This window comes from Meles meles, chromosome 3 (genome assembly GCF_922984935.1).
Source record: "Meles meles chromosome 3, mMelMel3.1 paternal haplotype, whole genome shotgun sequence".
NCBI classification, from domain to species: Eukaryota; Metazoa; Chordata; class Mammalia; order Carnivora; family Mustelidae; genus Meles; species Meles meles.
Window position 1 is genome coordinate 106,128,366 of NC_060068.1, and position 283,474 is coordinate 106,411,839.

The 283,474-nt window shown below is 47.0% G+C and overlaps 11 protein-coding genes and 1 pseudogene across 22 annotated transcripts in view; 8 read left to right on the plus strand and 4 right to left on the minus strand.

Annotated features, from left to right (window-relative positions):
- Positions 1-5,968: 5,968 nt before the first annotated feature.
- CXXC5 (CXXC finger protein 5) lies at positions 5,969-59,546 on the minus strand. Of its 3 annotated transcripts, none has more exons than XM_046000355.1 (3): positions 59,526-59,546; positions 8,608-9,692; positions 5,969-7,033 (listed from the first exon to the last, which is right to left on the minus strand). In XM_046000355.1, exons 2-3 carry the CDS (start codon positions 9,523-9,525, stop codon positions 6,989-6,991), a joined length of 963 nt encoding a protein of 320 aa, XP_045856311.1. In that variant the 5' UTR covers positions 9,526-9,692; positions 59,526-59,546; the 3' UTR covers positions 5,969-6,988. The 3 variants fall into 3 exon arrangements, with proteins under 3 accessions (XP_045856311.1, XP_045856309.1, XP_045856310.1); XM_046000353.1 differs by lacking the exon at positions 59,526-59,546 and adding an exon at positions 41,378-41,976; XM_046000354.1 differs by lacking the exon at positions 59,526-59,546 and adding an exon at positions 41,211-41,291.
- A 700-nt stretch (positions 59,547-60,246) lies between these two features.
- UBE2D2 (ubiquitin conjugating enzyme E2 D2) lies at positions 60,247-125,262 on the minus strand. 2 transcript variants are annotated; one of them, XM_045999600.1, is made up of 8 exons: positions 125,131-125,262; positions 104,485-104,559; positions 77,907-77,970; positions 71,269-71,300; positions 71,113-71,190; positions 70,923-71,028; positions 65,404-65,497; positions 60,247-61,918 (listed from the first exon to the last, which is right to left on the minus strand). In XM_045999600.1, coding segments are annotated over exons 3-8 (357 nt in total). In that variant the 5' UTR covers positions 77,908-77,970; positions 104,485-104,559; positions 125,131-125,262; the 3' UTR covers positions 60,247-61,872. The 2 variants fall into 2 exon arrangements, with proteins under 2 accessions (XP_045855556.1, XP_045855555.1); XM_045999599.1 differs by lacking the exon at positions 104,485-104,559 and having other exon boundaries at positions 125,131-125,257.
- Positions 125,263-165,922: 40,660 nt separating this feature from the next.
- On the plus strand, positions 165,923-170,952 carry STING1 (stimulator of interferon response cGAMP interactor 1). 6 transcript variants are annotated; one of them, XM_045998732.1, is made up of 8 exons: positions 165,927-166,066; positions 166,381-166,493; positions 166,992-167,218; positions 167,351-167,534; positions 167,777-167,885; positions 168,750-168,988; positions 169,715-169,901; positions 170,444-170,952. In XM_045998732.1, exons 3-8 carry the CDS (start codon positions 166,992-166,994, stop codon positions 170,632-170,634), a joined length of 1,137 nt encoding a protein of 378 aa, XP_045854688.1. In that variant the 5' UTR covers positions 165,927-166,066; positions 166,381-166,493; the 3' UTR covers positions 170,635-170,952. The 6 variants fall into 6 exon arrangements, with proteins under 6 accessions (XP_045854691.1, XP_045854688.1, XP_045854690.1 ...); XM_045998734.1 differs by having other exon boundaries at positions 166,393-166,493; XM_045998731.1 differs by having other exon boundaries at positions 166,466-166,679.
- A 2,718-nt stretch (positions 170,953-173,670) lies between these two features.
- SMIM33 (small integral membrane protein 33) lies at positions 173,671-175,894 on the minus strand. Its single transcript, XM_045999481.1, has 2 exons — positions 175,827-175,894; positions 173,671-174,417 (listed from the first exon to the last, which is right to left on the minus strand). Exons 1-2 carry the CDS (start codon positions 175,833-175,835, stop codon positions 174,031-174,033), a joined length of 396 nt encoding a protein of 131 aa, XP_045855437.1. The 5' UTR covers positions 175,836-175,894; the 3' UTR covers positions 173,671-174,030.
- Positions 175,895-179,794: 3,900 nt separating this feature from the next.
- On the plus strand, positions 179,795-179,985 carry LOC123939446 (annotated as a pseudogene).
- Positions 179,986-182,548: 2,563 nt separating this feature from the next.
- ECSCR (endothelial cell surface expressed chemotaxis and apoptosis regulator) lies at positions 182,549-191,468 on the plus strand. 4 transcript variants are annotated; one of them, XM_045999476.1, is made up of 10 exons: positions 182,549-182,680; positions 185,917-185,961; positions 186,247-186,297; positions 186,470-186,529; positions 187,015-187,128; positions 188,495-188,608; positions 189,006-189,104; positions 189,311-189,347; positions 190,754-190,850; positions 191,025-191,458. In XM_045999476.1, exons 1-10 carry the CDS (start codon positions 182,620-182,622, stop codon positions 191,031-191,033), a joined length of 687 nt encoding a protein of 228 aa, XP_045855432.1. In that variant the 5' UTR covers positions 182,549-182,619; the 3' UTR covers positions 191,034-191,458. The 4 variants fall into 4 exon arrangements, with proteins under 4 accessions (XP_045855432.1, XP_045855431.1, XP_045855433.1 ...); XM_045999475.1 differs by having other exon boundaries at positions 187,012-187,128; positions 191,025-191,447; XM_045999477.1 differs by lacking the exons at positions 186,247-186,297; positions 186,470-186,529 and having other exon boundaries at positions 187,012-187,128; positions 191,025-191,468.
- Positions 191,469-196,839: 5,371 nt separating this feature from the next.
- Positions 196,840-221,762, plus strand: DNAJC18 (DnaJ heat shock protein family (Hsp40) member C18). Its single transcript, XM_045999474.1, has 8 exons — positions 196,840-196,936; positions 199,056-199,242; positions 207,466-207,611; positions 209,903-210,088; positions 211,028-211,137; positions 212,081-212,190; positions 214,548-214,720; positions 219,515-221,762. Exons 1-8 carry the CDS (start codon positions 196,897-196,899, stop codon positions 219,637-219,639), a joined length of 1,077 nt encoding a protein of 358 aa, XP_045855430.1. The 5' UTR covers positions 196,840-196,896; the 3' UTR covers positions 219,640-221,762.
- A 6,118-nt stretch (positions 221,763-227,880) lies between these two features.
- SPATA24 (spermatogenesis associated 24) lies at positions 227,881-233,667 on the plus strand. Its single transcript, XM_045999479.1, has 6 exons — positions 227,881-228,007; positions 229,420-229,485; positions 229,705-229,835; positions 230,145-230,215; positions 233,306-233,408; positions 233,516-233,667. The coding sequence occupies exons 1-6, from the start codon at positions 227,891-227,893 to the stop codon at positions 233,643-233,645; spliced, it is 618 nt and encodes a 205-aa protein (XP_045855435.1). The 5' UTR covers positions 227,881-227,890; the 3' UTR covers positions 233,646-233,667.
- Positions 233,668-235,340: 1,673 nt separating this feature from the next.
- On the plus strand, positions 235,341-239,952 carry PROB1 (proline rich basic protein 1). The gene has a single exon (XM_045999473.1). The coding sequence runs from the start codon at positions 235,678-235,680 to the stop codon at positions 238,819-238,821; it is 3,144 nt and encodes a 1,047-aa protein (XP_045855429.1). The 5' UTR covers positions 235,341-235,677; the 3' UTR covers positions 238,822-239,952.
- Positions 239,953-240,959: 1,007 nt separating this feature from the next.
- Positions 240,960-243,102, plus strand: MZB1 (marginal zone B and B1 cell specific protein). The gene is made up of 4 exons (XM_046000062.1): positions 240,960-241,194; positions 242,007-242,125; positions 242,498-242,608; positions 242,706-243,102. Exons 1-4 carry the CDS (start codon positions 241,021-241,023, stop codon positions 242,860-242,862), a joined length of 561 nt encoding a protein of 186 aa, XP_045856018.1. The 5' UTR covers positions 240,960-241,020; the 3' UTR covers positions 242,863-243,102.
- A 1,870-nt stretch (positions 243,103-244,972) lies between these two features.
- On the plus strand, positions 244,973-260,865 carry SLC23A1 (solute carrier family 23 member 1). The gene is made up of 16 exons (XM_045999726.1): positions 244,973-244,987; positions 246,142-246,203; positions 246,821-246,955; positions 247,376-247,533; positions 248,252-248,340; positions 248,468-248,535; positions 248,718-248,899; positions 249,011-249,131; positions 249,396-249,552; positions 249,860-250,007; positions 250,552-250,657; positions 250,860-250,989; positions 251,092-251,235; positions 251,695-251,790; positions 254,099-254,365; positions 258,646-260,865. The coding sequence occupies exons 2-15, from the start codon at positions 246,168-246,170 to the stop codon at positions 254,344-254,346; spliced, it is 1,818 nt and encodes a 605-aa protein (XP_045855682.1). The 5' UTR covers positions 244,973-244,987; positions 246,142-246,167; the 3' UTR covers positions 254,347-254,365; positions 258,646-260,865.
- Positions 257,126-283,474, minus strand: part of PAIP2 (poly(A) binding protein interacting protein 2) — a 27,231-nt gene continuing 882 nt past the window's right edge. Inside the window, exons 2-4 of the mRNA XM_045999728.1 lie at positions 262,147-262,310; positions 260,884-261,063; positions 257,126-258,148 (exon numbers count right to left, since the gene is read on the minus strand). Of these exons, the coding sequence (XP_045855684.1) occupies positions 258,092-258,148; positions 260,884-261,063; positions 262,147-262,284 (375 nt within the window). The 5' untranslated portion in view covers positions 262,285-262,310 and the 3' untranslated portion in view covers positions 257,126-258,091. The remainder of the gene's footprint in view (positions 258,149-260,883; positions 261,064-262,146; positions 262,311-283,474) is intronic.

Here is a 283,474-nt window from a genome sequence, read left to right on the forward strand (position 1 = left end):
AACAGCGGGCACTGCCCTGGCCCTCACCCTCGCGGTCCCTTCCCCCAGACCCCAGCAGCCGCCTGCAGATCCTGCTGCCGCAGAGCCAGAATTCAGCCCCCGCCAGTGCCCTGTCCTGGGCAGGCCTCAGCTGGGTGAGGGGCTGGCAGCATGGTGGGAATTTGCCACGGAGGCTGAGGCCCTCGGAGATTCAAGCTGCACCCACTCTGGGCCCCCGCCAATACCCAAATCCTGTCATTCCAGTGGAGGGGGCCACGATCCTGATCCTGGGCTCCCCCACCCTCACTCCACACAGTGCTCTTTGTTTCCAAACCTTTCTGGGTTAAAGAACTTTGCTGGGTTTTCTGATTTGAAAAGCAATATTAATCTACTGCAACAACAACAACAACAACAAAGAGTGAAAAAACAAAGAGTCAGAGAATACAGAAAAGTTTAAGGAAGTAGTGCTTGACCCTAATCCCACATCTGGGCATGATCACAGGCAGCTTGTGGGGTGGGGGTGGGTGGTTCCTTCTAGCCGAGCCTGAAGCATAACCAGGTGTTTAAGGGCTGGCCTCTGAAACCAGAGGAATCCAGCTGGGTGACCTTGTGTGTCATTCCACTTCTACCTCTCTGAACCTCAACTTTCTCATTTGTACAATGGGGTAACTAATCAATGCCCTCCCCCGGGGTTACTGGAAGGACTAGGTGGCCAAGGAAGTGCCATAGACCGGCCCAAGGCCTGGCACCTGGGGCCACAAGCTCTATGCCATGTGAGCCCTGAGACTTCATCAGCACTTCTAACCAAGGGTAGAGATGCAGAGTATGGGGGTTCCAGCAGGACAGGGAAAGGGGGTTCTTTCTAGTAAGTTCCCCACCTGCGAACAGCACTCTAATTGGGGTCGAAAATGCACGAGAGGGAAAAAAGGCCCAGAAAGAGGAGATAATGTGTTTATTCAGCCTACAGAGGCATCCTGGTATGAAATGCCATCCCCATTCAGCTGCAGGCAGAAGCCCTGAAGCCAGGTGAGGCCACCCAGAGTGATCAGTACGGTGACTGGGATGGCCCAGCTATGCAGTGTGGCCTGCTGGGGTTAAAAGGGCCCCGGAGGAGGGAGCACCCGAAGAGGAAGGCATCAGTCAGGAGGGAGAAGGCAGCAGGAAACAGACCAGCTTCTGACCCATCATCGGGTGTAAGGAGGCTGGGGTAACTGGCCTGCGGAGCCCCCAGATCCAGCGCCCCCTTCCCCCTGCCCCGCATACTCTGCACCCAGGCCTGGAGCCCTGGAGGACCTCTGCTCTCCTCCCCCAGGCCCGCCCCATCTTCACGCCCTGCTGCCTGGAATCTGAGGCAGCCCTTGTTCTCTGGCAGGAGGGGAATTTAATGCTGCCGAGGATGGCAGGTCGACAGGCGAAGAGAGATGAAAGTGTCCGCTCTGGCAGCCGGGTCAGGGCCTCAGGGGAACCCTCCTGCAGCCCCGTCACCCCCCCAGCCATTCTCCAATGCTCAGGGAAGATGTGGACCTCTGGGGACAGGATGACCTGCAGGGCTGTGTGACCTTGGGGGGCAGCTGAGCCTCTCTGTGCCCAATACTTGCCTGCAGGGTGCCTGGGCCAAGGTCTATGTTATTAACATGCTGGTGGCTGCCTGTCCCTCCCTCACCTTGGCTGTTGTCAGCATTGCTTGTCAGCATAGAGCCCCGGGTGGGCAGTGGGGGGGCCCCAGGCGGGCTACACAATGACCTCCATCCATCCACTCTGGCACCTGGGAGGGAGTGGGAGCTGCTGCTGCCATCAGGTCAGGCCCAAGCAGCCTTGACGGCAGCCATGCCAAGTGGTCATCACCACCTCCTTTTTGACTGTGGAGAGCTAAGTCGAGCCTGGGAATCAAGGCTAAGGCCCCGAGGCGGAATCTGCCCCTGAGCCAACAGCCCCGCGTCACTGTTGGGAGATGCTGTGGGTCTCAGCACTGTGACGTGGACTTGTTGCTCTGGAAAACACCCTGCCGAGTGCCCCGCCCCACCCCCATATCCCTGGTCACGTTGCCCTTCTTTCCTAGAAACAGGCAAGGGTGGTTGGCCAAGGTCACCCATCAAGAGTGCACAGAGATACGTGCATGCACGCACGTACACACTGACACGTACGTACACACTGACACACCGTGACCAAGGGAAGAGGACCCATGTGTTCAGACTCCCAGGTCCCCTTTCCCTTCCATGAAAGCACATGGTCCTCCCAAAGCAGTCTGGTGCAAGGAGTAAAGGCCAGAAGCACGAGTGCTAATCAGACCCATGCTACCATCTTGCTCTGTGACTTGGACATGTCACATACTCTCTCTGGGCTTCAGTTGGACATCTATAGGATAGGTAATAATAATCCCTATCCTGATTTTTCTGAAGCCAAATAAGTGAACTTAGTCGACAACCTGAAACCATTCCAGACTAAAGACAGTCTCCAACTAGCCTTGGACCAGAGGGAAGTATCTATGCAGAGAACACAGCTCCAGCCCCGAACCTAGTCCACTGCAGGGCTGGGCCGCCGCCTCCCTCTTGGACAGCAGGACAGCAGCAAGCTCCCAGCAAAGGGTCCAAGGCCCAGCTGGATACCGGTCAGGTCAGGGCCTGAGACGGGGGCCCCAGCGCCGGTAGGGGTGTAAGGGCACCAAGGGACTAGGTCAGGCCAAACCCCACTGTTTTGGAGGGGAGGGGGCGCCTGGCAGGCGCTGGGCAGGCTGGGGTGGGGAGAGGCCTTTAGCGGCCACAGAGAACAAAGAGGCTGGGGTTGCCAGGATATTCTGTGGAGCTGGAGCTGGTGGTAGGGCCGGGAGAGGGGCCGTGGCAGTCGTGGGAACCGCGCCTGCTGCCCCCAAGCCAGCTCCCCCACCCGGACTGGGCCTCAGGGCCTGGCTGCGGCTAAGAGGGGCTGCTAGGGACACCACGGTCCTCAGAGTTGCATGCGGTCGGGGGAGAGACCCAAGCAATGCTTGGGGGACACCAAGCCCCACATGGCACACAGTGTAAGCCCCCTGCGAGGATCACAGGTGCACAGTGACACGCCATGTCATGAGCACACGCCCAGGGTTACGCAAGTGGTGTCACAGGGTCCCAGCTTGGTCAACGGCCAGTATCACACCCTCCCATGGAATCCATGGTGTCAGTCTCAGGGCCACACCCAAGAGGGTTACACAGACACAATGTCACAAATCACAGAGACTCAGCCGGTGTCTGTCACAGGCTTGTGCACGCCGCACAACATCAGTGTCACAGATCCAATGTCACACACACAGAGTTGGCCTGTGTCACACACCACACTCGCTCTGCTGTAAGACTACACAGTATCATAGGATTAAACATGCTGCGTCACCGAGTATCCCAGTGTGTGGCACTCCTGACATCATACCCTAACCCCTGGCCATATGAGGTCTCCCAGAGCCTGCCACACAGTCACAGGCCTGTTTTCGTGTCACACACAGCCACACTGCTGCACAAGGCTTCACGTGGTTGTCTCGAAATCTCTCTCTCTCACACACACACACACACACACACACACACACACACACACGGCTGGATGGATGCTGGGTTTGTCTCCAGCCCTGTGTGTACCCGCAAGCACCCCTGCCATCCGGGCGGGGGAAAGGAGAGCACAGGCTGAAGGCTCTCAGGTCACCAGGAGGTCAGGCTCCCAACAGCAGGGCAGCAGAGGGGAGAGGAGGGCACCCCTAGGGAGGGGAATTGGGCATACAGCTCCACAGGGAGGCTGCCTCTAAGTACTTCTCCGTCAGCAGGAGAGCAGCAGGGGTGAGCTGGCAACATAAGACACGAGAGGTACTAGATACAGGGAGAGACTCAAGGAGACGGGAGAGACGTACAGGGACTCAGAGACGTGGGAGGATGACAAGACAGACACACAGAAGAGCGTCAGAGACCAACAGACCATCAGGAGAGATTCAGGGACAGTGAGCCAGAAGTGGTTAGAGACAGATGTGCTGGAGCAGGGCTGGCCAGGGCTGGAGCCCGCTGGGGGATGGGGCGGCCACTAGCCCAGGGAGTGGAAGGTGAGGCTGCCAGGGCTTTAGAGAGGACCCGCACCCTGGGTAGCGGGTGGGGGGGCACCTTGGTGAGATTCAGGTGAATAGCTTTAAAATTAGCAACACCAGCTGCCATTTAACCGACTGCTTATGATGAGCCGGGCCCTTCCCTAGAGTGATCTCATTTCATCCTCAGGCAGTTTTATGGAAGAGAGACCATTATTGTCCCCGTTTCTCAGATGAGGGGACTAAGGTCTCATCCTGTGTTCAGCCCACAGCCATCCCCACCCCAGCCAGGCCCTCTTCCACACAGAGGGGATGGCCTCCCATTTCCACAAGCAGAGGCCGAATTGCAAGGGGTGAGGGGCTTCCACCTTCGGGCTTGCATGCTGAGGGGTAGGCCCAGGAGCCACGGCCGAGCTGTGGGCTGGCACACCAAAAAGGTCCAGGCTGGCTGAGTCACAGCAACCCCCTCCGGGTTGGCACTGGAGCCGTCCACCCCACACCTGTAGGCATGCCAATGAGGGCCGGCCCAGGCCATCTGCGGCCTGTGTGCTGCCAGCAGCAGGGTGGGGGCAGGCGGGGGCCTCCTGCCTGGGTGCCCCCTGCTGGCCAGGCTTCCCACCCAGGCGCCCCCTAGGAAGACCCTCCCTGCCCACTGCAGGGCCTAGAGGTGCTGCAGTTTGCCTTGTGCGGGGGTGGGGGGGTGGAGGATGAGGGTGCCCCTGGCAGCAAGGCCTCCCCCCACTCCCTGCTGGACGCCCCCCTTCGGCAGAACCGCCTGGAGAGATCACAGGCAGCCACATGAAAGGGAATTTTTCCCAGGCAGAGCGGGAGTTGAAAGCTGCCTCCCACCACCCCCGCCTGCCCCCGCTGTGCCAGGCCAGGCTGCCGGGCTCCTGGCGCTCCAAGGGAGCTTGTGACACTGGGAAAGGGGTGGGGGTCGGAGCCCCTACCCCATATGGGCTGCTTTTTCTCCTCCAGGGAACAACAGCAGAGGCAGACCATCTTCCCCAGACCACTGCCCACTCCCCTTCACAAGGTGCCCCTTCCCTCACCCCAAAAAGCCCTCACCCACCTGAAGCAAGGCCCCTGCCATTGTCAGAAAGTCCTTCTTCCCGTCTAGCCTCCATCTCAGCCAGGCTCCGGGGCAGCTGGGTGGGAAGAATGTCTGCCCGTCAAGTAGATGATGGTTCTCAGCCTGCAGGCCGGCCTCTGTGATGTGCAGGGGTGGGGGCCATGCAGCTGTCACCCCTTCCTGTTCAGGCTGCCTTGACCTAGACCATGTGGCTCTGTGGTGATTTCCCCAGACATCTGGCCTCTGAGGTCGCAGACGACCTTGCGCCAACAAACTTTCTGGGGGTGGGGAAAGTTGCTCAAGAACTGGAGCCAAGGATACCCCCCCACACCGCCCCAGCTTCAGTCCAGCTGCCCTCAGGCCCAAAGAGGGGTATGGCGGGGTAGGGGTGTTTCTGTGTGCATTCTGGGCACAGTCAGGTCCCCACAAATCTGGGTTAAAACTGTTCCCTGGGGATCACCTCAGTGGTTGGGGGAGCAACAGATCCCTGCAAGAAAGCAAGCAAGCAATCGAACAGGCAGCTCCGGTCCTGCTGGCTGCTCCGTACTGGCCAGGCCCTGCTGACTTAGGTAAATAGAGGAGGTGGCCCCAGGTAAGTGAAGGTCCCCGGAGGTCCGGGTTCTGAGGTAGGGGGTACAATCAGGCAGGCGAGAACGTTCCAGAACCAGCCATTTCCAGATTAATAGCACTTCCACCATGCCATCTGGGCTGGCTGTTCCTGCTTGAACCCCCTTCAGGATCTGCCAGGCCCGACTCCCCAAGAGATCCCAGACTCTCCATGTCCTGGGGCCATCCTTCTTCCTTTCCCAGGTGGCTCCACATCACCCCTGCCCAGCAACAGCCCCCAAGCCAGCCCCCCAAACCGGAGAGCAAGAAGCCAGCGGTGGTGCTTCGTGACACAAACATGCATTCGTTTTATTCACAAAACAGCCTGGTTTCCTAAAACAATACAAACAGCATGTTCATCAGCAGGAAGCTGGCCGTGGGCAAGGGGGCCCAGGCAGCAGGGGGCCCCCCAGGGCACCCACACCCACGGGCAGGGGGCCACGCGAAGAAGCCCTTTCTTCTGTGGCCATCAGCAAGGCCAGAAAAAAAGGACTTATTTTCTCTAAGGGCAGTAGCCAGGATCAGAAATATCGAGACATGGGCTCCCCAGATCTCAATGGAGAAAGGAACAGAACTTTCATTTTCGCAAAATCATCATTGTCGGGGTGGGGATCCCGTTCTGGGGACCAGGAGTACAGCGTAGGCGGCCCGGGAGTGGGTGGGCTGCTCCCCCCACCACCTCTCCCACCCCCTGCGAGCTCCTGGCTGCAGCTCTGCACGCGTGGATGGATACAGAGGGGCTTCGGTACGGCGCCATCGACATTCTCTTTATAAACGTGAGTGGATTCTCCAGGCAAACTATGCACTATTTCATGGTCGGAAAGAATCAAAGGAAGTTTAAATGAGGGTGGAGTTAAACTGTGCTAAATTACAGTAGTGCTTATTAGTAACTAGATTTCAAAAGGTTACAGAAAATTTACATTCTCTACACAAAAACCGCATCTCCTGCACAGACAACATCGACATCGACACAGGAAGGAAACTGATTGTCCATTCTTTGCCCAGGAAGTCTCGGTACTTTATAGATTCGTCTCTATCTCTTTTTTGTTGTTGTTGTTGTTGTTGTTCTTCCGAAAAAGCAGTTAAATTTTTTTTTCCTTTTTCTTTTTATACTAGGGACGTGGAGATGTTAAAACGACAACAAAAAATATATATATAAAAACAGGAATGAAATCTGTGAGAGAATATTTTTGGTTCTAAAGACGGGTGCATCCGTTTGTCTTCGCCCGAATCCCTTGCCGGAGACCACACGAGCAGTGACATTGCACGGAGAGGGCAGCTTTGGGTTCCCGCCGCCGTCACTGAAACCACCGGAAGGCAGCTCCCGTCGGAAGCATCACCTTCTGGCGGGGGCGGGAGACAAAAACAAGGAGAGAGTTCAGTCAGGGTCCGGCGGGACCTGGTGCAAAGACGCTCCCCCGTGGACGGCCTCATGGCGGAGGGACGGGCCTGGAGTAAAAGGCAGCCACCCCATGGAGGTCCTGCCATCCTGACCGGGCCAGAGAAGAAGGCTTGGCCCGCGGGGCCGCTGGAGGGCCCGGAGCACCCTGAGGGCCCCTGAGCCACTGTGTCCAGGAACCCTGCTTCCAAACAGGAAGACCCATTCCCCTGGTCCAAAGGCCACTAGCGCCAGGTGGCTGTGGTCCATCAGGGGGCTGTGTGCGTGGTTCTGTTGAATGAGCAGGGAGCGTGCGCACTGGAGGCCTGTACGGACGTGCGCCTCGAGCTGTGCTGCGGTGGGTAGTAGTGTGTGCAGCCGGGGTGGGGAGAAAGGATACTGGCTGTGTTAAGAGGCTACATCTATAGCTAAGACTGTGGACCGGGCGGGGAGGGGTGTGTGTCTGCGTGTGTGTGTCCACATGAGATGTCAGCGGGTGCCTTTGTGTGCATATAGGTGTGTTCTCTGGGCAGAAGAGCAGATATATGAGATCTGGGGCCTGGGGGTGGTAGCAGCCACAGCTGGGATGTCATTACTATTTTCCAACCATTCTGAACATTTGCGTCCGGCCCACTCATAGAAGGGCGGGGCCGGGGCCAGGACAGCAGGCTGAAAAGATGCTTTTGTACCCAGGCCTGGCACCACCACTAGACTGCCACGGCTGGGGGCACAGGGACAAGCTCTGCCATGAGGGTGGAGAGAAAGCAGCATGGGAACCCTTCTGCCTGTTCTAAGCCCCTTCCTGTTTGGGCTCCCTTGGCCTTGACCGTATGGCTATGTGGTGATTTCCCCACAAAGCCAATCATGCCAAAGTGGACAGGCCTGGCCTATACCCCAGGATCACAGCCACCCTCTCACCCTAGGCCCACAGGACCCCTGGCCGTTTTACCTACGCAGCCAGACTGACCTTGAGGCCCCCCAAAAAACCAATTTCTGTCAATGACATATCTAGACACAGGGTTCTTCCAGGCCTCAGGCCCATGAGCACCAGGGTGGCCTTAGGGGAAAGGCTGGGCTCTGAAGAGGTGAGTGAAGGGCTTACCCTTAAAAGCCACATGGTCCACAGGACAGAACCCTTCACGTGGGACAAGGGAGAGCCCTAGAATCCCAGGGCATGGACTGGAAGCTTTAGGACACACCTGAAAGTCAGAAACTTAGGACCTATACGGAAACCTCAATGGCTGGCCCAAAACTCCAGGAAGGGGTTCAGAATCCCCAGGCCTGGCCCCCACCTGGAACCTGCTGCCTGCCTTGTGAACTACGACCTACTGAGATCTCAAGATGTGGCTCTGACTTTCTGGGCGGTGAACTGGTGTCTGGGAGCCTGCTCCAGAACCCCCGGGCCCAGGGGTCGACTGGCTGAGCGGCCCCCAGACACTGGCCCAGGCAGGAAAAGTAGGGCCGGGGGTGGGGCGGGGCTGGGTTCAGACTGCCGGCCAGACACAGGAGCCCACACACCTCCCTCTAAGGCGTCGTTACCTCCAGAGCAGCGGAAGGCTTCTTTTTGAGTTCCTCACATTTTCTGAATTTGCAAATCTGATGGCCAGTCTTTCGGTTCCTACAACTGCTGCACTGCTCGCAGTTGATGCGTCGCCGGCAGGGCGCGCACATGCCGCAGCGTTTCCGCTTCTTCTTGCCCGAGCTGATGGCGGAGGCCAGCTCTCCCTGCATGGGGTACTCGGCCAGGCCGGCCATGTGCAGCGCGCTCTCGGCCAGGAACACGCCGGCCGGGGTCATGATGAAGAGGCCCGGGTTGATGGGGAAGGCGCCCAGGTAGGGGAAGTCGGACTGGCCGTTAAGGGCCTCGGCGCCCGCCACGGCCTCCATGTCGGGCAGGCCCGCACCCGCCTCGCTCATCAGCGGAAGGTGCTCCTGCACCACGCGCTTCAGCATCTCCGTGGACTGCGCGAACTGCTGCAGCGTCAGCTGTCCCTCGGCTGCCAGCTCCGTGGCCCGTTCTGCCTTGCTCAGCAGACTGGCCACAGCACCACTTTTGTGCTTTGAGGTAGGGTTGCTTTTGTCCACGGCCATGGCCGCCGCCAGGTCGTGCCCGTTGGCCAACAGGGAGGCAGCTGCGGCGGCGGCGGCAGCCTTCTCCGCGGCCTCACTGCCCATCATGCTGCCGCCGCTGCCACCACTGCCCCCAAAGGAGGAGTAGTGGGAGAGAGGGCGGGAGCGGCGCAGGCTCTTGTTGAGGGGTTCACTGATGATGCCGCTCTTGTTCCGACGCTCGGGGGGCGGCGCGTCCTCCGCGGTCACCGAGGCTGGCGTGGCCGCGGCCACCGCTGCGCTTTTGTCAGCCCCTCCTGCCTTGGGGCCGTTGCCGCCACCGGTGTTGCTGCTGCTGCTGCTGCTGCTGCCACCACTGTCCTGAGGGCTACTGCCAAGGCTCGACATGGTGGGGCCGAGGCCCAGAGCCCACTGCTGAGGCCGGGGGGCTGCCAACTGCGGGGGGGGGGTCCAGGGACGAGCACCGGCCTGGCTGCCCACAACCGAGATGCCTGGTGGGCCCTGCTGCTCAGGGCAGGCACATGGTCAGCTGTCCACGTGGAAGGGTCTTCACTCTGTCGGGACAAGAGGGCACAGGGTCAGGGCGGAGGTAAGCATCTCCTTCTCCCACGTCCCCACCAGGACCAGCCACGTTATTGCCATTTTAACAGATGCAAGCCCTGCTGGGCACTTATCACATGCCGGACCCAACATGGTTAGGTATTTTTTACATGTACTGTTTTTTTTTCCCTCAAGATTTTATTTAGAGAGACAGGAGGAGACAGAGAGAGAGCAAGTGAGCATGAGCGGAGAAAGGAGCACAGGGAGAGGGACGAGCTGAGCATGGAGCCCTAAGTGAGGCTCGATCCCACAACCCTGAGATCATGACCTGGGCTAAACTCCAGTGGAAGGCTTAACTGACTGAGCCACCCAGACGCCCCTATCTGTACTATTTCAGTTAAGACTCACAAGCACAGGGGCGCCTGGGTGGCTCAGTGGGTTAAGCCTCTGCCTTTGGCTCAGGTCATGATCTCAGGGTCCTGGGATCGAGCCCCGCATTGGACTCTCTGCTCAGCAGGGAGCCTGCTTCCTCCCTCTCTCTCTCTCCCTGCCTCTCTGACTACTTGTAATCTCTCTGTCAAATAAATAAATAAAATCTTAAAAAAACAAAACAAAACTCACAAGCACACTTCGAAGTAGTGGCTATTTTACACAACGGTTAGAACTGGCCATGAGGGGCGCCTGGGTGGCTCAGTGGGTTAAGCCGCTCCCTTCGGCTCAGGTCATGATCTCAGGGTCCTGGGATCGAGTCCCACATCGGGCTCTCTGCTCCGCAGGGAGCCTGCTTCCCTCTCTCTCTCTCTCTGCCTGCCTCTGTCTACTTGTGATCTCTCTCTGTCAAATAAATAAATAAAATCTTAAAAAAAAAAAGAACTGGCCATGAATATACAGTTACCAAGTGTCATGGCAGAGGCTCAGCCCGGATCTGTACAGCCCAGATCTCTGGCCAGTTATTCCTGGGCTGGGGGGTAGGAAAGAACTGGAAATGTTGTTTAACCTCAGAAGGTTATAGAGTCACCTTCTGCTTCCTAATCTTCCTTCTCTGACCTATCTACAAAAGGATCTGGAATAGCCTCTGCAAAGTTTGGAGGTGTAGACCAGAAATCAATGCCTGGGTGGCTCATTTGGTGGTGGTGGTGAGGGGGTCTGACTCTTGATTTCGGCTTAGGTCATGCTCTCAGGATCCTGGGATACAGCCCTGCCGGGCTCTTCGTCAGCAGGGAGGCTGCTTGAGAGTCTCTCTCTCTGCCCCTCTGCCTGCTTGTGTTCCTACTATGCGTGCTCATTCTCTAAAGTAAATAAATAAATCTTAAAAAAAAAAAAAAGTAGTCTGGGAAGCTACTCTCAGGCTCTCATTTGTCAATTCCTAAATACATACGAATTATCTCAAGGCTCTGACAAGTCCTGCAAGGAAAGGAAACTGACTTTAAGAGGTTGCCAAATAGAGCACAGAATCCTTACCTCAAGGAGCATGTATCCTCCTGCTAGAGGGCAGGCAGCACTGTGCCAGAGGATAAGCCCTCTCCTATAAGAGTAGGGGGACATGCTGTGCACATATTGACACACGCTTCCTCCTCACTCTCAAAAACAGTCATCACTACCTCAGACCCCACTCTTGTCTCTACTCAGGCTTCCCTGCTATGCTCCAGCCTGGCTCCCAGATGGGTCTCGGATGAGGTCCCAGTGAGAGCCCAGGGGCAGGCTGTGGGCAGGAGGGGCCTCTGGCTGGTGCAGGCTGGGAATGAGAGTGGGTGTTACCCTCCAGGGAACAGAGTCTGTTCTTTGGCCACAAGCACATTTCTGAGGTGCCCCTTCCTAGGACAAGCATGCTCTGCTCAAGCCCCAGGATTAAGGGCTCCTTGGCCAGGAACTCTGGAAGGAACTGTCCAGAAGGAATGGAGTGGCAGATTCCTCATCAGTCCTGGCTCTCTAAGGTCCCTTCCCTGCCTGCCTGCCTGCTGTGGCTCAGCAACCCTGGCGGGGAGGGGGAGAAGACGGGAGAAGAGAGCCCAGCCTGAGCAGCTGGTGGCTCAAGGGGGAGGCGCACATCTGGCTGGGTCTGTCCCGCCCTAGCCTTGGGGGCTGCACACATACATCTTTGTCCCCAGGCAACCCCACCATCCCCCAAGTCACAGGACTCAGCCGGGGCCTGGTCCCTGGGAGGTCATGTAGTCCAACCTTCTGCACTTCCAGAGGAGGAAACTGAGGCCCTGAGCCGGCAGGGCCCCCTGCTCTGGGATTGCTAAGGAGTGGCCACAAGGAGAAGCAAGTGTAGGAGAAGGAAAAGCTCCATCTGAGTGAGGCAAAGATGGCCGGCTTCAGCAGACAGCCAGATGCTCCCTGCCTCTCCCTAGAGGGCAATGGCCCCATGTACACCCCTTCCTAGTGAAGGTAGATGGGTGGTAAGGAAGGGTGGGCCAGCTGGCATATTCCACCAGGACAAACCCAGGAGGGCCTGGCAGGGTGTCAGGCGGGCTGGGGGTACCACAGAGGTCAGTGTTGTACTAAGAAGAAGAGGCTCACGTAAGATAGCTATGCTCCGTCCCAACTGCTAAGGCGTAAGCCCAGGGTGGCTCTTGAGACCCTCCTTCAGAAATCAGCACCCTTCTAGACAGCAGTGATCCTGGCTGGGTGTCGGAGACTAGGGCCAACAACCGTCACCCCATCTGAGCTCAAATACTCTGTTCTGGAGCACAGGGTGCCGGCAGGCCCAGATCCGGTGAGCAAAGACAGGAGAAGGCAGGAGCCCTTGGGTTGGAGAGGTGGGAGAGAGGCGGGGAGGGGAGCAGCCTGCGCCCTAGCCCCCCTCTGTGTCCCCGCCTCTGCGGCCTGCTGGCTGGTGGCAGAAATCGATAGCTGCATTAACGCTGCTCTTGCTCTCCTCTCTCCCCCCTCCCGGCTCCAGGATCTGGCTCGGTGTGCAGGGCGGGCAGGTCAATTAGAAGTCAGCTCCCTCCAACACGGGGACTGCGTTCAGGGCCGGAGCTCTGGCTCAGTCTATCTGCTTTTGTCTCCATCCTGAGTCTTGTGGTAGGGACCAAACCTCATGTTCTGTTTAGCTCTGGCCCTTCTTTGAATCTCTTCGATCATTTTTCTTTTCTTTTTCTTTTTCTTTTTCTGTCCTTCCTCAGGGACTTCCCTCTCCCAGACCCTCAGGGTCCTGGGACCTACTGAGCTATGGAGCAGAGGACGTGATATGTCATCAAACAGGTGCTGCAGGCAGACGCTGGTTTCCCAGCTGCGGAAGGTGGGGAGTAAACAAGGGGGACTGGCACCCAGGTAAACTTCTGTCCTCAAACCCCAGAGTGGGGCAGATACCAACATCTAGTTAGTCCCAAGGCCCGGTCTCTAAGCTTGTTCCAAATTTGCCCCTATATCTGGCCCGGGGCCATCTTTCTGCTTTAGACCCTGGGAAAAGCTGATGACCTGGTCGCAGTGGACCACTGACCACAGGGTTTGTTTGCCCTACTCAAGGTAGGGAAGGACATAAGACCTTCTTTCTCCCAGGCACCAGCCCTCTACTGCAAGGCACACAGCAGCCCCCTCCCAGACCAGGAAGGGCCTGGCAGTGCCCAGGCAGCAGGGGAGGAGCTGGGGTTGCGTTGAAGCGGAGCGGGAATGAGCGGGAGGGAAAGCTGGCGGGCAGGCGGGCGGCGGCGGGCGCATCCATCATCGGCCCTGCCAGGAACGCATCCAGCCCCCAAAAAGAAATACTGCGCCTGAGGAGGGACAACAAAGGGCTCCGTTTCATCAGCAATGCGGAGCCAGCGCCCCGCCGCCCTGCCAGCCGCGGTCAGCCCACAAAGGACCCCTTTGTCCATGCAGGAGCCGGGCCGGCCGGGAGCTGGGACCAGGGGCTGACGGGCGGGGACAGAGCAGAGGGAGGGGGGTGAAGGGGGAACCAGTCCTGAGAGCTGGGGGGCAGAGGGGGACACGGCGGCAGAAGAACAGAGACAGGTGGTGCAGATAGAGGATCATGAGACAGAGAACTTGAGGGCGGGTCAGAGAAAGAGGGACTTGGAGAGGACAGGGCAAAGGGTCAAGGTTAGAGAACAGAGCCTCACGGAAGCAGAAAACAGAGGGACTGGGTTCAGAGAGATCCAAAGCTCCTAAGCCCAGCTTGGAGACTTGAGGGTCTGACAGGCATGGAAACAGCGCCGAGGAAAATCCTAGACTCAGGGACCTGGGGACCAAGAGAAAGTGGTTGGACATGCCCATGGCTCTGAGAGGAAAGCAGGGGCCGGGTGGACCCCAGCCCACTCTGGCCCATGGCTGCAAAGCAGAGACTGATAGGGAGGAGCCTGAGGGTCAATGGGTCCTAGCTCCCTGGCTAAGCCGGGAAGACAGGCAAACAAAGCTGGAGCCACTCTCCTGACACTGGGACCATCCCCCTTGCCTCCACTCCCAGGTTCAAGCCAGCCGCAGAAGACACAGACCCACCCCTCTCCAACTAGCTCCCAGCGCCAAGTGACCTCCGAGTCCCATTAACTAAGTAAACCTATCAGTAAGCATCTACTGAACACTGACTGTATCCTCCCGCCCTGTGCTCCTGAGTTTTACATGGAAACCTGGGAAATAGAAACTATTAAGCAGGGGTGCCTGGGTGGCTCAGTGGGTTAAGCCTCTGCCTTCAGCTCGGGTCATGATCCCAGAGTCCTGGGATAGAGCCCCGCATTGGGCTCCCTGCTCAACAGGGAGCCTGCTTCTCCCTCTCCCTCTGCCTGCCTCTCTGCCTACTTCTGCTCTCTCTCACTCTGTCAAATAAATAAATAAATAAATAAATAAATAAACAAAATTAAAAAAAAAAAGAGAACTATTAAGCAGTTTCACAGATGAGGAAATTGAGGCTCAAAGAAGATCAAACTGTCAGGCCAAGGTCAAATGACTGGTTAGAATTTGAACCCAGAGCCCAAGTATGAGTCACTCTGCTATGTGACCACCTTTGCTCTACCTATGCACCTGACAAAGTAGCCCAAGACACGGTGACCCATCTGTCCCAAGACTGCCCCCCCACACTGGGTTGTTACCGTGCCTGTCACCTTTATGTGGATGGGGGGCGAGCTGTCACAGACCCCAGGGGAGTGTCTTCACCTGAGGGGCTTGGAGATGCCCAGGCAGGAACCCGGAATGCTGGGCCAGCGACATCATAATGCCAGCTGTCAATGAGGTCACCAGAGGTGATGGTAATGCCCTCACTACACCCTGAGCCCCAGGGGAACCAGGACACACCCCTCAGACAGAGCCTGAGCCCTTCAGGCCAGACAGCAGTGGGGGAAGAGGCCTGGGGGTGGGAGGGAGGGATGTCTGCACACAGACATGCACACAGGTGGCCCACAGTGAGATGTTCTCGATGTTCAGTTGCATACGTCCCCTCCTCCTGATTAACCAACAGCAGCCCCATGCCCTGCAGTACTGGGGAGATAGTGCAGGATTCGGACTGGACACTGCCCGGGAAGGAGCACACAAGGGCTGGGCCAATGGTCACATGAACCAATATGAAATGAGCGCGGGAAGGCGAACAAATGGAGCACTGGGGGCCTTTCTGGAGGAAGGAACTGCTAGCCTGTGACTTAAAGAGGAGGGGAGATTACCAAAGGGGACATGAGCCTGAAATAGTTCTTAAGAAAAGAGGAAGAGGGGAGCCCAGCCAGCTCAGTCAGGAGAGCAAGCAGTGGAACGTGGGACTTTTGATCTTGGGGTGGGGAGTTTGAGCCCCACGTTGAGGGTAGAGTTTACTTTAAAAAAAAAATGGGGAAGAGGGTGTGAGGTATGGTCGTGAGGCTGGCAGGGTCCCAAGTGGGCAGGGCATTGAGGCCAAGGGTAGGATTTTTTTAAAACAGCTTTACTGAGGCATGGTTTACACACTATAAAATTTATCCATTTATAAGTGTACAATTCAATGATTTTTTAGTAAGTTTACAGAGTTGTGCTACATCACCACCATAGCCAAGGGCAGGGTCTGAGCAAGGTGCCATACCTCTCTTGTTCCTTCGCTGGAACAAGAACTTCCAGCAGTCCTTCCTGCTGAGGGAAGGCTTCCTGGAGGAAGGTGCATTCCACTGGGTCCTTGAGGATCTCAAGCCAGCAGCCTAGCACGGCACACCATTCTGCCATTGTCCCGGCGGGCCAGCACTGCCGACTTGCACACTCCCACCTAGCTCTTCACACTCTTCCCTAAGTTCCCTGTGCCCCCCACCCCTTTTTTTTAAAAGATTTTATTTATTTATTTGACAGAGAGAGATCACAAGTAGGCAGAGAGGCAGGTGGGGGGAGGGGGGAAGCAGGCTCCCAGCAGAGCAGGTAGCCCAATGCGGGGCTCGATCCCAGGATCCTGATCATGACCTGAGGCTTCACCCAGTGAGCCACCCAGGCGCCTCTCCCTGTGCACTTCTGACATTCCTGTTACACCCTCTTCATGACCCTCCACCCACAATGGTGGCTGGTCTTCTTGGCCTCCAAGGGAGTTGAGATGGACAGACGGATGGTGGGCAAGCCAGTGGTGATGAAGAGAACAGACCACAGGCTCTGGTGGCTGAACTGAGCTGAGGCTGAGAAAGCTGGGGAGCAGGGGGTGGGGGCGTCATCTCTGATTTCCATGATTCAGCCTAGGGACTTTCCAGAAGGGGAAAAAAGCTCCACTCAGGCCCAAGGCGATGCACATGGAGACACTGGCCTTGGAAATGGGAGAGAGTTCTTACCCGAGAGCACAGGGCACATCTCCAGCTACAGATAAACATACACGAGCACACACTGACCACTACTAATACCCAGCAGATGGCCTGGGGCAAGGCCTGCCCTCAGCACTATGAGAATCTCCCTAAGACAGAACAGGGGGCTAGAATCCTACTTCCCTGACCCTCTTAGAACCCTCCATCTAAGGCAGGCACAACCCCATTGCCTGAAGAAGGAAACAAGCTAAAGAAAACCCCAGGAGTCCATGGGGCTCCATTCTCCCTTACAGAGATCCCCAAAAAAACGGAGGGGGTCAGCCCATTTTATGGAAAGGAACATTGAGGCCCCAGCCAGGAGGTATGCCCCGACCTGGGGCTCTAGGGAGTGATCTGGGACACCTCTGATAAAAAGACAAAAGCTTCCCCATCAGGCACCTCCGTCAGGCCAGGTTCCCTCTTTACAACAGTCAAAGGATCAGGAAGGCCTTTTCCTCTGGGTGACCTTGGCATATGGCCTCTGAGTCTGTTTCTCTAGATGCAACATGGAACCAGGAGGATAAGTTACTATGTTAAGGAAGGAGGACTTCCTGTGTGCCAGACGCTGTATGCCTTGTCTCACTGAATCTTCCTACACACCTTCTGAAGGAGGACAATGATTGGCCCATTGAGAGCAAGCCAATTTGATAAGCAGTTGTGAGGCGGGGAAAAGGGTTGCCCTCTCCAATGGGGACCCTCCGGATCTAGGCTAATGTTTCCCAAAGTAATATCTGAGCTGACATCAACCTGGGGTCAGGGCCACGCACTAACTTAGGATCTCCCTCCTGGTGGACAGGGGAGGAAAGCTAGCTCAGAGATAACTGGGCCAAGGAATTAGAAGAGAGGGGATCCGTCCTTTCAGGGCTTGTGTGTGAGGAGCAAGGGTGTTAACAGGACAATTCAGGGGACCAGAATTCTAATGTCTAGGTTTGTGGCTCCATCCCGTCTCTTCCTGTTGATTTGACTGTGCCCTTCCTTCCCCCATCGTGAGCCTCAGTTTCCCATCTGTAAAATGGAGCATAGTTCTTACTCCTCATCCCAAACTGTAAGAGCTGTGATCCCTGAGGGGTCCATGAGGAAAACAGTAGAGACACAAGAAAAAAGACTCCAGATAGGGACCCCCTCCAACCCTACAAATCCCAGAGGACCTGAATCTGCCCATGAAGTGATCTGCAGACATGGAAACTGAAGTCTAGAGAGAAGGTTTTGAACAGGTCCTGGGGTTGAGACCCTATGAGGCCTGTTGGGGAGAGGGGCATCTAGGTCCTTCCCAGTGCTACCATCTCCCCAGAGGACATGATAATCGCAGACCCTTGTGTTGCACACTCACTCTACCAGTATTGTGCTAACTTACTCACATCTTCTCACTGAATTTCTTCCGTAACTCTTTAACTAGTATTGTTACCCATGTATAGATGAGGCTACTGAGACTCAGGGAAGTCAAGTCACCTGCAAAAGGTCACAAGGGCAATAAGCAGCAAAGGCAGGATTTGAAACCAGGTTTGTGTGACTCCAAGGCCTGGCTCTCCAACCCTGGCCAAGGGCTCTGAGGGACCCGTGGGAAAGGGGAATTATGGCGGGAGGTTGAGATCTAGTTCAGTCCAGCCTAGGGGTTCTGGGGCAGGCGGCTCTTGGGCTCTGGGCAAAACATGTGACAGCACTATTGCAGGGAAGTCTGCAGCTGTATCCTAAGGCCCAGGAAAAGACAGGGGAAGGGGCTGCGGGTGGGCCGGACGGGCCAGGCCGGGCCAGAGCTCCGGGCATTCCGGCGGCCTCCGCAGGAAGCAGAATGGGACGGAAACCGGCTCCTGCCTCCTCCCCCAGAATCCTGTGGGCAGCCCAGCCAGGCCGCACAGAGGCCGTCTTTGTGCCTGCCCCAAGCCGCCACCCGCGGCTGGCCCGGGGTTTTGAGTTTCCTGGGGGGGGGGGGGAGGGGGCGGTGAGGGGCCCTGTCACTGCTAACCCTCCAGCTCCCCCTCTCAAGGGTGGTCACAGCGGTCCACAGCTGGCAACGGAAGGGGGTGGATGGTCAGGCCTACCCCAGAAGACTCTGGGGGGCCCAGCGTCTGCCCACGTCTCACACTCCCCACACTTACACACCCTGACTGGGGGCTAGTGGTGGGCAGTGACCCAGAGGGAACCTGAGAGGCCAATCCCCTGAGCCTGCCTCTCTGCCAGAACCCACAAGTCCCCCCAAAATACCTGGAACCCCACCTCTACCTCCATCTGGGTGTTACTGGGCCCAGGTTGGTGTACATAGAGAGGCTGGCCAGGATGGTAGGACAGTCCATCTGTCAGCCGCCATTTCCCACTCTCCAGGGGCTCCCTGGACAGAGCACATAAATGGGGAGGCCTCAGGCTCCCTTCAGCATGTCAGGGACAAAAGCCCCTTGGGTGGTATAAATGTGCTCACAGAACAGTGGGCCTCAGGGAGTGAGCTCTGGCTAAAGTGCATACGGTGAGGAGCACCACACCAACTAGGAGATCTGCGTTGTATCCACCTAAAAGGTGCATCAGATAATGTACATGCTACACACACGAGTGTGTGTGTGTGTACACGCACGCGCGCGTGCGTCTGCGGTGGGGGCTGTGGGTGTGCCCAGGTGTATGTGCAGACTCAGACAGCCCCCTGTGGGATGGAACACTGATGTATTCACAGGGCTTATATGCCAGTACAGGAGAAGGTCTTTGTGTGACGTCCTCGTGTGTGCATGTGGAGTGTGTGCTAGCTACACCCCCGGATGTTAAGCACATGCCTGAGTGTGCGTATGTGTATGCTACGGTGGTTTACATGAAGGCTGGATTTTTGTGGGTTCTTCTGGTCCATGAGCGTCAACACACGTGCCACGTGTTTACCAGTGTGTGTATGCACACACTGTGAGTTGTAACAGGGCTTCTGGGGGTTCTGAGGTGCAAGTGTGGGGCCCAACTGGGATGGGGATGGTGCAGACAGGAACTGATGCCAGGTGGTGGGGCCCCTATGGAAACAGGAAGCTGCCCACAGGTGTGCTGGGGCTGTGGTGGGGGCTGGGCTCCACCCACATTCAGTCTGTCCCCCTGAGAAACCAACCTAGGGTTCCATCAGCCGAAAGCTTGTCCCAGTCACGAGGGAGTCACCTTCCTTGCCTGTCTGCTGTTCAAGACCGAACAGCTCTGACCAGTGTCTACCCGCCTGCCTGGCCTGAGGATGGAAAAAACTGGAAAACAAAAGCCCCCAGACTGCAGGCCCTCCCTGCAGAGGCGTGGGGGAGGCAGGCAAGAGGCAGGAGGTTGAGGAGGAAGGAGGGAGGTGTCGCCGCAGCCCCGGAACACAAAAATAATGAGGCGAGAGGGGCCATGGGGCCGAGCCGGCTGGTTCCGGAGTCGCTATCTGACCTTGACAGATGCCACAGCTGGGCGCCTGAAGAGGAGCCGCGCCACGGTATTAGAGAACACCCTCCACCCCCTGCCACCTCCCCCAGGCCAGGTCGATGGATGTCCAGGCAGGCCCCAGCCGCAGGCAGCCACCCCACCAGGCGGGAGAAGGGCGGCCTCAGAGGGCGTCCCAGTTGGGGGGGTGGGGAGGGAGGGTACGGAGGCAAGGGAGTGGGGGCAGGGCACTGGAGGCAGCACTGTGGTCTCCCGAGGGCACCCCAGTCCTGAGGTGTGGCTACGTTTGTGAGAAACAGAGCGTGCCATTGTGCTTGTGTCGCTGTGAGGCTGAGTGTGTGTGCAGAAGGGAAGCAGAGTGTGACTGTGTGTGTGAGCGACAGAGACAAAGATCATACTTGTGTGTGTCCTTGGGGTCACACAAGGCTGGAGAGTCAGGCTGATGTCCCTGAAATGCGTGTGGCCACACCACTCTGGGGTGGGCACCGATCACTCCCCTGCCCCCTTCCAGAGCCACAGCTGTCCTGGAGGATGCAAGCCACGCTGGGGCCAAAGGAGGGAAGGAGGACAAAGAGAGCCACAGGCCCCACCACCACCAAGTTCTGTCACACGCAGATGGAGCGGAGCTGCCCCTGTGGGCCCTTCCCGGCCTACTCTCTCTCCCATTGTGGTGGTGGTTTGCGGTCTCAGCAATGGACACTGGGCTGGGCACCTCCACTCTGGGGACACCCATGCGGGGCTGGGTGTGAGCTACAGGAGGGGATGCTGGGCTGGAGGCGGATTAACAATTCCGAGCACTGGCTGCATAATTAAAAAATCATTACAGGCGGGCGGGCAGAGCCGAGTGTGAGCTCACGCTCAGAGCAGGCGGGGACACTGCCACGGCGCTCCCCCTCCCACTGCCTCCCCGAGGAAAAATCCCACCTGCTAATATAATTATGGAAAAACACAAGCACAGAAATTTGGTTTCAGCAAACAACGTGCCTGAGTGCCCAGGGCCTGCCTGGCCCTCAGCACAGTGAGCAGGCTGGTCACTCGTGCCTGTAGCTCATGGCAGTGAGATGGACCCTGCTGGGTCCGCACTCCAGACCCTGACCTCCACCCTCTCCCAGCTCATGAGAAAGAGAGAGAGAGAAAGAGAGAGAGAGAAAGAGAGAGAGAGAGAGAGAGAAGTAGGGGTGTAGAGAGCGCAGTTCCGCAAATCCCAAATCCCGGAGAAAAACTGGTCTGTCCTGATAGTTTACAAATAGGGAAACTAAGGCTAAGGAATCTGCATAAGGTCACCGTGTTCCTGACAAAGCTGAGGAGGAACTGGATTCCCCGGAGAGGGTGCAACACCTCAGGAGCTCAGTACCCCCCACCCCTTCCCCTGCATCTCCCAGCTTCCCTCTCTCATCAGCCACCACTCCGCCACCCCCCTCCCCCATCTCCCTGAGCGTCTCTCTCTCTCCCTGAGACTGAATGCGACTGTCCAACCATGTGCCCCAGCACCCCCGGCAGCCTCCACACGTCCGGACCTCACCGTGGGGACGTGGGGGCCCCCCAGCCTCCCAGTTCAGGGACAGGGCGTCCTGGGCTCAGCCGGGTTAAGCCAGGCAAGCAGAGCTGGCTCCCACCAGGAGAAACGCGGCCAGCTCTGGGGCACAGGCCCCAGGACGGCAGGAACAGCCGCCATCACCTCGGGCCTGGAGCGGGCGGCAGGCGGCGCGGGGAGGGGAGCTGGGCCTAATTAGTCGGCCTGGGACCCGGGCGGGCGCCGGGGCGGCAGGCGCCGCAGCCAGAGCCGCGCAGGCACGTCCGCGGCCGGCCGGGAGGCGGCGGGAAGCCGGGAGGACGCGGCGCCCTGAGACGCGGTGGGACGGGCGGCCTGGGAAGGACCTGGCCAAGGAGATTCCGCACCGAGCAGGCCTGCCTCCCCTCATTCCTCGGTGCCACCAGGCGCAGCAATTAGAGGCTTTCAAAGTTTGTCCTTAATTGGTTTCATTTTTGCCTCATAAATGATTCATGGCCCCGGAGGTCTGCCAGGCCGCGGGGGTGGGTGGGGAGTGGAGGGGTGGCAAGGGAAATTTGGGGAGGCTTTTGCCTGGAGCCAGGCCCCCTACCTGAGGCTGGGGAAAGGGGATGACAGGGGCCGGGGAAGCCTTGGGCAGGTGGGATCCTCCAGCGAAAATAAAAACCCAGGCCCTCTCCTTGGGGCACTAATTAGAAACTATAACTCCTTCTCTGCAGACCCAGCTCTGTGTCCAGGCCTAGAGCCACTGCAGCTGCTGGGGCCCTGGGAGCATGAATAATAATGTAATGATAACACAGTAACAGTGTCAACAATAATAATAACCACAGTGAACACTTAAGGAGTTCTTACTAAGCTCCAGGCATGGAGGGAAGAACAAATGTGTTATTTCTTTTTTTAACCACTCTCCCATCTCCAAGCACCGCCAGGGAGAAGTACCAAGACTCCTATTTTACAGATGAAGAGACTGAGGCTTGGAGACCTGAAGGTCAGCCCTCTGACACTCTCATGCCAGAACTCCTCCCTCCCAGCTGTCAGGAGCACAGGGCTCAAGGCTGCAGCGTGGAAATGCTGCCTGCCAGGTGGGTCTCGAGAGAAGTCAGAGAAGGTACCCAGGGCCTACAAAAAGACCCCAGGATGCACCACCAGCAACCACACACCCACCCAGGCCAGGTTAGCTCTGCTCCTCAACAGGCAATGTTGGCCTTGGCTGAGCAATGTCCTCACAGGGCTTTAACTGGTCTATCTGTAAAACAGGAAAACAGGAGCCCTACGATCCCGGTCTAGCCCTAACTCCGAGCTAGGCATGGAAGCAGAGATGTCACAGACCCCACCCTCAGGGAACACCCAGTCTAGGGGAAAGATGGACACACATGCATAAGGGCTTAACAGTCTGTACAGAGCACCCTGAGCACTCAGCCCATGCTGAGGGCCTAACGTGCTGGACAGAAGTGCCAGAGGTTCTTGGAGGTGAGGTGGGCAGACAAAGCTCCCTTCTGACCTATACCCATCTTACACGTGAGGCTCAGGGAATGGGGATGGCCTGCTTAAACCCACATCTAGAATCAGACCTTGAAGAAATTCAGAACTACAGACCACCTCAGAGTGATGTGGGATGCAAAAGTGCCCAGCTCATCCTGCCTGGAATGGTCACTTTTATTCTGAAAAACTAACAGAGGTGAGGCTTACACAATGGACTTCGGGTCCCACTTGGACCCCGGGGACATCCTGAGGTAAGGTGCTTAACCCATCAGGGAGTTAATGCGGGTTTGGAATGACTCCCCCTAGAGGGCCCCAGGGCTCTGGGCTGCTAGCTATTGGCTCTTGGGGGCCTCCCCCAAGTATCACCTCCTCTTCAGTCCTCTAGCTTCTCTGCTCCAGCTACGTGCACCAGATTCCCCACCAAAAACCTGGGGCCTTCTCAGGCCCTGGCGCCAGCCCAGTCCCACTGGCTCCCTGCTCTCCCACCCAGCCTGGTACCAAGGACACACACTTCAAGTGATTACACCTCCTTGGGCCTTACCACAGCCCTCTGAGTAGCTTATGTGATCATCCCCATTTCGGAGATGGGGAAAATATCTCAGAAAAGCGAAGGCCTGCCTAAGGCCACACAGCATGGAGGAACCCAGGTCCAAACCTCTTGCAAGTCCATGTTCCTCACCTTGCTGGCCTCCTGCAGGTCAGTATCCCTGACCTGTCCTCGGGGCCCATAAGGCTTCCATTTTCCCTATTTTATAGATGGCCACCTCTTGCCCTAGCCCTGACCCTTACTCAGTCTGGACAAAGCCTGTACAGAGCCCACACTCCTCCAGACACTAGAACTTGGTCAGTCTTGTGGTCAGGGGCCCTGCCACGAAGTCCTAGGAATGGGGTCCCTATGTACCCTAGGAATCCTGGGGCATAGGACCTCCTGCCTCAGACAACTGGGTCACTGCGAGGATTGGGGGGATGGTGGAGGAAGTCCCTACTTGAACACAAAGGACAACAAAAATGTCTGATGGTAGGGTGGGGGGAGGAGGCACAATGGTACGGGGGTGCCAGGGCTGGTGCACTGGGCCCCTTCTTTGGGAACAAAGTCAACTTTAAGGCCCCTGCCACCCACACTAGGGGAGGGGCTGCCCGTGGGAGCATTCCTCCCCTGGGAAGGAGCCGAAGCTTTGTACACCCCCTACACCGCCCTGCTGGAGGACAGAGCTGAAGAGCTGGGCAAGTCACAGCTTCTCTGGGTCTCATTTGCTGTATCTGCACAAGGGACCTATACCGTCTCTTGACTCTTTGTGTAGAAGTTTAGAGGTTTTGAAAAAAGGGATTTGTAAGCAGTGGACACAACATTCAGCTGTCTGTGCGGGCTGCGGGCACTTGAGGCACTGCAGTTGGTACACAGAAGCTTGACAATGGCTTGTCGAACATGCTAACAAGTGGCTGAGTTCTCAGAATGCCCAAGTTCACCCAGCAGGTCCAGCCAACACTTCCCAGGGGCCCACTCTGGGGAAGGAGACTAGTCTGCCTCTTCCTCCTCAATGTGCGTCTGCCTGCTGCACCAGGACTGCCCAACCGGGTCACTGGGGTCCCTCTCCCCAGCCTGCCCAGGAAGCAGCACGTCTCAGGCAGGTCAGCACTGACGTCACTAGGACTGGTGGGGCGTGGAGCCTGCCACCTCCGGAACTACCAATTAATTAACTTTTTCAAATTAATTTCCCAAGCAAAATTCCATAATTACATCTATCTCCATCAGCCCGCATTGGGCAGGCCAGAGGACCCCGCCATGAGATCGAATGTGGGGTGAGGGATGACCACACCAGCCACAGGACCAGGGTACGGAGGTGCTGGGGGTTGGGTTTCACCCCTGCAAAGCAACTGCCTGCTGTCCTTATGGATGCCGTCTGGAAGGGGAGAGAGCGGAGAAGCCAAAGCCCACCGCCACCCCAAGTCAGGAGGTCGGGGGGGGGGGCTCAGGGAGACTCAGGACTGCCCAGCTCATTTTGCTGCCCCCATCCTCCACCCCGTGCCCCCAAACCACGGTGGGTCTTGGCAGGGCCCAGTAGCAGCACAGGCACTGCGAGGCTGAGAAGGCCGCGGCTGCAGCGTTCTAATTTCCCAAAGGGGCTGAGATTAATTAGCTCACACACAGGCGCAGAGAGGGAGAGGAGTGGGAGCAGGGGCGGGTAGCATCGGGTGAGGAAGTGGCTGGCGCCCCTCCTCGCCCGCCCGGCAGGCAGGCGGGCAGGCAGGCGGGCGGCCTTGACAGCCTGGGTGCTCTGAAGGTCAGTGGCCAAGCTGGCTGAGCCAGCAGACTGGCGCTGTCTCCTTCCCAGAATCCCTGAGGACTGAGGTTGGGGGGTAGACAGCAACCAAGAGGACAGCTCAGGGTATATGCAGGGGTTCCACTGTCAACACCATCAACAGAATCTGTGCCACGTGCTCTGTCCACACTACCTTGTTTCACTCCCACAGCAGCCTACAGAGGTAAGCACCATGGTCCACCCATCTCACAGATGAGGACACTGAGGCTCCGAGCCGAGTGGGGCAGTGAGTGTGAATGGTGAAGGTGAGACTGAAATCCAGGCTGGCCCGACTCTGGATCCCTCCACCCCCGTGGCCAGTGTGCAGGCTGCAGGAACCCTGTGCATGGGGGACCTCGGAACACCAGGCGACAGCATGTGGGTGTGTCTGACTCACTTACCCCCTCCCCAGAGAAGGTGCCCGGCAGACCCTCGGTCACTTCACAGATGCAGAAACTGAGACCAGAAAGGGGAAGTGACTTGCCACACAGTCTGGGACCCTAAACCCAGAGAGTATGCCCCTCCATGTGAGACCAGTACTTAGTTCCAAAACACAAACCTGACTCAGTGACCTCTAGTGAGTCCCGACCTAGGGCCACACTGTGCCTGGTGCTGTCTCTGGCTAACTGGCACACTGACTGGGGTCACCGCTGTGGCTGTCCCTGTGTGTGGAAGAAGGTATCCCCAGCTCAAGAGCACTTTCTCAACTACTCTGTGCAGGGCTCCCGAGGGGGGAAAGGAGCCCCTAAGAAGGTGGGAGGTTGGGGGAGGGGAGAGGTATAGGACCCTGACCCAGCCCCTAAGCAGCTCCCACAACCCTAGCAACTGAGTTTCCCAGAACTTATCTGTAAGGAGCTCCCCCAAACCCTAAGGGATCTCAATCTGCTCCCCGGTGCATCCCTGAACCCCTACCCCACTCCCAATGTATGTGGGGAGGTTCACCCTTCCAAGGCCTAAGGAGTCAGTAATCCCAAGAACCTTGGGTCCAAACATAGGGAGTGCCCTAAGACAGCAGAGGTCCCCAGGACAGTCCGGGGCTGGGCACAGGTGGGGAGGAGGCTGGCGCAACTAGGAGTATTTTATTTTTTTTTAAAGATTTTATTTATTTATTTGACAGAGAGAGATCACAAGTAGGCAGAGAGGCAGGCAGAGAGAGAGAGGAGGAAGCAGGCTCCCTGCCAATCAGAGAGCCCAACGCGGGACTTGATCCCAGGACCCTGAGATCATGACCTGAGCCAAAGGCAGAGTCTTAACCCACTGAGCCACCCAGACGCCCAGCAACTAGGAGTTATTACTCACCATGTGATTATGGAGGATGGGTAGGACCCCCACTCCACTGCGCCCGCCCTGAGGCACAGGTTCAGATCATAAAGTCCAAGTGGGCTTTGGAATCTAGGTTCCTCTGTAGCCCTCAGCCTAGGTGACCTCAGAGGAGTTGCCTGACCTTGCTAAGCCCATTCCATGCTCTGTGAAATGCACCACCTTGTCAAGGTCCTAGAGAGGACCTAAGTTCTCAGTGCAGCACAGCATACAGAAGGCGCTCAACAAATAATGGCTGTTATTATTTTTACTGCCATCACCAGGCAGCAAAAGAATGGCAAGGACGGTCCAAGCCAGGGGTGCCAGGTAACCTCGGTTGTGGCCCCGCTTCTGTCACTGTTTGCCTTTGAGTCTGAGCCAATCCTTGTGCTTCGGTTTCCCCAGCCCAGCGGAGAGCACTCCTCCCCCACCCTCTTCCCAGCAAGAACACAGGGGGAGACCAGCGCATGGTAGAGGTCTGAGGTTTGCAAGGAGGGCAGCACTCAGCTGTCCCGGCTCACATGCCTTTTCTGACCACAGAAGAACCCACCTATACATCCTACCAACCTCCCTCCGCCCCAGGCCCCAGCACAGCCTGCTCTATGTCAGCGCTCCTTCCATCTCCAATGGTCCCAACTGCTCTTTCACACGGGTGTGTGCCAGGTCCCTCACCACACTGCAAAGAACTCATCTGGCACCTGGAAGTCCCTGCTGAGTCTAACTTGTGGCCTTGTGTACTGAGGGGTTGGGGAACTGAGAATGCCCGAGAACTACAGGTGGCTCTGTTTCCTCCCATAGTGTAAAGCCCTCCTAGAATGTCCAGACAACCGAGGACTCCACATTCCTCTCCCTGGATCCAACCCATTCCCATGCTTCCTCCTCCCTGCAGCCCCAGGGTCAGCCTCTTCACTTCCTCACCTCAGCACTCCCATCTGAGAAGAGCCCTCAAGAAGGCTAAATCCGAGACAGCTAATTAAGGAGTCCAGCTTTGGTGGAGCCGTCAGGTTGGGAGGAGGTCCGGACTCACCTGGAGATCCAGGTGTGACATAATGAGAACCACACCCCACCACCTACTTCAGGTCCTACAGCTTTGAGACACAGATACGGCTCATACCCATTTTATAGGTGGCAAAAGTGAGGTCAGAGTGGCCCATGACTGCAAAGTAGGCAGTGACCAAGCCAAGTTTGGAGCCTAAGCCTGTCCAACTCCAGAGTCCAAGGCTCAGGGGACATCCAGTCCTCCTGACTGACTACTGCTGCTTGTTTACTTCAGGATGCCTGGGCCCCTCTCCCCTCCCTGACCACTGTCTAAGCCTTTGTGAGAGACTTACGTGCGGCCAGGAGGCGGGAGCTAGCATGGGCCCGAGTCCTTAACAGTCACCTGTCCCTTGAACCTCCCTGGGCTCTCTCAATCCTGCAGACCCAGAATGATCTGTAGTCTGAATGTTGGGTAGCTGTGTCTAAAGGCCTTCACAACCATGATGTCAGTCCCATCAGACTCAATTCTCTCACCTGAAAACTGGTGTTTTCTTCAATGTATGAAAATGAAGTATGCCCTCAGTTCTGCCCAGTCCAGGGAAGGAAAGCCCCAGAAGCTTACAGGCTCCCTGAGGGCATCCCACCAACCCAGCAGCCCAGCCCCTCCTTGTGTTCAGGTCAGCTCTGTACCCATTTTGCAGGCCAGTAGACTAAGAACCAGGAATTATGTCTGAATTCTAAGTCTCAGGGTACTGGATGCAAAGTGGGGGAGATAATGAGAGACATGGGAGACAAGGGAACAGAGAAACGCACATGACAGGGTGAGCAGGCAGGGTCCTGGGGCACAGCCCACTAGGTCAAAGGGGTCCCTTCCCCCATTTCCAGCAGCCCCCAATCTCCCAAGGAACCGGCCCCTCAGTGGGGGCAGCAGCTGGCCACTTGGCACTCCGTGGAAAATCGATTTTTCACAGCTTTTCTTTTCCAGACCTTTCCTCTTCCTGGTTCCTCTGCACCTCTCCCCCACTTACCCCCAACCCGCTCTGCCCAGGTCAGAGTTCCCCAACCTGGAGGGCAGGATGGGTTTAACACTTTCAAGCCCGAGACTCGGACCTCCTCCCCCAGAGAAGGCCAAGCCAGCCTGGGGAATGGCAGAAAACACCCCTGCTCGGCATGCACCTTAGTAGAATCCAGCTGACTCTCCATGGCAAAGGATTAGGCCTCTTTCGTGTGACCCTATCGGGGGGATGTTGATACGTGGAGCCCTAGCTGTGCTGTGTGTGTGCGTGCACACGTGTGTGGACACACAGACCAGGCTCCCCTGTGTTGGTGCTCTGGGCCCAATCCTAGGGAACCGTGTGGCTGTGGGCTCCTGCCCAAGGATAAGCAGACCTACAACTGCTTCAGGGGTCCTCTGGGAAGACCAGCATGCCCACACGTGACTATGTATGTCCATCTGCCTGCATGTGTGCCAGAGGCTGTGAGTGTAAGCATGATCACGCTTCCGGGGTGGCCATGGCTTATGTGACCTGGCCTGCACCGTGTGTGTGAGCTGTGTGCACCGGGCTATGTGGAACTACGTGCACCAAGTGAGCGTGTCTGTCCCAAGCGTGTGCCCCGGGGTGTGCCGTGTGGGGAGTGCGTGAGCGCACTCTGCCTGCCAGGCCGCAGGGCCTCGTGGGGCTGCTGGGGATGGGGTGACTCACGTCTCCTGAGCTCATCCTGCCGCCTGCCCGCCCAGCTCACCCTGCTCTGCTGGGCTCATGGCCGCCAGCGCAGGGTGGGGGTGGGGGGGTAAGGTAAGGGGAGGCACAGGCAGACACGGCAGGGAGGCTGGCTTGATAAATAACCTGCAGTTTCCCCAGGCCTTGGAGAACTGGGAGCCTGCAACACAGGGAGAAGGGGGGAGCTGGGGGAGGCAGCCCTGGCCCCCACGGCTCCGGCTGCCCTGGCCCCCACAGCCCAGGCTGCGGCTCCGGTTCCTGTTTCATCGAAACCTGAGCTGGGAAAAGCCTATCGGGTCATCTTGCCTGTCCCGCCGGCCGCCAGGCCCAGGCAAGCTGCCCCTCAGGGGACAAGCCCGCAGCCTGGCCGCCCAGCCAGTGGGTGGGTGGGTGGGGGGAGGATATTTCTGTCCAGACTAAATGCAGCTTCAGGCCTCTGTCTGCCCCCCCACTAACAGCTGCTCCCAGGGGCCCCCTGGCTCTGCTGGGCTGACTAAATATAGTCCCCCCCACCCCAGCAAACCCCCCAAGTTCACCTCTTCCCACTGGCCCCACCCACATGTGGGCAGGGAGGAGGCTGGGGAGCCCACTGTGTGATCTTAGGCCAGTGTATCCCCCTCTCTGGGCTCTCAGATATGAAACATCAAGTGTTACTTAGCTCTAGGCCCTAACACACCTAACAGGTACTGCTGGAGAGCAAACCACAAAGGTGACTGAACTGGGGTCTCCATCCAGGGAAGTAAGGGGCAAGATCCCCTCCTCCAAGTGACTCCAACCTGCTTCAGTGAAAGAATGGCTGGGGGTGGCCGGCCCAGCACCCCAAGTACCTGTAGGCTTATGAACATGGCTCCCTCCACCCAGCCTGTTCCTCGACCAGACTGGGCAATACCAGGCCCCTCCAATCTGCCCCAGCCAGACCCTGGCCAGGAAACAAGTTGTGCCAGGTTTGGGGGCGGGGGGGGACGACATGGGAGCATGACAGCTGCTATTTCCTGGAGGCCACAGTCAGGCACAACCCGGATTCCTGCCTGGCTCCACACTCCACCAGACAGCCTCTCCCGGGCTCCGGTCCTCAACATGGCACCCCCTTCCCCGGCGTCTGCACCCGATCAGACCCCAGCCAGGGTCCCTGTCTCACCGTACTGGTACAGGCAGGAAGACAGTGCCAGAGGTACCTTCTGGTTTGGGCGAGGGAGAACGGTGGTCTCTGCAGGGTTCAACAGGCGGGGGAGACAGCCCCACCTTCCCTCCTCCTGCCTGCCTGCCCACCCGGCTGCTTCCCCCAGCCCCACACGCACCAAATTCCCCACATGCCTGTCTGTCTCTGACAGCTCGCGCAAATACTTGGCTGCGCGGGCACCCGCTGTTCTGAGCCCGCTGCGCCTCCTCCCCTGCCTTCCCCGGGGGGCTCTGCAGACGCAGCCAGGGATGGGAGGGGGCCAGAGCCAAGAAGCTTGGTGGGCAGTGTCGGGGGGGGGGGGGGGGATGGGGGAGGAGGGGAGCAAAGGCAGGGAGGACCAGTCTCAATTCCAAAGCACCACCCTCGGCCCCCAAGCCTGGGGTACTGAGGGGACCTGGGCAGCCACTGTGAGCCAGTTCTGGCTGGGCGGCAGCTGCTGACACCCCCACTGCCCCCCGGAACCTCCCAGGAGGACCTTCCGGAGGCCTCCCACTCGCCTCAGCCGATGAAACAGCATCTGCCACCCCCGCGGCGGCAGCTCAGGACAGGGCGGAGGGCACCACGAGGCCCCTGGGGAAGGCTTTGAAATCTGGACTATGGCCCGGCCCCTCCTGGCAGCCCTGGCCTCCCACCACAGGCCTAGCCTTAGAGCATGGTGGGGGGTGCGTTCCAGCCCTCCCGCAGTGCGAGGGGCGCACCCGCCCAGCTGCCGGGCCTGGGACATCTCCACTTGGACTGGCTGGGGGACTTTGTTTGCCCCCAACTACCCTCCTTCCTGCTTTGCCTTGCCTCCCTCCCAGGAGACCAGTGGAGGAAACACTTCCTGAGAACAGCTGGGATTTTCCGCTGGAAACGCTGCCGTGCTGGCAGGCGCCTTATCTCCCCCTACCTCATTCCTTCTCCCAGAGCCATCCCTGCAGCTATATCACAGTCCTACCCCTTGTCTGCAGCCAGAGAGACCTCCTCCCTGCCCCACTGCTCTGCTACTTGCCTAGGCAACTCTAGTACCGCCACCATCCAGCACATATCCAGGCGGTCTTGACACTGAATGAGACCTCAGGGAATAATGCCTTCCATTTTGCAGATGGGTACATCAAGGTCAAGAGCGAGCCAGGTGAGGGGCGCCTGGATGGCTCAGTGGCTTAAGCGTCTCTCTTCGGCTCAGGTCATGATTTCAGAGTCCTGGTTTGGAGACCCTCATGGGGCTCCCTGCTCAGCGGGGAGCCTGCTTCCCGCTCTGTCTCTGCCTGCCTCTCTGCCTACTTGTGATTTCCCTCTCTGTCAAATAAACAAATAAAATCTTTTAAAAAGAGAGACAAGCGAGCGCCCAGTGACCTAGGCCTCCCAGCCAGTGCTCTTCCTTTTACCACTACCTCACTTTTCTGCCCCCGGAGAGGTCCGGGCAGTGCCACAGACTACTGGAGGAACTGGGGTAACTCCAAGCAGAACTGCTTGGTACTTTGGGTCCAAATGCCCAGCTCACTATCCCAGGCTAGCCCAACATTCTCCAAGCCTCACGGTGGTCCTGAAAAAACCCCAAATGTACTGCCTTTGTGACACTAGACTTTGGGGGTAGAGCCTCCTCTCCCCATTGCACAGATGGGGCTGCTGAGGCCCCCAAGGGAGGGGGAGCTGCAGGCGGCCATGAATCAGAGGGGGAGCTGGGAAGCCGCCCGGCCCTGCCGGCTGTCGCTGGAAGCAACAGCCGGCATTTCCTCCTCACACTGGTGCCTCGGGAAGCGTGGGCAGCAGGCGGGTGGGCAGCGGGTGGGTGGGCACCGCCGTGAGGACCCCTCCTGTGCCCACAGGCCAGGCACATCCCCCTGCTCCCTGACTGGGCCCACAGAGCCCACTCCCCGTGCCAGCCGGATTTCCAAAACAGGGCAGACCAGAGGCAGAACTGGGTTTCTGTCTCAGGTACAGACTCATGTCACTTGAGGGCACCACAGGGAAGCCCCTCCTCTCAGATCCTCAATATCTCCTGGCATCAAACAAGATTGAAACATGACCATTCACGCTTCCTTTGCAGTAAAACTCATGGTTCTGTGATTCTAGAATCCCAACACGACAAGAATCCTGAAGAGAATCTCTCCGCTCCAAGCATTCTGATTCTGAATTCCTGCGACTAGAAATTCTAGGCCACCAAGATCTTAACACCCCCAGGAAAAAAGGGGGCCAAGCCCAATCTCACCTGGATCCACCAGCCCCATCTAGCTTTGGAGAAGGTGGGTCAGGCAGGGGAGGGCCTGGGTCTTTCCCATCAGGGTCAACAGGAACTGGAAATGAGATGGGTCTGGTGATAGAGCTGGTCTAGTCCTGGAGGGCAGGCCACCCCCTCGAGGCACACACAGCCACTGAGGCTGTAGACGTCAGGAAGCCCAGCCCTTGCCAGATTACAGGCGGGTAGCTAGGGGTTTGTGAACCTACACCTCCACCCTGCAGCTCAGAGGGAGAACGGGCGTCAGGTCAGGGCTGGTCTCCCTGCTTCTCAGGTTCCAAGCCAAGCTCCACGCTTCACCTTCCTGTCTTCACCACCCACTGCTTCCTCTTTCCCACCACAGTCCCTCACCTCTCAGGCTCCCAGGCCAACCCTAGGCCAGGCCAGCTGACAGCCAGCCAGGACAAAGGCTCTCAAGCCCATCTGACAGATGGAAAAACTGAGGTCCTGGGAGAAGAAATGACCTGCTCAAGGGCTAGGTCCCAGCAGCCTACTGGTCCCTGGCCGCCATCTCTCAGCCGCGGCCCCATCTCACTTACAGGAATCCTCAGCAGGCAGAGCCTATCTCCACCTACCAGTCGGGTCACCAGCACAAGCATACCTCCTACCCAACTGTCCTGAGAGCACTCATTCCCCCAGAATAGTCTGGCTATTCGTTCATTCATTCTTTCACTCGTCCACCTGGCCAATCAGCCCACCCCCCCACCACCATGAGCCAGGCCCCCTGCCAGGGAGATGAGGGCCTCAAGGAGGAGAGAGCAAGGCACCTGAATATCAGCAAACACAGGGCAGTGCCCACTGTGTGCCAGGCAGTGTGGAAGGTGCCACAAACAAGCAGACCAGCCTTGGCTGTTCTCATGGCACTCTTAGCCAGTCAAGGGCATTACCAGGACCCAACCCCACGTGGCAAGTCACAAACTCTCAGTTTCTTCATCTGTAAACATGGATGCTAAGAGCATCCCGTCACTGAGCTACCATGGGGATTTAAAGGAAGTGAAGGCTCGAAAGCTGCTAACACAGTGCCTGCCCCAGTCCGGGTTTAGAAAGTTAGCCGTCACCATCACCATTGCGACAACATATTATTATTATTATAGTAATAACTGGAGGACGACAATTGATTAGAGCAGCAGCTAAAGCTCTTCGAACACTCAGCTGGTGCCAGACACTGGGGGGACAGGAAGGAATCACTGCCACATCCCATTGCAAGGCTGGCAAGGAGCGAGCTCACAAAACCCTATAAGCATCTGATGAATGAGGGAAGCAATGACAGGAGGCATGGCCCTGCCTCTAAGGGAGGCCCGCTCCAGCATGTGCTCATGGGTACCGCACATGTATCTCCAAGCACTTCGGTGGGCACACATGTGCCCACGGGAGGAACCCGAGAGGTCCGGGAGACGGCAAATTCTGTGGAAGGCGGAGAGGAGGTCATGGAACAGAGCTGCCCAGGGCTGCCCCCAGCCCCTGTCCTACCCTACCCCACCCAGCAGTGCTGAGCACACACAGAGGGGTCTGTGGCAAGAGCAGGGACCGAGCCTGGCATGGAGAGCCCCAGAAAGATGCTTTGCATAGTTCTGGCCACCAGATTACAGGCCTAGGCTAGGCCCTGGGCGGGGGTGGGGGGCTGCCAGGTGCTGCCCCACAGGAATCAGGCCCCGGCATTGCACTTTATGCCCGTACTGGCATGGCACATGGGTGATCCTGCCGGTAGGCCAGGCGAGTCCAAGGAGGTCAGAAGAGGTCACAGGGACGGGGGCGGGGGCAGTGGTGGGCTCCAGGGCTACGTGGGGTCCACTGGACAGGGGAGGCTGGGTACAGGGCTCCCACAGGGCCACCGGGCAGGCCTGGCTCTGCCCTGCTGGGGCCGGCAGCTGGAGGGGAGTAAATATAGCGCGGGGCGTCCGGGCCACATTCCTGGGAGGCCAGCACGGCCCGCCTGCCCGCTGCTCTAGGCAGAGTGCAGCAGCCAGGGCCCAGAACCGCCACTGCCCTCTTCCCAAACAAACAGAAAAATAAATAAAACCAGCTCTCACGCCCAGCACAGCCAGGGGGAGGGGGCAGGAAGGGGTGGACAGGGGAGCAGGCAGACAGAGCAGTTGCCACGGTTTCTGTTCCGCTGAGGAGGAGGCGGCCAACAAAAGAGGAAAATGGAGGAAAAGGGCAGGGAGATGGCCAGAGATGTCAGAAAGGGGGAGACGATGTGGAGGAGAGATGGAAGGTGTGACAAGGAGAGGCGTGGGGGAGGCAGTCAGGAGGGACAGAGGAGGTTTTAGGACCAGTTGGGGGAAGGCAGAGGCAGCCTCTTGGGGTCAGTAATTCAGCAATTCAACGACAGGGACACCCCAAGGGGGGGGCAGCAGACAGACAAAGGGGGCTAGGGCAAGGGGCTGGCTCCATGGGCCATGAAATATTAAAGAGCCCAGGCCAGTAGTGACAGAGGTCATAGAAATAAGGAGACTAGCCAGGGAGCTACCAGGACCCTGAAGCAGAGGGCGCCTCACTCCCCACCCCCACCCCAACCCTCTCCACCACCTCCAGCAGAGCCAGTCTCCCCAGCTCTCCTGCTGTGGCTCCTTTCGGTCTTTCCATCCAAAGGGAACAGGCTGAGGGTGGGAGGGGCCGTGGGGATTAGCCATGGCAGGGGACCTCTGCGGTTCCCTCTTCCCTCTGGCTGAGCTGTGTGCAGTCGGCCTTCCAGAGCTGCCAGCTACCCTAGCAAGAAGGCCAGGAGGCCTGTCAGCACAGCCGCTGCCACGGGTGCCTCCTGGGGAAGGAGGGGGTAGACATCCAGTTTCCCCTTTACAGAAAAAAAATCAGCCAAGCCACCACTTTCCACAGAGACCAGTGGGGAGGGAAGTCCATGCCTCACAGCTCAGCTGAGCCAGCGAGCCCACGAGCGAGCAAGCCAGCAGGTCATCCCCTAGCCCTCCCACCCCACCCCAGCCCCGTTACCAGCCTCATGTCCTTGGCCAGTCCCCTTGTCCCTAAGCCTGTGTCTTTGCCAGGCCCACACCACCCTAGACTTGGTGTGAGCAAAGGAAAAAGAGGGCAAGCAATAGGCTGAAAACCTGCTGGGGGGGACAGCTGGGCTAAGCACCTTCACATGCATAACTCTCCTGTATCCTATGTGGTCAGGCCTCGTATTGGTCCCATTCTACAGATAGGGAAGGAAAACCTGGAAAGGCAAAGTGATGTGCCCAACCACACACCCGGTAACGAGCAGAATGGAGACAGAAATGCTAAGGGTGAGTCACATAATCTTTTCTTCGTTTTCACTGGGGGATATGAAGTTCTCGTCAACCACAGAAGCCAACTTTTATTGCGTGCTGTGGGTTAGCCGCTGGTGCTGGGCACGAAGCAACCATCCCTGTGTCCCCTGAGAATGGCTTTGTGAGGCAGGCACTTTTATGATCCCATTTCGGGGATAAGGAAACTGAGGGTCAGAGAGACAACGCATCCGAAGGTCAGCCAACCAGCCAGCCAGTGGCACGGCCAGGATTCGGAGCCAGTGCTCAAACATACTTATCTGGGTGAGGTCAAGGGAGGGAGGTAAGAGGACCCAGGAGAGAACCCAGGACTCAGTGGTCCTACTGACCTCCAGAACACACACCATTAAAAGGTCAAAAACAAGGTTACAACTGCTGTGCCAGGGAGTGACCAGCAACTACTCTGGAAACAGGACATGAGCGGAGCCCGTGGGAACCCAGGGTGAGGGCACTGCCTAGGGGCCTGGCATAGAGCTATCTGCCTGGTCTACCCAGAGCCCCTTGTACTAGGTAATGCAAGCCCCTCCCCCAGCATGGGGAAACTGAGGGTCTCCAAAGAGGGCCACCGGAAGCCCATCCTGTTGGCCCCAGGGTTCCAACCTGCACCCCAGGGCCAGTGTGCCAGCAATTAATCACACCCCTGCAAAAGCCCCCAGTGCTGGCGGAAGGGGGGCAGGATCCCCTCCCTCTCTCCCAGGCCCTGTGAGCCCAGAGGGAGGCCAGCATCAGAGGCAGGAAATGAAGAAGAATTTGCGATCTAATTGAGCTGGCGGGGGATTAGGCGGCAGAATGCAATTACAGGGGCTGGAGTGGGGCCAGGGGCACTGACACCCCAAGATGTGGCCTGGCCCAGGTGACTGGGCCTAGCCAGTCTCTGGCAAAAGATACCCTACTGTGAAGTGAAGGTCAGGTAGACAAGGGTTGGGGCCAGACGGCTCTTCAGGACATAGAGGACTGCAGGGTTCCAGCTCCATGTCACACCCAGAAGCAAGAAGTTTTCCTGGGAATTCTCCCCCTAGGGAATAGCCCCGAGGACTCTCACATGAGGAGGAGGCAGACAGAACATGTAGAACATACATTCTCACAGGCTCTACTCATGCATGTACACACGTGTTCACGCTCCTAGAAAAAGCACCACATATCCACGTTCACTTGCATGGGGACAGACTTCCAACCTGCAGACACACAGCTCTGGCCCTTTGCTGCCACCGGCTCCAACAAAGGGGTGGGGGGACAAAACAGAACAAAAAAAAAAATACACCCATGACCTTAAAATCCTTTTATTCCCATAATCACAGGCTGCCATCGCCGTGGATACGCGCTGTCACCCCGGCCCCAGCCTGTCTCCCTCCACAGCTTCCAAAACTCCCAGCAGGCAGGCAGACGGGGAGGCTGCCCAGTTACTGCCAGGGAGGGCAGAAGAGGGGAAGGACGGGGTGGGAGAGGTTCAACGCTTCACACACACACTCAGGGCCTCAACGGGAGAGGAAGAGACTCAGAAAGACAGCCGGGCAGACAGACAGAGAAAGAGAAAGGAACACAGGCACCAGCCGCGAAAGACAGACACAGACCACTCACTCACTGCCCGCACAGCTCAGATATGCCCACTCCCAGATTCATTCACACACCTTTTTCCCAATTCAAACACAGCGCTCAGGGAGTCAGGGTCTCCCAGATTTACAAGAATATTCAAACCACACAGATAGACACAAATCACAAGTACACACTCCAAAATTCTAAGCACACACAACTCAGAATATGCATATTCCCAGATTCACAAGGATAAACCCAACTTTCAGATACAGACTCAGATTCACAAACACACAAGTACAGATGCAATACAGACCCACACAACTCCCAGACCCACAGATACACGTGCCCTGATGCACAAATATACAAAAGCTCAGACTCCCACCCCACAAGACAGACAGACAGACACATATTCAACACACAGATTCACAGATAGGACATGCCCTGAGTCATATGCACACATATCACCTAGCTTCCCATATCCCAGACACACAGACGAGACCCACACAGCCTCATCGAACAGCTGACACTGCCTTGGGCTTTAGGGGGCAGGTGGACAGGCTGGGGGATTCCTGGGTCTTTGAGGGGGCCAGCCCTTTCTCGTTGCCTGTAGCCTGGGAGGTGGGCTCAGGGTTGGGGGGAATGAAGGGGAAAGTAAGAGAAAGGAAAAAAAAAAAAAACTTGAGTGGGATATTCTTGTTGGGCAGTAGCGCGTGAGTAACTGGGGAGGCTTTTTGTGGTCTGGTGAGTTCCAGCTATGAGTGAGAGTTTAACTATTAATACACTCAATCAAGGACACTTCACACACACACAGGCACACATACACAGGCTAGGACAGCACCAGGTGGTGGGGATCAGGGAGGGAGAGCACCAGAATAAAGGGGGGGAAAGCCCCAATTCAGGCCCCAGGGGGTGGAGAAAGTGGGAGGAGCTTCTATCAGGGGCCTGCCTCCAAAGCAGGGCCAGGGTCAGTGATTCATTTCAGCAGCCCCAGAAAGGTGGGGCTGACACACAGTAGGTACTCAAAAAATACACACTGGGGCGATGAATGACTAAGTTATTTACATATAAAGAACAGACAGTAATTATAACAGTAATAACAATAACCAAGCCCTGCCCCATCCTCAGCCAATAAGGCCAGGCTCCAGGAGTTAGCTAGGGAGTTGTTAGTTCTGCCTTAATGGTCATCCCACCAGACAGTGGGCTCTAGGAAAGCAGGCCCGGGTCTGGGTCTGGCTCATCTTTATACCCCCTCATTCCTCCACCATATTCTGCATCTTAAAAAGTCAGCTGATCTCAGCCCAGCCCACACCCCTACCCCCCAGAGAGACCCCCATTTCCATTCCACTCTCCCATAAATAACTAGGTGGGGCCCTAAAGAAGGCGGGGTATTTAATTCCCAGAGACTTGGTTCTTTATCCAGATACAACCCTGCTTGCCACACTCCTATAAGCCTCAGTTTCATACTCGCCAAATGGGTAGAAGGCAGTCAAAAAGCTGAGAGAGGCATCAAGAGTGGGGGCTCACAGTGGGAGCCCATGGAACAGAGGCCTGGGCTGGCCTGGGCCCTGGATGCAGAATCCTCCCCTCCTTCTCCCTTCCCCCACCCAGCCCAGCCCAGCCGGGTGGACATTCCAGGCCTCACGTGATAAAGACGAGGCCGCTGGCCCACGGGTAAGTCAACAGGCTCTGTCGGGGGAGAGATAGGAGGCCCAGGCCAGGGTCACCTGCTGAGCCGGGAAAACAGCCGGGCCCAAATACACACATAAATAAGGCGCCAAGAGACAGCCAGTCAGCCAAGGAACCTCTGCCCCCACCTTGGAAAGGGAGGTGGCTTGGGAAAGGGAGCCACAAGGCTGGCTAGGGGCTTCCCTGGGAGAACCCTAGTTCTTGCCAAGATGAGGTTGGGGTGCTTCTACCAAGCTCCCCAGGGCTGACTGGGAACTCAGAGGCCAACCTTTCCTCAGCTGTTCCCACTCCTTCCCAGGACAAAAATCACCCCCTCTCCCTCCTCCCCAAGGAGAGAACGATTTCCGTTCTGGGAGGGGGGTGACAGCTGCAGAGCGGGCCACTTCCCCCGCCCCCCCCCCCCCAGCTCTTGCTTGAGTCTCATCCAGGGAAACTGCTACATCAACACTACGCAGTAGTAGGTAGCACCGACCTCAGTCTCCCCGCATCGTTCTCAAAAAGGGGTTTGGGAAAAGACTTCGGGTACCAGTTCCTAGGTTTTCGGCGGCAGTTGGGACCCAGAAGACGGGGTCTTTCGGGGGGGGGGGCTCACGCCAAGCTTAGACCAGTGCGATCCGTAAAAACGTCTAATTTAAATGCTCTCAGTTGCACGGAAGGACACCCCCGCCCCCGCGGGCCGGGGCAGCTGAGGTGGCGCCGGGCGTTCAAATAGCGCTCCAAACAAGTCCGCAGCGACCGCGCACGCAGCCCCCGCCAGGCGGCCCCAGCGGAAAACTTGAAAGGGACTCTGTTTGCCAGCCGCCCGGGGCGGCTCCGGCGGGGGCGAGGGCCGAACGATCACACAAGCCCCCCTCCCCAGCGCTTCCTGAACAAACGCGGGGCGGGGGTGGGGGCTGGGCCCACCACAAAACCGAGGACTCCGAACAGCCTTCTCCGCTCACCGAAAGGCCGAGGTCAAGAGGCTGGCTCCCCGGATCCCGGTTCAGCTCCCCCCCAACACGAAGATGCGACTCGAAGACCACCCAGGATCCAGGGGGCAAAGTAGGGCGCGGCTGCCAGCCCTTCAGACCCCCCGTCTCAGTTGAAGGAGGAAGGTGCTGGTCTTTCCATTTGAGTCCCTACAGAACCCCCCAAATCTGCTGCTGCCTCCTTGCAGCCCGTGGCACCGGCCCAACTCCGCGCACCCCTTCCGAGCGGGAAAAAAAGAAGAAGAAGAAAAAAAGGCTATCTTGCTCCCTCATTGGGAGCGTCAGCTCTTCTGACAGGTCCCGGAGGCAGCCCCCCATTTAAAAATTGGGGTCACTCACTTTCTGTCGATCCCACAAATAAACAAAGCCAGGCGCACCCCGCACTCCCCGCCGGAAAGCAGCCCATTCCGGGAGAGGACAACTTCCCCCAGCAAGAAAATTAACACATTCTTCTCGCGGCGGTTCAGCCCCTCGCTCTAGGGAAGCAAAGGGGAGGGGGACTTGGGGGCCAAACTTCATGGGTAAATTTGGGGCCAGAGCAACGAGGCTGGGCGCCTGGGACACCCGCCTCCCACACTCCGCAGCCAGAGGAACACCCCCATTCTGCCTCCCTGGCTTTGCACGCCGCTTGGCCACGCGGGGTTCGGGAGACAGGCTGAAAGACTCCCCAGGGTGGGGAGGACGGGAAAGAGAGGCCGCGGGGAGCGGAGGTGGTGGTGGGGGGTGATACTTTGACGGAAAAAAAAAAAAAAGGTCAAACTTGATCAACCCGCCAGGCACCCCGCGGGCAGCGGGGGCGAGGAACCGGAGGGAAAATGTAGAAGTAGCCGCCGCCCCCTCCAAGTGGAGAAGGGGGAGACTCAGCCACGCGTGGTCCGGGGCAGCAGTTACCGTAGCCCCCAAAACACAGGGCTGCGAGGGGTCTGACGGGGGGAGTGTGCGCCGCAGATCTCCAATCAGCCGCCCCCGCAGGCGGAGCGCCCGCCCAACACCGAGAGGTGAGGACCCGGGCTCCCGCCGCCCCAGCGCCCTCAAGCTTGAGTACTTGGGGAGGGGACGATACCCCGCAGGGGGAGCCTCACCCCAACGCACGGCGCCCAACCCGCAGTCCCCGACCCTAAAACCCCTCTTTTTGTCTGTACTCAGTGATCTGCGACGGAGCCGACTGCGGCTTGGGGAGGCTTGGTTATAGCAGCGGCCACCGAGCGATCACCGGCGCTAGGGCTCCCAGGCTCCAGGGCTCCGTGGCTCAGGCTGCCGGCGCCCCCAGCCCCTCCCAAACACGGACCCCTCCTTCCCCGTCCCTGGCTCTCCGCACCTGAACTTCGGGGGAGCCCGCGCCGCCAAACTTTCCGCCGACTTGCAGCGAACTCCGGCCCCGGCCGCGCACCGGGCCCCGGGGGAGGAGAGGGAGGTAGGCGGGGAAGGGGAGGGGGCCGGCCTCGGGGGGGGGGGGTCGGGGGAGGGCCGTGGCCCGACACCTACCGGCTCTCAGAGTCTTCCAAGCCGCCACCGCCGCCGCCGCCGCCGCGAGGCTGAGGGGGAGGGGTGGGGCGGGGAGCTGCGCTCCGCTCTGGGCACCACCGCCGCGGTGCGCTCCGCTCCAGCCGCGCCGCCCGCCGCGCCCGGGTCCGGAGCCGGAGTCACGCCGCCGCGGCTGGCCCGAGGCGGGGAGGGGGGGGGAGCCTGCAGCACCTGCCCCTCCTCCCCCTCCCCGCGGCCCAAATTAAAAAACAACAAAAAGCAACTAATCACCCCCGAGCGAAGCGCGGCGCGGCGGGCGGAGGGCGCAGCGTGAGGCGTCCGGACTCAGCAGGCGGCGCGCATGGCTGGGCGCGGGCTGGGCAGGGCTGGGACGCGGGGCCAGGCTTTGGGGGGCAAGGTTCGGGCGATTTACTCGCTCGGCTCGGGCGCCTGCTCTCGCCGCCGCCGCCGCCGCCGCCTCTGCTGCCGCCAGTGCCGCCGCCTCTACATCCCCGCTCAGGCTCCGCCGCCTCTGCCGCCGCCGCCGCCGCCGCCGCCGCGCGCCCGCCCGGGCAGGAGCTCTGAACGCTGCCCGGGGGCTGCCGGCAAAACCCGGACCGGACTCGACGCTCCCTCCTCCCCCCCCCCCCCCCCCCCGCCCCAACCTCACTCCACCTCAGCTCCCCTCCCTCCTCCCTCCGCCTCCCTCCCAGAGCAGCTCTGGCCACTTGGACGCCGCAGGCTCTGAGGCCGGAGCCGCAGCCACTGCGCCTGGACCTCCCCTCGCTCTGACGAGGTCGGCCCAGGCTCAGCTCCCCCAGCGTGCCCCGTCTTCATCTCTTTTCTCCGCAACTTTACAAAAAATAAGAGGACCTTCCCTATTTTGTGAGGGATGCATGGGCTTGGCCGCCTACCTTACGGGGAAACCGCCGTCCCTCTGGCCCCTCTCTTCGGCGGGCCGGAAGCGACGGGGACCAGTAGGGAGAGTTTGGCCGCGCCCCTCAGCTCAGGTGCGCGAAGGGCCTGAAACTCCTAGCCTAGGGCACTTGGAGCAACTCTGGGTTCAAAAACCCCACCCTTCCCACAGCGCTTTCAGGGACTCAGTGGGCTCTAGCTCCGGGGAGACAACGGGCAGAGATTTCTGTCCCCATTTTACAGATGAGAAAACCGATCGGAGAAAGGACAATTTATCTCCTATGCCAGCATCAGCCCCAGCCCTGACTCTTGGGGCTAAGGCAACTACATTGTGGTTCCTTGAGACCGTGGCCTACAAACTCGGAGCCTGAAACAGTGCCTGGCACAAAGCAGCACTCAATAGAAACTGGCTGAAAGAGAACAAAAGCCCAGTGGGTACAGATTTGTGCCCAAACATCCTTGCCCTCACTCAATGCCCCCTCCATCTGCCCAGCCTGGGCTAATCCTCAAGCTGCAGATGTCTTCTCTTCACCTCAGGGACCCACAGAGCAAGCCCCAGGCTCATATAATCCCAAACTGCAGATAATCCCAAAGTGGGAAGTTTCTCTGAATCTGTGGAATTCGTAAGGGTGGGTTTGTGTTTCCTCCAGGCAGAAAGAAAAGACAGGAGACCCTAATGGGGGAGGGGGAGGGCAGTTGGGGAAGTCTGGCAAGGGTTAAATGTACAGCCCCAAATCGATTGCAGCCCAGATAACAGGGAGTTAACTGCCTCTACCCAGTGCCTCCAGCCACAGGCACAGACAGCCTTGGTGGGAGAACTGAAACCAGCTCCCACCTCACTGCTTCCTCTCCTCCTCTATGTGGCCAGTCTGTCTCCAAAGCTGGAGAGGGCCTTGGGGCCTGGGTCTTGGTGGGGGGGCACTGGTGCCCATTCTCCAAGCATTCTAAATTTGGCCTTGGGACCTTGACCCAGCAGGGACAGGGGAGTAAGGGAGGTGTCAAAGGGCAGAGTTCATCTGAAATGTGTTGCTTCTCTAGTCATCCTGGCCTCCCAAGCCACTGGCAGTGACCCCTCTCCAGGCATCATGGACACTACCTCCCCTCCACAAATGCTAAGAAGTGTCCTCCCTTAACTAAGTGCCAAGAATGGCTCCAAAGGGAGGTGTTTAACCCCTCCTCTCCTCTCTCCCCTCTTCTCTCCAGCACCCCTCCTCAAAGCCACCTCAAACTAACATACCATATGAGTAAAAGCAAGGTACTTGCTATGGGAACCCAGCTTTAAGACAACTGAACACCTCCAGATTATCACCCCTAAACTGCTTAAAGATAAATATTCTGGGCCCCACCATGAGTGTCAGGTACTGTACTGGGCACCCACCATATAAGGGAAAAGGAGGCAGGGTCCCATGTCTAGATGCTTGGGGATCTCCAAGTACTTAGCCCACCTCTACCTACCTTTCTGACTGTGAGGGGAAACCTATTCCCCAGGAGTTGGCAGCAGGTCTCAGAGTAGGAGCAAAGAAACGAAACTCAATCCTGCAGGCTCTTGCAATCTAGGGTCAGGGCAGAATCAGATTCTGCACACCCCAAAAAACCTTCATGTTGGGATTCATGGGGGAGAGTGGGTCATAGCTCCACCTAAGGGAATTACTATTAATTATCTGCTTTTGTTTTTTAAGACCTCTGCAACAACACCCCCCCCCCCCACCTCCCAAGTCAGGAGGACAAAGGCCAAGGGGCTACAGGCTGCAATGAAGATGGCCAAATTATCCCAATGGTGACTTTCTCAGGCAAACAGTATTGGCATACGCCAGGCCCAGTTGAGAGGTTGGATCTTGGAACCTTCTCCTTCTCCTGGAAATTAAAAAACTGCAGGAAGACTCAGACCCTCACCAGTTCGACCCAGGTAGGAACCAGAAAGGAGAGGGGCAGAACTGTCCATCTGGAGAATATAACATGAACAGGAAACATCACAAGCCATCCACACAGAACTCTGCCCCTCACAAGCAAGACAAGTGAGGGCACCCAGGGAGGACTGCTGGGAGATCTCTGGCCCTGGGGAAGATCATCCCCACCCAGACCCTTTCCACAAAATTTGAAACCACCCTGGTTCACTGTTTTCTTCTCTCTCCTCTCTCGTTGCCTCCAACGAGGAATATTTAGGTTTTACAGTGTTACTCAACCAATCAGCTTTGCCTCAGCTATCAAATTTCTTAAGGCTCTAGCACCTTGAGGGGAGAGAGAAGACCTGCACCCTCTTTACTGATCAGTCCGGGACCCTGGATACTGCTCACCTGGATCCTGGTTAGAATATGTCTACCTGATGTTTACGAAGCCCTACCCTGAGCAGGGCGTCAGGCTAAACAGCTAAGGTACATTAGCTCATTTAATCCTGGCCTCAGTGTCAGCAGTCCTGTCATCCCTACTTGTCAGATGAAGAAACTTACATGAGACGGGCACCAAAGTTGTTCTTCCTAGAGAAGCTTCTCAAATACAAATCTACCCTGGGATTCACTGGCATAGCTTCCTCTAGTGAATCCTCAGAACCCATAAGGCTCTGCTCAAGCCCCTTCCCCAGCACAGCCTGGCTTCTCTAATCAGCCCTGCCCCCTCTGCAAACCCTGGGCCCCGCTGACCACCATCACCCAACACTGGGGGTTCCCCTCAGGCTCCCCAAAACTACCATTCAAGTTTCTGGGGCTGCGTATACTGTTCCCTCTGGCCGGGAGGGTCTTATAGCTTATCTCAGGAACTCCTCACGGAAGACCAAGGGCAAGACAAGTGGGACAAGTGGGACAAGTCCCACTTCTTTGACTTCCATTCCCAGCCTCAGTTGGGCCCATATTGACGGGGCTACCACAGGCCTTTGTACAAAGTTAAAAAAAAAAAGTAACCTCTTTGGACAGATGTAGGTACACCCTTTTTTAAACTCGTTTTTTTTTTTTGTAATCTCTACACCCAACACGGGGCTTGAACTTGCAACCGGGCAATCCAGAATCACATGCTCTTTCCACGGAGCACCTAGCTGCCCCATAGAGGTACACCCTTGGGATAGCAGATCACAGACTGTCTCTCAGCGCCCCTACTCTCTTTACCAGGTGCCTTCTTGCAGTGGAAGCGCAGAACAACTGTACTCTGTGGCCTGGCTTTGGGGGCCCTCATCTGTCTGTCCCTTCTTGTGGCCACAAGTGCACAGATGTAGGGTTTTTTTTTTTTTTATTTTATTAACATATAATGTATTATTGGCCCCAGGGGTACAGGTCAGTGAATTGCCAGGTTTACACACTTCACAGCACTCACCATAGCACATACCCTCTCCAATGGCCATAACCCAACCACCCTTTCCCCCAGCCCCTACCCCTAGCAACCCTCAGTTTGTTTTGTGAGGTTAAGACAGATGTAGTTCTTATTTGCTCCTTTGTCTCCTTGTCACCTCACTACCACCACCCATGAAAACTCTGAGAGAAAGGGAGGATCTCCTATCCGCCCTGCACCTAAAGTCTGGGCACTAAGTCAGTACCAGTAGTAACCATGGTCACCCACATCTTTCCGAGCACCTCTGATATGTGGCACCACACTAATTGCTTTCTGGGCATGTGCTTATTCAATCCTCAAGCTCAGACACCCACTTAAGGTTACAAAGTAGCAAAAGTTGGATTTAAAACCATGCCCGTCTACAGGATCTGCCTTTTCCAGGACTGTCATTTATCAACTAATGATGGCCAATGATTAAACATCCAATGACTGGGAAGTGGCTGCACAGGGAGGGGGTATAGGAGATAGGGTCTCCAATAAAGATGGCCAATCCAGAGCCTAGTCTAATGTCTATCCCTCTTTGGGCTCTGCTTCCCTCACTTGTATCAAAGAAGAAGGGAGCAAGGGCATTTGGAGCCCTATCTCAGGGCAGGGTACAGGATGATCTTCAGTGGGGTCACACTGGATTGTGACTTCAATCAAAATCCCAGGCAGGACTGGGGGTGCAGATATGGGCAGGGAAAAAAAGAGGCTTAACTGCTCAGACATAGGCCCAGGCTTTTGGGATCTCAGCCATCATGTGCTGACTATTGGCCCTTAGGTCCTGCCACCATGACCACTGAAGGAACAAGAAAGGCGTACAACTAAAAAGAAATTTCAGAAAAGCCAGGTCTATCTCTTAGGGAACCAAGGCCCACTCATCCCTGAGAAGCCAGTTTGGTGATCCCAGCTGGGACCTCAGCTGTAAAAATGCAAGAAGGGAGGAGGGCATTGTGGGGGGTGGCAGGAACTCCAGTCACAGAACAAAATAACTCTGGGGTTGATAGGGAGCAGAGACCAGGCCAACACACATACTCACAACTCTGTATTTTCCCTTGCCACAGACTTGCAGACATGCTACGCACATGCCAGACAACCAGACATAGGCCCATTCTCTGCCAGCCACAGGGAAGTCAGCCTGTGTGTAGAGGGAAGAAAGGGAGTGGAGACAGTGTGGGGATCACCGGGCCTCTGAGAGTAGCCCTTGACTTCTCTAGGCACATTCGTGGTTCAACTGTCTGTACTACGGGAGTGTGACTGTGAGCTCCTGGAGGCCAAACCTATGGCTCCAGGCACCCTCCCCACCCCATCAGGAAGAGGGAGGGACCAGAGGGTAACTGAATGGGGCCTTGTTGGAGGGGCAGGGCAGAGTCCTAAACTTGGAGGCCCTACACAGAGCCCAAATGAAGGGGTACCCTCTGCATCCAGAAGCTAGCCTGCCCTGAAAATGCTCTACCCACGCCTTGCAGGCTAGGGTGGGGTGGTCTGGGGAAGCCCAGCAGAGGTGGAGGGGTGGGGTTCACAGACCTGGCCCTGAAAGCAAAGCAGGGTCAGAAATGCCCCTTACATTGGGACTTTTGAAAATAGGACCTAGTCTAAGACCAGAGGGCCCCACCCATCGGCTTCTACTCTGCCTTGCCTTCAGACTCCAGAGAATGGGGTGCTCAGGTAGAGCCTGGGGGTGGGCCTGGGATGAACTCCTCTTTGAACTGGCGGGACTGGTTCTGTGTCTAGCCGCCTGGGCAGTCACGGGTTGCCTGCTGTGCCTGAGAGGAGGGAGGCCTCAGGAAGGGGCCCCTCGTAAATCGTTAACTCCCAGAGCCACAGCCACTGCTGCCCGGTCCCCTCAGTCGTGGCTCTGGTTCTCAGAGCGCCTACACAGGGCCAGAAGTCAGAGGTGAGGGTCAGAGCCAGAGGTCCCAGCACCTGGACAAGACCCTCCCCCAGCTATCCCGAGGGAGGTGTGGGGGGTGTCAAGGAGGGTGTCTAAGGGGAGGCCCTCCTCTCAAAGTTCAGAGCTGCTCACCATTGTTTGCCCTCCAGTCTTCCCGGGCAGCCCTGACCTTTGCCTCTTAGGGAAGAGAGTCAGGAGTTCTGGGTGGGCCTCCTGGGGCAGCCCCTGGGCAAGTCCCAACCTTACCAGACCCTTATTCTCCTCTGGGAGGTAATTATGCTAGTCCCACCCACTCCACCTCAAGGAGTGTCCCCAGGACTAGATAATGAATAGGCTGAGGAAAAGAACTAGATATTGTTCAGAACTGGGATAGGACCCTTAGCACTGTTCCAATCCTGCTTCCTGGTGCTGGTGTCCCCCAAGGGAAATAAAGGCTGTCTTTCTGGAGGCGTTGTGCTTGGACATCTCTTCAGTCATCACATTGCCATTTTGCAAATAAGGAAACTGAGGCTGTGAGAGGGGACTTACCCAAACTGTGGCGGTGGTACAGGAACAGGGCCAGGATTTGAACCAGCTCTGTGCTCTCAAGCTGAACCCTTGAAGGGTTCTGTCTCCTCAAATTCCTAAGCTACAGAAGAGACAACCTTAAGGCAGAATGGGCGGGACAGTCCTCCCCAGAGAAACAATGGGGAGAGAGAGTGTGTGTGTGTGTGTGTGTGTGTGTGTGTGTGTGTGTGTGCAGGCCCCCTATCACCTCTCCATGAGCCCCTCCTGCAGCTGTCTCTCAGGCCACAATACCCCCCCCCCAGGTGCTTCCATAGGGGAGACTTAGCTGTTTGTTATAGAGTCCACCCCCTACAAGAATTCTCCTGCCTCAGACAGGCTAATGAGGGATGCTACCATCCTTTTCGCTAGGGAGGCATCTCTGAAGCCTAGGAGATGGAGACCAAAAAAAAAAAAAAAAAAAAAAAAAATCAACTTTTAATCGAGATTGCAGATTCAGAAAAGATTCATAAGTGAAATGATTCCCCAAGGAAATATAAAAAGTTACTTACGGCACGGCTAAATTGGGCATGCTTCAATCAGGGGCTGTTGAGAAATCATTAAGATATACAAGACTTTTTAAAGACATATGTGAGCTCCATTAGGAGGGGGGCCATTGCTCCAGTTAGAGGGTATGGGGCCCTGAGCTAACTTGGCCTCCTGTGTCACTTCCTCCCACTTGAACCCATGGCTGGGGAAAGAAGGGAAAGTGGGGAGAAATCCCACCTGCCAGGCCCCAGGGACCACTGCCCAGAGGTTACCAGTACCCCCAGGGGCTCAGAAACTCTAGCAAGGGAGAATGGAGCAGAAAGGATTCTGGTTAGCTAGAACTTTTTGTAGCATTATGGGGTATGGTAGGGCTAGAACTACCTACTTCTTTTGAAAAACTAAAAAGGGGACTCCCCCTTTCTATCTCCTGAGCCCTTTTATATTCCCTGGGTCAGCCTGAGGAAGCAGACACCCTGCCTAGACCAGAATGCCCTCTCAGACTTGTGTCCAAGGGCTCTCTGCCTTGAGGAAGGGGACAAGTCATTCTGTTTGGTCCCTCACTCCAGGGAACACTGGGGGAGTAAACTGCCCTGGGAGTTTTCAAGGATAATCATTAGCTTTTGAGAGGACATTTTCCTCTCCCCATTGTATCCACCTCCATTTCTCCTGTGGAAGGCTTATCTGAAGTCTAACCCTCCTCTCTTATAGCCTGTGGGGATCTTTGTGCCCCTTGCCCCTTGCTTTCCTAGTCCTAGGACTTCCAGGGTGAGGCTAGGACATCAGTGAAAAATGGAGGGTCTCTGCTGAACACTGGTCACCCTTCCCCCTCTGTGTATTCCTAAGGGGCCAGGACTCCTGGGGCCTGGGACAGGGTTAGGCTTTACTCATCTCCATGCTCTGTCAAGGGCCTGGCCCCTAGCTGGTGATAAATAAATGTTTTTTGAAGAGGAGGGAGGGCATCAGAATTCAGCTGGGAGGATCTGTCCCAAGGGGTTGGGTGTGAAGAAGATAGGAGACAGGCCACAGACTGGTCAGGACTTAAGTGGCAGTCCCTGGACCCTTCTTAGGCCCATCTACCTGTGTAGGCCTGTCCTCCATCAAACCATCAAGAAAGGCAAGAAACCTGAGCTGGATGGTGGTGGCCACGCTGCCTTGTGGGTGACCCGAATCCGATCCTGGCCAGGCCGAGGCGCTATTTTAAACCCCAGCCCCAAGCTGCCACCTCAGCCTGCCTGGCTCATCTCTGGTTACCAAGGCACTGCCCCCCTCCCAGTCACTTCCTCCTCCCCACTCTGGGAGCCCCCCTAGGCTGGTGTTGAGCTCAATGCACCTTGGGGAACCTTGCTCTCTGTGGGCCTTGGCTTGTCAACTGGCACCAATGCCTCTCTCTATCCCCTCTGCCCTGCCCACTTAGGCACCCTCTTTTACCCACACAAGAACCCACTGACTTGTATTCTGAATGAAAATTTCCCCACAGACAAGGGTTCTCTTCCCAGAAAATATGGGCACACGCTGGCCAGAGAGCCCAAAATGCTGGGCTCTATTCTGCCAGACCCAGAGCACACAGTCCAGGATAGGGCAGAGGCTATATGAGGAAAGGAAGTAGGTTAGACATAAGTAGGGACTTCCCAGCAGTGAGACTGTGCACCAGAGAACTTTCCCTCACCTCAGTGCCTGTCTGCCTGCCTGCTTGTGCAGGAAGATGACTCCAGAGGGAGTCCCCTCCCCAGTTATCTGGCTCTAGGGCCTGTGCGTTGGGAGACTCAAGCACCATTTAGCCAGCCCACAGAGCCTTCCTCCCTCCCTTTCCTGGAGGGGCCAGCTCGGCATTCAGGTGGACCAGCTGTCAGCTGGCTGGGCCCACTGGACTTGTGTCCACAATCCTCCTACTCCAGGCAGTGGCCCCCACTGGCTCTGAGGTCTGTCAGCCCCACCCCCAGCCCGACACCAGCCTACAAGGAGGCAGCAGAGACATTGCCAGGACACCAAGGGAAGGCAGGAGGCTGATCATCCATATTGGCTCCCCCCATCTCAAACTGGCTGGACAGAAGGCTGCCCAGGCAGCCCGAGGACCCCCCCATGACCACCCCTGCTCCCCTGCCCCCATGCTGTGTAGTCTCAGCAGTGAGGTGTTGGCATGAAGCCTGGCGCAGCTGAGCAGTGACGCCAACAGCCCTGCCATCTCAGGCAAGCATGGCTCCCTCCAACCTGGCAGTTAGGGCCATGGCGGCGGGGGGGGGGGGGGGGTTGGGGGGGCGTCTCCCACCCTCCTGGGCCTGAGACAGCTGGGGACAAAGCCATTTGGAAGCCTCCCCTTCCACTACTGCAGAAGATCTCTGGCATCCCCGTGGGTCTTGGCCACCCCTTCCAATCTAGGGGGCTGGTCCTGAGGTCAGACCAGTGGTTCTCAACTAGGGCTGATTCTGCCTCCCAAGGGACAATCGACAGTGTCTGGAGACATTGTTGGTTGTCACAACCATTGCTACTAGCATTAATGGGGTAGAGACCAGGGATGCTGCTAAACATCCTAAATGCACAGGACAAAGAATTAAATGGCCCAAAATGTCAATAGTGCTGAGGTTGAGAAACCCCAGAAAGACTTTCCTCAACTAATCTGGGAGTCTGGTAGGAGGCAGGAGTCATTTTACACACACACACCCTCTTTCTCTCTCTCTGAGGCCAAGGCTTATCACCTCCCACCCCCACAGGGAGAGAAGGTACTTTTGCCATTCTGGCTTTAAATGCCCCTTGTGGCCTGAGAAACGGTGGTAAGCCTCCTGCCTGTCCACCTACGTACCCACCACCCTTGCTCTGGGTTTGTTAGAAAAAGTGCCCATGATAGGGGGCCTGGAAAGACTCTTCACTTGCCCATGAAGGGGGACTCAGACATATCCCACCTACCAGGTAAGCTCCACAGGGCCTTCTCCCCAAGAGGATTCTGCGACCATGACAAAGCACGGGGGATGCCCTGTCCCTCCAGGCCTGTTCCCAGGGGCCTGGCCCAGTCTGGAGCTGGTTGGAAGCTCCAGCCTCCTCCTCATCTCCCCGCTCCCTCCCATTTCTATTTAGGAGGCAGCCATGGTGGCTCAGCTCCTATCTCTGGTTTCCTAGGGAGCTCTGCTGAAGCAGCCCAGCCTCCGTGGGTCCATCTGTCAGGGAGGCTGTTCCGCCCCATCGATTGCTGTTCCCAGGGGGCTGCGCTGTTTGAGGGACCCAATGTGGCGGCCAGATAGGAGGGAACCACACCAACAAGAGGGAGTGGGGGCAGCTTGGCAGCAGGCAGAGCTGAGGGGGGCTGACACTTCAGTAAGGAACAAAGCTAGACAAGCATGTGAAATGCAGAGGGCCGGGGCAGCAAGGCAGGAGCCTGGCTGGAATGACCTCTGAAGCCAGCTGGCACCCTCAAAACTCAGTTTTGCCTTTAGACACACTGAATCCCCACTTGCAAAGACAACAACAATAATAACAGCTGACTTTTATTTAGCAGGAACAGTGTGCCCAGCACTGGATTGGAGGCACTGCACACCTTTGCTTTCGTATTAGGCTCACAGCCATCCAAAGCAGGAGCTGTTATGCTCTGACAGGAGAGGAAGAGGCCCAGAGAGGTTGCAGCACTTGTTAACAGCCACACAGAGGACCTGGAGAAAGACTTGGAGGCGGGTCAGCCAGGCCCATGGCTGTGCCCCAGCCCCAGACAGACAGCCAGGCCTAGGGGGAGGAGGCGTGTCTGGCCAGGCCAGAGGCCCTGCCTGCCCTCCCCCTTCTGGCCCTCCCGGTGGAGCCGCCTCCTCCCCTGGGCTCTGTGACATCTGCCCTGCTTCCCGGCCCCAGACAGCTGCCCAGAGCCACGTCAGCACTTCCACCGGGGAGCCTGGAAACTGGCTCAGCCCCTGGGCGACAAGGGACTGTTGAGTCCCCAACAGGGTGGCTCTAAGAGAGGGTAACCACTCAGCTGAGCAACTGCTATGTCTGTGTGACCTTGGGCAGGGTTTCTCTTAGCCTTACTTTCCCCTGCTTGAAAAGCGGCTTTGGGAAAGGGTTCATAAAAAGATACAGTAACGTCCTGGGTGGACAGGGAGCAACCATTACCTCACAGCCCGAGTTCTGGGGTCTACTAAGGAGTCTACAACCCCCTAATGTCCCCTCGGGGCAGCGGTCATTTAGAGGGTCTGGGGGCGGAGTGAGAGGGAGGGCGGGGAGGTGTCTGTGCCCGGGCAGCGCTTGCAGGCTGGCTGGGGGCAGAGATAACCGGCGCCTCCCGGAAAATCATTAGCATCTGTTTGGGCCCCTGCAAAGTTGGCCCGCTGGCGCCTCCGCCCCGCAGGAAACGGCAGTGCCCCCACCCGGGAGCACAGACTGGGCCCCCGTCCTCCTCCTTTCCCTCGGGCTCAGCTCAAACTCCAGTGGTGACAACATCCACCCACCCGGGAAGTGGGAGGCCTGGGTGCTGGGCCATAGGCTCAGCAGCTGGGGGGCTTGGGCCGCCCCGTCGGGGGCATCCTGGCAAGGTGTGGGCGGTCCGGTCCGCACTCCAGGCAATCCATGCCGGCTCTTGGTGGCGCCCGCGCTGGCGGCAGCCCAGGGAGTGTGTGGAAATGACACCGCCAGGGCGGCGGAGATCCCCCCTCCTGACATTGGCTGGAAAGTGGAGCAGCTCGTCAGGGACAATCAATGGCGATCGATCGCCGAGCGGCGCTGGCGGACGGTGTGGGGGAGGGGCGGCGTGGCCGGCGGAGGTGGGGGCATCTGCACCGAGGTCAAACAACACACAGACCTTCTAAGGGGAACAGCGGCACAGAGGGGTCACACGGACACACAATCCGTACAGGGAAACATCGCTAACGGCCACTGCCACCACAAAGGAGGCACACTCACTACACAGGAGTTACACCACACAACAGTTTGTGCCACAAGTCTCGACACAACGGGGTCAAACAAATGGTTCATATGGACACGCACAATAGTGTCACAGATACGCATAACCACCACAGAGTCAGTCACACCATCGTACCACCAGTTCACCCTGCCACAACAGGCCCTCCCACCACCACAACCTACGACCCTATACTAGACACCCACAGTATCACTAGGACACAAAATGAGTCATACATTCCACTTTCTGGTCTCAAACCAGGCAACAGGAGGGAGTTACATATTCTGGCTGTATAACAAAGTCACACAACAAAGAAAAAAGTCACACAGCCAAATTGTATGTCTTCACCACAACCTCAAAGAACGCTGTCAAACTGGGTGTCATACTATGCAACAACCCATCCTGGCAACACAACGGAATCAAGAGCCCAAGCACATAACAAGGCCACATAGCACCACAAGTGGCAACTCAGCAAGTAAGACACAGCGGCAGGTCCAGCACATCCTCATCGGTGAATATAATGTGTCACAATAAGCAAATACTGCGGGACAGGCAAAATAGCATTCACTTACAGGGTTCTGACAGAACTAAGGGAGCTACTGCCAGGTGAGCACACAGCACAGGGCCAGGCATCCTGTGAGTGCTCAAAAGAGAGAGGGTCTTAGGATCATTAATAGCCACTAGTATGTCCTATACCCAGGGAACATATAATGCCTGTAACTACTTAATAGTATCTCTCCGGATAGCTCCATTCCTCTCCAGGAACCTGATTCACCCCAGCAACCAAACTTGTTCTGCCATTACACATACCTAGGAAACACCACTCAAGTGTCACAAACACAACTACCACTGTTACATTCAGTCACAACAGTGGCCACACATCTCCCTACTACAGGGGTATGCCTGCTACATACTCTGGGGCTTTGGCAGGGAAACCACCCCCAATCTCTCACCAGGTGCAACTCAACCAGTATATAGCTATTGGCCCCATTTCCTGTCACTCTCACAAAGTTGTAGAACACAAAGAACTCCCCTGCCCTCCACCAAGCAGTGATCCACTCAGTTACACAGGGTCCCAGAGCTCTTACATAAGTTCCTTAAGGACCATCCTTAATCAATCCCTTTCTCCATTCCTCCATTTCCCCATACAGAAACTGAAACATCAGTTCCAGAGCCCTCGGAAAAGCCCTCTCTATTCCAAATCCAAAGCAGGAAACAGGGCTGGCCACTGATCTCAGCAATTTCAGCCCCCATTCCCAGCAGTGCATGTGTGTGGGAGCAGGGCCAAGATCTGTCATTCCTTCAACACACCCTTATAGGCCACTCCTGTGGTTCCAGTACAGGGCCAGCTGGGCTATAGCCCTAACTTCCTCCAGTGAAAGCCTGGGCCCTCCCAGGGGCTTTCAAGAATCCCTTGCAGCCAGGGAGCTCCCCCTAAAGGTTCTACCCAGAAAGGCTCCCAACATTTCCTCCGGAGTTTTTCCTAGCTGTGTGACCTTGGCTAATTCCCCAACCTCTCTGTGCTAGGATCCCAAGTTCTGTCTGCAGACTTCAATAACCCCGTGACCCCCAAATCCCGTGTGTGTAAAAGCACATATACATGCATATATGCTCTTGTGTGTTTGTGTGCACATACTCTTTAGGAAGAGAGCTGTAGGACTATTAGGTAGCCTGACCTAGGAGGTGGGAAAGCATGGATCCTGGGCTATGTGCAATGCTACAATCACCCCTCACCCTCCTCCTTCAGGTAGGGCTATGAAACAGCTGGCAGAGATCTGGCCTCCTTTCACAGGACTTCCCATTCCCAGGTGGCTGGAGGGGCCCATACATTCCACCCCAAGTCCCTGGGTGTAGAGGGAAAAACCTCTGGCTTGTATAGGAATCTAGGAAAGATGTCCCATTGTCCATCCATACCCCTCCTTGAGAACCCATAAGGACCCCTTCAACTTGATAAGGCCATTTTCCACCAAGCATTGCCTAAGGGCCAGGCTGGAAGCCAACTGCCCATTTTCTAGATGAGAAAACGAAGATAAGGAGAGAAAAATTAGTTGCCCAAGAATATACAACTGAAAAGTCACAGCCTATGGTTCAAACACAGATTTGACTCCCGTTTCTCAAAGGCTACACAGCTTAGGCTCACACCCATATGCATAAACACTAAGGAATGTCCATGCTCACAATTCTCTCACAAGTTCATACACACATGGGCAGCCCCTTCCTGCACATATTCACACACACAAGCAGACCTACACTCTCCCACGCCTGGGGCCTGTCAGCCACATTCTCCATGACTCCCTCCCTTCTAACAGGGACAGGGGCAGGCAGGGAGTCCACATTCCCAGGTTTCCACCCTGACCCTGAGCCCCCGCCTTCCCCACTCAGAGCACACATTCCTCCTGCTGCAGCCAGATAACCAACCCCAGGGGGAGGCCTGGGGGAGAGCAAGGCATTCTGGGGGCCAGGCCCTACTCTGGGTTGCCTAAGTCCAGCTCTATTGCCTAGGTCTGGCCTGGCAGGAAATCAGCTTTCCTTGCAGGCCTACCCCCCCCCCCCCCCCCCAGGATAGACCCAAGGCTTCTGTCCTTATTTTCCAGAAAGGGCCCTCAGGGGTCTCCCAATTCCTTCTCTGAATGCAAAATTCCTTACATAGTTAGGAACTAGAACAGGACCTGAGGAGCCATAAAGACTCCTCTCTACCCCCACTCTTACAATAGGTCTCTCAGTAGGTGAAAACCTGGGTTCCAGGCACCAACAACCCCTAGGCAGTTTCCCCATCTGGGGATAGTGGTGGTTAATTCTCCCAACTCTGCCTGGGGTGTAGCCACTTGGAGGTTCAGCAATTCTGGAGATATTTGCATATCCAGATGGCCAAGACTGGAATTTCAGAGAATTCCCCAAGAAGAGGCAGCTGGCTTCCGGGCAGTGGCCCTGGAGGCTCACAGCTGTTGGAATCAGAAGACTGGGGAGCCTGGAGCCCCAAAACACAGAGAAATGAAAAAGGACAAGGGAAGACAAGAGCCCTATCACCAGCCCCCAGCTCTGTTCCTCCTGTCTCCAGGCCTCCATCCCTCAGGGTATGAAAAACTCTGTCCTAGTTGCCCAGGTAAGTGGGCAGTCAAATGAACCTGGACTGCTTGGCCGGACTGACAGGGACTGCCTGCCTCTGGTGAAAGCCAACAGTGGGCACCAGGCAGAGAGCTGCCAAAAAATATGAGATCTCCTTATTCACATGAAGTGACTGACAAGCCTTTGCCCCCATGCAACCCGTAGCCAGGTGGGCAAAGACCATGGCTAAGACCCTACTAACCTCTCTACAACCCAGGGATATGGCTATCATACCAATGGGAAGGAGAGAGGGGAGCTGGTAGCTTGACACTTCTGGCAGGCATTGGGCCATCCAGTTCTGCATAAACTGTGAACAAAGCCAAGCCCAAAGAGGCCTCCCCATCCAACAAAAGCCCCTCTCAGGTTCTGCGCAAGCAGATTTACTGACCACCCACCTCTCGGTTGTTACAGCCATGGGTTACCACTGCCCTCTGCTGGCCACTCAAGCACTAGCATCCACTCAAATAGCTCACTCCTTACCAAAGCAAATGCATCTTAGTCACCTCCTCCATCTGTGGGCACAGAAATTTAAACCCATCCAACTGTCACCTAAAGTTAGAGGGTGGCAGGTGGGCAGGACAAACAGGGACAGTGTGTCAGAAAGGAATCCTGCCCACCTCCACAAAAATCTACATCCTAAACTTCAAAAGAAGTGCCCTTTCTATCAACTAAGAGGTTGAACCCACCATCATAGAAACAGCACCTGCCCCATAACCTGTTACAATGCACCAGAACCTCTCCTCACCCCTTCTCCAATGTCCTCTTCTTGTTTCCTCCAAAAGAGGACCAGGATGAGATGGCCTGGAGCCATACTTCCAGAAAAGCTCAATTTCTCTGGCAAGTCTGAGAAACCCTTGGTTCCCTGTGTCACAGGGGAACAGGTGACTGGAAATCCTGGATGCCCTCTTTAACCAGGCTAGGTCCTGGTAACTCTTAATGCAACACCCTGCCAGCAGCCACACCTTTCAAAGATAGCAGCAAAACTGACTGGGAAACTGCCCAGAAGGACCTAACTCCTTATTTATTGTATAATTACAATATTATACTCCTTTGTATTATTCCTTATTTAGCTGGGGGAAGCTCCAGCCACCCCTGTAGTCAAGTAGATGACCTAGTTTTTGCCAACTACCTCAAGCATTGCATGTCTCTCTCACCCATGAGATGATGTTGATTCTGAAGCTCAAATGTCAGATTGTATTTGGGAGCTGTTTCTAGAAACCTCCAAGTAAGGGAGCCCAAGGAGGAGTTTTGAAGTGTCTAAAGTTAATTTTACTTCTGATGGAAAACTTAAAAGCTGAGAAAGCACAATGTGTGTGTGTGTTGGGGGGGTAGATAGTTGATCCTATGGTCAGGAAAACTAAACCCTTCCTACTCACTGTCATTCACTAAAGGCCCTACAATTTAGATCTGGGGAATACCTTTTAAGAATCAAGATTTTTAAGTATTTAGGAAGATGTTAAAATAGGATTAATAAGTTGCTCAAAGCAAGGAGAGAGGTGCCTGAGAAAAATGGTAGCTATTTCCCCTAATACCCTTAGAAGTTGGAAGAGGAGCAGAGCATATTCTAATCAATGCTGGCGCTGCTCTTCCGCTGAACAGCAGTCACTGGCAGCTTACTTCAGGCACCCAGGATCCCCAGCCCTGGAAATGGTCATTCTACCATTAACAACTTACTCAGGAGGTTAAAAACAAATAAATCCACTCAATTAAAAACTATTAAGCAGCTCTCTTGGTGCCAAGATATTCACACAGTTCTACATGTGTTAAGAGGCAGATTATACTCTGCCTCTCATCAGACGCAGCTCTCTACAAGTAATTTAAAGATGAAAAGTGACCACTTGTCACAAAAAAATGTTTTAATTCCGACTCAAACAGCCCAGGAGCAGTCACTGAGAAAGGCCAAAGCTGGCTGGCAATCATGTTATACACTGAGCCACTGAGGCCCAAGGCTTTAAGAGTTTAGAGCTTTCCCACTGGTATCAAATAAGGTAAAAAATATGGCCACAATGAATATTAAACATGACAAAGTGATCCTACAGCTAGTCCCAGGAACTGGCCCATCCTAGGAACTGGCCATCACAGGAACTGGCCTGGAAACATTCAGAGAAGCCTGAATACCAACTGTTTAGCAGCTGGAGCTTTTAAGGCTTCTAAGGCAGGTTTCTGTGGGGCAGAGAACTCAAAGCCACTCTCATCTAAGTGCATGCACAACATAAGGTAAAATTAAATAGGAAAAAGGCTCCAGAAGCACCTCAAAGGAAATTTATTTCCTCTCCTTGGACATATATGAACATATATTTGGGAAGCTTATTACCTTCAGTTATTTTCTATTAAAAATCTGCTTTCTCCTGTATAACCTCACACCCATCAAAATAGCCCATCACTTGAAATGAAGTGTTTCACAAAGAGAATCAAAAGGAGATGGGTCCTTAACGCTAGTGAAAATTTTCTGCAGGGTAATAAGGATGGTTATTCCTGAGTAGGAAGGAAGGAAAGATATGGTCATGATTCAGAAGACCCAGGAATTAAAGTTCTTCTATTAAAGCCATTAGATCTTAGGGAGTATCATACAGCAGACTGAGAAAAAAGCCAGTTTCACCTTAATTGCAGACACGGGACAGTTTATAGGCATTCCAACTGTAATATGGAAATAATTCATTTCTCTACCTAAGGCTCAAACTAACCTGTTGAGGCAAAAGGACTCACAAAGTGGAAAACTGTAGACACTAGAAGCGGGAAAGGAATGCCTCTATTGCTAGGTCAGGGCAGAGGACACGGTCCCTTCACTCTGACCACTACCATTATCCTCTCTACACACCTCCGTGCCATTCCCTAATCCAGGAACCCTCCTTCCAAGTCTATGTACTATCCAAAGTATAGAAACCAGCAGGACAATGCTACCTTTAACCACTGGCCAATAACAAAGCATGCAAGTATCTGAAATCATATAACTAAAAGGGACTGCTCCAGCTCTAATTTGTCCAAGCACTCCATATTAAGAATTAAGCAGCAAAACAAAAGGAATCCATACACTTGATATTCCAATACTGACGTACCTGATAACCAATGCCTCACCAAGATCATCAAGGTTACTGCAAATGAGCTTTCATACGTGATAAAGCCAGAGGCATTCCTGCAAAAAAGCAACGTGATTCTAGATGAGAACCCCTCCAGGTTAACACACTTTTCTTCATGAGTGGAGAATGCGGCCTCCCTCACCAACTTTGTTCTGGCCAAAGGATATGCATGCAGACTGGACCAAATATGCTCTATATCCAGATAAGCCAAACCAAACTGCATTCAAGGGCCTAATGTTATTTATGACCATTCAAACCCTTTCATTTGGCACCTATACACCACTATGATGGCTTTTATTTAGCATTTAAAAATACTTCAGAGCACTCCTGTGAAAGTATCTACATTACGACCTAATCAATGGTAACGTGCTGGCTGCTCTCTAAGATGACAAAGAGTGGGCTTTCAGGATCTGTGCAACTGACCTACAGTCACCAGTCTAGTTACTTGCAAGTCCAAAACTGATGAATTCCCACCTGCCCATGATACTGAGACTACAGGGTAATTTTAGGTTAGAACTCAATTCTAACTCCTTTCTCCACACGTGTGAACAGTCAAACCTTTTTTGCAAGGTCAAGAATGGTAGAAATTCTAGGACACAGCCAATAGCAAAGCAGCAGTTTAAGAGGTTTCAGGTTATACCACACCTTAATTCCGAGATGAAGGGATAGTTACACTGAGAGATCAGACAAGTTAAACAAGTTTAAAACCAAAAGCAGTGGACATTTATTCCTTAATTTTTGTGCAAGAGTGTAAAGATGCATTTGAAAGAACCTGATGACTAGAGACCATGAGCCACGGCCTTCAGGCTGGCCTGGTTTACACAATTAGATTAGGAGAAGGAGGGAAAAAAAGGTAACTTGCCTAGTTCACATGTACGATGTTTCTGGCAAACACAGTTGTTTACAAGTTTCAAACTACAGTTTACTAGAGTCAAGGGAAGACTTCAAAAAGCCACATACAGTACAATTTATAATTGGATGAACATCCTGCAATGTCAGTGCAAAGTAATTATGTAGACTCTCCAATACAAGATTGTGCTCATGTTTCCCAGGTTTGGTCAGTGTTGCTCTTTAAACAATCACAATCACAGAAGCTTAACTTACCAAATAGCAATGCCTTTGTTTTATGTCCTATGTACCAAGGGAATGTTACAATGTGAAATGCAGCTTAGTTTCATTAATAAAGCAGATTTATTAGTTTAACAGTCATGTTCCTGGAATACTGCACATGTAAGTTTCATGGAAATGCTTTTAAGCTTATGCCCTTATCTTGTTCAGTAAAATTACTTTCAAGATATCCTTTTGACTATGTAAACTGGAATTGTTTCATGATTTTGAAATGTAACCAGTATAAATGAAAACATTTTAGGAGTGGGGGGGAGAACCCACCACTAATCTCTGCTAGACAAAGTTCTTAAAATCAAAAAGCCTAGTCACACAAAATTATATGTAATGACTGTAGTAATCAGTTTATTACACAGATTAATCATTCTTGAACGTACAAGCTCCAGAGGAGCAATTGGGTCTTTAAATATACACAAGTATTTCCATCAAATGAATTTTCACCCTTACATCCAGATAGACCTAAGCAGTTAAAAACATAAGAAAAATAAGAGCTATTAGCTATGTATTAACTGAGAAACCACATACAAACCAAAGAATGTGGAAGAGAGAAAGGGGCTGAAAGGACAAAGGTTGAAGGGTGTGGAGATGCAAAAGATGTGGGACCAAAGCCCATCACACTTTATGTACTAATAGCTCCAATCCATTTAAATGTTGACCAGTTAAACTTAGACCTTAAAATACAGGATGTGGGTTGAGTTTAACCTGGTTGGTCATAACTTTCACCTAAGACGTAGGTCCTTCCGAAAAACATGAATACAGAAACAGCTTCGTGTTCTTCGCCTTGCTTTTCATAACTGTTCTGAGTTTAAAAGGATTCCACTTAAAAACAATCTCCTACAGGTCAGTGGAGCTTTTCTTCCCCATCCAAGCACACACCATACCCACCACCCCTCACCTTTCCGTTATCCAAATTTAAGTCAGTAAGGAAAACTTTTAGTCTCACACCTAGGTTACGCCTGGAGAACTGGCTTGTCACACACACACTTCTCTGCTAGGAGGCAATGTTGGTACAGAAGTACAGTATTTCTAGTTTGTTGTTCCAAGTATGTACAACACGCAGCACTGCTGTATCAGGTAAACATGTGCACAGGGGAAGATGAGGCGTGGGCTCATAGAAAGCAGTCAAATGGAAATCAAAAGGACTTTCTCTTTCAGAGTTCCCCTATCTTTATTTGTAGAGGTTATCCAATAATTTCTTTAATTACATCGCATACTTCTGAGTCCATTCCCGAGCTATTCTGTTGTACCTGTACACACAAAAAGAAGCTTGGCTTAACACAGGTGAGGAGTCAGTCAAAAAGCAACAGATTTCATTCATTATGCTATATGAAACTTGAGGGGAATAACCAGTACTATCAAGCAAAGCCTTATTTATTTATTTGAGTGAGAGAGAGTGTGAGCCTGTGTATGTGTTGGTGGGTGGAGGAAGCATGGGGAAAGGGACAAGTAAACTCCATGCTGAGGGCAGAGTCTGATGCAGGGTTTGATCCATGACCCTGAGATCATGACCTGAGCTGAAATCCAGAGTGGGGTGCTTAACTGATTAAGTGACCCAGGTGCCCCTCTTTCTAAATTTTGAATAAGCATTTATTCAGTGATGGAGGGAAAAGGCTTTAAAACTTTAAACCATGTCCCATAAATGCTACTAATAGAGCATTCTGATTAAATCTTAGCATTTGCTGTTATACCTTTATTCTATATTTGAATGACCTATTTCTAAGAAAGATCTTCAGTCACTGATTCATTTACTCTGAGTTCTCTAAACTACATAATTCCACATTATATGGTTCTTGACTAAATTGACATAATACTTTCCTCTCTATCAATAAAACCAGTTCTGGCAGAACTTAACAATTTTGTTGCTAAATGAATGGGTTTATTACTACAGAAGAACATTCTAGTAGTAAAATAAGAAGGACAAAAGACTCTATAGTTCTTTAAAAAGGGATTCAGGAAAGTTCAATGAATATTACCGCTATAATGACGTGGGAAATCCCTTTTGGAAGGCATTCATGCCCACCCAGATATTGGACAAAATGGTTCTCTAATCAAAAAAATTTGTGTGGGACATCTGGCCGGCTCAGTTGGCAGAGCACGCGACTCTTAATCTCAGGGTTGTTGAGTTCAAGCCCCACACTGGGTGTAGAGATTACTTTAAAATTTTTTTAAGGGGTGTCTGGGTGGGTCAGTCGGTTAAGTGTCTGCCTTCAGCTCAGGACATGACCCCGGAGTCCCAGGATTTAGCCCCACATCATGCTTCCTGCTCAGTGGGGAGTCTGCTTCTCCCCCTGCCTCTCATCCCACTCCTGCAAACTCTCTCTCTCTCTTTCCCTAATAAATAAAATATTTAAAAAAATTTTTTTTGAGGGCGCCTGGGTGGCTCAGTGGGTTAAAGCCTCTGCCTTCGGCTCAGGTCATGATCCCAGAGTCCTGGGATCGAGCCCCACATCAGGCTCTCTGCTCCACAGGGAGCCTGCTTCCTCCTCTCTCTCTGCCTGCCTCTCTGCCTACTTGTGGTTTCTCTCTGTCAAATAAATAAAATATTTAAAAAAAAAAATTTTTTTTTGAATCTTAAAAAAAGGGGCCCCTGGGTGGCTCAGTCACTAAGCATCTGCCTTCAGCTCAGGTCATGATCCCAGAGTCCTGGGATCGAGCCCCGCATCAGGCTCCCTGCTTGGTGGGAAGCCTGCTTCACCCTCTCCCACTACCCCCTGCTTGTATTCCCTCTCTTGTTGTCTCTGTCAAATAAATAAATAAAAACTTAAAAAAAAAAATTTGTGAATGTATATGCAAATAGGAAAAAGCATGATGTAATTTTATTCTGAATGCAGCCAGAAATACTAACTATGGATACTATTCAGAGCTAAACACATACAAAACTAAACTAAGAACCAATTGCTGTTACAATCCCCCATTCTTGGTGTAGCTCCATTTAAAATTGAAATATACTATCTAGGGGTGCGCCTATTAGGTTAAAGCCTCTGCCTTCAGCTCGCTCTCTGCTCAGTAGGAAGCCTGCTTCCTCTTCTCTCTCTGCCTGTCTCTCTGCCTACTTGTGATCTCTGTCAAATAAATAAATAAAATCTTAAAAAAAAAAAACTATCTAGGGGTGCTTGGTTGGCTCAGTCAGAAGAGCATGTGGCTCTTGATCTCGAGGTTGTGAATTCAAGCCCTTGTGAATTCAAGTAATTGGGTATAGCAATTACTTAAATAAATAAAAACTTAAAAAAAGTAAAAATAATAAAAAAATAAAAATATACTATCTATAAACCCCTCTAATCCAACAGAATTCAATGAATTCTTCATCATATATATATATATTTTTTTTTTAAAGATTTTATTTATTTATTTGACAGAGAGAGATCACAAGCAGACAGAGAGGCAGGCAGAGAGAGAGAGAGGGAAGCAGGCTCGCTGCTGAGCAGAGAGCCCGATGCGGGACTCGATCCCAGGACCCTGAGATCATGACCTGAGCCGAAGGCAGCGGCCCAACCCACTGAGCCACCCAGGCGCCCCATATATATATATATTTTAAGATTTTATTTATTTATTTGATAGAGAGATGGAGAGTGAGAGCAGGAACACAAGCAGGGGGAGTGGGAGAGGGAAAACGGCCTTCCGCTGAGCAAGAAGTCCGATGTGGGGCTCGATCCCAGGACCCTAGGATCATGACCTGAGCTGAAGGCAGACGCTAAATGACTAAGCCACCCAGGCACTCCTTTAACCCTTTTTATTTTAGCTTTAGAAAATCATCCACTCTCTCCCACCTATTTCCTTTGATAGTTTTTTTTTTTTGTTTTTTGTTTTTTTAAAGATTTTATTTATTTGACAGAGACAGAGATCACAAGTAGACAAGAGAGGCAAGCAGAGAGAGAGGGAGAAACAGAATCCCCAGAGCCTGATGTGGGGTTTGATCCCAGGACCCCAAGATCATGGCCTGAGCTGAAGGCAGAGGCTTAACCCACTGAGCCACCCAGGCATCCTCCTCCTACAGTCCTAAAGATTGATATACAAAATTGAAAAATTAGAACACTTTCAGTTACTATCTTTTTCAATATCCTGACCACTCCCTCAATAATTCATAGTACAATTCTAAAATATGTAAATTCTACATTGTTGTTTATTTTTATTTTTTAAGATTTTAATTTATTTGACAGAGAGAGACATAGTGAGAGAGGGAACACAAGCAGAGGGAGTGGGAGAGGGAGAAGGCGGCTTCCCGCCGAGCAGGGAGCCTGATGCGGGGCTCGATCCCAGGACCGAGATCATGACCTGAGCCAAAGGCAGATGCTTAATGACTGAGCCACCCAGGCACCCCATCTACATTGTTTTTAAAGGAAATCTGGGGCTTTCATGTCTTGTTGCATTCACTCCCTTTCTTTTTAGATTATGCCAAATGGCAGAAAATCAATTCCCATTAATTTACAAACACCTACCAAAGACAGATGGGCTCTTGATACAAAATGCTTTAATGTCAAAAGCCAAGCAGAAATAGTGCTCTTAGAAAATACACTATAGAGTCTTTCTTGACAGTGGCAGTCATTTGAAACAATTATAAATAAGATTGGCATCCTCAACTTACAATGCCGTCTGATGCAAACACTCTTCTTTCTATCCCCAGGTGAGTATATCAGAACTTCATTTTAAATATCTGACCCATATTCAGCCCTGAGTTAAGATCTGAGACACAAACACCTGCATCCTACCATAAGTACTTTCTGGCCATACTTACTTTTCTCTATCTGTTTTGTAGATCCGAGCAATCTCAGGCACTAAAGGGTCATCTGGATTGGGATCACACAACAGAGAACAGATGGACAAGAGTACTGTAATGGGGGGAAAAAAGGTATAAATTAGTAGAGAATAAAAGGGTTGAAAGAAACGTGAAATGCCAACACATGAGAAAATTCTAAGAACCTATTGATATTGCAGTGCATAGTAGATTTGTGAGCTCTACCTAACTTGGTAGCTAAAATAATCAAGAAAAATTGATGGAAGATTTCTCTTGAACCCCTAAGGATACTGGCCCAGGCTGATGAAGTGACTTGCACGATGTCCCTGGTTAGTGAGTAATTAGAGTGGAATTAGAGTTCAGGTCTTTCAAATTCTAGACCAACAATACTTTTCATAGGCCATAAAATTCAATTTTTAGAAACCCATGTTCAGAGATAAATGGTTCTCAAATTTCCAAAGACAACCACACTACTGAATGCCCTTGGAACTGACAACCATGAAATCCAACAATCACTATTTTCTCAATGACAGGTACTACATTCAGATGCAATAGATTTATTTCATTTTTAGTTGAAAACAATTTAGTCAAAAAACATAAAGATCAGTATTTGCCCCCAAATGGGGCTGGCCACACTTACTATGCAGGATACAACATACCAAGATCTCAAATTCTTTTCAATTATACTTTAGAATCTCAATTAAGCCATTTCCTCAGTGACAACCTCGAACACGATACACAAATCTCAATAGTACAATTGCCTCTGTTCAAATTTGTTATAAACTTATGTATTCCTTATTGAGTGCAAAGAGGAGGCGGCCAAGGCAACTAATTACATTAAATTCAGGGGCCTCTGACATACTGAAATAAATTCTAATTCTTCTATTCTTTTTTTTTTTTTAAAGATTTTATTTATTTATTTGACAGACAGAGGTCACAAGTAGGCAGAGAGGCAGGAAGAGAGAGAGGAGGAGGAAGCAGGCTTCCTGCTGAGCAGAGAGCCCGATTCTGGGCTTGATCCCAGGACCCTGAGACCATGACCTGAGCCAAAGGCAGAGGCTTAACCCACTGAGCCACCCAGGCGCCCCTAATTCTTCTATTTTCATACAACACAACTCAGCTGTCTTATTTCTCTCTAATATTCTGCAGCAGGAGGCAATGATTCTGAGCCCACTTTACCCCCAAAACATCAAATGTACCAGGAAAAGAACGTTTTCATTTTCCTATCAAACCTATTCTATAAGACATCAAAGCCTTCTGAGAGTTGAAGAAAAAGTTCACATGCCCCTAATCATTCAATTTTTTAACAAAAAAGCTATTTCCTTGCCTTAACAGTATATGGAAAATAAAAAACATGAGGAAAGATGTTTTCTGACTCTTCATTCCTGCTGCCCACAATTCTGGCAGATGGCATGCCCAAAACATCTTCTCTTTCCATTGTCAGGTATATCACCTGATGGCCTCTTCAAGCACAGAACATTCTAACAGCAATAAGGAAAGATTTCATGTATTTCCTGGAAATGACAACAGGAAGTTACAGATTTCTGAATGTTCATGAAATTACTGACTACAGAAAGAAGAAACTTATCCAGTCCATCAAACTGGCAAGAAGAGTTCAACTGAATCTTCTATTATTCTAAGAAGGCAACCTTAAAAAAAAATTGTTTAAAAGAGATAATTTTTCTAACTTTCTTTCCAGGAATGAAAGGTTGAGTGGTGGTTATCTGATCTGTAAAAGGATTCTTACTCTACCACTCAGGAACCTTTAATTCATTTAAAAAAAGAAATGATTTTGTTTTATAAAGTACTATATCTTCTTTCCGTATAAAGAGAATTATTCCTATTTCTATAACCTGCAGAGACACTTCACTGAAGTGGCTAAATTTTTACCTACACATACATTTTTCATCATTTTTACTAGTGTCATAATCCATTGTCACTTCCAATTCTAAAAACATATAATCAAGTGGCTTTATACACTTAATTGCTTCCTTTAAGTTTTCCGTGTATTTAGATCCCTAACATATACATTCAAAGTGGAAAGAATTTCAGGTCAAAGCTACTGCCCTCAAAAAAGGAATAATCATTATCACATATAGGATTCAGGCCTTTCACAGAAATGCTTGCCTGTACATTCAATTTACAAAGAGAAGTCATTAAAACACTAAACTTATGTACACTGATATAATCAAATTCAACAAAATGGAACTGCAATTATTCTTAAAGATAGCTTTCCAGATAGAACATAAATCAAATAAACTAAGAGCCCTTATGATTCAGAGTAACTGAAAAATCAACACTAGACACACAAGGGGGGAGGAAAAAATGTTCAGTAACAATTTCAGTCACTAGACCCTCTTACTATATACACACACACAATATTCCACCTCTCTTGGTCCCTTACTAGATTTCTATCTCAACACACACACACACACACACATTATTCCACCTCTCTTGGTCCCTTACTAGATTTCTATCTCAACACACACACACTATTCCACCTCTCTTGGTCCCTTACTAGATTTCTATCTCAACACACACACACACACACACACACACACACACACTATTCCACCTCTCTTGGTACACACACACACACACACACACACACACTCTTACCACATTTATAACATCAAAGTTAACATGACAAATATCCAATACTTTTTACAACAGTGCCTTAACCTAGTTATTTCAGTGCTTACAAGAAACCAACTAACTGTGCATTTTGTTTTTTTAGATTACAATAATGATGAATTAGTCAGAATCATCATCCCTAGTTTACAGATGAACAAAATGAGGAATAGAAAAGCTGATTTGTCTCAAGTCTCATTCAGTAAGAGGTAAAGCTGAGATGTAAATACAGGCAGTTGGATACAGAATTTTTTTTTTAATATAGAATTTATTTATTTATGAGAGTGAGAGAGAGAGGGAGGGAGAAAACAGAAGGAGAGTGACAGGAGAAGCAGACTCCCTGATGAGCAGAGAGGCTGATGTAGGGCTCGATCCCAGGACCTTAAGATCATGACCCAAGCTGAAGGCAGATGCTTAACGGACTGAGCCACTCAGGCACCCCCAGAATCTTTGCTTTGTTGTTGTTGTTTTTTTAAAGAGTTTATGTATTTATTTGACAGAGAGAGAGATCACAAGTAGGCAGAGAGGCAGGCAGAGAGAAAGGGAGGAAGCAGGCTCCCTGCTGAGCAGAGAGCCCAGATGTGGGGCTCAATCCCAGGACCCTGGGATCACGACCTGACCTGAAGGCAGAGGCTTTAACCCACTGAGTCACCCAGGTGCCCCAGAATCTTTGTTCTTTACCACAAACTATGCTGCCCCTTATCTAAAGCTATACATTAAACATAAAAATATAACTTAGGATAAAAAAATTTTCATACAGCAAATTTCATCACCCAAATTATTTCTTTTAACTATTTAACATACTTTTCTATATAAATTAATCTATATAATACATATAAATTTAGCTCTTCTGTTTTCAAACATAGTATTTTTTCAACATTTGAATTTATTTCTTTTTCTTTTTTTTTTTTTAAGATTTTATTTATTTATTTGACAGAGAGAAATCACAAGAGAGGCAGGCAGAGAGAGAGGAAGGGAAGCAGGCTCTCCGCTGAGCAGAGAGCCCAATGTGGGACTCGATTCCAGGACCCTGAGATCATGACCTGAGCTGAAAGCAGCGGCTTAACCCACTGAGCCACCCAGGCGCCCCGAATTGATTTCTTTCCATACTGTTGGACCTGTAATTTCTAATTTGCATAAATAACATTGTCACAAATGTATTTCCATACAAAACCTTTTCTTTTTTTCACATTTGATTTATTTATTTGAGAGAGAAAGCACCCGTACAAGTGGGGTGGGGGAAGGGAGAAGGAGAATTAGACTCCCCATGGAGCAGGGAGCCCAACACAGGCGAGACACAACACTTTTTTTAGTATTTGAGGCTGTCTTCTTAGTATAAATGAATGAAACTAGAATTACTGGATCAAAGGGAAGTATTAATTAAATCTTTAATCTTCAAATACATACTGACAGGGCTATACAAGTCAATACTTCTATCTGTAGTATGTAAGCAACCATTTCAATGTACTTCACCAGTACTTGGTTTTCTTTTTATAAGATCTTTGTTATTTAAAAAGGTGAAAAATGGGAACTTAATTTTCATTTCTTTGATTATTTTGCTCCTTTCTGTTCATTCATCTCTTAGGATATTTTTCTCTTATTGATTTTTATATATGTTCTTCCTATTTTAAACGTATTACTGTATGGCCACTTACTATCCTGTGTAGTAAGTGTGGCCATTATCTCATATGCAGCTTCTTGTATCCGTATTCTGACTTTTTTTTAAAGATTTTATTTGTTTATTTGACACAGAGAGAGAGAGATCACAAGTAGGCAGAGAGACAGGCACAGAGAGGAGGGGAGCAGGCTTCCTGCTTAGCAGAGAGCCTGATGCGGGGCTCGATCTCAGGACCCTGAGATCGTGATCTGAGCCAAAGGCAGAGGCTTAACCCACTGAGCCACCCAGGTGCCCCTGTATTTTAACAACTTTTAACCCACTTTGATTTCATTTGGATATGATGTTGAGGGGCTGTATAATTTCTAATCAGCATATAAATCAGTTCACCGACACAAGAAAATCCCCAACCTACTCATGTAATTAGGCTTTATTCAGAACTACTGGATATTTCATCACAAAACTAGTAACTAATTTTTAATACACATCTCTAAGCACACAGCACTATATACCACAAAGATTAAGACAATCAAATAAAAATTTTTTACTAAACTGGTCATCTTAGATAATGAATCTGTTTCTGATAGAAACCTCAAGACAAGAGGTTTCTTACAGAGTCTGAATATGAATTTACCTATACCTTGTCCTTCAAGAACCTTCTGTATCTTTACCACAAGCATTCCTCTGTAAGGTCTGTTATTTCCTCTTCTGGAACAGTATCTACCCTTACCATTTACGGATCTCAAGGTTGGAAGAGGCTTTAATATCTTCTACTTTAACTTTTCTCTAGAAGAAATTCATACCAAGTAGCCATTTTCCAACCGATGCCCGAATGCCATAATGGACAGAGCTGTCAAGACACCAGAGGATACCTATGTCTGAAAATGCAATTCCCTCCAGTGGTCTCAAGGTCTATCAAAAATAACAGGGGCCACTACCTCCTCTTAAAAGGAATATGAATAATCATTTCAAAAAATAAATAACCTTTAAAAGACAAAAAACAGGGACACTTCAGTGGCTCAGTCGGTTGAGCGTCCGCCTGCCGATTTTGGCTCAGGTCATGATCTCAGGGTTTTAAGATCAAGCCCTGTGTCGGACTCCATGCTCATCGCAAAATCTGGCTGAGAGTCTCTCTCTCTCTCTGCCTCTCTCCTTCTGCCCCTCCCCCGGATTGCGCACACTCTAATAAATAAATCTCTAAAAATAAGTAAGTAAAAAATAAAAGACATAAACACTGCTGCTTTATCTTAGTATCAGATACCCATTCCATTACCTTTTGAAATAGTTAGTGCTGGAGACCACTGTGACCGGAGGATATCCAGACAAATGCTGCCATTACTGTTAATATTTGGATGATAAATTCTTGTTGTAAATGCAACCTACAGAAAAAAGGAAACCTTTTTGTAAACTGGTTTATTAATCATAGAAAGCACATAAAAAAACAAGTGCCATACCACAATTACCTTAGGTGGCTTGAAGGGGTAATCTGTTGGGAAATGAATTGTCAAGAAAAATACTCCACCCTGATAGGGACTGTCATTCTGTTGATAACAAGAAAAGTGGGATTAAAATGAGTGTATCATATGAACATTTATTCTGAAATCAATCTGAATACTTACTGGCCCCATTATTGTAGCTTGCCAATGGAACACTGAAAAAGAACAAAAAATCACCATGAAGCAGTATCTCCAATGTACCTATACCATAATGACTTATCATTCCCTATCTAACCCCACTTCGTTTATAAGCAATATGGTAAGTCCTGGACAAGATGAGGAATCTCAGTCAAGACTGAGTCTGAAGAGAGAAAAGAAAATGACTAGTATGGTCTAGAACACTGATAAGGTACTCAATGAGAAAGTATTTGGGCTAAAACATCTTGAAAATTTGTATCAGGGAGACAAAAGGCCCAAGTTTTCACTTATCAACAGGCATTTCTTACCTCTAAGGGTAAAAAGAACCAAAAGATTCAATTCTTTTTAACTTGTTACGTCATTTCCCCAACACATTAATATATAATATACTCCCTTTTTTTTTTTTTTAAGATTTTATTTATTTGACAGACAGAGATCACAAGTAGGCAGAGAGGCAGGCAGAGAGAGAAGAGGAAGCAGGCTCCCTGCTAAGCAGAGAGCCCGATGCGGGGCTTGATCCCAGAACCCTGGGATCATGACCCGTGCCAAAGGCAGAGGCTTTAACCCACTCAACCACCCACGCGCCCCTATAATATACTCCTTTTACAATACCGGTATGGCACAGGACTGTAAAGCCAAAGTAGGTAACACTCAAATTAGGAAAGACTCGTTTTTTATAGCAAGAAAAAACCCTCTGAGAGCATTCATGGCTAGAATTACTAGTCCCTCACTAACATATGAAAGATCAATAATTGTATCTTTTTATTTTTTATTTTTTTTTAAAAGATTTTATTTATTTATTTGACAGAGAGAGAGAGAGAGAGCACAAGTAGGCAGAGAGGCAGGCAGAGAGAGAGGAGGAAGCAGGCTCCCTGCGGAGCAGAGAGCCCGATGCGGGGCCCGATCCCAGGACCTTGAGATCATGACCTGAGCCGAAGGCAGCGGCTCAATCCACTGAGCCACCCAGGCACCCCTATCTTTTTATTTTTTAAAAAAGGTTTTATTTATTTGACACAGAGAGAGAGATCACAAGTAGGCAGAGAAAGAGGGGGAAGCAGGTTCCCTGCTAAGCAGAGAGCCCGATGTGGGGCTTGATCCCAGGACCCTGAGATCACAACCTGAGCTGAAGGCAGAGCTCTAACCCACTGAGTCACCCAGGCGTTCCAATTATATCTCTTTTTAAAATGATCTAGAATCTACACCAACAAAGCAGAGTAAGACAAACTAAACTAAAAACACATCAAGATGGAATTTAATTAACAAAAGCATCTGAAGACATACAATTAAAGTCTTAGTTGAGTATTCTGCTACATAGGTCAAATATAAGAATTACCTTCTGGAATCACTGACTTAGGTTCCCTGTGGAAGTATAAAAAAGGGAAGAAGGTAGTGGGAGAATATCTAATCCTGACTCAAATTCTAATGGTTTGGTAAATAGTTCAATAATCACTACAGGGACACCTGCGTGGTTCAGTTAAATGTCTGCTTTTGGCCTGGGTCATGATCCCCAGGGTCCTGGGACGGAGTCCCACATCTGGCTCCTTGCTCAGCATGGAGTCTGCTTCTCCCTGCTTGTGCTCTCTCTCTCTCTGACAAATAACTAACTCTTAAAAAAAAAAAAAAAAAGAAAGGAAAGAAAAAGATCACTACAGATTATGGGGTGCCTGAGAGTAGCTCAGTTGGTTAAGCGTCTGCCTTCAGTTCAGATCTCAGGGTCCTGGGATCAAGCCCCAGTTGTGCTCTCAGCTCAGTGGGAAGTCTGCTTCTCCCTCTCCCTCCGCGGCTCTCCCTACTCATAATCTCCCTGTTCGTGATTTCCTGCTTGTGCTCTCTCAAATAAATACAATCTTTTAAATTAAAAAAAAAAAAATTATTATAGATTAAAAAAAAAAATCACTACAGGTTCCAAGTAGAAAGAACTCTCTAGAAATAGTTAACTGGGCAAAATATGTGGCCATAAGCGTAAAATATTGTTGTATTTTATATGAACATCTATATTTCAAACACTTTTCATTTAAAGATCAATCTTGAATTACAAAGTTTTGATAGTTCCCAAACCAGCAAAAACAAACAAAAACTCCCACTGCCACCCTAGTGTGACGATGAAAACCAAATTACAGAAACTAAAAGCTACAACCTATTTTATGAGAGTTTAAATGTGAACCTCACAGCTCAATAAATACTCTTTAGGATACTCAAAGATGAAACTTTAAGGCTAAAAGAGAACAAGAATATCTGTCATAGTTTGAGACATAATCTCAAGAGAACTACATCTAAATTCAGTACAGATCTCCAGAGAGTCAGATTCACCAAGACTTCAAAACAAAAGAAAATGAAACAGATTGTATGACCAATAAATCTTTGATTTACTATTCCTTTCAGGGCCTATACTTCCTCCTGCTTACCAGATCTTCAAAGAAAAATGGGGAAAAATGTAATGGTACATTAAAATCTGGATATTTAAAAATAAAGCACTGTATTATTAATAAATTCAGTATTAAATATATATTATCTTCTTTATTTATTTTTAAAGTAATCTCTACATCCAACATGGAGCTCAAACTCACAACCCTAAGGATCAACAGTCGCATACTTTTCTATGTAAGCCAGCCAGGTGCCCCTATATTATTTTAAATATAAGGGGTACTGGGGTGGCTCAGTTAGTTAAGCGACTACCTTCAGTTCAGGTCATGATCCTGGAGTCCTGGGATTAAGTCCCACATCGGGCTCCCTACTCAGCAGGGAGTCTGCTTCTCCCTCTGACCCTCTCCCCTCTTATGCTCTCTTTCTCTTAAGTAAATAAATAAAATCTTTAAAAATATATATATAAAATAAGGACTACCTTCTTACACTAAATATCAATAACATGGTGCTGAAGGATTTGAGAGCTAGAAGGGTCAAAAGGAGCTCAGAAAGGTCAGAAAACTGTGACCAACAGTTTCTCTTTTCTGAAGATTAAGTTCAGCCTTCTTACTAATATTTAGCTACCCAATTACACTCTGCTTTATCCTTAGATAATTTATCAGAAGACTTAATAAAGACTTTTTGACAGCCATTTATCTCAACTGTTCTCAAACACTCCCTAAAGTTTTCATTATTGTATCAGCAAAGACTCCTAGATGACCAACTGTAAGGAAGTTATTCTGCCCCTAAGGAGGAGATTTTCCTTATTCTCTTAGAAGGTAGGTATTACTGACAGTTTAGTAGTAGGTGAGTCAAGACAGCTGAATAGGAAGGCTAAGAGTTAAAGGAGAACTATTATTTTTTAAACAGCTGTAGAGAGATAATCCATATACCATATAATTCACCCACTGAAAGTGCATAATTCAGTGGTGTTCAGTACATTCACAGAGTTGGGCAACCATCACCAAAATTAATTTTAGAAATTTTCATCACCCCCAAAGGAAACCCCGTACCTGTATGCAGTTACTCCACATTCCCCCAAATCTCTAGTTCTATGCAACCATTATCTATTTTCTGTCTCTATGAATTTATTCTGGAAATTTCATATAAATGGAACCATACAATATGTGGCTTTTTATATCTGGCTTCTCTCACTGGGCATGTTTTCAAAGCTCATCAATGTTGTAGTATATATTTGTACTCCCCTTTTTTTATTGACATATAATATTCCACTGTATGGATATACATTCTATTTATCCCTTCATCAGCTGGTGGGCATTTGGATTATTTCCACATTTTGGCTATTACAGCTGCTGCTTCTACGAACATTAATGCACAAGTTTTTGCATGGACATGTTTTTATTTTTCTTGGATAAATAGTTACCAATGAACTCATTGGGTAATATGATAACTATGTTTAACTTTTTGAGAAACTCTTATGTTTAACTATTTGAGAAACCTCTGAATTGGTTGTACCATTTTACATTACTATCAGCAATGTATGAAGGTTCCAATTTCTCCACAACCTCATCAACACTTAGAATTATCTGACTTCCTGATTTTAGCCATCATAGAAGGAATAAAGTGCTATTCCATCACAGATGTGATTTGCATTTCCCTGATGACTAATGATACCGAGCATCTTTTCCATGTGCTTGTTGGCCAATTGCACATCCTCTTTAGCAGATCCTTTGCTTATTAAAAACAATAATGGGTTATTTATCTTTATATTGTTGAGTTACAGAGTTTTTTAAAATATATCTTGAATAAATTTCCTTATCAGAAATATGACTTGCACAAATTTTCTCTCATCCTGTTGTCTCTTTACTTTCTTGATGATTTCATTTGCAGCACCTAAATTAGACTTCATTAAAATGTAAAATTTACCTATTTTTTCTTTTAATTGCTTATGCTTTGGGGGAGTTCTTTATAACTCTCAAGGACAGCAACTCTTCTATCTGAGAAAGGAATGTGATAATACCTACGATGTGAAGTAAAGGCAAATTATTCAGGACACTGAAGAAAACTTCAAAAATGAATTCTATGCCCCAGACTTCAAATGCTTTTAAATGAAAGATCAGCCACTCTCAACTTTGAAGAATTTACTGGAAATAAAACCACTTTTCAACTGAAAGACCACAATGATACAGGTGGACTGTATGATACCATACACAACAAAACTAAAATCAGAAAACTTGAGGATGAAGGGCACCTGGGTGGCTCAATCCGTTAAGCATCTGCCTTCAGCTCAGGTCATGATCTCAGGGCCCAGAGATGGAGCCCTGAATTGGGCTCTCTGCCTAGTGGGGAGTCAGTTTCTCCCTCTTCTGCCCCTCCTGCTCACGTGTTCGTGTTCTCTCTCTCTCTCTCTCAAATGAATAAAATCTCTACTTTTAAAATTTTGTTTAAAGATTTTACTTATTTACTTGACAGAGAGACAGAGAGAGAGAAAGAAAGAGCATATGCAGGGGAAGCAGGAGAGGGAGAAGCAGGCTCCCTGCTGTGCAGGGAGCTGGATGTGGGGCTTGATCCCAGCATCCCAGGACCAGGACTGGAGCTGAAGTCAGATGTTTAACTGACTGAGCCATCCAGGTGTCCCAAATAAAATCTTTTTTTTTTTTTTTTTTTTTTTTTTAAAGAGTTTATTTATTCATTTGACAGAGGGAGAGAGATCACAAGCAGGCAGAGTGGGGGAAGCAGGTTCCCCGCCAAGCTGAGAGCCGGATGCAGGGCTTGATCCCAGCACCCTGAGATCATGACCTGAGCTGAAGGCAGAGGCTTAACCTACTGAGCCACTCAGGTGCCCCCCAAATAAAATCTTTAAAAAAAAAGGGGGGGGGGAGAAAAAAGAAAGCTTGAGAATGAGCCCAAAACCACCATGCGCCTCTCTCACTAGATTCTTCTCTAAAATACTTTATAATTTCTACTCCATTCAACTAAAAGAGCTACTGTGAGGCTTAAATGAGATAATGCATGTTTGATTACTTGGCCTATCTTGTTTGTATCAAACACTATAGTTACTCATACTGGACAAATGTGAATAATGTAAATGGGATTTTTCATACCTGTACTTAGCTTTATAATTTATCAATCTGTTTTACATTTAAGCAATCTCTGTAAAAGGTCCTTGTTTTAATTTTTAAAAATTTTTATTTAAATTCAATTTGGTTAACATATAGTGTGTTTATTACAGTTTCAGGGGTAGAATTTAGTGATTCATCAGTTGCATATAACACCCTGGGGTCATTACATCAAGTGCCTTCCTTAATGCCCATCACCCAGTTACCCCATTTTCCCCCACCCACCAAACTCCCCTCTAGCAATCCTCAGTTTGTTTCCTATAGTTAAGAGTCTCTTATGGTTTGCCTCCCTGTTTTTAATCTTACTTTTCCTTCCTTTCCCCTTGCTTTGATTCTTAAGTTTAGCAAACCAAAACCAACATTCTTAAGCAAAAATAGGAAAAATGTAAAACACAAGCTAATATAACGTCTTTATTGTCTTACTGTATATACTTCTCTGACAAAATTGTTTCCAAGTATGTTCTTTTTTCCTATTCGCTAAATATTACTTTTCTTGTGAATTAGTTTTGTGTCATAAAGCACAGTCTCGTTCAAGTATATTCCTTTTAAAAAAGGCTAGAAGATGGTATAAGGGGAAAAACTGCTGAGACAAAGTGAAACAAAAGGAAAATTATTATCCAACATGTGTGATAAGGCCTAATAAATCATTTTATATAGGATTAAACAGAGAACCTAGACATTAGAAATAAACAAACTACCTGTCTTCATAAGCATGAACTAGTGGAAGGATAAACACCACACACACACACACACAAACACACACACCAATATCCCTTATCATCCTAAGTATTATTTTACTTAAAGAACAATAGCTTGTTGTAAGTAAAACCTCAAATATTTGACCCCAGGAAAATATCCAGAAGGCTTGAAGGATATGTAGGAAGGAGTTGGAAGAACTACATAGACAACATCTGGCAGAAAATGTTCAAAAGGTTCAAAATTAATACTACAGAAGAAGATAGGATATACACAGAACTGCACCTTTCATGGATAAGTAAGGGTAAACACTGCCTCTTTGTACAGCATAATTGTTTTTTCACAAAAAATATAATCTTAATAGAGACATATTCATCAGTCCCAGCGTTCCCCAGAGGCAGATGGTTATGTAGTTTTACTCCACCATTCCTTTTAAATACTTACTATCATCTCCAACAGGACCTGCTGAACACTGTGCTGGGGGGTCCCGTGCCAGGTCATTCAATTCCTCAAGAAAATAGAAAGAAAAGAAATTATTCAACATAAATATAACTTTAACCAATTAATAAAATTTTCACTCATACCAATATTGTCTATCCCAGTGCTAAAGTTTTTAAAGGAAAACTCCTCCAAAATCAGAGAAGGATGGCTTTGTGAATCTTGAGGTTAAAGTGTATTTTGGATTCTTCTTCTTCTCCACTCCCTCCCCTTTTTTAAACAGAGGGAGGGGGTAGGAAGAGAGAGAGAAACTTAAGCAGGCTCCACACTCAGCACCGAGCCTGACGCTAAAATTGACTGAGCCACCCAGGTGCCCCAGTATTTTGAATTCTTGAATGCAAATATATGTTTAAAAACTGGATTATTTTTGCTTAGTTCAGAGTTTAAAAACTATAAGGAAAACGAACATGTATTATATACTAAAGAGTTATAAAAATGGTTTTAGGGGTGCCTGGGTGGCTCAGTGGGTTAAGTCTCTGCCTTCGGCTCTGGTCACGATCTCAGGGTCCTGGGATGGGGCCCAGCATCAGGCTCTCTGCTCAGCAGGGAGCCTCCTCCACCTCCCTCATGCCTGCCTCTCTGCCTACTTGTAATCTCTGTCTGTCAAATAAATGAATAAAATCTTTTAAAAAAATGTTTTAAGGAAATGGTTTTAAAGTAAAAACTTTACTAGTTTTCAAAAAAGAAGTTGAATTTCAAGGCCAATTTTTGAACCAGAGAACTATTAGGTTACTCTTAAGACAAGTTCTTGAAGTCATCAATATTTCAAATAATAGGAGACCACCTGACAAGATGTTGTTTTCAGCTGATATGGACTGCAAGGGTTCCAAAGGTAGCTGAAAAAACTTAAAAAGGGATGTACTGAAAAGGCTGGATATATTAAAAAGGCTGAAGTAATAAAGCCCACCACAAAATTTTGTAATCAGAGACAGATCTGCCCATACTAATGCTTTATAACCAGATGCCGGCTTCTTAGCTATTTTAACGTTTAGAGCCCACAAACTTACTGGATGAGAATCCTGAAAAAAACCACAAGGCAGGAAATCATATTCTATTCCTTTCCCTCTTGGCTTGGTATTGGAGGTTAAAAACAAGGGCTAGTTTTAGACTATGATTTTTTAAAAAGATTTTATTTATTTATTTGACAGAGAGAGAAAGCACAAGCAGGAGGGAAGAGTAGAGGGAAAAGCAGACTCCCCACCAAGCAGGAGCCTGATGCGGAACTCAGTCCCAGGACCCTGGGACGGTGATCTGAGCCAAAGGCAGATGCTTAACTGACTGAGCCACTCAAGCACCCTGGATTATGTTTTTAATTAAAAAAATTTTTTTTAAAGTAATTTCTACATCCAACATGGGGCTCAAACTCATGACTCTGAGATCAAGAGTTGCATGCTCAACCAACTGAGCCAGCCAGGTACCCCAGTATTATATTTTTAAATGACAAAAGTAAAAACAGTAAAATCTAGTATTTTAAATGTACGATAAAAAGTATCTAGAGCCCACAGGACACCTGGGAGGCTCAGTCTGTTAAACGTCTGGCTCTTGATTTCAGCTCAGGTCATGATCTCGGGGTTGTGAGACTGAGCCCTGAACTCCATCTGGGTGTGGAGCTTAAGATTCTCTTTCTTCCTCTGCCCCTTACCATGCCCCTCTCCCTGTAAAACAGCAACAATAACAACTTATAATAAAGCACTATTCAGAACCCAGAAATAAACTCATGCTTATGTGGTCAATTAATCTACAACAAAGGAGGCAAGGATATACAATGAAGAAAAGACAGTCTCCTCAATAAATAGAAAACTTAGCTACATGCAAAAGAATGAAATAGGACAACTTTCTTACACTATACACAAAAATAAACTCAAAATGGATTAAGGACTTAAAAGATTAAGACCTGAAACCCAAAACTCCTAAAAGAAAACATAGGCAGTATACTCGCGGCCATCTGTCTTAGAAATATTTTTTGGATCTATATCCTCAGGCAACGGCAACAAGAGCAAAAATAAACAATTGGGACTATGTCAAACTTTAAAAAAGGCAACCTTTTTGAATGGGAGAAGATACTTGCAAATGACTTATCTGGTAAGTATTAATACCCAAAATACATGAAGAATTCATATAACTCAACATCAAAAAACGCCAGTATGATTTAAAAAGGGCAGAGGACCTGAATAGGCATTTTCCCAAAAAAAGATATAAAAATGGCCAAGAGGCACATGATAAGATGCTCAACATCACTAATCATGATGGAAACGCAAATCAAAACCACAATGAGCTAACACCTCACACTTATCAGAATGGCTAATATCAAAGAGACAAGACAGGGGCTCCTGGGTGGCTCAGTCCATGAAGCGTCTGCCTTCAGCTCAGGTCATGGTCCCAGCACCTGAGACTGAGCCCCGCAGAGGGTGCCCTGCTCAGTGGGGAGTCTGCTTCTCCTTCTCCCTCTGCCTCTGAGTGCTTGCGCATTCTCTAAAAATTAATTCTTAAAAACAAAACAAAATAAAACAAAAGACATAAGTGCTGGTGAGGATGAAGAGAAAAGGGAACCGTTGTGCACTGCTGCAAGGAATGTAAATTGATGCAGCCACTAAGAAAAGCATAAAGGTTCCTCAAAAAATTAAAAATAGAAATATCAGAGCGCCTGGGTGGCTCAGTGGGTTGGGGCCTCTGCCTTCGGCTCAGGTCATGATCCCAGGGTCCTGGGATGGAGCCCCACATCGGGCTCTCTGCTCAGCAGGGAGCCTGCTTCCTCCTCTCTCTCTCTGCCTGCCTCTCTGCCTACTTGTGATCTCTGTCTGTCAAATAAATAAATAAAATCTTAAAAAAAAAAAAAAGAAATATCATACAATCCAGCAATTTCAATTTTGGGTATTTACTCAAAGAAAACGAAAACACTAACTGGACATGATATATGCTCCCCTGATGTTTACTACAGCATTATTCACAACAGCGAAGTTACAGAAACAAAGTATCCATCAACAGAAGAATGGCTAATGATGATGTGATACACACACACACAAAGAATTATTATTCAGCCACAAAAAGTAATGGAATCTTGTCATTTGTAACATGGATGGACCTTGACGGTATTATGCTACTTGAAATAAGTCGGACAGAGAAAGACAAATACTGTACAATTTCACTTATATGTGGAATCTAAAAATCAAAACAGATGAAGAAACAAAACACAGAAACAGACTCATAAATATAGGGAATAAACCTGAAGCTGTAAGAGGAGGGTGTTGGGGAGGTGAACAAAATAGGTGAAGGTGATTAGAAGGTAGAAACTTCCAGTTATAAAATAGATAAATCACCTGGATGTGAAGTACAACATAGGGAATATAGTCAATAATACTGTAATAACTTTGTGTGGGGTCAAATGATAACCACACTTATGGTGAGTGTTTCATAATGCATTTAAATGTCAAATCACTATGCTCTACCCCTGAAACTAATATAATACTGTGTGTCAACTATACTTCAATTAAAAAAAAAAAAAACCTATTTAGAATCTTATTAATGAGTTCTAGAAAGATATGATTTAACAGTCCAAGTATTATACAGTTTTTAATTTACACCACACAGTTATTTCTATAAGTCCCTTCCTCTGAGTTAATTTAACCAGTCATTTTGGTACATCAGTTATTCTGTAGTATCCTACCTGCAAGCCTGGAAAACAAAGCATAGACTACAGATATAAAGTTCTGTATTTTTCTTTTTTTAATTAAAGTTCTGTATTTTTTTAAAGTTTATTTATATTTTCCTTACCCATCTCAAGAAAAATAATAACTGGGGCACCTGGCTGGCTCAGTAAGAAGAGCAAGCAACTCTGAATCTTGGGGTTGTGAGTTTGAGCCCCAAGGTGGGGGGAGAGATTACTTAAAAAAAGAAAAAACATTCTACAGTTCCCAGTCCCAAATGTTGCTTCTAATACAGGTCAGTATAACTAAGAACACTTGCTTGATTTAAAACATAAAAGCCACCTATTTTTAATTAATTTTTTAAAAGATTTTATTTATTTATTTGACAGACAGATCACAAGTAGGCAGAGAGGGAGGCAAAGAGAGAGAAGAGGAAGCAGGCTTCCTGCTGAGCAGAGAGCCCCATGTGGGGCTTGATCCCAGGACCCTGGAATCATGACCCGAGCCGAAGGCAGAGGCTTTAACCCACTGAGCCACCCAGGCGCCCCTAATTAATTTTTTTTAAACTAATCTCTACACCTAACATGGGGCTCAAACTCACAACCCCGAGATCAAGAGTTGCATGTTTCTTCTGACAGAACAGCCAGGTACCCCAAGAGTTATCTATTTTTTTTTTAAGATTTTATTTATTTGTGAGAGAGAAAGAGAGAGAGAAAGTGTGAGAGCAGCAGGCAGACAGAGAAGCAGGCTCCCTGCAGAGCATGGAGCTCAACGAGGGACTCAAACCCAGAACCCTATATCATGACCTGAGCTGAAGGCAGCCACTTAATCAACTGAACCACCCAGGTGTCCCAGTTATCTTTTTTTTTTTTTTTTTAACAGATTTTATTTATTCATTTGATACAGAGAGAGAGAGAGCGAGTGCTCGCACACAAGCGGGGCAGTGGCAGAGGGAGAGGGAGAAGCAGACTCCCCACTGAGCAGGGAGCCCGACGTGGGGCTTGATTCTAGTACCCTGGGATCATAACCTGAGCCAAAGGCAGCTGCTTAACCGACTGAGACAACCAGGTTCCCCTATCTTTTTATTTTATTATTTTTAAAAAGATTTTTATTTATTTATTTCACACAGAGAGAGAGACAGTAAGAGAGGGAGAACAAACAGGTGGAGTGAAGATAGGGAGTAGCAGGCTTCCTGCTGAGGAGGGAGCCCAATGCAGGGCTCAGGCCCAGGACCCTAGGATCATGACCTGAGCCAAAAGGTAGACACTTAACAACTGAGCCACCCAGGTGCCCCTATTTTATTTTAAATTTAGTAATAAGTTGTTATTAAAATAAAACAAGAACAAAACAAGTTTTTCTGAAGTCCTACATGTGCATTAAATGGAATTTTTTTGTGCTTTAATATTTTGCTCTCAAATTAAGTCATCTTTTTCCATCTTGAAGGGCAGCAAGGTTTAACATCAAGAGTTAAGATTTATCTAAGTTGAATGTAAGAGCCATCAGTCTGTTTGATGAGCCAGTATGATATAATTAATTTTAAAAACCTCACCCAAACTTATGCTAATAGACATTTAACACCTTCATTCAACACTTCCTTGGTTCAAGGCACTGATATGGATGAATCTCAAAAGCATAATGCTAAGCGAAAGAAATCAGATATAAAAATACTACATTTTATATTATTCTGATATGACATTTTAGAAAAGGCAAACTTACAGTGACAACAAGCAGATCAATAGCTCCAGGGGGGCTGGAGGGAGATGGAGGGGACTAACTAGAAAGGGAAATAAGGAAAACCTGGGGGGTGATGGAAATGTTCTATATGGTAATTTTGGCAGAGACTGCGTAACTGTATATGTTTATCAAAACTCAAATATACTTTATACTTGAAATTGATGAATTTTATTGTATATAATTGTATATAATATATAACTCAAAGTTGTTTTTTTTTTTAAGCATCCACCTATCTTTCTTTTTTTGTCTTTTTAAATATTTTATTTTAAAAAAAGTAATCTCTACATCCAACATCAGGTCCCAAGATCAAGAATCCCATGCTCTACCGATTGAACCAGCCAGGCCCTACTCTATCCATCTTTCTATATGCACAAAACCTTCTAAGAATACACAAGAAATTAGTTAACAGTACAGTTGACTCTTGAACAGCCTGGGGGTTAGGAGCACCAACCCCTGCACACAGCAGAAAATACGCATTTAACTTTTGACTTCCCCCAAAACTTAATTATGTACTTGCCTTCAGGAAGGAGAGCCTGCTTTAGAGGTGAGAATGGGAACTCTATGTATTTCCTTTATACTTTTAAATTGTGTAACAAGTGTATTTATTGCCTATTTGAAACAGAAATTATGAGTTTTGACTATAAATCTGAATTAGAATAAAACAGCTATTAAAAGTTGTAACCATCTAGAGGGTAATCAAATAGTGAAAACCCAGTTAGACTGAATAAATATAGAAGCTACACAATTTGATGTCTTTGCATCAAGATGTAACTGAAATTGAATCTTAAAGTTTAATAAAGGCACTGATGTAGACAGATCACTTACTCTGGCAGAAGAAATACCCTAATATATCAGACAGCTTTTTGTTTAACATTTGACTTTATATCTATACATTAATTTCTTTGACTTCTTATTCTAAAAGAAGCAGCATTTGGGGCGCCTGGGTGGCTCAGTGGGTTAAGCCTCTGCCTTCAGCTCAGGTCATGATCTCAGGGTCCTGGGATGGAGCCCAGAATGGGGCTCTCTGCTCAGCAGGAAGCCTGCTTCCTCTCCTCTCTCTGCCTGCCTCCCTGGCTACTTGTGATCTCTGTCTGTCAAATAAAATCTTTAAAAAAAAAAAACAAACACTGGGTGTTGTGCAAAAACAAAGAATACTGTTATGCTGAAAAAAAAAATAAATTAAAAAAAAAAAAAGAAGAAGAAGAAGAAGAGCAGTATTCAAGGATGCCTGGGTGGCTCGGTCAGTTGGGGGACTGCCTTCGGCTCGGGTTGTGATCCCAGGGTCCTAGGATTGCATCCCGCCACTGGGGTCCTTGCTAAGCGGGGAGCCTGCTCCCCCCTCTGCCTCTGCCTGCCACTCTGCCTGCTTGTGCACTCTCTCTCTGACAAATAAATAAATAAAAATCTTTAAAAAAAAAAAAAGGAAGAAATGGTATTCAGATTAATCTTGTATATCAAACAGCAAATTATACATTACTGGGAATGAGAGTGGGGCTAAGACAAAACAAAAAAATCAAGGAATCAAAAAAATCAAGGAATCTATTTTTTTTATTTATATGTCAGGGAGAGAGAGCGAGAGCTCGCTCAGGCAGGCAGAGGCAGAGGGAGAAGCAGGCTCCCTGTGAGCAAGGAGCCCAATGTGGGACTCGATCCCAGGACACTGGGATCATGACCGGAGCCGAAGGCAGCCGCTTAACTGACTGAGCCACTCAAGGGTCCCAAGAAAACTTCCTCTTCTCCCTCATCAGAGGACTCAGGCATTCAATTCGTGTATTTATTTCTGTTTGAGGGAACTCCACCCTCACCCCAGCGTGGGGCTCGAGCTCGTGGCCCCGGGATCCAGCACGAGATGCTCAAGTGACTGAGCCATCCAGGCGCCCCTTCAAGGAATCTATTTACTGAAAAACTTCTCTGTAGAAAGAACAACAGAGAAATAAAGCATATATTTAAAAATTGAGGAAGAAGAGGGAAGAGGAAACTGAAAGTTAAGGTAGAATACTCATTTTTTTTTTTTTAAAGTAAGCTCCATATCCAATGTGGGGCCTGAACTCATGATCCTGAGATTGAGTCGCATGCTCCACTAACTGAGCAAGCCAGGCGCCCCAAGAATACTTCAGTTCCAAAAACATTTTATATCTCACTTTCCTTGAAATCTAAAAAAATAGTAAAGACTTGTTTATTTTAGAGAGGTGGGGAGAGGCAGGGGAGAGGAAAAGAGAGTCCTAAGCAGACTCTGCACAGCATGGAGCCCAAGATGGGGCTCAATCTCATGACCCTGAGATTATGACCAGAACCGGAACCTAGAGTTGGATACTTGACTCTGTCATCCAGGTACCCCTTGAAATCTAAAAAATATTAAAATAAAGGTCTTATTATGGGAGTAAACTATAGATTTCACTGTACAGTTCTCAACTTAAAAAAATTATTTGATGCTATATTCTCCCCTTATTTCTAGGTATATAGCAGAACTAGTATTTTTAAAGATCAAAGGTCATAAACAATTTTGATTCTCTACAACCCTCCTAAGTGTTCATCTTAGTTCAAACAGCCTTATAACCTTATACCAATTAATTTATTTTAAAGTTTAATTCTCTATGGATTTTAAAAAACATTTTTATGTATTTTCTTATCTGAGACAGAGAAGGAGAGAGACAGAACACCTGTGCGTGTAGGAGCAGGGGGGATGAGTAGAGGGAGACAGAGAAGCAGACTCTCCACTGAGTGGGGAAGCCAGACCCTCGGCGCAGACTCTCCACTGAGTGGGGAAGCCAGACCCTCGGCTCAAATTCCAGGACTCTGAGACCATGACCAGAGCCAACGTTAAACGCTTGACCAAGTGAGCCACCCAGGAACTCTTCTATGGATTTTAAAATACATTTCCTAATACTATCATTTTTGGCTCAGGAATATGATTTCCAATGAAGAGATATACAGGAATAACAACAGTGCCTTACATTATTCCTGAAGAATATCTATTTTCCAGAGGATTTAAGATGAATCACTATTAAATAAAACCAGAACACTAAAACATCTGAAAGCCTCAGATATTTCTGCATTATAGCACTATACAAGAAAGGAACTTTCTTTTTTTTTTTTAAAGATTTTATTTATTTGACAGAGAGAGATCACAAGTAGGCAGAGAGGCAGGCAGAGAGAGAGAGAGGGAAGCAGGCTCCCTGCTGAGCAGAGAGCCCGATGCGGAACTCCATCCCAGGACTCCGAGATCATGACCTGAGCCGAAGGCAGCGGCTTAAACCACTGAGCCACCGAGACGCCCAGAAAGGAACTTTCTTAACTCGAGGGGATGGGGTCCTGGCAAGGGGTATGTAGATTTTCCTTTCACTTCTTTTTTTCTCTTTTTTATTTTATTTTATTTATTTTTTAATTTGACAGAGACACAGCGAGAGAGAGAATACAAGGCAGGGGAAGTGGAAGAGGGAGAAGCAGGCTTCCTGCTGAGCAGGGAGCTGGATGGGGGGGCTCAATCTCAGGAATCCAGAATCATGACCTGAGCCAAAGGCAGATGCTTAACGGCTAAGCCACCCAGGCTCCCCTCTCTCTTTTAAAAATATTTTATTTATTTGTCAAAGAGAAAGAGACAGAGTGTGCACAAGCAGAGGAAGCGGCAGGCGGAGGGAGCTGCTGAGCAAGGAGCCTGATACAGGACTTGATCCCAGGACCTTGGAATCATGACCTGAGCAAAAAGATAGACATTTAAACGACTGAGGCAAGCAGGCATCACTTCTTTCACTTTCAAGTAATCAAGTCAGGCTATTAGTTGGTTAAAATTAATGCTTCTATTAGTTTTTTTTCTTTTTCATTTTTTTTTTATTTTTAAGATTTTATTTATTTATCTGACAGAGGCAGAGAGGCAGGCAGAGAGAGGGGGGAAGCAGGCTCCCTGCTGAGCAGAGAGCCGGATGGATGCGGGGCTCAATCCCAGGACCCTGGGACCATGACCTGAGCCGCAGGCAGAGGCTTTAACCCACTGAGCCTCCCAGGCGCCCCTCCATTAGTTATTTTTAAATAACCCTTCCCCAAATCTTAATAATTATGAAACAAAATACAGATGGCACGAAAACAGGGATGTGTTTCACCATTTTGGTCCTTAACCTGTGGCATAAGGTGAAAGGAACAAGATGGGAAAAGGAAAGGTTACAGTTAATTTCATAGAAAAATGGCTCCAAAGTCAAATTTTAATAGTTCTGAATGTTGTTAGACAAATCAAAGATCTCTAGTAGTGATAATCAGAATAAGAGATGGCTGAGATGGTCGAGTGTCTGCATTCAACTCAGGTGATAATCTCCATGTTCTGGGATCAGGTCCCAGGTCAGGCTCCTAGTTTAGCACAGAGTCTGTTTCTCCCTCCCCAACTCTCCCCACCCCCGTCATGGAAGCACGTGTACTCTCATTCTCAAGTGAATCAATAAAATCTTAAAAAAAAAAAAAAAGAGAAGAGAAGATTGAAAGATTACGATTCATAAAATTATAATTTCAAAGTCAGAAGAGATCACCCAGACTAATACCCAATTTTAGAAAAAAACAAGATAGACAGTATCTACCCCAAGGAAAATGTATCAGTAATTAGGAGAGTAAGGAAGTGATGTTCTATAATATCATGCTTCTTTAGTTTGGATCTAAAATGTTAGATATGTGTAAGTTAAAATGCCTGAGAATTTCTGTGTTCCCCAGGAAATTAAGCTGAAGCTCCTTTAAGATGATTGCACTGCCAAGAAGGAACAGCTAGACCAGTTCTCAAAAATGAGGTCTTGGCACAGCAGGAGCATCACAAGAAAACTTGGTTCCCCAACCTACTGAATCAGAAACTCTGGAGTGTATGCTAATAATATGTATTTCAACCAGTGCTCACCACTCCCAGAAATTATGATGCACACTAAATCTTGATTACCTTTTTGTTTCACAAATTAAGCAAAGAGACAGAGAGCAATGCTAGAAAACTCAGTATCAGCAAGACTGGAAGGAAGAGGAAGGTAAAGGGCAAAATGGTAGCACAAAATGAAGAAATCAAGAAAGGGATGAAGCTTAGATAGATAAGGTGTGTTCCACATTTTCAGGATACATTGAAGAGAAACGGTCATCACTATAGCTCTACATTCTCTTTGTGTCACTCCTGTCATACTAGTGTTGCAACAGAAATGTTAACTTAATTTTTACTATCTACTTTTATGTCCAGCATAAGAGTTGAAGCTAATATTTCAAAACAATTAGCAATAACTAGCACTCACATGCTCTCGTTCTCTTTCAAATAAATCTTTTTCTTAATCAGAGAGATAGAAAGCGAGCACAAAAGGAGAACTGGCAGGTAGAGGGAGACGCAGACTCCCTGAGGAACAAGGAGCCAGATGCAGGACTCAATTCCAGGACTTTAGGATCCTGACCTGAGCTGAAGGCAGCCCCCCCTTTTCTTAAAGATTTTATTTATTTATTTATTTATTTATTTATCTATTTGACAGAAGGAGAGAGATCACAAGCAGGCAGAGCAGCAGGCAGAGAGAGAGGGGGAAGCAGGCTCCCTGCTGAGCAGAGAGCCCCATGCAGGGCTCAATCCCAGGACCTGAGATCATGAACTGAGCCAAAGGCAGAGGTTTAATGCACTGAGCCATGCAGGCGTCCCTAAAGGCAGCCCCTTAACCAGCTGAACCACCCAGGTGTCCCTCAAATAAATAAATCTTTAAAAAAGGGGGGGCGTCACATGCTGAACTGAATGAGCTAATCAGGTACCCTTAAATTTACTCATTTTTAAAACTTGGGAGATATTATTGGGGAACCTGGGTTGCTCAGTCCATTAAACACCAGACTCTTGATTTCGGTTCAGGGTCATGGGATCAAGCCCTGGGTTGGGCTCTGTACTTAGCAGGGAGTCTGCTTGACATTCTCTCTCCCTCTCTCTCTGCTCCACTCCCTGCTCACATTCTCAAATACATAAATCTTTTTTTAAAAAATTGGGAGATATTAACTCATAGTTATCCTAGATAAGTTTAAAAGATAAATATGTAATTTCTGACAATATAAAATTATAAAATCTCAAATTATCTAGTCTGATAGACTTAATTCCCTTGGCACTGTCAAATATTTTCTATTTCTCTGCTATGAACGCTGCCTTCTACTATAAAGACAAATTGATGTGAACATGCAACAATTTCAATCTTTACCTGAACTGAGTATAAGCAGAAGTAGTAACCTTATTCGAGATTAAAGTCTATACCCCTTTAAAAATTTTTTTTCTTTTTTTTCCGCAGAATGAGAGCGCATAAGCAGGGGGAGTGGGAGAGGGAGATGCAGGCTCCCCCATGTGCAGGGAGCCTGACGAGGGGCTCAGATTCCAGGACTCTGGGATCATGACCCAGGCTGAAGGCTGATGCTTAACAGACTGAGCCACCAGGCACCCCAATAGTTCCTTTCTTTAGATGACTGGGATTTATTTCCTATTTTTCACTATCACAATGCTTTGGTAAATATTCTTATTCTTGTACACAGAAATTTTTCTAAGTACTGTTTCAATTTAACTAGAAAGAGTAACACCTCCCACTTTAAACAATGCAATAATGCCTTTTATAATGTATGAGTGTTTAAAATTATTTCCTCAAACCATACACAAGTGTACTGTACTTACTGCTGAACAAAACTTGCAAAGTTGATCAATGTCTAGAGAAGGGGAAACTATTCCTAAAACATGCTTAATTAGGAGACCAAATTATCTGCTGACCTCCAAAAACATGGAGATGAACATGACAGACACTGTCTCCCACTTGAACCTTCATTCACCACCATCTGATAACCCTTCTTCAGGTCCAGATTAGCAGCACATTTCTTGCCCACAATCATTAAATGTGCATTACATCATTAAATGCACTTTCATCACCACCTTCTACTACAGATACTTGGGATATATGTTTCCTAGGTATCACCAGAAAATGTGGTGGTGCTTGAGGGAAACTTCTTTTTAATTATAACTGTCTCATTAACTCTGCAGTTAAAGTTTCAATGACTGAAGTAGAATTTTCTTCTAAATGTCTACATGGATGGCTACTTTCTAAGTTTATAAAAAATTCTAAACGTCTTTCCCTTCAATAATAGGTCTACCAAAAAAATCACATGGAGATTTTTGTACTACAAATACTGGAAACCAACCAACTCATGTATAAGCATATTAATAAAAATAAATTGCTGGAAGAATGTTAACTGTTATTCCATAACTTGTGTATGTTCTTGCTGGTATCAGTAGGGGCTAAAGGCAGAATTCAGGTTTTCTAAGTCTTAACATTCTTTGATGCTTTTTCATTATTCTGAGCTTAGATAACTTTAAGCAAGTCATTCAACCTCTCCAGACCAGAGTTTTACAACTATAACACAAGGAAGTTAAACTGTAACAGAAATTTACAAAGGATGTTTAATTATATGTGTAGGGGTCAAAAAAGTTTGGAAAATTTTATAATCCACATCCTTTTAAGAATAGTCAAGAGTCTAAGGTCATCATCTGATGGCTTAGTCAGTTGAGCAACCTACTTTTTTCAGCTCAGGTCATGATCTTAGTGTCACAAGTTCAAGCCCCATGTCAGGCATAGAGATTACTTACATAAATAAACTTAAGAGTTTCATAAAGGAGAAACTATATGAAATTCTGACAATGTATATAATTAACCCAATCACAAATCTATGATTAGAAACTATTATTTTTTTAAAGACTTTATTTATTTGGCAGAGAAAGACACAGTAAGAGAGGGAACACAAGAAGGTGGAGTGGGAGAGGGAGAAGCAGGCTTCCTGCTGAGCAGGGAGCTGGAAGCATGGCTCCATCCCGGGTCCCTGGGATCATGATCTGAACCAAAGGCAGACACTTAATGACTGAGCCACCCAGGCGCCCCTTTTATTTCATTTTATTTATTTATTTATTTTTAAAAGATTTATTTATTTGACAGAGATCACAAGTAGGCAGAGAGGCAGGCAGAGAGAGAGGAGGAAGCAGGCTCCCCACCGAGCAGAGAGCCCAATGCGGGGCTCCATCCCAGGACCCCGGGATCATGACCTGAGCCTAAGGCAGAGGCTTCAACCCACTGAGCCACTCAGGTGCCCCTATTATTTATTTTTTTAATGTAATCTCTACCCTCAAAGTGAGGCATGAACTCACAACCTTAATATCAAGAGTCACATGCTCCAACAACTGAGCCAGTCAGGTGCCCCTAAAAATTATCTTTAAAGGGCAAGAACTCAGTTTACTTTAACTTGTCTCCACAATAGCACAGTTAAATGGCTTTAAAATACAACACTAAACACTTCCCATTAAGAAAAGCAGTATTCATACACTGGGCCTTTTTTTTTAGGATGAAAAAAAATATATATATAGATATATTTTTTTTAAACTATTCATTTCTTTGAGAGAGACAGAAAAAGCACAAGCAGGAGGAGCAGCAGAGTGAGAGGGAGAAGCAAACACCCTGCTAAGCAGGGAGCCTGACGTGGGGCTCAAACCTGGGACTCCAGAATCATGATCCAAGCTGAAGGCAGAAGCTTAACTGACAGAGCCACCCAGGTACCTCCATTATACATATTTTAAAAGGTTTATTTATTTACTTGAGGGGGGAGGGGCAGATTGAGAAGGGGAGAGAGTCTTAAGCAGACTCAGTGCTGAGGTGAGTGCGGAGCCTGACGTAGGGCTACAACACCCTGAGATCACAACCTGAGCCAAAACTACGAGTAGGACCTTTAACCCACTGTACCATCCAAGCACCCCAGGATGAAAAAATATTTTTTTATTCCCCAGGGACATCCTTTTTTCTCCAAGCAGCTGTATTACTCATTAACTGTACTGTACAAATCTAGTATCATGTATAGTACCACAGAGTAATATTTCATGCTCAATTTTTTATCTGTAACTTTGAAAAGTTAACTTCCATATACCCCTCACCTCTACCCCTTGAATCCTTAATTATAATTTCCTTGAGTCAAAGACAAGACATATCATATTCTTTACTCCATCTTCCAGAGACTGGAATATAAGAGGCACTCAAATGCCTGAATGAATGGATGAATGCCTAGCATAGGACCAAGCAGAATCACTTGCAAATGGGATAAACGAAAGCACAGAAACTTACCAGAGGAAGTCTAGTCTATTTGGTTTAGAAACTGCTAATGTCATGAAGTAGTCCACAGTGATATACAAAATATATTAATTACTGAAGTTGAATGGAACAGGGCTTTTATTTTTATTTATTTATTTATTTATTTTTTTTTTAAAGATTTTATTTATCCATTTGACGGAGAGAGAGATCACAAGCAGGCAGAGAGGCAGGCAGAGAGAGAGGAGGAAGCAGGCCCCCTGTGGAGCAGAGAGCCCGATGCGGGGCCCGATCCCAGGACCCCGAGATCATGACCTGAGCCGAAGGCAGCGGCCTAATCCACCGAGCCACCCAGGCGCCCCGGAACAGGGCTTTTAAAAAAAAATTGTATTTATTTATTTGAAAGAGAGCATGAGGGATGGGGAAAAAGAGGGAGAAAGAGAAGCAGACTCGCCACTGAGCAGGGAGCCGGAAGTGGGGCTTGATCCTAGGACTCTGATAGCATGACCTGAGCCGACACTTAACCAACTCAGCCACCCAGGTGTCCCTGGAACAGGTATTTTTTGGTGAGATTGCATGACACCAAACCACAAGGAGTTTCTTTGAGCACTTTGGCAACAACCATTTAGATGGAAATGTTCTGTTATAATTAAAGACAATATTATTTGTTCATTATTGAAGATCAAGAACTTTCCCTAGACTTTCTATTTTACCTCTATGTACTACCATTTACTCAGTTCAAAACTTGAAAAAAAAATAAATTCAACCAGTCCAAGATCCTAGGAGCTGTCTTGTCTAGAACACTCCACACTCTGTATCCCCCAACTCATGTACCTTTAGGCTTCACTCAAATGTTGCCTTTGGGGAAGTGCTTCTAGGAAATCCACCATTTCCATTCAATCTCTTAAATACTATCATGGAGAAGTGCAACCTGCTTTAATAACTCATCCTACTTCATTTTTATCTGTGTAATTATTTTAATGTTTCTTGATATTAAATGAAAAATAGGGACCTGACCTCCACCTTCTGGCACAATCCCTGGTCCATGGGAAGTGCCCAGTGTCTGTGGAAGAACAGTTACAATTACACAAAGTAACTCTAAGTAGCTGGAGAAAGACAATATGATCTTTCTTTGTAAGATACTTAAAATATATATATATATCTGAAATCATACTGCATATTATAATCAATAGTATGTCAGCTTAACTGGCAGTGTTTTCTTTCTTAGTAGTATATATAATAACGATACATCTTTCAATTGATGGCATCTTAGATTCAATGAAGTAAAACACTTGGAAAAGCAGTAATATTCTCTGATACTGCAGCCACGGGATCCTATACCTAACAAAGTAAAAGTTAGAATTTTGGCAATCAGGGCCAAAGGAGAAAATGACTTAGTAAATGACAAAGTTAGGATAGGGAAAGCACAACTCTTCTAGAAGACTGCTTAGATAATAGGTGGGGGACAAAAATATTAAGGAGGCATACACGGTACCAAAAGCAGAACAGGCCAACAGCTATTCCTTGTTAACAACTCATGGAGCTGGGGTGCAGTGGTGGTTAGGCTGTCAGGGCAGCTTAGACTGTATACAGGGTACCTATCAGTGTTTGAAATTCCTTCTTTTCAGTTACCAAAGCAGAGGTCAATGCTCTTCAAAACTATAGGTTCAAAATGAGGGTGGCAGGTAGCCAAGTAGATGGGAGCTAATACACAGTGGAGCACCTATGCCAAAAGATTCCATTATTCACTAAGCTCCAAAGAAAATACTGAAATATCAGGAAAAGCTCCCTTCCTAGCATTCAGGTAACCAGAATCTTGTACACCCCACCAGCTGATTCCACCTCAACTGACAACTATGTAGCAAACGAGAAACCTAAAGAACTTATTTTGTCAAAGGTCACCACCACACTTTTCCATAACAATAATCATGTACCATAGTCCCACACTACAGAAAATACGGAAATGAACTGATATTAATATAATTACTTTAGTGTATTTCTGTGCTACCACTAGTGGCAGGATAATGGGGATCTCAAAAAAAAGGTAAAAATGACATCTTATGCCCCATTATACTCTGTAAAACTATGCTCCACCCCCTAAAAACTCACATGTACTATTTTTAATAAGAAGCATATGATTAAGTTTTGATTCTGGTATTTTGAAATATATAAAAACTGTTAACCTAGAACTGTAAATCCTTGAAATTTATTTAAAGATTTTATTTATTTGAGAGAGAGTGCGAGAGAACATGAGCAAGGGGGGGAGAGACAGAAGGAGAGGGAGAGGCAGACTCCCCATGGAGCAGGGAGTCACATGCGAGTCTCAATCCCAGGGCTCTGGGATCATGACTTGAGCCAAAGGCAGGGGCCTAACCAACTGAGGCATATGGGCACCCCAAATCTTTGAAACTTAAAAGTAATACTTCTCACAGACTTTACTCTTCAAACCCAAAGAAAAGTCAGTTTCCATTTCTTTTTTTTTTTTTTTTTTTTTTTTAAAGATTTTATTTATTTGACAGATAGAGATCACAAGCAGGGAGAGAGGCAGGCAGAGAGAGAGAGAGAGAGAGAGGAGGAAGCAGGCTCCCCGCCAAGCAGAGAGCCCGATGCGGGACTCGACCCCAGGACCCCGAGACCATGACCCGAGCCGAAGGCAGCAGCCCAAACCACCGAGCCACCCAGGCGCCCCATTTCAAAAGTTCTCCAACACTAACCCAGGGAGTCCAAAATAGTTAATTTGTTTAGTTACATCAGTCTTCCTACAGACTGACAATCTCTGATATAAAATGGTGATCAAAGTCAACTAAACTATTAAATTTTACTATGCTAGAAGATTGGCTACATATTTGCAAAACTGTATCATGTAATGATCAAGACACAGAAAATAACAAATCACTGAAAAAAAAAAAAGCCCAAATGAAGTCTCAAGCCTGGAATTATATTTTAGAACAGTTATTCAAAATACCAACTGACAGGGAAAGATTTCTGCATCTCTATGGAATAGTCCAACCTTCAAAATTAGACACTAGACAGTATTAACAAAAGTGTGAATAGGTACATCCGAAGAAATGTCTTTTCAAAATTACATTTTATGTAAGCTTAGAGATAGGAGCTCTTTGTCCACATTGAAATCACTTGAGATGCCATCTAATCAAGTATCTTCTACACAGTAATAGAAGCATTTATTAGTGTCTTGGGGGAAGATATTACAGAACCATCACAAGAAAAATGAACAGTTTCTGTTTTCCTATGATGAAATTCACACTAGAAGAATTTCCACTTCATCAGCAGCAAGAGCTGGGAAAAGGCCAGACAAAATTTAAGTCTATATATAGTTAGGCTAGGGAAAGATTTGGGACCAGTGAGTATTACCTATTTTTTTTTTGAATATTTTATTTATTTATTTGACAGAGAGAAAGCGATCACAAGTAGGCAGAGAGGCAGACAGAGAGAGAGGAGGAAGCAGGCTCCCTACCGAGCAGAGAGCCGGATGCGGGGCTTGATCCCAGGACTCTGGGATCATGACCCGAGCCGAAGGCAGAGGCTTTAACCCACTGAGCCACCCAGGTGCCCCACCTATTTTATTTTTTATTTATTTTTTAAAAGAATTTCTTGAGAAAGAGAAAGCACAGGTGCTTTCAGGAGGAGGGGCAGAGGGAGAGGGAAAAGCAGACTCTCCACTGAGTAGTGAACCTGACCAGTATCCCAGCATCACTGACCTGAGCCAAAGGCAGCTGCTTCACTAACTAAGTCACCCAGGCACCCATATTACCCGTTTTAAGAACACTTTATACTTCCTGATATTAAGAACAAAGCATAACTCTCATAGGCTCTGTGTGTGTGTGTGTGTGTGTGTTTTCTCATAGGCAGTTTTTGACGTGGCAAATCGGACCAATTAACCTGCAGGGAATGTTTAACCCATATAATCATTACAGAGGTGCTACTTGAGGATTCTGAGAGCATTTTTGAGATTAACAAAGAGGAGGTACTAAGCAGAGCAAGAGTTCTCTGGTATGACAATAGGAAAAGTATGAAAACGTTATGAATCGAGTAAAAAAGGACAGCTAGTCAGCCTCAAGTTTCTTTCTTCTTGTTTTTAAGTTTTTATTTAAATTCTAGTTTGGGGGCACCTGGGTGGCTCAGTGGATTAAGCCGCTGCCTTCGGCTCAGGTCATGATCTCAGGGTCCTGGGATCGAGCCCCACATCGGGCTCTCTGCTCCGCAGGGAGCCTGCTTCCTCCTCTCTCTCTGCCTGCCTCTCTGCCTACTTGTGATCTCTCTCTCTCTGTCAAATAAATGAATAAAATCTTTAAAAAAAAAAAATTAAAAAAAAAATAAATTCTAGTTTGTTGGGGCACTTGGGTGGGTCAGTTGGTTAGGCCTCAGACTCTGGACTCCAGCCTGGATCATCATGTCAGGGTTGTTACACATCAAGCCCTGCAATGGGCTCTGCACTCAGCTGAAGTCTGCTGGAGGTTCTTTCTCTCCCTCTTCCCCTTCTCCCGTGCTCGCCCAATATCTCTCTAAAATAAACAAATAAATCTTAAAAAAACAAAAAACAAAAAACCTAGTTAACATACAGTGTAATATTAGTTTCGGGCGCAGTCTCAAGTTTCTTAATATAAATGTGCTATCAAGACCATGAGTTAGGTGAGAGTTTCAGTAGGAACAAGTCTGGTAGTATGAAATTCTTTCTTCCTGTAACTCAAATTTTATCCAACAATTACCACACAGGCAACCAAGAAGAGAGCACCTCCTTGATCTTTAGGCTTGTAAGGTCTGATAGAAAAAAACTTAAAGAGTACAAGGTGAAAAAACACAAAAGAGCCCAGTAATTACATTTTAACTCTACAAGAAATAGTTTAATTCCAACACATATACAGTTTTTTTAGAACGTAAATGCTTGTTATCTTTTATCTTTTTAAGTCCTTTTTTTTTTTTTTTAAAGATTTTATTTATTTATTTGACAGAGAGAGATCACAAGTAGGCAGAGAGGCAAGCAGAGAGAGTGAGAGGGAAGCAGGCTCCCTGCCGAGCAGAGAGCCCGATGCGGGACTCGATCCCAGGACCCTGAGATCATGACCTGAGCCGAAGGCAGTGGCCTAAACCACTGAGCCACCCAGGCGCCCCTTAGCCTCCCAGCACTAGGTTACACAAAGCAACCTGGAGGAGGGAGAGGATGGAGGAAATGAGGAGATGTTGGTTAGAGTACTTCCAGTTATAAGAGGGACAAGATCTGGAGACCTAATGTATAGCAAGGCAATTATAGTTAGTAATACTATATTATATACTTAAAACTTCCTTAAAGAGTATACCTTAGGGGCGCCTGGGTGGCTCAGTGGGTTAAAGCCTCTGCCTTTCGCTCAGGTCATGATCCCAGGGTCCTGGGATCGAGCCCCGCATCGGGCTCTCTGCTTGGCGGGGAGCCTGCTTCCTCCTCTCTCTCTCTCTGCCTGTCTCTCTCCCTACTTGTGATCTCTGTCTGTCAAATAAATAAATAAAATCTTTAAAAAAAAAAAAAAGAGTATACCTTAAATGTTCTTACCACAAAAAAAGAAATGGTAATTATGTGACAAGTGGAGGTGTTTAGCCACCACTATGGTGGTAATTATTTTGCAATATGTAAGCGTATCAAATCAACATTGTATACCTTAAACTTAGATAATGTTAATGTCAATCACATCTCAAAAAATCTGAGGAAAAAAAAGAAAAAAGGAACTAAAGCAATATAGGAAGTTATTCTGACAGGGAAAAAAAAGACCCCAAATAAATGGCTATCCTTTTCCCTCAAAACCATCACATTTTTTAGGTTTTACTCCAATAAGCCTTTCCCTTCCCATCTATTCCTCCCCTCTTCCTTCCTCTTACTACTGATTGGCTAAACAAATCTTCAGAAAAACAAACGTTTTGAAATTAACATTTGGGAAAATGTTAATTTAATATTACTCAACCATTAGAATTGTTTTTAATGAATCAAAAAAAAATCCATCGTTAAATTTCTAACACATGACCTTACCCAAGAAATACATTATCAAGACAACATTTACTACAATTTCCCCTGCAGTAAATAATCTCCAAAGGCGGCTATCGACAATCTCTCTATCCCTATAAGAACATACTATTCCTCTTACCAACAAATCATCTAGGGGCACCTGGCTGGCTCAGTCAGTTAAGAAACCAACTCTTGATTTCAGCTCAGGTCATGATCTCAGGGTTGTGAGATCCAGCTCTGAGTTGGATGCCGTGCTCAGTGTAAAGTCTGCTGGAGATTCTCTCTCCCCCTCTCCCTCTGCCCCCCTCCCCTCTCCTGTTCTCTTAAAAAATTCCCATTCCCATAGAATCCTGGCTGTGCCTCCTGGTTGACCAAAAAAGTAAAGCAATTTATAACACTGTGTCAGTTTTAAGTCTAGTGTTTAAGAGGCCTGACAGCTTTTCTTTTACTCTGAGCCATCACATAGGAAGTCCAGGCCATTTTGCTGGCAAGACCCTTTGAGGGCTGGGGATGTACATTTCAGCTAACAGTGAGCATCAAGTTTCCAGACATGTGAGGGAAGTCTTTGAATCTTCTAACTTTGTGACAGCTGAACACAACCACAGAAATGACCCTAGCTAACAATGCATGAGGCAAAACTGCCTAATCAAGCCAAAGAATCCTGAGAAATAATAAGTCTTTGTTTTAAGGCACTATGCTTTGGAATCATTTATTACACAGCAGAGCTAACAAACACCCCTATATTGTCTCTAAAGAGAATACGACTCTGACGAATGAGGAAGGTATGGTCAAGGCCCTTGAGGCACTCCATGTGGGTAAAAGACATGCATAAGCAAGGTATGTTAATAAAATATGAAAACTCCACTCATAAAAGTATTCACAAGATGCTAATCAAGCTCAGAGGAAGCCCAGGCTGGATCACCACATAAATTTTCTGGAAGAGACATATTTGAGCTGAGTTTTGATGGAGAGTTAGTCAGCCGGATAGGTAGGAAGAAAACAATATAAGAAACACCAGAGGGGGAAAAGCAGGATGTTTGTGTGTAAGGAGCTGTGTGCATACATATGTGTAAATGTGTGTGTGGCCCAATGTTATAAGCAATTTGGTGTTACCAGAAGACTGAGAAGCAAGAGATGTAGTTGTCAGGGGGTAAAGAGGTTACGAAAAGCTTTGTCCATCATGCAAAGGAGCTCATAGCTCTTGTATGAGGTAAAGAGTCACTTTGGGGTTTTTAAGGTTAATAACAAGGTCACAGTAAGGTGACAGTTTTAGAAAGTTTGCTTTTGCAGCATGTGGAAAAGGTCTTTACAGGGAACTACACTGAAAATCAAGAGTAAAAAAGGGGGGCGCCTGGGTGGCTCAGTGGGTTAAGCCACTGCCTTCGGCTCAGGTCATGATCTCAGGGTCCTGAGATCGAGTCCCACGTCGGGCTCTTTGCTCAGCGGGAGCCTGCTTCCTTCTCTCTCTCTCTGCCTGCCTCGCTGTCTATTTGTGATCTCGCTCTGTCAAATAAATAAATAAAATCTTAAAAAAAAAAACCAAGAGTAAAAAAGGGGACTTTAGATTAGTCTAGGTGAGAGATGATGGCCTGAATTAGGGCACAAAGAAAGGGATGAAGAGAAAAGGAGACAAAAACTGGCAAGGCACAGTCACTAATTGGATATAGAGGACTCCATCAGTCAGCATCTTATCAGGAAGGCAGAACCCATGCCAGTGAGTTTCACAGAAGAAATTTAATATGGGGAACTACTTTTGAAGGTGTCAGAAAAATGAAAGGGCTAACAGGAAACAACTGGAAACCCCAAGATTAGGAGGAGCAAGGCTACTATCCCTGAGACTGGAGAGACCAAAGAGGCAGGTCCTATCACCAGAGCGCAGGAGCTGTGGCTGCCTAGAGGGAGCTGGACCATGATAGAGATGCCATCATCTCAAGCAACAAGAGGGGGGAAAATGCCCTACCCTGGTCCTCTTATCTCCACTGGGCAAGCCCAACTAGGAGCCTGCTTAGCAAGGGAGCCTGAGAAAGGTAGATTGCCTTTTGCACAAAAAGTAAAGTAGAGGAAGGCAAGAAAATGATCTGAGCATAAACAAAATGAGCAAGACATGAGGATAAAGGAGAAAGAGTAGATTGATTCCTCCTTGCTATCTGGCTTTCAATGAGGTGGAGTAGTAGTGTTGGAACCTGAGATAACAAAACCAGGAAGGTGGTGGGGGTGAGGAGGATAAAGGAGGGGATACAGAGAAGGACACAAATAATCTAACTTTTAAAACTCCCTCACTGGGGCACCTGTTGGTTAAGATTAAGTGTCCAACTCCTGATTTTTTGCTTAGGCCAATGATTTGGGGGTGTAAGATCAAGCCCCACGTTGGGCTCCATGCTCAGCAGGAAGTATGCTTTGGAATATCTCTCTCTCCCTCCATCTGGCCCTCCCCACCCTCTAACTCTCTAAAATAAATTAAGAAATCACTTAAAAAAATAGGACTCTGAACAACAGATCTTGCCAATTACAACAAAAGCAGTGTCTCAGCAAAAACAATCACAATTTTTGGGGCACCTGGGTGGCTCAGTGGTTTAAAGTCTCTGCCTTCAGCTCGGGTCATGATCTCAGGGTCCTGGGATCAAGCCCCGCTTCCTGCTCTCTGCTCAGTGGGGAGCCCGCTTCCTCCTTTCTCTCTGCCTGCCTCTCCGCCTACTTGTAATCTGTCAAATAAATAAATAAAATCTTAAAAAAAAAAAAAACAAAAAAAAACAGGGGTGCCTGGGTGGCTCAATGGGTTAAGCCTCTGCCTTCGGCTCAGGTCATGATCTCAGGGTCCTGGGATCTAGCCCCGCATCGGGCTCTCCACTCAGCAGGGAGCCTGCTTCCCCCTCTATCTCTGCCTGCCTCTCTGCCTACTTGTGATCTCTCTATCAAATAAATAAAATCTTAAAAAAAAAAAAACACCAAAAATCACAATTTTTTTTAAGATTGCATTTAATTATTTGTCAGAGAGAAAGAAAGAGAGCATGCACAAGCAGGGGGGGCAGCAGGCAGAGGGAGAAGCAGGCTCCCTGCTGAGCAAGGAGCCTGATATAGGACTCGATCCCAGGATCCTAAGATCATGATCTGGGCTGAAGGCAGCCACTGAACTAACTGTGCCACCCAAGTGCCCCCAAACAATCACAAATTTCTAATTCTGCTAAATTTTAAAACAAAACCAAATAATAATAATTTTTAAAAAGACCCACAACTGCCTTGTTTCCAAAAGCTACTGGCTGAAAAAATTGTAATATTTTAAAATATTGTTAAGGGTAGGAAGTTATGATAAAAGTAGTTTATTTCCAGTGATCCACTTCCCTCCAGATTTGACATGCTAATATATTGTCCAGGGTCCTTTACAATGCCAAACAATATTCTTCGTAGATATAAATACTCATCTAAAATCTCAAATGAGGTACATTATAGGCTAGCCATCTTAGCTAAATATAGAAGACAGGGGCACCTGGGTGGCTCAGTGAGTTAAAGCCTCTGCCTTCGGCTCAGGTTGTGATCCCAGAGTTCTGGGATCGGGCTCTCTGCTCAGCAGGAAGCCTGCTTCCCCCTCTCTCTCTCTGCCTGCCTCTCTGCCTACTTGTGACCTCTGTCTATCAAATAAAAAACTAAAATAAAATAATCTTTAAAAAAATATAGAAGACAGCTATTTTTAAATGTTACATATCGATCTAGAAGAAAATCATGAATTATTTTTAGAATACTGCGAATGTCCAATAATTTCATTTGCTACATAAAAATAATTAGATCTACAAGGGTTCTGTACTTTGACTTTTGAAGTACCTGTTTAAGTTACAATTCCTAGAAATACAGATTTTTGTCTAACAATACAGCATGTGTTTAGAAAGATATATATTAAGAACCACTGAAAGTATCTCAAACTTTCAGGCAAAATGACAGATTGAACATGTAACTTTTATTCTCTCCAAAATCCTATTAAAATAAGAGTCAACAGAGTTTTTAAAAATTTTTAATTTCAGGATACCATACAGTGCTATATTCATTTCAGGTGTATAATACAGAGATTCAACAATTCCATGTTATTCAGTGCTCATCACGATAAGTGTACTCTTACTCCCCTTCACCTATTTCAACTATTCCTTGACCTACCTCTCCTCTGGTCACCATCTATTTGTTTTCTATAGTTAAGGAGTCAACCCTTTTTTTTAAGGCTTTAACCCACTAGAGTACAAAGAATGGGAGAAAAGGCAACAGCAACAAAATTTTGGGAAGGTAAAAGGCCAAGAGTGATGAATGTTAGTGACTTAGCAGTCCCAAAAAGGTTAATTGTAATTTATGGGAAAACTCAAGAAGCCAAATTTACAGAGGCTCAGAAGTTGATGGTACAAGCAACTCCTGGAGCTAAAAACAGGACTGTCTGAAAATCTGTTTAGGCAGAGGATACAATATGTAATATCTAGAGAATACGGAGCAGTATACAAAACAAGGGATCTGCTTTATTCAACAGTAAGTTCAAAAAGAAAGAGGAAATATATCTATATATTAATAAAGACTTAAAAGACATAAACCAAATGCAATTAGTTGACTTTATATATTAATTCAAAAAATAAAGAGTAAAAAAGATTTAAAACCTCATTTGACAGGGTCTGGGCGGCTCAGTTGGTTAAGACTCTGACTTCAGTTCAGGTCATAATCTTAGGGCCCTGGAATCGAGCCCCACATCAGGCTCCCCACTGAGTGGGCAGTCTGCTGGTCCCTCTCCCTCTGTCATCCCTATCCTCATGGCTCTTTCTGTCCCTACCTCTCTCAAATAAATATTTTTAAAGGGGCGCCTGGGTGGCTCAGTGGATTAAGCCGCTGCCTTCGGCTCAGGTCATGATCTCAGGGTCCTGGGATTGAGCCCCGCATTGGGCTCTCTGCTCTGCAGGGAGCCTGCTTCCTCCTCTCTCTCTGCCTGCCTCTCTGCCTACTTGTGATCTCTCTGTCAAATAAATAAATAAAATCTTTAAAAAAAAATAAAAAATAAAAAATAAATATTTTTAAAAACAAAACAAAAAAACACCTCATTTGAAAAAGAAAGATTTTTAAACTGGACATTTAATGTCATGAATATTCATATTTTTAAACTTTTTTTCTTAATTTTATTTATTTGTGAGAGAGAGAGAGAGAGCACAAGCAGGGAGAGGAACAGGCAGAGGAAGAAGCAGGCTCCCTGCTGAGCAAGAAGCTAGATGCAGGACCCTAGGATCATGACCTGAGCTGAAGGCAGACGCTTAACTGACTGACACACCCAGGCATCCCAATTGTTCTTGTTTTAGATGTAATAACTGCAAGGGCGCCTGGTGGGCTCAGTTGGTAGAGCATGAGACTCTTGATCTCAGGATTGTGAATTTGAGCCCCAAGTTAGGGGTAGAGATTACTTAAATTCTTTAAAAAAAAAGACAGAGATGTTTTAACTATAGCATGCACATGATTTTTAAAGAGTTCTTATCTTAGGGTTTTTCAATTTGGGCAATATTGACATTTTGGGCTGGGTAATTCTTTGTTGTTGGAAGCTGTCCCATGCATTGCAGAATGTTTAGCAGCTCCTAGCCTCTACCTATTAGATGCCAGTAGCACCCAGTAGCCTCCCAGTTGTGACAATCAAAAATAACTACATACAATGCCAAATGTCATTTAGTGGGCAAAATTGCCTAGAGTTGAAAACCAGTGATTTATCTTTTAGTAATATATCTGAATTATTTACAGATATAATTATGTAACATTTGGGATTGGCTTCAAAACAATCCAGAAAGGGTAGAAGAGGTAATTGAGAAGTAACACAAGATGATGGGTGATGGGGTGCTTGGAAATTTATTAGACATCTATTTTGTGCACTTTTATATAGTGTGTTATATTCATAATAAGGTAAATTTTAAAAGAAGGAAATTAAAAACTCTTGTATCTTGTTAGTTGGGTGTCTAAAAAGGTTGCAGAACAATTCTTCAGTATCTTATAAAAACAAAAAGGCTCACAATCTATAACCAAACAACCCTATTGACTACATAGTTAAGGAGTCAAGAAAAAAAGAAAGAAAGCTTCACCTTTGTGCACCAAGAGACATGTATGGCAATGTTGATGCTTCAGCGTCTGCAGCAGCAAAAACTTGTAAACAATTCCTATCACAGCAGAATAAAGTTTAAGAAAATACATTGTTGGTACATTCATATTCACTGAAAATACATGTCATTTAAAATGTATACACTTCCATAACATCTAGGTAAATTTTGACAACTTAACAGTTAATGCTGTTTATGGATAAAAATCTTATAAAGATAAAACTCTAAAACTTAAAACTAATAAAAAGTGATGTATAAACAGTGAATCTTGGAACACTGAAAAAATTAAATTAAAAAAAAAAAAAAAGTGATGTATAGATCACTTCCTTGACTTTGGACTCCTCCAGTGAATGCCTCTCCTGCCAAGCCACCGGCCAGAGGTTTCGTCTCTGGAAAGGATAAAACAGAATGCCTCAGGAATGAGAGATTACAAGCATAGTCAAGGGGATGGATGATGTACAGAAAAGTGGAAGTTAAGTGAACATTTACATACCAACTTTGTTCCCAGTGGTTCTAAGAAAACTGGAAGCTGGGCCTGTACTGTCTAGGCATGAGATTATAAGATCCTCAAGAAAATGTGACCAGCACAAGATAAAGAGCTTTTACTATTCACTGATATTAATGGTTCATCCAGAGAAATAGCCCAGTCAGAAAACCGTAAACTGAACTCCACAGTTGCCAAAACTCACCCCTATATGCTCAGACCGTTTCATCAATTTTTTAGTACTCCAATCCTAGTAAGTATAAATGACAATGAAGAAATCAGCCATCTGATCATTCATCTTCAACACAAAAGATAAACACCAAAACAATGTACAGAAAAAAGCAAAGGAAAACAAAGACCATGCAAGGAGAAAAAGTCAAAACAAAAGAAAAACTATCATGAATATCCTAAAAGGTAAGAGAAGTTATTACTTCTATGAAACAAGAACAAAATCTTTAAAATAAACATACTGAGAGGGGCGCCTGGGTGGCTCAGTGGGTTAAGCCGCTGCCTTCGGCTCGGGTCATGATCTCGGGGTCCTGGGATCGAGTCCCGCATCGGGCTCTCTGCTCGGCAGGGAGCCTGCTTCCCTCTCTCTCTCTCTGCCTGCCTCTCTACTTGTAATCTCTCTCTGTCAAATAAATAAAAAAAAATATTAAAAAAAAATACTGAGAATGAGAAAATCTTCTATCTTCTATGATGTAGAAAAAAGACAAAGATGGAAAATAGAAAACACAAGAGGACTAATCCAAATACTCCCCCAAACTGATCTACAGATTCCATCCAATCTACAGTAACTACAGTAGATTAGAATCCAGTCTACATGGGCACCTGGGTGGCTCAGTGTGTTAAGCCTCTGCCTTCCGCTCAGGTCATGATCTCAGGGTCCTGGGATTGAGCCTCACACAGGGCTCTCTGCTCAGCAGGGAGCCTGCTTCTCCCTCTCTCTCTGTCTGCCTCTCTGCCTACTTGTGATATCTCTCTGTCAAATAAATAAATAAAATCTTTTAAAAAATAAAAGAATCCAATCTACAGATTTCAAATTGATGCATATTCCATCTCTATCAACATTCCAAATGTCCCTCACCCTCCCTTTTTTTGCTTTACAGAAATAACAAGGTGATCCTTAAATTCATATAGTAATGCAGAGGACCCAAAGACCAAAACAATCTTGTAAAATAATAAATTTAGAAGACTCACACTAAAGGATTTTAAAACAATACAAAGCCATAGTATTCAAGACAGTATGACATAAGAACAGTCTGGCATAAGAATAGACATACATATCAATAAAACAGAAGCTCAGAAATACACCCATACATCTATGGCCAACTGGTTTTTTACACAGTTGTCAAAACAACTCACTTGAGGGAAAGAACAGTCTTTTCAACAAATGGTTCTACGACAATTGGATATTCACGTGCAAAAGATGAACCTAGACCCCTACTTCACATTATATACAAAAATTAACGGAAAATAGACCAGGGGCACCTGGGTGGCTCAGAGGGTTAAGCCTCTGCCTTCGGCTCTGGTCATGATCTCAGGGTCCTGGGATCGAGTCCCACATTCGGTTCTCTGCTCTGCAGAGAGCCTGCTTCTCCCCCACACCCACCTGCCTCTCTGCCTACTTGTGCTCTCTCTGTCAAATAAATAAATAAAATCTTTAAAAATAAATAAATAAATAAATAAATAAAATAAATAGACCAGACAACATAATCTCACACCCATCAGGAAAGCTATTAAAAAAAAGAACAAATAAAAAACAAAACAGAAAGTAACAAATGTTGGTTGGATGTACAGAAATTAGAACCCTTGTATTGGTGGGAGTGTAAAATAGTACAGTCACTATGGAAAACAGTATGGCAGTTTCTCCAAAAATTAAAAATAGAATTACCCTATGATCTAGCAATTCCAGTTCTAGGTATGAACCCTACATAACTGAAAGCAGAGTTCTGAAGAGATATTTGTACACCCAAGTTCCTACCAGCATTACTCAGAATAGCTAAAATGTGTAAACCCAAGTGTCGTCCACCAGATGAATGGATAGGTAACGTGTGGCATGGATTACTATTTAGCCTTAAGGAAGGATATACTGACAACATGGATGAACTTTATGCATACTGTGCTAAAGTGAAAAAAGAGAGTCACACAAAGGTAAATACTGTATGATTCCAATTATATGAGGAACCTAGTCAAAAACCATAGAGACAAAAAGTGGAAGGAAGGTTGCCAGGGGCTGGAGAGAAAGAGGATAGGGAATTATTGTTTAATGGGTATAGTTTTAGTTTTGAAAGGTGAAGAGTTGTAGAGATGGATGGTGGTAATGGCTGTATGACAATATGAATGTACTTAATACCACTGAAATGCCTATTTAAGAATGGCTAAGAGGGAGGGGCACCTGGCTAGTTCAGTGGAAAAGCACATGACTCTTGATCTTGGGGTCATGACTTCGAGTCCCACACTGGGTGTAGAGATTATGTAAAAACAAAAACTCTTTTTTAAAAAACGGCTAAGGGGCACAGGATGGCTCCATCTATTAAGCAACCAACTCTTGCTTTAGCTCAGGTTGTGAACTCTGGGTTTTAAGAAGGAGCCCTGAGGAGTTGTGAGACCGAGTCCCATGTCGGGCTCTGCAATGGCCATGGAGCCTGCTCTGGATTCTCTGACTCTCCTTGCACCCTCTCCCTCTACAGGGGAAAAAAAAAAAAAAAAGGCTAAGATGGTAAGATTTATTTATACGAACTTTACAATAAAAAACTGAAAAAAAAAATCAAAGATTTAAACATAAAAGCTAAAACTATAAAGCTCTTGGGGCGCCTGGGTGGTTCAGTGGGTTAAGCCTTTGCCTTCAGCTCAGGTCATGGTCTCAGGGTCCTAGGATTGAGCCCTGCATCGGGTTCCCTGCTCAGCAGGGAGCCTGCTTCCCCCCTCTCTCTGACTGCCTCTCTGCCTACTTATGATCGCTCTCTGTCCAATAAATAAAATCTTAAAAAAAAAACTATAAAACTCTTAAAAGGAAACATAGACATAAATCTCTGTATCCTTGGATACAACTTCTTAGCTAAGACACCAAGAGCACAAGCAACAAAAGAAAAATTAGATGAACTGGACTTCCATTAAAATTTAAAACTTCTGTATATTCATGAAGAAAGTGAAACGTCAACCCACGAAATGGGAGAAAAAATTCTGCAAATCAATTATCTGATAGTGCTTTAATATACAGAATATATAAAGAATTCTTATAGCTCAACAATAAAGACAATAAAATTTAAAAACGGGCAAAGGAATATTGGGGCGCCTGGGTGGCTCAGTGGTTTAAGCCTCTGCCTTCGGCTCAGGTCATGATCTCGGGGTCCTGGGATCGAGCCCCGCATCGGGCTCTCGGTTCAGTGGGGAGCCTGTTTCTCCCTCTCTCTCTGCCTGCCTCTCTGACTACTTGTGACTTCTCTCTCTCTGTCAAATAAATAAAATATTAAAAAAAAAAAATGGGCAAAGGAATACACTTTTCTCAAGAGGACATACATATGGGGGCACCTGGGTGGCTCAGTGGGTTAAAGCCTCTGCCTTTCGCTCAGGTCATGATCCCAGGGTCCTGGGATCGAGCCCCGCATCGGGCTCTCTGCTTGGCGGGGAGCCTGCTTCCTCCTCTCTCTCTCTCTGCCTACCTCTCTCCCTACTTGTGATCTCTATCTGTCAAAAAAATAAAATAAAAATTAAAAAAAAAAAAAAGAGGACATACATATGGCCAATAAGCACATGAAGAAATGCTCAGTATCATTCAGTAATTAAGAAAAATGCAAATCATAACCACAATGATGTATCACCTGACACCTACTAGGAAAGCTATAATCAAAGTAATAAAGTAACAAGTGTTGATGATGATGTGTACAAACTGGAACCCTCATACACTGCTGAGGGAATGTAAAATAGTACAGTCTGTTTAGAAAACAGCCTAGTAATTCCTCAAAAAGTTAAACACAGGGCGGGGCGCCTGGGTAGCTCAGTGGATTGTGCTTCTGACTCTTGGTTTCAACTCAGGTCACGATCTCAGGGTTGTGAGATCCAGCCCCGTGAAGGTTTCACACTCAGCAGGGAGTCTGCTTAAGGATTCCTGCCTTCTCCCTCTGCCCCTCACAGTACTGACATGTGCACAAGTGCACATGCACTCTCTCTCTCAAATAAATAAATCCCTGCAAAAACCAACCAAAACTCCCAAAACGTTAAACACAGAATTACCTACCACATGACCCAGCAATTCTACTCCTAACTGTATATCAAGAATGAAAATATATGTTCTGACAAAAATTGAAAGCATCTGAAAAATACTGTTTGTAGCAGCATCATTCTTAACGGTTAAAAAATAAATAAACAACCTAAATGCCCATCACATGGTAAATGGAAAAAAGAAAATGTGGTATACCCATACAAAAGAATATTATTCAGTCATAAAAATGAATTAAGGGGATACCTGCATGGCTCAGTTGGTTAAGTGTCTGACTCTTCATTTCAGCTAAGGTCAGGATCTCAGGGTTGTAAGATTGAGCCCAGCATCTGGCTCCCCAGGGTGTGGAACCTGCTTCAGATTCTCTTTCTCCCTCTCCCTCTGTCCTTCCCCCACTCTCACAGGCCCACATATTCACCCTTTCTCTCTTAAAAAAAAAAAAAAAAAAAAAAAGAATTAAGTACTGATATATACTGTAACTTGAACATAGTTTCTATAAACTGTAACTTGGATACAGTCAGACACAAAAGGTCACATACTGTATGATTCCATTTATATAAAATGTCTAGAATAGGAAAATCCATGTAAGTAGAAAGGGTATGGGGAGAGCAGGGGGAGAGCAGTCCAGAAGTCCAATATCCAGTAACAGTTTGAAAAAAGGAAGAGGGGCACCTAGGTGGCACAGTGGGTTAAGCATCCGACTCTTGGTTTCAGCTCAGGTCATAATCTCAGGGTCATGAGATGCAGTCCCACATAGGGCTCCCCACTCAGTGTGGAGTCTGCTTAAGATAATCTCTCCTTCTCCCTCTGCCACAGCTCTCACCCAAATACAGAAATAAATCTCATAAAATCTCAAAAATACCAACTGAATTTTGAGCAAAACAAATGAAAATTGACCTACGTCACCACTTATCATGAAATTTCCCATATGTGGGACAAAGAAAACTTGTTAAGTTTCCAGAAAGGAAACTTGCCACATACACAGGATCAGGAATCAGAACAGTTTTGGACTTAACAGCAATACTAAAAGCTCAAAGACAATGAAAATACTGACTATATAAGTAAAAAAAAGTGCCACAGTAGTGGCCTTACCCCAGACTCTAAGATTACAGGTCAGGTCATGTCCACAGTCCAGGTTAAGAAACTAACATAACAGCTCCTTTCCCAATGCCAATAAACACTGTTAGTTTTAGGTTGTTCCTCAAAGTCTGAACAATTTTTCTTAACCCTATATTAATGTTGCATGTGACCTCATTCAATTTATTTTCCACATCAAGTTGTAGATTCAACAAAAGAGGAACTAAAATAAGACAGGTATACTGAAAAATAAATTACTGCATAAGCATGTTTTGGGACTGCCACTCTAAGTTAAACAGATTTTATTTATTCAAGATTTGTCCTATAGTGAAAATAAAGGGTATAACTGGGGCGCCTGGGTGGCTCAGTGGGTTAAAGCCTCTGCCTTCGGCTCAGGTCATATCTCAGGGTCCTGGGATCGAGCCCTGCATCGGGCTCTCTGCTCATTATTTTTATTTTTTTTTTTAAATAAAATCTTAAAAAAAAAAACAAACGGTATAACTATTTCTGTTTTGAGAATGAATTCAAGTTTTTTGTTTTGTTTCGTTTTTTAAAGATTTTATTTATTTATTTGACAGACGGAGATCACAAGTAGGCAAAGAGGCAGGCGGGGGGGGGGGGGGTTGGGGGGGGAGCAGGGTCCCTGCTGAGCAGAGAGCCCAATATGGGGCTAGATCCCAAGACCTTGAGATCATGACCTGAGCTGAAGGCAGAGTCTTAACCCACTGAGCCACCCACGCGCCTGAGAATGAATTCTAGTTTTTGTTTTAATCCAACTTAATCAGTATTTTAAATATTTGGAAAATGGTTTCAAATCACTCCTGAAAAAGATATACTAAATATCATGGGAATTCACACTTTTAAAAAGAGCTCCCAAATATGTATGATATATTGCTGGTAAGCTCAGTAATTTTAAAGTGGGTTTTACTATTTCTAGTCAACAAAAGATTGCTTAAAGATACAAATAATCTGGGGCACCAGGGTGGCTCGGTCAGTTAAGCAACTGTCTTTGGCTCATGTCTTGATCTCAGGGTCCTGGGACTGAGCCCCAAATTGGGCTCTCTGCTCAGCGGGGAGTCGGCTTCTCCCTCTCACGCTTCCTTTGTGCACATTGTCTCTTTCTCAAATAAATAAATAAAATTTAAAAAAAGAGAAAGAAAGAAAAAAAAGACAATAATCTGGCCTACTACTGAACTCAGTGATAATATATTATTGCCTTAAGTAGGGGTGGTTCCACAAGCAAGTCCCCATCACCTACAACAACCATGCTTATCAAAACATAAATAGTATTTCTAAATATGCAAAGATGCTAAGCTCATAAATTAAAAAGAGAAGCTATCAGAGTACTTGGCTGTCTCAGTCCATGCAGTGTGCAACTCTTATCTCAGGGTGAGTGTGAGCCCCATCATGGGCAGAGTTTACTTAATTAAAAAAAAAATATATATATATATATTTAATAAATTTGAGAGAGAGAGAGCATAAGCAGGCGGAGGGGTAGAGGGAGAGGGAGAAGCAGACTCCCTGATGAGCAGGGAGCCCGATGTGTGAGGCTCTATCCCAGGACCCTGAGATCATGACCTACGCTAAAGGCAAACACTTAACTGGCTGAGCCACCCAGGTGCCTAATACAAAAAATATTAAAAAAAAAAAAAAAAAGAGAGAGAGAGAGAAGCTATTGCTTTAACACTAGATTCTAGTTTTAATTAGGTAGTTCTTCTGAACGTTAAATTGGATAGTAAGTACATAGGTATTGATCATATCAGAGTTACCAAAATTAGAATAACAGTAAATTAAAATTTGGTCTTGGTTTACTCCAAAAATAGCTGGAGAAAAGGCCATATTCCCCACAATACCTTCCTGTGCTCTCCCTTTCCAACCAGGGCTTGATAGAATGGCTCCCATAAAGAAGGGTGGTGAGAAGGGCCATTCTGCCACCAACAAGGTAGTGACCTGAGAATATACGATCAACATTCACAAGTGCATCAATGGAGTGGGTTTCAAAAAGCAAGCCCCTTGGGCATGCAGAGAGATCCAGAAACTTGCCGTGAAGGAGATGGGAACTCCAGATGTGCACATGGACACCAGACTCAACAAAGCTACCTGGGGGCGTCTGGGTGGCTTAGTCGGTTAAGCGGCTGCCTTCGGCTCAGGTCTTGATCCCAGGGTCCTGGGATCGAACCCCTCATTGGGCTCCCCGCTCCACGGAGAGCCTGCTTCTCCCTCTCCCTCTGCCTGCCTCTCTGCCTACTTGTGTGCTCTATCTCTCTAATAAATAAAATCTTAAAAAAAAAAAAAAAAGCTACCTGGGCCAGAGGAATAAGGAATGTTCCACACTGTATCTGTGTGCAGTTGTCCAGAAAACATAGAGGATGAAGATTGACCAAACAAGCTCTAAAAACTGGTTACCTAGGTACCTGTCACCACTTTCAAAAATCTACAAACAGTAATGAGAACTAATGGCTTATTATCAAATAAAGGTATAAAACTGAAGCAGGAAGGAAGGAAGCAGAAGGAAGGAAGGAAGGACCATATTCCCTAACTGGAAAAAGTGCTATATGGTTACAATTACTGGGCTGAACTTCCTGTATCTATTTTAAGTATATTCTACACGACTGGCACTATTACTTTAAATAGTTTTACCTAAATATTTTACCAACTAAGAAGCCTTATTATTTTATTTTATTTTTAAATTCTTGAGAACATCTACAAGGGGATGGGCATGACCCAGCACAAGTCAGGACAATTAAGGGCATCCCCAGGTAAGGGAGAACCAGAATTGTATCTATGCAGGTGCACTACAGCGGTGGGAGGTTGATTATATACTGGGAAATTGATAAAATGAGCAGATATATAAAGAATAACAGAAGCCAGGTTTCTCACTGTCAGAAAAGAATTAGGAACACCAAAAGAGGGGTGCCTGGGTGACTCAGTCAGTTTAGCATCTGATTCTTGATTTCAGCTCAGGTCATGATCTTAGGGTTGTGGGATCGAGCCCACATCAGGCTCCACACTCAGTGGGGATTCCACTTGACATCCTCTCTCTCCCTCTGTCCCTCCCCACCCCAAATAAATAAAAAGATCGTAAAAAAAGAAAAAATAGGAATACTGAAAGGAAGAAATACAGGGTGAACCCTATGATATTAGACAGGAATTAAAAGTACCAATGTGAACTGACGGGTTTTTTTATATAGAGAGATAAAAGTAAATCTACATGAAAATGTACTGTATGTATGTGTATCACCTGTATGTACATACACATATTCCCTAAATACATCCACTGATTACACTGAGAAACGCTGAAAACAGTGAGATTCCAAGAGCAATGAGCAGACCTAGCATCTAGATCTTGATTTCTAATTATCATTTTCCAGTAAACAGAACTGGGAATCCTTGGAAAAATAGATGATTACAAGGCTAGAGCAGGGTAAAAGAAAAAATCAGAGCTATCTTGTGGTACCAAAACAAAGTACTCAAAGGATGAGCAAAAAAGAAAACAAAAAACAAAAAAAAACTTGAGCATTAAAATAAATAATAACAGGGGCACCTGGTGGCTTAGTGGGTTCAGCCTCTACCTTCAGTTCAGGTCATGATCTCAGGGTCCTGGGATGGAGCCCTACATTGGGCTCTCTGCTAAGCAGGGAGCCTGCTTCCTCCTCTCTCTGCCTGCCTCTCTGCCTACTTATGGTATCTCTCTGTGACAAATAAATAAATAAATAAAATCTTTTTTTTTTTAAATGATAATAAATTATTATAATCCACCTGAATAAAGTAGGATATCATGAGTCCATACAAATATACATTTAAAACTAAGTAAGTTAAAACTTTTACATAATGGTGTGGTACCCAGACTCCAAAATAGCTCCCCATGATCCTTGACTCCTCATATCCACACCCTTTAGTCACTTCTCCCACCTTGTAACAGGAGTGGTCTGTGAAACTAACAGAATATGGCAAGTGATAGTGTATTACTTCTGAGATTAGGTTATAAAAGATACTGTGGTTGCTCGCTCTCACACTTTCTCTAAGGGAAGCCAAGTCTTAAGCATACTCAGGCAGCTCTATGGAGAGACCTAGTGGGGAGGAAATGAATCCCTTAGTCCAAGAACCCACAAGGAACTAAGACCTGCCAAGAACCACGGGAGAGAGCTTAGAGGGGATCCTCTAGCCTTCAGAGTGCAGTCTCAGGCAACATCTTGGCTGCAATCTCAAAAATGACCCTGGGCCACAATCATCAGCTATAAGCCATTCTCAGATTTCTTATCTTCAGAAACTGTTTGATAATAAATGTTTATTTTAAGTAGCTAAGTTTTGGGGTACTTTCTTTTGTAGCAATATATAAATAATACAAATAGGATAAGTACATATTCTCAAAGTATCTCCCCCCAAATTAATTACTCATTACAAGGAGAAAAAGAATTAATTCTATAGTAGGAAACCCTGGTAGACATTACTTTAATCAAGTGATGCTAGTGAAAATTCTCAGTAATGGGTCAAACTGAAACTGCATACCACTTGACAGGATGCAATGAAAAGAATGCAACCAAAATCACACACCACATGCTTGATAGGATGGGAAGAACATGACACAACATTGCTTCTGTGACATTCCTGCCCAAGACCCATGACCTAAATCTGATCATAAAGAAACAAAACCAAATTGAGGACACTGCAAAACAACTGGACTTTAATGTTTGAAACGTGTCAAGGTCATGAAGCCCAGAAAAGACTAAGGAATTAAAAGAGACCACAGATAGATAACAAAATGGAACAAGTAACTGGATCCTTTCCTATAAAACAACTGGAAAAACTTGAATGGGGTCTGAGGATTATACAGCAGTAATACCTCAATGGAAATTTCCTAATTTTGAAGGCTGTATTGTGATCCTGTGGCAGAATATCCTTATTTCGAAGAAATATTCATTTCTTATACACAAGTATTTAGGGTTAATGAGACATCATGTTAACAACTTACTTGGAAATGGTTGAAAGAAATATTCTAGGTATTATATTTGCAACTTTGCAACTGTGCCAGTTAAGTCACAGTAATAATACTAAAAACTACCTTTTTTATAGTCCATATTTTCTTTCTACTCATCCCCCACAGGTTTGCAGGATAAGTGACACTATCCTTATTCTAGAGACAAGGAAGCTGAGGCTAAAGAAAATCAGGGAAGTGACTTCCCTAAGACCATGGGCTAGCACATGACTCAATAGGCATGTTACTCCAAAATCCTATTTTTTTTCACCATATCACTTGCTGTCAGCATTCACTGAATGTTGTTGACAAAAACTGAATGCCTACTATGCATCAGATACTGGAATATAACGAGTAAGACAAGGACTTTGCCAGGAGAGCTCAGTCCAGAGGAGAATAATCAATCATGTCTACATTCTAAGAAATAGTTCTATAGTGGAACCCTACTGCCTGCATGCCTGGGGCATGCCACACAGAAAAGCCACTTCTGTTAGGTCTCCAAGGATGAATAAAGAATTCAGGAGGAGGGGGTGGGGTGAGAAGACATTCTCTGTGTAAGGAAAAACACAAAGACTAAAGGAAAATGATTCTGAAAAGGATCAATTAGAACTATTTGAATTACAGCAGTGTTTGTCATGAAACACTAGTATGTATTACAGGAATAAAGGTGTCAATATTTTTGGTCCTAAATTTTACCCACTTTTAATACACGCTTTTAAGAAATACGACATATTTCTACAGATTTAAGGCAATAATTTGCCTCAAGAAACTAGAACACAAAGCAAACAGTGTCCATCTGTGTTGTGATGCACAAACAGCATTTAATCATGGGTATTATCATCTATTTGACTTCACTGATCTATCTAGTTTCTTGTCCTAATTCAATATATATTTGAGATTTAAGCAAAGCTTACTATATATTAAGTACTCCTACTATACTAACCCATTCCTCATAGAGTTGTAACTAGAATATGAAAGGCCTTTTTTATTTTTATTCTATTTTTTTAAAGATTTTATTTGTTTATTTGACAGACAGAGATCACAAGTAGGCAGAGAGACAGGCAGAAACAGAGGAAAGGAAGCAGGTTCCCTGCTGAGGAGAGAGCCCGATGTGGGGCTCGATCCCAGGACCCTGGGACCATGACCTGAGCCAAAGGCAGAGGCTTTAACCCACTGAGCCACGCAGGTGCCCTGAAAGCTCTTTTTTAAAGATTTTATTTATTCCAGAGAGAGTGAATACAAAGCGGGGGGTGAGGGGGGCAGAAGACAGAGGTGAAGGGAAAGAGACACTTAAGCAGATTCTCTGAGCACATAGCCTGATCTGATGCAGGGCTCGATCCCACCATCATGAAATCATGACCTGGGCCAAGAGTCAGATCCTTAACTGACTGCACTACCAAGGTGCCCCTAAAAGAAATGTAAATTGTTTAGTTGGGTTTTTTTGTTTTTTTTTTTTAATTTTACGTATTTGTCAGAGAGAGAGAAAACAAGCAGGGGGAGCAACAAGCAGAGGGAGAAGTAGGCTCCCTATCCAGCAAGGAGCCTGATGCAGGACTCAATTCCAGGACCCTTGGTTCATGATCTGAGCCAAAGGCAGATGGTGTACCTAAAATATGGAAGTTTAAAATGAAAAAGTCCTTTGAAGGCGCCTGGGTGGCTCAGTTGCTTAAGTGTCTGCCTTCAGCTCAGGTCATGATCCTTGGGGCCAGGGATCTAGCTGAGTTGGGACTGCTTGGCAGGGAGCCTGCTTCTCCCTTTCCCTCTGCCATTCGCCCCCCAACTCCATCCCCCCACCTGTGTTCTCTGGCTCTCTCTGTCAAATAAATGAATAAGATCTTCAAAAAAAAAGTTCTTTATTAAAAAAAAAATAAAAAGGAGTGCCTGGGTGGCTCAGTGGGTTAAGCCTCTGCCTTCGGCTCAGGTCATGATCCCAGGGTCCTGGGTTTGAGCCCTGCATCCGGCTCTGCTCCTTGGGGAGCCTGCTTCCTTCTCTCTCTCTGCCTGCCTCTCTGCCTACTTGTGAGCTCTGTCTGTCAAATAAATAAAATCTTTTAAAAAAATAAATAAATAAAAGAAAAAAATATAAAGTCCTTTGAATCTTAAGCCTCCCAAATCAAATTATTTTGAAATAAACATGAGCATATTTTTTTAAATTATGTGACCTGTCTACATCTACCCAAGGGACAATTAATAATGTTGATAATAGCTTAACTGCATGAATACTGCCAAATTGTAGTTTGTATTCTTTTGCTACAGTGTACCTGTTTGAAACAAATTTTTATCATACTGTAATGAAAACAACATACAGTAACACATTTAATGCAGCTCTTCATGAAGATCTCTTTAATCATTTCAGAAAAATACCACGTTGGGGCACCTGGGTAGCTTGGTCAGTTGAGTATCTGCCTTTGGCTTGAGTTGTGATCCCAGAGTCCTGGGATAAAGTCTGGCACTGGGATCTCTGTTCAGTGGAGAGTCTGCTTTTCCCTCTACCCTTCACCCTGTTCTTGTGCTTTCTCTCAAATAAATAAAAAATCTTTAAAAAAAAGAAAGAAAGAAAAATACCATTTTTAGTTTGCGCCTTCACAATAAAATGACAACGATGTTTCATCTCGGTATTTTTAAAATTTACCTAATTTTGTGCTTCTGAGATCATATTTTGATTACAAATATTAACTCATTTACCCAGGACCATTTGTGCTATCAATCTTAATCCAAGTGTGCACTGTTTCACGAACTCTTATTTGTATCCCTCAATAGTATTAGTTTGAAAAGCATTCTAATAACGTTGAGAAACACTGCATATGAAGGAGAAAGCAGTTTATCTTCAGAACCTAAGGGAAATGAGAGATAACAATGTGACTGTTATGAAAATCAAATAAAAACTGAGCTGTCCATTGAATCTGGCAATTAAGTAATCACCAGTCACCAGTAGGTGACTGGTCCCAGAACCGTGATTAGACTATTCTTTTAAGCAGTCCCAGAACCCTGAGAAGACTATTCTTTTAAGAATTTTGGCACTGAGGGACGCCTGGGTGGCTCAGTCGGTTAAGCTGCTGCCTTCTTTGGCTCAGGTCATGATCCCAGGGTCCTGGGATCGAGGCCCACATCAGGCTCCTTGCTCATCAGGGAGCCTGCTTCTTTCTCTGCCTCTGCCTGCCGCTCTGCCTACTTGTGCACTCACACTCTCTCTCTCTGACAAATAAATAAATAAAATCTTTTTTAAAAAAAATGAATTTTGGCACTGAAATGCCAGAGATGGGAGGAATAGAGAAGAGGAAGGAATCCGCTATAGTGGACTAGAGAAGTTAAAAAGTTTTTTTGCTATTGTTTGTCTTTTTAGGATGGGATAATCTTAAATAAGCTTGAATGCTGAAGGGGCTTAGAAGAGACTGGAACTAGGAGAGCAGAGACAATTACTTAAGAGCAAGGACCTGGCAGGAAGAACAGGGAAGCATAAGTTAGCTTGACAAAGGGAAAAGTATAACTTCTGCAGAGACAAGGAAGAAGAGTGATGACTAAGGTAAATTTGGAGTAATGGTTAGAGTCAAGACTGCATGAATCTGAATCCTGGCTTTTCTTACCATACCATATAATCATAGGCAAGTTTGCTTATTTCTCCAAGTGTTTTCCTATATAACCTGGGAGAAAAGAATTCTCATAGGGGGTTGTTCAGAAAATTCAGTAATTCTGAAACTGAGTGAGTAATATAAAGATAGCAGCTACAGAGTTTAGTTTTTGTTTTTGTTCTTAAAGGCCTCAAAGGAAATCTAAAAGAATTCACAAAGATTTCTACTTTCTCTGTGGAATAGGTAACTGGGTCACCAACTCACATTAAAAGAGAGTGTTTAAAGATGTAAAACAGTGATTCTTAATCTTGCAGAGATTAAAAAACCCATTTAACTCTGATGAAAGATATATGGAGGACTCAACATTCAAACTTTATATAGTTTTAAGTGAGTTCATACACACCTCTTCAACAATAAAAAGAGATGTTGAAGAAAAGATCTTCTGGTACCAAGGCACAGTTTGAGTACCCAACTATTTGAACGAAAGAAAAAGACTGTGTCCTTTGGATTTACGTACCTAACAGCTACATAAAGGTACATGGTTGGCCAGAAAAGTCACCAGGCATAAGTCAAGAAACCCAAGTTCTTGATCCAGCTCTAGAAAGGTGCATGGCTTTTTCAGACAGTAGCTCTGAGATGTGTTGCAGTTCTAACATTTTAGGATTCTATTAACTGAAATCTCACTTGACTCTGAGACAAAAGAACAAATGGTACTTTATTTTCCTATGTCATAGTTAAATATGATTTTGAAGGTTAGCCTGGGAATCTAACCACTAAAATTTTAGTTCTACAGAAAAAACAAGTATGCTCCTGCATTTCTGTGATGAGGCTGCAGAGGTTCCTGGCAGCATCAGGCATGAGTCAGGTATTCCTATCCTGGGAACTGCCTAGGATATTTTAGCAGCCCTCTCTCTCTCTGGACTAAAATATCCAGAATTGGACTTTATCAAAACTTCCTCTTTGTCAGTCAGCAGTACAGTAATACACACTGAGAGAGTTTAAGGCAAACCTAGATTAACAGTTATCCTTCAACGATGGCCGTTTAAATTAACATTTAAATAGCAACCTCGAAGAGCCAAAGAAAGTTTCTCAATCCAATGAACTTATTTATGCAAAGCAAAGAATCATTTCTTAATGAAAAATTAAAAAAAAAAAAAAAAAAAAAAAAACGTTCCCAGAGATTCTAAGAACCTTATCTTTTGGAGTAAGAAGGTATATCTGCTTTCTAAGATAGACCTAACCTAATTCCAACAGCCATTTTCAGTCAACCATCTATTAAAGTTCACAATACTCCAAAGAACAATTTGATAATTTGTTTTGCCGTTTTTATAGGAATTCACTTTACCCTTACATATGATAACACTAATGTAACATATGGTATCACACAGTACAGTATTTAAAAATATTTTAAATTTTAAAAAGTATTTTAAAAATACTTAAGATTATTTATTTATTTATTTATTTGAGAGAGAGAAAGAGAGCATGAGCAGGGGAAGAACAGAGGAAGAGGGACAAGGAGAGTACCTGCTGAGCTCGAACCCAGGACCGAGGGATCATGACCTGAGCTGACAGATGCTTAATCAGCTGAACCACCATGCACCCCTAAAGCAATTATTTTTTATATTTAGTACTATTACAGTGTTACAAAGTTAAGAATCATCCTTTTGTAATATCCCAATCTTAAAACATTTTGCAAGTATGTAGTATACAGAAAGATGATTCACAACATGAAACAGAGCATAACAAAGAGGAAGATACAAAATTCTACCCTGGGATCAATGCTTCTATTAAATTGGCTTTACCTATGACCTTATACATAACCAGGTAAAACCTCAGGCAAGGAAGTTAATTAACAGTTCACAAAAAACTACTTAATCTTGCCCAACTATATAAAGCAATAAACTTCTGAAACTTTAAAAAAAGATAGCAACTGGGCGCCTGGGTGGCTCAGTGGTTTAAGCCGCTGCCTTCGGTTCAGGTCATGATCTCAGGGTCCTGGGATCGAGTCCCACATCGGGCTCTCTGCTTGGCAGGGAGCCCGCTTCCCTCTCACTCTCTCTGCCTGCCTCTCTGTCTACTTATGATCTCTCTCTGTCAAATAAATAAATAAAATCTTTAAAAAAAAATTTTAAAAAGATAGCAAGTATGATTTAACTGATTTAATCCTTATACTCCCCATTTTTTTAATCCATATACTCCCTGATTGCTTACTGAACCTCAATCTTTTAATTTTAATTCACAAATCAAACTGGTAACTACCAACCTACCAGAAATGTGGTATCGTTTTTAATTTGAATTGCTTGCCAAAAATCTGGACTTGTGGCTTTTCTTTTAAAAGGGGAAAAGGAAGATCTGGCAACACTGGGCCCACAGATCCTGGTAATAGCAACATTTGGAGAGAGCAGGGTAGCAGCTGCCCTCTTCTGATAGCATATGTAATTTCTAGTTCCCCCCAATTCTCTTTGCTCACTTTGGTTACCTGCTTGCTTGGCCTTTGGAGCTATTAGAATTTGAAATCTTTATTCTACTGAGGTGTTTCTTGCCCCCCCCCCAAAACTAGCTATAAAAATCTTTATCACAGGTGCGTCACAGGTTACTCCACAGGTGGATATTCATAATGACCTTCTCTGGTACACTCTGTTAAAGCATAGGTCAGACTTTAAAGTGTGTATCAAAATAAAGTCCATCAAAAGCGCCACAGGTGTGGCTCAGTGGGTTAAGCCTCTGCCTTCGGCTCAGGTCATGATCCCAGCCAAGGTCCTGGGATCAAGTCCCGCATCAGGCTCTCTGCTTGGCAGGGAGCCTGCTTCCCCCTCTCTCTCTGCCTGCTTCTCTGCCTACTTGTACTCTCTGTCTGTCAAATAAATAAATAAAATCTTAAAAAAAAAATCTTTAGGGGTGCCTGGGTGGCTCAGCGGGTTAAAGCCTCTGCCTTCGGCTCAGGTCATGATCCCAGGGTCCTGGGATCGAGCCCCGCATCGGGCTCTCTGCTTGGCTGGGAGCCTGCTTCCTCCTCTCTCTCTCTCTGCTTGCCTCTCTGCCTACTTGTAATCTCTATCTGTTAAATAAATAAATCTTAAAAAAAAAAAAATCTTTATCACAGAAACAGAATAAACCAAGTGACCATCCTGGCATTAAAGCCATATATGCCAAATGTTAATTATAAATAACAGGATACCACTAAAATATACAAGGCACTATTACATTTAAGAAAATAGCTTTTAGTATCTTAACTTTGGTCTGTCTTCAACTCCTTAAAGAATCAAGACATTCAGTCTTTGATCCTTCCACAGAATAAATAAATTAACTGTGTTTCAGTATTATGGCCCTCTAAGAGCACCCCAAAGCCTCTTGTATCTGTATAACAAAAGAAGAAAAACAGGAAGTAAAAAAGGTCTCTGATCAGTCAAAGAGACCACACAGTTCACAGAATACATGAAGCCCTCGTCACTCAGAGCCTACTGGGTCTTATTTTAGACATAATTTTAATAAGCTCCATGATCTGGTTTCCCAGCCCACAGCAGATGAGATGCAGCCAACTGGAAAAGGGCTGGGGGTGGTGCTGCAAGAGGCAGACACTCAAAGCATCAAAATCAAAGCTGAAGACCTATAAAGTCAGCAGAAAACCTCAAAACACAGCAGGCTAGGACCATTTGGTATAGATACAAACAAGCTCAGAGGGTCCCAATCCCTGCACAGAACTACACTGGATATTCATAATGACCTTCTCTGGTACACTCTGTTAAAGCATAGGTCAGACTTTAAAGTGTGTATCAAAATAAAGTCCATCAAAAGCTTCTGCCAAAAAGACAATGCATTTAAAGGACGATCAAATTCACAGAACACTATTTCCCTGTCAAAGAAACAAGATATTCCATTCCTAAAGATGCCACATGTCAAATTTATTTGTTCTCAGCAAATTTTATTACAACCCAGATGCAGTAGTTCAAGATATCTAAAGTTAACAGAGTATTTAAGTAGAACTATTTTTTCAGAGAATGGTAATTGGGAAGGTTCAAGACCAAGATCAATTATATAAGCCAACTAAGTTTTTTTGGAATTCCATTGCAAATACATTACTAGGGCCAACAAGATGGGAAGGACTAGTCTTATCCATACCTAGGTAAGGCTGCATTCAACTCAGAACTGGTATTACACAGATAATTTGGGGAAAAAATATCTATTCTGTTTTCACAATTTTATTGACTAGTATACCAAAAAAATTTTTTATTTTTCTAATCCCTGGCAGTTTCAGAAGTTGAGCCATACTTTGCAGAGGGCTCTAGGTTATAAATCATGGGAGGAAAGGCGAATACTGAGTTTTAAAAGTTCAAAGTATCATTACCTAAATTTGGTTTTCCCTATTAAAATTTTTATAAGAAGATATTTTAGAGAAGATCTAGAGAATATGTAGTAACTCAAAAGAAATCATATTACTGGGGAAAGTATATTAGAAGATTAAAATACATGTTTTGAGTTACCGTTTTCTCTGAAAAAAATTAACACTTATCAATTAATGTAGAGATTAAAGGGTATATTTCTCTTTTTTTTAAAGATATATTTCTTGATCTGTAAGTTACCACACATACTCTTCTTCAGGTTTTAAAATAAGAACATGAGGAGAGGGGAAGTTTATAAAAACAACAACAACAACAAAACAAAGAGCAGTCTTCTACAGCTATAATCTCAAACTCTCAAACTGGTAACTTCCCAACTAAACCATATAAGAACCCAGTTAACTACTAAAAGCCTTAAAAATACATATATATTTTTATTTGGATGATGATTCCTCAGTGTGCTCCTGCCCCTTAAATAGTTCCTTAAGAAATCTTCTGTGAAGTTTCAAGGTCCTTTTAACACATAACCTGCTTTATTTTAATAGAAGATTTACTCTGTCTGAAGTCTGCCCCTCATTTGTTAGAAATCGAAGAAGTCCAAACAAGCTGGTAAGGATCTAACCTAATTTACAGTAACTGTTGGGATTAATTCCACATTAAAGGTCTCTGATCATGAATGAAATGAAGACCGACTGCAAACTGAGGTGTTTTAGTTGTCGACAGTCTGCATTTTCTCTGAGTTTAGGGCAAGGTATTTGTTCTCTTCCCCTTGCATCTCCATCCCATTCTTCCCTAAGGATAATCCCAGGATCTTCTTGCAAGTGGCTAGAGATTTAATAGAGCTTCTCCAAGTAAAACACCAATCAAAAATCACCAGTAGTACTTCCCCACTTTTAAGAAAAAGACATTATAGTGAGTGGCACCAGGAGTATTACAATATTGGGGGGACGCTAAATTTTAAGCCAACCCCATAATATAGACGCAGTATAAGGAAAATCTTCATACAAATAACTAAACAACCCTTCATCTTAAAGGGCAAAGATATCCTTTCGAATGGAAAAACGGAGCAAAATTCCTTCTAAATTAAAAGGATCTCCCTGAACATATCACATCATTTAAGCGTTAAAATCCACTGCATGAAGATACTGTAAAAGGAAACTTTGTGTAAATCCTTCAGTGGTCTTCAACGTTCAGGTTTCTACCTCTACCCTTGAAAATTTAACAGCTTCCAATCCCATAAAAGTGTAGTTTCTCACTACATTTGGCAACCTCAAAGAACAAAACGCTTTTCTTTCCACTTCCCTCATCCCTCAAAAGAGTCACGTTTGGTTTTTTGTTTTGTTTTCCTTCCGAACTTCCTACTCTTAAGTTTCTGGACGAGCAGAGTGGACCGAAGTGTGCGGCCACCAAGAGGTAAGTGAACTCAAGAAATACTTGTGGATCGGACAAAAAAGCTTCCTCCGTCTGCCTGAGACATGGGCTCCAAGCTCGGCAGCTCTGTGGAGGGAACCAGGGCAGGTGGGCGGGTGTGGGCGGGAGGGGGGCTGGGGGACACGGGCATACTTGGGGCGAGGAGCCCTTTCGACCTCTGTCAATGGGGCAGCTCAACGCACCAGCCCCAGCTCCCCCTCCCGGCATGGCCGGACAATGGCCCTCTAGCGCAGCAGTCCCAAGCCGGGCAGAGGCCCTGGGACTCCATACCACGCGGGGCCTAGAAAGAAGACCAGGGAGGAACGCGGAGCGGGCTAGCGCACCACCCGCCTAAGCGCGGATTGCGCGCCAGGGCCTCCACGGGCGCCATCACTGGGAGTGGGGTGTGAAGGGCGCCCGGCAGGACCATCGCCGTCGGCAGCCGGGTCCGAAGAGGCCGCGAGCCAGGCGGAGGCGACGGCGGGAAGTGCAGGCCGCAGCCTGCTCAGCTGGCCCGCCCAGCGGCCGGAACCCTCAGCCGACCTCCGGCCGCTTACCTTGTGGATTCTCTTCAGAGCCATCGTGGGAGGCGGGTGGCGGTGGCCCCCGGGGCGGGGACTGGGACAGGGGAGGGACGGGGAAGGGGCGAGGGGGCGCGAGGCCGCCTCGGTGATCGCGGGTCGGCCGGAGAAGATGGGGAGTTCGGGAGCGCAGGTCCGGCAGGACGGACTGAGGGCCGGGGCCCACTTGGCTCCTGAGTCTGCCGCAGCGGTCACCGCATCACCCGGCGGCGGCCCCTTTATGCGCTGCCGTCCGAGCCGCCGCCGCCGCTACCGCCGCCACCGCCGTAGCTACCTCTTCCACCTAATCTCAGCGCCGCCGCCTCAGCCGCCGCGGATCCCTCCGCCGGGGAGCAAGAGCCCAGGCCTCGGGCTCGGCCGGCGCCGTTCAGTGGGACAGCCAGAGGGACTGCCCGCTGCAGGTGGACCGAGGGACGCGCGGGCGGACGGGCGGGCGGCGCCGCCGGGGTGGGGCCGCCGGAGCGCGGGGTGGGCCCAGGCCGAGGGGCAGGTCGGGAGGCGCGGGGATTGGCGGGCTAGGGGAGGGAGGGCTGGACCGCGCCGGCGGCGGAGGGATACGGGCCGCCCCTGTGAGTATCTTACGTGCCGTCCCCTTCGCCGCCACCGCCGCGGAGAGGATGACGCCGCGAAGCGCAGGGGAGAGGTCTCGCGAGATTCGTGGAGCGCACGGTAGATGCTCGCGCGCTGGGACTCTCGAGTCACTTGGGTCTGGTACCCCACGTATATGTCATTGAAGACCCATAAACGTTTAAAAATGAATGGTTTTCCAGATCACGTGGTCAGCGCCATGGCAGAGACTGACCCGGAAGGAGGTACTTCGGTCCAGTGCAACATTTCCGTAGGAGGAAGGGACTTGTCCAAGGTCACACAACTCTACAGAGGCAGAGCTGGGACTTCCTGAAGTCCACGGTCTTATCAGATCCCTTTCTAGAAGCCAAGTGGTAACAGCCTGGGTACCTGCTGGGAATGTGTTGCCTTCAGCACGCCTCAGGCATCCCTGAGATGACCTTTCTAAGCAAGGCATGAGCAGGATGACAACTTGAATGTCTCTTAGCCACACACATGTCACTTGTAGGAGAGGTACCCAGACTTTGCTCTGCTTGGTGAATTCTTACAAACGAGCACTGCACCAATTACCTCCAAAAACGTGCAGGAGTTAAAACCAACCGTGTGTTTATCACCATCAGGAGCAAGCCTAGAAAAATTCTGTAGTTGCTTTTTAGGAGGTAGAGGCAAAAGCTAATTCACTGAGCAACTAGTGTGTGTTGAGCCATAAGAGATATAAGGCCAGGCCTAGGCTAGGAGGTGCTTCTCTGGCTAGAGACACACTGGAGAATAAAGATTATTTTCTTGGTGGGTGATACCCAGATTCTCAAGTCCATCCCAATGTTTTCTTTTTTTCCCCCCTTTATTTAAAGATTTTATTTATTTGATAGAGAGTGTGCGCACAAGCAGGCAGAGTGAGAGGGAGAAGCAGGCTCCCCACCCAGCAGGGAGCCCTATTGGGGGCTTGATCGTGACATGATCTGAAGGCAGACGCTTAGCTGACAGCCACCCTGGTGTCCCCATCCTAAAGTTTTCTGATTCTAAAACTGTGTTCTTCAGTCAATCTGGAAGAGACCTTGAAGCTCATTGATTCTAACCTGAATTTAGAGAAGTTTTAGAAACTGGAGCTCCTAAGGGAAAGATCCTGCCAAATGTTACATAGTAGGTCAGTGGCAAAATTTATAATGCCTCACCTACTGAGTAAAGTTTGGACCAATAGGGTAGGCCAACGTGGGCACAGCTAATCAAAGGAGGGAAAAACTCATCCAAGGTGGGTGTATTTGAGCTTGGAGGTGAAGAGGAACATTACATAGTCCCAAATCTTTTCTTCCTAAGAATTCTGATGGAATAGGTACAAAAATGCCCAGTGGTCAGATTTTTTAAATCTTTTCTTCAACAGTTAAGGTTTTGTGTTAGAAAAACTATGTATTTGTTGCAAGAAATACAGATAAGCAAAAAGAAGGAAATAAAGCCAACCATACTCTCATCATTTAATGATTAACCATTTTGGACATTTGGTTTATGCCTTCCAATCTTTTTTCCTTACATATAAATATATACTTTTATTTGAAAAAAAGTAGAATCATGCCATAATACTATTTGGTAATCTGTTTCTTGTTTAAAAAAAAAAAAGAATTGTATGTATTTAAGTTCAACAACATGATAGTTTGAAATACATAAACATAGGGGCACCTGGCTGGCTCAGTTGGTAGAGCATGGAACTCTTGATTTGGGGGTTGTAACTTCGAGCCCAAAGTTGGGTGTAGAGATTACTTTAAAATAAAATATTAGGGGCTCCTGAGTGACTCAGTCAGTTAGGTTCCAACCTCTTGATTTCAGCTCTGGTCATGATCTCAGAGTCATGAGATCAAGCCCTGTGTTGGACTCCATGCTCAATGGGAAGTCTGCTTGAGACTCTCTCCTCTCCCTCTGCCCCTCTCCTTGCTCACATGCCTGCACACACTCTCTTTCAAATATATCTTTTTTTTAAAAAGATTTTATTTTTTTGTTTGACAGACAGAGATCACAAGTAGTCAGAGAGGCAGGCAGAGAGAGAAAGAAGGAAGCAGGCTCCCTGAGCAGAGAGCCCGATGTGGGGCTCGATCACAGGACCCTGGGACCATGACTTGAGCTGAAGGCAGAGGCTTTAACCTACTGAGCCACCCAGGTGCCCCTCAAATATATCTTTAAAAAATTAAAAAATATTAAAACAAAATATATATAGTGAAATGATTATTACAGTCAAAATAATGAATATATCCGTTGCCTTGCTTTTTTTTTATGGCGAGAGCACCTGAAATCTTTGATAATCATATTTATAGATTTTATTTTATTTTAGAGAAAGAGAGAGAGGGGGAGTGAGTGAGCTGGAGGTGTGGGAGGAGCAGAGCGGCAGAAGGAGAGGGAGAGAATCTCGAGCAGACTCCCTTCTGAGTGCAGAGCGTGATGTGGGCTGGATCCCACAACGCTGACATCATGACCTGAGCTGAAACCAAGACTCAGATGCTTAACCCCACTAAGCCACCCAGGTGCCCCTTAATAATCTACTTTTTAAAAAAATTTTTTTAAATATTTATAAAGATTTATTTATTTGAGAGAGACAGACAGAGACAGAGAGAGAGAAAGCATGAACAGGGCGAATGGGAGAAGGAGAAGCAGACTTTCGGCTAAGCAGGGAGCCCGATGTGGGGCTCAATCCTATGATCCCTCAATCAGGGATCATAACCTGAGCGGAAGGAAGACACTTAACAACTAAGCCACCCAGGCACCCCGATAATCTACTTTTAAATAAACAATATATAGTGAAGTTTCCTGTCAATACACATTTCCACCATATTTTAACGTTTTAACGTCTAAGATCATGTAAGTGGACCATATTCATTTAACTGGTCATATTTGGGGGAACATTGCTGTTTCCAGAATTGTTTCCAATTTTTACTATTAAAGATATTACTATAGTGGATGTCCTGTAGTTAATCTTTGTACAATTCTAAGAATCCCTCTTTAGAAAAAAATTCTAGAAATGAAATTGCTGCATCAAAGAGTAATAAGATTTTGCAGGCATGTTCATGAGGAATATCACTTTATAATTTTCTTTTTTTGTAGTTATCTTTTTCAAGTTTTCATATCAAGCTTATTCTGGCCTCATGAATAAATTGGGAAATGTTCCCTCTTCTTTATTTTGAAAGACTTTGTGCAGGATTGTTATTTTTTTCCTTCCTTATATAAATATTTGGTAGTATTCACCCATGAAGCCATCTGGCCCTGGAGTTTTCTTCACGGAAAGAATTTGATAATAAATTCAATTTCTTTAATAATTATGGGGTTATTTAGATTTTTCTTTTTTCTTAAGTCCATTGTGATAATTGTGTTTTTCAAGGAATTTGTCCATTTCATTTAAGTTGTCCAATTTATTAGAATAAAATTACTCATAATATCTTATTGTTTCTTTTATTATCTGCAGCATCTATAAAGATGTTCCTTTTTGTATGCCTGATTTGGTTATTTGTGTTTTCCCTTTTTTTCTTGATAAATTTTGCTAGGAAGTTATCAATTTTTTTAAAGACTTTATTTATTTATTTGACAGAGAGAAATCACGAGTAGATAGAAAGGCAGGCAGAGAGAGAGGGAAGCAGGCTCCCCGCTAAGCAGAGAGCCCAATGCGGGACTCGATCCCAGGACCCTGAGATCATGACCTGAGCTAAAGGCAGTGGCTCAACCCACTGAGCCACCCAGGCGCCCAGAAGTTATCAATTGTATTAATCCTTTCAAGGAACCAACTTTTGACCTTGTGTTCTTTGTCTACGTTCTATTTAATTGATTTCTGTTCTTATTTTTTTTTTAAAGATTTATTTATTTGACAGAGAGAGATCACAAGTAAGCAGAGAGGCAGGCAGAGAGGCAGGCAGAGAGAGAGGAGGAAGCAGGCTCCCCGCTGAGCAGAGAGCCCGATGTGGGACTCGATGCCAGGACCCTGAGATCATGACCTGAGCTGAAGGCAGAGGCTTAACCCACTGAGCCACCCAGGTGCCCCTGTTCTTATTTTTATTTCTTCTACTTATTTTGAATATAATTTGTTCTTCTAGCTTCTTAAAGTAGAAGCGTAAATCACTGATTTTGTACTTTTCTCTTTTTTAAGTATAAGCACTTTCTAATAAAACATTAAAAGCACACTACTGGGGTGACTGGGTGGCTTGGTTGTTTGGGCATCTACCTTCGGCTCAGGTCATGATCCTGGTGTCCCTGGATTGAGTCCCACATTGGGCTCCCTGCTCAGCAGAGAGCCTGCTTCTCCTTCTGTCTCTTGTCCCGCTTGTGCATCTCTCTCTCACATGCATGCTCTCACTCTCTCTCTCTCTCTTTCAAATAAATAAATATTTAAAAGCACTTTACTTTTGTTGCATCCCACAGTTTTGATATATTTTGTTCTTGTTTTCATTCTGCATAAAATAGCTTCTAATTTCCCCTTTGACCAAGGGTTATTTTCTAATATGTTGAAATTTTCATCAGTCATCAAGGAGATGCAAATTAAAATCTTAATAAGATGCCAGTCACACTCACTGAAATGGCTAATTCCAAGAATATTGATGAGAATAAGTGGTGGTAGGGGCGTTCAACAGTTGGAACTCTCATACATTGCTGGTGAGAGTATAAAATGCTACAACCAGTTTTGAGAACTATCTGGTAAATTTTTTTTTAAGATTTTATTCACTTATTTGGCAGACAGAGATCACAAGTAGGCAAAGAGGCAGGCAGAGAGAGGTGGAAGCAGGCTTCCTCCTGAGCAGAGAGCCTGATGCGGGGCTCGATCCCAGGACGCTGAGATCAAGACCTGAGCAGAAGGCAGAAGCTTTAACCCACTGAGCCACCCAGGCGCCCCTGTCTGGTAATTTCTTATAAAATTAAACGTACATCTATCATATGACCCAGCAATTCTACTCTTAGATATTTACCCAAGAAAAATGAAAACATATGTCCACAAAAATACTCGTATGCAAATGTTCCTGACAGCCTTATTCGTATATAGCCCAAAAGCAGAGACAGCCCAAATGTCCATCAATAGGAGAATGAGATGACAAATTATGAAATTCACACAACAGAATTTTACAACAAAAAAGATGAACTACTAACACACTCAACAATATAAATGAATCTCAAAACGATGATGTTAAGCAAAAGAAGAAAGACACAAAAGAGTATGAACTGTACAATTTTACTTATATGAAGTCCAGAAACAGACAAAACTAATTTTTGGTGTTTGAAGTAAGAAAAAGTGGTTGCCATTATTGGGAAAGCGATTTGTCAACAAAGGGATCAAGGAAATTTTCTGGGATAAGGGAAATATTCTATATATTCTTTGGAGTGAAGATTACACAGGTATATATACACAATTATCAGGACCTCTGGAACAGAACATTAAAGACCTGTGCATTTTATTATATGTAAATTGTGTGTGTATATATGCATGTTATGTATATTATAAAATAATTTTGAATTTTGTATGCAGAATTTCTAGGTCTTCCTATAGAATAGATTTCTCCTAGGGGCGCCTGGGTGGCTCAGTCAGTTAGCATCTGCCTTTGGCCTAGGTCATGATCCTGGAGTCTTGGGATACAGCCCCATGTCTGGCTTCCTGCTCAGTGGGGAGTCTGCTTCTTCTCTGTCTCCTTTTCTCTCTTTCTTTCTTCTCTTCTCTCTCTCCCCCTGCTTGTACTCTCTTTCCCACTCTCTCAAATAAATAAATTAATTAAATATTTTCAAAAAAGAATAGAGTTCTCCTTGGGGTGATTTTCCCTTTTTTCCTCCCAGTCACTCCACATGGATCTTAGAACTCTCAGTTTACCTTCCATTATCCTACTAAAATTGTGAGCACACTGCATTTGATCTCCCCTTTTAGCTGTTAACCCAATAGGTCAAGCATGATAGCATTTAAAGCTTTCCCTTGGCAAAGCATTCCCAGAGAAGCTGATTGCTATGTACTGAGTAGAGTACAGTCCAATCAATTTGGGAACTCCCTACTTTTAGATATCACCCCTATAGGTGAGTTCATTGTATCTTATTGGAATGACTGGGGAAGGAGTATTAGGTAACCAGGAATTGATTTTATAGCTGCATCAATACGATCCCTTTTTGTGGTATTTTCAGGTGTACTTTTCAAACATTCCAAATTATTTGAGATAGTACCACCATTCGAGGCTATTAGAGGTTATTTATTAGAGCCAAATCCATTTCCTTGGAAAGCTAGGCCTTCTGTGTTTCAAGTAGCTCTTTTTTTGAAGGTCAGAAATCAGAACAGTGATCTACCAAAGGAATTGTACTCAATTTTACACCCTTTTCAAGCAGTCACTCCCTCATCGTATCTGGTTTGGGGTGTGTTCTGCTACAGCGTTTATCTTGTTATTGGGATCTGTCCCCATATCCATGCCCTACTTCATAGGAATTGCTAACTTAAAAAAATGACACTTTCTTATGTGTGTTGGCAGCCTAGTTTTAGCCCAAAAGTCATCTTTCAGGAAGCTTTCCTGACCAGTTCCTGAAGACTAGGTTAGGGACTCTTAGATTAAAGTTCTGCCATCAGAGATTGATCAAACTTTATTGTAATTGTTGGACAACTGTCTCCTTCAATAGACTGTCAGTTTCTGGAGAGCAGAGATATTGTCTCTTTTGTTCCTCTTTTCATCACCAGTGCCTGGCATATCAAAGACACTTGTTGAATGAATTCATGAATGACTGCTGAATAATGAGCAGCCCAAGAAAACCTCCTTTATACTCACAAGTTGTTGGGTAAGACAGTTGCTCCCTTAAACAAACAACAAACAAAAACACTCCATGGTATGCCAAGACTTTATGTCACAGAGCTACAGTCTAAAGCAGGTGTAAAGGGGCTCAAAATCTCTATCAGGAAAGAGAAATACTGTCCCTACTCCGTCCTTGGAGAAAATATCATTATGCAAATGTGGACTTCTTCCAGGTGAAATAGTCTGAATTGTGCACACTTGGGCTTCTTCCTTTGCTAAGAGGTAGTGTGGTGCTGTGACGTGGGTGATTTAGAACCAGGTCTTTGCCATCAGTGGGTTCAAGCCCTACTCTGCTATTTACTCATAGCATGCAGTTTGTGCAAGTTACGTGACCTCTTGAAACTTGGTTTTTCTTGTCCATAAAATGGGGATAATATTACCATCTTCAGGGGATTGTGAGATTAAATAACAAAAGGTCCATATAAAGTTCCTGGCCTGAAGGAAGTGCTCACCAAATATTACTTATGATGATGATGATATGATAGTTTTCCAGAGAAAAGCAGTATCATAAAAGACTGGTCTCAGCCAATCATTTTCCCTTGAGAGAAATCTACAAGCTCAGTCCCTGTGAAGCTGGGGGAGGTGGTCTGTTTTGGGCTCCCAGAGCCCTCAGCCATGGCATTTTCCTGTGGCCCCTATGGCTGGAATGAGACTGCATCAGTAAAGCAAAGTGTGGATCACTTCCTACAGGATCAGCCCACACTCTGATAGGTGGCCATCTTGGGGCTTTCAGCCTGGAAAACCAGCAGCCAGGTCATTCACTCTAAAGACAGTCCTCCCAAACTCCCTCTGTATCCTAGAGAGGAGGTGGGAAGATAAGGAACAATTGAATGGAAGGCTACGCATATACAAATTGTCCACCAACTCTCTTACTCGTTGACTTTTTTAAAAAAAGCTTTTGCCTCTTTGAGAGAGCCCGAGAGAGACAGAGAGAGAGAGAGAGAGAGAGAGAGAACACTGCGCACACGAGTTGGGAGGGGGGAGGGACAGAGGGAGAAGCAGGGTCCCCACTGAGCAGGGAGCCCGATGCATGCGAGGCTCAATACCCAAGATCCTGAGATCATGACCTGAGCCGAAGGCAGAGGCTTAACCCACAAAGCCACCCAGGCGCCCCTCTCTTATTCATTATTATTTGGTATTATTCAGAGAGAAAAATTAAACAATTTTAAAAGGTGACTCTGTTGGTTTTAAGCCTACTTCATAAATAAAAGATTTACCTAGCTGTGAAAGTGGCTTACACAACAAAGGATGTGCACAGATCCTATAAATTTATCATGTATATGTGTTGTGCACGTGAGGGGGAGATTTGTACAGATAAGAACAGAAAAGGACACCAAGTTCCAGAAGAGTATGGGACCCTGGGAGAGAAGGACACGGGAGCTGTCCTGGAGGGGGAATGGGAGGGTCTAAGGACAATGAGGCAGAAGAGACCACAGAGCCTAGTAAAGTCCGGAGTTCTGAGGACTTGGTTCTCACAGTCTGTAGCTTAAAAGGGCCCAGCCTCTTCACTGCTGGGAAGCAGAAGAGGACCCAGAATTTGTAACCCAATGGCTTTAGCAGCAAACAAGATGTGTAGTACATCCTTACTTGTGTTCTCAACAGTGTGTAGAGATGACACAATATAGATGATATATGTGTATATGCAGAGAATAACATCTGTATTTGGTGGTTATCTGAGAGGGAATTATGAAGGACTTTTGCTTTCTAAGCCACACATTTCTGAAATGTCCAATGGTTTATGCTGAGCATGTATTATTTATAAAAAGTGGGAAAGAGTTTTAAAATCTAATAACATGTAAAAAGCGAAAACTTGGATATGACCTAACTAGTCATCAACTGGGAGAGGTTAGAATATTGATCACAGATTCATCCTACAGACTACTATGCCAGCCTGAAAAGTATGAGTTAGATCCATATGTCCCATTATGGAAAAAATAGCACAATACTGTTGGGTTTAAAAAAAAAAAAGCAAAACTGTAGTGAAATGTAGTTGATATAATTCCCTTTGGGTGGGTAAAAATAAAGCCTCAGTGATGTATTTATATAAAAATCATGGGTTTGTACACTTGAGATTTGCACAATTTAAGTTATAACTCAATAAAAAATTTTTTTAATCTTCATGAAATTCTGTTGTTTGTGTCTGTGTATATATGAGTTAGTATGTGCACAGAAAAAGATCTAGGCAAAGGCTCCTGGCTGGCTCAGTGGAAAGAACCTGTGGGGGTGCCTGGGTGGCTCAGTGGGGTAAGCCTCTGCCTTCCGCTCAGGTCATGATCTCTGGGTACTGGGATCCAGCCCCTATGGGGTTCTTTGCTCAGCAGGGAGCCTGCTTCCTCCCCACACCATCTGCTTTCCTCCCCCCAACCGCCTGCCTCTCTGCCTACTTGTGATCTCTCTCTCTGTCAAGTAAATAAATAAAATCTTAAAAAAGAGAGAGAGAGAGAACCTGTGAATGCTGACCTACAAGCTGTGAGTTTGAGCCCTATGTTGGATGCAGAGATTACTTAAATAAATAAACTTTAGGAAAAAGATTGAGACAGATGAAGACCAAATTTTTAACAGTGATTACTCAGTTACTCCTGGGGAACTGCATGGGAAAGGTGAGAGAAGATTTCTTTTATTTTTTGCTTTACAGACGCCTACATTATTTACATTTTAAAATACTGAGCATGATTTGCTTTTATTAAAAACAACAACAAAAGAAATAGAAAAAAATTCTTTGGCTTCCATGGGGTTTCCTAAATCACCCCATTGATGGTGCTTTCCCTCCCACTTGGTGGGTAAGGAACATGAAAAATGAGAACATACCAAAACCTTCAGGCCAGTCGTGCCCAGTCTCGATAACGGTGTTCCTGATGGCCCTCCAATTTACACTGAGGACACTGAACTTGTTGGTTTAAGTCCATCTTGTTTGATGGACTTAAAAGCAGAGAAAACTTTAATGCTATAGTCTCGCGATCTTGTAACATCGGCACTCCTTTGGGGAGAAAACTTTAATGCCATAGTCTCGGGATCTTGTAACATCGGCACTCCTTTGGGGAAAGAATCGGGATTCAGCGGAGAAGCTCCGCGTGAACATTATCACATTTTAAACGTCTCTTGTTACCGACGCCCTAGAAGCATGCCTTTGGAAAGATTCTTGTTCCAGTAAAAGTAAGCCATTGGGGGGCGCCTGTGGCTCAGTGGGTTAAAGCCTCTGCCTTCCGCTCAGGTCATGATTCCAGGGTCCGGAGATCGAGCCCCGCATCGGGCTCTCTGCTCCGTGGGGAGCCTTCTTCCTCCTCTCTCTCTGCCTGCCTCTCTGCCTAGTTGTGATTTCTCTCTGTCAAATAAATAAAGTATTAAAAAAAAAAAAAAGTAAGCCATTGGACACCAGACACGGGGACCCTGGTACGCGAGGCTGATTTTGAGAAGCGTCCGCCAAGCGGGAGAAAGCAGCCAAAGCAGCCTCTACCGCGCGGCCCCTCCCTCCAGCCTCCGGCATGATTTGAGGTGGGGTCCCGAGCTCCAGAGGGGCGGAGCGGAGCACCCGCACCCCAGGCCGTCGAACAGCGTCCTCCCCCTGCAGCCCGTCTCGCGTGCTTTCCAGGAGCCACGCGGATTTAGACGGATGGTTGGGCCACCTTCAGGAAGGTGAAGAACCAAAGTGAGGAGCACCAAATACTGCAGGGAAAGGGGCCGCACCTTGCCGAGCTTCAACCTTCAGAATAATGGTGGTAACTAGTGGATCACCCACGTCCATCATTAAGGCTTGAAAGAGGGGGTGACTCGCGGAGTTTACCTTTTTTTCCAAAAGTGAAAATTTCTTTAATATGTTTCATTATAAAAGTAACATGTGTATCGTAAACGAGTCAAACGATACAGGATAACAAATGGTTTGTGCCTGCCTAAACTTTTTTTTTTAATTTATTTATTTATTGTATGGTGGTGCGGGAAGGGGCAGAGGGAGAGGGAGAGTCTCAAGCAGCCTCCTCACTTGTCGCGTGTCTGTCCAAACTTTTTTTTTTTAAGATTTTATTTATTTATTTGACAGAGAGAGATATCACAAGTAGGCGGAGGGGCAGGCAGAGAGAAAGAGGAGGAAGCAGGCTCCCTGCTGAGCAGAGAGCCCAATGAGGGCTCCATCCCAGGACTCTGGGATCATGACCTGAGCCAAAGGCAGAGGCTTTAACCCCCTGAGCCACCCAGGCGCCCCTGTCCAAAATTTTAATGTAATTATTGTATGGCTATATATACATACGGTATGACATAGTGGTTAAGAATACAGGCTGACTTTGACAATCAACCATTAATCTGGACCTCAGTTTTCTCAAATACAAGATGAGGATAATAATAAATTCTACTTAAAATGCTTTTGCGTAACTGGACTCATACTACACATAAGGGTCTCTACATTCACTGTTTTCAACTTTATTTTTGAAATATTTATAGATTCACAGAAAGTTCCAATGTACCCTTCTAGTACAATATCAAAACCAGGAGATCGATGCTGCTATAATGTACATATCATTTAGTGTCATTTTATCCCATGTGCATATTCTTGGAACTACTGTCCTTGCAATCAAGATGCAGAGCTATTCCATTACAACAGTGATCCTCATCATGGGACCTTTTCATGGTGACATCCACCACCCTCCACCCCAACATCTCTAACCCCTGGCAATTACTGATCTATTTCCTGATCTATTTTTATTTCCCAACTCTGTAATTTTGTCACTTTAAGAGTGTTATGTAAATGAAATCATACAGTATGTGACCTTTGAGTTTGGCTTTCCTTGCTCAGCATAAAGTCCTTGAGATCCATCCAACTTGGGTGTATCAACTGTACCGACATTAGTTCCTTTTTATTTCTGTGTAGTATTCCATTCTATAGTACTTATTCTTTTTTTTTTTTAGAATATCAACACTTTGCAGTCTCTAACGAATTCATTGATTGAGGCATGGAGCATACATGGATGTAACTTTTTAGAAAGAGACAACCAGACACTATGTGCTTTCTTTCTTTCTTAAGATTTGTTTATTTGGGAAAGAGAGAGAGCACACACAAGCAGGAGTGGCAGAGGGAAAGGGAGAAGGAATCTCAAGCCAACTCCATGCTGAGTGGTTAACCAGTTGCAGGATTGGATCCCATGATCCATGAAATCATGACCTGAGCCCAAAACCAAGAGAAGAATGTTAACCAACTCTACTACTCAGGCACCCCAACACTGTGTGTTTTCTGTTATAAGTATACCACACCAGTTATGAAGTAGTCGGGTTTTTTTAAGATTTTATTTTTAAGTAATCTATACACCTAATGTGGGGCTCAAACCCACAAGTCTAAGATTAAAGGTTGCATGCTCTACCAGCTGAGCCAGCCAGGCACCCTAATCTTGCCATCAGATCTCTACATTCAACTCTAAAGTAGCAGGGAGTAGAAAGGAAATCATGTCAAGACTACCCCTTGCAGGGGCACCTGGGTGGCTCAGTGGGTTAAAGCCTCTGCCTTCGGCTCAGGTCATGATCCCAGGGTCCTGGGATCGAGCCCGGCATCAAGTCCTACATCGGGCTCTCCGCTCAGCGGGAAGCCTGCTTCCTCCTCTCTCTCTCTGCCTGCCTCTCTCCCTGCTTGTGATCTCTGTCGAATAAATAAATAAAATTAAATAAAATTAAAAAGACTACCCCTTGCAAACACAACCAGGAAAACCCAGATTGTGAGAAACTGCATGACAAACATCACAATTTCTTCAGCAAATAAACTGCAAATGAGCACATTCTCTCTCTCTCTCTCTCCCTCTGCCCCCCCCCCACACACAGGTGGAGGAAACTTATAAATCAAGGGAAATTTAAAAATCCCCATCAAAAACTTGTACATACTCATAGAACATTATTAGTAATAGTCAAAAAATGGAGACAATCCCAATGTTTATCAGCTAATGAATGAGTAAACAAAACATAGTACATTCATACAATGAAATACTGCTTACCAAGAAAAAGAAATGAAGTATTAATACATGCTACAACATAGATGAACCTTGTAAGCATGAAAGTGAAAACTTTGTAAACATGACCAGTGAAAGAAACTAGTCACAAAGGACCACAAATTGTATGAGTCTATTTACATGAAATGTCAGAATAGGCAATTCCATAGAGATACAAAGCAGATAGGGAGAGATGAGAGAATTGGGGAGTGATGGCCAAGGGGAGGGAGTTACTTATGGCAGGGAGAGGACAGTGTTCTAAAACTGATTGTGCTGATGGATGTACAAGTCTGCAAATACATTAAAATCTATTAAATTATACTCTTCAAGTGGGTGAATTGTATGGTATGTGATTACATATTAATAAAACTGTGAAAAAGTATTTGAGAAAGGTATCAATCAATCATAATGTGTGGACCCTACTTACATTCTGATTCAGACAATTAAAGAAGATACCCGTGACAAAATTGGAAATTGGAGGGCACCTGGGTGGCTCAGTGGGTTAAGCCTCTGCCTTTGGCTCAGGTCATGATCCCAGGGTACTGGGATCAAGCCCCGAATCAGGCTCTCTGCTCAGTGGGGAGCCTGCTCCTCCTTTCTCTCTCTGCCTGATTCTCTGCCTACTTGTGATCTCTCTCTGTCAAATAAATAAATAAATAAAATCTTTTTAAAAAATTGGAAATTGGAACACTGACTAGATATTTGAGGATATTAAAGATTTATTCCTTTAAAAGATAATATTGTGGTGATTTTTAAAAAAATATTTTATTTTTAGGGACACCTGGGTGGCTCAGTTGGTTAAGCCGCTGCCTTCAGCTCAGGTCATGATCCCAGGGTCCTGGGACTGAGTCCCACATCGGGCTCCTTGCTCAGCAGGGAGCCTGCTTCTCTCTCTGCCTCTGCCTGCCACTCTGCCTGCTTGTGCTCACTTTCTCTCTCTCTCTCTGTTACAAATAAGTAAGTAAGTAAGTAAGTAAGTAAATAAATAAATAAATAAAATCTTTTAAAAACTATTTTAAGTAATTTCTATACCCAATATGGAGCTTGAACTCACAACCCAAGGATCAAGAGTCACATGCTCTACTGACTGAGCCAGCCAAGTGCCCCTGTGGTGATTTTTTGGTTAGTGTTGTTTCTTCCAGAGATACACACTGAAATACTTATAGATGAAATGATGTCTGGGATTTGCCTCAAAATAATATAAGAAATAAGTTAGTGGGAATACAAATGAAACAAGACTTCCTATGAGGTAGTAATTGTTAAAACTGGGTGATGAATGCGTGAGGGCTTATTATAATCTGCTTTCTACCTTTGTCAATGTTGAAAATTTTCCATAATAAAAATACATATCAATAAACGTATTTTCATGTCAATACATGAAGACCTACTTCATGCTCTTTAAGAACTGCATAACCTCCCATATTTATTTAATCAGTTATCTGTGAGAGGACGTTTGGATTGTCTCCAAATATTCAATATACTAAATAATACCTCAGGAAATATCCTTGTACAAATGTCTCTGCCCAAGTAACTGACTATTTCCTTAGAATAAATTCCTAGAAGTGAAAGTGCTAGGTGGGAGGATGTGCATGTTTTAGTATTTTTACATGTGGAGAGATTGTTCTCTAGAAAAATCCTTGAGGTTATCTGTTTCCCAACACTTCCAATAACACGTTGGTCATTAGCAAGACTTTTCTTCTTTTTGTTTAAGTTTACCACAATATAACTTATATTCACTCATTTCAAAGGTACAAGTCAATGATTTTTGGTATATTTATAGAATTATGCAAACATCCCAGGAACTAATTTTAGAACTCCTTTATCATCCCATATCTAGTCACTCCTTCATCAAACTCCCAGTCCTAGGCAACCATGAATCTACTTCCTGTCTCCATAGATTTGCCTTTTCTAGATGTTTCACATAGACGGAATCATACAACATGTGTTCTTTTGTGTCTGGTTTCTTTCACTGAGTATAATGTTTTTGAAGTTCATCCATGCTTTAGCATGTATCAGTATTTTGTTCCTTTTTATTGCTACGTAGTATTCCATTGTATAGATACACCACATTTTGTTTATGCATTCATCACTTGTTTAATACATTGTTTGAGAAACAACACAAATTCTGTTTCCAGTTTTTGGCTCTTACAAATAACACTGCTATGAACATTCACTTGCCAAATCTGTGTGGACTTATGGTTTCATTTCTCCTGGGTAGATTGCTGAAGGCAGAATTGCTATGTCCTCTGAAAATTTTAATTCAACATTTTGAGAAACTGACCACCGGTTTTCCAAAGCAGCTGTACCATTTTACATTCCCACCAGCAGTGTACGAGGATTCTAGTTTCTCCACATTGTCACCAATCCTTATCCGCTTTAAAAAAAAAATTATTATTATGCTAGGGATGCCTGGCTGGCTCAGTGGGTGGAGTATGCTACTCTTAAGCTCCTAAAAAAAAATATATATATATATATATATATGTATATGTATATATTTATAATTATAATAATTATTATTATTATAGTCATCCTAGTAGGTCGCATCTCATTGTGGTCTTGATTTACATTTCTCTGATGGTTTTTTTAAAAATATTTTATCTATTTATTTGACAGACAGAGATTTCAAGTAGGCAGAGAGGCAGGCAGAGAGAGAGAGGAGGAAGCAGGCTCCCTGCTGAGCAGAGAGCCCCATGCGGGGCTCAAGGTTCAATCCCAGGACCCTGGGATCATGACCTGAGCTGAAGGCAGAGGCTTTAACCCACTGAGCCACCCAGGCACCCCACATTTCTCTGATGGTTAATAAGGTTAATAAGGTTGAACATCTTTTCACATGCTTATTGGCTATTTGTATATGTTCTCTGGAGAAATATCTAGTCAAGTCCTTCACTCATTTTTAAAATTGTATTGTTTGTCTTTAATCCATTTATTCTTTGCCAGTGTGTGAGGTGAAAAATTGTTTCCATTTACATTTATTTAATTATCATTAAATTGGACACCTTTTCACATATTTATTGGCCAAATATATTTTTATTTGTGAATTTTCAGTGCTTATAAGAGCTCTTTTTTTTTTTTTTTTAGATTTTATTAATTTATTTGACAGAGAGACAGCCAGAGAGGGAACACAAGCAGGGGGAGGAGCAGAGGGAGAGGAAGAAGCAGGCTTCCCTTAAGCAGGGAGCCCACCTAGGATCATGACCTAAGCAGAAAGTAGAGCCACCCAGGCGTTCCTATATAAGAGCTCTTTTTACATGAGAAAAGATTAAAGCTTTTTGGGAGGCCTGGGTGTCTCAGTTGGTTAAGCTTCTGCCTTTGGCTCAGGCCCTGTCCCAGCGTCCTGGGATGGAGAGCTGCATTGGGCTCTTGCTCAGCGGGGAGCCTGCTTCTCCATCTCCTGCTCCCCCTGTTTGTGCTCTCTCTCTATTTTAAAAAAAAAATTAATTAAAAAAATAAATCTTTTAAATTAATTTTTTAATGTAATTTTATTTTACTTTTTTTATTTGACAGAGAGAGAGAGCATGAGAGAGCCAAGCAGGAGGAGCGGCAGAGGGATAGGGAGAGAGAGAAGCAGACTCCCCTTTAATCAGGGAGCCCGATGCGGGGTCGATCCCAGGACCCTGAGATCATGACCTAAGCCGAAGGCAGACGCTTAACCATCTGAGCCACCCAGGCACCCAAACCTTTCTTATACATGTTAAAATTACTTTCCCAAATTTTCATCTGACCACAGCAACTGTGCATGCCATCTTCATACAAATAATCCATACAGCTCAGGGTAATTAGGTTATAGACCGACACTTGATCCTGCCCAACGACACCTAGTAATTGGTCCTAAAGTCAGCTGATCACCCCATGATGTTCACCATCCTCTATCCCCTAGCCATACTGAAGTAACCCATTGAAGCCCCTCTCCCTTGATTATGGCATCAAGTTCTGCTCCAGAATAATCCCCTGCAAAGAGATACAAAGATGATAAGACTTTTACTCCCAACTCACCCTCCTCTTTTAACAAGGACCTGAATAATCTCATTTATTGAATAATCTCAATCTCATTTATTGTCCTTCTAACAAGGACCAAGTATTCCAGACACTTTGCTTCAGCGCCATATGCAGATCATTATCTCTATACTGTTGTGTTCCTCAGGTAACAGATGAGGAAATGAAGCTGGTGGGGAGGGGGCATTAACTCGCCCAAGGTCACAGAGCTAGGGAGTTGTGCAGCTGGGATTGGACCTAGGAGTTGTGTGGCTGGGATTGGACAAATCAGATAGACTCTAAAGACAGTGCTTTTGCCCATTGAGCTACATTTCTGCAAGTTCTGCAGCCACGGCTTCCTGTTAGCTTCAGGTGTGCTGGAGAAGAAAGGCCAAAGAGCCAAGGCTGGGAAATATCCACCCGGTGAATATTTGACATTAGGAAACAGACTGGAAATTCGGAATCCTACTGCCCCACACTGAAATGGAGGATGATTTTTCTCAAGGGTGGCTCAGTTTTCTGCCATTCTTTCAACAAATAGTTCCTGAGCATTTAAGAACCCCTGAACTATGCCTGGCATGTGTCAGGTGATGGGCAATAACTATTTGTTCCATGAATGAATAGATGATTGAGTAAATGAACAAATGGGCATCTCCTGCATTCCAAGTATTGCGCCAGGGTCTTGGGATACAGTGAATAAGACTGACTTAAAGATGCTCATGGTTAAGTGGAACCATGATATATAGGGACCATAATATACAGGAACATGATATGTAGGAGATAGATACATAGATGATATAGGAAATTATAATCCTGAGACAAATACATAATAGATTATAATCCTGTGGGATAAACTCTATAGCATCAGCAAAAACAGCAATCGTTTTTACTGCACTTTGACTCTAAGCTTTGCCTCACTTAAATCCTCTTGACTACCCTATGAGGTGAATACTATTTTTATTTTGTGGACTAGTAACAGTTTCCAGATAAAGAAACTAAGGCTTTGGTAGAGATAGGCATAGGGACCTAAACAGCGCAATGGAGGGGTCTTAATACAGCTTGTGGATTTCAGAGGAGTCTTGGAAAGGAAGACATCTCATTTGAAGCCCAAATTAGAGGTAGGAAGTAACCTGGCCTAGGCGAAGAGAGGCCGCCTTTCCAGGCGGAGGGAAAGCATGCACAAAGGTCTGTGAGTTAGGGGGAAATAGCTGTGGCTTCTCCTTCTGTAGCATTAGCTTTCATGATTCAGAAGTCCCAGGGCGATGCGCCTGGGTGGCTCAGTCATTGAGCTTCTGGCTTCGGCTCAGGTCATGATCCCAGGGTCCTGGGATTGCGCCCCACATCGGCCATCAGGCTCCCTGCTCAGCAGGAAGCCTGCTTCTCTCTCTCCCACTCCCCCTGCTTGTGTTCCCTCTCTCGCTGTGTCTCTCTCTGTTGAATAAATAAATAAAATCTTTAAAAAAAAAAAGTCCCAGGGCAAGCACCTGCTCTGTGCCAGCTCTTCCCATCTTCCCCCAAAGACCTTTCCGTCATCTTGTAGACCATAGCCTGTAACCAGAGTGCCCTTTGAGAGTACCAGGTTCCTCCAAACACTGCCAGGCTTCTGGGGATGGGTGGCTGAACTGAGGCCTGTCATACTCACAGGGCGACCAGAGCAAGATCACTGTGGCCACCTGCTGACACTAAAGCCAGACAGGAAGTCAAGCATGTGTGTATGTATGCAGGGCCCCTTGGTGAGCCACCCCCACCCCTAAAACTATCACTTAACATGGCCATCAGGAGGGAGACAAAATCCTTCTTGCAGTCTAATTTCAACTATTTCTACACCTGTTCAGCTCCCTCGCTTGAGTTCTGTACTGAGGGGATGTAATTTTTTTTTTTTTTTCTGAGGGGATGTAATTTTTAAGGCCCTCTGTAGCTTTTCCTTTTTCCACTAGGTTCCAGGTACAGTCTGTCAAACTCTGAGGTAGGGGGTGGGGGGGTGGGGGGGGAAGAAGGCAGCGGAGGGGATGGGAGTGGGGGCACTGGCCACTCTTGCTCTTAGGTCTTTCTCGACCCTGCACCTATCTCTGGAACCCCAGGTGCTGTCTGCTGGCATCCAGAGGTGGGGAGCTGAAGGGGACAGTCACACCTGGCCTAGCTTTGGAGTGTGGTTTTCTCACCTATTTCCACCCAAATCTTTATACTTTTGCCTCGGAGGCCCTGGGGGACTATTGGCCCCTTCCAGAGGAAGGAGACAGTAGGGTGATTGGACTACATTTAGAACTAGGCCTCTGCCTAGGGTTTAATAATCATCACAAAGGTCTTCCTGGCTAGGGTACAGGAGTTCGGAGCCTCCTAAGGCGATTTCACATTTAGGATTCTCAGGCCTCCTTTGATCCCCTACCCCATGCTGAGGGAGTATCTAGGCTGGGCCTTCAGCGATGGCCACGTAATGCATAACTATGGTTCCTTACCACACTCAGTACCAGATCTTCAACACTTGGTAATAAAAATAGCTCGACTTTGCTGCGTGCTTATTAGGCACCAAACCCCTCACAACTATTTTGGGCAGAAGATACTGTTACAGATAAGGAAAAAAAAAAGGCTTAAGGTCTTTAACTGTTCCAAGTGACAAGGCATCCAAAGGGCTGGGCTGGCACTGAAAGCCCAAGCCAGGACTCTGAAACCAGTGCTTTCTGCCTCCTAGCCAGCCGCACCTCCAAACCTGTCCATCTTCCCCCTCCTGCTGGTAGTTCATATTCCCCTGACCTTGTATGAGGAGTTTTTCCCAGGCCCTTCTCTCACCTCTCTGATCCACCCACTGGGATTTTCTTTTTTTTTTTTTTTTTTTTTTTTTTTTTTTTTTTTTTTTTTTTTTTTTTTTTTAAAGATTTATTTATTTGACAGATAGAGATCACAAGTAGGCAGAGAGGCAGGCAGAGAGAGAGAGAGGAGGAAGCAGGCTCCCAGCCAAGCAGAGAGCCCGATGCGGGGCTCGATCCCAGGACCCTGGGATCATGACCTGAGCCGAAGGCAGAGGCCTCAACCCGCTGAGCCACCCAGGCGCCCCACCCACTGGGATTTTCAATAGCCCTCATCATCAATCATTGTCTCTCCAATTATTCCAGACCCTCCTAGGGACACAAAGGGATTAATTCCCCAACTTATCTTCAGAGCTCTTATTCTACCACTGGCTAGCTCTATGGCCTTAGTGAAATCACTTGGCTCCTCTGTGCCTCAGTGACTTATCCATACATTGGGAATAAAGACAATACCTACCTCCACAGGCTTTGGTGAGAATTGAAATCATATAATGCCTGTAAGTCATTTAGCACAATGTCTAAAATGAAATCCCGAGGAAAAGCAGAATGGTTTAGGTCATCAGTTTAGTACCACTGACCCTAATCCACCACTCCCTAGGGACAGGCTTCCCTCCCCTCCTAAAGATCTCTTGGGGGGTCCTGGTTGGTGGGGAACTAGAAGAACACACTGGGAAGCTGGAGTAGGGGAGCCAACTGGTTCCGTATTTATATGAAACATTTTCTAGTTTCACATCCCAGGACTCCCTAGAAACAAGTGCAAACCCAGGTTGGCTTCCTTTCCTCCCGTCCACACCTCTCCACCAAATGACAGCTTTATCTCCTAACTTGACTCTTAAAATCTTTTTTTTAAAATATTTAATTTATTGGGGCGCCTGGGTATCTCAGTCTTTACGTGTCTGTCTTTGGCTCAGGTCGTAATCCCAGGGTCCTCGGATCGAGCCCTGCATCAGGCTCCTTGCTCAGTGGGAAGTCTTCTTCTCCCTCTCCCTCTGCCTGCTATTCCCCCTACTTGTGCTCTCTCTCTCTCTCTTGGTCTCTCTCTCTCTCTCTCTGTCAAATAAATAAATAAAATCTTTAAAAAATTAAAAAGATTTAATTTATTTGAGAGAGAGAACGCGTGTGTGTGCACGCGCGCACACACACACACACGCAGGGGGAGGGATGGAGGAAGAAGGAGAAGCAGACTCTGGGCTGAACAGAAAGGCTGACACAGGGCTCAATTCCAGGACCCTGGCATCATGACCTGAGCCAAAGGCAGGTGCTTAACTGACTGAGCCACCCAAGTGCCCCCTTGACTCCTAAAATCTGACACTAAATAGGTGCATCTGTATTTTGACAATATAATTAAAAATGGGGGCATCTGAGCTCCCCCTGCTTGTGCTTGCTCTCTCTCTCTGTTAAATACAAAAATAAAATCTTAAAAAAAAAAAGGATGCCCTTTGACCCAGCAAATCCACACCTAGAAATGTACCTTGAAATAACTAAGGGACTTTGTGAGGATTTTGTTAGAAGGATGGTCCTCTTGTGTTATTTATAACCAGAAACAAGCTCTGTGTCTAATGATAGGTGATGGGCTACACACACACACATCCACACACACAAACACACACACACACACACATCTATCTCTAACGCAACACTCTATAGCCATTACAAACTGTGCAGCAGAAGGTTTTAGTGATTGGAGCAAATGTTCAGAATATGTTTTGTTTAACTTTTCATATTTTTGAGGAAAATGATAAAATTTATACAAAATATTTCTTTTTGTTGCTTCTCTGTGGCTTCTAATTTATTTGCAAACAAGTGTATATTTACCCTGTAATGAGAAAAGAAAAAGCCCACATTTGGCAAAACTTGGGTAGAGATGGCTGTTGATAGACTGGCTTTATATTTAGTCCCTGGATGGATTCCTGGCTCCCTGTGGCCCACTGAACTCCAGAATAAGAAACCCCAGCAGATCTAAAAGTTTGGGTCAAAAGAAAAGCAGTAGCAACAAAGAAGACCCAAGCACTTCTGTGGTCTCTTTCTGGACACTCTTTGGCATCAGCAGGTGTGTATTTGGTGATCTGGAGAGTTGAGGACGCCACCAGTCAGGGCCAAGGAGAGCACTTCTCTTTTTTTGATTTGGACAATTGATGCTTTCTCATTCTCATACAAATGGACCTCCAAGACAAGCCCTAAAGGAGCTGCCTTCCATCCAGTGGGTCCTTTGGTGTCCACTGGCACCTAAAGATCTGAGCTACCTCCTCCAGAGGTGCAGCCCTCCCATCTTTCTCCCACTGTTGTCCCCCCTCCATTGTCCTCTGTTCAGGTGATGAACCCAGGCTATCTGTGAGGGGGAGGAGAGGATGCTCATTTCTACCCAGGGGTGCTGTGAATGATGACTACAGAGATTGACTGGGGGTAGTTCATATTGGCTGGGGAGTCCGCAGAAGACTTAAGAGGATAAGCTGGACGCTAGGCTTCTGTATCTTCAACGGCTTCTCGAGTATTTTTTGAATACTTCCTGCATGTCATGTTTAGCACTAAGCACATTCACAGTATCATCTGATGCCATTTGAGGCCTCTAAGCACTGCACAGCATCGCTGGTCCCTAGTTCACATAATCCTCTCATCCCACTTGTCACATCTTGTGACAAGTCATCAGAGATGACTGACTCATCTCTGTCATTAGACTGTGAGTCCCAAGAGGGCAAGAAGGACATTGTTCTATATGTCCCATCTATTGAGCATTGCCCAGCCCAATGTCTAGAACACATATTCATAAGTACTGGGGAAACTCAGATAGCTGGGAAGGGGGTTAATACTCCATGCCCCTCACTTCTGTGAGATTGGCCCAGTTCAGTGGAGGCTTGGGATGACATGATTGGTGGGTGAGTGCTGAAGGACATTGGGCATGAGTATGGGAGTACCAGGTTATTTAAGGAGTCTGCTGGGGCCCATATTACCCTCAGAGACTGTCGATTCAGACCTCCAAGAGCTCACATGGTCCCAGATCTGGTTGGTCTCCTCACATATGCTTGCCTCTGGTTTTCAGGGGACCAATGCCAATGGACAGGTGACTCAGTGCCATCCATTCCCAGATCCAGAAAAGTTGCTCAGATAAGTGTGCAGCAATAGCCTCTAAGAACCTATAAACCAGTCTGTCTGGAGACCTGACCTGCTTCCTGTGCCAGGGTGGGGGTGGGAGGGCAGTCAGGGGGGCTCCTCAGAGCCTGGCCACCTGTTGAGCTAAAGGGTGAGGGAAACTCTTTTTATTTACTCCTCCCTCCCTGATCCTCTTCTCTTTTAATATCCCAACGCAATCATCTCCCCAGCTATTTCTGTCCCTTTAAGCACAGAGTGATCAAACATATTCATAACTGTGACATATTTTTCCTCAGTCTTTCCATTTTGTTTCTGATAACGCCAATTCTGGGCATCTTCAAACTTTGGAATCATGGGGGGGGCGGGGGTTGACAGGTTTCTCTCCTCAAAAGTGAGAAGAGAAAATGGGAAAAGGTAGTCAGGTCAAGGCACAGAGAAGTCTGTGATAAAACCAACAAAGGATGTTGAAGAGAGGGAGGAAGGAGAGGGAGGAAGAGATGGGAAATGACAGGAAATGAGACTGAAAGGTTCTTGCAGGCTAAGCTAAAGTTTTGGACTGGATCCTGAGGGCAGTCAGAAGCCATCGAAAAGTCTGGGTCAGTGACTATATTTCAACAACACAAAGAGAAACGTTCAAATAGCTGGTATGTATTGACCACTTGCTTTATAATGAAAAACATGATTCATGTACAATTCCAACAATCTTATGAGTGGTATTACGAATTCCATCTAATCTGAAGGGAAACTGGAGCAGGAGATAATTTCCTCAAGGTCAGAGCTAGCGTTTGATTCTAGAGTCTATTCCTCTACTTACACAGGCAGACCTGAGAGAGGGCAGGGTTCAGGGAAGGGCTCTGGAGAGGGCAGAAAAGCCAACCAGACTCCACGACTGCCCGAATGTGGGCGTGAGGACGACAGCGCTCTCCAGACTGGCGCCCAGGTTTCGGAACCGCGCGCGCCAGAAACGTGTACAACCGCGGACTCTCTAAGGAAAAAGCGCGGAGGCGAGGGCCCCAGGCGGCCAGGCAGCGGGCGGCTCCAAGGCTAACCGCTCCGCCCGAAGAGGGCGGGACCTGTCGCCCATGCGGAACCGGAGCTGGAGCCCGAGCCCAAGCCGGAGCCGGAGCGATCCCTGGCAGGCTAAGCGGGTCTTCCCTAACCTCGCCGAGAGCCAAGCCAGGTTGGCCGGGCCGAGAAGTGCCGGGAGCAGTGCCATCTAGCGGACGCGCGGGCCTTGGCACCCGAGCCCCATGAGGTCACCGCCCCGAGGTATGCCGGGAATGGTAGAAGCTGGAGCGAGGGGACCAAAGGGACAGAGGAAGGGTTTGGAACCAGCCGCAGTCTGGGCCTGTCTGACCTCTCTCCACCTGTGGACTCAGCGCGCGCCTGAGTGTGGGGCCTTCCGACTCGAGTCCCGGGCGTGCGGTACCTTCCCCAACCCTACCTATCCTGTGCATCCTCAGGCAGCAGGCACGGCCACAGAGGAGGATCCCACCTCCTCTCCCAAAGCTGGCTTCTTCTTTGTCCCCACCGCCTCGTTCTTGATTCAGGCCAACATCCACTCCAGCTGGAAGGCCACATCAGCCAGCAGTACAGTGCTCTTCAACCCATTTTGCAGAGGGGTCTTCCTAAAGATTCTGGTGTTCCCAGGATGAACGCTCTTCAGTGGCTTTCCTTTTCCTTTGGTTTAGAGATCAAACTCGGTCTGACCTACCAGGCTTTCACAGTGTGGCCCCTGTGAACTCCAGCCCATCTTCCTAATGCTTTTCTCACATGTTGAGCCAGAGTCCCACCTGTATGGAAATCACTAGCGGGGCTTGTTAACTGTGCTGATTTGGGGTCCCCACCTCAGGCCCTGGAAGTGGCACCCATGCTTGACAGTTCTCTTGTGGTTGACACTCACTTCTTGCAGCTCTTGAAAAATCCCAGGGCTCTTCCCCCCTGGCCTGCACACAGGCTCCTCTTGCCTAGAGACTATACCTTGCCCATTCCTTTGGATGGAGTTTAAAGGCTCCTCTCTCCTGCCCTCTGCAGGCCCTGGGCTTTCTCCTAAAACAGGACTAACTAAGTGGAGTTTTGCCTGTCCCCTCCTTTGTCTGTCCCTACAACCACAACGTAAGCTCCCATGGCAAGGTGCCTGGTACACGGGAGGGGCTCAATAAATACTTGTTGACCATTGAGTGAGTGAATGTCTGTGGATATTCCAAGCTGAGGGCAACTCTAGGACCTGGCATGATGGCATGAGAAAGTAGAGCAACCCAGAATAAATGAGCCCTGAGGATGGAGGAGGGGGAATGATTAGGTAGCTGTGGGCCCTTCCAGTTCCCCTCATACTACTACCCACAGGGGTCTGCGTCAGAGGTACACTGCTCCCAAGGAAGCCAAGGAGAACCTGTACCCATATATCAGCTTTCTTCTCTGTGGCCTCATGGACCTATCCCTCCTCCTCTGCTGGGGTTTTGAGTCCCCCTTCCCCATCCAGGTCATCTGAGGAATGGCATCTTTGTACTCCTGGCAGCACCCTGTCTCTCTGTTTCTTGGCCTATCAGAGAGATCCCAAGCCCATTCCATATGAATGATTCATTACAGCCTCAAGGAATGGAAAGCCAGAGAGTCAGCCTCAGACAGCAGGGCCACCCTCTGTCCAACCTGTAGGGAAGGCACTAAGGGAAACCAGTCAGCAGGTGCCCTCTAGAGTCAACACAGACCACTTCTGTGTCCTGAGTCTTCTCTAGTTACAGAGTCAGGGTAACTGTTGTCCCCAGGTGCCTGGGTGGCTCAGCTAGTTAAGCATCTGCCTTTGGCTCAGGTTGGGTCCTGGGATCGAGTCCCACATTGGGCTCCCTGCTTAGTGGGGAGTCTGCCTCTCCCTCTGCCCCACACTTGTGCTCTCTCTCTCGCAAAAATAAATAAAATCTTAAGAAAACCCCCCAAAACCTTATGCTGCTGCCCTTAAAAGATGTTTCCATCTAAATGGGGGTTGTGGGAAAGACTTGAACTGGGTCTACAGTATTACTATGGTAATAGTTGCTAGGATTCTTTTTTTTTTTTTTTTTAAGAGAGAGAGCAAACACAAGAGAGAGCAAGCGAGGGTGGAGGAGAGGCAGAGGGAGGGGGAGAGAGAGAATCCCAAGCAGGCTCCACACCCAGTACCAAGCCTGACTCAGGGCTCCATCTCATGACCCTGAGATTGTGACCTGAGCCAAAATCAAGAGTTGGACTCTCAACCGACTGAGCCACCCAGGCACCCCTGATTTTTTTTTTTTTAGATTTTACTTATTTACTTATTTGAGAGAGAGGAGAGCATGTATGAGTTGGGGGAGGAGCAGAGGGAGAGCGACAAGCAGATTCCCTGCTAAGCGAGGAGCCCAACACAAGGACTTGATCTCACAGCCCTGAGATCAAGAGCGGCAATCAAGAGTCAGAGGCTTAACCAACTGAGCCACGGGCCTACCCCACAGATTCTTACTGAATGCTTACCACACAACGAACCCCACTCTAAGCATTTGGCATTCAGCCTGCCTCACACTTTCAATAATCCCTTTGCAGATAGGAAAATCAGGCTCTGGGAGGTGAACCCTGTCCATATAGTTGAAGCGTTGGGTATAAAGCAGACTGGTTGAGAGGTGGGCTCTGAGAGAGTGGGGAGGGAATACCCATTCAGTTTGGGGTAGAGAAAGTGCCCCAGCTCTTCAGCTGGAAGGGCCTAGATGCATGCTGGGGGAGTCTCCCATGGCTGGTGAACCCTGTCGGCCTTGTTCCTCTATGCTCCACACCAACGGCTCCTTTCCTTTCTGTTTCTATCTAAGGTGGTCAAATTCTATGATTTGACCTAAAGAACCAAAGCTGGGGTTCTGCTACAATCTGATTGTGGGGCCTTAGGCGGGTTCCTGCCCTTTCCACACCTCTAAATCCTCTTTTTGAAAGGAGACTTACCCAGGCATGTCTGACCAAGCCTATAGCTCTAGAGCACAGTTAAGCTAAGATACAGGAACAGCTTTTGGTTAACTTTAGCCTTTTCTCAAAATAGCCCTTTCCCTCCCTTCACATGTGCCCCTAGGACATAGGACAGAGGAGGGAGGAAGGAGAGAGAGGAGAGGCCCTTTTGTCTGTATATCCCTGAGTGCATGAATTCTCCAGCTGTCTCCCACAGGTTTGGTTGGTCCTCTTGATTAAGTCTCCAGGCCCAAAGAGGCAGTATATCTTCCTCCTCCTCCTTTTTACTGTCTGCATTCATTCATTCATTCATTCATTCATTCATTCCTCAAAGGTGAGGGCCTCCTGCCTGGGATTTAGCCATGAATCAGAAGGACCAGTTGATGATAGGGTTGCTCCGCTCCTAGTCCAAATGGCCACCAGGTGTCACCAGTGCCAACCATAAGGCCTCTCGCAGGTAAGAGAAGAGATGGGTTGGGAAGAGGAAGTGTGGGTGGGTGAACTTGACCAGCTGTGCTTAGTCTGAATCACAAGTGAGTTCCTCAAGTGGGAAAAACAAATTTACCTCCTTGCCCTTCCCCCACCAAAAAGACACCTTCATGACTTCCTCAAAAGCCCGGCTTGCCTGGGATCTTGGAAACTTAGAGATTCTGCAGCCCACCCCTCACAGAGAGCCTACCAGGCTTCTTGGAAACTCCTTTGGTGATTACAGCTCACTATCTCATTGGCAGCCTATATTATTAGAAGATTCTTCCTCATTTAGAAACAAAATCTGATACTCACTTTGATTTGTCTTAGCTCTGCCTTCTGTGGTTACAAAGAGAAAGGCTCTTCTCCCTCATACAGCCCTTCAGACATTTGGAGAGATTGTTCAGGTCTATACAGAGCATTTACTGTGTGTCAGACTTTGGGGCCACAGTAGAGAGCAAGCAAGGTTGATGCTGCCCTCCATGGCTTATAGTCTGTCCAAGAAACCAGCAACCAGCCAGCAGTAACAAGGAAGCATGCACATGGCCAAACAGGAAAGATTTGGACTGACATAGAGCAGAAGCAAGGCCCTTAACCAGCACGAGGTCTGGGGAGACTTCCTAGAGAGATCTCCCTGTGGTCAGGTGAGCAGCTACAGGGCTATTCAAACGCCAAAGTTTTAAAGAAAAGTTAGGGGAGGTGCCTGCATGCTTCAGTTGGTTGAGTGTCCGACTCTTGGTTTAGGTTCAGGTGGTGATCTGGCGGTTATGAGATTGAAACCCATGTCTGGCTCCGTGCTCAGTGGGGAGTCTGTTTGCGATTCTCTCTCTTTGCCCCTCCCCTGGCTCATGTGCTCGCTCTCTCTCTCTCAAATGGACAAATAAATCTTTTTATTTTTTAATTTTTTAAAGATTTTATTTATTTATTTGAGAGAGAGGGACAGAGAGAGCACAAACAGGAGGAGCAACAGAGGGAGAGGGAGAAGCAGAAGCAGACTCCCTGCTGAGCAAGGAGCCCGATGTGAGACTCAATCCCAGGACTCCGGGATCATGACCTGAGCCAAAGGCAGTTGCCCAACCAACTGAGCCACCTAGGCTATTCCCTATTTATTTAGGGAAATAAATCTTTTTATACAATAAGGGAAAATTGAGAGAGTTTTGCCCATGCCCTGAGCTTAGTCTGCTCACCAGGAAATGCAGCATCATGAGGTAGCAGCGGGGAGGGTTGGGGACAGCACAGGGGACAGGAAGAGCCATCTAGGCAGTGGGAGAGCATGGAGTATCTGGAACGCTGACAAGGTCGAGTCTTGTTGGAGTGCACAGCCGAGAAAAGAGCTATGAGACAAGGGGCCCTCAAAAGAAGGAAGAGACAACTTCTGGGCCTTCAACAGCTTCTAGACATCAGTGTCTAATGCCCAGATCCGGTCTGATTGTGGGCTGTGGGGGAACCACAATGTCACCTTCCATGATGCAGATCTACCTTCCCATGAACACAGCCCAGGAAGGTAGCGGCCTTTTTTTTTTTTTTTTTTAAGATTTTATTTATTTATTTGACAGAAAGATCACAAGTAGGTAGAGAGGAAGGCAGAGAGAGGAGGAAGGGAAACAGGCTCCCCGATGAGCAGAGAGCCAGATACAGGGCTCGATCCCAGATCCCTGGGATCATGACTGCAGCCAAAAGGCAGAGGCTTTAACCCACTGAGCCACCCAGGTGCCCCAGGTAGCAGGCTTTTGATGGCAAGTCAAAATACACCTGAGGTCCGCTAAAGCCCTTAAAGAAGCTTCAGGAAGACTGCTAAGAAACCAGAGCATCCCCATCTAAGGATCCACAGCTGAATTAATGAACCTCAGACTGAGCTGTTTTTCCACTGTTCTCTGGCTCATTTCTTCCTCTGTTTTGATTACTCTCACAATATGTGTTCATTTTAATAAACATTTCTAAATACAATAAACAAAATGGAAATCCAAAATTACTTGGTATTATAATATCTATTGCTGTGTAACAAATTACCCGAAAACTTAGTAGCTTCAAACAACAAACACGGATTATCTCACAATTTCTCAGATCCAGGAATTTTGGGGTTGCTTAGTTGGGCGGTTGTGGCTCTGAATTTCTCATGAGATTGCAATCAAGCTGTCAGTCAGAGCTGCCATGATTTGAAGGCTTGACCAGGGCTGGCGGTTTCACTTCCAAGGCTGCTAATTTGTATGCCTGGCAAGATGTGGCTGGTGGTTGGTAGGAGGCCTTGAAGCTCACAACTCGGACCTCTCCGTAGCTGCATGAGTGTCTTGTGAGCACGGCAGCTGACTGTCCCCGGAACTAGTGATCCAGTTAGTCCTATGCTTGAGAGGGGATTAGTCTCCGCCTTTTGAAGGGAGGTGTATTGGAGGTTTGTGGATCTGTTGATTTGATTTGATTTGATTTGATATTATTTAAATCCAATTAATTAACATACAGTGTACTAGTAGTTTCAGAGGCAGAATTCAGTGATTCATCATTTGCATATAATACCCAGTGCTCATTCCATTACGTGTCCTCCTAATGCCCATCACCCAGTTACCCATCTTCCTACCTTCCTCCCTGCCAGCAACCCTCAGGTCATCTTATTTTACTTTTTCCTCCCTTCCCCTATGATCCTCTGCTTTGTTTCTTAAATTCCACATATAAGTGAAATCAGATGCTAATTGTCTTTCTCTGATCGACTTATTTTGCTTAGCATAATACCCTCTAGTTTCAACCACGTCATTGGAAATGGCAAGATTCCATTTTCTGATGGCTGCACAGTATTCCATAGTATATATACACCACATCGTCTATACCCATTCATCTGTCGATGGACATCTGGGCTCTTTCGATAATTTTACTATTGTGGATCTTGCTGCTGTAACATTGGGGTGCAGGTGCCCCTTCAGATCACTACATTTGTATCTTTAGGGTATATAAATACCCAGTAGTATGATTGCTGGGTAGTAGGGTAGCTCTATTTTTAACTTTTTGAGGAAACTCCATACCATTTTCCAGAGTGGCTATACCAGCCTGCATTCCCACCAGCAATGTAAGAGGGTTTACGGATATGTTTTTAAACTTCCAGTTACCCCAAATCTCCTTCCAAAATAACCATTATGAACATTTTGTTGTATTTACAACCAGACTTTTTCCCACTCAAAGATATACATCTACTTTCAACAATAAAAATGGGATTATAATATAAATACTGTGGTTTACTGCTATTTTATTTAATGTTGGAATAGGTAATAATGTGCACAAAATAAAACTTAAAAGGACAAAAGTACAAAATGATATGCAGGTGCAAGTGAGTCTCCCTCTCTCCCTGGCTTCCACCCACTCAGTTGCCCTCCTTGATGCTCACCAACTTCTTGCATATTTATTACAAATATTACAAATACATAAGCAGAGCTACCCTTTGGTTTCCACACTCACTGTTCTGCAGTGTGCTCTTTCCCCTCACTATACCATCTCTCAGATATTTCCATTTCAGTATATAGGGCGCTGCCTCAATTCTTGAAGGAGCTATGTGATATTTCCTTGAATGTTTACTTAATATGAACTATTTTATAACGAGTTCTATAACTTCATTTTTTAAAAGATTTTTATTTGATTTGTTTATTTGAAAGAGGGAACACAAGCAGGGGGAGTAGGAGAGGGAGAAGCAGGCTTCCCGCCAAGCAGGGAAGACTGACCCAAGGTTCAATCCCAGGACCCTGGGATCATGACCTGAGTTGAAGGCAGATGCTTAACCACCTGAGCCACCCAGGCATCCCAGTTCTGTAACTTCAAAATACTTCAACATCAGAAAGTGTAGGGCTGCATCCCTTGTTGCAGCTGCCCACCCTGCCGCTCTGTGGACATACCCTCATTATTTGAACTAATCCTGTGGTGTCGAAAGTTTGGGTTGTTTCCTATTTTCTCATTTTTCCCTATTTTGCTTCTAAAGCAAACAGCATATATGCAGAGTGAGTCCTTTGGTACTACTCTTCAGAAGCTTGAAAACTGCACATAATCTTTGACCCAGCAACCCCACTTCTGAGACTCGTCCTAATAATCAGAAAAGTGAGTGTGGGGGCGCCTGGGTGGCTCAGTGGGTTAAGCCACTGCCTTCGGCTCGGGTCATGATCTCGGGGTCTTGGGATCGAGTCCCGCATCGGGCTCTCTGCTCAGCGGGGAGCCTGCTTCCCTCTCTCTCTCTCTCTCTGCCTGCCTCTCTGCCTACTTGTGATCTCTCTCTCTCGCTGTCAAATAAATAAATAAAATCTTTAAAAAAAAAAAAAAGAAAAGTGAGTGTGCAAAGATGCACCTCCTTACGTTTACTGCAAAGTTTATTTTTTTTTAAGATTTTATTTATTCATTTATTTGACACAGTGCCCCTGCAAAGCTTCTTATAGAGAAAAATTTAAAAGAATCTAAATCCCCAATAGTCGGTGACTGCTTCATTCATGATTCATAATTCTCTATTATAGAATATTGGGCATATAACAAAAATTATGATGATTGGGGCACCTGGGTGGCTCAGCGGGTTAAGGCCTCTGTCTTCAGCTCAGGTCATGATCCCAGGGTCCTGGGATCGAGCCCTACATCGGGCTCTTTGCTCAGCGGGGAGCCTGCTCTCCCCCCACCCCGCCTGCCTCTCTGCCTGCTTGTGTCAACTCTGTCTGTCAAATAAATAAATAAAATCTTTTTTAAAAGGACGATTTTATTTTTATTGCATTACAAATACACCTATGATATGTTCCTTAGCTAAAAAGCTGCATACAAAATAACAGATCTCATGAAATTAAGAAAATAAGTCCACCTACGATAGCATTAAAAAGAACAGAAGAAAAATAAATAAATAAATAAATAAATAAAAAGAACAGAAGAGAGGGATGCCTGGGTGGCTCAGTTTGTTGGGTGTCTGCCTTCGGCTCAGGTCATGATCAGGTCCTGGGATTGAGCCCCACATCGGCTCCTTGCTCAGCAGGGACTCTGCTTCTCCCTCTGTCTCTCCCCCTCCTCATGTGCTCTCTCTCTCAAATATAAAAATAAATAATTTTTTTAAAAAAAGAACAGAAGAGAAAACAGTTTGGTGTTTCCTCAAAATGTTAAAACATAGAATTAGAATATGACCCAACATTTCCACTTCTATGTATATGACCTAAAGAATTGAAATCAGGGACTCAAAACAAATGCTTGCATATGTTCATAGCAGCATCACTCACAACAGTCAAAAGGTGGAAACGAGCCAAGCATCCATCAACAGATGAATGAATAAACAAAATGTAGTGTGTATGTGTGTGTGTGTGTGTGTGTGTGTATATATATATATATATATATGCATAGATTATTGATCCATAGAAAAGAATCAAGGTCTGATACATGCTGCTATATGGATGAACCTTGAAAACATTATGATAAGTGAAATAAACCAGACACAAAAGGACAAATATTGTATGATTTCACTTATATAAAATACCTGCAATGGGCAAATTCACAGAGACAGAAAAGTAGATTAAAGTTTACCAGGGGCGGAGGGGATGAGAAAATAGGGAGTTATTGCCTAGTGGGTAGACAGCTTATTTGAAATGATTAAAAATGTTAGAAATATGTAGAGGTGGTGATTGTACAAAAATGTGAATGTAATTAATATCTCTGAATTTTACACTTAAAATGGTTAAAATGACAACTTTTATATTTATTTTACCACAATAAAACATTCCAAAAAACATTTGTGAATAAATTAACAAAAGAAGGGTAAAACTTATACTCTATACACTGGAAAACATTGCTAAAAATAAACAAAGATCTCAATAAATGGAAAGACACCTTATGTTTATTGACTTGACTTATGTTAAGATGGTGATATTCTTATTAGATTCATCACAATCCCTGTCAAAATTTCAGCTAGGATCCTCGAGAAAGTTGATAAGCTGATCCCAAAATTCATATAGAAATTTATGGGACCCAGAATAGCCAAAACAATCATGAAAAAGAAGAGCCAAGTTGGAGGACTCACATTTCCCAATTTTAAAACTTACTACAAAACTATAGTAATCAATATGGTGTGGACTAGCATAAATATAGACATACAGATCAATGGAAAAGAATTGAGAATTCACAAATATAGTCTTACATTCCCAGTCAGTTGATTTTTAAAAAAAGATTTATTTATTTATTTGAAGGAGAGAAAATGAGCAGGAGGGGTAGAGGGAGAGGGAGAGAGAATCCCAAGCAGACTTTGCATTGAGCCAAAACCAAGAATTTGAATGGAGCCAAAACCAAGAATTGGCCATCCAACCAACTGCGCCACCCAGGTGTCCCCCATATGGATGATTTTTGATAATGGCGCTAAAATGAATTCATCAGAGAAAGATAGTCTTTTCAAGAAATGATGCTGGGCCAACTGGATGTCTACACTTAAAAGAATAAATATGAACCCTATGTCACACCACATACGAAAAACTCAAAATGGACCAAAGTCCTAAATGTAAGAGTCAAAACTACTAACTTCTTAGAAGGAAACATAGATTTGCATCTTTGTGACGTTGATGAGGCAATAGCTTCTTAGACATAGTACAAAAGGACAAGAGACCAAAGAAAAGATAGATATTTAGATTTCATCAAAGTTAGTAACTTTTGTGTTTTAAAGGATAACACAAAGAAAGTGAAAAGACAACCCACAGAATAGGGGGAAATTTTTGCAAAGCACATATCTGACAAGGGACTTGTATCTAGAATATAAAAAAGAACTCATGATAATTACAATACTAAATTTTTATTATAATAAGAAAAAGACAACCCAATTTTGAAAATTTTGAAAATGGGCTCAGGATATGAATAGACATTTCTTGCAAAAGATATATGATGGCAATAAGCACACAGAAGGATGCTCAACATCATTTGCCATCAGGGAAATGTAAATCAAAACCATAATGAGATACTACTTCACACCTACTAGAATGGCTACAATCAAACAGATAGATAAGAAACAAGGGTAGGCTAGAATATAGAGAAATTAGACCCCTCATACATTGCTGGGGGGGGATGTGAAATAGGGCAGCCACTTTGGAAAATAGTCTGATGGTTCTTCAAAAAGTTAAACAAAGAGTTACCATACGACCCAGCAACCACACTCCTAGGTATATGCCCAAGAGACATGAGAATGTATGTCCAGAAAACACTCAAACATAAAGTCCATAGCAGCATTATTCCTAATAGCCAAAAACAGAAACAACTCAAAAGTCCTCAATTAATGAATGAGTAAATAAATGTGATATAGTTACACAATATTCAGCAATAAAATGGAATGAAGTCTGGATGTATGCTATAACATGGGTGAACCTTGGAAACACAAGAGGGTGCCTGGGTGGATCAGTTGGTTAAGTGACTGCCTTAAGCTCAGGTCATGATCCTGGAGTCCAGGGATCGAGTCCTGCCTCGGGCTCCCAGCTCCATGGGGAGTCTGCTTCTCCCTCTGACCCTTTCCCCTCTCTTGTTCCCTCTCACTGTCTCTCTCTCAAATAAATAAATAAAATCTTTAAAAGAAAAAGAAGAAAAAAGAAACGTAAGAAGACAGATACAATAACAAATTATTTTATTTCATTTATAGGAAATGTCCAGAATAGGCACATCTGTAGAGACAGAAGGTATATTAGCGATTGCCTGGGGTGAGGTAGGAGTGAGGGTGGTTGGGTGGTGATGGCTATAGGATTTTTTGCGGGGGGCGAAGAAAATGTTCTAAAATTGATTGTGGTCATGGTTGTACAATTCTGAGTATACTAAAAAGTAATGAATTGTACATTTTATTTTATTTCTTAAAATATTTTATTCATTTATTTGAGAAAGAGAGTGAGCAAGAGAGTGATGGAGCAGGGGAGAGGCAGAGGGAGCAGCAGACTCCCTGCTGAGCAAGGAGCCCAATGTCATGAGGCTCCATCTCAGGACTCCAGGATCATGACCTGAGCCGAAGGCAGACACTTATCCAACTGAGCCACCCAGGCATCCTTATTTTATTTTTTTAAAAGATTGATTTATTTTAGGGGCACCTGGGTGGCTCAGTGGGTTAAAGCCTTTACCTGCAGCTCAGGTCATGATCTCAGGGTCCTGGGATTGAGCCCTGCATCGGGCTCTCTGCTCAGCGGGGAGTCTGCTTCCTCCTCTCTCTCTGCCTGCTTCTCTGCCTACTTGTGATCTCTGTCAAATAAATAAATAAATAAATAAATTAATTAATTAAATTTAAATTTAAATTAAAGATTTAAAAGAAAAGATTAATTTAAAAGAAAAGATTGATTTTTAAATCAATCTTTAAAAGAAAAGATTGATTTATTTTAGAGAGAAAGCATGAGCGGGAGGGGCAGAGGGAGAGGGAGAGAGAATCTGAAACACATTCCACACTGAGCACAGAGCCCGAATCTGCCTAATTTCATACCCCGAGATCACTACCAGAGCCCAAACAAAGACCAGGATGCTCAACTGACTTTGCCACCCAGGAGTCCCTGAATTGGGCATTTTAAATATATGAGTCATAATGTTTTAGAAATTCTATCTCCATAAAGCTGTTAGCAAAAACCACCACCACCACCACCAACAACAAAAAGACCAACTGGATCTCTATCCAGGAGGTTGGATACCTCCTTCCAGGAGGGCATGGTCCATTATTCACTCCCATGTTCCCTCCCCCAATCATGCATTTCCAGCCCCTCTTTCTCTGTCACATCTACTGGGATATTGTCCTGTCCAAGAAAGGCCATGACACACTAGTGGGCTCCATGATGGGGCAATGCAAGGAAGTGGCTGGCGTCAGACTCACATCTGTGTCTGCTGGAGAGGTGACCTGAGCCCATTTTAGAGGCCAAGGTGATGGAAGCTGGCAACCTCAAGAGAAGGACTGTCAGTGCTGCTGCTGGTGGTAGGTCGAATGAGTAATCGCTGAGCATCTCGAGCAAGTCGTCTACAAGCGCAGTGTTTCTTTTTATCCTCATGACAGTCTGATATGATAAGATACTACCATCCCCACTCTACCTGAGGCTCAAAGAATGTAAAAAACTGGGCCAAGGTCACATAGCTAGGAGACCCAGAGGCCAGATTGGATCCCGGGAATACCATAATTAACTGATCTTAAAATCCCCCTCAAGTCCCTGTCCTAGCAGGATTTGGGGACCTTTATGCAAGAACATCAGGGACCTGTAAACATGAAAGGGGTTGTGTGGGCAAAAGGGCAGTTCTTCAGAGCCCAGAGTCCTCCCAACCCCACTAACATGCTATCCCAGGCCCAAAGTCCCCGGAATGAGTGTTTAGGGGTTTATTTCTCTCCCAGGAACACTGATGACGAGTTTCAGGGGAGACCTATGGCAGCTGTAATTGAGCTGGAAATGGAAATGCTAGCGCCGGCCCCGACAGGTACTCAGGGGCTGTCTGGAGGGAAGATACCAGTACCGGGAAGTGAGGGGGAGGCCCCAGGAGCAAGCCGGCCCATGGAGCAGAGCGATCAAGCCCCCAAACCCTGGCCTGAAGGCAGCAGCCTGTGAGCTGGCAACCACCTTCACTCCTACCTCACCTCCTCCTGTGGCCCATGGTTTCCTCAGATGCCAAGGTGGTGGGTCTGGAAGAGCTTCGAGCTCCCTGCCTGTCAGTCCAGCTGGTCTTTCTGAGCGTTGAGGAACATCCCAGGCGTGCTACCGCTGTGATGCTCCCTTGGCTCTGAGGCCCTGGTCACAGACCCCGTCCCTCATCCCATTCCTATACCACAGACCCTGTTAGGGGTTGAATTATGTCCCCCAAAAAGATATGTTGAAGTCTTAGCCTCCCAGCACCTGTGAATGTGATCTTATTTGGAGATAGTGTCTTTGCAGGTTTAGTCAAGTTAAAATGAAGCCATTAGGGTGCAACCTGATCCAAACACGATGGCGTCCTCATTAGAAGAGGAAAAGCCCTGTGAAGACAGAGACCAAAAGCTGAGGAAGCTATGAGAGAGGCAGAGCTGCAAACCAAGGATCCCCTGGGGGCAGGAGAAGGTGGTGAATCAATTTCTGTTTAATAAATTTCTGTTGTTTTAAGCCACCACATTCCTAGGGCCTCCGTAGAGCAGCCCTAAGAATCTGATACAGAACCCCAACACACACACTCCCCCCACACCAGGCATTTCTCTGTTCCTCCACGGACCCAAATCCTTCCCACCCTTTTAAACGAGTGATGCTCGGTCAGAATGTTCTTCACCCTCCCTCCTCCCCACCACCCTTGCCTTGCTCCTTCCAAACTCAGCTTAAATGGCATTTCTTTTTTTTTTTTTTTTAAGATTTTATTTATTTATTTACTTGACAGACAGAGATCACAAGTAGGCAGAGAGGCGGAGTGAGAGAGAGGAAGGGAAGCAGGCTCCCTGCTAAGCAGAGAACCCGACGTGGGGCTCGATCCCAGGATCCTGGGATCATGACCTGAGCCGAAGGCAGAGGCTTAACCCACTGAGCCACCCAGGCACCCTTAAATGACATTTCTTCAGGAGAGTCTAGACGTGGGTATTCCAGGCTCCCCTCAGATCAGCAAAAGAAGTGCGTTCTCTGAAGCCCTCACCTCATCTGTAGTTAGTTAATGCCTGGTGCGGTGCGGTTGCCTAATGCCCACGGTGCGGTGCGGCGCGTGCCCTGCTGTGGGTGTCATGACAACGGGGCCTGGCCTGTCATATTCAGCGGCAATCCTATCCCCTCGGCCCTGAGGCAGTGCTGGGATTTTTTTTCTTTTCACAGCATACTCCAAGCATGAAACAAACAATACATGTTCAATCTTGGGAAAAGAAACCCAAGAGAACATATTGAGCAAACAGGGAAAAATATGCTAAAAATCACCTACATTCCCACGGCATAGAGTAATCATTGTTGGCATTTTGACATACGTGCTTCCAGATCTTTTTTCATGCAAGATATATTTCTTAAAATGCGATTAAACTGTCTTGTATGCTGCTTTTTCCCAGTGAGAAATGTGTAAAAAACATGTTTAAGAGTCAAGAGATACAGGGGTGTCTGGGTGGCTCAGTTGGTTGGGTTTTCGACTCTTGGTTTTGGTTTGGGTCGTGATGTCAGGGTTGTGGGATTCAGCCTGGCATTGGGCTCTGCACTGGGCAGGGAGTCTGCTGGAGATTCCCTCTCTCCCTCTCCCTCTGCCCCTCTTCCCCCTAAAATAAGCAAATCTTAAAAAAAAAAAAAAGAGTTATTAATACAAAATTACCTCATCATTTTTGGTGGCCATGCAACCTTCTACTATAAGATGCATCACAATTTAGTCAACAAGTTCTCACCGTTGGGCATTTGCATAACTTTCAGTTTTTCCTCTGGTGTAAACAATAATGTTATGGACATCTGAAAAATAGGCATTTTTTTGTGTCCTTGTCTGATTATTTCTTTTTTTTAAGATTTTTTTTAAAGATTTTATTTGTTTATTTGACAGACAGAGATCGCAAGTAGGCAGAGAGGCAGGCAGAGAGAGAGGAGGAAGCAGGCTCCCTGCAGAGCGGAGAGCCCGATGTGGGGCTCGATCCCAGGACCCTGAGATCATGACCTGAGCCGAAGGCAGAGGCTTTAACCCACTGAGCCACCCAGGTGCCCTTTTTTTTTTTTAAGATTTTATTTATTTATTTGACAAAGAGAGAGAGCACGAGCAGGACAGGGAGGAGCAGGCTCGATCCCAGAACTCTGAGATCATGACCTGAGGTGAAGGCAGACGCTTAACCAACTGAGCCACCTAGGTGCCCCTTGTCTGAGTATTTCCCGATGAAGGGTTCCTGGAAGTGGATTGCTAGATCTGTGATGACGCATGTGTTTTTTAAGGCTTCAAATGCATAGTCCCAACCTGGCCTTTAAAGCAGAGGAACTTCTATTTTAGGGGGATGGGATGAAGGAAGGGATGGAATGAAGAACATGTCTGGAGGAAACAATAACCAGTCAGAGCCACAGAGCAGGCAACTGCAGTATCCCCTGGGGGAGTAGGTCCTCCGTAGCCTAGAGGCCCTTGGCTACTTGGCACAGCTGGCTCTTGGGGCTGGGAGAACTCTGCTCAGGCCTTCTTTTGGGCACCCTTGATTTTCTCTGGTTCTTTTTTTTTTTTTTTTTTTTTTTTTTAAAGATTTTATTTATTTATTTGACAGAGAGAGAGATCACAAGTAGGCAGAGAGGCAGGCAGAGAGAGAGGAGGAAGCAGGCTCCCTGCGGAGCGGAGAGCCCGATGTGGGGCTCGATCCCAGGACCCTGAGATCATGACCTGAGCCGAAGGCAGCGGCTTAATCCACTGAGCCACCCAGGCGCCCCGATTTTCTCTGGTTCTGAAGCAGCTGAGCCCTTGCTCACCTCAGGGGGCCCCCTTGGGAGCCACTTGTGGGGAAGAGAAGATAGAGGGAATTCCCCCATTTAGAGGAAGTGATTTTTGCAAACAAGAGTTTTCAGGAGGCCTCCTTGTTCGTGGGAGGCCCGTTGTCATCTGTGAGTGCATGTGTTGTCCACCTGGTTTCTGGTTGTGATGCAGTGAAGGGTCCAGGTGAAGACTCGCTGGCCTGGCCTGAATGAACAGCTGCGGCTCTGTGGGGGCCACCCCAATCCCACTCTCCAGGCCAGCCCTGTCCTCCGGTTAAATCAGCTTCTCAGTTTGCCAGAGACCAGCCAGAGATACTCCTGGCCACCCCAGGAGAACGTGTAGATATGAAACTTGGACCTGGTACCTTCCATCCCTTCCCATGCAGTCAAGGCAGAGAACAAGCCATTCACCACCCTGAGTCTCAGACAGATCCCCTGAAAAATGGGGAATAATATTCTAGCTATCTTCCAGGGTGGCTCAGCAGATTAAGAAAAATACCATGTGTGGGGCACCTGGGTGGCTCAGTGGGTTAAAACCTCTGCCTTCGGCTCAGGTCATGATCCCAGAGTCCTGGGATCAAGCCCCATGTCAGGCTCTCTGCTCAGCAGGGAGCCTGCTTCCCTTCCTCTCTCTCTGGCTGCCTCTCTGCCTACCTGTGATCTCTGTCAAATAAATAAATAAAATCTTTAAAAAAAGAAAAATACCATGTGTAATACTTAGCATCCTATCTGGAACATGATAAACCCTTTATGATGATGATTGATGGTGAGGTTCCATGTGACCATTTTTTTGGCTAGAATCACAGGGTTCTCTCTGAGAAGTGAGAGGCGTGGCTACTTCCTGTGGAAGCCAAAGCCCCACTCCCCTGCAGGCTCTCAGCTGCTGAGAAACCTTTTACCAGAAAGGCTGCTGTTACAGGAAATAACTCTCATTCTCCCTTCCTCCTTCCTGATATCACAGTCTCCAGAAAAAGAGGATCTGCGTCCAGACCAGAATCAAAATCAGGCAGGTCAGTATGGCGTAGTGTGTGTGCTGCCTTCCTCTGAGAGCGTGTGGAGCCCTGTCTGGGTGCTGGAGAGTCTGTTTGATCGTGGGGTCTTGAGGTGTTCAGGGTTATGGCTGCAGGGGACGGTTAGGGGGAGCAAAGGGCAATGGAACAAGGGCCTCCTCAAACTTCCCTCTCCACATCAAGACTGGAGCATGGCTCATCAGGGCCCTTACTCCCTTCCCAGGGAGCAGGAAATACCATCCTCTCCTGAGCTGTGGTCTGGTGAGACGCCAGGGCTAGAGTGTTGTAGAAAAAGTTTTGATTGTTTTTTAAAGTCCCACTTTCAGGCTGTACCCAGAGAGTCTGCACTTGGTCGCTGGGGGTCATTGCCTTAGACCTTCTCTCCCTGTCATCTTCCAGAAACAATCTGCAGTCTCCGAGGTAGAAGGTAGGTAGGACCAGGAGCAGTGGAGCATAGGCTCCAAGGCTGAGGCTCCCAGACACCCAGAGATGGGCAGCAGCCTTCCGACTCTCCTGCCTGCACCCCCAAACTATGGTGTCACTTTTGCTGACTAACGCCTTCCCTGGGGTGGATTCGGTGGAGAGGGAAGCCCAGGTTCCCAACAGTCCCTAGGTGGGTGGCACCTCACAGGACATTTTCGGGTCTGGGTCTGGGCCGGTCACTGCTTTTTTTTTTTCACTACACCTGTGGTCTTCCCGGGGTTGGGTAGGGTGTATATGTGTGGGCGAACCCACTTCTTCCCCTGCTTCTTTTTCAACAAATCTCTCCAAGACAGGAGTGCTGGGATGCTCTAGGCCCAGCCTGTCCTCTAGAGGCATCTCTGACAACAGCCTCTGACCCTGGCTGGGCACCAGGAGGAGAAAGCTGTCCCGCCATGGTAGGAGAGTGGGAGGATAACGGCCATGGGTTTTTTGGTACCCACAGATGCCCCATTCTAGCCTGCACCCATCCATCCCGCGACCCAGGGGGACCAGAGCCCAGAAGACAGCCTTCATCCTGTTCGCTGTCTGCCTGGCAGCCCTTTGGGCTCTGGGAGAGCCACCAGAACACATTCTCCGGTGGCTGGTGTTCCACCTGGCCTCCCTGCAGCTGGGACTGCTCTTCAAGGGGGTCTGTCATCTGACTGAGGAGCTGTGCCACCTCCACTCCAGGTGACTCCATTACCCATGGCGACTGCCCAACCCCCCGCCCCCACGTCTTGCTCTCTTGACACCCAGCCCTGCCCCTCCTTGAATCTCCCTGGCTGAGCAGGGTGGCAGTCCAGAGCTTGCCTGTCCCCGCAGGTACCAGGGCAGCTACTGGAGGGCTATGCGGGCTTGCCTGGGCTGCCCCATTCGCTGTGGGGCTCTGCTGCTGCTGTCCTGCTATTTCTACGGCTCCCTCCCAAACACGGCTGGCCTGCCCTTCACCTGGATGCTTGCCCTCCTGGGCCTCTCAGAGGCACTAAACATCCTCCTAGGGCTCCAGGTAAGACACAGAGGGAGGTGGAGGGTGTAGCCAAGTGGAGGGAGCAGCTGGTAGGTCCTACTCTGAGCTCAGCAGTGGGGATGGGACTAGTTTAGAGGTCGGTCCTTAGAGTAGAGTGTGTAATGTCCCGCAACAGTGGCAGAGAAGGGAGCAGGTTGGCAGCTGGTCTGCAAAACTTTTTGAGGAGGAGGAATCCGGTTATCCTTCATGGAGGCTCCCCAGCCCCACCCTGCTGTCTACAGGGCCTAGCCCCGGCTGAGGTCTCTGCAGTCTGTGAGAAAAGGAACTTCAACGTGGCCCACGGACTGGCCTGGTCATATTACATTGGGTACCTGCGGCTGATCCTGCCAGGTGAGCCATTCTTGACGCTTCTATTTCCAGATCTTTAAGACAGACAATAAGACATAAAACCTGCCATATTTTTCAAAGACTTTTTGTTCCTAAGGAATCATCTGATTCCCAAAGCAATTCTGTAGGCATGAAGGATGTTATTATGCCTGGTTTACAGGGAGGAATGTGGCGCTTAGAGCCATTAAGTGATTTCTCTCAGGTTAAGCATGAGTTCTTCCAATGAATATTTACTGCATGATCTGGGTGTGCATCTTCACTTTTAATTCATACCCTGTGGACAAGGGATAATTATCATCCCTGTTGTAGAGATAAGACAATCTGTGGCTCTACAAGGTGAAGTCACTTCTCCCAAGACACGTGGCTTAGTGAGCGGAGACAGGATTTGAACCCAGGTCTGCCCAGAGCCTGGATCCTTGACCACTCTACTACGAGCCCATGTGTCATGTCTCATTTCTTCTGACTTGCTTGCCAAGAGCATGGCTCTCCCATAACTCATTGCTCTCTGCCCTTGTCACCAGGGCCTCTGCTAGGAAACAGGTCTGGAGCGAGAGGCCAGACCCCGTACACCTGGGAGTGCTGGGAATGTCACCTTCCAGGGCTCTTCATGCCTCTCAGAGCCCTAAAAGCTGTAGTGGGAAGGAGCGGGGTGAGCAGAGACATCTGGACAAAGGACAACTGAAGGAGGGGAGGAGAAGGAGGGGGGGGTAGGGTTCCTGAAGGCTCTGCCCCTCCTGGCTCAGGCACAACGCAAGTGGACTGGACCTGTGGTTCTCTTGCACTCACACATTGAGGGAACCAATGAATTGGGTCTCTGCCCTGGGTGACAGGGCTGTAGGAATGACTTCTTGGGCCTCTCCACCCCAGGGCTCCCAGCCCGGATACGCATGTACAATCTACAGCACGCCAACATGCTCCAGGGCTTGGGGAGCCATCGACTGCACATCCTCTTCCCTCTGGACTGTGGGGTTCCTGACGACTTGAGTGTGGCCGACCCCAACATTCACTTCCTATATAAGCTGCCGCAGCAAAGTACAGACCGTGCTGGCATCAAGGGCCGGGTTTACACCAACAGCGTCTATGAGCTTCTGGAAAATGGGCAACCGGTGAGTGTTCAGGGAGGAGGGTGCTGCTAGGGAGGAATCCAGCCCAGAGCACCAAAATTCTGACCCTGGGCCAAGCACTGATACAAATCCATTGCCCTCCTCTGAGCCTTCATTTCCCGAGCTGGTCCCAGGGCTGGGCAGGATTTGGCTCTGAAGGACGATAGCAACCAGTAACAATAATCGAGCCCTTAGCGCATACCAGATGCCAGTCATCTGACCGCCTCATCTAACCCTCGCTACCACCTGTGGGGTGAGGACTGTTACGAGCCCCACTTCACAGAGGAGGAAACCGAGACTCAAAGAACCAGCAAGAAACAGGACGATTTCAACCTGACAAACCACATACTTGACCATAAAGTTGCCCTAAATGAAGGTGTGAGAATGTATGTAAGATCTCACATAGGTTGGAGAAGTCCAGACCAGGGTTGAACCCAGAGTCCAGCCCCCACATTTGATTTCCCACTGGAGCAGTGGACAACAAGAGTGACTCAGTGGGCTTTGCCCCACAATCTGAGAAGGAGGATCTGTGGAGGGTAAATTTAGCACAGTCGTGGTCCTGATTTTAGGAGCAAAGGCCACCAGACTCCATGGATCCCATCAGGGCTGCCTCGTCCCAGAACTCCATCTCTACAGGCTGAGGGAGTGGGGCCCCAGCAGTGGCACCAGGGTCCAGAGTCTGTCTGTCTGGGCCCTGTTTGAGTCTTGCCCCCATCTTACCTCTTCTAGGCGGGCATCTGTGTCCTGGAGTATGCCACCCCCTTGCAGACCCTTTTCGCCATGTCACAGGACGGCCGAGCTGGCTTTAGCCGGGAGGATCGGCTTGAGCAGGCCAAACTCTTCTGCCGGATACTTGAAGACATCCTGGCAGATGCCCCTGAATTGCAGAACAACTGCCGCCTTATTGTCTACCAGGGTGAGGGCTTGATAGGCTACTGGGTGGGAAGAGGTGTCCCGAGGGTTTAGAAGTAGCTAGAGTGGCACCATGCCCTGGGTCTTCCCAAGCGGTCAAGGCATCCAAGCCCGGCTCCTTCCTTCCCCGGGGAAAGGTCCTACCTCTCCACTTAGGGCACTCAGTTGCTTTCTGAGTATCTGGCTATGGGTCCTGGGTGGAGTGTGAAGAGATGGGCTCCAGGAGCCCCTGACTTCATCCAGGAATGCTAGAAGAAGCAGAAGAGCCCCAGCCCCAGGACACAGAGACCAGGGCTGCTGGTCGCTGCTCTCTCTAAGTCCCATTTCTAGGATTGGGAAGGTGGAATTCTGTTATCTCTAAAACCACTTCTAGCCTCAAAATTCCAGGGAACACTAGCCCCAGGGCCAGGGGTGGGGAAGGACACAGAGAGGTGAGGGAGAGGAAGGGTTGGAGGATCTGCCCCCGAAAGCCTCAGGGCATGTTCAAGTGAGAACATGAGAGGTCCTCACGGCACTCCTTACTCACCTTCCTCATCCTTGTTCCAGAACCTGCAGAGGGAAGCAGCTTCTCCCTGTCACAGGAGATTCTCCGGCACTTGCGGCAGGAGGAAAGGGAGGTCACTATGGGTGGCCCGGACACCTCGATTGCACCCAATTCCTCCATGCTGTCCCAGGAGCCCAAGCTCCTCATCAGTGGCTTGGAACAGCCTCTCCCACTCCGCACGGATTTATTCTGATGCTCAGGGCTCGCTGGCCTGAACCCCCAGTGCTCCCCAAGACTCTGGGTCCCCAAGACTGTGGATTTCTTCAGCAGCTGAATGCCCAGCAGAACCACTTCCTCCCACAGGGAGCCTCTCAGAGAAGGTCCCTGAACTTAACATTTCAAGGTGAATCCTACAACTTTGGGCAAGTTGTTTTACCTCTCTGAACCTCAGTGTCCTCATCTGTGAAATGGGATTATAATCACTGTCCTACTTACCTTGCAGGGTTGTTGTGAGGATTATGACTGTATGGAACATTTTTGTAAACTCTAAATGCCAGGTACATTTAAGGGATGTGTCAGGTGTCTTTCATTGGACCTCCAGACTGACTCTCTAGCCCTCTCTCCCTCCTCTGCCCTGGGATGGCATCAACAGGCTCCTTTGCTCTCTGAATTCTGGTCAGGTTCAGTCCATGGGAAGCCCCAGTAAGAGAACAGAGGGAAAGGGACGGGGGCGAGGTTGGGGTAGTTATTCTTCCAGATTCCTCCCTGTAGCACCAAGGTCACTGTGGGCTCTCTGCATCTCTGACCTAAAGTCATGCTTCTGCCATGCTCTCAGTAACCCTATCTCTCCCCAGGTTCCATTATTTGCCCCTTCCCCGTGCTGCTCAGATCTAGCGATGGTCCTGGCTTCCTGCTAATGTCCCTTCTGGAGCACTCACTCTTCACTTATAGTCTCCTTATACCTGCCCTTTCTGAACAGCCCCCTTTCTTTAAAAAAATTTTTTTTTCTTTAGAGAGTACACACATGGGTGTACAGGGGGGCGGGTGGGTGGGGAGGGGCAGAAGGAGAGGGCGAGAGAGACTCTCAAGGAGCCCCATGCCCAGCACAGAACCTGATGCAGGGCTCAATCTCACAACACTAGGATCATGACCTGAGCTGAAATCAAGAGTCAGACGCTCACCCGACTGAGTCATCCAGACACCCATCAACAGCCCCCTTTTCAGCACTCCTCAGATAACCTATTTGAGTGTGCTGTCCAGCTGGACTCTGACTCACACAAGCAATCTGAAATGTCCAAATCCACTTACACGACGTAATTCTACTTCCTGAGACCCCTTAGACCCCTCCTTATTCTCGGACAGGGCAGTGTGGTGGTGAGCTTGCTTTCACTGCGGACGGAGCCCAGGAGTCAGACTGGGGGCAGAGAGCGTAGCATGCGCCATGGGCCTTTGTCTCTAGTGAGAGGCTGGGGAATGTGGAGCGGCCTGAGCAGGCACACCGATGCCATGAGGGGCACACAGCCACATCCGGGGCAAGGGGCTACTGGAAGGACCAGGGGCCACTGGATGAACATGCCCAGATGATAGAGCCTGCAAACGGATAAGAGGGAAGGGGAGAAGAGGGTTCATGTGAGGAGATAGGATATACTCTGGGAGACCTCGGACAACACACCCAGGCATCTGCTGTGTCTTACGCCATGCCATCACTGTTAGAACCGAGCCATTACAATGCTGTAGTGGCAAACCTCCCCTATCTGGGAGGGCAGGCAGCCCATTGCTACCAGTTCCTTCTGTTTTACCCACGACTTGTTCCCTACCTCCCACTCTGGTTTGATTTTGTTTCATTTTGTTTTAAACTTTTTTAAGTAACCTCCATACCCAACATGTGGCTCAACTCACAACCCCGAGATCAAGAGTTGGACGCTCTATTGACTGAGCTAGCTAGGCGCCCTCACCTGTTTTTTTATCACAAATGCTCAGCACAAATTTCTGCGTACAGCATCACCGTGGAGATGGGCTCAACAGACAGACACACATTTGCCAGAAGGAACCAACTGCTCCCAAGAATTCCAGAGCCTAAGGAGGAAAGGAGGACACAATCTCTTCTTCCCAGCTGTCCTGGCCATCCTGCTCCCCAAGGCCTGAGGCTCCTCCAACCTTACATCAATCATTCCTGTGCCTAGAAACCAGGGGAGAATCAAGGGCCTTTCCAAAATGACCCGCCCCCACCCATCTAGCCCCCAACTTGGTGCTTAGGCTGGAGAGTCTGACAGCTCAGGTTCAAATCCTGACTTCACCACTTGGCACCTGTGTCCACCTGGGGATCTGGATATCCTCCACTGTAACACTGGGAGAACAGGGGCTCTTTCTCCCAAAGTTGTTATGCAGAGTGAACGGTAGGATATCTGCAGGTCCACAGGTGAGTCGGGTGCCCTGCATACAGCTGGACTGCAAAGGAGGCAGGCCAGTCCTCAGTGCACATTACAATCTCCACCTCTGTTCCTCTGCATTGTCTGCCATCCTCACCTTCCTGACAGCCAGGGTCTCACCAGGGCCGGTACCAGGGTGCGTCTGCTGTCCTCAGGCACTCCCCAGGGTAAAGAACCCAGACGCCCCGCCATAACCGCCTATCTGCACATTCTCAACCGCACAACACTGAGGTACAGTTGGGTCAGGGACAGGGTGCCTTTGGAGAGCTACCTGGAGGCTCAGCACTGCCTTCCCGCATCTTATCAACCTCCACGCCCACCACCCCCTGCAAATCCCTCTCCTCACTCCTTCTTTCCCCTGGATAAGCCGCATGGAGCTCCTTTTCCTTTCTTGTGTTCCCACCAGCTGGATGGTTCTGGATTTGGGACACGTCGTGGGATAAATTTTAGGCTGGTTCCAACTGGCCCATACACACGAAAAGGGGCAGGTAAAGAGAGCCCCTGAATCCCCTTCATCCCATCCTGGGAAGGCAAGAAAAAGTCTTGCCCCAACATAGTAGGAGGCATTCAAAAGCCATGTAGGGAGATATAATTGGTGCTTGGGGCTTTTCAAGGGCCTCGCAAGTTGTTGAGGAGGGTTAGGCCCCAGGAGCCAAAGGGCTATCTTCTGATCAGTGAAGGGCAACAGATTTTCCTTCTTTTCCTGAGTACCAGAGAAGGCAGACCCCTAGGTTCTTTGCCTCGGCTCTCCCTGACTAGCCCTCACAGGACCTGGGGGCACGGGAGGCAGGACCTCTACAGCGAGACTCTGAGATTCCCCGCACAGGGGTGGAGTGGGTGGGGGAATCTTGTAAGCTGGACTCATGCCGACACCAAAAGCAAAGGAGATTAGGGATGAGAGGAGGAGGTACGGACTTGGTAAAGGAGGGTCAAGGATCTGATGGTCCCTGAAAAGCAGGGAGTAGCTTTGTGAGGGCAGCTTTGGGCCCTGGTAATGCTCACAGGAGCGTGTTTCCAGGCAAAGCCCTCAAGCTTCTTTTATTTCTCCTGTCTGCATCAGCGCTTTCTCTATAAATATTCTGCTGAGAGAGCAGCTTCAGCTGAGTCCATGTGTGCATTTCCAAAGCTCTGATGTCCAGACCCCAAGTTGCTTTTGCCCTAATTCTCTGTCCGGTTTCTTGTTGTGAGCCAGGTCAGTCCAACTTTTCAAAGTGTCCCTCCTACAGACGTGTGACTTCATCAACGCTGAGCCTAGGTCCATCTGGCACAGGGCAGGAGCCAGGGACAGCAGGTTCTTGCCAGGTGTCTCCATGAGCGTCCTGGGGGTCCAGCATTCGCCAGTGGATGAGGTAGATGCCGCCTTCTGGCTTTGGGTCTGGTGGTTCTGCAGAGAGAGTAGCACGGCCCTGGTGTAGTCTTGGCCCAAAGTGGACTGCCACCACGATACAGACAGCCAGCAGGACAAAAGCAGCAACAATGATGGTGAGCAGGGGTAGCCCATCCCCTCTCGGTGGTTCCCAGGTCCCACCCGGCACCTCTGGGAGTTGCCTTTGGGGCTCCTGCCCTGAGCCGTTCGCAGCTGCAGAAGGCCAGGGACGGTGGCCAGCCTGGTAGGGGAGTGGCAGAGAGAAAGAGGGTGATATGGGCCTGTGCACACGGAAAAAGAGCCAAATGGAGAGACAGACACCCAAAGGGAACTGAAAGACAGAGAGCATTAGGGAGAGAGAAACATAGACAAAGAAAGGGAGTGAAGACATGGAGAGACAAAGAAACATACAGATAAACACATGCATAGCAATAAACCCCACAACTCCCCCCACAAAAAAACCTGCATGTAGGAAGAGAGAGAATCAAAGAAAAATACAGGTACGTGGTGGGGGGGGATACAGAGAGAAAGAGGAAAACACAAAGCCAAGAAGACAAAGAAAGAGAGATAAAGAACCAGGAATGAAGTAGATGTAGAGAGACAGAGAAAGAGAATAGGGAGACAAAATCATTCAGAAAGGGATGGAGAGGGCTTCCTTATAGTCTGGCATGCAGAGTGTGGCCCCCCACATCCGTCCCCTCCCACTCCTCTGTCTGTCCAGACTCCAGTAAAATTCCAATAGATTATATGTCCTAGGTCAGGAATCTGAGCCCATGAGTGGCTGCTGTCCCACGGCCTGGCCTGCGGGTAGTGAGCAGCCGTTCTTCAAATCCTGGGAGAAGGGAGTCATTGTGTTGAGCATTTTAGGTTCCCACCACCCTCAACTCACACAGAAGGCAGAGGGGTGGTACTCTGGGGGAGGGAGAAAGGAAAATGAGGCAGGAACCCCCAAAGCTGGGGGTGAAGCAAAGGGGATACCTCATCCCATAACATAGGATCTTCTTAGGGGTCTCAGGTCTGGACCTGGAAGGGAGGGGATGCCCAGTGTGGATTCCTGGCTGCATTGAGGAGAACCCATGCCAGCCTCTGCCTCTCTCAAGGTCCCAGCCAGAAGCTGGGGGTAATGTCTGTCTGTCTCGGCTCTGCTAACTGTTGAGTAGAGGTGGGATGGATTACCATGAAGGTAGGAAAGCTCCAAACGATAAATGCCAGAGCCAGCTGATGAAGTTACCACAGGCTCAAGAAAACTTCTCTCCTTAGACTCCCTCCCCATCCCCCCTGGACCATCAGGAGCCCCCCCACATGGGGGTGGAGCCTCTTCCCTGAACCTGGAGCCATCAGCCTGGCCCTCCCCCAAGAGATGGCAATTGGGGTCCAGGGAAGGCTATCCAGAACACTCTCTCTTTAGTTTCTCAGTCACACTGTCATCCCCAACACTGTCCCTTTGCATGTAGGAAGCCCAATACCAACCCCCAGTTAAAAGTCTGAGGCTCTCTGGGGTCCAGGCCACAGAGCTGTCTGCACAGGGGAGGGAGGGGGGAAGCAGCTCCGGATGTACAGGGGAAAAAGGGAAGTTCAGGCTGGGGAAAGGGTTGGGGTCCCTGCAGGGAGACAGGCAGCTTAGCTGGAGGGGTTGAGCCCAAAGTCTACCTGGTGCATTGTCCGCCTGGTGCAAGGCTCCTCGGGGACTGGCGGCCAGCCCTGCGAAGAAGAGCCTGCTGCCCCAGCTTGTCCCCTACCCGGAGCTGCCACGTCTGTGAGGCACACACACCCTCTGCACACATACTCTCCCGCGCTTTCACTTCCGCGAATACTGGGACTCCCCAGGGCCCAGCCCTTCCTTAACTGTGATCTGAACTTGATCTTGGCACCTCCTTTCATGCTCCCTGCTAGCTTCAGCAGCCTGGGTCTGCCTGCACACCCCTCCTCCAGCAGGTCCCAGACACCTTACCAGCACCCCCACCCCATCCTGCTCCCCACCGTGACATCCCACTCCCCACCTCGACTAATTTCCTGACAGTACTGTTTCTTCGATTTTTTTTTTAATGCAATATCTCAAACACACTGGAAGTATCCTATAATATACTAAATCCCTTGGTCCAACCACCGCTCTGTCCATCTTAACAGTTTGTCATGTTTATTTCAAAATTTTTTAAGAACCAAAATATTACAAATAAAAAGAAGCCCCACTTCTTGACCTCTCCCCTCCTTCTTACCCCACGGGTAACCATGTTGTTGAATTTGATGTTTATTATTGCTGTGCAAGGTATTTCTTTTTTCTCTTTGGGCTTTTTCTTCTTTGGTTTTTACAAATATGAATTCTACATGTCTCTTTGCATTTGCCTGAATGTAACTTCATTTTGAGTATGTGTGGGCTTCAATGTGTCGAAGTCATGAAAAGTGCCCACCAGGGGCATCTGGCAGATTCTGTCCATATAGCAAGCGGCTCTTGATCTCGGGGTTGTAGCCCCACATTGGGTGCAGAGATTACTTAAAAATAAAGCCTTTTTTAAAAAGTGCCCATCTGGAGAGTTCATAAGGGGTAATTTTTGGTCTCAACTAACTCCATGAAACTAGCCATCCTTCATTCTGTCCCTTGCTGTGCTTGTACCACCCTCTATTCCAGTCTGAAGACCAGGAGACCCCTGGAAATTCCCTTCACCCAGTGGTTTGATCTCAGGAGGCAAGATGGTGCCTCTTGATGACTTGTCCTTCAGCCAAGCTGCTCCACACTCTGACACTCCATACTCCACACTCTGACACTCCACACTCCACACTCTGCTCCACACTCCACACACATTCAGAGACCTCAGATCTGCCAGCTCACTGAACCCCAGGTCACTGGACCGCTGGCCTGACCCAGCAACTGAGTGAGACCAGTGGTTGGCTGACCTTGAAGCCAGCTAGGAGGCTAACGCCCTACCAGCACCTCCAAGGCTCTGGATGTACCATATGGATTCACTTAGCCTTCAGCCAGAGGGAATATGGGTTCTGTCACAGGCCAGAGCTTCAGCCTCTACTGTTTCGTTCCTGCCCCCTTAAGACACATGTCCCATTGCTCCCATAGGCACCACCACTGAGGCTCCAGTCCCTGAGTCCAAAAGCCCAATTCCTGATCCTGCTGAGGGCTCATCTCTCCTTTCCCTCCCTCATCAGTCTTGAATCTACTTCCTAAAAGGCCTGAGAAAGGATAAGGGGAACTTTTGGGACTACACCATTGTTTCAGCCTTCCTTTACTTGTCCATCTCTATGCTCAGTGTTGGGAGCTGCGCTTCCCCCATTCCCACCATCTAAACTTTAACCATCTTTTATGGCTTTGGTTCAAGCTCCACCTCTGCCAGGAATGTAGTCTTCAGTACACTCTACTGACGTAGCTTTCTTTGTCTTCCTTCAACCCTACACTGATATGTTTCTTCCCTTGCTCTTGACATTTGTCACACTTTGATATACAAGTGTGTGGGGGCCCATTTGTCTTCCTAGCCTCTGAGCCCCATCAGGGCTTCCTGTCTGTGTCCCAGAGTCCATCACAGTGCCTGGTACTACACAGCAGGTACTGGACAAAGGTTGCTGAATAGAATTGGAAACTGGAAGCATCCTCCCACGCCCATCCTGTCCTGAGTGCTGGAGTTTTGTAAGCTGTTACCTTGCACCTATGGGGATGGCAGTTCTCAGCCACGACAGGTGTTCAGTGACTTACTCCCTCTGTTTCTTTTTGGCTTTGTGTTGTAATGGAACCTCTCAGGTTCAGGTTCTAAAATGATCAAGAATCTGCTCTTATTTTCAGAGAAGAAAAGTCCTGGCTCTCAACATTTGAGCACTGGAACCACAAATAAAAAGACTCTGCGGTCCTCCCCACCGTCACCCCTCCGGGCTGGAGGCCCCTGACTCAGTTCCGTACACTGGGGTCATTTCTCTTTTCCAGCCCCCCTTGTTTCCTAGGGGAAGCAAGGAGCAGCCCTTCCTCCCTCCTGTCCTCACTGAAGGAAGCCATGGTTAGGAGTCTGTTGCTGAAGCTGAAGGAGAGGGAATTGTGTGGATGTTCTGAGCAAGCCAGCAGGAAGCGTCACTGGAAGCAGGCCGAGAGCAAGGGCTACCCATCTCAACCGCATCCGATTTCCAGCCTTCTTATTAAAAGCTATAGGTCCCCTTCCTCCCTCACCGCTCCATGTGCGTCCCTCCCGAACCTGCGCGCTCCGTCGAAGAGGACGACCTTCCCCGACAGAGGAGAGGACCGTTCTTCGGTCAAGGGTATACGAGTAGCTGCGCTCCCCTGCTAGAACCTCCAAACAAGCTCTCAAGGTCCATTTGTAGGAGAACGTAGGGTAGTCAAACTTCCAAGACTCCAGACACATCCAAATGAGGCGCTGCACGTGGCAGTCTGCCTTTCTTTAAAAAAAAAAAAAGCTATAGGTCTATAATGATTGCGGATTTCTTTGTCGGGTAATGAAAATGTTCTAAAATTGGCCATGGTGCTGGTTGCACAAGTCTCTGAATAATATTAAAAGCCACAGAATTGTACAGTTTAAATGGGTAAATTGTATAGTATGCATCTTAGGGTGGTCAGATTGCTATACCAAAATATCATAAACTGGGTGGCTTATAAACAACAGAAAGAAATCTGTTTCCCACAGAAAGAAATCTATTCCCAGTTCTGGAGGCTGGGAAGTTCGAGATCAGGATGACAGCAGATTTAGTGTCCATCAAGAGCCCACTTCCTGATTCATAGATGGTGCCTTCTCACTGTGTCCTCTTGAGGCTCAGAGGGACAAGCTAGCTCTCTGGAGTCTCTTTTATAAGGGCACACTTCCTGTTCAGGAAGGCTCCACCCTTATGACCTAATCGTCTCCCAAAGGCCCCACTTCTTAATACCATCACCTTGGAAGTTAGGATTTTAATATGAATTTTGAGGGGACACAAACCTTCAGCCTTTAGTGGCATGTGAATTATATCTCAATAAAGCTCTTTAAAAAAAAAACCACAATAGGGGCACCTGGGTGGCTCAGTGGGTTAAAGCCTCTGCCTTCGGCTCAGGTCATGATCCCAGGGTCCTGGGGTCGAGCTCTGCATCAGGCTCTCTGCTCAGCGGGGAGCCTGCTTCTCCCTCTCTCTCTGCCTGCCTCTCTGCCTACTTGTGATCTCTGTCTGTCAAATAAATAAATAAAATCTTAAAAAACACACACACACAATAGGGGCACCTGGGTGGTCCAGTGAGTTGAGCGTCTGACTCTTGGTTTCAGCTCAGGTCATGATCTCAGGGTCCTGGGATCCAGCACCATGTCAGTCTCCCCACTCATTATGGAATCTGCTTGTCCCTCCCCCTCCCTCTCTGCTCCTCCCTTCACTCTCTCTCTGTGTCTTTCTGTCTCTCAAATAAATAGAATCTCTAAAAAGTAATAGAAAAAGAAAATAAAAAACACAATAAAAAACTAAGTATCTATTAGAATGGCTAAAATGAAGTCTGTAGCTGTCTACAGCAGTATCAGTCATAAAAAGAAAAACCAAAAAAAAAAAAAAAAGAAAGAAAAAGAAAAACCAGAAGCACCTTAAACATTTAAAAACAGGGAAGTGGTTAAACAGGCCACAAAATAGTAAATACACTGCCATTAAAAATGATCACAAGCTTTGCGCAGTGGCAGTATCGTAGCCAATGAGGTTTATCCGAGGCGCAATTATTGCTAATTAAAAATGATCACAGGGGCGCCTGGGTGGCTCAGTGGGTTAAAGCCTCTGCCTTCAGCTCAGGTCATGATCCCAACATCCTGGGATCAAGCTGCAAGCTGCGCATCAGGAATCTCTGCTCAGCAGGGAGCCTGCTTCCCTTCCTCTCTCTGCCTGCCTCTCTGCCTACCTGTGATCTGTCAAATAAATAAATCTTTAAAAAAAAAAATGATCACAATAAGGGGCGCCTGGTTGGCTCAGTGGGTTGAGCGTCTGACTCTTGGTTTCAGCTCAGGTCATGATCTTGGGGTCATGGGATCCAGCTCTGCACTCAGAGTGAAGTCAGCCAGTCTCTCTCCCTCCCTCCTCGCACCCCCCACACGCACATTCTCTCTCTAAAATAAACAGATAAATAAAATGTGAAAAAAAATGCAATCATGATGAAGACTGTGAGCCAGCAGGAAATGCTTATGATTTGAAAATAAAGGGAAAGCTCTTCCTTCTCTTGTTTTCCCTTTACTTCTGGAATAATCCAGTCCCGAAGGTGAGGCAGAACAAGTTAGGCAACGTGCCGGTGGAGGTGAGAAGTAGTCACAGAGAAGGGTGTTAGAGCCCAGGAGGCATGGGGAAGGGCCCAGAGTGAAGGGTCAGAGCCTGAGTAGAAGGTATCCTTGAGGGGAGGGTGGTGCTGAGATGGGAGGTTAGTTACAAGGCAAGTGATCAAATAAACTCAGGGAGAGCCAGATTTAAGAGAAGGGCCTTGGAGGGGTGCCTGGGTGATTCAGTTGGTTAAGCCTTCAGCTCTTGATTTTTGTCTCAGGTCATGATCTCAGGGTCATAGGATTGAGCCCTGCATGGGGCGCTACGCTCAGCACAAAGTCTGTTTGTCCCTCTGCCTCTGCTCCTCTACCCACCCCCAACTCTCTAAAACATATAAATAAAGGTTTTTTTTTTAAGATTTTATTTATTTATTTGACAGACAGAGATCACAAGTAGGCAGAGAGGCAGGCAGAGAAGCAGGTAGAGAGACAGCGAGAAGCAGGCCCCCTGCTGAGCAGAAAACCCAGTGCGGGACTCGATCCCAGGACTCTGAGATCTGACCTGAGCCGAAGGCAGAGGCTTAACCCACTGAGCCCCCCAGGCACCCAGGTTTTTAAAAATCTTAAAAAAGAGAGAGAGAGAGAGAAGGGCCTTAGAGAAGCTACCCCTGAGTAGCAAAGAGCACGCCTACTGACTGGATCTCAGTTTCTAAATACCATTTGTAACTAGGGCTCCTTGGAGAAATAGCCGATCCCAAGGTTGGGCACAGGATGAACACGGAACATCTTGTTATTCCAGAAAGTAAGAAAGTGCTCAAAGAATGATGGAACCATGTCAACGGGACACGAAAGCCAGCTTGAAGAGATCCCCAATGACCAAAATGGGGACAATTTGTGCATCAAAATAATAAACGATTATAATATGTAGTATTTACATAATTACAAAGGTGAAAAGAGGAACTTTAAAGAGGGGGAAAGCTAGCCATAATGCCTGAATGGTACCCCCCACAAAAATACATCGTTATCTTAGTCCCCAGAACCTGGGAATACTACCTTCCATGGAAAAACAGTCTTCACAGATGTAACTAAGTTAAGGATTTGGGATGAGGAGGTCATCCAGGATTATCCAGATGGTCATGAGATTCAATGACAAGTGTCTTTATAAGAGGCACACAAAGGAGAAGATGATGTGAAGACAGAGGCAGAGACTGAAGTGATGTGGCCACAAGCCAAGGAATGTCCAACAGCTGCTGGAAGCTGGAAGAGGCAAGGAACAGATACTTCCCTAGAGCTTTGGGAAGGAATGCAGCTCCACTAACACGAAGAACTGTTCAGAATAACCAGAGGGACGCCTGGCTGGCTCCATCAGGGGAGCAAGCGACTCTTGACCTCAGGCTTCTGAGATGGAGCCCCACATTGGTTGTAGAGATTACTTAAAAATAAAACCTTAAGGGGCGCCTGGGTGGCTCAGTGGGTTAAGCCTCTGCCTTCAGCTCAGGTCATGATCCCAGGGTCCTGGGATCGAGCCCCGCATCAGGCTCTCTGCTCAGTGGGGAGCCTGCTTCCTCCTCTCTCTCTGACTGCCTCTCTGCCTACTTGTGATCTCTGTCTGTCAAGTAAATAAAAAAAAATAAAAAATAAAAAAAAATAAAACCTTAAAAAGAAGAAGAAGAACAATGTTTGTAGGGCCTCCATGAAAGGTGCTGGTCTTCCCATCCGCATGGAGAGCCCCGAGGAGGGAGAGGAAAGGGAAGCATTCAACGTCCCTTGGTGGGTGGCTGGTGGGCTGAGCTTCAAGGCTCAGTCACAGGTGACGGGCACCTGGTCTGAAACAGTATGGGGACGGACTGGAGTTCGACTCCAGGAAAACCTCAAAAAGCCTCCAGACTGTGTGTGGAGGGACGTGATGGCCCCTCGGAGGGGAAGGGAGGGGGCCTGGAGCCTCACAGCCATCACTGATCTTTGTCCAAAGGCCCTGGAGGACAGACACCACAGTGGCTCTAGCCCAGGCCGCGCAGAGCTCCGAGCATGGTCACGGCTGCTCCAGCCTTACATCCTCATCTGGGCCTGCTGGGCTGAGCAGGGCCCCTGGAGCCAGTCCCAATCTGTTTCCTTCTATTCTTTTACAGGAAACTCCTGGAGAGCCAGCCCCCACCCCACACCCCGCCCCAGCACTCCCTCTCTCTTCTCCACTATGGACAGAGCCACCGTGGAGCGGCTGCCGGCCCGCCACAGACCCTACTGACATGGGCACCGTCAGAGCCACGCGGCTGTGCTGGGCCATCCTCTGCGTCCTCCTGCTCCAAGGTAAGAGGCACTCGCCCCTCTGCTCCAGCAGCTCCTCTCCTGCCGCTGGCAGTCTTGGGCGCCTGTCCATCCTTCACCATGGACCGACCGAGGCACACGCTCTCCATCCAGGCCCATGCCCAAGGGAAATTCCAGAGCTTTCTCATGAAGGGAACCAGTTGAATTGGGGGTGGGGGGAGGGGGTCAGTACCCAGCGAACACAAAGTTGAGGTGTGGTGAAACCCTTTTGTGAGAAAATTTCCAGGATGAACTGGGGCACCCACAGAGGCTGGTCTCCTGAAATGCGGGGCAGCGACTCTCTTGGTGTGAGACTGAGGCCAGAAAGCTCCTTCCAGGGTGTCCTAGCATACAATTGTCTGCACTTTGGGCTTTACAGGTGATCCTTACTCTTTTTCATATGAGGAGTAACAACATGGGCATTCCAAATGTTGGCTTGAAGCTCAAATCACAGCAAGAGGGACTCAGGTTAGATACAAAGAACTATTTACCAGAGAGGATGTACACAGCATCCTCCCCCAGTGGGGGGCTGGGTGAGAAGATAGCCAGAGGAGATGACTGGAAACAACACCTCTGAGACTGCCCTCTGCTAGCTCATGAGGGGTGAAGCAGCTCAGAAGGGGTCCCCTAATTACGGAGCAGTTGCTGCGAACCATGAGAAATCCAGGAGATTCTGACTCACAGGGCAGCAACTTCCCTTTGGTCATCCCTTCCCCACCCCCACCTCACTCTCCAGCCGTCCTCTGTTGCGGACTTATGAGCCTGCTCTCAGAGCAGCAGAAAAGAGTGCAAAAAAGTGCAAAGTGCTTGGACGGGGAGAGAGGGTGGCTCTCCCCTGGTAGGGGGTGGGAAGCCTGAGTTCCAGTACTCCCTCCCCTGAAGAGATCAGATTTTTCTCTAGAAGCCCATGGGCTGGGAGTAAGACTCTGATTGCTCCCCCACCCCCAGCCCCACACCCCCAGAGGACAGAGTCACACATTTGGTCTGGGGCTGTGGGACTAAACTCTTGTAGAAACCACAGAAGTGGCAGAGGAAGAGATTAAATGGCTAGACTCGTGAGGGGGTAGTGTCCCAGGAAGTGGGAGGGCTCGAAACATGCTGTGTAAACTCTACATAAGCCATGCTCGCCCCTTGAATTTCCTCATCTCTCATCTCAAAATCTCAGCACACTTACTATCCCCCTTGAGGGAAACATTGGGAGGCTAATCAGGCCCACAAGGCGACTTGATGTGGATACACAGAGACTTGGAGGATTGGAGGGAACAGTGCAAAACTAAAAATATCTAGTATTTATTGAGCGTGGACTGTCTGTCAGGCACTGGGTTAAGTGCTTTATATGAATTTTCTTATGCTCACAATCACTTATGAGTCATTTGAGTTTTAAAGTCATTTGAGTTTTAAAGAAGAGAAAACAGGCCTAAGTCGGAGAGGAAGTGGTAGAGTCTGGGCTTGAACTCACACCTGTCAGACTCCAAAAGCTGTGATTTTGTAACTATTAAATTATGCTGCTGAAGAAAATAAGGGACAGGGGTGGTGGAGAGGGAGAAGGAAGAGGCTGGAAGGTCATGAAGCAGGTAGGGATTAGGGAGGAGAGAAGGGAAAATCAGAAATCTCTGTGGCTCTTGGTTCTTGGGCTGTCTGTATGCCCAGTGGTCAGAGGCACCCTGGCCTACAGAAACAAGTGTTCCCGAAGTCCCTCCTCTACTCACAGAGGAATCCACTAGTGACAGAAAGTGCTGTTCGGGGGACAGGGCCAGAAGACAGAGAACAGGGTACTTGAACTTGGAGTCTGTGACTCTGGAACTCCTTCCAAGCCCCTAGTTTTGTTTCCACATCTGCGGGAAGGCAGTGTACTATGGCCACCCACTAAAAGCTAACGTTACGACCTGACAGAGCTCAGACGGAACCTAAAACACGCGGGATCAGTAGCTGATGGCTATTTTCAGGCTGTGCCTTGAAAGGTGTTCTTCCAGGGTCATTTTCAGCTGGTAGAGTTCTCTCCAGCCTCAGGCACCCAGGAGTGTTAATCCCCCTCTGACGCCCACCCAAGGAGGGAGGGTACTACCAGAGATTGGTGACCTGGAAAAACACAGCCAGGCTTTGGGCAAGCTTGGGCTTGGAAACCATTAAATCCCCACCGTCCAAGTGATAGCCCCACGGAGGAAGGCAGTGGCTAAGGAAAATAAACAGACCGGCAGGCTGCCACAGGCTGGGAGGGCCCTGGCTGGCAGCCGCCTCCGCTTACCCTGCCCCAGGCTTGGGACTTCCCTGCAGACAGGGGACCTGGGAGCCCGAGGGCCAGGCCAGAGGCTGCGATCCCAGCCGAGGCAGAGGGACGGGAACCAGGCTGGGCGGGTCCACTTCCCCACGTTGTTTTCCTTTCACATTGTTCACAGGTTTCAAGAATGATTTCATTGTGGAAAATGAGCAAACACAACCCGACCTTTCAGGTCCCACACACACAGGGGACGCACACAGGGGCACAAAAGCACACGTACACAGCTGCACAGAGGCCCGCAGGCATACACGTGTACAAACCGAAAAGCCAGTGAGGGTTTCTGACTGGGGCCTCCTGGTAACTGGCTCCTCCCTGGCTTTGGCTAACAACGGCCATTTCTGAAGTAGCCTCTGCCTGTGAAGGTAAAATTGGCCACGTGTTCTAGAGCTTCCCTGGCCTTTATATATACCTCAGAACTCATTTCCTATGTGTGCTCTTCCTTCCTACTGGGGTACGGGGCAGAGAGACAGCCCAGATAGCAACCCCAGTCCCTAACCTCATTTTATTCACCACCTTATTCTTTCCATCCCCTTCCCTTGGGGGCAGGACCAAAATGACAATATTCACAGGGAGAAATGGATGGCTCAATGGTAGGAAAGCAAGAATCTGGAGTCCTAGGTCCTTATCCAGACATCACAGGTCACTGGCCCTTTGTTCTTGGACAAATCACTGGTTTGAAATAACCTTCCCCTGACCTCCTATCAGCTTGGCTTAGAACCCACGTGGTATTAAAGAGACAGAAAAGGATTCTGGGACACTGAACTTGAGGTGGGGGTGATGGTACTATTGAGTTATGGTTTCAGAGGAAGCAAGGCCTGTGAACCAGAGCCACATCCTCCAGCCCTCTGCCAAGTATGCCTGCCTTCCAACACGGAAGGATTGGAAAGACTGGGTTCTCCTGTGGGCTCGGAGCTGGGCAAGAGTCTCGCCAAGCTAGTCAAAGTCTTCTGCTCTCTTGCAGGCCACCACTCCCAGCCCAGGGCACGCCAGACATCTCACCCTCAGGGTAAGACCAAACACACGGGACCTACTCTAGCATTGAGGCCTGGCCACTTAGGGGAAGAGGAGCACAGATCTCAGGTGACTGGGGATGGGGCCCGAGCTCTTAGGACATCGAAGGCTGAGCTCGTCTGGGGACTATTCAGCTTGACCTAGGCTAATGTGCCTCAAAAGAGGAGAGGGATGAATGGTTGGAGGTTGGGGGGTGGGGCGGGGAGAAAAGATTAGAAAACTCCAGCTATGGGGAAGAAGACAGGGAGACAGAGCAACAGCCTCAGATGATTTGTTTCAGGAAACTTTAGCAGCCCAAATCGGACCACAGAGCCACTTTTTTCCAACATAGGTGAGTGAGTGTGGCTGCAGAAGGGCTGCTCCCTGCCCCAGCCCAGCCCCCTGCCCAAGCCCCCACCCAGCCCTTTGGATCTGCTTGGAGCCCAAGGGTTCTCAGCTGGGTAAGGGAGTGTGGTGTCACCCAATCTGCCCCCTCCAACCTGCCCCTGCCTCTGTCCTTGCAGGAAAGAGCCTTTCCTCAGATCCCAGCAGCCCAAGTTCTCTGGCCAGCACTAGGACCCAAGGTACTCTGAGGCTCAGATCCAGATGCCCTCTGGGGAGGGCCCAGTGAGGAAGCAGACACAGTTGCTGCCCTACAGGAGAATACAGACTGGTGGGGAGCAGACAAGTAAACAGGACCTCATGTGGCCAGCTACAAAGCAGGGGGAAAGAGCTGTGATGAGTACAGCAGAAGGTGCTGCAAGGGCTGGAGCAGACTTGGACATAGGCCACTTCCGACTCGGGGGCCAGGGAAGACATGCTAGAGTGAGTGACCTTGGAAGTGGAGGTCCAAGATGGAGTTAAGCAGATGAGGACTGTGGGGTGGAGGGTGGTAGGGTAGATTTCAGGCAGACAGAACCCTATAGGTAAAGGCCCAAAGTTAAAAAGAGAAGATGGCTTCTTCTGGAATTGAGCAGTAAGAAAAGGAAGGTTGGGGCTGAAGAGGGACCCTTGTACACGCTGGCTGAGGCCATGAGCAGGCCCACCCATGCTTCCTACTCCACAGCAGCTCAGGACAACACCTCACAGGTTCTCATGGTAAGCAGTAAACCTGTGACACCAAGCACCAGCACCAGCACCGTGGATGGTCAGTCCCAGGCACAGACGTCCACAGCAGGACTTGGTGAGTACCTGGGGCTGAGGGTCAGGAGCACTGGGTCATGTCCAGTTGGGGTCCTTCTCCACCTCTTCAGGATGCCCAGGTTCTGCCCCACAAGGAGGCCTCGCAGGCCTGGGAGCCACATCAGTGGCAGCTTGGTTTGGGGATGAGAGAGGTTTGGTGGGAAGTAGAGACACAGCCTTGGGCCTGGTCACAATGAAGGCAAAAGGAGCCTGGACTCAGGACTGATGAAGGCATGGAGGGGAAAGGGAGAGGTAGAACCCAGAATGATGGAAAGGGAGGCAAAAGGCCTTCAGCCAGGGCTCCATGCTCTTCTGGGCAGGCTGACCTTCACACGCCAGTGTGGGGCAAGAGCTGGGAGGGGACAGACACCTTCATCGTGGCCCTGCTGTCCTGCCTGTGTTCTCAATGAAGAGCACACTGATCCTTTCTTTCATCCTACCCCTTGGCTCTGGGATTTTTTTATACTCACAGACTTATTTGGCAGTGCAGGGATGGATAAGGAAATGGACAGCGATCAGACCAGCAGTACAATGAGTGGAAGAGGGGGCACCTGGCTGACTCAGCCGCTGGAGCTGCGACTCTTGATCTTAGGGCCACAAGTTCAAGCTCCATGTTGGGTGTAGAGATTACTTTAAAATAAAAGCTTTAAAAAAAAAAAGAGTCGAAGGGGAGAAGAGATGGGTGATCGTACTACTTTTTAAAAAAGATTTTATTTATGTATCTGACAGAGAGAGACACAGTAAGAGAGGTAACATAAGCAGGGGAGTGGGAGAGGGAGAAGCAGGCCTCCTGCTGAGCGGGGAACCCGATGTGTGGCTCGATCCTAGGAACCTAGGATCATGACCTGAGCTGAAGGCAGATGCTTAACAACTGAGCCACCCAGGTGCCTTGATTGTACTAATTTTTAAGAGGGCCAGAAACTTGTGCCCCTTAACTGGCAGCCTGCCTTATTAAATGAGTGCCCGGGGATAAACCTCCAGTGCGCTTTTTTCCCTCTTGCTTCAACCATTGGCAAAATACAGAGGGCTCTACCTTGCCCAGTCTGGCTCCCTATTTCTGGAGCATAAATGGGTCCCAAGGGGATGGTGGGAAGAGAGTAACAGGGGAGGCATCTTGAACTTTTCGGAGTCCCCTGCAGCTAGTAATATGAGCAACCAGCAGGGCAATCACCTGATCCCATGTTACGTTACCCAGTCCGACCCCAATCCTCACGAGATCTGGTCTGAATGGCAGGAGGAAGTCTTTTTTGTAGGGCATGGGCTCCTTCTGAGTTCTTTACCTGGGAAAGTGGGAGGGGAGCTAGCTCTCTCCTCTGGCGGGCCATCCCAGTCCCATCACGAATGCACCCATCCCCATTCCGTTTCAGACACTTCTCAAAATACTACTCCCTTATCAACCACCATGAGCCTGAGGACCAGAGAAGACTTGTCCGTCCTACCCAGTCCCACATCAGAGACGGTGCTCACTGTGGCTGCATTTGGTAAGAGAAACAAGGTGGGGAGAGTGGCAGGAGACCCCATCCCAGAACTAACTTGGACTCTGGGTCTGGAAACACAAGCGTAAATCCCACTTCTTTGTTCAAGGAGGGCGTGGCTGATGAAGAAGGCCCTGGTAGGAAGGAGCCTCCATGGGCCCTCCAGTCAGCAGTTCTGGGCTCTGCTGGGTTCCATGTTCTTGTTGGGGGGTGAGGCAGCTGTGGAGCTCACTCTGGCCAGGGGTAGTGGACTGAGAGCTCATTCACTCAGCAGAGAAGGGGAATTCACTTTGCTCTCAGAGCCTATCTACAGAGCACTTAGCTGGGAAGGGAATTTGGACTCCTGTTGCCCCTTTTGACCCTTCCTTTGCCTCTCCTTTACCCTGACCTTTTCCCTGCTCAGGTGTTATCAGCTTCATTGTCATCCTGGTGGTTGTGGTGATCGTCTTAGTCAGTGTGGTCAGTCTAAGGTTTAAGTGTCGGAAGAACAAAGAGTCTGAAGGTACATCCTTGCCACTCAGGGCCCCCTTTGTCCCTCTTTAATAAGAGACCAAGAGCTGCATTTTGAGACTGGAGTAGGAAAAGCATGGCACATAAGCACCACTGATGAGATGGGAGGGTAGTCCACTTGGGTGGGCTTTGAGGGACAGGTTGGTCTTCTGAGTTATAGCATGTGACTCCCAATCTGTGCCTTTGACTATTTTACAGATCCCCAGAAGCCTGGGAGTTCAGGGCTATCTGAAAGGTAAGACTGTCAGAGGTATAAGGGAGGAATCATCTATCTGACCTCTCAGTCTCCCACTCCAAGAGAGAACTGAAACTTTCTGGGGTGCCTGGGTGATTCAGGCATTTGGACATCCAGCTCTGGATTTCAGCTCAGGTCATGGTCATGAGATCAAGCAGTGTCAGGCTCTGCATTCAGTGTGGAGCTGGCTTGAGATTCTCTCTCTCTCCCTCTCCCTCTGCCCCTCCCCCTGCTCTCTCTCTCTCTCTCTCTAACATAAATAAATGAAATCTTAAAAAAAAAAAGAAAAAGAACTGATACTTCCTGCCTTCTACACAGACACTCACACAAGCATGCATGGAATATTGACAGCCACCACTGAGGCCAAGGCAAGGGATGGGCAGGACAGGGGTGATCCTAAAATGAAACAATCAGGAGACAGGAGATGAAATGGAACTCTTCAGCCTAAGGTCTAAGCCTCTATAACCCCCTCATGAAAAGTGTAGGAATTCAGATTCTAATATAATTCAGATTCTTTTATATAGATAGATATAGAATATGTGTATATTCTATATCTATATATAACTATAGAGAGAGAACACCCATATTCTAATATGTAATTCAGATTCTAATAATCTTTTTTTTAAAGATTTTATTATTTATTTTAGAGAAAGAAAGGGGGGGCACCTGGGTGGCTCAGTGGGTTAAAGCCTCTGCCTTTGGCTCAGGTCATGATCCCAGGGTCCTGGGATCAAGCCCCACATCGGGCTCTCTGCTCAGCAGGGAGCCTGCACCCTTCCTCTCTCTCTGTCTGCCTCTCTGCCTACTTGTGTTCTCTGTCAAATAAATAAATAAAATATTAAAAAAAAAAAAAGAAAGAGGAGGGGAGAAGGGCAGAGGAAGACAGAGAGAGAAACATAAGCAGACTCTGCACTAAGTGCAGAGCCCAACGCGGGGCCGGATCTCGTGACCCTGAGATCACGACCTGAGCTGAAACCAAGAGTCAGACGCTTAACCAACTGAGCCACCCAGGTGCCTCTCTATATACCCCTTTAAATAAGAAAACACTTATTTAGGAACATCTCGTACATGCCAGGCACTACGGTAGATATTTTCTAATATTATCTCAAATCCTTACAGCAATTCTTCAAGGCAAATACACTGTGTTCTGTACATTTGAAAAAATTGAGACTTGGAGACACTGTAACTTGGTCAAGATCACACGAGTAGCAAGTAGTAAAACTAAGATTTAGAAACAAGTTTTTTGGGCTTCCAAGCACATGCCCATTTCATTAGGGTCCATCACCAAAATACAGGTTTATCGAAACAAAGGTCGAAGTTCCAACACGTGACCCCACAGTTCCCTGACAACCCCATCGCGCTCCTGCTCCTCCATGTTACAACCCATGTTCCTTTCCTACCCCTAGCTGCTCCACAGCCAATGGAGAGAAAGACAGCATCACCCTGATCTCCATGAAGAATATCAACATGAATAACAGCAAAGGATACCCCACAACAGAGAAGGTACATTTTTCCTGGTTCCTTCCTCCCTTCTCTCTCCTTCTCTTACCTTCAGGTTCTAGTTCCAGAACCTAACCAGAAAGGAGATACTTTCAAAGATGCAGGCTCTGCTCTCCTCTTCCCTAGCCCACCGCTCCCGAGAAGTTCACGCTTTCTCACGATGTATTTATTTTGCAGGTTCTTTAGAAGCAATGTCGGGTCCCCATGGGTCCAAGGACGATGAAGCTGTCCCGTGACTATAAAGAGGAAGGCGATGGGAGTGCTAGAGGCATGAACCACATATAAATTATTTTATTATTTCCCACTTATCCAAGATCTAAAGGACACCAGCACTCCTCCAGATCTAGGAGCAAGCTGCCAGGATGAGAGACTCTTTCCATAGGGGCAGCCACTCTGGAAATACAGCCTGCTCCTCCCACCCACTCACCGTCAAAGGAAGGGGGAGTCTGGAGGGCAAGGGCAAGGAAAATGACAAAGTGGAGTGGCCTTTGCTACTTTGCATTAAAATTATTTTCTGGTCGACAGTCTAATTTCTTTTAAGGTCTGTGCTCTCATGCAGGTTTATTAATGGTGCTCTAGCAGCTGTGATATCTCCTTTCCTGGGCAAGCACAGATCCAAGCTTCTGCCCCTGTAGAGAGCTCTCTGAGAAACCTGGGAGGTAGGCTGAACATTCTGTCAGGTCTGCCTCAGTTCCTCTGGATCACTGAGGAGGAATGAGGTCCTGAGGGACTAATTACTTCAAGAGAGGAGAGAGAAAGGGAGCTGTAAACTCTCTAGGTACACACACCTAGAGAATGAGAACACGAGAGGCACAATGCATTCTGACCAGGGAAGCCCAGTGGGGAGAGCTGAGTAATAGGAGGGCAGATGTCCTCTGCCTGCCCCAGGGCAGACATGCCTCGCTTTGGTCGTAGCTATGGGAGTAACACTGGGGAACAGGGATAAGTCTGTGACTTCATAAGCCAAAACCCACCCCCTTTACCCTGTACAGCTATAATCTTTGTGTCCTAGAAAATGAATAAAGGGTGACAAACCCTCTAAAGTCTTTTAAAGGGGAGAGGAAAAGCAGTTACCCATTTTCTTAGAACTCTCCACCATGAAACTGGTTTGGAAATGAATTTTGATTGGGGGACATTCAGTGGAAGAGTCACCTGCGTGTGTCTACACAGAGGGGTTAACTTTATAAATACATGCTAGTTGGCAGTCCAGATTACAAGATTACCCATTCTGAACAATGTGCAACAATACACCATTTGCTTCTGGATCCAGACGCTGCGAGGTGAGATGAGAGAGAAAGCCTGGAAAAAACTTCATCCTCTCTGTTCTGTTGCAACTATTTAAGCAGACTGAAGAAACCTACTGGGTTCTAAAATCTTCTAGGACAAGGCTTGAAATCGAGTCGCTTCTATAGCTCCAGTTTAGTACATGGTGCCCAGCCTATCGAAGGTCATGAAAACTGGCTCTCAAGGGCAGGAAATGTGGTCACAGGCTGAACTTTGCAGCTGGGCAAAATCACTGTTTTCTTACTTTTAAAGCAAGGTGGCTGGACTACTTGGCTTTCATTACCTTTTCTGGTTCTTTTTTTTTTTATTATTTTATTTATTTATTTGAAAGAGAGGAGAGAATGAGAGTGAGAGAGAGAGTGCATGAGAGGGGGAAGGCAAGAGAGAGAGGCTGAGCAGGGGGCCCAATGTGGGACTTGATCAAGGGACTCCAGGATCACGACCTGAGCTGAGCGCAGTTGTTCAACCAACTGAGCCACGCAGGCACCCCTTTTCTGGTTCTTATATTCTGCAGTTCTATAAACTTTAGACATAAGAAAAAATGAACACCATCTTTTGAGTAGCGATCATTCCGGGTGGAAGCCAGAGACAAGTCTTAGGTGAGTCTGACAAGCCTGTATTCTCCGGACTTAAGATTTCCCTGTGTCTTTTTTTTTTTTTTTAATTTATTTGACAGAGATATAGAGGGCACAAGTAGGCAGAATGGCAGGCAGAGAGCGCGGGAGAGGGAGAAGCAGGCTTCCCAGTGAGCAGGGAGCCCAATGCGGCGCTGGGTCCCAGGATCCTGGGATCATGACTTGAGCGGAAGACAGTTGCTTAACTGACTGAGCAACTCAGGTGCCCAAGATTTCCCTGTGTCTTAAGGGAAGAATGACCCTTATCTGACCCTTGGTAGGTACTTGGTAGGTAAAGTGGAAGAGCAAATGTGGAGACACGTGGGAAGCAGAAGTACTAGTTGGCAATCGCAGCAGACAATGTGGAGTATCACTACCCAGGTCCCACTTCAAGGTCAACGCAATGTTTCCTCAGCTGTTAAGGAGTACTGGCTGCTAAAATTGAAAAAAAAAAAAAAAAAGAGGAGCATTAGCTGCCGAGGGCTCACAGCTGCTTGATGACTGGTTGATGGGGGTGGGATAAAGACCTGGAACTCTTGCCTCGATTTCCCCCACTCTGTCCCATCCCACTTCCCTTACCCCTCACAGCTCTTGTTCCCAGGAGCATTCACCAATAAACCTTCAGCGTGCAAATCTCCAAGTCTCAGAGTCTATTTCCAACCTATGACAGCAATGCTACAGCATTTTTTTAATGCTATTTATTTATTTATTTATTTGAGAGAAAGAGTGCAAGCACGAGTGGGATGGAGGGGCAGAGGGAAAGGGAGAAGCTGGATCCCAGGACCGTGGGATCATGACCTGAGCCAAAGGCAAATGCTTAACCGTCTGAGCCACCCAGGCGCCCCTAAAATACTACAGCATTTTTAAAATAACTCAGATATATTTATTTAAGCCAAACTGCAAAAAATGCATGACTTCCTAAACAGTTCCGTCACACAAAAAAATCCATCCTTGGGATAGAACTCTCCAGGTGACATAACAATGTCTAGAAGTACTGGATTCTGTTTGAATTGTTCTTGTTATTCTGGCTGCCATGGGCACTTCAATCGGCTGCTAATCATACTGGACTGATTAGGTCAAGAACATGAGGTTCGCTCTAGATAACCCAGTTGATGTCTCCATTCTAAGGCCACAAGCATCCCCCTGACTCTGGACAATGTCCTGCAGATATGAGCTGTTAGTCATAAGGTATTTATACGTGGGGGAAAGGGTGTGACCTGGTATGACTATGAGATTGGATGGCTTTTACCCAGAAACCGACATTGCAGTTCTTCAGTAGCAATGTTGATTTTCCTGTTGTTAAATAGCTCTCCTTTGAGAAGGGGTCAAGGATGAATTCACTTAATTCTTTAGGAAACTGCATTAGGAGTTCTGCTAGAGGATCCTACTATTTATGCAAATACAAGAACCCACCTCTGATAGGAAATCCGAGTGCAGCCTTCTGCAGCCTAGGCAACTTCCCTGAGACAGTATCTCTTTTCCTTGATGTCTAGACAACAGGATGGTGGCCATTTACATGACAACTTCCTCCTTATTTTAACATAGGACTAGATGCCACAGCAGGAACAGGTGGTGGGGTGGGGTAGTTACTATAGAATGTCCTCCTTTTGCTTCTTCCCCCATCTTACGGGAGGCTAACCAACAACCCAGCTCAGGCACACAGGCCCAGTTGGACAGAGGGAACATTTACTGAGGACCTTTCTCCCAGGGATTGGTGGGGCAGCATCTCAATCATAGAGGGCACAAGGCAAACCTCAGGATCACTAGCAAAAATTCACTACAGTTCAACAAATATTTCTAAAAGTAGAGAAAACTGATGGAAATCTGAGGCCAACTCTCAGTGAAATGGTTTAGTAGATGAAGGATCATTGCAGGCCCCTTGGCCTAGTACATGCACATCATTTCCTAAAGTCAGGCTAGTACTAATCAATTCTATTTGAATCTGTTGGAAAACATGGTGTAGCTCTGCTCAACAGTCTCCTTCTGAATATGAGGACGTCCTTTATCGCCTCTTTGAACTTCTTTCTACACCTACCTCCTTCTCCTTGAGATCCCAAGTTCTCTTCCCTTATTTCCTTCCCAGTTGCTTCCTGACCCCTCCTGCTGGTTATTTTCCCCAGGCACCTCCATCCTGAGCCTTCTGAGCCCACAGCTTCCTCTTTTACCGAACACAGAAGCTGCGTTTCATAGGATTATTTTGTTGAGTGGTTGTTGTGCTTAACCCAAAACTGGCACAAAAGTGTTCTAAATGTTGAGGTTTGGAGTTCTAAGTTAGTCCTAGTGCTAGAGTCATAGAAACGTTCATCTAGTAGTGTTAATTGAGGTGTAAATGAGCTGAAGGTTACGTTTGCTGGCATATTTCACAAGGTTGCCATGCTGGGCCTTTTTTTTTTTTTTTTTAATTTAACAGACACAGAGGCAGGCAGAGAGAGAGGAAAGGAAGCAGGACCCTGGGATCATGACCTGAGCCAAAGGCAGAGGCTTTAATCCACTAAGCCACCCAGGCACCCCGTGCTGGGCCATTTTTTACTGACCTAGGAGGAAATGAGTCTTCTAGAAAAAAAGTGGAGAGTGAGGTTTCAGAGGATAATGGAAAAAGTTGTTGAGGTACCAGACATTTCCAAAAGGTTGCAGCTTCCCAAATCTTGTTCAGCATTCTTGAGCCTCAAATCTACTCCTAAGTAGCCCCATAATTCATAGCAGCTCTTCTCAATCCAGTTTCTCCCTACAGTGCTCTAGCCCCCTCTCCCTGCTATTCTCAACCAGATAGTTCTCACTTCCCAGCCTTCTGACAGCTTTGAGTACCTCCAGACCTTAGCCTTGTGCCCCTAGACCCTAAGGCATATCTCACCTTCCCTTGTTCATATTTTAAAGCAGTCTGTCCAGTTTCCCAAAACCAAATAAACTTCCTTCTTATGTTTAATCACCTAATGTATATCCCTGATCAGGTCCCTTGTCTGCAAAGCACAGGTGGCTTCTTTAGGACCCAGTCTTCTGTGAGCACACTGGCACTCACATCCTAGGGCCACTCCTGACTGCAGGGTAGAAATGCTAGACTAGATTGTACCCTATCAATTGTGTCTCTGACTGATCATCTCCCAGTCCCACCCCCAAATGCCTAAGTAGCTGCTGCTTGGTTTTACAGTTGGCATACTGATGTGGTCTTTCTGGGTAAGAGCTCAATGAATTCCAAGTAATTTTTTGTCTTGAAATGAATTGATCATTTCTAACTTTTGAAACCTGATCTTTAGCCATCCCAGTTCACCCGCAGGCAGAAGTCAGTAAGGACACCATGAGAATTGCTTTTTTTCTGTTAGGCCCCATGAAGACCTGAGTGGGAAAACGCAGTCATATTTTACTTCCCTTTTACTAATTTCATAGGGCCTTCAGAAAACAAGGGAATGGTGATGGAAACGAGTGGGGTGGAACAGAAGTCTCAGAGGTGCCCTGAAGTAGGATGGGATGGATGAAGAATAAAGAAGAGCAAAGATAGGGACTTTAATGCCGGCTCCAACGCCTACCCCTTTCTTCTTTCTCTATCTCTGAAGCCTTGAGATCCCTCTAATGAAGCTGTGCCGGAGCGAATGCATGAAGAGGGCATACTCAGACTGCCCTCTAACTACATAAATCTATCTAATTTTTCTGTCTCCTTGGTTCTTAAAGTTTTGGTTCCCAAAACCCGTCTCTCAAGCTCCAGGACCTAACATACGCTTTACACAGAACGGGCATTAGCATATATTTTAAAAGGACATTCTTGAGATGAAGAGTCACACTGTGACCCTCTAGACTTAGTTTGCAAAACCTTTCCCAGGCAGGATCTCATCGTGCCTCCCTGAATGCCCCTAGTGTTAGGTGAGGCCGTAGCTACTATCCCCACTCTACAGTTGAGGAAAAGTGTGCTCGCAGTGGCCCAGCAGTCAACCAACTGCAACAAATCTCCACAGACCTCGCTTCTAAGGGTCGAGCCCCAGAGGCAGCTTTAACTCTCACCGCCCCTCGCGCAGAGCCTGCCGGGAGTTGTAGTCCAATGTCCCGCGGTTTTTGTGAGTTGGACTACAATGACCAGCATCCCCCGCGCTTCGCTTCTTGCCCGGTCCCTTTCAGCCTTGGGCGCTGGGGAGGCTCCGCAGACCTGCTAATTGGGAACCGATATGGCAGCGACTCTAGGCAGCGGGGAGCGCTGGACCGAAGGTACCAGGTCTTTGCCGGAGGGTGCGACAGGGCAGAGTTGGGGGAGGGATGGGGCTCCTTGAGATTACTGAGGGCTGAGATCCTGGGCCTGAGGTGAAAGATGGATGCCTATGAAGAGATGCTGAGCCTCAGTAGGGTTCCGAATTAGGTGGGAGACCGGCCAGGGCAGGGGCCGGGATCTGGAAATCAGGAGCGCTGGCTCAAGCTAAGGAACCGGCCAGGAGCCCAGAGTCACCCGTAATGACTTTTTTGCCTCCGGCCCCCCGCCCCGCCCCGCCTCGGCCCTTGCCCAGCTTAGGGCCCGCGGTGCTCAGGCCCCGCCTGTGCCAGGGTGGCTGGGTCAGCAGAGTGATGCGGATTCCTGTAGCTTGCTTTCCCAGCCCCTATGCTCGCTCCTCCCAACTCGGCCGCCTGACTCTAGGTCTCTTTTTGGTGCTGTTCCTGCAGCCTGCACCAATACCGACAGGCCGGTCTTTGCCATCCTGCAGTTAAGCGAAGAGTATTGATTCGATCCCTATTATGTACCCTGCATTATGCTGATCATGCAGCAGGGATCTGACAGACATGGTCCACTGAGATCACAAAACTCTCAGTCCATTGAGGGAGTTCGACAGGCAAACAGACAATTACGAAACAGAGCCACTAAGTCCTGAGCTACACAGCAGGGTCTTAGGTTTGGGAAGCATACTGACAGCCTGGGTGTCAGAGGAGGCATCCGGAAGAAAGTGTGACATATGAAGAGATGAAGGATGCCTTGGAGTTAGGCTGACTTAGAGGAAGAACGTTGCAAGCAGAGGGAACAGCATGTGCAAAGGCACAGAGAAAAGAGAAAGCATGGCTGATCTGAAAGGCATTTGGTGTGGCTAGAGCATAGGCTGCAAAAGAGCTTGTGGTAAGAAAGGAGGCTGCAGAGGCAGATAGGCCTATGATAAGAAATTTGGACAAGAAGTAGTGGGTAGGGGCACCTGGATTGCTCAGTCAGTTAAGCGGCTGTCTTCTGCTCGGGTCATGATCCCCGGGTCCTAGGATCGAGACCCGCATCAGGCTCCCTGCTTAGGGGGGAGCCTGCTTCTCCCTCTCCCTCTCCCTCTGCCTGCCACTCTGCTGCCTACTTGTGCTCTCTCTCCATCTCTCTATCAAATAAATAAATAAATAAATAAAATCTTTAAAAAAATAAAAAGCAGCAGCAGCAGTCGGTAATCACTACGTATTTTAGGCAGGAGAGAGACATTTCTAAAGCCTTTCCCGGATCCTCCAGACAGGACCTGAGTCCTCTGCCTTCTTTGACTGGATTGCTATGGCCTTCTTAACATTCTCCACGTGTTATGATGAACTGAATCTTCTCCCTTTAAACTATAACCTCTTTGTGGTCAGAAGTATGTCTTTTTTTTTTAAAGATTTTATTTATTTATTTGACACACAGAGAGAGATCACAAGTAGGCAGAGAGGCAGGCAGAGAGAGAGAGGAGGAAGCAGGCTTCCTGCTGAGCAGAGAGCCCGATGCGGGGCTCGATCCCAGGACCCTGAGATCATGACCTGAGCCGAAGGCAGCGGCCCAACCCCCTGAGCCACCCGGGCGCCCCCAGAAGTAGGTCTTATCCATACATTTCCTTGCTCTATCTAGCCAAGTGTCTTGTTCTATAACTGCTATTTAAAAGAACCACCCCTACTTTAAATCTTAGGTGGGAGGCATGGCAACAAAAACAACAAATTATTTTATGAGCCATGTCACTTCTGACCATGGATCACAGAAAAATAGGCTTTCCCCTGTACTGCGCTAAAGGTAGACGCCTCTTGAAAGGCAAGGTTTGGGGGCCTCTTAAGCCCCTTTTCTGGCGCTGATTCAAAATTATTTGCTGAATGACCACTGTAGGTATGGTGTAAATATTATGCTTCACGTTTCTAGCATTATAAGTTTTCATGGTTGTCTCCGTATTTACTACATTGTTTTCTCAAGGGAGATGTTCGTTCAGTTTTATGTGGATGCTTAAAAGTCAGGATGATGTCAGTAGTTTGGCCCTCATACTCTTCGCCCCAAGCAGCCTCCCTGATAGTGAGGGCAGATAGCAAAGCTGATTGGAGATCAGATGGAGGCCTAATGGGGGCTGTTGCTTTGCAGCTTACATTGATGCAGTTAGAAGAAACAAATACCCAGAAGATAGACCTCCTGAAAGTCATGACCCTTGTGGGTGCTGTAACTGCATGAAAGTGCAAAAGGAAAAGAAGTCTGAGCATGAGTGGAATCCAACCCGACAGGGTGAGGGGAGTGCCACTTACACTGAGGAACAGCTGCTTGGGGTACAAAGGTGAGTCTGTGGTGGGATTCAGTGAGTGATTTTAACGTAGAGTTCCTAGCAGAATGTGTTATATAAATATAGACTGCTACTATACTTTTATTATTATTATGGAAGCACAACAGCTTCTTGGCTGCAGAGGCAAGCCTCGGTGGAAGTAGAGTCTTGGGGTATAATCTGAGGTAGCTTCCCTGCTTCTGTGTAGAAGAGGCAGGGAAAACCAACTAGATGAAACAGACATCTATACAACAGTCTAGCCAACAACAGCAGGGTACACATTCTTCTCAAATACACACGAAGCATTTTCCAGGGTAGATCAGGTGTCAGGCCGCAAAAGAAGTGTCAATAAATTTAAAAGGATTAAAATCATACAGTGTGTGTTCTCTGATATCAACAACAGAAGCAAATTTAGGAAATTCACAAATATGTGAAAATTAAACATTATATTCCTAAAATAACAAATAGGTCACAGAAGAAATCTTAAGCAAAATTACAAAATACTTTGAGATGACTGAAAATGAAAACGCAACATAGAAAAATGTGTAGGGTACAGCTAAAGCAAAGCTTAGAAGGACATCTATAGCTATAAATGTTATATATATATATTTTTGTCTGTTTGTTTGTTTTGTTTTAAATCTAAGATCAGTAACCCAATCTTCCACCTTCACGAACTAGAAAAAGAAGAGCAAAAAGAGTACACTAAATCCAAGCAAGCAGAATGAAGGAAATAATATAGAGTGGAAATAAATGAAATAGAGGTTAGAAAAACAAGAGAAAATCAACAAAAGCAAAAATTGGCTTTTTGAAAATGTCGAAAAAATTGACAAACCTTTAACTAAGCTAACCAAGAAAGAGAGAAGACTCAAATAACTAAAATCAGGAATAAAAGAGGGACATCACTACCAATCTTACAATGATAATAAAGATTTTAAAAGGATACTATGAACAATTGTACACCAACAAATTAGATAACCTAGATGAAACAGACAAATTTGTAGAAAGGTACAAACTAGGAAATCATATGGACCTACTACAAATACAGAGATTGAATTCATAATAAAAAAAAAAATTCACCCTGTGACCCAGCAATTGCACTACTAGGTATTTACCCAGAGGATACAAACGTAGTGATCTGAAGGGGCACGTGCACCCCAATGTTTATAGCAGCAATGTCCACAATAGCGAAACTATGGAAAGAGTGCAGATGTTCATCGACAGATGAACAGATAAAGATGATGTGATGGTAATACCTACACATGATGGAATATAACTCAGACATCAAAAAAATGATATCTTGCCATTTACAATGATGTGGATGGAACTAGAGGGTATTATGCTAAGCAAAGTAAGTCAGAGAAAGACAATTATCATACAATTTCACTCATATGTGGAATTAAGAAACAAAACAGAGGGTCATAGGGGAAGGAAGGGAAAAATAAAATAAGACAAAATCAGAGAGGTAGAGAACTCATAAGAGACTTAACTGTAGGAAGCAAACTAAGGGTTACTGGAGTGGGGGTGGGCATTAAGGAGGGTACACGATGTAATGTGTACTGGGTGTTATATACAAATGATAAGTCACTGACCTCTACCTCTGAAACTAATAATACACTGTATGTTAATTAATAGAATTTAAATAAAAATTTTATTTTTTTTAATAAAATAAAATTTTAAAAAAATTTCCCATAAAGAGAAACTTAGGCCCAGAAACCTTCACTGGTAAATTCTACCAAATGTTTGAAGAATTAACTAATCCTTCATAAACTCTTACAAAATATACAAGAGAGGGGAGCACTTCCCAACTCATTCTCTGGGGCCAACATTACCCTGTGACTAAAACCAGACAAAAACATAAGAAAACTAAACTATCAATCAATATCCCTTATGGATATAGATTCTAGCAACATGTAAAAACACATAAAAAGGATTCTATACCTTGGAGCACCTGGATGGCTCAGTCGGTTAAGCATCTGAGTCTTGGTTTCCGCTCAGGTCATGATCTTGGGTCTGTGAGGGGCCCTGCATCTGGCTCTGTGCTCACTGGGGAGTCTGCTCCTCTCCTTCTCCCTCTGTCACTCCCCCCCAGTTATGTGCGCTCTTTCTCTCTCTCTCTCTCTCAAATAAATAAATAAATCTTTTAAAAAAAGATCATATACCTTGACCAAGTGGTACTTATCCCAGGAATGCAAGGTTGTTTAACACATGAAAATTAATCAGTGTGATACACCATATTAATAGAATAAAGGACAAGACCACATGATCATTTAAATAGGTGCAGAAAAAGCATTTGACAAAATCCAACACTGTTTCATGATAACAATACTCAACAGAATAGGAGTAGAAGAGAACCTCAACTGATAAAGGCTATCTATTAAAAAACCCACAGCTAAGATCATCATACTTAATGGTGAACAACTGGATGCTTTCCAAGATCAAGAAGAAGACAAGTATGTTCACTCTAGCCACTTCTATTTACCATTGTACTACAGGTTCAAGCCAGGGCATTTAGGCAAGAAAAAGAAATACAGAAGTCACCCAGATTGGGGGCACCTGGGTGAGTCAGTCAGTTGAGCTTCAGACTCTTGGTTTCGGCTCAGGTTGTGATCTCAGGGTCTTGAGATTAGCTCCACGTTCTGGCTCTGCACTCAGCAGGGAGTCTGCCTGAGATTCCCTCTCTTTCTGTCCCTCCCCATGCTTGTATATGTGCACATGCTCTCTCTGTCTCTAAAATAAATAAGGAAATCTTTTTAAAAAATTAGAGGAAAAAAATTTAAAGAAGTCATCCAGATTGGAAAGAAGTAAAACTGTATTCATAGATGATATGATATAATATAAAAAATCCTAAATAGAGACGCCTGGGTGGCTCAGTCGGTTAAGTGTCTGCCTTCTGCTTGGGTTGTTATCCCCCAGTCCTGGGATCAAGCCCCAGGACAGGCTCCCTGCTCAGCAGGGAGTCGGCTTCTCCATCTGTCTGCCACCCCCCCTGGACTTGTGCCCTCTCTCTCTCAAATAAATAAATAAAATCTTTATTTAAAAAAAAAAGAAAGAAAATTCTAAGGAAGACACTCACACTGTTAGAATTAATAAATGAGGGGCACCTGGTGGCTCAGTTGGTTGTGCATCTGCCTTCGGCTCAGGTCATGATCCCAGGGTCCTGGAATCAAGCCCCTGCAATACGTTCTCTGCTCAGCGGCGGGTCTGCTTCTCCCTCAGCCTGTTGCCGCTTGTGCTCATTCTCTCTCTCTCTCTCTCTCAAATGAATAAATAAAATCTTAAAAAAAAAAAAAGAACTGATAAATGACCTCAACAATGTTATAAAATATAAGATCAGTATACAAAAATCATTGTTTTTCTGTACCCTAGCAATGAACAATCCAAAAATGGAAAAGAAAACAATTTTAATTTATAACACCATCAAAAAAGTATAAAATGCCTGAAAATACATTTAACAAGAGAAGTGTAAGATGTACACTGAAACTACAAAACTTCATTTAAGGAAATTAAAGAAGGTCTAAATAAATGGGAAGATTGCCTGTGTTCATAGAGCTAAATATTGGAAAGGATTATTTTATTAAGGCTTAATATTGGAAATGGTGGTAATACTACTCAAATCGATCAATAGATTTCACATATCCCTATCAAATCCCTCACTGCCTTTTTTGCAGAAACTGATAAGCTGATCCTAAAATTCATGTAGTAATACAAGGGACCCAGGATAGCCAGAACAGTCTTGAAAAAGAACAAAGTTGGAGGACTCACATTTCCAATTTGAAAGCTTATTACAAAGCTACGTTATGAAGACAGTGTGGACTGGTATAGGATAGACATGTAGATCAATGGAATAGACTTGAGAGTCCAGAAGTAAGCCTTTAAATTTATGGTCAATTGATTTTTTTTTAATGTAGGCTCCACACCCAGCATGGACCCCAACCTGGGGCTTGAACTCATGACCCTAAGATCATGACCTGAGCCAAAACTAAGAGTCAGGCACTTAACAGACTGAGCCACCCATGTGTCTCAGGTGTCTGACTCTTGATCTTGGCTCAGGTCTTGATCTCAGGGTCCTGAAATCAAGCCTGGCTTTGGGCTCCACACTCAGTATGAAGTCTGTTTCTCTTCCTCTTTCTCTCTCCCTATCCCTCTCTGCTGCCCCTCCCCCACCTCAAATAAATAAAATCTAAAAAAAAAATTTTAAAGAGTCATATCCACCAACCAAGTCACCCAGACACCCTCAGTCAACTGATTTTTCTTTGACAAGAGTGCCAAGGCTGGGGTGCCTAGCTGGCTCAGTTGTTGGACCACACAACTCTTTATCTCAGGGTCATGAGTTCAAGCCCTACATTGGGTGTAGAGCTTACTTTGAAAGAAAAAAAAAAGAGTGCCAAGATGATTTAATAAGGGAAAGAATTGTCTTTTTTTTTAAGATTTTATTTATTTATTTGACAGAGATCACAAGTAGGCAGAGAGGCAGGCAGAGAGAGAGGAAGGGAAGCAGGCTCCCCACCGAGCAGAGAGCCTGATGTGGGGCTCGGTCCCGGGACCCTGGGATCATGACCTGAGCCTAAGGCAGAGGCTTTAACCCACTGAGCCACCCAGGTGCCCCCCCCTTTTTTTAAAAGATTTTATTTATTAAGAATTGTCTTTAATAAATGTGTTGGGACAGGGGCACCTGCCTGCCTGCCTCTCTGCCTAGTTGTGATTTCTCTCTGTCAAATAAATAAAATATTTAAAAATAAATAAATAAATAAATAAATGTGTTGGGACAACTGGATATCCACATGCAAAACAATGCAGTTGGACTCCTTTCTCACACAAACACAAAAGTTAACTCAAAGACCTAACGTAAGGCCTAAATGTAAGAGCTACAACTATAAAACTCTTAAAAGAAATTAGAAGAAAATATAAATCTATGTCTTCATGACACCCAAAGTACAAATGACAAAAGAAAAAAAAGGGTCAATTGAATTTTGTGAAAATTTAAAGCTTTTGTATTCAAAAGATACCATCAAGAAAGTGAAAAATCAATCCACAGTACAGGAGAAAATGTTTTTAAATTATGTATCTGATAAGGGACTTATATCTAGAACATATAAAGTACTCTTACAACTCAACAATAAAAAGACAAATAGCCCAATTGAGCAATGGGCAAAGGATCTGATAGGCATTCCTCCAAAGAATATATACAAATGGCTTTTAAAAAAAAAAATCTACAAATGGCCAATAAACACATGAAAAGTTGCTCAGTATCATGAGTCATTAGGGAAATACAAACTAAAGCCACAATGAGATACCACACCACCTCACACCCACTAGGATGGCAATAAAAAAAAAAGGACAATAGCAAGTATTAGTAAGAATATAGAGAAATAGAACCCTTATATTAATTGCTTGTAGGAATGGAAAACAGTGTGGCCAGTTTGGAAAATAGAAGGCCAGTTCCTCAGAAGGTTAAACATAGCACATGACATAGCAATCCACTCCCAGGTATATAACCAAGAGAACATACTTCCACACAAAGACTTGTCTATGAATGTTCGTACAGAATTATCCATAATAACTCCCAAATGGAAACAACCTGCATGTCCATGAACTGATGAATGGATAAACAAATTGGGGAATATCCATCCAATGAATACTTCTTGGTAATAAAAGGAATGAAGAACTGATACATGCTATAACATGAATGAACCTTGAACATTATGCTAGTCAAAGAAGCCAGACACAAAAGTCCACATATTCTATAATTCCTTTTATGTGAAATGTTCAGAATGGCAAATTTATAGAGACAGAAATTACATTATTGGTTGCCAGGGGTTGGGAAGTAAAATGAGGAATGACTGCCAACAAGTATGGGGTTTCTTTCTGGGGTAATGAAGATGATCTGGAATTAGATAGTGATGATGGTGTACAAATCTGAATATACTTTTTTAAAAAATCAATGAATTGTGCATTTTAAGAGTGAACTTCGTGAATTGTAGCTCAAAAAAACTGTTACTCAACAAATAAATTTATACACAAGAGAGAAAGAGGCAGAGGAGTATCTACCATGGAAGCAGGGATTGGAAAGTGGGTGAGGATCCAAAGATACCCATGGGCAGCTCTAGAGGAAGGACCACGACTAATATTCCAGACCCTGCTTTATAGTCCAGCCTCTGTTACTGAACTCTTGAGCAAGATGCTGGACCTCCCTCTGTCTGACTGGATTGTGTAGTTGCAAAAGACTGGAGATATTCTCTAAGTGCCTATCAGTAGAGGATAGATATAATTCATAAAATGCAATAAGTATAATCCATAAAAGCAGTGCAGCTTTTGAAAAGAATGACATAGATATGTAATAGCCAGTATTTATGGGCTGTCAAATGCTATCAAGTACCTTGATGAATACTTCATTTAAATGATAACAGCTTGTAAAATATAGTTGAAATTGTTATCCCATTTCAGAAGATAACACTGAGTCACAGAACTTAAGTACACAGCAAGATAAGATCCCAGCCAAGGCATTTTGACCCCAGAGTTCATGCTCTAGTACAACATTTCTCAGAGTGTAGCTTGGGAACCCCAAAAACCTTGGGAGTCTGCGAGTTTAAAACAATTTTGATAATAGTACAAACACATTATTTGCCTTTTTCACTCTCATTCTCTCATGATTGTACAGTGGAATTTTTGAGAGGCTACCTGATATGTAGTTATATCGTCACTGTTTTAAAATTTATTGTTTTCCTTTCTAGAATGGTAAATATTGATAGATATACTTCACATGAACAAAACTCTTCTGGGGACTCAAGTAATTTTTAAGAGTATAAGAAACTTATGAGATCACAAAGTCCAGAACTGCCATTCTAATCTAAACTATTGTCGCGTACTCATCTCTATACGTTACCGATCCATCTCTAAGAAACACTTTTAGTTTAAAAAAAGGGATGGGGGGACGCCTGGGTGGCTCAGTGGGTTAAAGCCTCTGCCTCCGGCTCAGGTCATGATCCGGGGTCCTGGGATTGAGCCCTGCATCGGGCTCTCTGCTCAGCGGGAAGCCTGCTTTCCTCTCTCTCTCTCTCTGCCTGCCTCTCTGCCTACTTGTGATCTCTGTAAAGTAAATAAATAAATAAATCTTTTTTTAAAAAAAAGGATGGGGAATGTATAAAGATGATACAATATATTTAGATTTAGGCAAAAAAGAAAAGGGAGAGGTGTCTATACATACAGGATTCATAGAAAACTTCTCACATGGCTGTCCTTCGGATGGGAGATTGGGGAGCAGGGAATAGGGAAGCAGGAAGTTTTTTGTTTGTTTTTAAAGATTTTATTTATTTATTTGACAGACAGAGATCACAAGTAGGCAGAGAGGCAGGCAGAGAGAGAGGAAGGGAAGCAAGCTCCCTGCTGAGCAGAGAGCCCAATGGGGGGCTCGATCCCAGGATCCTGGGATCATGACCTGAGCCGAAGGCAGAGGCTTTAACCCACTGAGCCACCCAGGCGCCCCGGAAGCAGGAAGTTTTTTCACTGTATATAGTTTAGTACTGTTGGATATTTTTCTTCTACCACATGTGTATATATTAACTTTTTAAAACAAAGTTTTGAGGGATGCCTGGGTGGCTCAGTGGGTTAAAGCCTCTGCTGTCAGCTCAGGTCATGATCCTGGGGTCCTGGGATCGAGCCCCATATCGGGCTCTCTGCTCCGTGGGGAGCCTGCTACCTCCTCTCTCTCTCTGCCTCTTGTGATCTCTCTCTGTCAGATAAAGGAATAAAAAAAATCCTTAAAAAATAAAAACGAAACACAAAGTTTTGATAGGTAGCCATAAGGAAAATGAGAGAGCGAGAAATCACTAGGGTGAGTAGGTGTTTCTTCTGACCTTGCCGTCCTGTGATTGAACTCTCAGGGGCTTAGCCTGCACCTTCCTGTAAGGATCTACCCACTTGCAGGAATACAAGAAGAATAAAATATCAGATGTAAAAATACTTTGATTTTAAAATTTTTATTTTCTGCTGCATCATTTTTTTCGGATTTACCCCAAACTGCTTCCCCCCCGCCCCGCCCAACCCCGGTAAAAATACTTTGAAAGGCATTAAGCTCTTGGTGGGAGGAGGACCTTGTTAATCAATTTGAAAGTTTTATGAATGTGTTCACAACTTTTCTTTTAGGTTTGCTTTGGGGCTCACAGATTGGAGGACCAGATGTAAATGTAAAATGTAAACGGGGTCTTTGTAGACATACATGTTTCTGATGTGTGTTTTTAGGATCAAGAAATGCAGAAATTACTATGAAATTCTGGGAGTTTCTCGAAATGCCAGTGATGAAGAGCTTAAGAAAGCTTACCGAAAACTCGCCCTGAAATTTCACCCTGATAAGAACTGTGCTCCTGGAGCAACTGATGCTTTCAAAGGTCTGATCATGAATTCCTGTTTAATTCTGCCACAAGATGTTTCACCCTACCCTGTCATCACTTTATAAGGCCACAAGCAGGGCCTTTTTTTCCTGCCATACTTCTTAAATAGTGATTATCAGCATAGCTCCCTCCTGTCTTCGTTCACTTACTTTAATTTCTTTTGGAAGAAAAATATTTGATTTATCTGTAATGGTACCTTTTTAGATCTGAGACATAAATAAAAATCTTACTTAAGACCTTCACCCCCAGTGAAGCTCTTGATTCAGGCAAGAATTATCAGTGGATGCTAAAACTGCCAGGTGACAGCTTTTTGTTGAATAGAATGGTCACATGATGTCAGAGCATCATTCCCCAGAATACCTACTGATTACAAAGGGGGAAATTTGCTTTATAATAGAGATATCTAGCTGTCACCACTTTAACCCAGTGATCCAGCTTATCATCACCAATACTGGACCCACCTCACATTATATGATATGGCACCTGTGTGGTATTCTTCCCAGAATGTTCCACCCGAACCTAATAGCGAGGAAACCATCAAAATGTAGGACATTCTACAAGGAACACTGTCCTGCTCTCCAAAATAGTCAATATAACGAAAAGCAGAAAAGGTGGGGAGACTGTTCTAGAGGACAAGAAACTAAAGGAGTCTAAGAGCAAATACAATGCATGAACTTTGGATGAATTGCATGGATTGATGTTAATTTTCTTAGCTATGATAATGGTATTGTGATCATGTAGGAGACTCTTCTAGGAGGTACTGGCTGAAATATTTAGGGATGACGTGCCATTATAACTGCAGCCTACTTTCAGATGGTTCAGCAAAAGAAATCTGTATATACTACGTGTACATATGTATTTATGTAGGTATGGAGAAATGGAAGCAATGTGGCAAAATGCTAACAGTTGATGAACAAAATAGAGGGTATACATGTGTTTATTAACTGTTTTTTTTTTCAACTTTTCTGTAGATTTAGAACTTTTCTAAAGAAAAGGTTAAAAAAATTATAGCCCTGAGAAATTTAAAGTCAACATTTACCTCAAAGGACAATCTCCCTTTGTTAGGGTGCCATTGTGAATCTTGCTCTCCCCACAGTTTCTACAAAGAAACTCTAGATAACCCACATTCTCTTTACACCTTCACGTAAAGTATCTCACAGACTAACGCCATTTATATGAGAAATTGGCCAGATTTCAAGGGATGTGATATTGAAACAACTATTTAGCCTTTTTTATTTGTTTTTCTCTACTTAGCTGTTTTATTGCTGTAAACATTTAATATAATTTCCTCGCTGGAAGAATCATAAATGCTCTTCCTGACTGTGTTTCTCAGAGTATTGGCTGAATTAGAGGTAGGGAATGGGGATGTCTTAAAGATTTTTTTCCAATAAAAAAATTTAAAAATAGGGGCACCTGGGTAGCTCAGTGGATTAAGCCGCTGCCTTCGGCTCAGGTCATGAGCTCAGGGTCCTGGGATCGAGCCCCGCATCGGGCTCTCTGCTCCGCAGGGAGCCTGCTTCCTCCTCTCTCTCTGCCTGCCTCTCTGCCTACTTGTGATCTCTCTCTCTGTCAAATAAATAAATAAAAAATCTTTAAAAAAATAATTTAAAAATAATTTAAAAATAAAATAAAAAATAAAAAAAATTTTAAAAATAAAAAAAGATTTTTTTTCAAGGTTTCTTTGATTACTGGCAGTGATTGTATGTTTAAATTAATTTTAATTGGACGATATTTGCACATTTGTGCATAGAGAGAAGAGGTGATGGTAAGCATGTGTAATCTATCCAGTCTTTGCTCTGTCACGAAGGCACTGGAGATAGGTTTCCTAATTTCTAAAGTCCACTTTCTAAACCTCTTCTTTCTAAAGTAGGCTGAAATGTGACTGTGATTAGTGAGGACTTTGCTTTTAGCCAAGCGATGAATTTTACTGATTATTTTATTTAGGAGATTGTTTCTGACTTCAAGTTAGAATACCACTGCCTATGTATGAACTGTTTCCAAATATAAAGTAATTCCTCTCAAGGGAAATATGGACACATTTTTGATGAATGAAAGCAGTAGTTCTTAGTTCGTCTTGAGTCCCATATTGTTTCTGGCTTATCAAACTAGATCATGGAAAATGTCAAGGGTAAGAACTCTGGTGAACTTTCTAGGCCCAAACACCCTTCCTTAGTCCCCCCACAACATCATGCAGCAGCCTACAACTCTGGGCTTTTCATTGCTGCTTCCTGCGTTACCCTCAGCTACACCAAAGACTACACTCAGGTACTTTTTTGTTTTGGTTGCAGCAATAGGAAATGCCTTTGCAGTCCTGAGTAATCCTGACAAGCGACTCCGCTATGATGAATATGGAGACGAACAGGTGACTTTCACTGCCCCTCGAAGCAGACCTTATAATTATTACAGGGACTTCGAAGCTGACATCACTCCAGAAGAGCTATTCAATGTCTTCTTTGGAGGACATTTTCCTACAGGTGAGTATTTCAAAATTATAGCTGGAAAATTTCTCTCTCTCTCTCTCTCTTTCTGTATCTCAGCTAACTCCTCTTCGAGGATCTGAATAGAGGGACCATGGTATGGTAGAAACAGCAAGAATTTGGAATCAGATAAGCTAGGGTTTGAGGCAAGTCTGTAGCCAACTGTGCATGACTTTAACCAGATCCCTTGGTCTCTCTGGTTCTGTTTCCTCACCTGAGAAATGGGGCTGATAACATATACCTCACAGGGCTTCTGTGAGGATTAAATATTTTTAAGTGCTTAAAAATAAGTAGGAAGATGCCTATTATCATTATTGCAAAATAACAGCTGTATAAAGATAAAAGTTAGAAAAATACCCCCAGGGAGTTGGCCATTGGAATAATTAAATGCCCAGGAAGTAAACTGAATTTTATGAATTGCTCTTAAAGATACTAGTGTTGGGGTGCCTGGGTGGCCCAGTCAGTTGGGCATCCAACTCCTGGTCTCAGTTCAGGTCTTGATCTCAGGGTTGTGAATTTGGGCTCCATGTTGGACTCCATGCTGGATGTGGAGCTTATTTATAAATAAATAAATAAATAAATAAATAGCCTACTTATTTATAAACAAACAAACAAAGATACTAATAACATAATCTGATATTGGACAAGGAAGCAGATAAGAGCATGTCAGACAGGATTCATGGCCCAAAGGCTCTTTCTTTACTAGCCTTTTAGGGTTCTCTCTACTCACTAGTCACAAAGGACTATTTAAATAAAAGCAGGAGAGCACATTCCATTTGCACCTGGTTCACTTGGCTTACCTACTGTTGTATTTTTCTACTGAGTAAAATGGGACAATACTCTGCCATCAGAGAACCTAGCTGGGAACAAGGATCTTGAGAAAAGCAAGGAAGGAATGTTTGCCATATCCTATACAGGTTTTTCTCTCTTTCCCAGGAAACATTCATATGTTTTCAAATGTGACAGATGATAGCCACTATTACCGCCGGCGTCACCGACATGAGCGGATGCAGACACGGAAGGAAGAAGAAGAAGAGAAGCCTCAGGTACCAAGGGAGGACAGCCAAACTGCTGCTCATCCACTCTTGTCCTGAGCTGACTTTTACAGTGTCTGTGATCAGGTTTTGGAAGTTCAACTTATGTTATTAAAACATGTTATAGGAAAGCAGAGGCAGTGGCGGGAAGGGGTAGGTCATTGGTCCAAATGGGCCAGGATGGTACCTCCTTCCCCACTCATTCTTTGGTGGCTGTTCTAGGAAATTAGTTCCCCTGTGGGGCTGTCTTGATCAAGGTTTTCTTCACTGCAGAAAATAGAATATAGAATATTTTAAAATAGAATATAGAAAATAGAATATTTCCTTCAGAATATTCAGAACTAAAGGGAGTTGAAAGTAAGGGAACTAGGGAGTCTCCTGAAGCTCAAGGGCAGGAATCACAGGATAGGTGGGAACCAGAAACCAAGGTACAGACAGGCACCCATGCAACTATCTGTCCATAACTCTTTGTGGCCAGATTGTGTCCACCTTTCCCACCTTTCTCTGCATCTGCTTTATTCTCTTTAAGCAACCCAGCTTGTTCTGCTTCTGCTTACAAATAACCAGTCCACAATGCCCAAGAGCACATGTCCTTTATTCAGGTAACTGCGCAGTCTCAGTTTCCACGTTTCTGCTAGGGTTAGATGTCTCCCAGTCCATTCAGCAACAGAGCTGCATAATACTAACCCCACCTCGTGAAAGTCACAGTCTAGGCAGACTCACCCAGAGGTGTCTGCTTCATGGGCCTTAGAAAAGAGGACTACATGAGAATAACTGGGTGTCAATACAGGTTGTGGGTGGGTCTCCTTCAGTCTTCTCCGCAGAGAGAACAGACTCTGGGCTTTGTGCAGTACATTGCAGTAATTCGTATTTTCTTTGGGAAAACTATTCTTATTTTCTGTAAGCTTTACATTGATGAGGAACACTTACACCCAATATTTTTTTTCTTTTTCAGACTACATATTCTGCATTTATTCAGTTACTTCCAGTTCTTGTGATTGTGATTATATCTGTCATTACTCAGCTGCTAGCCGCTAACCCCCCATATAGCCTATTCTATAAATCGTAAGTCAAATATTTATCAATCTTTCTTAACAATTTGGAGGGTAAAAGACTTGAATATTTCGCTGGTACTGCTAACATTTCATTTCGCCCGTATAGAAAACACTGGTTTTTTGTTTAAAGGAACAGCTGGATAGTAATAGTGCAGAGACTGAAAAATACTGGAGGCAGTTTCCTGTGGGCTCAGGACATGGATTATTTTGTTCTACAGCGACATCATCTGATCAGCTGCAGAATAGCAGCAGCTGGTTTCTGAGGGATGAATAGACTAACTCCAACTTCAGATTAAATCCTTATCATATCATGTTAGCTTTAGAATGGACCCTACTGAGCTTGTGGTCGGATCTCTGGACCCCTCTAGGTCAGGAACATAGTATCTGAGATCCAGTGATTATTTTCAATTTAAGTAATTGCAAGAAGGGACATTTATTCATGATGAGTCTATATAGTCAAACCATAGTAGGACATTACTTTGCTTTTGCAGAAAAATGCATGCAAACTATGAGCTATGATAGGTACTTCTTTATTTCTTCAATTAGTTATTTGGTTAATTGGTTTTTGGTTAGTTAATTGGTTTTCATCTTTGAGTCCCCAGCATCAACATCAACTGGCAACATGTTAGAAATGCAAACTTGTAAGCCTCACTCCATACATATTGAATCAGAAACTCAGAGGATGAAAACTAGCAATCTGAGGGTTTTTTTAATTAATTAATTAATTTATTTGACACACAGAGAGAGAAATCACAAGTAGGCAGAGAGGCAGGCAAAAAGAGAGGGGGAAGCAGGCTCTCCGCCGAGCAGAGAGCCCAATACGGGACTTGACCCCAGGATGTTGAGATCACGACCCAGTCTGAAGGCAGAGGCTTAACCCACTGAGCCACCCAGGTGCCCAGCAATCTGAGTTTTAGTAAGTTCTCCAAATAACTCTGGTTCATTGTCTGAGGATCACTGGATTAATTTATTTTTTTTTAAGTAGGCTTCACACCCAGCTTGGAGCCCAACATGGGACTTGAACTCACCACCCTGAGATCCAGACCTGAGCTGAAATCAAGAGTCAAACACTTAACCAACTGAGCCACCAGGCACCCCACTGAATTAATTATTTTAAGATAAATGAGAAGTGAGTCGTTACTCATTATGGTTTAAGAGGCAAAAACCTTACAAAATGGGGGGACCTGGCTGGCCCAGTGCATAGAGCACGCAACTCTTAATCATGGGGTTGTGAGTTCAAGCCCCACATTGGGTATAGAGGTTACTTAAAAATAAAATCTGGTAAAAAAAATTTAAAAACCTAACAAAATGTGGAATCCATGGGGTAGTATATAACAGGAAGAGTCCTTGCTGGCGATCACTGTAGACTGAAAACTATATTCTACATCAGTATCTTCATTTTACGAAAAGGAAAGCTGAGTCTCAGAGAGGAAATACTGCTGTCAGATCACCCTGGCCTGATTCCCTCTATTTCCCGACTTCCCATGTTTCTCCATTTGCTATTTCTCCCTCTTTTCTTACCCACCCAGTGGGGCAGAGAGGAACTTGCCCTGCTAACACGTTCCCAGATGGAGGTGGGAGCAGTCATGGCCTGAACCCTTAGATATCCAGGAAGATGCTTAAGTACAGAAATCAAAGGAGAAAGCTGGGAAAATATTAACTCAGTCGAAATAGAATTTGTCAAGTTTGAATAAAACTAGCCTGGATTTTGCACGTTGCTACCACATTGTTTTAACTAGAATTTGAGCTTCTTTCTGTACTTCCTTACGGTTAGTGTTTAGTTAACCCAGAACTACTGACGTTTCTGAGCACCACATACTATTGGATATATTAGACCCACAGAGAGTTAGTACAGAAGCATCACTGAAATCTTTTGTCTGATGTTTTTGCGGTTCTCACTTAGCAGCCATGTGTGAAGTACTTTCTCTCCTGTCCTAAAAATTGGTGCTAAGTTGGTGTACACTATCTGGTTATTTGTGAATAGTTTACTGTAACAATCAATTCATTTGCCCAACATTTACCAATAGCCTGCTCTGTGCCAGGTACCATGCTGGGTCCTACACAGTGTACAACATATTTTAAGCATTCAACATTCAACTTTTAGCCCAGAAACCAATATAAGAGAGGGGATCCTTGAAGAGACTAATTATACTGAGGCTGAATTCACAACATGAATACACTAACATAATGATGACATTACAGTTACTGTTTTGCTGGGGAAATTATAAATGTTAGGTGTGTTCAACAGTGGTGCTTCCATCTGCCCTAAGAAAAGGGAATTATGGTCATGATATCTGTGCAGCTGGAGTTAAGAGTGAGATTGCCATATGTAACTGGCTTACCTGAGCCTCTGTCTCCTTGTCTCAGGACCTTGGGCTACACCATCTCCAGAGAAACGCAGAACCTGCAGGTGCCTTATTTTGTGGACAAAAACTTTGAGAAGGCCTACAGAGGAGCATCTCTCCGTGACCTGGAGAAGACGATAGAGAAGGATTACATTGATTACGTCCAGACGAGTTGTTGGAAGGAGAAACAACAAAGTAAGATGTTGTCAAAGGGACTTTTCACTGGTCGTCATGCTTCCAACCTGAGGCATGCCCAGCTTCCCAGTCCCTCCTCTCTCCTTGAGTGGCACATGTTTATGTGATCAGAGGGCCCACTGGGGGGACAGAGGCCCATCTGGGACACCACCAAAAAAGTGAAATTCATTGAGAGGACACATATGGCCAGAATTTGGAAACCTTGGGAACTTAGGCAGGCAGCACTAGTTGCCTATCTGTCTGTCTGTCTACTTCTCTCTGCTCATCTGCCCCATTCTCCTCTCTGCCAACTGCCTTCCTTTGCTTCCTCAAGCTTTCCTCCTTCACAACCTGGTTTTGCCCTCGTTGGTTTTGGTTGCTACCCTCCTCGTCACTCTCCCAGCTTCCACAAGCCCACTAGTTACTGGCCTCTTTCTACATCACAAGCTTCCTCTGTAAGTGTGCAGTGCTAGCTGGTTTGGTCCAATTCCCTAAGCCCACATTCCCTAAAAGAAAATCTGATTGATCCAGCCTAATTGTTTGAGCCAGACCAAAAGTTGGCTCTAGCCAGCTGGGGCCACCTAAATCAAAAGTGAATCTACCTGGGTCTGCCCCTTCAGTAAGTGTGGTTTTGAGCAGGCCTTCCATTTTGCTCCTTCTCTGAAAACAATGGGGGTGTCAGTGTCCGCCAGTTGGTTTAGGGAGTAGCAAGGGTAGCCCTGCCTCTCAGCCAACAGGTTCATTTTTCATCCCACTTGAATTCCACACATATACGCATGTATGTACACCTGTGCAGGCGGTGGGGGGCATATACACACACCCTTAATAACTGTATCATATAAAATGTGGCTTTACTTTTTAAAAAGCAAACGCACTCATTTTTTAAATGGTATAACTGGATATTATTAAATGTCTAACAGAGCTGATAAAATTAGCCCTTTAGTCACAGTGGCACTAAGCCCTCGCTGACCCATCATGCAGCCCAGCTCCACCCCCAAGTTAATCTGTCCTTCCTAGGTGTTCTTAAAACGCTTTGTGCATGCTGCTAGCACAGTACTGCTCTCAGTGTTAACGCTCTGTAGGTACGTGTCAGTCTCCCTGCTGGACTGCGGGCCCTCTGACGATAAGAGCCATGTCTTACCAATCTCGTGTCCCAGGCCCCTGGCACCATCCTTGCTTCAGAACAGGTGCTCAACAAATGTCCTTGGAAGAGAGGATTCTCAGGCCTGGAAAATAATGAAAATGTTTGCAGATTAAGAATCACAGAGCAGGGTTAGTGTCTTTATCCTAGTCCTTAGGGACCTTGTCTCTGCCCTCTACTCCTGTAGGGAAGAGCCCACCTCCACTCTCAGGTGCATTAGGAGCTTGATAGGCAATGGTTCTGAGACATAAGGGAAAATTAAGCAGGAGAAAGTTGCTTTTTAAAATTTATCAAAAAATAAATACTGAAAAAAACAAGGAGGTCAGGAAGTACCCTACCTCACGTTAAACTAGTTGTTGCAAGTTTCAAAAATCAGAAAAGAATTTTGGAGCAAGAAAAGGCTTTGGACAGAAAGGCATCTGATACATGGATCTAAATCAGGTGAAGGCCACAATGTGTGTCCTAAAAGTCCCCATTGTATTCACCCCTGGGAGGGTTTTGAATTTGTTGCTTTCTGCAAGAACTGGATGAAAATCTGCATTTCACATTCTTCAGACACACACCCACCCACATGCACTCCCCAGCTGGAACTATGCACAGAGCTCACGGTTAAGGATTACATCTAAAATGGCTCTTAGGCTTCTTCTCCCCATCTGCATGAGGCCTAGTTTCAGGACTTTGGTACCCTCTAGATATAAATAAAAATCCAGTAGGTAAGCATGATGCATGTACCCACAAGTTCCAAAGAGGGGGTTATCAGCACACACCCCTTAAAAATCTATTTCTGGCATTTAAGGACGGTGGCTGTCCAGACTCTCTGCACGACCCAAATGCCATTTGAGAATGAGCAGCATCTGCCCTCCCAATCCAGCAGCAAGTGCAGCCAACAAGGTTAAATTTAGCACTTGGAGGTTGTAAAAATAAATCCACTTGAGAACGAAGTTCACTCTTGGCAAAATACCTACTGGAAACTGTTTTTAGCAAAGTTAGCCATTGTCTTTTTTCATCTTTTGTTCATTTCTCTTCTCTGTTTTCCCTTAGAATGTTTAATCTGAGTGAACTTCTGTGAGTAATCCCCTACTCTGAACACTGATGGCCCTGTTTACTCCTCCACAGCTGCATCTAATCAACCCAATGCCAGGGGAAGTGGCCATTGCCACCAGGCTGGGATGGACAAAAGTAACAGCAGGATCTGCCTCCCAGCCTGGCAGAGCCGAGCTGAGATCCTGGCCCTGCGCGGCCAAGGAGCACTTCTTTCCATGCCCCGGAGCAGGGCAGCACCGTGGGTAGGAGATCAGACTTTGCAATGGGGATAAAATGCTCTTCCTCCTAGAGACACTGTCCGGGTTATAGAAGATGGTATGGGTATAATGCTTAGCCTGATGTCTGGCGCATATTAAGCTTCCAGTTCCTGGTGGAGTCCGCGCCTCGCATGGTCTTGCTAGAGTGGATGCAGTACTGTCCCAGGGAGCTGGATCCTGAGGGTTGGCTGGGATCCGTGTGGCCTTTTAGACCACAGGGGTGCAGAGGGTTCTTTGGAGGGGCTCTGGGACTTGCTTCTTCAACAATTTGCCTGAGTCAGTTTGCCTGGAAGCTCACTGCTCTGTCCATCTATCACACAGGAGTTCGGGACAAGGGACATTTGTTAAGGAAGAAAAGCTGTTCTCTTGATGCCCCTTCCAGGAATTTTTTTTTTTTTTTTAACTTAGAAGTCACTGAGTATGAACAGTCAAAATATGTCAAAAGTAGCATATTAATTGAGTTGACCCTTCTACTCATGGAAGGGCAAAAGCATTCGCTGGCTGTTTGGAGAGAAGTTTCTCCAAGCATGGTGGTGGGCAGTTAGGATGTGGTTCCTTGAAACACTGACATTATTGCAAAGTCATTGATCTGGAGCAGGGGTCTCAACCCCTGGAGCATTGAAACCTGGTTTTAATGAGCTTTATGAAAAGCTGTGTGATATTTTGAGAAAAGCATCCATCTAAGTGCAGTTACCTTTCACCAGCTTGTTAAGAGTGGACTCCAATGTAGAAAATAGTAAGAATCCTTTCTAGAATGAGATGTCAGGCAGTGAGGCACTGAGATAAGCTCAGCAAACAAAACACCTAGGGAAATCACTGAAGGAAAAGTAAAGCCACAGAATCTGTTCCATATGCCGGCATACCGATGACTCCAGAGGACCAAAGGCGTAGAGGCCTGAACAGGTTTCCCACATGCCAGAGAAGCCAGGGAAATGGAGTTGGTGAGGTGGGCAGGCCCAGGGCGGGGGCTTTCATTTGGGTGTGGCGCATGGGGCTACAGGAAGCGCTATTGCCCACAACCATGAGAGCGCCAAGGCACGCCCCGGCACGCCCCGACTGGCAGGCACTGCAGGCAACCGCAACAGCGGCTAAGAGCACATTGTTGGGGGCCCCGGGGACAGGCCGCCTGCCAAGCCACTAGGGCCCGGGCTCAGAGCCTCGATTGTAGAGGGAGGGTTTTCGTGCATGGCCACCCCTCACCCTGGAGTCCTGCACTTAATCTGCACTTTGGGCCTTCCTTGGTGTAAATAGAATCATTGTGAGCAGAAATGCCAGTGTTTTGTGTTGATAGAAACTTACTCAGAAACCAATGCCCATTGTTCCCCCTGGCAAAGTATTAATTCCTGTTTCCAGTCAGTTTGCTGATTAATCAGACAGGTGCCTCTCGTTCCAGCAAGAAAAACAAAATCTGTTGGCAGGATGATTAAGAATGGATAGACAGATTTCAAAATGATTAAAATAGCATTTTCACAAGTATGGTCCTTTAAACACCGAGTAGCTGCCTGCTGTCGGAGGCTTTCAAAAGCCACACAGCCCATCCAAGCGTGCCATCCTGTTAATACACAACACGTCTCGGGTGCGGGGGGTGCTTTTCAGGCTTTCCTCCCTAAGAATGTCTCTGAAACCTGACAAAAGAATGAAAAATAGAGGCCGCCAAACTGCCGTTGCATCGGGAAAGAACGGAGATTATATTCTGGTTAAAAATAGAATGACCTTCTCCACCATGAAGAGAAAATGAAATTCATTTAGTCAAGGAGACAAAGGTCACCGGATCCAGATGATTTCACTTTTAAAAGAGCCCAGCTGTCCTTGGCCTTTGAGTTAGGGACCCCACATGTGGTGAGGGAATGAAGAAAGCTGCCAGTAGCCTGGCCTTCTATAGAAGGCATACCCACTGGAGGGAGGCTCTGTGTCAGTTAGCATGTCTGAGTTATGATCCAGCCACGCAGGGGACAGAATGGAGCAGCTGTCTTTGTTTCAGATGACAGGAACAGGCGATTGGACTCCATTCTCTCCCAACTGCCATCTGAATGCCATTCGTAGAGAGGCTGTGAAACGGAGTCTCTTCTTACTGCACACGTGCGCGTTTCCTAAGTCTGGTGCCAAATGTTCTATTGATAAGAACTAAGTCCAGTGCTTTTATAGTAGAGCACAGATACTGTAGGACTCCAGGACCACAGGTGGCCTTTAATCCTCGGCACTGGTGTAGCCGAGCCGCGGGATTTGAGTTTCTCGAATAAATGAGTAAGCGTTTCTCAAATTTAATTAAAAGAAAAAGCATGAAAGTAAAAGGAGCTGTGGTTCCAGAAATACTGAAACAAAACAAAGGAGCTCAACTCTCTTGATGAATTGGTTACCTCTTTTATCTTTCAGAGTCGGAATTGACAAATTTGGCAGGATTATACAGAGATGAACGACTGAAACAGAAGGCAGAGTCGCTGAAACTTGAAAACTGTGAAAAACTTTCCAAACTCATTGGCCTGCGCAGAGGTGGCTGAGAGGATGCTAGTCCTACACCGGGTTGGGGTTTTGCTACTTGTTAGTATTTATGTTCCTAATTCCATTTTATAATACAAAATTAGGAAATGACGAACATTTTACAACTTGCTAACTTTCGTGGGCAGAGTTGAAGGCACTTGAGCATGGAGCCAGACTTGCCATCACAGAATCCTTCCTGGGGATTGGCTCCAGGGGCCACGAACAGTCCACCTGAATTGAATTAAAGGCAAAGCGTTTGATGCAGCGCTCCCTGCTCCATGCCTATCCTGCCACTAGGATTGTAGTTCAGGCATCCCAGGGCAGGTCCATGTTTTCTTCCTCCTCCCCTTCTTCAGTTAAGTCTCAATATCCGGTCGTTCCTACGCATAGCCAAAGCAGCTTCACATTAGTTGTTTACAGTGTATATGGAGAATGATAGCTCTCCCTTCCTGTGAGTCCTCATGGCCCCTAGCATTCAGCCCTTGGAACAGGTGCCCGCCCAACTTTGCATTTTCTAAGGGAAATGAGAGATGTAAACTATTACAGTCAATAGTTTTCCATTGCCTCTCTCTGTCCAGAGTTACTAGCATTAGCAAACTGCCTGATTTGAGTTTCTTTTACTTCCTTAACCCTCTCTCTTTTTAGAGGGTCCAGAAAGTTAAAGCCACTGGGTAAAAGAAACAGTTCCATGGACAGCCCAGCAGCAGAAAGCAGGGACCTGGGGATGAAGGTAAAACACAAACCTAAGTCTCAGCTTCTGGGTGCAAGTTCCCGAGGCCATCACAGAATCTGGAGAATATGGGTGTGGTTTTTTTTGCCATTTCCTCTTGCAGCATCACACTTGACCGGAGTCCCTACACCCCACACAAGTACAGTGGTCAGACCTAAGAGCAGACATTGCCGGCCAACCAGACTGGTTGCTCAAGCCTAGAGCTGGAGGTGAAAGACCCTCTTTCCATTGCTTTGGAGGTCAGTGTTGGTCCCAGCCATCCCGGTCTTTAACCCAGGGCCCCATCGCTTGTGATATGAGATGCCTTTTCATGTAGTCAACATTTATTGAGTGCCTAGTGTGAAGCCGGAGCTCTCACATATATTTTCTTACTTTAGCCTCCTCACAACTCTGTGAAGGAGACATGTTATCCCTTTGTTTATGAGAGAGAACATTGGCCCAGAGAGGATGAATGGTTGACCCAGTCACAAAACTGGTAATGGCAGAGCTAGGTTATCAAGTAGAAAATGTGAGGTCATTCCCATTTCTTTGGCAGTTCTAGCCAGATTGGTAAGGCATAATCTTTCCCAAGGATGCCCCAGTACCCCCGACCATGTGACCCTGTGACCATATATCCTTTTTATGGCAGTCCTGCGTTCACTCCGGATCTTCCTCCCTGGCCTTGAGGGAACAAGACCCTCTCTGTAACAATTCTGTATATAAAACAAGAGGTCCTCAAAGGCAGGCAGCTGTTCCCACTGGTGACAAGGAAGAGGTTAGTTACTACATAGGCCTGATGGTTCTGGGCCCTCTCTTCTAAGTGAACTACCAGGACTGAGCCGCCTAGATCATCATGAATCAGAACCTGGAAGATCAATAGGTGAGTGTAGTCTACACTCCATGTTTTCTTCAGGAGGCAAGGAAAGTTCCTATATCAAAACTGATTTCCAAAGCAGAGTTCGTCCTTTCAGAGGCATAGCAATGATTTAGGCAGACGTGTCTAGCATGGTTCAACATGGACATTCCACAGGGTCAGGAGATGAGTCCAGAGGTGAAGAGTAGATCTTTGGTGGCTGGAAGGGGACACCTGCTCAGCTGTGGGGAGGGGAGCAGCTCCAGAGAAGCCAGATTTTGCTGCTCAGCTAGGTCTGTCTTCTTGGTCTGGGGGGACTTCCTTGATCCTTTCTGAGTAATTGAGGGGATTTATACTATAAAATATGCCTGTGAGCCGAACAGGCTTATGGAAAGTTTCCCTATTCATGCAAAAATCAAAGCTCTCCCCTCCCCAACTCCAGTCTCTGCTAGAAAAAAAGGGACCATGATTAAACTGACTTGACATGGATTTCATGGCAGAGATGAGTTGCCTGTTATGGTACAAAACCGAGGTAAAACTAACTCCATTAAACATCAGGTCTCTTGTCTGTTTTCATAGCACTGATGGTACTATTGTATTTATTACCTAAGAGACTACAACACATCTGTCTTTCCTCTCAGTAGAATGGTATTTGCCTTTGTTAAAGAATAGTTTCATCTGTTTGGTACAGTCCAGAATATAGCTGCACTCTAATTTCCTGGGTTCTGTTGTAAATGGGTTGTCTGCATGGTGGTAAAATAAGCATCTTCCTCTTGCCTACATCTTCTGGAAGTTTTCCTGATTATGTATAAACTCCTTAGGTAAGGCTTTTTCTTGATGTTTTGCCGCGTAGTTCTCTACGTTTCCATGAGCATTCACTCTGAATGGAGAGGGGTGAGATGGGAGGGCTGAGGAGGTCTAGCGGCTCGAGCAGAAGGTGAAGCTCCCACTCATCAGAGTGAAAGGGCTCTCTGCGCCGGCTGATCAGCAGTGAGGAGGGGAGGGTGAAAACCCTTCTCACACAGAGGACACCAGAGCCTCAAGGAATCTGTGTCCCCACATGAACAACCCTGGGGTTCATCTGTTCAAACCAGAAAACTTCTGAACTTCCTGGATCACCTCCAGGGCCTCACAGCTTGGGACGAGTGACCAGTAAGAAAGTGCCATTGCTATGTTTTCTGTTGGAAACTATTAGAAATCACACTGAACTCCAAACCCCACCGGAACATGGGATCCAGAAGCCCGGCCAAGCCTTGCGCTGTTCTCATTTTCATCCTTCACGCTCAGGACTGGCTTTGTGAGGAGGCACTGTTGGGATTCCAGAAGTTTTCTGTTACAACTGGCCACACTTGCTAGCTCATTGTCCCTGCATGCTCTGTTCCTCACAGAAGCTAGCTCTTAATTAGTATTTATTTTGGACTCATTTATGGTATAAGCTTAGTGTTCTAATATATTTATTTTTGGAAAGGGCCCAGTTACTCTACATCAAATTTTTTGAGCCTGCGTTGCTGATCCCTCGTGCAGTGACCACCGAGTAACTATATATCCATGTGTTCGATATTGATTACATCATTTGCATCACACTCAGTATTTGGAATTAATGATGTGAATGTTCTGTGACCAGAGCTGGGTTTGACACCGGTGGAATCTGCTCCTGGGGGAATACGAATCCTGCAAACTCTGGTCACCTAATCCACTGCATCTGGATTGAGTGTATTTTAACAGAGAAAGAAATTAAATGATTTTATACAAAAAGAATGGGTCTATATTTTCCCTTTGTTCTTTTCCTCTTGCTCATGTCACCCCAGGGCACCACGTCCTTCCTCACTGCCTTGGAGCCACCAAGACTAGAGGAGGCCTACTCTCCTCTGTTCCAGCCTTCTCGAATCCGTCACTGGAACTATTGGTGTTAAGAACAACAGAGAACTGGTGGCATCACAAATTCCATAGGCCTCTTTTATCAGGTAACAAGAGTAGTCACAGCATATCACAGCCAATGCACAGAGTTAAACCACTTAACTTCCGAAAACCAGGTGTTATCCAGTTCCTTAATGACCAGTTCCTTAATGACCTTGTTCCCGATGCCCCATGTTTCAGGAAGTCTTGGTTGAAATATACAGGACATAGGGGACTCCTGGCTGACTCAGAACAACATGTGACTTTTGATCTCAGGGTCATGAGCTCGAGCCCCAGGTTGGGTGGAGAGAGAACTAAAAAATAAATAAATAAAAGACTTTAATAATACAGTACATGGTTCCTAATAATACCTTTCATTTGGAAAAAGATGGTGATGAGATTCAATTCATCAAAGATGGAGGACTTACTGTGTTGGGTGGGCTGAGTGTGGGGATGGGGGTTAAGAACAAGTGAGACCCAGCACCATGGCTCCTGAGGCTCAGGGCTGAGGGGGAAACCAACTTTAGACCATGCTCCCCAGCAGGATGAATGTCAGAGAGGAAATCAAAGAAACCTTGAGGATCTCTAACAGGAATTCAATCCAGTGTGAGCCTTCAGTGCAAGCAACTCTAAGGAAGAGAGACTTGAAATATAATCACCCTTCTTACAGAATGCAGTCATTTTTTTTTAACAGAAGAGGGAAGCAACACTCAGTGCTCCCAATTCCGTGCATAGCACCACCCTCCGTCCAAGGGTGAAAGTCAGAAAGCTAGGAAATGTCATAGTAGACTGCATTTGGTAACCCCTAAAGGACCACATGTAATATTTGTGCCCTTGTGTAGTCCCCTTTCTAATCTGGGCTGGCCTTTGATCTTTCACCAATAGAATGTGGCAAAATCAGCGGCTTCCATTTTTGCACTTAGGGAAAGCCAGCTGCCATGTCAGTCCAACCAACCTGCAAACTCTAAGCCAATCCCATGGAGAAGAGAAGAAAACATGCAGAGGAGAACCAAACAACTCTGAGATCAAGAGCTGCAGGGTTTACTAACTGAGCCAACCACGTGCTCCAAAAACTGTAATAGCTTCTTAAGTACAAGTAGTTTCTATGCATCTACTCAGGACCAAGATCAATCTGTACACCTCACTGCAACCAGAAAGATCTTTTCAGGACATAAATTATGTTACACTCTTGCCCAAAGTATTTGAGCAGCTTGCTTTTGCCCCCAGAATAAAAACCATCAAAGTTCTTAACACGGCCTAACACTGAACAAGGTTCTACCCAGTTTCTGGCCACTGACCCTTCTTGCCCTTGTACAACCTTTTCTTTTCTGCCATACTAACTTTTTAATTATAATCTGCCAACTCCTTTTGCCCCAGGGACCTTATACTGTTCCCTCTTTCTGGAACCCTTTCCAACTGCCCCTACCTGTTTTGTTAAGTGCCTCCTCGTAATCTTAATAGATTTCAGCACAAACATCCCACTTCCTCACAAAAGGCTTCCCGGACACCCCAGACTGGGCAAAATCTCCCTTTAAAATACTCTTATTGCAGGACAACTGGCTGGCTCAGCAAGTAAGCATGTGACCCTTAATCGCAGGGTCATCAGTTCAACCCTACCTTCGGCATGATGACTACGTAAAAAAAAAAAAAAAAAAAAAAGACAAAACAAAACGCAGTCCTCTCTTAATACCTGTCGTAGCTATAATGTTATTTATTTGGATAATGACTCAATTTGGGATTTAAGTGTGTATTTATTTGATGCTTGTCTCTCCACTAGTCTTAAGTTTCATTCTGATTTTATCTGATGTGAACCTTGAAAAAATGACATGTCATCTGCCACGATGTCCACTGGAAATGCAGCCTGAATTCTTTGAAACTACTCCTACAGTAGATAGGATGTGTTCCCTCTCCTTGCATCTGAACTCTGAGGCTCCCTGGCAAATAGAATATGGCAGAATTTACACTGTGCCAGTTTTCAGGCCCAAGCCTTAAGAATATGGTCATCTTCCTTTCCTATCACTTTGGATGCTTTCTCTTAAACCTAATCACCATGCTATAAGAAAGCCCAAACAGCCCATGGAGGGGAACAAGAACCTTGGTCCTTAGCCTCAAATGAGCTCCCAGCTGATAACTCCAACTTGGCCAGTTACATAAGTGAGTTATCTTGGAAATAGAATTTCTAGCCTCTTTCCCTCTCCTCCCTCCCTTCCCCCACCAAAAATCCCAGCTGATATAACATGGAGCAGAGATGAGTTTTCACTATTGAACCCTGCCCAAATTGTAGTTTCCTGAGTGAAATGATTTTTTTTTAAGCTGTAAATTTTGAATGCTTCATTATACAGCAATAGGTAATGGGAACCTCAACCAGAATGACAACCCTGTGCAGAAAGGCAACACTTCCTGGGTTAGGATCACAGAGCTGTTTGTGATGTTATGTCATCCCGACCCTCATTGAGCTCTGACTGAGGCCAGGAGCCTGTAGTATTTGTTGGCACACAGATGGGAGTCTGTGGCAGTCCCCCAACCAGGATGACCATCCTTCATGTCCATACTGGTATGCAGACGTGGATCCAGGCCTCTCTCTTGCTCATAATCTCCTATCCCCAGGGAAGTGGCTGGTGGGGACTACTGAACTCCAGAGTTTTGCCCTCGACATTTCCAGTGCTGAACAACTAGCTACATGTGGCTAGTGTAGACTACCAAACAGTACAGATGTAGACTACAGCCATCACATAAGTTTTATTGGACTGTACTGCTTTAGGCTCTTTAAGATTGGTCAACAGAAACGGCCTTGCTCTCTTGGGGCCCTGGGTGGCATAGTTGGCTGAGGGTCTGACTCTTGGTTTCAGCTGGGGTTGTGATCTCTGGGTTGCAGGATCCAGCCCCCAGTGGGCTCCGAACTCATCATGGAGTCTGCTGGAGTTTCTTTCTCCCTCTCCCTCTGCCCCTCACCATGTGCTGTCTCTCCCCTCACCCTGTCTCTGTTTCTCTCTCAAATAGTTGGATAGAGAAAGAGAGAGAGAAAGAAAGAAAGAAAGAAAGAGGAAGGAAGGAGGGAAGGAAGGAAGGGGGAAAGAAAGAAAGAGGGGAAGGGAGGGAGGAAGAAGGAAGGGAGAGAGAAAGGAAGAAAGAAAGGAGGAAATGGCCTTGCTCTCCAGGATGTGAGAATAGACAAAGAAACAGAAAAATCAAAAAAGGGCTACCACTGGGAAATCCACAGAAATGGTCACATTGATCAGGCCACAAATTTCAACCCCAAAAGAAGCCCCTAGGGGGCCTTCGGGAGCAGCCTAAGTGGCCTACCTGAACTTTCAGCTCCCCTTCCTAGTTACTGATAATACTTTCTCCAAACTGCTTAATAGAATCATTTCCTGCTTAGGGGTATCAAATTCCACAACTTCAGTACCAATTATGTTCAACAAAAATCTAACACAGCATCATGGTTAAGAACATGGACTCTGGAGGGGTGCTCAGTGGGTTAAGCCTCTGCCTTTTGCTCAGGTTGTGATCTCTGATCTCAGGGTCCTGGGATCCAGCCCAACATCAGGCTCTCTGCTCAGCAGGGAGCTTGCTTCCCCTTTCTCTCTGCCTGCCTCTCTGTCTACTTGTGATCTCTGTCTGTCAAATAAATAAATAAAATCTTTAAAAAAAAAAATAAAAATAAATAAATAAATAAATAAAATCTTAAAAAAAAAAAAGAACATGGACTCTGGAATCAAACCTCCCATGTTAAAACACTGTTCCAAAGCTTCTTAGCTTGGGTGACCTTGGGTGACCTTGGCAAGTTACTCATCCTCATAGAACCTGCATTTCCTCATCTGTAAAAGATTAAAACCGTCTTCCCAAGATTATTGTGAAGATCACATGAAATAGTACTAAAAAGGCATAATGGTGCCACAAAAATAGTAAATACTCAGTAAATTTTAGCTCTGATTTTTCCTAAGCTTATTTAATCTTATTTGGGTTTCCAAAAAGCCCTCAAAGGGGATTTGGTGAGGATGTGTGGTCACTTTAGGATCACTTTATCCTTCTGTACCTCTGTTCTCCATCACTTTCATGCCCCTCTTCAGTTCTCCTTATCTCTTCAGGGCCCTCCCCAGTATCTTGACACAGTCGAACATGGGTCCACTGTGGCTGCCAAAACCTGGTACCTTGGGTGAGGCCCGGCCCCTCCTCTCCCCTCCCTCCCTCCGCTCCCCTCCTCTTCCCTTCCCTTCCCTTCCCTTCCCTTTCCTTTCCTTTCCTTTCCTTTCCTTTCCTGTTCCTGGGCTTCCCTTCATTGCTTGGGTTCGGGCCACCTAAGTACAGAGTATTCATACGTGGAAGAGAGATCAGAGGAGGCTGGAGTCCCAGACTCTGGGGTAAATCTAGAGATTAGGGCGCGAGAAAGAAGCCTGTGAAGCTAAAGATGCAGGGGTTGCCTTAGTTAGCTCTTGCTTCACAGGTGTAGCAGTTTAACAGGCCCTGGGAGAAGGCGGAGAGAGCCGTTCTCTGAGCGAGACCTGTCCACTTCCCTAAGAAAGAATAAGTCGGACCCCGACTGCTCCTGCGGTCTGCGTGACAAATACAAGACGCAACAGGTGTGCAGATAAACTATGAACTTAAATTCCTAAGGGTTGTTAGAGATTCCCCCGCCCCAGGAGGCTCCTTTCAGAGAGCGGCTCCTTTAAGAGGCGGGCCCCATCCCGCCTAACAAAGGAAGTCCCCGCCCCCGGTTGCCAGGATGCTCTATGGCGTCGCATTCTCATTGGTGGGCGACGGTGGGTGAGGCGCCCAGAGGCAGCCATTTCCAACGAGCTGGCGTGGGCGAAAGATGGCGACGCCCCTCGGGTGGTCGCAGGGGGGCTCTGGATCAGTGTGTCTCGCCTTCGATCAACTGCGGGACGTGATCGAATCTCAGGAGGAACTGATCCATCAGCTGAGGAACGTGGTACGCAGCCAGAAAACCTCGGGGAGAGGCCGACCTGAACACCTAAATGGAGGGGGCGGGACCAGACCCTATCCCGAAGCCAGTGGCGAGCTTAGAGCACATTGCCTATGGCGTCATCAGGCGGAGGCGGGGCCCAGATGTGTTCTGGCTAGTAGGGGTGGAGCCAAAATGATGCAAGGTCTTCGCGAATGCCTACCATGGAATTTAAATCTAAATCAAGTTCATTTCTACTCCCCGTTTGGTTGTGTAAGGCCGGGTAGTTATGTCCCAGTCTATTCACCGAGCCTCACTTTCCCCATTTCTAGTTGGAGAGGACTTCATTGGCTTCCCAGGGCTCTCAGGTGCATGCACTGAAGTTATAACATCTTTTCTCTTATGGACATCCCCCTCCCCGGTGTCTAGTGCAGCGCCATGCTGAGGGCAGTAAGCACTGGTTTGTCCATTACACATGTTAACTTAAAGGATTCCGACCCCTTTATGCCCCTTTGCTTTTGCCTTCTAGTCAAACCCTCGTTCCTGAGTTCAAAACATTGGAAGCCACGGGTTACCTGGACGGGCATGGTAAAATCCTGGCCAGTTCATGGTTTTTCTCTCTCTCTCTCTCGCTCTCTCTTTTTCTATCTTGATTAGAAGGTCGTGAGATAGCTCCATCTCAGAAACGAAACTGACTTAACATCTATTTCTCACTCTTTTTTTTTTTTTAAGATTTTATTTATTTATTTGTCAGAGAGAGAGAGAGAGTGTGAGCACTGGCAGGCAGAGGCAGAGGGAGAAGCAGGCTCCCTGCCGAGCAAGGAGCCCCATGTGGGACTCAATCCCAGGACGCTGGGATCATGACCTGAGCCGAAGGCAGCTGCTTAACCAACTGAGCCACCCAGGTGTCCCTATTTCTCACTCTTAATAGGTGTGTGCAGCTCTAGGCACTGAATTACCTACAATTCCCTAAAGATACCTAGCTCTTTTTCTTCACAGCTGGCATCTGCTGGCATTTGCATGTGTTCTCACTGTCTGAAACACTTTTCTGTTCCACCCCCACTTCTGGCCTGCCCCTGTTTAGCAGTCAGATGCCCTGTCTGATGATCCTTCTCTGGAAGGAGTTCTGACCTTTCGCCAGGCCAGGGGCCTCCCCTGAGCACCACAGCCCTTTGTGGTTCTCCATCATACTCACATACTGTTTTAGAACTGCTGGCCGTGAGCTGTCTCCTATATCAGACTGGTTACTCCTTAAGGGTAGGTAGGACCTAGAGCTGAGCCTCTGTGAATCTTATGGGACCACATTATCCCTTCTCAGATCTCAAGTCTCATGCTAGGTGCCCTGGGTATCATTCCACTGTCTAACCTTGGTCCTGATCCCTAGAGAGTGCTCCTCCCACTCCAGCCCCAGGCCCTCCCTGAGCCAGGCTCTGTTGCAGATGGTTCTCCAGGATGAAAATTTTGTCAGCAAAGAAGAGTTCCAGGCAGTGGAGAAGAAGCTGGTGGTAAGTAATGGCCTCTGCAGGTTCCTAATCTTTTCCCATTTCCTGGGATCCCTGTGGATGGGCACAGTTATTGAGGCTTCTGAGAGCTTCCAGCCCTACCTGTGAGGACAGAATCTTCCTGGGTCCTGGCTTCCATGTGCCTCTCTGAGAAAGGGAGCTGGTTAAGGGGACCTAGGAGACCAGGGTGGCTTGGGGGTAATGAGGTCACTTCTCCTGTAGGAAGAGAAAGCTGCCCACGCAAAGACCAAGGTCCTCCTGGCCAAGGAAGAGGAGAAGTTGCAATTTGCCCTTGGAGAAGTAGAGGTGCTATCTAAACAGCTGGAGCAAGAGAAGCTGGCTTTTGAAAAGGCGTGAGTGGGGGCACCTGGGTGGCTCGGTGGGTTAAGGCCTCTGCCTTCAGCTCAGGTCATGATCTCAGGGTCCTGGGATCGAGCCCCGCATCGGGCTCTCTGCTCAACATGGAGCCTGCTTCCCTTCCTCTCTCTCTGCCTGCCTCTCTGCCTGCTTGTGATCTCTGTCTGTCAAGTAAATGAATAAAATCTTAAAAAAAAAAAAAAAAAAAGAAAGAAAAGGCGTGAGTGGGCCTTGCTAGTGGGGGAAGGGTTGGGGGTCCAGTCTGCCTGTCAGCCTTCCCACCCTTTCTTTTATTCTCCACCCAGGCTCTCCAGTGTCAAGAGCAGAGCCCTGCAGGAATCCAGCAAGAAGGACCAGCTCATCACCAAGTGCAATGGTAGGCGGGAGGCCCGTGCCCCCCCCCACGCTTACATGCATGGGTTCTTCCCTAACAGCCCAGTGCCCATGTCCAGGGCAGGGTTTCACCCCAACTTCTGCCCCCGGCTGAGGATACAGGCAGGCCCAGGCGGGCCACACCTTCGCAAAGGCCTTCAGGGACCAGGCAGGCCACGGAAATGAGGGAAGGAGTTGGTGTACAATATTCTTCATGGCCATAAAAGAACGGGCTCGCTCCCATTTTTCTTGAAACATACGACCTTCTTAGTCCACCTTTTGTTTTCCCACTTTTTTTTTTTAAGATTTTATTTATTCATTTGACAGACAGAGATCACAAGTAGGCAGAGAAGCAGGCAGAGAGAGGAGGAAGCAGGGTCCCTGCTGAGCAGAGAGCCCGATATGAGGCTCGATCCCAGGACCCTGGGATCACGACCTGAGCCCAAGGCAGAGGCTTTAACCCACTGAGCCACCCAGGCGCCCCTGTTTTCCCACTTTTGATGGGTATTAGAAATAGCATATTTTACTCATAACTATTACAAGAGGGACAACAGGGCAAGTTCAGTCCCATTTGGGAGCTGACCCCTAGTGTCAGGATTGGGGACCCAACAGGGAGGAGTGGGGACGAGGGTGATGGGAAGAGCCATGCCACTTCTCAAGGGTTTAATGTCTCTGCCATGGGAATGGGGCCCAGTATCGTCAGATCTTTAAAAAAGAAACTGGAAGCCAGGTTTTAACGGAAACTTTTCTGACTTTTTAGTGTTGGCAACTGATTTCGAAATTTTAAAACTATTGTATGGGCCAAGTAAAATATGTCTGTAGGCCATTAATTTTCATCTCTGCTCTGTGCCAGATGGCTGTGATCACTTGTTGGCTCAGCTGGTGCTGAGTTTGGGGGCACTTTCTGTCAGCCATCCAGTGTCCCTAGATCTCAGGAACCCCTTTTTGGTTTCCCAGAATAGTAAATTCCCTTTACCTAGTCATTCCTATTAAGAAATAGATATGAATTCCATATGCAGTTTTGAGTAGGCCAGAGACCAGAGCCCAAGTCCAAAAGATGAAATTCAGGGTCCCTCCTGATGGGCTGTCACCTGGAGTCTTGGGCACCCCATACCCACTAATCCAGCCCTCACTCCCCCTTGGTGACTACTCTCACTGGTAAGATGCCAGCAGGCTGATGTCTTAGTCTCGCCAGGTGGGCTCATGGCCTCATGGCTGTTTGATCAAGGCCTCCCACTGGGGGCCCCTGGGGCCCAACAGGCAGTTACTGCCTCCATACCCAAGGCCACTGGACCCTAGTTCTTCCTCCCTCTCTACCTATCCCCCCCACTTCCCTAAAAGGAACCTAGAGGTCTTTCCTGGTGGTGCCAAGGCATTTCCTAGAGATCAGTCAAGGCTACAGTGCTCCCATCTGCTTGTGCAAGGTGTGTGTATATATGTGATGGGGATGAAACCTGGCTGCCTCTCCCCAGAATGTCCCAAACCCCTCTAGTGGGACACAAGCCCTCACCTGAGCAAATCTCATGACCTGAGCCTTCCTCTGGCCTGTGCTTTCCCTACCCTCTAACCTCCCTTTATGTGGGTTTAGTTTGATTTTTACACTTACATAGTTTCTTATTTTTCTCAAAGGGATTTTCTAACCATTCTCTCATTGGGTGATATTTATCTTAAATTCATCTCTCATTTATTTTAAAAGATTCACATAAATATCTGATGCCTTTTTCCAAAAGATCTTCACAATCAATCGGTCTGGGTGACCTTGGGAAGAAGGGTCAACAGTCCTGGTTCTGAGACCCGCGGAGTTCATTTTCATTCTCTTCCTTCCCCTGTGTCTTTGTCTGTGTCCTCTTTTCTATGTTGTGCCTTAACTTATTACCAAATCTTTTCTTTGAAACCTTAAATGCTTTAGCATTTCTGCATTTTTAGAGTTTGTGTTCTAGTTAATGTTCATCTAGTCTTTAAAGGCAATGGGATTTTCCTCCTTTGAGGATCAGAATTTTCCAGGGCTGCCCAAGGGACAGTTCATATAAATGAAGTGCCCTCCAGATCCCTACAGCTTCTTTCAATTTTGATGCAAGACACAAAAATCATCCTTGCATCTAACGAGCACTTAATGTGGGGGTAAGCTTTGCCACCACTGTCTCCCTCGGTGCTCCCCATGCCTGTGTGAACAGGGGCTGTCCCTGTCCCCATTACAGATGAGGAAACGGCTCTAGAAAAGGAGGCAACTTGCCCAAAGTGGTAATGCTGTCTCATCAATATTAACACTGTTGAAACATTGCCTTGTTCTGTTCTCTCATCTGTTCTTGAGTCTTAACTCTCAGGAGCTGCCTCCTTGAGGGTGGGGACCCTATCTTCTCCTCTGGAGCCCTAGCACAGGGCTGGGCATCCAACTGGCCCTCAGTAGGTCTGCTGGGATTGAGAAGACTGAACTAAGTAATATTTCTAAGTCCTAAACCCCCAGAGGATATCCTGTTCATTCATTCCACAAATAAATTTATTGTCCACCTTCTATGTGCCAGGTACTCTTTTAGACCTTAGGATTAAAGCAGTAGATTTAAAAAATATTTATCCTTGTGGATTTTGTGCATAGAAATCCCAGTAGGGAAGACAACAAGTGAGTAAAATATATGGCATGTTAGCTATGGGGGCTAAGAAGAAAAAGAAAGCAGGCAAAAGGGATAGGAATTATTGAGAGGGGTTGTACTTTTAGACTGGGAAGGGTCTTGCCAAGGAGGTCATATCTGTAAAGATTGGCAGGAGTTAAGGACAGGAACCGTTCATCCTCCAGCCTTTGGGCAGCGCTGTCCACCTCTCTGCAAGGGCCTCCGCCTGCCCTCATGTGGCTCACCTGGTCCAGAAATAGAGTTGTGAAGTCACTGACACGTTCATCAGACATTGTGCCCTTCAGCCACCATCCTGTCAAAACTCCCTAATAAACTCATTCTCACTAAGGTGTTAGCAGCTACTTGTGAAGAAACCCTGGGTGGGGGGATCCAAGTTCTTAAAAAACCTGTAAGGGAATGAATGCCTATCTCAGGAAGGAGCCCGTGGGATGGGAACCACCCCTCCTCCCTGCCTCTCTCCCCCACAGAGATTGAGTCTCACATTATAAAGCAAGAAGATATACTTAATGGCAAAGAAAATGAGATTAAGGAGTTGCAGCAAGTTATCAGCCAGCAGAAACAGATCTTCAGGTGAGGGGTCTGGGCCAGGCTGGGGGTTGTTGATGGAAGTGGGGAGCCAGCTCTCTGGCCCCTACCGTAGACTGCCCCCAGCCCATGCCCAGCCGGCTCCGTTGCAGGAATCACATGTCTGACTACCGGATCCAGAAGCAGCAGGAGAACTACATGGCCCAAGTACTGGACCAGAAGCATAAGAAAGCCTCAGGGACACTTCAGGCCCGGAGCCACCAGCGCCCCAGGGAAAAATAAAATGGTCGTCGCCTTCCTGTTCTCTGGCTGTAATGCCCGACCTCTGCCTTCTCTGCTGTGGGGGTCCCCCTCCCTACCCTTCCTATCCCTGTGGGTCCTGGCCCTTGCCACCACCGGCCTCACCAGTGGCCTGATTCCCAGGGAAGAGACAGGGGAAGAAGCAGAAGGTGCATTTTTCCCCCTTCCTGCTTGCCTTCTGGAGGACCTTTGTGACAGAGGGAAAATCAAGTTACCAGGGACTTGCAGGGGGACAGGGCTTGGACCACCGCCTGTAGGCCACTCCTGAGCTTAGAAAAGGATGCTGCCCAGGTCTCCAGCCCCTGCTACTTCCCTCCCTCTCTTAGGTAGTAGGGAGAGGGGAAGTGTGGGGGTGTAGCCTAGGGGAGGACTACTTTGTTGTCTAATAGGCACTGTCCTTCCTACTCTTCATACTTAATCCCTCCCTATGTAAACAGCTCTGGTTACCCCTGGTTACCTGTAAACACCCCACCCCACTCCCAGTGCCCTGGTAAATTTAACTCTCCCAACTTGGCTATAGAGCAGGAAGGGCTGTGTGTGTGTGTGTGTGTGTGTGTGTGTGTGTGTGTGTGTGTGTGTGACAGAGAAGGAGAGAAGCCCTGACCAGAGACATCAAAGACAGTGGGTTCCAGGACCACAATGAATTTGGGAAATCCATTTCCATCATATAACAAGACTGTTATACCTGTGAATCATACTTGTACCCTCTTACACTTCCCCCAAACAGAGGCTCAACTCTTCACAAGGGGAAGGAAGGGGAAAGGACAATGTTATGTCTATTTTTAAGATGTGGAAACAGTCTCTGAAGAGGCTATGACTTGCTAAAGTTGCATATGCAGGCTAGATGAGGGGCAGCACTGATCCTGTCAAAAGGCATCACTGATGGCTAGGTGAGCAGAGTGACACCCAGGCAGGGGACCCACTGGGAGGCTGGGTCAGATTTGTCAAGTCTAGCCAAACCTGGGTCAATGTGAGGGTGAGTGCATGGAAGAGGGGGAGGTGCTGGTGCTTTTGCTCAGAGGCCAGCTAGGGCCTGAATCGTAGCACCACTGAAGCCAGAAGTTTCAAGGCAAATGGTGCCCATTGTCATTATCCCAGGACAGTGACAGGTGTTAGCTCCTTCCCCACCAGTTCCTGTCCCCAGGGTGAGTCCTTAGGTGGTGGGGGCTGGAGTGAGGGACTTGCAAGTACCTGGGGGACCATAGAGCTCTTTCTGCCTCAGAGGGGCTTTAGATAGGGGCCCACAGCTACCCCCAAAGATTCCTAAGAGACTCCACATCAGCATCTAGCCCTTGTTCTTGGTGCCAAGGCTGTCTGTGAAAGCTAGAGCTATCCACTCCAGCCCCCTCAGTATGTTCCCACTAAAGGCAATGGGTCCAATCAGGGACTGCACCTTCCCAAGGCAATAGCACAACTTTTGGATTTGGGGGAGCCCTCCAGGCATTGCTCCTCCATCAAAGATTGTGGGGTGATGGGTCACGGAAAGTGGTGAGTGCACCCTTATGAACTCTAACTGGGACAACTGATGAGAGGGCCAAGGAGAAGAGGAGCACTGGAATGATAGGAAAACCTGGAGCTAAGAGGAAGATGAAATTGCTCAGAAGACCTGAGTCGCCTGACTCAAAAGTCTGGTCCCGATCCCCTGGCTCACATTCTGATCCACACGCTTGACCTCAGGCAGGTCCCTGCTCAACCTCTCTCCTAGGGTCAGGAGCAGAGTCAGGCCTAGCTCCTGGCTTCCAACCGGGGACCCGCTGGTCCCTCACCTTCCTGTCAGCCCGAGGCTGGATAGGCAGCGTAGGCCTCTGACCCACACGAGAGGAGAAGGTTAGAAAAGTGAAGCCCAGGGGCCAAAGCTGTCTCGTTGGCGACGCCACAGATTCTAGAGGGGACGCGGCCGCTTTAAGGCGCGGTGACCCCACGACATCTGCGGGCGGGGCGGGGACAGTGCGGGCGGCCGCGGCACTGGCGGAGGAGAACGTGAGAGAGGTAGTGCGCGGCGTCCAGCCCCACCATGCTGACCGCGCTCGCCCGGCCAGCCCTGCCTGGGCTCCCAGGGCAGCTGCCCGCGGCCCCCGCGCGGCGTCAGGACTCCTCCGGCTCGTCAGGCTCCTACCACACGGCTCCGGGTTCTCCAGAGCCCCCGGACGCTGGGCCGGACGCAGGGTGCCGGACGAACTGGCCCGGGGGGGGCCCTGCGCTGGGGGCGGGCGCACAGCCTCGCCTGTCCGTCAGCGCCCAGAATAGCCGCCAGCAGCTCCCGCCCGGCTCGGGTTTCCCGCGAGGCCCGGGCTCCCGCCCGCCGCCACCCCAGCCCCAGCTGCGCATGCTGCCGTCGGGGGAGATGGAAGTCATCTTCGGCGCCGGGGCCTTGTTCGGCCGCTCGGACGCGGCGGATAGCGAGGTGCAACAACTCACCGCGCAGGCTTTCCGGAGCCTCTCTCCGCCCGAGCCTGCGACTCCGGCTCCCGCCGCACCGACGCCTCAGGCCCCCGACGGCGGCTCCCGCTGGGCCACTTACCTGGAGCTGCGGCCCCGCGGGCCGAGTCCCGGGACCCCAGCGCAGTTCGAGTGTGTTGAGGTGGCGCTGGAGGAGCGCGACGTGCCCGCCAGGACCCGGACGGTGCCCAAGCGTCAGATCGAGCTGCGCCCTCGTCCCCGGAGTCCCCCGCGGGAGGCGGGCGCGCCGCGGCCCCGTCCCCGGAGTCCCCCGCGGGAGGCGGGCGCACCGCGCCCCCGTCCCCGGAGTCCCCCGCGGGAGGCGGGAGCGCCGCGCCCCCGACTGCTTCTGCGCACTGGCTCGCTGGACGAGTCGCTGTGTCGCTTGCAGGCAGCCGCCGGCCTAGTGCAGACAGCACTGGCCAGAAAACTGAGCCCTGCGGACCCTGTCCCGAGCAGCGCCACCTTCGGGCCCACGGGGCGGCTAGAGTGTGCGACCCGGGAAACGGACCGCATTGCCCGAAGAGTCCTGGAGGAGGCCAGGTCTCGGCCACCCCGCGTGCACTATAGTTCAGCCCCCACCAGGGCACCACGGCCGTGGCCCAGCCTCCGAGAGCGCGCGATTCGGCGCGACAAACCCGCGCCGGGAACCGAGCCGCTAGGTCCGGTTAGTTCCAGCATCTTCCTGCAGTCCGGGGAGAAGACTCAAGAGGCGCACAGTCAGGAACTCAAGACTCGGTTCCCTCGAGAGACTCCGGATCGAACCGTCCTGAGAGCACAGAGTCCGCCTTTCGAGTCTATAGCCCCCCAGGAAGTTCCGAATAAGGCTGGCAGGCCAAGGAGCTCGTCCCCCCTGTGGCAGGCTCCAAATGGGACCTTACGGGGCCCACTCAGCCCGTCTCCCCAGAATCTGCTCCCATGGAATCGGGCTCTTCGGAGGGTAAGTAGCCCGCCGTTCCCCGAGGCATCCTCTGCATGGGGAAATCAGGATCCCGCTGTCGAGGAAACGGTCAGCAGAAGCCCTTCCCCACCTACCCTTTCCCCGTGGAATCACGGTGTTGCCAGGACAAGAAGCCCATCCCCCGAAGCTTCCCTATCGGAGGTTCCGGAACCGGCAGTTAGTTATACGGCAGAGGGCTGTAGAAACCCGTCCCCGCCGGCCCTGTCCTCATGGAAGGCTCCAGATCGTATTCATGGAACGTGGAACCCAGCTCCCCAAGAGACGTGGGATCGCACACTGCAGGGCTCATCGATAGTATCTACGTCGGAAGCTCTGAACGGGGTAGGACAGGAGGAGCTGGAGCTGCCTAGGCCGTCCGCACCCGGGACTCCCGAGCTTACAGAGGCGCTAAGTCCATCCACGCGGGAGATGCGGGATCTTGCCTTCCAAGGCAGTCAGCAGTCGCCAGAAGCGGCTGCACCTGAGCTGCCCCTCAGTCGCCCCGTGGGCACCCTGGAGCCCGATGTGCGCCAGGAAGCCTTGGGCTCTGGAGAAGCCGCCTCGGGACGGCCGCGCGTGGCCATCCCGCGGCCCCGCGACGTGCGCAAGATGGTGAAGACCACGTATGCGCCCAGCTTCCCCGCCGGAACCCCGGCTATGGGGCTGCCTGCGCCTCCTACGGAACCCCGCGGGGAGGAGGGCGGCGCATCCAAGACACAGGAGTTCCAGGCGCTCGGGTCCCCAGGCCCAGCTCACTACACTTCTGTTTATCTCAAGGACTTTCTTCCGGTCGTGACGCACCCCTACGAGCCCCCAGAGCCGCCTACTGACACAGTCCCCCGGGACACTTCGCAGCCCAACGGGGTCCTGAGGCGGAGAGCAGAGAACAGCACGGCAAAACCCTTCGCGCGCACTGAGATCCGCCTGCCTGGTGCACTGGTTTTGGGCCGCCGGCCAGAGGGAACCGGGGGAGTTCTGGTGCGCGGTGCTGGCAGAGAGAATCGCGATGCTGAAGCCCAGCGCCTGGTCCCCGACGGCGAGGGGCGGACCAGCCCTCTAGGCGGCGCTCGCGCCTCACCCCAGCTGTCGCCCTTAGAGCCAGTCGGGCCCCAACCACCCCGACCACCCTGTCCCGACTCCCCTCAGGCGCACCCTAGCTCGAGCCCTGGGATCGCACCCAAACTGGAGGCGCCCCCTGGAGCCCCCGAGCCCGCGACTGCCGTCCAGTCGGCTCTCCCGCGGGAGCCCCAGGTGTCGGCTGGCAGGACAGCCCCGCCCCAGCCCCGTGCTGCCTCGGCGCCTCCAATGGACCGGTCCCCGGAAGGCCCCTTCCAGAGGGCGCGCAGGCCACCGGGGACCGCGTACGCGGGGAGGGTCCTGGTGGACCCCGAGAGCGGTCGCTACTACTTTGTGGAGGCGCCGCGGCAGCCTCGGCTGCGGCTGCTCTTCGACCCCGAAAGCGGGCAATACGTAGAGGTGCTGCTGCCGCCGTCGCCCCCGGGACCACCCCGCCGCGTCTACACCCCGCTGGCCCTTGGTTCTGGCCTCTACCCGCCCGCCTATGGGCCTCTCTCGGGACTCTCAGTCCCGCCTTCCCCTGGCCCACCGGCCTTCAGCGGCCCCCAAGTACCCTGGATTTCCGAGGCGGGGTCCCTGGACGGGATGTACTACCTGCCTGTGAGTGGAACCCCCAGCCCTGCACCTCCTCTGCTCCTCTGTGCTCCGCCCAACAGTTCAGGTTCAGCTCAACCCGGCAAGGGGTCCTTGTTCCCCGTGTGAGGCCCCAGGGCCTGATCCCCATGGTGTTGGGACCTGTTTGATGGCCTTGGAGGTTCCAGCATCCAGTCCCCTATCCACCGTTCCTTCTATCGCCTCTCTCTCTTTTACCCTTCCCGGCCCGTCTTCACACTGGAAGTTACCTTCAGAGAATGTATCAGACTTTGGGGCTGATGGAGCTGGGATTCAGAAAGTGATTGCCTACTTCCTCCTCCAACAAAATGGTATTCTCTTTTCCCAGGCATTCCCAGAGTGTGGTGTGTTTGTGTGTGTGTGTGTGAAAGTGAGGCGTCTTAGGAGTTGTTCCTAGGACCTGACTTGAGGGCATGTTGGGAGTTCATTGAGGGCAACAAGAAAGGCTCAGCAGAGGATGGGGCTGCCCACGGAGGTGGTGAGATGTCCGTACCTCCCTGAAGGTGGACCCAGCTGAGAAGGAACAGGCTAGTGAGCGCTGGTGGGATGGAGGGAGCACTGTGACTAGCAACTCTGTTATTGTTTGGAAGAGGCTCTGAGCCTTGGCCTGGGAGGCTGTGTGGGAAAGTGGCCAGTACAGCCCCAGGCCAGGCTGGATCTGAGAAAGGGAGCGTCGGGGACGGCAAGTGGAGATGGAGCAGGGATGTCATATAGAAGGGGCTGTAGAGGGTCAGCCTGGGGACGGGGCTTGAGCGGGGAGACAGTGGTAGTCTCCAGCTGGGAGCCCCACTTCTAATCCTCCCCTCAACCTCAGCATCTGACTTGGCCTCTCTAAGCCCTCGGAGCTGAGCAGGCTCATCCTGGGGCCAGGAGTGGAGGTTTAAGCCATTCCCACCCAGGGTGGGGGACAGATGAAGTGAATCATCAGGAAGGACTTATAAGCAGGAAGGATGGTTAAGCCTCTCGACCCCTCTGGCTGTAGTGGAGGGTGGGTTAGGGCTAGGGCAACAGAAAGGATGCCATGGGGGTGGGGAGCAGGGCAGAGAGACTTGGAGCCCTCAGCTCGTTCTACTCCCTTGGTAACAGATGTGGCAACTGTGCCCAGAGAAGGCCTGGCTTGGAAAGCTGGTCACAGCAAGGAAGGAACAGAACCCAGAGCCTATGTTCTAATTGCATCGAGATTGCTGGAGCCTCTGAGGAGTGCTGAGAGAGATGCATGGGGTAGGGAGGGGGTGCTCTGCGGGTGGGGTGGGGGGGGGTCTGAGGTGCCTGAAGTGGTGGGGCCTTGTTGAACTGATATGTGATGTGATGAGTTTGGGGAAGAACAGTTCCCATTAGAAGCAGTTGTTAGGGATGGAGATTGATGCCTTACTTAAGTTCTAGGCCTCTGGGCAGTCTTGGTCCCAGGAAGTTCCGTCTCCCTGCCTGGGGCTGGAAGCTGACTGGGAGAGCTCTGAATCAGAATAAACCTGAACAACTTCTCATGGCCAGAGATGTTGGTTCTGATGGCACGGAGGGCTCGGGGTCCCTCCTGCTCCCCTCCCCTCATCCCGTGTGCAATAAATCACTGACCCAATGAGCCATGATGCTTGGAACAGCTGGTGTAAGTTGTCTGATTTCTGACTTCCTGCTGCGACCTCTGACACCCCCTGTGACGCTCTTCCATGCCTGGGTATGTCCTGGGTGGAGGGGGCCCTAGGGCCCAGGAAGGGGGCCCTGTATGTTTTTCATGCATCATGGCATCCTCGCATCTGCAAACTTGCCTCCCAGGGAGAGAGACCTAGGCTGGCAACCACGCCTGAGACCTCATTCTCCCTGGTGGCTGGGTGGCCAGTGGGCTTTGGGGTCAGTCAGGCTCAGGTTCTAACTTCAGTATAGCCCTTCTAAGCTGTATGGTTTTGGATTCATCACTTCTCTCTGAGCCTCCATGTGCTCATAAAGATGACACCAACACACCACCTCTCCCCTCAGTACTCAGTACAGAGCCCACCGAGTGGCCAGATCCCAGGACATGGGAGGCGTCACCCCCCATGTGTCCTGGCCCAGGCCCAGCCGCCCTCCTTATGTCACCGGAAAGTGGAGCTGAGTTGGTGGCAGCGGGGATCCCAGTAGAGGAGGTGTACACGTGGCATCTCTAGGGCCCTGGGGGAAGGAAGGGGTGGGAAGGGTGAGGTGTTGGTTCCTCATTGGTCTGAGTTGGGCTTTCCGGGGTGGCCCCCACTGCACACAGGCGCACACACACCTGCTCCCCAACCACAGCCCAGGCTCACTGAGCCAGCTCTGCTAACCATGACGCTGTCTCTGCCGCTGATACTGCTGCTGGGAGCCTGGGCCATCCCAGGGGGCTTTGGGGACAGGGCCCCACTCCGAGCCAGGGCCCCACAGCTAGATGATGAGGAGAAGTACTCAGCTCACATGCCTGCTCACCTGCGCTGTGATGCCTGCAGGGCAGTGGTCTACCAGGTGAGTACGTACCTCCTGCAGTTCCCTGCCCCTGTCCAGGTCCCTCCTAAAGCCAGGCCCCTCCATCTACTCTGATCCTACCACTGGCCTTTGATTTCCAAACCCCTACCCTGGGCCCTGAGTTGGACTCAGCTTTCCATGACATTGCCAACTGCATGTCACCCAAACCTCCATGTTTCAGTTTACCCATCTCTCAGCCCAACAGAGAGCAAATAATCTGGGACATCCCACAGTATCTTGAGACCCCAGGAGTCACTCGCTTGTCCTCTCTGACTCCTCCCTTTCCAGGCTTGTCCTTGGGTCTGGACCCCTTCCCTGGCTGGAGAGCACGGGTGTGTATGTACACGTGTGCACATGGGTTGAGCACATGAGTACATGCATATGAGTGTGTCTTGAGTTCACAAACCCATCGAACATGCCTGAGTACCTCTGTTGGGGGAGGGAAGCCTATGAGTACACGTGACATTGAAGACTGGACTCTGGTTTTCTGTTTTTCTTTTTTTTTTTTTCCTTTCCTTGTGCTTATGGTTTAAAATAGCATGGCTAATGGGCAGGTGTGCCCTGGGGAAGGAGGCCCAGTGCTTAGGCCTAACTTTCCACCGCAGCATTTCCTACCCACCCACCCCATCTCAGGGAAGTGGATCCTACTTCAGCAGACCCAGTCCCAACTTTCAGAACCTGGGGGAGGGACCAAAAATCTCGCTTGCCACCTCACTCTTTCCTGGAGACACAGGCTCCTGTCTGACCACCACCCCACCCCCCCGCCATTGAGCAGTCCTGGAGCCCTGGATCTCAGCCCCTCCTTGTTCTAGATGTGGCAATATTTGGCAAAGGCAGAGGCCAAGCTTCACAACCCAGACTCAGGGCGAGAGCTGAGCGAGTCTGTATACACAGACGTCCTGGACCAGAGCTGCACCCAGACCTGGCAGGGGTGAGTCAAGAACCTGGCCCCTACCATCTTCCTCTAACGGTAGAGCCTGATGGGTAGAGGTTCCCACTCTCCCACTCACATCACATACACACTCCACTAAGGCTTTAGTCCAGGATAGGGGGTTGGCTGGGATGAAGTCTGAGGTTTGGAGCTGAGGGCATGTAGAATGCTACGGGGCCAGGGGACAATGTTGCTGTGGGACCTTGCGCCAGGGACTCTCTCTCTCTGGTTCTCAGTTTTCTCTCAGGGAGGATCAGAATCTGGGCTCTGAATTCAGCAAATGCCCCATGTGCTCAGCTTCATGTGGAGTTGTATCCCTTGCTGGCAGGGCTCCCACTAATACTGTATCCCTCTCCTTCCTGCTGCTTCCAGCTATGGGATCCGAGAAGTGAACCAGGTGAAACGTCTCACAGGCCCAGGACTCAGCAAGGGGCCAGAGCCAACCATCAGTGTGATGATCACAGGGGGCCCCTGGCCCACCAGGTGATAACCGAAGTGTGGGGTGGGATGGAGTCCTTGGAGCCTTGATCACCCCCCTGAGGGGCAGGCAGGGTCTGAGGCTCCTTTCGGGCTCCCCTAGGCTCTCCACAACGTGTTTGCACTACCTGGGGGAGTTTGGAGAAGACCAGATCTATGAAGCCCACCAACAAGGCCGAGAGACTCTGGAGACATTGCTGTGTGGAGGACCCGAAGGGGCCTGCTCGGAAGAGACGACTGTCACAAGGACAGAGCTCTAGTCTGACTCCTTCCCCTTCCTGGTCAGCAGCCCCTGAAGACAGCTGGGGCATCCTCTAGATCTGCCCCACTCTTTTCAGCAGGCTGCCTTGGAGGGCAGGAAGGCCATGCTTTTCTGTGCTGCCATGGCCTCTCCCTCCTCCAGCTTCAGGACACGGGGGCCATGTGTGTGTGTCGGGGGTGGGGTAGGGGGAAGGCCTTCCCCTCTGGACTCGAATAAAACCCAGTGACCTCAATGTCTTGATTCCTTCTCTCTGCAACAGGTGCTTGTTGGGGAGGCGCCTGGGTGGCTCAGCAGGTTGAAGCCTCTGCCTTCGGCTCAGGTCATCAATGCCAGGGTCCTGGGATTGAGTCCTGCATTGGGCTCTCTGCTCAGAAGGGAGCCTGCTTCTCCCTCTCTCTCTGCCTGCCTCTCTGCCTACTTGTGATCTCTCTCTGTTGAATAAATAAACAAAATCTTAAAAAAAAAAACAAAAACAAAAACAAGGTGCTTGTGGAGCTGGGAAGACAGACATTGGCTTTTCTGCTGATGTTGTACTAGAGAGGGCCAAATATACTTCCCCACAATCTCCCAGAGGTAGGTGAGATGTGTCATGGCTGGAAATGGGAGCGAGCTGCCAAAGGCATATGGGACTAATTTCATGAATGGTGAAATCCCAAATCCATCAAGAAAGAAAAGAAAAACCAAGGCTACCTTGTAGACATGCCTACTCAGCCACTACATGCTCTCTGGGCCCCTCCCTGAACACTAGTCTAACTGGGTCTATTCCCAGCAGCTGCTCAATTCCTGGATTCTACCTCTGACCCCAGCTGGCAGGGTTGGGCCCTCAGTGTCTGCCTGGGACTGGGCACGGCAGGGTTCCTGAAAGGAGCTGGATTCAGTATCTTGGCTCTCAGTCCTGCTCTCCCCAGAAATTCTTTTGACCTGGGACCTTTCCTTAGCAATGGAGGAAAGTGCCCCACCTGGGCCCTGCCTGAGAATGGGAATGTGTGGGCAGGCCACGCTGTAACTTGTTGCTTCCTTATTATCTCCCCGATCTGCTGAGGCCCTGGCAGGAGGACAGAGCAGACACTCCAATCCTCAGCTGACAGACACTGAAACTGAGGCTTAGAAAATGAAGGCGGGGGCGCCTGGGTGGCTCCATCTGTTAAGCATCTGACTCTTGATCTAGGCTCAGGTCATGATCTCGGGGTTGTGAGATCGAGCCCCAAGACAGACTCGGCGCTGAGGGTGGAGTCTGCATAAGATTCTCTCCTCCTCCCTCTCCCTCTGCCTCCCCCCAAACTTGTGAGTGTGTGAGCTCTCTCTCTCTCTCTCTCAAAGAAAAAAGAAAAGAGGCGCTCAGGCCAAGTCCTAGGCTTTGTAGTGGAAGGGCTGAGAGTGAATTCAGATTCTGGGGTGGAGGCAGGTCATTGCTAGAGAAATAGGTGTGCTCCAGGCAGGCCCTAACCCCTCCAACGTCTGTGAGCTGTACGGCAGCCTGGCCTCCTTCATTCCTTTACCTGCTCCCTCTCTGCCGGAGACCTCTCCTCCCTGACCTTCACCCCAGGAGAGAACCCCTTGTCATCAGGAAAAGAGCCAGAGCCCAAGGAGCCCATGGAGCTGTCAATAGTATCGGGTGTGGAGATGGGAGCCTGTGACATGGACATGGGCGGCTCTGTTTTATATGGAGGGATTTAGACACAGTCTGTAGGTCAGTCTGGGTGCTGTGGTCCATTTGTGTATCTGAAACCACGTGCAATGTAGCTGCCTTGTTTCTATGTGGATGGCATGGGGCTTAGGTTGACCTGAATGTCCATGGGACTGTGCACTTAAGTGTAAGGGGTGGGGCTCTGCCTCCACAGCCCCCTGGGGAGTACTGGGGTGGAGAGAGGTGGAGAGGAAATGCTAAGGAGCAGTTTCAAAGCTTTGAACTGGTCAGACAACTTTGGGACACCTGGGAGCAGGAGCCAAGGAAGGAGAGCAGGAGCTAGGCAGACGCTAGGCAGCAGGAGCTAGGGGAAGAGCTGGAGGCTGGACAGGCGGACGGATCCACACCTGTAGCATGAAGCTGCTGCCCAGCTGGAGAGCCTGGCTGCCTGAGGGCCTGTGGAGCAGGGCCTGGCCATGGGCCCAACAACCCAGAAGTAGGTGGGCCCTGGGGGGCTGGGCCTGGGGCAGCACAGTGGGGAGCAGAACCCGGAACCTTAGGCCCAATCCTCACCAGCTGAGGAGCCCCAGCTCCTCAGACCCTCCCCAAGCCCCTTCAGCCAGCTCCAGCCCCCATGGCCAGGCCAGTGGGCCTGCCAGGAGGACAAGACAGGCTGAGTCCAGGGCAGGCTTCAGCGGCCGTGGGACAGGCACTCACATGGGGCCCAGTGCTTAGAGAGGTTTGGTTTGATTTGGTTTAATTCTCCGCTGTATCAAAATTCATAATACTAAAAAAAAAAAATTCGTAATACTTTTGGAATGGGGACCTCAAATTTTTGTTTTGCACTGGGTCCTGCAGGTTAGGCAGCCAGTCCTGACTTGGGAGGGTGGGGAGGGAATCGTCCTGACACAGGGAACAGACAAGGCTGGGCCAGCCTGGGCGGCTTCCCCTCCAGTGGCCCATCTGTTTTGTGCCTCTGCGACACTGAGGGGTATGTGGCCATATGGGAAAGGCAGCCCTTTACTGAATCCAATGGCTGATTTATAGCATGAACTCAGGAGTTCAGGTTAACCTGAGTTTTAGGAATGATGTTCTAAAATCTTGCTACTTATGTGACCTCAGTCAGATCACATCTCCTAGATCTGTTTCCTCAGCAGTAAAAGAGGTTAACGTCACCCAGTGCCTGGAGTTCAGCCTGGGAATTCATTTGGCAGGCAGTCATTCCTCATTAAGAAGCGTGATTTTGATGATGATAATTATTCACTTGTTATTAAAAAGTGGGGAAGAGTCTCATTCAGAGTGTGACTTATTAAGGTTACTACCATTCTCTTCCCTGTCACCTGGGGCTTGGTGAACTGTCCGCTCCTCAACTGTCCGCTCCTCATCTGCACCCTGGCCCTCTCTTGGAAACAACAGGTCCCACGCCCAGGCTCAGGTGCTGGCAGGGAAGGGTGCATGCTCAGGAGGGAAATGTGACCGAGGCTTGGGTGGCCTTTACCACTAGGGCTGGAGTTAATACGTTATCTCCGCTCAGGTCTGCCTTTCGCAATCAGAGCTGGGAATCTGGTTACAGATTTACTTTGAACAATGTCTGATGTGTGGACTAAAGTCCTCCTTGGCCTTTGTAAAGCCATCCCCTCTTTTCCTCAGGAACTGCTCACAGCTGTGCCCCAAAGATGAGGGCCCAGGAGAACCTGGAGGGCCGGACACAGGTGCAGGGGAACGGGTGGGAGCTGGGTGGGGGCAGGGTTGGGTGGGGGCTAGAGGGCCTGCTCATGCCTTCCCCTGGGAAGGCAGAGACACAAGTTCTGATGAACTTGATTGAGAGTGACTATCCCAAGCTGAAAGTAGTAGTTGGGGATGGGGTGGGGGGGCAGTGAAGGTGCAGGAGTCATCTGCTTTGGGACCGGCTGACTCCAGCTTGAGTGCCAGCAGGGACAACCCACCCCACACCCAGGGCAACACCAAAGACCTTTAAGTGGCAAGGGTGGGACCTGTTCATGGACTTCAGCCCTCTTGCCCCCTCTCCTGTTGGCTGTTGGGGCCTGCTGACTTAGGGGCCCATCCCCTTGGCTGGAATGCTCTGGTCCCAAGGCCTCCAGGAGCCAGCACAGAGGACTTAATCCCTGCACAAGGGAATGTGAGGAGGGAGCCAGGGGTAGTCAGGTTGAGAGACAGCTGGGTGGAATGAACCATGAGGGAGGGTGGGGTTCGAACGCTGTTCTGAGCATCTGACAGGCCACTCAGGCCATCTGATTGATTCTGGGGCAGCATGAACCTGGCTGGTCCCTGTTACTCCACCCTGAGTTACTTCTCTCTGCTGCCCTAGCATGAGTCCCTGGGCTCTGCAGGGAACTCCGAGAGGGAGCCCACGGAGTCCCTGCCCAGAGAGCCCAAGTTTGACATGTTGTACAAGATCGAGGATGTGCCACCCTGGTACCTGTGTATTCTGCTGGGCTTCCAGGTGGGTTTCCCCACAGGGCCTCCCCACCCCTATTCTGCATGCTCCCCAGGATCCCAGCCCGCTTCCTGCCCAAGTTTATCTTGGGTAACAGGAAGAGAGACTTAAGGTCAACAGCTGTGACTGTCCCAAGCCGGCATGGGGAGGGGGTTTCTGATGGGGCCTGAGAGATCTTCCCTGGGAATACGTGTCACCTGCCAGGCAGAATGTCAGTCACAGGGGAGAGGACAAACTCCACAGAAGCCACAGGAATAATTTGGGGGTGAATTGGTACCCCAAAGAGAGAGGTGAACAGTAGCTCTCTGGGAATCCTTGTACGAGTCTTAGGCCCGGGTGAGTTCAGGCCCCCTGAGGCAGGTGTGAGGATCGCTGGGGTCTCCCTGGTTCCCAGGGAGCTGCCTCACGCACTCTCCCCGCACCTAGCATTACTTGACATGCTTCAGTGGCACCATTGCTGTGCCCTTCCTCCTGGCTGAGGCGCTGTGTGTGGGCCGGGACCAGCACATGGTCAGCCAGCTCATCGGGACGATCTTCACCTGCGTGGGCGTCACCACCCTCATCCAGACCACACTGGGAATCCGGTGAGCTGCCCTGCTCCTGCCCCACGCCCCACCGTGAAAACACACACAGTAGGAGCTGGTGGTTTCTCTTGAAGGCTCTTTTGGGGGCAGGGTGGGGGGCGAGAAAGCTGCTAAGTGCCCCCAACTGCTCCTCCTACTCCCAAGCCAGCCTTAGAGCGAGGCAGTTGGGATCCTACCTTGGGGCCCTAAGCTCCCCAAAGGCAAAGAGTTGGTGGGTTTAAAGGAATGTACCCCTAGCTGGGCTCTCCCAGTTAAGCCCTACTTTGGTAATGAGGACCACCCACTCCCAGCTTTTAAGTTCTTTGTGGGCTCTTCAACGGCCCATCCTCCTGGGGGCCCTCTTGAGCACACAGCTCAAGGCCTGGGTGGCCAAAAGATGGTTGTGTGGCGGGAGGACGGAGGAAGGCTGTGAGTGGAACTTGGGCGCAAGAGCTTTCCTTGCATGTGGCTCCTCACAGTGCAGGAGCTGAGAAGGAAAGGGGGAAGCTTGTGGACCAGAGACTCCATTTGTTTTCTTCCTTGGGCTCCCAGGATTGAGAGTCCTGCCTGGGGCTGCAGTGACTTCTCTCAGGTCTGCCCTGTCCCTTGTCCATCTGTGTCTCTACTTCTGGGTGTGATTCTGTCTCCTTCTCTTGGTGCCGCTCTTTCCCCATCTCTCCTGTCTCTGTGTCCTTGCCCACCCCTGACCCCATCCCTGCCGTTCTGTGCCTCTCTCCAGGCTGCCGTTGTTCCAGGCCAGCGCCTTTGCATTTCTGGTCCCAGCCAAAGCCATCCTGGCCCTGGAGAGATGGAAATGCCCCCCGGAAGGTGGGCACACTTCTGGGGGCTATGTTGGAAAGGAGAGGCCCAGGAGCACTGAGGTGCATTCATGGCAGCATCTTCTCTTCCTCTCTCTGTTCCCTGGCCATGTGTGTGTTCCTGTCTCTGCTCCCAGAGGATATCTACGGTAACTGGAGTCTTCCCCTGAACACCTCTCATATCTGGCACCCACGGATACGAGAGGTGGGTTTGCACCTGGGGTAGAAGAGACCTGGACCTGAGGAGGGGGCTAGATGGGAGAGGAGCCACTGCTGAGTTGGAGGATTCAAAGTGGTGGTCCAGAAGCTTTTTTTCTTTTTCTTTCTTTCTTTTTTTAAATGTAGAGGTGATAGCCTCTATGTTATAGCTGGTCTTTGCTTTTCTAGGTCCAGGGTGCAATCATAGTGTCCAGCATGGTGGAGGTGGTGATCGGGCTGATGGGGCTGCCTGGGGCCCTGCTCAGCTACATAGGACCTCTCACGGTCACCCCCACTGTCTCCCTCATTGGCCTGTCTGTCTTCCAAGCTGCTGGTGACCGAGCTGGTTCCCACTGGGGCATCTCAGCTTGGTGAGCAGACACCAGGCCTGATCCTTGTCCAGCCTTAGCCCTTTCACCCCCTTCACGTCCTGTCCCTAGCCCAGCCTACCAGCCATCTTTCCTTTGTGCTTCTGCCCCCAGTTCCATTCTCCTGATCATCCTCTTCTCCCAGTACCTGCGTAACCTTACCTTCCTGCTGCCTATCTACCGCTGGGGCAAGGGCCTGACTCTCTTCCGCATCCAGATCTTCAAGATGTTTCCAGTGAGTGAGATGACAGGCGGCTGGGGCTGGGACTAGGGCAGGGGCTGGACTTGTGTCCGGGGCAAAGGTTGGGGGCCAGGTCCAGGACAGCAAAGGAGCTAGAGCCAGAGCACAGATGAAGTCCCAGTCAGGGGCCAGGGCAGGTATGGGGGCCCAGGCCTGAGCTAGGGCAGGGGCGGAGGCTAGGGTTGAGGTAGGTGCTGGTTACCCCTGGACCAAGACCTCCCAGAACCTCAGTGCTCCCCTCACCCCACCCCACTTCAGATTGTGCTGGCCATCATGACCGTGTGGCTGCTCTGCTACATCCTGACCCTGACAAACGTGCTGCCCTCAGACCCTACAGCTTACGGCTTCCAGGCGCGGACAGATGCACGAGGGGACATCATGGCTATTGCACCCTGGATCCGCATTCCCTACCCCTGTGAGGCACCCCACCTGGCCCCCTCTGCCTCCAGCTGAGACCATCTAAGGGGCCCCTGATGACACCAATCCAGTTGACGACACTATGAGCATTAGGTGCACATTTCTAGTGTGCCAGAGTGTTTTCCTCAAAGCCTCACTCCAGCTTCATGACTCTGAGGGATCCCAAATGAGCTCTCAGGACTGTCTAGCCCCCACCCCAGCTCGAGGTCCCTTTACCCCCTCTCATCCCCCCACATACTGCCCACTCCCCTCCCTGGCCTACCCAGTGGCACTGCATCCCCCGCTTCTATCTCCCCCTGATCCAGGTCAGTGGGGCCTGCCCACAGTGACTGCGGCTGCTGTCCTGGGAATGTTCAGTGCCACACTGGCAGGCATCATCGAGTCCATCGGAGATTACTATGCTTGTGCCCGCCTGGCAGGTGCCCCACCCCCTCCCGTACATGCCATCAACAGGTATGGCCACCTGCCCTCTCCCGCATCTGATCCTCTCAGGGGCCACTCAGGAAGCAAATGTAGGGACATGGTGGAGACCCAAAAGTGTGGACTTGGTCAAGTACTAATACTTTCAAGACCTTGTTCTCCATACTCATGAAATGGGGATGCTCTCATCATTCAGTCTGAGTGCTTGAGTCACTGAGGTCATGAAGCCTAAGGGAAACTATTTGACAATCTTCAACGTGCCTGGCTCTCCATGTGCATTCTCCTATGCAGTCTACTAACTATTCTGAGACAGGTACCCTTATTATCCCCATTTTACAGATGAGGAAACAGAAGCCCAGAGTCGCCTAAGGGAGTAAGTGCTAGGGCACTGGGACTAGTGCTTGGATGTGGGCTCTTGGCTCCCAGACCTACCTCTATCCTGTAGTGGGGAGTACTACAGACAGATAGTTGCAGCTTGTACTGTCCCCAAGAAGGTATGCAGCCCACCCAGGGCGAAGGGAGGACACAAGCCAGGGCAGAGGCTGGAGCGAGCCTCCAACTCGCCCTTTCCTTACAGAGGTATCTTCACCGAAGGCATCTGCTGCATTATTGCAGGGCTGCTGGGCACAGGCAACGGGTCCACGTCGTCCAGCCCCAACATTGGCGTTCTGGGGATTACCAAGGTGCCACAAACCAGAGCTGCACAAAGTGCCCCCCCCATTCCGTGTACTGCAGCCCCACCCGACCTATGAGCCGTCCAGCCCCACAATGAACCTGGGGCCCTTTTGTGCTCGCTTTTGTGACAGGCCCTGCCTGCCTTCCCTCCACAAGCTCAGCCGCCCAGGTCCGCTCCAGGGCCTAACCCTATCCCTGGCTCCCATGCAGGTAGGCAGCCGGCGTGTGGTGCAGTACGGTGCGGGCATCATGCTCGTCCTGGGCACAATTGGCAAGTTCACCGCCCTTTTTGCTTCACTCCCTGACCCCATACTGGGGGGTATGTTCTGCACCCTTTTTGGTAAGTGGTGTTGGCCAGTGGGTGGGGGTGGGAGGCGATCCGAGTGGTGGAGGAGCCCACCCTGCCTGTGGGGCAGCTCCAGCAGTTATCCTGCGCCCTCAGGCATGATTACAGCTGTGGGGCTATCCAACTTGCAATTTGTGGATATGAACTCCTCCCGCAACCTGTTCGTGCTCGGATTTTCCATGTTCTTCGGGCTCACGCTGCCCAATTACCTGGAGTCCAACCCTGGCGCCATCAACACAGGTACCCCCGCTAGTCAGAATGTCTGGGGGTGGGGGAGGTGTAGTGGGCTCTGCGCATGGCTCTTTCCCTCAAAGTCACCCTGCGACAGAGCCACAAATCCTGCCCAACCCTGGATGTGAAACAGAAGCTGAGAAGTGAATGAGCAGCTGTCCTTTACTGAGACACTTTCTATGGACAGGCATGGAGCTTTACCTGTGCTCATTTAATATGTACAACAGTTCCTCAAGACAGATACTACTGTCCTGTCCATGTGACAGAGGAGGAAAATGAGGCTCAGAGAAGTTAAATGATGTGTCCCAAGACAACAAACCTGGGATTATAGGTGTGAACATTGGGATTTGTACCCTTCCATCTCCATGCCTGCTCAAAGAAGTCAACAAGCTGCACAACTGGGAACAAAGTCCCTGAGCTCTGTCTCCAGAAGTCAAGATGCCCACTGGCCCTTGGCCTATTCCACAGGCATTCCTGAAGTGGACCAGATTCTGACTGTGCTGCTGACCACAGAGATGTTCGTGGGTGGGTGCCTCGCTTTCATACTGGACAACACAGTGCCAGGTATGGGTCAGCCCTGGGAGGGACACACAAGACTAGGCTGGGCTCATCTGCATTCCAGCAGATGGCCCCACAACCACAAGTGTGGCCAGGACCCAGGCAATGAGGGCCCTGCAAGGAGAAGCAGGACCACTTGGGCTGAAGAGACCAACGGCTGAAGAGACCACTGGCTGGACAGAGAGGCACAGACATGCTCTACAGATCTTGAAGAGGGTGGGTCTGGGGGAGTCATTCCCCAGCCCTGTGAGTTGTTTCCTTTCCATTTCTTGAAAGCCACCAGGGGAAGGGTGCCTTTGGGAGCCTTTGCTTTCTTCCATTAGGCCAGATACAAATGAAGCATCAATCTGGGTGCCAAAACCCACTCCAAATATGCCAGCAACCCATCACGCTTGATTACTAGGAGAGCCCCTAACATTCTCTTTGGTATCAGGGTTTTCGCAGGGATTGTGGAGGAAGGATACTTAGCGTGGGCCCCTGAGAACCCTTCTGGCCAATGTTTAGATGTCCTGTAAACTATAAAAACCAAATGCCACCAATTGTATTAATGAGTAAGGAGTTTTCCATGTTCTAACGAGTAACAAGCATAGTTAACCATTTACCAAACATTTACTATGGGTCAGGCATGAAACTATGTCTCGCTTCGTTCTCAAAAACCATCCTGTTAGGCAGAAACTATCAACACCATTTCACAAGGAAACAGAATCACAGATGTTAAGTGACTCACCAACGTTCACAATATTTGCAGATTTAAAAGGTCGCAAATTTGAGATTCTAACAAAGTCCACTGGATGCAGTCTATGGCTTGTGTCCCAGCCACTGCACCATACTGCCTCTGTTGGAGGGTTTCAGGGGACCTGGAAGATCAGGGAAAGCTCTGTGGAGGCAGAGGTTAAAGACTGCATCAGTCCAGGGAGATGAGGGATGGGAGCAGCAGGATGATGGCCCTCCATCCCCCACCACTTACCAGCCTAAACACAGCTGCAGGGTTGGAGCATGGGCAGGAAGGGCCTAGGTACCATGGCCCTTTTAGGGATTTTAGCATCAGATGATGTGAGAACTCTTGGTAGCAGCTACCCTATGGACTAATGGGAGGTACCTGACCCTCCCCATTGAGAGAAAGCCAGGCTGCAGACCAGAGGTAAAGAAGTGGCAGCCTCAATGCCCAGGGAATATGGGGAGATGGAAGGCCTCAGGTGGACAGCTGTATACAGAGGGGCTTCTGTGTGATCTGGATAGCTGGATTAAGCTACCCAGATGTTAACCGCCTCAGACTGCCTGAGCTCCTCACATCCCCATCCTTCAACCCAACTGCCTATCAGCAACCATCTCTTCCAGGGATCATTATACATGTTGTGCTACATAATCCTCAGTAGTCCTTCAATGTGCGTTGATGAATCTGAAGCTCCGAGTGGTCAAATCACTTGCCCAAGGTCATGCACCCTGAATTCACACCCAGGTCTGGCTAAATCAGAATTCCTTAATTATGGAATCACACACTTTCTTCTGTGTGATGGCATTTTGCTGATGGGCCGCTTTGCATTTGCTCTTCCCCATCTACAGCCCAAACTTAGAAGGGCAAATTAGTTCAGCAAATGCTCATGGCGCTAGTAGAAACCCTCTTCCTCTAGATTTGCATTGCATCATTCTTCTTCCACCCCAGCTCTCTTGTGAAAACCTGAGACCTCAGGCACCCCTCCCGTACCTCCTGAGGGAGCATTCCCCTAGATGTAAATAATCTTTTGTGTATCCATACTACCAACAAAGATTTTACTTGGCTTGACTCTGAGGTTTGTATTATAAAAATGAGTTTATTTTCCAAATATGGATTCTTAATATTGAATATTAATACTGATTATAGTATTTCTCAATAGCCCTCCTTGACCCCAAAGCAGACTGGGCACTATTGGTCCTCATCAGCTTAGCACATACTAGCCCCATACTAGAGATGTTAAGTTGCCAATTAACCTTTCTGCCTGTTTCTTCACAAAAATATGTATAATAGTGCCTATATACCTTCCAGTTATGTTTTGAAGAAATGAGATGATGAAATTAAAGCACTTAGCACAGAGCCTGGCACACTACAGACACACAATAGATACTAATTATAATCAGTATTACTTTTAGGGTTTCCTAGAGTTCTGGCCAAGTTAAGATATGAGAAATCATGGATTCAGTAACCTTCCAGTCCCAGAAAATACTTGAGAATGAAGACAATGGATTCCAGAAATCTGTCTCAGGACTAGGTTATGGAGGTATGGAGCGGAGGTAGTGGAGGGCTGCTGGCCCTGACAACCTCACTGTTCTATTTCAGGGAGCCCAGAAGAACGAGGTCTGATACAGTGGAAAGCGGGGGCCCATGCCAACAGTGAGATGTCCACCAGCCTCAAGAGCTATGACTTCCCCATCGGGATGAACATTGTAAAAAGGATTGTCTTTCTGAAATACATTCCTATCTGCCCAGTCTTCAAAGGATTTTCTTCAAGGTCGAAAACCCAGCCTCCAGTTTCAGAAGACACTCCAGAAAATATACAAACTGGATGTGCATGCACCAAAGTCTGAAAAATTACTCCTAGTAAAGGTAGGATGTGTGTTAAGACTGTCTTTTGTAGGAGGGTTAAAAAAAAAAAAAAAATCACAATATTTTTATACTTTAACCAAAGAAAAAACCACTCAGCTTCTGTTTTGGTGACCTATTTGACTGTCTTTAAGGGAAAGGTATACTGTGTAAAACGTCAATATACAGATTTTGAGTGCAATTCCTTAACCATTTCATAATGAGAGTAGAACTTTCCAACTGGTGTGGGTCACTAAGAGGTTACAAGTATGCTGACATATTGACCCCTTCAGCCTTCTGGGTGTCTATGCAGGAAATGAGTCAACTTCAGCCCTTGAGCCATAAACTCTAGCCACAGGTAGCCCCATCTGTGTACTCTAAAATGCTAAAAACAAAACAGAAGAACCCAAAAGCTCACAACACTTTATGACATGAAATAGGTTGAGAAATACACTGCACAAAAACAGGAAACTTTCTCTCATATATGCTGCCTTGTTTCAGTAGTGATAACATAAAAATCCCTAAAATCATAACTGGATGACTTCAATTACCCTAAAACTATGCCACATGGGTGTGATGGGATGATCTGTCCAAGGTGCTTCAAAATGGAATAGCTGATGCTCTCAAACTTTCCATCTCTACCTGTAATGCAGATGCCTGGCTCTCCAGTTAAACAGCTAAGTAGTTTTAATGTGCAGTTTCCCTAGAAAATCAAGAAAAGTTCCAACAGGGCGCCTGGGTGGCTCAGTGGGTTAAGCCCTTGGCTCAGTTCATGATCTCAGGGTCCTGGGATCGAGTCCCGCATGGGCTCTCTGCTCAGCAGGGAGCCTGCTCCACCCCTCCTCTGCCTGCCTGTCTTGTGATATCTGTCAAATAAATAAATAAAATCTTAAAAAAAAAAAAAAAAGTGGTTCCAACAAAATGAGAGCTAAGCCTACAACATAGCTTTCTTGTAAAAACAATCACTTAGGGGCACCTCAGTGGCTCAGTGGGTTAAAGCCCTCTGCCTTGGGCTCAGGTAGTGATCCCAGGGTCCTGGGATGGAGCCCCGTTCCAGGCTCTCTGCTCAGCAGGAAGCCTGCTTCCCCCCATCTCTCTGCTGTCTCTCTGCCTACTTGTGGTCTGTCAAATAAAAGATTTTAGGGGTGCCTGGGTGGTTTAGGTTAACCCTCTGGTTAACCCTCTGCTTTCAGCTCAGGTCATAATCTCAGGGTCCTGGGATCGAGCCCCACATCAGGCTCTCTGCTCAGCGGGGGAGCCTGCACCGCACCCCCCACTGCCTGCTTGTCAAATAAATAGGTAAAGTCTTTAAAAAAAAAAAAGAAGTTAAAAAAAAAATAGTTTATTTGAGAGAGAGAGTACAAGTAGGGGGAGGGGCAGAGGGAGAAGCAGACTCCTCACTGGGCAGGGAGCCTGATTCGAGGCTCAATCCCAGGACCCCAAGATCATGACCAAAAACAGATGCCTAACCAACCAAGCCACCCAGGTGCCTCTTTATTTTTTTTTTAGTAATCTCCACACCCAGCATGGAGCTCAAACTCACAACCCTGAGATCAAGAGTCACGTGCTCTTCCAACTGAGCCAGCCAGGTGCCCCTGTTAATACAACCATTTTAAACAGGTGGAAACTAAGGCATAGAAAGGTTAAGTGACTTGTCCATGATCACTGATTCACATCCAGAAGTCTGGCTAGTCTGTGCTCTTAACCATTAGGTTGACAATGCCTCTCTAATTCAGGTTTATAATCTCCAATCACACTACACTATGGCAATTTGGCACTATGTGGAAATGAACTCATTTGCCCCTGCCTGAGCTTAGAGAGAGAATCTATAAGCCTTATACATTTGGCAGCCAGCTGTGTCACTTGTGGTACTTAGCTATTAAAGACAGAGGGGACTGGCTGTATCATGGCTCCAAAAAGAAAGAAAAGCCAAGTAGGATTATCTTTGTTTCAGAGTTTCTTAAAGATCTACCTATTTTGGGGTGCCTGGCTGACTCTGTCAGAACATGTAACTCTTTGATCTCAGGGTTGTCAGTATGAGCCCATCGGGATCAAGAATCTCATGCTCTACTGAGCCAGGCAGGCACCCCAAAATTACTAAAAACAACAACAAAAAACCTACCTGTTTAGTTTGTCTTTACTAAAAAACACTACGGCAGCTGGAAAACCAAAGGACCACCCCCACCCTTCCCTGGAGAATGTGAGTCAGAACAGACTACATGGCCTTTTTAATTCTGAGCCCAACAAACGCAGGAAAAGCACAGAGAGCATTATCAACAACTAAGTAGGACCATGAAGCAGAATTGTATGGCAGAACCAGAGAACTGCTAGATGGTTGACAGCCTATCCCAAAATAAAGATTAGCCACAAACATATTATAAATAAGCTTGTGAGGGGAAAACAGGGATGGCTGACTAATCAAACTAGCAAACTAGTCCAATCAGACCAGCAATGGCTTTGTGACCGGCAGAAGCCAAAGGTGATTATACTAGAGTAAGATTACTATTATACTGGTCAGTCAAAAAGTTTCTTAACATGGATATCTACAACTGCCCTGACACTGACTGTAGCCCGAGGCAATCAAGGTGGGTTACAGAAGGGGATGCAGGCTTTCTTTTACTGCTGTATTTTGGACAGATACACACATAAGGACACACCTGACACTCTGGAATCGAATAAATCTTGCCAGCAGGGTTGTCCTGAAGTACTGAGCCCACACTAAAGTGAGTATCAATCACCACAGGACAGTCTGCATTCCAGCACCAAGAAACACAAGCATCAGCTCAGTTCTACTATTATTTATTTTTTTAAATATTTTTGAAAAAATATAATTTTTTTACAATATTTTCAACTTAAACACTATTCACACTGAACACGTATGGCAGCTTAACCTACCCAAGTATGAAGTTTAAGAAGCCAAAACTGTTCTAGCTTTGTTAAAAGAAAAGTTGTGCTGTAGACTATTGTAGTGATGGTTAACAAAGCAAGGAAAAGCACCACTCAAATCATGTTACCATTACTTTGTTCAGGGGATTATGATGGGTCAAATGTATGCACTTCACATAGGCATAGCTATGATGCAGTGACTCCTCAGAAGAAGATGCAATTCTCAAATTACACACTTCCTCAGATGTAACATTAGAAGAACTACTTCTTATGTGACAAAATACCATCGAAGTCAGGACTAGTTATCATCTGATTACTACCTTATAACTTCAGTAACCAAAGACATACTTGTCTATAAAGAATTATTTCAAATTAACTAACAACGCCTTCTTCAGAAAAAGGAGATCCTTTTTGATAGTTACAAATGCAAACTGAAGTCTGAACTTAGAAATAAACTTAACAACTAGAACTTAATTTAAATATACTCATTTTTAAAAAGTTTAGACATTAACAAGCATTCGCTAACCCTAAGGGACTAGTTTAGCCTCAAAAAAGACAATTCACTAAGATTTAGACGTCATTTTAATTTGGTGCTTTGTCACAACTTGACTGGTGCTTCTTTCCTCGCTGTCTTCACATCAAGCCATGGGGCCAATCCTATTTTCAGTAAATGTTTGACAGCTTATTACTTAATAACAGTCTCAGCACTTTTATTAAGCATGCAAGACTAACAAAACTTTGGCAATGCATAAGTGTAACACAGTGACAAGAGAGAGCTTTTACAATTAAGTCTTCTAATACTGCCTTCACAGTGTGGAAATTGTGCTACATCCACCAAAAGAGGGCCCCGTCTACTCAAATATTTTAGTACTTCACCCCAGGAACAAACTCCTTTGCATTTGGATTCAGATTGCTCTTGACCTGGAAAATAAGTACATAAAAAAAAAAGCAAGTTCATTAACAGATGGCTTCAGATATTTAGAAGCATTCAACCCAGATCCACATGCAAAAATATCTTCCAAAAAATATAAAACAAAAGAACTCAGATTGTAAGGTTAAACTTAACTCCCAAAATCTATCTATAGTAGGGAAAGAAAGAACCAGAGATAAACTATGTATTCATATGAAAATTTATCACCTTCTAAAATGAAAGTAGGAACTGAAATTAAATTTGCTAAAGTATAACCAGAAACCCGCTAAACTTCATACAAACTGAAAAGGGTGTCACAGAATGAGGAATTCTGTTCATTTAACTATGATATTTTATTTTAACCATTTCATACTATGCAAAAATATTAAACAAGAGTTGAAATGATGATTAAAGTAGATTGGAGAATTGTTTGGATTAATTTTTCTCATGATCCTCACTAAAAACATGGAGTTATCTTTCTAAAATTGCTGTATTCTAATTCCCACAGGAAGCAAGGTTTGTAACAGGAAAAGGAAACTACATGGGGAATCAGAAGACCAAAGATGGAATTTCGTCACTGCTCCTAACTAGCTTCCTATGAAAGGCTGGATAAGTCACTTTCTCTGGGACTCTTAAAAGAAGAATGGGCCAAAGTCTCTAAGAGCCACCATTCTATACCTCTAAATCTTTATTTTCCTAGACAGACATGTCAGTATATTGAGAATAGCTGGAAATTTGCCTCTACCACAGTTGACAAAAGATGAAAAGAAATCAAGATGTATTCCAGGCCCTGAAATGTAGGAATGCTGAGAGGCTTTTAGAGGGAATCTGAACCCCCTATATCACTTACTTCAAGACCAAAGCATATTAAATAACATGTTGGAGCAATAATTTAATTTTAGTTTCATAATGATACACAACCATTTCCTTGGACAGGACATACATAGTCTCACTTCTCTCAAGTGAATTATTTCTAAATTTTAAAGTGTGAAGTTTAAATAAAAAAGCAGTGTTCTTCAATGTGTCATCTTTTGGCAGCTACAAAAGAATGAGAAGGAATTAACATAATTTCAAATAAACCAAGTCGAGTCGAACAAACCAGTTTCTAGGCAATTATACTGGGTCCATATTAAAGTTATACATTATGGGGTGCCTGGGTGGCTCAGTGGGGTAAGCCTCTGCCTTCGGCTCAGGTCATGATCTCAGGGTCCTGGGATCGGGCCCCGCATTGGGCTCTCTGCTCAGCAGAGAGCCTGCTTCCCCCTCTCTCTCTGCCTACCTGTGATCTGTCAAATAAACAAAATCTTTGAAAAAATTTAAGAAAAAAAGTTATACATTATGACCAACAAAGGACTTTACTCATTAGAGTAACCAGGATTATTTATGGAATGACTAATGCAGGCATAAGCAAGCATATCTCAATGGACTATTCATATCACACATCTGCTCAACTGGGTTACTGTCATTTACTGCAACAAGTCTATACTACAATGTAAATTTCTATGTTCTTCAAATAGCCCTTTAGAAGAATGGTTCCCAAATGCCTGATGGGGCAGGCTGGCAGTATGCACTAGGAGTGCTTTTTAAAAATTAGCATGCCTTGGGGCGCCTGGGTGGCTCAGTGGATTAAGCTGCTGCCTTTGGCTCAGGTCATGATCTCAGGGTCCTGGGATCGAGCCCCGCATCGGGCTCTCTGCTCTGCAGGGAGCCTGCTTCCTCCTCTCTCTCTGCCTGCCTCTCTGCCTACTTGTGATCTCTCTCTCTCTGTCAAATAAATAAATAAAATCTTTAAAAAAATAAAAATAAAAATAAAAAATAAAAATTAGCATGCCTAGACAACTGATTCTACAAGTCTGGTATGTAGCTGAGGGACTTATTTTTCTTTTTAATGTTTCACAGGTAATTATGATATATCGCCAGGATAGGAAATCACTGCACAGTGAAAAGACGACAACTGCAAAAAATATTTCAGAGTCTAGGAGTAAATTCCAAAGAACTATCTTGTAAAAGCAATTAGAGATTTTCAATATGGTCAGAAAGGTCAACATTAGGACTTCAAATCATTTTATCTTAATTTTAGCAAACAATTCTTCAGGTTCTACCCTAGTACTAATGTTTATTTGTCGTAATTCCTAAAAATAACTTGTACTGAAAATGTACCATCCCCAGCAACAAAACATGGAAAATAGATAAAAATGCAAATAGCTTTGTGTTCCTTTTCTGCCAAGAGCTTGTAAAAGTCCCTATTAAATTCCGGTTCCAAACGGGAGTTAGTGTAACTCAATGAAAATCTTGGGTCAGGGGGAAAAAAATCCAAATTTTCACCTTTCAGATAAAATTTTGAAAATTTCGCCAAATGTTTAAGGCAAAATTAAAAAGCAAAACCTCTTTATCAAGCTACTTTTGTACAGGCAAGTCAAATGGACATATTGTATACTTCTTTTGGATTAATGCTTTAAGATATTTACATATCCCAGGGCAACATAGTTATTAAAACTAAAAGCAACTGCAAAAAGTTTGTTAGTCTGCAAGAAGTTTGTTAGTCTGAGACTAGCCCCAGAGTGTCGTCAGAAGTCACTCCATGTCATAAGTGAGGAGACCAGGAGGCTCCTGCTTCCATAGTAAGAAGCAGTACAATTTCTGAAGGGAAAGAAATTTGTAGAACTCTTCTTAAACAGATGACTGCTGGCTTTTCCACTTATGAGAAGGATGAGCTAGTTTTTAAAAAGATGAAAAATAACTTTACCACAAGATCTTCCAGAGAAGAGCCATCACTGATAACAAGGTCATTAAATTGGTCTTGGATTTGGTCCATAGTTTGTGGGAGATCTCGAGCTGGAATAAACCACTCATGTTCTTCTTCTTCCTCCAGCATTTCTTGGAAGCAGCGTTCAATAAATTCTTCTTCCCATAACTCCTCTTCTATCTGGATTTATTAATATATAAAGGGTAATTTACAGAATATTTGGTAAGACATCACTAGGAACAGCTTAAAATATCTTGAATTAAAGCACTTAAAACCACAATATTGTACTCTTCTCCTCTGCTTCTGTGCCAAGAAAAAGAAACATTTACCACAAGACTAGGGAAGACCTATTTAGGAGTTTGTGGTCTTTGTCTTAGCAGAATATTCTTTTTTCCACTTAGAGTGATGGGGAAGTAACAAATAAAGGAGTGTTTTCACTGAGGAATTTGTCAGAATTACCTGTGATTGTTTAAAACTACACAAACCCTAACCCGACCCAAAAATGACTAAAATTCTGTAGAGGGTAGGGTTGGGGCATGGGTAATTAAAAACAAACCAAAAACAGATTTATGGTAAAATCAAACTGGCTACTGATTACCAAAGCCACAATCAGGGACGAACTAGACACAAGATGGAAACAGATGCCAGAAATATGGGAATAAGAGACAACATTATCAATGTAAGAGCACGATCTAAAGGTAAAAGTGGTGTCAGGTTTTTAGGCTTATTAAGAACCTCAAGTGAAAAAAATAGCACAATTCTGTACATTAGTACCTATGCCTGTCTGCTCCTGATTTATATTCTCTTAAGAGCAATCTGGCTGATGCAAGCAGTAGTTTCCAAACCTAACTGCACAATGAAACCATCTAGGAGTTTTGTTTTGTTTTTTTAGTTTTACTTTTTATTAATCTCTACACCCAACATGGGGCTTGAACTCACAAACCTGAGATCAAGAATCCCATACAACTGAACGAGGCAGGTGTCCCCGGATCTGGGAGCTTTTAAAAAACAAGTTTTCCAGCCTCCACCCTAGTACTCCTGAATGAGAATATCTGGTGTGGGACCCTGCAAAAAACTCCCTATTTCAGTGAGCAGATAAACCTGGTAGTAATCAGCATTCAAATAAAATAGGAGTGGTGGCATATAAATCCATATATTTCACATATAAGGGACCAGATGAAAAACAAATTACAGGGACAAGTACAACCAAATTGAGGGCTGTCATGGGCTATTAGAAAGATCATGTTTGTACACAAAACTAACTTGTCTGTTGAATTCCTCTTCATTTTCCATCCACATGTACTCTGCAAATGGATTGTCATCTTCATGAGAATGACCATTAATAATCACATCTTCATTGATGATGCTTGGGCTAGTACTGCTGCGACTTGGATCTTTCATGGCTGGCGTCAGTTGTCGTTTTTAACCTTCAAAGAAGAATAGTTAATTTTGTCAGTCATTCTTTCAGTTCTTAACTAACGTCTATCACCATCAGGCATCACAGTTGGTACCAGATGCACGTGGTATATCAAGCAACTGGAAAACTTCAGTTTTTTTCTCAAATGATCTTAATGTTTAAGAAATAGCTGCAAACAGCCTAGATTCATCTAGTATTTTCTGGTAACCATCGACGGTAATCAATTCTTTGAACATAACTCCCAAATCATCTGATCTTAAAATATTAGATATCACTTGCTTTATAAAATAAGCATGATGAGGAAAACTTAAGTCACTAAAAGTTACTTTATGAAAAGCAAATTCAACTTTTAAAAACTGGTATTAAAAAGCCCAGAGACTGCAAATGAAAACAGTTTAAAAAAAAAAAGATTTTATTTGTTTATTTGACAGAGAGAAAACAAGAGAGGGAACACAAACAGGAGGAGAGGAAGAGGGAGAAGGGAGAGGCTTCCCCCCGAGCAAGGAGCTCAACGCAGGGCTCGATCGCAGGACCCTGGGATCATGACCCAAACCAAAGGCAGATACTTAACAACTGAGCCACCTAAGCGCCCTGAAAACAGATTTTAATAACCTCTTGGTTCCTCAGTTCCAAGGAACAGAGTGTTCTGGATCTTTTATTCTTTTTTTTTTTTTTTTTAAGATTTAGTTATTTGAGAGAGAAAGGGAAAGAATCTCAAGCAGAATCTGTGCTGAATGTGGAACCTGAGCTCAATCTCACAACCCTGAGATCATGACCTGAGCTGAAACTAAGAGTTGGAGGCTTAATCAACTGAGCCATCCTTTTACTATTCTGGATCTTTTGACTTCATAGCATACCCTCTATTTGCTTTATCTCTGTCAAGTCCCTCCATGTCTGGATTTGTCCACCGTACAGTGAGTGTCAAGCATCTAATCTATGCAATATGCATGGTTTTAAATGAGATACTATCTACAGACTTTTTCTCTTTAAAGATTTTATTTGAGAGAGCAAGTGTGAGAGAAAGAGATCATGGGCAGGGGAGGGGTAGAGGGAGAAGCAAACTGACCACTGAGCAGGGAGCCCAATGTAGGACACCATCCCAGGACTCTGGGATCATGACCTGAACCAAAGGCAAAACACTTAGCCAACTAAGCCACCAAGGAGCCCCAACAGACTGCCTTTTAAACTTTATTACTTTTATAGTATGTAATAAATATCTTTCCATGAAAGTTGATGAAACTTCCATGCTGACAGAAACAACATTGTTGGGGGCGCCAACCCACTCTAATACTTCCTCCAGGCTCCCACCTCCGAAAGGGTGGGCTTCTTCTTCATGCCACACTGCTCTTCTCCTTTGCCTTCCTAGAGGACCCTTTCCATCTTGAGATTGTTTTCCTGCTTCCTCTTTCTGCAGGGATCAGCAGTCTTCCTATCTGAGCCTTGAAATCTGCTGCACCAATGGACCTAAAGACCTGCCACCGATCAACGTCAGCTTCTGCGACTTCCTCTTTCCATGGGCTACAGGCTCACCAGTCTTCAAGACAACAGCAAACCCCCACACAGCCACAAATGACGAACAGACTCCAACTAGCTCAAGCATCTAATCTCTTTTTATGTGAGTAAAAGCAGAGCAGTTTCTTATACACTACTCAATAGGTGGTAAAATGACCTAACCCAGCTGATATATTGATGGCTAAAAGTTTGAAGCAGGGGTGCCTGGGTGGCTCAGTCGCTGGGCATCTCCCTTTGGCTCAGGTAAAGATCCCAGAGTCCTAGGACTGGGCCCTGCATTGGGCTCCCTGCTCCTCGGGAAGCCTGCTTCTTCCTCTCCCATTCCCCGATTGTGTTCCCTCTCTCGCTGTCTCTTTCTCTGTCAGATAAATAAATAAAATCTTAAAAAAAAAAAAAAAACACACACAAAAGTTTGAAGCATAAGTTTCAGATTCTAATTGTAAAAATAAAATTACTAAACCTGGGTTTACATTTAACAAGAGTCATTTGCACATAAAATCAAACAGCAGTGTGACTGGCGCCAAAGGGAGGAATCAGCATACCTAGCATGAGGATAGTTTTAAAAATCTTAAGGCCTGGGGAATCTGCATGGCTCAGTCAGTTAAGCATTCAGCTCTTGATCTGGGCTCTGGTAATGATCCCAGGGTCGTGGTATCGAGCCCCAAGTCTGATACCAAGGATCACATACCCTACTCACTGAGCCAGCCAGGTGCCCCTCCTTTAGATTCTATCCTTAAGATTGTGTTAGTATAATATAAACTCATACCATTCATATGATATGAATTTAGTCTCTTAAGCGGAGAGGGGGGGCAGTTTCCTAGCCTGACACACACAAGTATATTCTGAAATACTACTACTTACAATACCATCATGGTAGTGACATTTTTAGTTAAGAGGTCTTCAACTAAAAATTAGTAAGATCTTCTGCCCTAGTTATTATTGTATACATATGAAAGAGAGGCAGAGACGGACTAAGATTTAAGTGCTAGAGTGTGGGTATAATGAAAACATGATTTGGGGGGATGTCTGGGTGGCTCAGTGGGTTAAGCCTCTGCCTTCAGCTCAGGTCATGATCTCAGGGTCCTGGGATGGAGCCCCGCATCGGGCTCTCTGCTTAGCGGGGAGCCTGCTTCCTCCTCTTTCTCTACCTGCCTCTCTGCCTACTTGTGATCTCTCTGTCCAAAAAAAAAAAAAAAATCTTAAAAAAGAAAACATGATTTGGGTTAGGAAAAAGAGGCACTATAAAAGCAGACAGGACAGAAAACAGACTATGAATATCTTTTTTTTTTTTAAGATTTTATTTATTTGACAGAGAGAGACACTGCGAGAGAGGGAACAGAAGCAGGGGGCGTGAGAGGGAGAAGGAGGCTTCCTGCTGAGCAGAGAGCCAATGCAGGCCTCAATCCCAGGACCCTGGGATCAAGACCTGAGCCAAAGGCAGACTCTTAATGCCTGAGCCACCCAGTGCCCCGATGGGTATCTTTGATATTTTTTATCATTTATCTTGGATGAAATAAAATCCTTTTTTGGGTAACAAGTTCTGACTAAAAACCAATCAGTTCCTCTGAAAGAAATTAGTCATTCTCATATGACAGGCATTCCATTTTAGATTAAACTCAAATATTATGAAAAGCACCGGTCAATCCTGTTTTACAACTGGATGTAACTTTGTTTACTCTGCATATTAGCTGTTTATTATGCTCTGAGACATTGCAATTTATAACACCTTTTTGTTATTTTCCCAACACATATCCTATTCTAACTTACACCTGTTAAATCCTCCCTTTCAGATGACCACAGCATTAACAAGCAACTTACAGCTTTAGTTTAAAAAAAAAAAAAAGTTTAGCACGGACTACAGGATATTAAATATTTAAATGGAATTGAGTAGGTAAGTAGCAACCATAAGTGTGAGACTTGTCCATCTAGAAATATGTCAAGCTTGTTTTTAAATAAGCCTCAGTCACTGGACGTCCATCTATATATAAATGCAATCTACTTTTTAAAAAAAAAAAGATTTTATTTATTTATTTGACTGAAGAGAGAGATCACAAGTAGGCAGAGAGGCAGGCAGAGAAAGAGGAGGAAGCATGCTCCCCGCTGAGCAGAGAGCCCGATGTGGGGGCTCGACCCCAGGACCCTGAGATCATGACCTGAGCTGAAAGCAGAGCCTAACCCACTGAGCCACCCAGGCGCCCCTGCAATCTACTTTTTTAAAAAATATTTTATTGGGGCTCCTGGGTGGCTCAGTTGGTTAAGCGGCTGCTTTAGGCTTAGGTCATGATTGCAGGGATCGAGCTCAGGTCATGACCGCCTGGGATCGAGCCCCGAGTCGGGCTCCCTGCTTAGCAGAGAGCCTGCTTCTCTCTCTCCCTCTGCCTGCCGCTCTGCTCTGCTTACTTCGGTGCTCTCTCTCTGTCAAATAAATAAATCTTTTTAAAAATTTATTTATTTATTTATTTGACAGAGAGAGCACAGCTAGAGAGAGAACACAAGCAGGGGGTGTAGGAGAGGGAAAAGCAGGATTCCCACTGAATAAGGAGCCTGATGTGGGGCTCAATCCCAGGACACTAGGATCAAGACATGAGCTGAAGGCAGATGCCCAAGGACTGAGCCACCCAGGCGCCTCTGCGATCTACTTTTTTAAAGAAAAAAAATTTCCATACGATATATGAGCCCAAGCTTCTGTGAACAATGAAGAATCTGCCTCAGCAAATTCTAAAGTCTGAGAAACCCAGGGGACTCCCTCCCTCTTCGTTTGATGCAAACCAGTAACAAAATCTAAACGGAGTTTAGCAAAAAAGGGCCCAATCCCTGCATTTGACAGGCCCTTGGTCAGCTTTTTTCTCATTATCAACTCATCAAACAAACAGTAGCTTTGGTATAGATCCTAGTGAAAAAGTCCATGAAGGACTGTAAATAAATTACTCTGTCAAGCAATATTTGGGAAACCAATCACAACTGAAACCAAGAAGAATGAACTGAAATCTGAACACTGATCTTACACCTCAGAAAACTGAAGGAAGGAACAACTGCTGACCAGACCACATTTTCAGCTACAGGCAGGCAAGTGAAAGCCAGGGATAAGGATCACTTACTTTCAGAACTAGATGGATTTACAATTATTGAATACAAGGTGTTCTAATGTAAGGCAATGTATCAAATTTTAAATTTTCTTCTATGACTTGTTCTTGACCCTTCTTGGATCACACTCTGCATACTTCATTCTCTGTGTGTTCTGCTGTTTTTAAAAACTGGGTATATAGGATCACGTAGTCGGCTCAGTCTATGGTGCACGTTAACTTTTTTTTTTTTTAAAGATTTTATTTATTTGACAGAGAGAAATCACAAGAGAGGCAGGCAGAGAAAGAGGTAGGGAAGCAGGCTCTCCGCTGAGCAGAGAGCCCGATGCGGGACTCGATCCCAGGATCCTGAGATCATGACCCGAGCCGAAGGCAGTGGCTTAACCCACTGAGCCACCCAGGCGCCCCCGTAACTTTTTTTTAAAAGATTTATTCATTTATTTATTTACTTTTAAAGATTTTATTTATTTATTTGACAGAGATCACAAGTAGGCAGACAGGCGGGCGGAGGCGGCGGAGCGGGGGGGGGGGGGGGAGCAGGCTCCCTGCTGAGCAAAGAGCCCCATGCAGGGCTAGATCCCAGGACCCTGCAATCATGACCTGAGCCAAAGGCAGAAGCTTTAATCCACTGAGCCACCTAGGCGCCCCAGATATATTTTAGAGAAAGAAAGAAAGTGTGCACGGGTGAGAGAGCACACTCACAGTGGGGAAGGGCAGAGGGAGGAGGAGTGAGTCTCAAATTCCATTCTAAACCTGATGTGGGGCTTGATCCCCTGACCCGAGATCACAACCTGAGCGGAAACCAAGAGTTGGACACTTCACAGAATGCACCATCCAGGCACCAGGAGCATGTGACTCTTAATTTTGGGGTTGTGAGTTCAAGCCCCATGCTGGGTATAATGCTCACTCTAAAAAAATCGGGGTATATAGTTCAAATATCATAAAAATTTATGATTTTAAAAGTGCTGAACTGGCATCTGTTAAAAACACTGTTAAAGGGGCGCCTGGGTGGCTCAGTGGTTTAAGCCGCTGCCTTCGGCTCAGGTCATGATCTCGGGGTCCTGGGATCGAGTCCCGCTTCGGGCTCTCTGCTCAGCAGGGAGCCTGCTTCCCTCACTCTCTCTGCCTGCCTCTCTGCCTACTTGTGATCTCTCTCTGTCAAATAAATAAATAAAAAATCTTTAAAAAAAAACAACACTGTTAAAGGCAGGGCGCTTTGGTGGCTCAGTGGATTGGGCCTCTGCCTTTGACTCAGGTCGTGATCTCGGGGTCCTGGGATCAAGGCCCACCCACGGGCTCTCTGCTCGGCAGGGAGCCTGCTTCCCCTCTTTCTCTGCTTGTCTCTCTGCCTCTGTCTGTCAAATAAATAAACAAAAATCTTAAAAAAAAATAAAACTGTCAAAGGCAAATGAAATAGCCAAAGCCACCTAGGGCAAATAATAACAACTGTGGCAAACAAAAGACAAAGCAAAAAGCCTGGGAGCAAAGACTGGTACAGGAAATCCTTTGGGAATAAGGACTTTAAAAAGCTCCAGTATATTCTGGGGAATCTAGAAGGCCATGGGCAGGTTCAGTGCTGGGAGCATGCTCAGAAAAGAGCAAGAATGCCCTACACTTTCATCTCTGGCTGACCTTCAGACTATGCACATGTAGTGAGGACTAAGAAAACTTGAAAACTGCCTGTTTTGAAGGTATGTCTCAATATAAGAGCCCATATGCAAAGACTGGGAGAGTTGTTTTCACTTATGAGTATTTAATAAAATCTCTTTCAGGGGCACCTGGGTGGTTCAGTTTGTTAAATGTCTGCCTTTGACTCAGGTCAGAACCCCAGGGTTCTGGGATAGAGACCCTCATCAGGTTCCCTGCTCAATGGAGAGTCTGCTTCTCCCTCTGCCTTCAGCCTGATTATGCTCTCTCAAATAAATAAATAAAATCTTAAAAAACAGATTTTATTTCTTTTAAGATTGTATTTATTTGGGGGAGAGACAGCTACAGGGAGCATTAGTAGGGGGTGGGAGGGCTGGGAGAGGGAGAAGCGGGCTCCCCACTGAGCAGGGAGCCAAATATGGGGCTCGATCTTGGGATCCTGAAATCATGACCTGAGCTGAAGACAGATGCTTAACTGAGCCACCCATGCACTCCAAATAAATTCTTATTAGAAGGATGGAAAAAAGGGAAGGAGGGAAAAGGAAAGAAGGAAGTAAGGAAGGACGGACGGACGGACTGAAATGAAAAATTTACTAGCTGGAATACAAAAGATCTGATCAAGAAGAAAAAAATTCAGCAAACCTGAAGATAAGTCAACTGAAATTACAGAGCCTGAGGAAAGAAATACAACAATGAAGAAAAATGAAAAGAACCTTAGAGACCAGTGGGAAACCATCCAAATGTACCAACACACACAGGATGAGACTCTCAAAAGGAGAAGGCAAGGGGCCAGAAAGAGTATTTTAAGAATTAATGGCCCCCTGGGGTGCTTGGTTGGCCCAGTTGGTGATCTCAGGATTGTGGATTCAAGCCACACATGGGGTGTAGAGGCTCTTAAAAATAAAATCATAGGGGCACCTGGGTGGCTCAATCTTGGGTGGTGACCTCAAAGTTGTGTGATGGAGCCCTGCATTGGGCTTCCCCTTGAGCATAAAGTCTGCTTCATATTCTCTTTCCCACTCTCAATAAACAAACTTTAAAAAATTAAAATAAAATCTTAAAAAACCCAAGAGCCCCAAACTCCTCAAATGTGATGAAATCCATGTTACTTTACATATCCAAAATTTTTTTTTAATATTTTATTTATTTATTTGACAGAGAGAGAGAGATTACAAGTAGATAGAGAGGCAGGCAGAGAGAGAGAGAGGGAAGCAGGCTCCCCGCTGAGCAGAGAGCCCGATGCGGGACTCGATCCCAGGACCCCGAGACCACGACCTAAGCCGAAGGCAACGGCCCAACCCACTGAGCCACCCAGGCGCCAACTTTTTTTTTTTTTTAAGATTTTATTTATTTATTTGACAGACAGAGATCACAAGTAGGCAGAGAAGCAGGCACAGAGAGAGGAGAAGCAGGCGCAGAGAGAGGAGGAAGCAGACAGAGAGAGAGGAGGAAGCAGGCTCCCCACTGAGCAGAGAGCCCGATGCGGGGCTCGATCCCAGGACCCTGGGATCATGACCTGAGCAGAAGGCAGAGGCTTTAACCCACTGAGCCACCCAGGCGCCCCTCAACAAACTCTTAAGATAAACTCAAACTGATCCACATCAAGACACATTATAATCAAATTACTGAAAGACAAAGAGAAGAAATAATTTCCAAAATAAGTAACCCCACATACAAGGGATCCTCAAAATAAGATTAACAGTTGATTTCACATCAGAATCCACAGAGGCCAGGGGCTCCTGGCTCAGTTGGTTAAGAGTCTGCCTTGGGCTCAGGTCATGATCCCGGGGTCCTGAGCTCCTTGTTCAGTGGGGAGCCTGCTTCTCCCTCTGCCTGTTGCTCCCCTGATCATGCTTACTCTAACAAATAAATAAAATCTAAAAAAAAGAAAGGAAGGAAGGAAGGAAAAGAAAAGAGAAAAGAAAACCATAGGGGCCAGAAAACATATTCAAAGGGCTGAAAGAAAAAACAAAACTATAATTCAAAATTAAGGAGAGGGACGCCAGGGTAGCTTGGTCTGTTAAGCCTTTGCCTTCAGCTTAGGTCATGATCCCGGGGTCCAGGGACTGAGTACTGCTTGGGCTCCGTGCTCAGTGGTGAGTCTGTTTCTCCCTCTGCCTGCTGCTCCCCCTGCTTGTGCTGACAAATAAGTAAATAAAACTTTAAAAATTTTTAAGGAGAAATTAAGACACTCCCAGGTACGTAAAAAAATGAGAGGGGCACCTGGGTGGCTCAGTGGGTAAGTGTCTGCCTTCAGCTCAGGTCACACAGTGTCAGGGTCCTGGGATCCAGTCCCATGTGGGCTCCCTGCTCAGCAGGGAGTCTGCTTCTCCCTCTCCCTTTGCCCCCAACCCCCACCACCCATACACGATCATGTTCTCTCTCTCAAATAAATACCTATCTTAAAAAAAAAGAGAGAGAGAGAGCACGCATCACCAATAGACCTGTCCTATAAGAAAAGCTGAAGTGGGGCACCTGGGTGGCTCAGTGGGTTAAAGCCTCTGCCTTCGGCTCAGGTCATGATCCCAGGGTCCTGCGATCGAGCCCCGCATCAGGATCTCTGCTCGGTGGGAAGCCTGCTTCCTTCTCTCTCTCTGCCTGCCTCTCTGACTACTTATGATCTCTGTCAAATAAATAAAATATTAAAAAAAAAAAAAAAAGAAAAGCTGAAGTGAGTCCTTTAGGTTGAAACAAGTATACTACACACTAACTTGAATTCACCTGAAGAAATAAAGAACACTGGTAAAAGTAACTACACAAATACGGATATCAGTAATAATGTACTTTTGGCTTTTAACTTCCTTTTCTCTTGTGATTTAAAAGACAAATACATAGAACAATAATTAGGTATCTATGTTAATGGACACACAATGTATAAAGATCTATTTTGTGACAATAACATAAGGCAGCAGGAGGAGGATACAGTGCTATATGAGAGAAGTTTCTGTGTACTTTTTTTTTTTTTAAAGATTATTTATTTATTTATTTGACAGACAGAGATTTCAAGTAGGCAGAGAGGCAGGCAGAGAGAGAGAAAGGAGGAAGCAGGCTCCCCGCTGAGCAGAGAACCCGATGCGGGGCTCAATCCCAGGACCCTGGGATCATGACCCGAGCCGAAGGCAGAGGCTTTAACCCACTGAGCCACCCAGGCGCCCCGTTTCTGTGTACTCTTGAAACTAAGCTGATACTAGTTCAAACTTGATGTCACAAACTAAGGTGACTACTAGGAAAATAACTTTAAAAATATAAACAGCATGGGGAGCACCTGGGTGGCTCAGTGGGTTAAAGCCTCTACCTTTAGCTCAGGTCATGATCCCAGAGTCCTGGGATCATTTGAGCCCTGGAGCCCCCATTGGGCTCCCTGCTCAGCAGGGCCCCTGCTTCCCCACCCCCCAGCCTGCCTCTCTGCCTACTTGTGATCTCTGCCTGTCAAATAAATAAATAAAATCTTTAAAAAAAATTTTTTTAAATACAAAGAGTATATAGCTGTCATATATCATCATCCCATCTGAAGGCAGCCCAAAACAGTTTCAAGACTCCAAAGAGTCCGTGAGTTCCAAGCTCCTCTAGCTAGGAAAAAGCTTTTCTCCAAAACCAGAAACCTAAGAAATGCTGGAAACACAAGAGTACCTAATTTGCTTGAGTGATGTTTCAGGACACAAAGTAGGTAATTACTTGACAAATACAGTAAAGAAACAACTGGAAACAAAACCATACCAATCTGTTGCTATCTTGTTTTTGCTCATGCTTCAATCTATTTAAAACTGGCAGAAATGGGGCACCTCGCTGGCTCACTCAACAGCGCACGAGACTCTCAATCTTGGGATTATGAACTGAAGCCCCATTTTGGGTACAGTGATTAACCATAAAACTTTAAGTGTGCCCGGGTGGCTCAGTCAGTTAAGCATCAGACTCTTGGTTTCCGCTCAGGTCACGATTTCAATAAGAAGTGGTATGGAGCCCCAGGCTCAGCAGGGATTATGCTTGAAGATTCTGTCCCTCTGCCCCTTCTCTCACAAGTACACTGTGGTTCCTTCTCAAATAAATAAATAAATCTTAATAAAAATTAAAAAAAAATTTTTTTGAAGATTTTATTTGACACAGAGAGACATTAGAGAGGGAACACAAGCAGGGTAGTGGGAGAGGGAGAAGCTGGCTTCCCGCTAAGAAGGGGGCCCCATGTGAGGCTCGATCCCAGGACCCTGGGATCATGACCTGAGATGAAGGCAGACGTTCATCCAACTGACCAATTTTTAAAGTAACATACCCAGGTATCTGGGTGGCTCAGTCGGTTAAGTGTCAGACTCTTGGTTTCAGCTCAGGTCACGGTCCTTGCTCAGTGGTGCGTCTGCTTAAGGATTCTCTCTCTCCCTCTGCCTCTGCCCTCCCCTGGCTCATCCTTTCTCACTCTCTAAAATAATCTTTAAAAAAAAAAAAAAAAAGAAAGAAAAGGGGCAACTGGGTGACTCAGTGGGTTAAAGCCTCTGCTTTCAGCTCAGGTCATGATCCCAGGGTCCTGGGATCAAGCCCCGCATCGGGCTCTCTAGTCAGCGGGGAGCCGCTTCCTCCTCTCTCTCTTTGCCTGCCTCTCTGTCTACCTGTGATCTCTCTCTGTGAAATAAGTAAATAAAAAAAAAAAAAAAAAAAAAAAAAGGAACATAGTAGTACTAACTCAGAACAAGTAGTTTAATATATTTATTAGTTAAAATATTTGTGTATCTGTAATATATATTTGTAATAAGATTTCCCTAAATGAAAGCCATGAAATAGTAAAAACAGTAATGTATCACCTTATGATTGCTTTGTTTTCAATTATCATTTAACAATTTCTGGATAGCAGGTGTTTGTACACAGGAAATTTTGTTGGGAAAGGAAGCATCGAAGTGAAAGAAATATATATACAAGTACACACTACTTAGAAAAGAAGCAAATACAGGTTAGATGTACAAAACAGGCCTAACACCAGGTGCCTGGGTGGCTCAACTGGTTAAGTGCCCAACTCTTGATTTCAGCTCAGGTCTTGATCTCAGGGTCCTGAGTTCAAGCCCTGTGTTGGGTTCTACCTTAGGTGTTGAGTCTACTTAAAAAAATGAAAAACAAAACTAAAAAACAAAAAACCCAGGTTTAACATATATAATTTTTTCCTGTCCATCTCCATTCCTACCCACAGGTAATCTGTGTTAAGTGCTTAGTGTACATCCTTTCATATTGTTTTGCTTATAGAAACACACAGAGGGGATTTATGTATTTTAATAGAATCATACTAAATAAATTACATTAAAGATCCATACTAGTGGGTGCCTGGGTGGCTCAGTGGGTTAAAGCCTCTGCCTTCAGCTCAGGTCATGATCCCAGGGTCCTGGGATTGAGTCCTGCATTGGGCTCTGCTCAGCGGGAAGACTGCTTCCCTTCCTCTCTCTCTGCCTGCCTCTCTGCCTACTTGTGATCTCTGTCTGGCAAATAAACAAATAAGATCTTAAAAAAAAACGGGGCGCCTGGGTGGCTCAGTGGGTTAAGCCGCTGCCTTCAGCTCAGGTCATGATCTCAGGTCCTGGGATCGAGTCCCGCATCGGGCTCTCTGCTCAGCAGGGAGCCTGCTTCCCTCTCTCTCTCTCTGCCTGCCTCTCTATCTACCTGTGATCTCTCTCTGTCAAATAAATAAATAAAATCTTTAAAAAAAAAATCTTAAAAAAAAAAATCCATACTAGTCAAGGTGTACAGGTATATCTCACCTTTAAAAAAAAAAAAAGATTTTATTTATTTGACAGAGAAAGCGAGAGAGCACAAGCAGGTAGTGCAGCAGAGGCAGAGGGAGAAGCAGGCTCCCCACCGAGCAGGGAGCCGAACGTGGGGCTCCATCCCGAGACCCTGAGATCATGACCTGAGCTGAAGGCAGATGCTTAACAACTGAGCCACCCAGGTGCCCCAATTATGTCACATTTTAATGGACGGAGCAGCACCAATTACTCAACTACTTCCACCTCTGATGGGTATCCACTTTCCCAGGGTTTTTTTTTGCTACAAACAATCCTGCTTCAATCACCATAGCACACATATTCTTTTCTATATATGCTATCTGTGTTCTACATTTTCTTGAGTGGGAATAACCAAGTCAAAAGCCAAAAGCCAGCTGCATCTGTAACTTTTAGATTCAGGGGGAAAAAAACAGATTATTTGCCACAAATGTGGTAATGTACAGTCCTGTAATATACTGAGTGCTCCCATTTCTTTATCTTCCACAGTTCTGGACATAATATATTTTAGTTTTGCAATCAGACTCAAGTAGAATCTCACTGTTTTCCTTTACACCTTCTGGGATATGCTTATCTTGCTTAAGAAGTCTTTTCCTACCTTGCAGTTTTATTTTCTACATTTTCTCTATTGTTACAGTGTCCCCCTTTTTTTTTTTTTAATTTATTTGACAGAGAGAGATCACAAGTAGGCAGAGAGAGAGGGAAGCAGGCTCCCCGCTGAGCAGAGAGCCCGACACGGGGCCCGATCCCAGGACCCCGAGATCACGACCCGAGCCGAAGGCAGCGGCCCAACCCACTGAGCCACCCAGGCGCCCAGTGTCCCTTTTTTTTTACATTTAAGATCTTTACTTCACATGAGACTTTAAGTATGATGTTAAGGATCTGTATTTCCCCCATATGAACAGATCACACATCACTAACCCAATAACCAAAGCTTATTTATTTCCCAAGCTTACCATAATTAAATTTCCACGTATACTGTGTTTCTAGAATACTTATTCTATAATTGTATAATGTATATAGTTTCATCTTCAACTATTTTGAAAAATTTTAAACCTATAGGAAAGTTTTAGAATAATACAATGAACACTTTATACCTTTCATCTACATTCACCAAGTTTTAAGATTGTGCCATGGTCATTTTCTCTGTATTTTTTTTTTTTTGCTTAGGTGTATCTGGGTGGTTCAGTCAGGTAAATGTCTGCCTTTGGCTCAGGTCCTGATCCCAGAGTCCTGGGATCAAACCTCACACTGGGCTCCGCACTCAGCAAGGAATCTGCTTCCCCTCTGCTCCTCCCCACACTCAAGCACTGTCTCTCTGAAATAAAATTAATCTAAAAAATAAAAATTAAAAAGAAGTGCTGCATATTAAAAAAAAAAAAAACTTTTAAAAGCACTGAAGTGTTGGGATACCTGGGTGACTCAGTTGGTTAGGCATCTGCCTTTGGCTCAGGTCATGATTCCAGGGTCCTGGAATCAAGTCCTGCTTCGGCCTCCCTGCTCAGTGGGGAGACCCTGCTTCTCTCTTTCCCTTTGCTAATGCCCCTACTTGTGCTCTCTCGCTCACTCTCTCTCTCTCAAATAAATAAAATCTTTAAAAAAAAAAAACGCACTGGGGCGCCTGGGTGGCTCAGTGGGTTAAAGCCTCTGCCTGTGGCTGAGGTCATGATCCCAGGGTCCCAGGATGGAACCCTGCATCAGGCTCTCTGCTCAGCAGGGAGCCTGCTTCCTTCCTCTCTCTGCCTGCCTCTCTGCCTACTTGTGATCTCTGTCAAATAAATAAATAAAATCTTTAAAAAAAAATGCACTACAGTGTTAACACGAAAGTAAAATCGGAATTCCTAGAGCAAAGTAGAACTTTTAAAGATTTGAGAGAATGTGTAAACATGCTCTCTAAAAACTAAAAAATCTTTAAAAAAGAACATACAAATGGCCAATTAATACATGAAAAGATGCTCAGTATCACTGACAATGGGGGAAATGCAACTCAAAATCACAAGATACCACTTTACACTAAAACGGCTATAATAAAAAGGATACGAACAAGTACTGGTGAAAATGTGAAGAAAATGGAACACTTATTGCTGATGGGAATGTTAAAATGATGCAGCTGCTTTGAAAAAGTCTGGCGTGCCTCAAAAGTTTAAACATGGGGGCACCTGGGTGGTTCAGTGGGTTAAAGCCTCTGCCTTTGGCTCAGGTCATGATCCCAGGGTCCTGGAATCGAGCCCCACATCGGGCTCTCTGCTTAGCAGGGAGCCTGCTTCCCCCTCTCTGTCTGCCTCTCTGCTTACTTGTGATCTGTCAAATAAATAAAAATAAACTCTTTTTTTTAAAAAAGATTTTATTTATTTATTTAACAGACAGAGATCACAAGTAGGCAGAGAGAGAGAGAGAGAGAGAGAGGAAGGGAAGCAGGCTCCCCGCCGAGCAGAGAGCCCGAGCGGGGCTCGATCCCAGAACCTCGGGATCATGACCTGAGCTGAAGGCAGAGGCTTTAACTCACTGAGCCACCCAGGGGCCCCATAAAAATAAACTCTTAAAAAAAAAAATTAAACATGGAACCCAGCAATTACACTCCTAAATATACCCAAGAAAAATGAAAATACATGCCTACACAAAACTTGTACACAAATGTTCACAGCAGTATTATTCGTAATAGTCAAAAAGTGAATAAAACCCAGTAGTCCACCAACTTATAAATACCATATGGTATGTCCATACAACAGAATATTATTCGATAATAAAAACAAATGAAATGGGGCCCCTGGGTGGCTCAGTGGATTAAGCCGCTGCCTTCGGCTCAGGTCATGATCTCAGGGTCCTGGGATCGAGCCCCGCATCGGGCTCTCTGCTCCGCAGGGAGCCTGCTTCCTCCTCTCTCTCTGCCTGCCTCTCTGCCTACTTGTGATCTCTCTCTCTGTCAAATAAATAAATAAAATCTTTAAAAATAAAACAAAACCAAATGAAATACTTGATACATGCTACATCATAGATGAACACTGAAAACATTATGCTAGGGGCGCCTGGGTGGCTCAATTGTGATGGGGTCCTGGGATGGAGCCCTGAGTCAGGCTCCCAGTTCAGCAGGGAGTCTGCATCCCCCTTTCCCTCTGCCCCCACTTTCTTGTGAGCTGTAGCACACTCTCTCTCAAATAAATAACATCTTAAAAAAAAAGAAAACATTATGCCAAAGTTAAAGAAACCCGTCACAAAGCACTACATATTGGGGCGCCTGGGTGGCTCAGCGGGTTAAAGCCTCTGCCTTCGGCTCGGGTCATGATCCCAGGGTCCTGGGATCGAGCCCCGCATCGGGCTCTCTGCTTGGCTGGGAGCCTGCTTCCTCCTCTCTCTCTCTGCCTGCCTCTCTGCCTACTTGTAATCTCTGTCAAATAAATAAATCTTAAAAAAAAAAAACCACAAAGCACTACATATTATATGAAAGCTAAGGGGTAACAAGGTTTCTAAAATTGATTGTGGTGATGGATTTACAACTCTGTGACTATCCTAAAAATCACTCTGCTGTGTACATTAAATGAGTTAAATGCAGTGAATTCTAGCTCAATAAGAACTATTAAAAAAATACTACTACTCATTGCCTACTGGGATAATGAGGTGGCAAGAGATTGTTGTATCTTTTGAGTTTTGAATGGATTACTTATTAAAAATTCAATTTCAATAAACAAAACCTCTAATTTCACTTATTTTTTTACTTATTTTATTAAATTTTTTTTTCACTTTATTTTCCCTCCCCAACTCTCTACTTAATTTCAACAGTTTGTTACTGTTTTTCATGGTGACAAACATGCTTATTTTCAACTTTTCATTTAATAAAAATTGTTTCTAAATTTCCCATATATACAGAATTTATTTCTTATCAGTCTTGGGTAATTACAAATTATTTAATTTGTAAACAGCCAGAGATTATTTGGAAGAATATTTTTAAAATTTTCAAATAGTTAAGGTTCTATACTTTGGTATCCTGATTGCTAGTTTAATTTCATTATGTTATAAAATGCAGCCGGAAAAACCTTCACTTTTGGGGACTTATTATATACAGTTTTGTTTGCAGACAAATGCAGACATTGCAAAATGTCCCTTGAGCATAAACAGAAAAATATATATTTCTATTTCTAAGGTACACGTGTACACACACACACTTTTTACTTCACCTGTTAAACTCTTCAAGTGGTATATTCAGGTTCTCTACTATAAAGAGTCAGATCACTTGACCCAGCTCATAGAAATTTATCATTCTGAGGGACACACAGGCTTAGCTGGTTAGGCATCTGCCTTCAGCTCAGGTCATGATTCCGGAGTCCTGGGATTGAGTCCCACATCTGGCTCCTTGCTCAGCAGGACTGTGCTTCTCCCTCTGCCTGCTTTTGTGCATGCGTGCTCTCTCTTTCAAATTAAAAAATAGATATATGTATCTTGGGGTGCTTGGGTGGCTCAGTCGTTAAGCTTCTGCCTTCGGCTCAGGTCATGATTCCAGTGTCCTGGGACTGAGTCCCACCCATATCGGGGTCCCTGCTCAGGGGGAAGCCTGTTTCTCTCTCTCCCTCTGCTGCTCTGCCTACTTGTGCTCTCGTTCTCTCTGTCAAATAAAGAAATAAAATCTAAAAAAAGGGCGGGGTTCCCGAAGATGTATTTTTTTAAAGATTTTATTTATTTGAGAGAGAGACAATGAGAGAGAGCATGAGAGGGGAGAAGGTCAGAGGGAGAAACAGACTCCCCATGGACCTGAGCCACCGGGGCACCCGAAGATACTTATTTTTCAGCTACCACACATCTGAAAGTATCTTTTGCTGTCATATTTGAATAAAATTATTAAATGGGGCAGATTTACACCTGTCTTTTCTATTTTCTGCAAATATTCCAGCTTTCACTGTTTTATTCTTTCTTTTGTAAAGATCCTGTTCAGATGGGAGTCTAATACGAGAGCCTAACTAAAACCCAGAAATTTCATCAGATTCTGATTAGGTGAGAGCAGTTTTTTTATTCCTATTAATGCTGTCTAGTGCTTTCAATCCACAAGCTCACATATTCAGCTGTTTGTTTTCTTCCAAAATGCCTCTTCCACATAATGGTTTCTATAGAATTTTAAAATATGGGTATCATTTCAGTTTTAGAAACTTTCTTAGTTTCATCTCTTAAGAATTTTCATTAAAATTCTGGGGCACCTGGGTGGCTCAGTGGTTTAAGCCTCTGCCTTCGGCTCAGGTCATGATCTCAGGGTCCTGGGATCGAGCCCCGCATCGGGCTCTCTGCTCAGTGAGGAGCCTGTTTCTCCCTCTCTCTCTGCCTGCCTCTCTGCCTACTTGTGACCCCTCTCTCTGTCAAATGAATAAATAAAATATAAAAAAAAAAAAAAAAATTCAAACAGAGGAGGGGCACCTGGGTGGCTCAGTGGGTTAGGCCTCTGCCTTCGGCTCAGGTCATGATCTCAAGGTCCTGGGATCGAGCCCCGAATCGGACTCTCTGCTCATCGGGGAGCCTGCTTCCCTATCTCTCTCTCTCTGCCTGCCTCTCTGCCTACTTGTGATCTCTCTGTCAAATAAATAAATCTTTAAAAAAAAAATTCAAACAGAGGGGTGCACCTGGGTGGTTCAGTCAGTTAAGGGCCCAACTCTTAGTTTTGGCTCAGGTCATGATCTCAGGGTCTTGGGATCAAGCCCTGATTCAGGCTCAACACTCAGCAGGGAGTCTGCTTGTCCCTCTCCCTCTGCCCCTCCTCCTGCTCTTTCTCTCTCACTCTCTCAAATAAATAAAATCTTAAGAAAAAGAAAAATTCAAATACAGTTCTTTTTCCTTAAGCTGATTCCACACCTTTTCTTATCCCATGTACTCTATTGTGAACTACTGTTATTCCTTAACATTATTTGCATACACACATTATCATAATTAGTTGTCTCTCCAGCAGTTAGAGAGGATAAAGAAACTTCTGCTTCAGCTTGTTTTCCATTTAAATTTGTAAGCAATACTGAATTTTCTGTTTTAATGTTTGGCAGTATACATTAATGATTAAAAGCAGGGGTTCTGGAACCCAAAGGCAAGTTTTAACCCCTCTCTGTCTCAGATTCCCTATCAAGTGGAAAATAATAATAGTATCTAGGTATAGAGCCTGGCACATGACACTGTTACCTATTTTGGTGCTTATTAAACATTTAGAGCAATTAAAGGTTGCTGGAGCAAGGTATAAGGTAAAAAAAAAAAAAAAAACAAAAAACAACCTCATGTTAAAAAACCTGTAGCAGTGAAACAACAACACAGAATGAGGACTTTAATCCTATTCTCAACTAGATGTAACGAAGGTGATCTGGTCAGAGTAAGAAGGGCTCAAGCACTGCCTATCATCACTGCTGATAAAAGCTCAAAGCACATCAGAAATATCATCCTTATTTATAAAAACTGATATAAAATATATGCAGATGGGGCTGGATAGCTCGGTTGGTTAAGCACCTGACTCTTGATTTTGGCCCAAGTCATGATCTCAGGGTCATGAGAGCCAGCCCTACCTGGGCTCTGCACTTGGGTGGGGAGCCTGCTTAAGATACTCCTTTCTCGGGACGCCTTGGTGGCTCACAGGATTAAGCCTCTGCCTTCAGCTCAGGTCATGATCTCAGGGTCTTGGGATCGAGTCCTGCATTGGGCTCTCTGCTTGACAGGGAGCCTACTTCCTCCTCTCTGTCTCTCTGCCTGCCTCTCTGCCTGCTTGTGATCTCTGTCTGTCAAATAAATAAATAAAAAATAATCTAAAAAAAAAAAAAAAGATACTCCTTTCCCAAGGAGCCTGGGTGGCTCAGATGGTTAAGTGTCTGCCTTCTGCTCAGATCATGATCTCCGAGTCCTGGAATCAAACCCCGAGTCGGGGTCCCTACTCAGCAAAGTCTGCTTCTCCTCTGCTTGTTCTCTTTCTCTCAAATGAATAAATAAAATCTTAAAAAAAAAATTCTCTTTCCCCTTCCCTTTGCCCCTCCTCTTGACTGACCCCCTGCACCCCCTGGCTCTCTCAAAAAAAAAGTCAACCCCCCCAAAAATACAAAGAATCAATAAATGTAAAAACGCAAAAATAAAAGTTAAAAAAAAAAGCAGAAGCAATTCAAACCTCTGAACCTGCACTATTCAATATGTGGCCAATAGCTACATATGGCTACTTAAACCTAAACCAATTAGAATTAAGTAAAATAAAAAATTTAGTTCTTTAGTTGCACCTGCCACATTTCAAGCGCTCAATGGACGTATGTGCCATTAGCAGTTATCTAATTGGGACAACACTGCTCTAAACATTAAGGAAATTTAGAACGAAAAACAGTAAAAATGTTTGTTACTATAACTGAACCTCAGGAGAAATCAAATGCAAATTACTAATGCTACAGGGTGGTCCAGATCGCAAAGGGATCACTTGGATAACTTTAGTCTTGGACTAGGTCTGAATCTATGATACACCACAAATCACCTAGAGGATCCTGAGTATGTCACTAAACCACAAGCAGCACAGTAAAATGGTTAAGAGCACATAATCTCTAGACTACTTGGGTCTGAATTCCAGTTCTTACCAACTGTGTTAACAGTGGTAAGTTAATTCACACCTATTACCTGTTATCTTTATTTTACAGTAGTACTTACCACCGAAAGAAGGTGAAGATTAAATACCTGTAAAAGCACTTAGAACGATGACTGGCATTACTAAGTGCTATAGAAATATGTGCCTAATAAAATAATCTTTCAAACTCTATTTCCTCAATTTCAAAATGGGCAAGATAAAACTTCCTCTGCCTAAAACTTCCATAGGTTATAATGAATAAGGTTGTAAATTACAAGAACATGTAAGAGCACAAAAGGAAGGAGGCTGAGTCCTTATTTTCTACTTTCTTTCAATGCTCACAATGTCCATGAAATTGCTACACTAACAGATTTTTATGTTTATATTTTCTATTGAAACTGGAGCATTACTCTCTAGAGTTATAAAGGGGTAAACCTGAATAAGGTGTACCGTGCTTACTTAAGGAAAAGCCTACTGTAAACTTACTCTGTTCTTAAGAAGTTAGAGATCATCTACCTCAATTGGAGCTCCTTAACAGCAACACGCAATATATTATAATAAAATCCTCCCAGCTCTCAAGCCTTTAACCATCACAGGGAGTTTCCATTGCCTAACAACCATCCCTTAAAGAAAGAGATAAATAGGCTGTCATTTTTGGAAAGTCACCTATCTTTATTTGTCGTAGACACTTTTTAGTGAGAAAAGATTAAGTTTTGTACAAATTCACAATTAACAAGTAGCATAAACAAGCTAATTTGCCCCAAATATCCTTTCACAAACTGGAATCAGAAGTACAGGGGCGCCTGCGTGGCTCAGTGGGTTAAGCCTCTGCCTTCAGCTCAGGTCATGATCTCAGGGTCCTGGAATCGAGCCCCGCATCAGGCTCTCTGCTCATCAGGGAGCCTGCTTCCCCTCCTCTCTTTGCCTGCTGTTCTGCCTACTTGTGATCTCTCTCCCTCTGTCAAATAAATAAAATCTTAAAAAAAAAAAAAGTACAAATCAACACCGGGAATCACATTAAAAATCCATAGACCCAGGGGCGCCTGGCTGGCTCAGTGGGTTAAAGGCTCTGCCTTCAGCTTGGGTCATGATCCCGGGGTCCTGGGATCGAGTCCCACAGCGAGCTCTCTGCTCAGCAGGGAGCCTGCTTCCTCCTCTCTCTCTGCCTGCCTCTCTGCCTACTTGTGATCTCTATTAAATAAATAAAATCTTTAAAAAAAAAAATCCATAGACCCTTTTCTTATTTCCAAAACATAACCTGCAGCTGTTGAAATTTCAAAGGCTATTTGAAGAAAATGCAGACCAACACCTGCAATTTGTGAAAAATCATGCCACGAGACTACAATATTAGTCAGCACACGAAAACGGCAATTTGTCTTCTGTTGAAATAAATGTCAAAAGCTGTCAGCCGTTAAGACTTTTTTCCCACGGCAAATTAGAAGCCAAATTTCTTCTAGAGTTTGAGGTTTCGGTGAGGTGACGGGGCTGCAAAATTAGGGAAAGCAAGACAACAAAAGAAGCAGAAAAGGTCCCTTTTTGAGTCACCAGAAAATCAAACTGCTGGCTGCTTCAACAAATGTTTTGAAAAAACACAGTTCACCACAAGCCACGTAATTTTTGTGGTAGTGGGAAG

What these genes read in the sequence shown, in the direction of transcription:
- CXXC5 (XM_046000355.1), bottom strand. Translation starts at nt 9,525, where the DNA reads ATGTCGAGCCTTGGCAGTAGCCCTCAGGACAGTGGTGGCAGCAGCAGC. An exon ending in AGCCTTCCGCTGCTCTGGAG is followed by an intron (nt 7,034 to 8,607) that starts GTAACGACGCCT and finishes CGCCCCCGCCAG; the next exon opens with AAGGTGATGCTTCCGACGGG.
- UBE2D2 (XM_045999599.1), bottom strand. Translation starts at nt 125,154, where the DNA reads ATGGCTCTGAAGAGAATCCACAAG. An exon ending in AGGTCCTGTTGGAGATGATA is followed by an intron (nt 71,301 to 77,906) that starts GTAAGTATTTAA and finishes GTTCTTTTTCAG; the next exon opens with TGTTCCATTGGCAAGCTACA. An exon ending in AAGCTACAATAATGGGGCCA is followed by an intron (nt 71,191 to 71,268) that starts GTAAGTATTCAG and finishes TGTTATCAACAG; the next exon opens with AATGACAGTCCCTATCAGGG.
- STING1 (XM_045998735.1), top strand. Translation starts at nt 166,992, where the DNA reads ATGCCCCATTCTAGCCTGCACCCATCCATCCCGCGACCCAGGGGGACC. An exon ending in CTGTGCCACCTCCACTCCAG is followed by an intron (nt 167,219 to 167,350) that starts GTGACTCCATTA and finishes CTGTCCCCGCAG; the next exon opens with GTACCAGGGCAGCTACTGGA. An exon ending in CCGCCTTATTGTCTACCAGG is followed by an intron (nt 169,902 to 170,443) that starts GTGAGGGCTTGA and finishes TCCTTGTTCCAG; the next exon opens with AACCTGCAGAGGGAAGCAGC.
- ECSCR (XM_045999475.1), top strand. Translation starts at nt 182,620, where the DNA reads ATGGGCACCGTCAGAGCCACGCGGCTGTGCTGGGCCATCCTCTGCGTC. An exon ending in CCAGACATCTCACCCTCAGG is followed by an intron (nt 185,962 to 186,246) that starts GTAAGACCAAAC and finishes GATTTGTTTCAG; the next exon opens with GAAACTTTAGCAGCCCAAAT. An exon ending in GCTCACTGTGGCTGCATTTG is followed by an intron (nt 188,609 to 189,005) that starts GTAAGAGAAACA and finishes TTCCCTGCTCAG; the next exon opens with GTGTTATCAGCTTCATTGTC.
- DNAJC18 (XM_045999474.1), top strand. Translation starts at nt 196,897, where the DNA reads ATGGCAGCGACTCTAGGCAGCGGGGAGCGCTGGACCGAAG. An exon ending in CGGGGAGCGCTGGACCGAAG is followed by an intron (nt 196,937 to 199,055) that starts GTACCAGGTCTT and finishes GTTGCTTTGCAG; the next exon opens with CTTACATTGATGCAGTTAGA. An exon ending in AGCAACTGATGCTTTCAAAG is followed by an intron (nt 207,612 to 209,902) that starts GTCTGATCATGA and finishes TTTTGGTTGCAG; the next exon opens with CAATAGGAAATGCCTTTGCA.
- SPATA24 (XM_045999479.1), top strand. Translation starts at nt 227,891, where the DNA reads ATGGCGACGCCCCTCGGGTGGTCGCAGGGGGGCTCTGGATCAGTGTGT. An exon ending in TCCATCAGCTGAGGAACGTG is followed by an intron (nt 228,008 to 229,419) that starts GTACGCAGCCAG and finishes GCTCTGTTGCAG; the next exon opens with ATGGTTCTCCAGGATGAAAA. An exon ending in CAGCAGAAACAGATCTTCAG is followed by an intron (nt 233,409 to 233,515) that starts GTGAGGGGTCTG and finishes GCTCCGTTGCAG; the next exon opens with GAATCACATGTCTGACTACC.
- PROB1 (XM_045999473.1), top strand. Translation starts at nt 235,678, where the DNA reads ATGCTGACCGCGCTCGCCCGGCCAGCCCTGCCTGGGCTCCCAGGGCAG.
- MZB1 (XM_046000062.1), top strand. Translation starts at nt 241,021, where the DNA reads ATGACGCTGTCTCTGCCGCTGATACTGCTGCTGGGAGCCTGGGCCATC. An exon ending in GCAGGGCAGTGGTCTACCAG is followed by an intron (nt 241,195 to 242,006) that starts GTGAGTACGTAC and finishes TCCTTGTTCTAG; the next exon opens with ATGTGGCAATATTTGGCAAA. An exon ending in TGCACCCAGACCTGGCAGGG is followed by an intron (nt 242,126 to 242,497) that starts GTGAGTCAAGAA and finishes TGCTGCTTCCAG; the next exon opens with CTATGGGATCCGAGAAGTGA.
- SLC23A1 (XM_045999726.1), top strand. Translation starts at nt 246,168, where the DNA reads ATGAGGGCCCAGGAGAACCTGGAGGGCCGGACACAG. An exon ending in GATCCGCATTCCCTACCCCT is followed by an intron (nt 249,553 to 249,859) that starts GTGAGGCACCCC and finishes CCCCTGATCCAG; the next exon opens with GTCAGTGGGGCCTGCCCACA. An exon ending in ACTGGACAACACAGTGCCAG is followed by an intron (nt 251,791 to 254,098) that starts GTATGGGTCAGC and finishes GTTCTATTTCAG; the next exon opens with GGAGCCCAGAAGAACGAGGT.